Here is a 288358-nt window from a genome sequence, read left to right on the forward strand (position 1 = left end):
CATCTGTGGAATACATGAACAGACAACAAATCATCCCAAATTGAGGAGGTGAACTTTGAGAACAAGATTTATGATTTTTTCCTCTTTCCCTCTTTTTACAAAGAATCATCCCAAATTGAGGAGGTGGATTTTGAGAGCAAGATTTATGATTTTTCCCCTTTTCCTCTTTTTGTGAATGTGTATGTGTATGCTTCTGTGTGAGATTTTGTCTGTATAGCTTTGCTTCCACTATTTTTCCCAGGTTTCTATCTGTCCGTTTTTTATTTTTTAATTGTTTTAATAATTATTTTTTATTTTAGTAACTCTATTATATTTTATCATACTTTATTCTATTTTACTTTATCTTCTCTCTTTCTTTTTTTTTCCTACGTTCCCTCCTTCCTCCCTCGCTCCCTCCTCCTCCTTTGTTTGTTTCTTTGATTGTTTCTTTCTTTCTACTTCTAATAATTCTTTCTTTCTAATTTTTCTCTTTTATTCTGAGCCATGTGGATGAAAGGCTCTTGGTGCTGCAGCCAGGATTCAGTGCTGTGCCTCTGAGTTGGGAGAGACAAATTCAGGACACTGGGCCACAAGAGACCTCACAGCTCCACATAATATCAACTGGCGAAAATCTCCCAGAGATCTCCATCTCAACAGCAGCACCCAGCTTCACTCAATGACCAGCAAGCTACAGTGCTGGAAACCCTATGCTAAACAACTAGCAACAGAGGAATACAACCCCACCCATTAGCAGAGAGCCTGCCAAAAATCATAATAAGGCCACAGACACCCCAAAACACATCACCAGACGTGGAACTGTCCACCAGAAAGACAAGATTGAGCCTCGTCCACCAGAACACAGGCACAAGTCCTCTCCAACAGGAAGTCTATACAACCCACTGAAGCGACCTTAGCCAATGGGGACAGAAACCAAAAACAATGGGAACTACGAACCTGCAGTCTGCAAAAAGAGACCCCAAACACAGTAAGATAAGCAAAATGAGAAGACAGGAAAACACACAACATGTGAAGGAGCAAGATAAAAACCCACCACACCTAACAAATGAAGAGGAAATAGGAAGTCTACCTGAAAATGAATTCAGAATAATGATAGTAAAGATGATCCAAAATGTTGGAAATAGAATTGAAAAAATGCAAGAAACAGTTAACAAGGACCTAGAAGAACTAAAGATGAATCAAGCAATGATGAGCAGCACAATAAATGAAATGAAAAATACTCTAGATGGGATCAATAGCAGAATAACTGAGGCAGAAGAACAAATAAGTGACATGGAAGATAAAATAGTGGAAATAATTGTGGCAGAGCAGAATAAATAAAAAAGAAAGAAAAGAACTGAGGACAGTCTCAGAGACCTCTGGGACAATATTAAACGCATGAACATTCGAATTATAGGGGTTCCAGAAGAAGAAGAGAAAAAGAAAGGGACTGAGAATATACTTGAACAGATTATAGTTGAAAACTTCCCTAATATGGGAAAGGAAATTGTTAATCAAATCCAGGAGGCACAGGGAGTCCCATACAGAATAAATCCAAGGAGAAATACGCCAAGACACATATTAATCAAACTGTCAAAAATAAAACACAAAGAAAACATATTAAAATCAGCAAGGGAAAAACAACAAATAACACCCAATAGATTCCCATCAGGTTAACAGCTGATCTTTCAGCAGAAACGCTACAAGCCAGAATGGAGTGGCAGGACATATTTAAAGTGATGAAGGAGAAAATCCTGCAACCAAGATTACTCTACCCAGCACGGATATCATTCAGATTTGATGGAGAAATTAAAACCTTTACAGGCAAGCAAAATCTGAGAGAGTTCAGCAGCAACAAACCAGCTTTACAACAAATGCTAAAGGAACTTCTCTAGGCAAGAAAAACATGAGAAGGAAAATACCGACAATTAAGAAATACCAAAACAATTAAGAAAATGAGAATAGGAACATACATATTCATAATTACCTTAAATGTAAATGGACTAAATGCTCCCATCAAAAGACAAATATTGGCTGAATGGATACAAAAACAAGACCCATATATATGCTGTCTACAAGAGACCCACTTCAGATGTGCAGACACATACAGACTTAAAGTAAGGGTATGGAAAAAGATATTCCATGCAAATAGAAATCAAAAGAAAGCCAGAGTAGCAATCCTCATATCAGAAAAAATAGACTTTAAAATAAAGACTATTAGAAGAGACAAAGAAGGACACTACATAATGATCAAGGGACTGATACAAGAAGAAGATATAACAATTGTTAATGTTTATTCACCCAATGTAGGAGCACATCAATTCATAAGGCAAATACTAACAGCCATAAAATTGGAAATCAACAGTAAAACAAGCATAGTAGGGGACATTAAAATCCCACTTTCTCCAATGGACAGATCATCCAAAATGAAAATATATAAGGAAACACAAGCTTTAAATGATACATTAAACATAATACACTTAATTGATATTTATAGAACATTCCAACCCAAAACAACAGAATATGCATTTTTCTAAAGTTTTCATGCAACATGCTCCAAGATAGATTATATCTTGGGTCACAAATCAAGCCTTGTTAAATTTAAGAAAATTGAAATTTTATCAGCTGTCTTTTCCGATCACAATGCTATGAGACTAGATATCAATTACAGGAAAAGATCTGTAAAAAATACAAACAAAAGGAAGCTAAACAATACACTACTTAATAACGAAGTGATCACTGAAGAAATCAAAGAGGAAATTAAAAAAATACCTAGAAACAAATGACAATGGAGACATGACGACCCAAAACCTATGGGATGCAGCAAAAGCAGTTCTAAGAGGGAAGTTTATAGCAATATAATCCCGCCTTAAAAAACAGGAAACAACTCGAGTAAACAACCTGAACTTGCACCTAAAGAAATTAGAGAAAGAACAAAAAAACCGCCAAGTTAGCAGAAGGAAAGAAATCATAAAGATCAGATCAGAAATAAATGAAAAAGAAATGAAGGAAACGATAGCAAAGATCAATGAAACTAAATGTAGGTTCTTTGAGAAGATAAACAATATTGATTGACCATTAGCCAGACTCATCAAGAAAAAATAGAGAAGACTCAAATCAATAGAATTAAAAATGAAAAAGGAGAAGTAACAACTGACACTGCAGAAATACAAAAGATCATGAGAGATTACTACAAGCAACTCTATGCCAATAAAATGGACAACCTGGAAGAAATGGACAAATTCTTAGAAATACACAATCTGCCAAGACTGAATCATGAAGAAATATAAAATATGAACAGACCAAACACAAGCACTGAAATTGAAACTGTGATTAAAAACCTTCCAACAAACAAAAGCCCAGGACCAGATGGCTTCACAGGAGAATTCTATCAAACATTTAGAGAAGAGCTAACAACTATCCTTCTCAAACTCTTCCAAAATATAGGAGAGGGAGGAACCCTCCCATACTCATTCTACGAGGCCACCATGACCTTGATACCAAAACCAGACAAGGATGGCAAAAAGAAAGTAAACTATAAGCCAATATCACTGATGAACATAGATGCAAAAATCCTCAACAAAACACTAGCAAACAGAATCCAACAGCACATTAAAGGGATCATACACGATGATCAAGTGGGGTTTATTCCAGAAATGCCAGGATTCTTCAATATATGCAAATCAATCAACATGATACACCATATGAACAAACTGAAGGAGAAAAAACATATGATCATCTCAACAGATGCAGAGAAATCTATCGACAAAATTCAACACCCATTTATGATAAAAACACTGCAGAAAGTAGGCATAGAAGGAACTTGGCTCAACATAATAAAGGCCATATATGACAAACCCACAGCCAACATCGCCATCAATGGTGAAAAACTGAAGACATTTCCACTAAGATCAGGATCAAGACAAGGCACCCACTCTCACCACACTTATTCAACCAAGTTTGGGAAGTTTTAGCCACAGCAATCAGAGAAGTAAGGGAAATAAATGGAATCCAGATTGGAAATGAAGAAGTAAAGCTGTCACTGTTTGCAGATAACATGATACTATACATAGAGAATCCTAAAGATGTTACCAGAAAAGTACTAGAGCTAATCAATGAATTTGGTAAAGTAGCAGGATACAAAATTAATGCACAGAAATCTCTGGCATTCCTGTACACTAATGATGAATAATCTGAAAGTGAAATCAAGAAAACACTCCCATTTACCACTGCAACAAAAAGGAAAAAAATATCAAGGAATAAACCTCCCTAAGGAGACAAAAGTCCTGTATGCAGAAAATTATAAGACACTGATGAAAGAAATTAAAGATGATACAAATAGATGGAGAGATATACCATGTTACTGGATTGGAAGAATCAATAATGTGAAAATGACTCTACCACCCAAAGCAATCTACAGACTCAATGCAATCCCTATCAAACTACCACTGGGATTTTTCACAGGACTAGTACAAAAAATTTCAAAATTTGTTTGGAAGAACAAAAGACACCGAATAGCCAAAACAATCTTGAGAACGAAAAACGGAGCTAGAGGCATCAGGCTCCCTGACTTCGGACTATACTACAAAGCTACAGTAATCAAGACAGTATGGTACTGGCACAAAAAGAGAAAGATAAATCAGTTGAACAGGATACAAAATCCAGAGAGAAACCCATGCACATATGGTCACCTTATCTTTGATAAAGGAGGCAGGAATGTACATTGGAGAAAGGAGAGCCTCTTCAATAACTGGTGCTGGGAAAACTGGACAGGTACATATAAATGTATGAGACTAGATCACTCCCTAACACCATACATAAAAATAAGCTCAAAATGGATTAAGGACCTAAATGTAAGGCCAGAAACTATCAAACTCTTAGAGTAAAACATAAGCAGAACACTCTATGACATAAATCACAGCAATATCCTTTTTGACCCACGTCCTAGAGAAATGGAAATAAAAACAAAAATAAACAAATGGACCTAATAAAACTTCAAAGCTTTTTCACAGCAAAGGAAACCATAAACAAGACCAAAAGACAACCCTCAGAATGGGAGAAAATATTTGCAAATGAAGCAACTGACCAAGGATTAATCTCCAAAATTTATAAGCAGCTCATGCAGCTCAATAGCAAAAAAAGAACAAACCACCCAATCCAAAAATGGGCAGAAGACCTACATAGACACTACTCCAAAGAAGATATACAGACTGCCAACAAACACATGAAAGAATGCTCAACATCATTAATCATTAGAGAAATGCAAATCAAAACTACAATGAGATATCATCTCACACCAGTCAGAATGGCCATCATCAAAAAATCTAGAAACAATAAATGTTGGAGAGGATGTGGAGAAAAGGGAACACTCTTGCACGGATGGTGGGAGTGTGAATTGGTACAGCCACTATGGAAGACAGTATTGATATTGTTTAAAAACACTGGGCATATACCTTGAGAAAACCATAATTGAAAAAGAGACATGTACCAAAATGTTCATTGCAGCTCTGTTTACAATAGCCTGGAGATGGAAACACCCTAAGTGTCCATCATCAGATGAATGGATAAAGAAGATATGGCACATATATACAATGGAATATTACTCAGCCATAAAAAGAAACGAAAGTGAGCTATTTGTGATGAGGTGGATAGACCTAGAGTCTGTCATACACAGTGAAGTAAGTCAGAAAGAGAAAGACATATACCCTATGCTAACACATATATATGGAATTTAAGAAAAAAATGTCATGAAGAACCTAGGGGTAAAACAGGAATAAAGAAACAGACCTACTTGAGAATAGACTTCAGTATATGGGGAGGGGGAATGGTAAGCTGTGACAAAACGAGAGAGAGTCATGGACATGTATACACTACCAAACTTAAGATAGATAGCTAGTGGGAAGCAGCTGCATAGCATAGGGAGATCAGCTTGGTGCTTTGTGACCACCTGGAGGGGTGGGATAGGGAGGGTGCGAGGAAGGGAGACAGAAGAGGGAAGGGATATGGGAACAGATGTATATGTATAACTGATTGTCTTTGTTATAAAGCAGAAACTAAAAAACTAACAAATAAATAAATAAATAAATAAATAAATAAAGACTGATGTTGGCTGTGTGCTTGTCAATTATGGCCTGTATTATGTTGAGGTAAGTTCCCTCTATGCCTACTTTCTGGAGGGTTTTATTTTTTATCATAAATCAGTGTTAGATTTGTCAAATCTTTTCCTGCATCTATTGAGATGATCATATGATTTTTCTCCTTCAGTTTGTTAATATGGTTTATTACATTGTTTGATTTGCATATATTGAAAAACCCTTGCATTCCTGGGATAAACCTCACGTGATCATGGTGTATGATCCTTTTTATGTGCTGTTGGATTCTGTTTGCTAGTATTTTATTGAGGATTTTTGCATCTATGTTCATCAATGATATTGACCTGTAGTTTTCTTTCTTTGTGACATCTTTGTCTGGTTTTTGTATCAGGGTTATGGTGGCCCCGTCGAATGAGTTTGGGAGTGCTCCTGCCTCTGCTATATTTTGGAAAAGCTTGGAAAGATTGTTGTTAGTTCTTCTTTAAGTGTTTGATCAATTTTGCCTGTGAATCCATGTGATTCTGGGTTTTTGTTTGTTTTAAGATTTTTAATAACTGTCTCAAGTTCAGTGCTTGTGATTGGTTTGCTTATATTTTCTATTTCTTCTTGGTTCAGTCTCAGAAGTTTGTGCTTTCCTAAGAATTTGGCCATTTCTTCCAGGTTGTCCATTTTATTGGCATAGAGTTGCTTGTAGTAATCTCTCGTGATCCTTTGTATTTCTGCAATGTCAATTGTTACTTCTCCTTTTTCATTTCTAATTCTATTGATTTGAGTCTTCTCCCTTTTTTCTTGATGAGTTTGGCTAATGGTTTATCAATTTTGTTTATCTTCTCAAAGAAACCAGCTTTTAATTTTATTGAAATTTACTATTGTTTCCTTCATTTAAAAAAATATATGATTTGATATTTATGATTTCCTTTGGCTAACTATTTTTTGCTGTTGTTCTTCTTTCTCCGTGCTTTAGGTGTAAGGTTTGGTTGTTTATATGAGATATTTTTTATTTCTTGAGGTAGGATTTTATTGCTATATACTTCCCTCTTACATATGCTTTTGCTGCATCCCATAGGTTTTTGGTCATCGTGTTTTCATTGTCATGTGTTACTAGGTATTTTTTGATCTCCTCTTTGATTTCTTTAGTGATCTCCTGATTATGGAGTAGTGTACTGTTTAGCCTTCATGTGTTTGTATTTTTTACACATTTTTTCCTGTAATTGATATATAGTCTCATAGTTTTGTGGTCGGAGAAGATACTTGATATGATTTCAATTTTCTTAAATTTACAAAGTCTTGATGTGTGACCCAAAATATGATCTATCCTGGTGAATGTTCCATGAACACTTGAGAAGAAAATGTTTTCTGCTGTTTTTAGATAGAAGGTCCTATAAATATCAATTAAGTCCATCTTGTTTAATGTATCATTTAAAGCTTGTCTTTCCTTATTTGTTTTCATTTTGGATTATCTGTCCATTGGTGAAAGTGAGGTGTTAAAAATGCCCTACTAGACTGTGTTACTGTCTATTTCCCCTTTCACAGCTGTTAGCATTTGCCTTTTGTATTGAGGTGCTTGTATGTTGGGTGCATAAATATTTACAATTGTTATATCTTCTCATTGGATTTTTCCCTTCATCATTATGTAGTGTTATTCTTTGTCTCTTATAACAGTCTTTAATTTAAAGTCTATTTTGTCTGACATGAGTATTGCTACCCCAGCTTTCTTTGATTTCCATTTGCATGGACTATTTTTTCCATTCCCTTACTTTCAGTCTGTATGTGTCCCTAGGTCTGAAGTAGTTCTCTTGTAGACAGCATATATATGTGTCTTGTTTTAGTATACATTCAGCCAGTCTATGTCTTTTGGTTAGAGCATTTAATCCATTTTCATTTAAAGTAATTATCGATATGTATGTTCCTATTACATTTTGCTTAATTGTTTTGGGTTTTTTATTGTAGATATTTGCCTTCTTTTGTGTTTCCTGCCTAAAGATCTTCCTTTAGCATTCGTTGTAAAGCTGGATTGGTGGTGCTGAATTCTCTTAGCCTTTCTTGTCTGTAAAGGTATTAATTTCTCTGCTGAATCTGAATGAAATCCTTGCTGGATAGAGTAATCTTTGTTGTAGTTTTTTCCCTTTCATCACTTTAAATATGCCCTGCTACTCCCTTCTGACTTGCAGAGTTTCTGCTGACAGATAAGCTTTTAACCCTATGGAGTTTCCCTTGTATGGTATTTGTTGTTTTTCCCTTACTGCTTTTAATATTTTTTCTTTATATTTAATTTTTGATAGTTTGGTTAATATGTGTCTTGGCATGTTTCTCCTTGGATTTATCCTGTATGGCATTCTGTGTGCTTCCTGTACTTCATTGACTATTTCCTTCCCCATATTAGGGAAGTTTTCAACTATAATCTCTTCAAATATTTTCTCAGTCCCTTTCTTTTTCTCTTTTTCTTCTGGGACCCCTATAGTTCAAATGTTGATGTGTATAATGTTGTCCCAGTGGTCTCTAATACTGTCCTCAATTCTTTTCATTCTTTTTTTCTTTGTTCTGCACTGTGGGAGTAATTTCTACTATTTTATCTTCCAGGTCACTTATCCATTCTTCTGCTTCAATTTTTCTGCTATTGTTTCCTTCTAGAGAATTTTTAATTTCATTTATTGTGTTGTTCATCATTGTTTGCTGCTCTTTAGTTCTTCTAGGGCCTTCTTAAACATTTCTTGTATTTCCTAGATTTTGTATCATCTTTACTACTGTTACCCTGAATTCTTTTTCAGGAAGCCTGCCTATTTCCTCTTCATTTATTTGGTATGGTGGGTTTTTACCTTGCTCCTTCATGTGCTGTGTGTTCTCTGTCTTCTCATTTTGCTTAACTTACTGTGTTTGGGAGTCTCCTCTTTGCAGGCTGCAGGATTATAGTTCCCTTTTTTTTTGGTGTCTGCCCCCAGTGACTAAATTTGGTTCAGTGGGTTTTGTTGGCTTCCTGGTTGAGGGGCCGAGTGCCGGTTTTCAGTTGGATGAGGCTAGATCTTATCTTTCTCATGGACAGGACCATGTCCAGTGGTGTGTTTTGGGGTCTGTGACTTTATTATGATTTTAGGAAGCCTCTCTGCTATGGGTGTGGTTTTGATCCTGTCTTGCTAGTTGTTTGGCATAGTGTGTCCAGCACTGTAGATTGCTGGTCATTGAGTGCAGCTGGGTCTTAGCATTGAGATTGAGATCCTTGGGAGAGCTTTTGCCATTTGATATTACATGAAGCTGGGAGGTCTCTGGTGGACAAATATCCTGAACTTGGCTCTCCCACTGAGAGGCACAGGCCTGACTCCAGCTGGCCCTCCAAGTCCCTGTCAGCCACATGTCTCAGAAGAAAAGGGAGAAAAAAAGAAAGAAAGAAAAAATAAAGTAAATAAAATAAAATAATTTAAATAAAACATAACTATTAAACATTTAAAAACAATTAAATAGTAACAAAGAATAAAGAAAAAAAAGAAACAACCAAAGAAGAGAGAAACCAAACCAAAAAACAAATCCACCAATGACAACAAGCACTAAAGTATATACTGTACAAAAGAAAACAAATAAACAGACAGACAGAGAGAATCCTTGAACAAATGGTAAAAGCAAAGCTATACAGACAAAATCACACAAAGAAGCATACACGTACACACCCTTCAAAAATGATAAAAGATAAAAAATTATATGTATATATTAAATAAAAGGAGGAATAGAGCAAGCAAATCAATAAACAAATCTACCAATGATAATAAACTCTAAAGACTAAACTAAGATAAACGTAAAACCAGGAACAAATTAGATTCAGAAAACAAACCCCACGTCTACAGTTGCTCCCAGAATCCACTGCCTCAATTTTGGGATGATTCATTGTCTATCCAGGTGTTCTGCAGATGTAGGGTCCATCAGGTTTGTTGTGGAGATATAATCTGCTGCTCCTGAGGCTTCTCGGAGAAATTTCCCTTTCTCCTCTTTGTTCACACAGCTCCTGGGGTTCAACTTCTAATGGTCCTGCCTCTGCCTGTAGGTCACCTGAGGTTGTCCGTTCTTCACTCAGACAGGACGGGTTAAAAAGCAGCTGATTATGGGGCTCTGGCTTACTGAGGTCGGGGGGGAGTGAGGGGTATGGATGCATGGCAAGCCTGAGGCAACAGAGGCCAGCATGACGTTGAAACAGCCTGAGCCACACCCTGTGTTCTCCCAGGAAAGTTGTCCCTGGATCACAGGACCCTGGCAGTGGTGGGATGCACAGGCTTCCAGGAGGGGAGGTGTGGATAGTGACTTGTGTGTTTATACAGTCTTCTTGGTGGCTGCAGCAGCAGCCTTAGCATTTCATTCCCATCTGTCATGTCTGCACTGATAGCCGTGGATTGTGCTGGTCTCTGGAGCTCATTTAGGTGGTGCCCTGGATCCAAGCTCCTTGCACACCATGAAACAATGGTCTCTTGCCTCTTAGGCAGGTCCAGACCTTTTCCTGGACTCCTTCCAAGCCAGCTGTGGCTCACTAGGCCCCTTCAGGCTGTGCTTATGCAGCCAACACCAGTCCTCTCCCTGGGATATGACCTCTGAAGCCAGAGTCTCAGCTCCCAGCCCACAGTCGCCCTAGCGGTTGAGCAGACAAGCCTCTCAGGTTTGTGAGTGTTGGTCGACACTGATCCTCTTTGTGGGAATCTCTCCACTTTGCCCTTTACACCCCTGTTGCTGCGCTCATCTCTGTGGCTCTGAAGCTTCCACCCCACCGCCACCCCCCATCTCCACTGGTGAAGGGGACTCCTAGTGTGTGGAAACTTTTCCTTGTTCACAGCTCCCTTCCAGAGGTGCAAGTCCCATCCCTATTCTTTTCTCTCTTTTTTTTCTTTTTTCTTTGCCCTACCCGGGTACGTGGGGTAGATTCTTGTCTTTGGGGAACTCTGAGGTTTTCTGCCAGCATTCAGTAGGTGTTCTGTAGGAGTTGTTCCACATGTAGATGTGTTTTTGATGTATTTGTGGAGAGGAAGGTGAAATCCAGGTCTTATTCCTCTGCCATCTTTAAGACTCTACGAGAAATTATTCTTAAGGCACAGACTCAGATGTGTCCAGTGTTTTTCAAATTCTACCAAACATAGAAATAGAAATTAATACGAATTCTTTATAAACTGTTCCAAAATATAGAATAGGAAAGAATACATACAAATTAATTTTATCAAGCCAGTATTACCCTGATACTAAAACTAGAAAATTACATCAAAGTAAAGAAAACCACAGACCAAATCTTTTACGAATACAAATTCAAAAACTTCCAACAAAGTACTAGCAAGCAGAATCCAGCAACATATAAAATAAATTATATACCAAAACTAAGTGAGAATTATCTCAGATACTCAACATTGTTTTAACATAAGATATTTCTTTAATGTAATATTTAATATCAATAGAATAAAAAAAAGAAAACACCACAATGAACTCTGATCAATATTCTATAACAATCTAATTGAGAAAAGAATTTGAAAAAGCATAGATACTTGTATATGTAGGCCTGAGTCGCTTGGTTGTACACCTGAAACTAACACAACTTTGTTAATCAACTGTAGTACAATATAAAATGAGTTAAAAATAAATAAGGTGCTTCTACCAGTCCAGAAACAAGCAAACAGAGAAGATTTGGTACATATATACAATGGAATATTACTCAGCCATAAAAGGAATTAAATTGGGTCATCTGTAGATATATGAATAGACCTAGAAACTGTCATACAAAGTGAAGTAACTCAGAAAGAGAAAAACAAATATCATATATTAACACATATATGTGGAATCTGGAAAAATGGTACAGATGAACCTGTTTGCAAGGCAGAAATAGAGAGATAGATGTAGAAAACAAATTTATGGATGCCAAGGGATGAAACGGGGGTGGGATGAATTGGGAGATTGTGATTGACATATATACACTAATGCATATAATATAGAAAACTAATGAGAACCTGCTGTATAGCACAGGGAACTCTCCTCAGTTCTCTGTGGTGACCTAACTTGGAAGCAAATCCAAAAAAGAGGGGGTATATGTATACATATAGCTGACTAACTTTACTGTACACAACATTGTAAAGCAACTATACCCCAATTTAAGAAAAAGTATAAATGAAGAAGTAGCTCTTTAATTAAAAGGGGCAACTATGCAATATACTTTGATATCCAAATTAACCAGTCCTATTAAGATAAGCATAAAGTGTTTCTAGTAAGGCACTGTGTTTCTGAAGGAGAAAAATAAATCAATATAGTTCTGCAATAAATATTCTGGAGTGACAAAAATGTTGATAATCAATATCTCATATCAAACTAAAAAATAAGAAATACTGACCAACAAAGAGTTTTATTATGTATTAATCTATGCAAATAAAAGACTATACTACAAAGCTACAGTAATGAAGACCGTATGGTACTGGCACAAAAACAGAAATATAGATCAATGGTACAGCATAGAAAGCCCAGAGATAAATCCACATACATATTGTCACCAAATTTATGACAAAGGAGACAATAACATACAATGCAGAAGAAAAGACAGCCTCTTCAATTAGTGGTGTTGGGAAAACTGGACAACTACATGTAAAAGACTGATATTAGAACACCTTGTAACACCATACATAAAAATAAACTCAAAATGTATTAAAGACCTAAATGTAAGACCTGATACTATTAAACTCTTAGAGGAAAACATAAGAAAAACACCATTTGACATAAATCACAGCAAGATCTTTTCTGACCCACCTCCTAGAATAAAGAAAATAAAAACAAAAATAAACAAATGGGACCTAATTAAACTTAAAAGCTTTTGCACAGCAAAGGAGACGATAAACAAGATAAAAAGACAACCCTCAAAATGGGAGACAATATTTACAAATGAAGCAACAGACAAAAGATTATTCTCCAAAATATACAAATAGCTCATGGATCTCAATATCAACAAATAAATAAACAAACAACCCAATTTAAAAATGGGCAGAAGACCTCAATAGACATTTCACCAAAGAAGGGATACAGATGGCCAAAAGGCACATGGAAAGATGCTCAACATCACTAATTATTAGAGAAACACAAATCAAAACTACAATGAGGTATCACCTCACAACAGTCAGAATGGGCATCATTAAAAATCTACAAATAATAAATGCTGGAGAGGGTGTGGAGAAAATGGATCAGTTTTGCACTGTTGGTGGGAATGTAAATTGATACAGCCACTATTGAGAACAGTATGGAGGTTCCTTAAAAAACTAAAAATAGAACTACGATATGACCCTGCCATCCCACTACTGGGCATATACCCTCAGAAAGCCATAATTCAAAAAGACATGTGTACCAAAATGTTCATTGAAGCACTATTTACAATAGACAGGACATGGAAACAACCTAAGTGTCCATTGACATATGAATGTATAAAGAATATGTGAGGTATATATATACAATGGACTATTATTCAGTCATAAAAAGGAATGAAATTGGGTCATTTGTAGAGATATGGATGGATCTAGAGTCTGTCTTACAGAGTGAAGTAAGCCAGAAAGAGAAAAACAAATATCATATATCAATGCATATATGTGGAATCTAGAAAAATGGTACAGATGAACATATTTTCAGGGCAAGAATAGAGACCTAGATGTAGAGAATGGACATGTGGACATAGCGGGGGAAGTGAAGGTGGGACAAATTGGAAGATTAAGCTTGACATAAATACACTGCCATGCGTAAAACATACAGCTAGTGGAAACCTGCTCTATAGCACAGATAGCTCAGTTTGGTGTTCTGTGATGACATAGATGGATGTGATGGGAGGTGGGTGGGAGGGAGTTTCAAGCGGGAAGGGATATAAGTATACATATAGCTCTTTTACTTCATTGTACAGCCAAAACTAACACAACATTGTAAAGCAATTATATTCCAATAAAAAATAAATAACAAAAAAAGAAGAAGAAATAACAAGATAATTTGAAGGTGGTTAATATAAGACTTTTCCCCAAATGTGAAGTGGATTTAGGGAAACTACAAGCAATAATACCATAATAACAGGATATCTGTCACCACTACGAGGTTTGAAATGATGAAGGGAAGAACAAGTTATTGGGATTTTTAGAAAAGTCTCATAGAGAGATGTCACCTTGGGAGGACCAGTTCCCCTTTTTTTTTTTTTTTGCGGTACACAGGTCTCTCACTGTTGTGGTCTCTTCCGTTGCAGAGCACAGGCTCTGGACGTGCAGGCTCAGTGGCCATAGCTCACAGGCACAGCTGCTCCATGGCATGTGGGGTCTTCCCGGACCGGGACATGAACCCATGTCCCCTGCATCGGCAGGCGGACTCTCAACCACTGTGCCACCAGGGAAGCCTAGGACTAGTTCCCTTTATCTTATTTTTTTTTCCAATTTTATTGAGATATAATTGACATATAACATTTTATAAGCCTAAGTTGTACTATATAATGATTTGATACATGTGTATTCTCTGAAATAATTACCACATTAAGCTTAGTTTACATCCAACACCTCACATAGTTACAATATTTCTCTTTGTGATGAAAACTTTTAGAGAGTCACTTCACTATCAAAGAGACTGTAGGAAGGGAATGGGGTGGATGAATAAATACCCTGAATTTACTATTCTCCTTCCTCTAATTTTGTACTGGGGCTCCCCATTGATAAAGGCCAACTTCAAGCAGAAGGCAAAGAAGCAGACAGATATAGTCCAAACAGGTAGGTGTTATAGAGAAGAAATGCTGAGAATGGATTGGAAGTGTAAATGTAAGATATCCAATACAATATTTATATGACATTTGGTTGTTTATATCTTGAAAAGGGCAATATTTGCATTTCACCAATGAAAGATCCTGATAGGTATACTCTACTTTTGATTGTATTTTCATTACAACCACATTCAGCCATTATCAGTCATAGCCCTCAAATAATGTTTTTGCTTTCCAAAAGGGCAGATGATGATAAACTTATTGGTAATCTTCACATGAATAACATTGGTCAGTAAAATTACCCACCAAATTTCTGATGAAATCTTAAAATCATCTTTGAGGCTTCCTTTATCTTTATGTGCAGATCTTTCTAACATTTTTACCAAAATGTTTTTGTTGTCTCTAATTCCTTCTTTCTAGACAAACTTTTCCTTCTTTATCTAAATTATTTTAGACTCCCAGTTTAAAAAAATGGGAATTATTCTAATTACTTTTTCATCTTATTCAAAATTCACCACCATCTCAGCTTTTTAAAAACTCCCATACTGGAGTGTTTAACATTTCTCTAATGTCCCCCAGTCTTTCTTACATTTACTCAAAAAAATAGCTCTACTTTATACACTTCTAGTACTTTAGAAGGTCTTCCTGGTGCTTTCTGGTGTCATCCACTACCAAAATGTATACCAAGTCCCTAAAGGCCTCACAGTTTTCAATTTCTGCAGAGATGATTTTCAGATAAAAATGGAAAGCACTTTTACTATATGTTATGGAAGAACAAATGAAATATCATTCATGTGTTTATTATACTTTCTGTGTAAATCTCTAGTTGTTAATTACAAATAGATTAAAATGTGTTTTGTACATTTTAGATGAGGGATCTTATAAAAACATTCAGCTGCCTCTGATTGGAATCTTCTTACAAACACTATTTTGTTAAAATAAATTTACACATTGTAAATTAAATTATTTTACTAACTATATGTACTAGGTATTACTGAATGTACCTCAATAGCCAATGTGTTTTAAGTGACCAATCATTTGCATTACATTTATTGGTGACTCAAATCTCTGACTTGTGCTTCTTATGAAGTACTATATTCAGATTTGTAATTCAAATTGAAAATCTTTTTTAATTTTTTTTAAATGTAGAATGTTTGTTTTCCAAATATATAAAATGGTTAGATTTTGCCAAACCATATATCCCCAAATTAAAATATTAGAAATGTCTGCTACTGAAGTCTTCATTCTGACCCATGGCTTACATAGCAAGTGCCATGAAATCTATGGGGGAAATATCCTGTGCTAACACCTTGAGATGATTAATCATGTTTACAATGTAATTCTGTAATAATTATTTTACAAGAACATTTATTCATAAGTTGATGTCCTGTTTTAATAGCTTATTAATAGCTATTTAATAGCTTATTAAACTATCAAACTCACACACTTGAGTATTCACGTTAATTGCTCTCTCTGCTACTTAGACCCAGAAAATCTTCTTCTATGTAGAATTATACTCTTCGTATAGCACTCGTATCTATAAATGAAGATATCCTATTCTAGCCAAAAGGAATACTAATTCTTACTACAAACAAAAGTGAACTGATTCTAACTTTAAGTGGACAAGCTCAGATATTAACATTCAACAAATTTTACAACTGTTTCTGATTTTCTAATGGCACAGTGTGATTCTGAATTTTTAAAATGCAACCACAAACTCTAAAAAAACTATTAAGATGTTGCAAAAGTTCAAGTCAAAGCCGATTGCTAGAGCTCATGATTCAGTGGGGATATGAATGTCTTTGTGTCAGAAGAAATTTTCTTCTTCAATTCATTTTCTTTTTCTTAGAAGTGTAGTCAAATGTCAAGTGCTTTATCTAAAGGCATCTGTGTCTTCTACAAAAAAAAAAAAAGTCCAAATTTTTTCTCTAACTTTTAGAACTTTTTTTCTTCTTTTTGTCAGAAACCCATTACCCTTTCTCATTTGTCAGTTAACGTTCTTGGTATGAAGTTCAGTCATTGCAAAGGCATCCATAGTTACAGAAAATCAAAGAGCCTGTAACCAACTATATTGTACAATCCACGATTGAACTCCTGCTTTGGACATAGCCACTGTGATTTGGATTATTAATGCATTATTTTTCATGTACTTTTCCCCAAGCAGTATGTTTGTCGAGATATAAGAGATATTAATCTATTTGCTACTTTAATTAAAAATACCAGGAGACTCCTGAAGGTTTGCCTGGGAAGAAACAGATTTCCTTTCTGCCTTAATGCATATTTTGGGGTTTGACATTTTAAGAGCTGCTTTAGGTGATTTTTCCCATGAGGTAAACAAGAGGATTAAGTAAAGTAGCTTCTGACTGTAATTGGTCTGGTTTAGACACTTAAAATATGCATATATATATATATGTATATATATATATATATATACATATATATGTGTATATATATATATATACATATATATATATATACATATATATATATATATATAGAGAGAGAGAGAGAGAGAATCAGAGACAGAGAGAGAGAAAAGTTTTTGAATTCCATTTATTCTATTATTAATGTCACATTGTGATCTACCAAGAATGCTGTACATAATATAGTTTATAAAGTTAATTTTAGTTGCTATGCATGGACACCAGTAACATAAAACAGATGCTCAAAGGAAAGGGAACAAAAGAGAAAATCTAAAGAAGCAGGGGAAAGAAGGGGAAGAGACCAAAAAATTGTTTCCATGGGATTTTGGTATGACATTTCTTTTTTTTTTTTCAGGTAAACTAAGCCTCCTAGTATTTAAAAATTTCCAGAATTTCTGGCCATTCTTAACATTTGGGGAACTAGCACCAGAGAAAGTGTCTACTGCCTGCCTTTTAGGTGTTACTGGCACAGGACCTCAGCAGCTGGCAGACTTGCTATCCTCTTTGTTCTTGATAAATCCTCTGAGGAATATACATGGGGAAAGTCAGCAAAAGCTGTTCTGCTTTCTAGTAAAACATATGAGGGTTCCTGTGGGCTTCTCTGTTTCTGAATAGGTGGCAAATAAAATTGCCAGAACTAATGCCAAGTGCTTTATGTAATTCAGAATTCCAAAGAAAATCTTGGCACATCTAACTCTAGTCTTTCCTACCCAAATTCACCCAAATGTAACACTTCCAACACCCCCTCAATATCTTCCAAATTCTAAGCACTGTATTTAGAAGCCTGGAATCACGACAAAAAGAATGCTTATGTCCCACAGCTGACAAAATCCTGTACCTCATGAGATTGATAAGTTTTCTGTTGAAGAACTTGTAGAATATAGACCATGAACACACATACAAAATATACACACAGGCTGTATTAGGAGCACTCCATTGAGTATAAAACACAGAGTTTTTCTTTGTGCAGAAAAGACATAAAAAAAGACAAAAATTTTATTACAAACACTTTTGTAAATTCAAGTGGTATTAGTCATAAATAGAGTGGGGCCATTTTACACTGCAAATAGCACACACTTCCTCTCCTTATTTAACATGTTTTATTCTTAATAATTGCTCCGAGAGTTTGCAAGATTATTAACACAATATAATTTTTTAATAAAAAAATACCACCATGCAGAGTGACCTTTTTTACACTTCATTTACAAAACTAATTTTATCAAAGTGTATTTCCAATTTTTAATTTTGAAAACTTCTCATCTCTCATAATATATTTTAAAAATATTTTCAATTACTTCAGTTTGGAACATATAGTAGGTATTCACTGAATAAAAGCATTGATTAAGTTTGATCCCATTTAAAAATTTCAACACAAGAAAAAAAAATAGCTTTTTCCCCCAGTTTTATTGAGAAATAATTGAATGCATAAGTTTAAGGTATATAGCAGGATGGTTTGATTTACATATATTTTAATGTGATTATTGCAACAATTTCAGCAAAAATAAACAGCGTTTGAAGAAACAATTATTCCAAGATTTATAAAGAAGTGTATTTTAAGGGGGAATATGAACATTTATAGTCATCAATTTGACTTTATAAAGTAAATGTAATTTTACTTCCTTCATATTTATTTTTACATAAAGGGGAATATAATTTTTCTTTTCAGTGGAACAAAGAATTTGTAGTAGGTGCTGAATCAATGAAGAAAAGCCCAAAAGATCACAGTTGTACCAATTTTCCCTACTAAAAAACTCAACACGAAGACTGATAGTCACATTAGTAATAAGCATGTCTTTTATATGACATGCAATATGAAGAACAACAAAAGTTAACATAGAAATTCGGACTGTGTAGGTAAAATGATACATGGTATATAACGTGAGAAGTTAAAATACATTCTTGCAGAGTTATTTCTTCAAGTTTTTCTTCTTGGAGAATGAACAAAAACTTGAGGAAGGAACCTCAACATTTTGCTACAGAACTCTATTTTTTCTTCCATATTTTTAAATTTATTTTTTACTTTTTAAATTAAAGTATAGTTGATTTATAATGTTGTGTTAATTACTGATATACAGTAAAGTGATTCAATTACACATATATATGCATTATTTTTTGAATGTTCTTTTCCATTATGGTTTATCATAGGATCTTGAATATAGTTCTCTGTGCTATGCAATAGGACCTTGTTGTTTACCCATTCTGTATATAAAAGCTTACATCTGCTAACCCCAACCTCCCACTCTATCCCTCTTCCAACTCCCTCCCCATTGGAAACAACCAGTCTGTTTTCTATGTTCGTGATTCTGTTTCTGTTTCATAGATAGGTTCATTTCTATCTCCAGCATTTTGTGACAATGACAATATAGGGAGAACTGTGTGCAGGCAGTGTAGTTGTGTGGGGAAGGATACCAGTCTACTGAAAGACCATGCTTTCTTACTCCATGCTAGAAATTATACAAATTGCTTATTTGTAAGCTAACAACTTTAAGTACTTAAGATCTGTAGATTGATTCTAATTCACCTCTTGAGCATATCTGACATAAAGAATTAATGATTTATTATACTTATTTTTCTTCCTGCTCTATTATTCATATCAGTTGTTACCCTGAATACCAGGGAATTTCAGAACATACTTTGATCATTATGGCTCATAGAGTAAAACTTCAGTTGGCAACATAGGATCAGATTTATGAAATGTGAGACCTGGAAGCATTCTGACAGGTCAAGTCAAATGTATAATGCATTTGCAGATGAGGAGATTAGAACTCAGAGAGGCTAAATAAATGGGCTAAAGGCAAGACTAAAGCCAACTAGTCTATAAGACTGACCTTCGAGAAATTATGTCTTTCAATGAGAGTTTCTTCTTGGGTTTGAGAACGTATGTGAGGAAAAGGCTAGTATAATTAAGTTTGCAGTAATATTAATGTGTGTATTTTATAGAATCAGAAAAGCCTTGTGACCATGCAGCCTAGATGACTAGGCTTTCATTTCTACCCACTTATAATGTGAAAAAAATAATCCAGAAACCTGAAGTGGCTATTCTAATGTGGGATAACTTGTACTTCAGAAAATGCATATTATCATAGACAAAAGGAATATTTCTAATAATTAACGTTTCAATTAATCAAAAATAAATAACTATCCATATCTGCATGCACCTAATTACATATCTTCAAAATGTGTTAGTCAAAAACTGATAGGGTTAGTGATGTCTGCAAGATGGTGAACTAAGAAGCTCAAGGTTCATGCTTTCCCTGGAAACATTAAATAAATAACAAAAAAAACTGAAAACAAAATTAACAGGGTGAATTAAGTCAAACAGAAATGCAAACATTATATGTTATCAATTATAGGTGGAATCTAAAATCAATACAAATGAATCTATTTACAAAACAGAAACAGTCTAACAGACAGAAAAGAAACTTATCATTACAAAGGGGAAAGGGAAAGGGGAATAAATTAGGAGTATGAGATTAAAAGATACAAACTACTATGCATAAAATAGTTAAGCAACTAGGATTTACTGTATAGCACAGGGAACTATATTCAATACCTGTAATGACCTATAATGGAAAAAAAATATGAAATATATATACATCTGAATCACTTTGCTGTACACCAGAAATTAACACAATATTGTAAATCAACAATATTTCACTTTAAAATACTTAAAAAGAGTTCTGAAAATCATGCAAAGGTCTTCACCAATCAAACAAACACCCAATAAAGAAAAAGCTACATTCAACATGGTAGGAAACTTTATGTTGCTTTTAATTCATCTTGCCACATACCTGTCTTGAGGTGGTACAGGGTGGTTTGGGGGAAGGAGCAACATGATTCTTAGTTCACTTCTCTGAAACAAAGAGAAAATTGCAATGTTCTAACTTGTCTGCAGGCTTCCTGAGTAACAGAACACTATGACACTTAACTTGGAGCTCAGATAGTCAAAAGCAGCTGGAATCTCAGGCTAGTGGAAGACAAAAGAATCAACAACATGATTCATGAATGCCACAGGGAAACTCAGTCTCACAGACAAAAGGATAAGAGATTACTCATTAATATATGCAAGAAAGCAGCTAAAATTCTGTGTAGAAACAAAGGTAAGACCCTTAGGGAAATTAAGACATTTAAAAGCAGAAATGTTTAAGGAGAATTGGGGAAAAAATGCATACATGTACATACCCAAAGAAGGCACATGCACATAATATACAGAGAAAAACTAAAGCCTTCATGTCTGACATATAGGTGAAAAACTTCCCCTGCATGGAACCAGTCTCCAAAGACAAGAGGAGCCTTTTTTTTTTCAAACATTCAATATTCAATAAAGATCACAACACAAAGAAACAGAAAAACATAACCCATTAGAGAGACATATTAATCTCCATAAACCATCAATGAAAAAGCACAGGCTTCATATTTACCAGACAAAAACTTTAAAACAACTGTCTTAATTATGCTAAAACACCTAAAGGAAAACATAGACAAAAAAACTAATTGAAATCCAGAAAACAACATATGAACAAAATCAGAATATTGACAAAGAGATAGAAATTACAAAAAGAGCCAAACAAAAATTCTGGATTTGAAAAATGCAATGACTAAATTGAAAATTTTACCAGAAAGGTTCAACAGTAGACTCAAACAGGCAGAAGAAAAAAGTCAATACACTTGGTGACAAGTCATTTGCAATTATGTATTTGGAACAGCAAAAAGAAAAAAAAGTGAATAAAAGTGAAAAGATCTTAATGTGACACAATCAAAAAGACAAATATACACATGATGGAAGTCCAGGGAGGAGAATAGACAAAAGGGAAAATCATTTTTTTTAAAGAATAACTGCTGAGAACATCCAAAAATTGAGGAAAGACATAGCTATGCAAACACAAAAAGCTCAAGGAATACCAAGTAGCAAAAATACAAAGAGACTTGCACTGAGACACATTACAATCAAGCTGTCAAAACACAAAGATAAAGAGAGAACCTTGAAACCAGCAAGAGGAAGGAGACTCATCATGTAAAAGGGATACTCAATAAGATTATCAGTAGATTTCTAAGCAGAAACATTTCAGGACAAAAGACAGTGGGATTATACACTTAAAGTACAGGAATTAAAAAAGAAAGAAAGAAAGAAAGGAACTGCCAACTAAAACTTCTATATGTGGTAAAACTTTCTTTCAAAAATGAGGAAAGAGGGCTTCCCTGGTGGCACAGTGGTTGAGAGTCTGCCTGCCGATGCAGGGGACACGGGTTCATGCCCCAGTCTGGGAAGATCCCACATGCCACGGAGCAGCTAGGCCCGTGAGCCATGGCCACTGAGCCTGTGCATCCAGAGCCTGTGCTCCACAACAGGAGAGGCCACAACAGGGAGAGGCCTGTGTACCACAAAAAAAAAAATGAGGAAAGAAATAACTAATTTTCAGATAAACAAAAGCTGAGAGAGTTGGCCTGCCCTATTAGAAATACTAAAAGAAGTCCTTCAAGTGGATGAAATTGCTTAAATGCTAACTAGAAGCCAATAAATATAAACTTTCTGAATAAAGGTAAATAAATACAACAGCAAATATAAAAATAAGTATTATTGTAATTTTGGTTTATAGCCCTATTTTTAATTCTTCCAAAGGATTTAAAGTAAAAGCACAAAAGTAATTATAAATCTATTTTAATCTAATTTATTTAATTAAATAAAGGTATAACTTGGACCTTAATAACATAAAGAAGGGGGTGTGAACTGTAAAAGTATTTGTTAATGTGATTGAATTTAAGATGATATTAGTTTTAAATAAATTGTTATAACTATAGGATGTTCTATATAATACCCATTGTAGCAGCAAAGTATCTTTAGAATATACACAAAACAAGATAAGAAAAGAATGAAAATATGCCAGTACAAAAAAGAAATTACCTGATCACAAAAGAATGCAGTAGGGGAGGAAGTAAGAGACAAAAAAATGCTGTAAAATACACAGAATACACATAACAAAATGGAAATATTAAGTCCTTAACTATCAATAATTTCATTAAATGTAAAAGGATTTAACTCCTCAATTAAAAAACAGATTGACAAAATTAATTAAAACAGGAACCCAATACATGCTCCCTACAAGAAACTCACTTTAGATCTAAGGATACGCATAATATCAAAGTCAAAGAATGAAAAAAGTTATTTCATGCAAACAGTAACCAAATAAGAGCAAAGGTGGGTTTTCTAATATTAAAAAAAAAGACTTTAAGAGAAAAAACTCTTACAAGAGACAAAGAAAAGCATTATAGATAATGATAAAAGAATCAAATCTCCAAGGTGTTATGATGATTATAAACACACATGTACCAAACATCAGAGCTTTTAAGCATATGAAATAAATTGACAAAATAGAAGGGATAAATAGACAACTCTACTAAAATAATAGGAGACTTCAATATCCACTTTCAATTGTGAAAAGAACAACCAGACATAAGAAGAATATGGAAATAGAGGATTTGAGTAAAACTACAGAGCAATTAGACCTAACACACCTACACAGAATAATACCCAACAAAGGTAGAATATATAGTCTTCTTAAGTGCACGTGGAATATTCTCCAGGATAGATCACATATTAGGCCACAAGACATATCTTAGTTTTTTTTTTTTTTTTTTTTTTTTTTTTTTTTTTTTTGCGGTATGCGGGTCTCTCACTGTTGTGGCCTCTCCCATTGCAGAGCACAGGCTCCAGACGTGCAGGCCCAGAGGCCATGGCTCACGGGCCCAGCCGCTCCGCAGCATGTGGGATCCTCCCGGACCAGGGCACGAACCCACGTCCCCTGCATCGGCAGGCGGGCTCTCAACCACTGCGCCACCAGGGAAGCCCTATCTTAGTTTTTTTTAATTGAAATTATATGAAATATAATTTCTAATCACAGTGGACTAAAATTAGAAATCAACAACAGAAGGAAAACTGGAAAATCCACAAATATGCTGGAAATTACACAATACACTCTTAAACAATCAAAGAGTCAAAGATATCACTAGAGAAATGTCAAAACTCCTGAGACAAAGGAAAATGAAAACACAACATACTAAAACATACGAGAAGCAGCAAAAGCAGTGTTAAGAAGGAAATTCATAGCTGCAAATATTTACATTATAAAAGGTCTCAAATCAGCAACCTAAGTTTATTCTTTAAGGAACTAGAAAAAGAAGAACAAAGTAACCTCATAGGTAGAAGAACAAAGGAGAAATAAAGTATAAATAAACAAAATAGGAAAGATAAATAATAAACCAAACAAAGAGTTGGTTGTTGAAAAGGTCAATAAGACTAACAAAATTGAGCTACATTAAGGAAAAAAAAGAAGACTCAAATAACTAAAATCAGAAATCAAAGAAGAGACATTACTGATTTACAGAAAAGAAAAATAAAAGATTATAAGAAAATAATAAGAACAAATGTATACCAACAAATTTGGTAAACACAAATGAAATGAACAAATTTCTAAATGTAGACAATTACCAGGAATGAATCATGAAGAAATAGTAAATCTGAATAGACTCTACCCAATAAAGATTCAATGGGAAATTTAAAAAATCTACCAACAAATAATGCATAGGAAAAGATGGCTTCACTGACAGAATGAAAACAAAAAGAAGAAATCGCCTCAATTAAATACCAAAGTTATAACTTACCATTTTCTACTTTCCACAAAACACTAAAAGATAATTCAGCCAAGTTATTTGCTACTTCATAAAAGAATAGAGGAGCTTCAAGATGGTGGAAGAGTAAGATGCAGAGATCACCTTCCTCCCCACAAATACATCAGAAATACATCTACATGTGGAACAACTCTTACAGAACACCTACTGAACACAGGCAGAAGACCTCAGACCTCCCAAAAGGCAAGGAACTCCCCCACGTACATGGGTAGGGCAAAAGAAAAAGCAGAGACAAAAGAATAGGGACGGGACCTGCACCAGTGGGAGGGAGCTGTGAAGGAGGAAAGGTTTCCACACACTAGGAAGGCCCTTTGTGGGCAGAGACTGTGGGTCGCAGAGGGAGGAAGCTTCAAGCCACGGAAGAGAGTGCAGCAACAGGGGTTCGGAGGGCAAAGCAGAGGGATTCCCACACAGAGGATCAGTGCCGACCAGCACTCACCAGCCCGAAAGGCTTGTCTGCTCACCAGCTGGGACCTGTGGGGTCTGGGAGCTGAGGCTCGGACTTAGGAGGTCAGATCCCAGGGAGAGGACTGAGGTTGCTTGCATGAACAGAGCCTGAAGGGGGCTAGTGCACCACAGCTAGCTCGGAGGGAGTCCAGGAAAATGTCTGGAGCTGCCGAAGGGACAAGATACTTTTTCTTGCCTCTTTGTTTCCTGGTACTTGAGGAGAGGGGATTAAGAGCACAGCTTATAGGAGCTCTAGAGACAGGTGCAAGATGCGGCTATCAGTGAGGAGCCCAGAGACGGGCATGAGATGCTAAGGCTGCAGCTGCAGCCACCAAGAAGCCTGTGTGCAAGCACAGGTCACTATACACACTGTCCCTCCAGGGAGCCTGTGCAGCCCGCCGCTGCCAGTGTCCTGTGATCCAGGGACAACTTCCCCTGGAGAACGCATGGCACGCCTCAGGCTGATGCAATGTAACAACGGCCTCTGCCACTGCAGGCTCGCCCCACACTCCGTACCATTCTCTCCCCCAGCATGAGTGAGCCAGAGCCCCCGAATCAGCTGCTCCTTTAACCCTGCCCTGTCTGAGCGAAGAACAGACGACCTCAGGTAACCTACATGCAGAGGCGGGGCCAAATCCAAAGGTGAACCCTGAGAGCTGTGCGAACAAAGAAGAGAAAAGGAAATCTCTCCCAGCAGCCCCAGGAGCAGTGGAATAAATCTTCACAATCAACTTGATGTACCCTGTATCTCTGGAATACCTGAAGAGACAACAAATCATCCCAAATTGAGAGGTGGACTTTGGAAGCAATGATATATATATGTATATGTAATTCACTTTTTCCCTTTTTGTGAGTGTGTATGTGTATGCTTCTCTGTGTGATTTTGTCTGCATAGCTTTGTTTTTACCATTTGTCCTAGAGTTCTGTCTGTCCATTTTTGTTTGTTTGTTTGTTTGTTTTTGTGTGTGTGTTTTATTACTTAAAACAATTTAATTATTTTTTTATTTTTTAATTTAATAATTTTATTTTACTTTATTTTATTGTATATTCTTCTTTCTTTCATTCATTTTTTCCCCCTTTTATTCTGAGCGTTGTGGAGGACAGGCCCATGGTGCTCCAGCCAGGCATCAGGGTGTGCCGCTGAGGTGGGAGAGCCAACTTCATGACACTGGTCCACAAGAGACCTCCAAGCTCCACAGAATATCAAATGGCAAAAATCTCCCAGAGATCTCCATCTCAACACCAACACCCAGCTTCACTCAACGACCAGCAAGCTACAGTGCTGGACACCTTATGCCAAACAAGTAGCAAAACAGGAACACAACAGCATCCATTAGCACAGAGGCTGCCTAAAATCATAATAAAGCCATAGACACCCCAAAACACACCCCCAGACGTGGACTGGCCCACCAGAAAGATAAGATCCAGCCTCATCCACCAGAACACAGGCTTTAATCCCCTCCACCAAGAAGCCTACACAACCCACTGAAGCAACTTTAGCCACTTGGGACAGACACCAAAAACAACAGAATCTATGAACCTGAAGCCTGTGTAAAGGAGACCCCACAGTAAGTTAAGCAAAATGAGAAGAGAGAGAAACACATGGTAGATGAAGGAGCAAGGCAAAAACACACCAGACCTAATAAATGAAGACGAAATAGGCAGTCTACCTGAAAAAGAATTCAGAATAATGATAGTTAAGATTATCCATAATCTTGGAAATAGAATGGAGAAAACACAAGAAATGTTTAACAAGGACTTAGAAAAACTAAAGAGCAAACAGTGATGAACAACACAATAAATGAAATTAAAAATTCTCTAAAAGGGATCAGTAGTAGAATAACTGAGGCAGAAGAATGGATAAGTGACCTGGAAGATAAAATAGTAGAAATAACTGCTGCAGAGCAGAATAAAGAAAAAAGAATGAAAAGAATTGAGGACAGTCTCAGAGACATGTGGGACAACATTAAACACATCAACATTCAAATTATAGGAGTCCCAGAAGAAGAAAAGAAAGAGAAAGGGTCTGAGAAAATATTTGAAGAGAATATACTTTAAAACTTCCCTATATGGGAAAGGAAATAGTTAAAGTCCTGGAAGCACAGAGAGTCCCATACAGGATAAATCCAAGGACAGACATCATGACAAGACACATATTAATCAAAATATCAAAAATTAAATACAAAGAACAAATATTAAAACCAGCAAGGGAAATATAACAAATAACACAGAAGGGAATCCCCATAAGGTTAACAGCTGATCTTTCAGCAGAAACTCTGAAAGACAGAAGGGAATGACAGGACCTATTTAAAGTGATGAAAGAGAAAAAACTACAACCAGAATTACTCAACCTAGAAATGATCTCATTCAGATTTGATGGAGAAATTAAAACCTTTACAGATGAGCAAAAGCTAATAGAATACAGCACCACTAAACCAGCTTTACAACAAATGCTAAAGGAATTCTCTAGGCAGGAAACACAAAAGCAGGAAAACACCTACAATAATACACTGAAAACAATTAAGAAAATGGTAATAGAAACTTACATATCAATAAATACCTTAAATTTAAATGGATTAAATGCTCCAACCAAAAGACATAGATTACTGAATGGATACAAAAACAAGACCCATATATATGCTGTCTACAAGAGGCCCATTTCAGCCCTAGGGACACATACAGACTGAAAGTGAGGGGATGGAAAAATATATCCCATGAAAATGGAAATCAAAAGAAAGCTGGAGTAGCAATACTCATATCAGACAAAATAGACTTTAAAACAAAGACTGTGACAAGAGACAAAGAAGGACACTACATAATGATCAAGGAACTGATCCAAGAAGAAGATATAACAATTGTAAATGTTTATGCACTCAACATAGGAGCAACCCAATACATAAGGCAAATACTAACAGCCATAAAAGGGGAAAGTGACAGTAACACAATCATAGTAGGGGACTTTAACACCCCACTTTCACCAATGAACAGATCATCCAAAACGAAAATAAATAAGGAAACACAAGCTTTCAATGATACAATAAAGAATATGGACTTAATTGAAATTTATAGGGCATTCCATCCAAAAACAACAGAATACCCTTTCTTTTCAAGTGCTCATGGAACATTCTCCAGGATAGATCATATCTTGGGTCACAAATCAAGACTTGGTGAATTTAAGAAAGTTGAAATTTTATCATGTATCTTTTCCAACCACAACACTATGAGACTAGATATCAATTACAGGAAAAAATCTGTAAGAAATACAAAAACATGGAGGCTAAACAACACACTACTTAATAACCAAGAGATCACTGGAGAAATCAAAGAGGAAATAAAAAAAATACCTAGAAACAAATGACAATAAACTCATGATGACCTAAATCCTATGGGAGGCAGCAAAAGCAGTTCTAAGAGGGAAGTTTAAAGAAACACAATCCTACCTTAAGAAACAAGAAACATCTCAAATAAACAACCTAAAGTTATACCTAAAGCAATTAGAGAAAGAAGAGCAAAAAAACCTCCAAATTTAGCAGAAGGAAAGAAATCATAAAGATCAGATCAGGAATAAATGAAAAGGAAATGAAGGAAACAATAGCAAAGATCAGTAAAACTAAAAGCTGCTTCTTTTTTTTAAAAAAATATTTATTTATTTATTTAATTTTGGCTGCATTGGGTCTTTGTTGATGCGTGCAGGCTTTCTCTAGCTGGAGCGAGTGGGGGCTACTCTTCGTTGCGGTGTGTGGGCTTTTCATTATGGTGTCTTCTCTTGTTGCAGAGCATAGGCTCTAGGCGTGTGGGCTTCAGTAGTTGTTGCAGACAGGCTCAGTAGTTGTGGCGCACGGGTCTAGCTGCTCTGCGGCATGTGGGATCTTCCCAGACCAGGGATCAAACCCGTATCCCTTGCATTGGCAGGAAGATTCTTAACCACTGTGCCACGAGGGAAGTCCAGAATATGTGATTCTACTTAAGCTTTGTATCAGCTCTGTGAGGTAAGTGGGCAGACATTCCTGTAATACAGATGAGGAAGCTGAGTTGCCTAGAGATTTTGCAACTTGTCCAATTTTTATTTTCCCTAATAGTAACAGGGCTAGGATTCAAATTCAGTTCTTGTGGCTCCAGTGCTAAAGCTCTTCTTCCATTACACACAAAAATTATACCAAATATTCCCCAGAAACTTCCCTGTCATCTTATTCTATTAGAGTTGAATTCTCTCAGTGATCATTTGTCTTTATTTTATCTATATTGGTAGTAATTTTCTTTCAGTACATTGTACATGTAATTTCTCCATCTTCAGGCTTTTATTGTTGCTATTGATAAGTCAGCTGTCAAACTAATTCTTTCCTCTTTATCATTTTCCTCTGAGTGCTTTTATGTTTGTTTTTTCTTCCCCTTTATTTTTGGCGTTCTGTGGTTTCATTATACCACATCAAGTGATTAAAAAAAAGACTTATCCTTCTTGAATTTGTTTGGCTTCTTGAATCTGTGGATTGTTATCTCTTACATATTTTCTTTTCTCCTACTTTTGGAACTCTGATTAAGCATGTTATATATATTTTTTCTACCCCTCTTGTGTCTTTGTTTTTGAAATAGCTTTATTGAGATATAGTTCACATACCATTCAATTCACTAAAGTATAGAATTCAATGGTTTCTTAATATATCCACAAAATTGTGAAGCCATCACTGAATCAATTTTAGAACTTTTAATCACCCCAGAAGGAAAGTACATGTCCTTTAGCTGTCATCTCTCAACCCACCATTCCAACAGTTATGGTCTGAATTTTTGTTTTCCTCTAAAATTCGTATGTTCAAATCTAATTCTCAATGTGATGGTATTTAGAGGTGGGGCCTTTAGTAGGTGAGTAGGTCATGAGAATGGAGAGCCTCATGAATGGGATTAGTGCCATTATGATAAGAGACAAGAGAGCTAACTCTCTCTTTTTCAGCCGAATGAGGATAAAACAAGAAATCAGCAGTCTGTAACCCAGAAGAGGGTCCTTAGACCCCAGAAGTGCTAGCACCCTGATCTCAGACTTCCATCCTCTAGAACTATGAGAAATAAAATGTCAATTTATAAGCCATCTAGTCTATGGTACTTTGTTATAGTAGCCTGAAACTAAGAAACTGTCTAGTCTTAAGCACCCACTCATCTACTTTCTGTCTCTATGTATTTGTCTGTTCTGACACTTCTTATAAATAAAATTATATAATATGTGGTCTTTTGTGAGTAACTTCTTTAACTTAGCATAGTGTCTTCAAGGTTAATCCATGTTGTAGCTTGTATCCATATTTCATTCTTTCTTATGGCTGAATAAGATTCCATTGTAAAAGCTGCTTCTTTGAGAAGATAAACAAAATTGATAAACCAGTAGACAGAATTATCAAGAACAAATAGGAGAAGACTCAAATAAATAGAATTAGATATGAAAAAGGAAAGGTAACAACTGACACTGCAGAAATACAAAGGAACATGAGAGATTACTACAAGCAACTGTCTGCCAATAAAATGGACAACATGGAAGAAATGTACAAATTCTTATAAATGCATAACCTTACGAGACTGAACCAGGACAAAATACAAAATATAAACAGACCAATTCCAAGCACTGAATTCGAGACTGTGATTAAAAATCTTCCAACAAACAAAAGCCCAGGGTGAGATGGCTTCACAGGAAAATTCTATCAAACATTTAACGAAGAGATAACACCTACACTTCTCAAACTCTTCCAAAATATAGCAGAGGTAGGAACACTCCCAAACTCATTCTATGAGGCCACCATTAGTCTGATACCAAAACCAGACAAAGATATCACAAAGAAAGAAAACTACAGGCCCATATCACTGATGAACATAGATGCAAAAATCCTCAGAATACGAACAAACAGAATCCCACAGCACATTGAAAGGATCATACATTATGATCAACTGGGGTTTATCCCAGGAATGCAAGGATTCTTCAATATATGCAAATCAATCAACATGATAGACCATCTTAAAAAATTGAAGGAGAAAAACTATATGATCATCTCAATAGATGCAGAGAAACTTTCGAAAAAATTCAACCCCCATTTCTGATAAAAACCCTCCAGAATGTAGGCATAGAGGGAACTTTCCTCAACCTAATAAAGTTCATATATGACAAACCCATAGTCAACATCATCTTCAATGGTGAAAAACTGACATGATTTCCGCTAAGATCAAGAAGAAGACAAGGTTGCCCACTATCACCACAACTATTCAGCATAGTTCTGGAAGTTTTAGCCACAGCAATCAGATAAGAAAAAGAAATAAAAGGAATCTAAATTGGAAAATAAGAAGTAAAGCTGTCACTGTTTGCAGATGACATGATACTATACATAGAAAATCCTAAAGGTGCTACTAGAAAATTAGTAGAGCTAATCAATGAATTTGGTAAAGTAGCAGGATACAAAATTAATGCACAGAAATCTCTTGAATTCCCATACACTAATGTTGAAAGATCTAAATATGAAATTAAGAAAACACTCTCAATTACCATTGCAACAATAGAATAAAATATCTAGGAATAAACCAACCTAAGGAGAAAAAAGACCTGAATGCAGAAAATGATGACAATGATGAAAGATATTAAATATGATAAAAACAGATGGAGAGATATACCATGTTCTTGGATTGGAAAAATCAACATTGTGTAAATGACTATACTACCCAAAGCAATCTACAAATTCAATGCAATACCTATCAAAGTACCACTGGCATTATTCACAGAAATAGAACAAAAATGCACAATTTGTGTGGAAGCACAAAAGACCATGGAAAGCCAAAGCTATCTTGAGAAAGAAAAACGGAGCTGGAGGAATCAGTCTCGCTGACTTCAGACTACTCTACAAAGCTACAGTAATCAAGACAGCATGGTACTGGCACAGAAACAGAAATATAGGTCAGTGGAACAGGATAGAAAAAACAGAGATAAACCCACACATGTATGGTCACCTTATCTTGATAAAGGAGGTAAGAATATACAATTGTGAAAAGACAGCCTCTTCAATAAATGGTGCTGGGAAAACTAGACACCTACATGTGAAAGACTGAAATTAGAACACTCCCTAACATCATACACAAAAATAAACTCAAAATGGATTAAAGACATAAATGTAAGGCCAGAAACTATCAAACTCTTAGAGGAAATCACAGGCAGAATACTCTATGACATAAATCACAGCAAGATCCTTTTTGACCCACCTCCTAGAGAAATGGAAATAAAACAAAAGTAAACAAATGGGACCTAATGAAACTTAAAAGCTTTTGCACAGCAAAGGAAATCATAAACAAGATGAAAAGACAACCTGCAGAAGGGGTGAGAATATTTGCAAATGAAGCAAATAACAAAGAATTAATCTCCAAAATTTACAAGCAGCTCATGCAGCTCAATATCAAAGAAAGAAACAACCCAATCCAAAAATGGGCAGAAGACCGAAATAGACATTTCTCCAAAGGAGATATACAGATTGTCAACAGACACATGAAAGAATGCTCAACATCATTAATAATTAGAGAAATGCAAATCAAAACTACAATGAGATTTCATCTCACTCCAGTCAGAATGGCCATCATCAAAAAATCTACAAACAATAAATGCTGGAAAGGGTATGGAGAAAAGGGAACCCTCTTGCACTGTTCGTGGGAATGTAAATTGATACAGCCATTATGTAGAATAGTATGGAGCTTCCTTAAAAGAAAACTAAAATTAGAACTACCATACAACCCAGCAATCCCACTACTGGACATATACCCTGAGAAAACCATAAGTCAAAAAGAGTCATGTACCACAAAGTTCTTTGCAGCTCTGTTTAAAATAGCCAGGTAGTGGAACCAACCTAATTGTCCATCAACAGATGAATGGATAAAGATGTGGCACATATATAAAATGTATTATTACTCAGCCATAAAAAGGAATAAAACTGAGTTATTTGTAGTGAGGTGGATGGACCTAGAGACTCTCATACAGAGTGAAGTAAGTCAGAAAGAGAAAAAGAAATACCATATGCTAGCACATATATATGGAATCTAAAAAAAAAAAAAGTCATGAGGATCCTAGGGGTAAGATGGGAATAAAGATGCAGACCTTCTTTAGAATGGACTTGAGGATACGGGGAGGGGGAAGGGTAAGTTGAGACAAAGTGAGAGAGTGGCATGAACATATATACACTACCAAATGTAAAATAGATAGCTAGTGGGAAGCAGCCGCATAGCACAGCGAGATCAGATTGGTGCTTTGTGACCACCTAGAGTGGTGGGATAGGGAGAGTAGGAGGGAGGAGATGCAAGAAGGAAGAGATATCGTGACATATGTCTATGTACAACTGAGTCACTTTGTTATAAAGCCGAAACTAACACACCAGTGTAACAGAATTATATTCCAATATAGATGTTAAATAATAATAATAACAATATAGATTGTAAGCTCTTGGGTGTACCGGTAAATGGTTTCAATTCTCATACATCTTAAAAGCGAAAGAGGGAAATACAAATAGATTATAGAGAAGTATTTTCTTGAAGTTAAAAAGAAATAAAAAAGAAATTGCTCCTTTCAGAATCAGCTCATTTTTGCATCCAAATATTTTAATGTAAATTTGTATTAGATATCATAGTTGTGGTTTTCTGTAAATGTCACCTGAAAATTTGATAAGATACTTTTCAATAGATTTATTAATATTATTGAAAAAATCTTGATAATACTGATGTAATACAGAACTCCAAATAAAGCCATTACATACTGTGAAAAAAGATAGAAATAAAAGAATAGACTTTCCTCTGAGATATCACCAGAAGCACTTTTAATGTTCATATTTCTACCAACTGTCTCTTCAAGGTAATCTATGACTTTAAAAATAATTATGCACCTCAAAACACTTCCAGCTTCAACTCATTACTTAGTTTTAATGCCACTTCCACATTTCAAGGTATTTTTAGCATAGATATTCCACTTCAAATTACCAAATCTGTATTATTTTGCTAGGAGTGTCACAGACTGGGTAGCTTAAACAACAGAAATTTGCTTGTTCAATTCTGGTAAGTGATAACTTTTGTATTTAGCTGAGGGGATTTCTAAGCAAAGAATTGAGGATGTGACCTGGTTTCTCCTTGCTTGCACCAAAATCAAGGTTTTGTGGGTTTTCTTTCTTTTGCCATCCCTCTCCTTGGCTAACAGATGACCATCTTCTCAGTGTATCTCCACATGGTCTTTCTGTATATGTCTGTGATCAAAATTTTCCTTTTATAAGTAAATCAGTCATATTGAATTAGAGCTAGCTCTCATGGCATAGTTATAATTTAATTACTTCTTTAAAGTTACTATCTCCAAATATATACACAATCTGAAGTACTCAAGGTTAGGACCTAAACATATGAATTTGGGGCAACACAATTCTGCCCATTACAACTATATGTGAAACACTCAATGTTAATGACATTTTCAATGGAGAAAGGCTGAAAGATTACCTCTAAGAGCAGGAATAAAAAAGGATTCACACTTTCAACACCTCTATTCAACATATTACTGCAAGTCTTAGATAGGGAAATCACTAAATAATCCACAGTTCTTTGAACAAATAAACAAATTCAGCAAGGTTGCAGGTTAAAAATCAAAACTCAAAAATAAGTTGTTTGTATACAGACAATAAACAAAATAAAAATGAAATTAAGAAAAGAATTCCATTTACAATATCATGAAAAAAAAAACTTAGGAATAAACTTAACAAAGTAGCTAAAAGACATGTACAGTAGAAAATACAAAATGTTGCTAAAAGAAATTAAAGAAACTGCAAATAAATTGAAAGATATTCCATGTACATGATTGAAAGACTTAATTTTTTTAAGGTGTCAATGCTGCTATCAAAGAAATCTAGAGATTCAATCAACCCCTATCAGAATTCCAACTTTATTTTGAGAAACAGAGAAATCCATCCCAATATTCATATTGAATCTTAAGAGACCATGAAGAGCAAAATATCCTTTAAAACAAATAAAGCTGGAGGTCTTACACTGCCTGATTTCAAAACTTACCATAAAGCTACAGGAATGAAAACAGCATGATACTAATATAAAGAGAGATATAAAAACCAGTGGACTAGAATAGAGAGTCCAAAATAAACTTATATGAAAGGTCAAATTATTTTTGACAAGGATGCCAAGACCAACCAATTGGTTAAGGGCAGTATTTTCAACAAATTGTGGGAAGAAAACTAGATATCCATGTGCAAAAGAATGAAGTCAGATTCTTACTTTACACCATATACAAAAAAATAACTCAAAATGATTTAAAGCTTTAATATAAGAACTAAAGGTACAGATGAATATATATATATATACATATATATACATATATAAGTGTATGTATATGCATACATGTAATGTATATATAAACTTTTGCACATCAAAGGATACTATCAACAGAGTAAAGATGCAGCCATGGAATAGGAAAAATATTTGCAACTAACATGTGCCATAAGATGTCAATATGGAGAATATATTTTACAAATTCTGATATTCAACAACAAAAAAACAAACAACTCCAGTATAAAATGAGAAAACGATTTGAACAGATAATCAGCATCACTAATCATTAGAGAAATGCCCACCAAAACCACATGAGATGCTTCTTCACATCCTTTAGAATGGCTATTATCAAAACCCCAGAAAATAACAAGAATACGAAAGAATATGGATAATTGGAAACCTTAGGCACTGTTGGCGGGAACACAAAACGGTGCAGCCTCCATGGAACCAGCATGGTGGTCCCTCAAAAATTAAAAATATAATTACCATATGATCCAGAAATTCCATTTCTTGGTATATACTCAAAAGAACTGAAAGCAGGGACTGAAACATGTTTATACACTCATGTTTATAGCAGCATTATTCACAGGAGTCAAACGGTGGAAACTAGTGTTCATCAATGAATAAATAGATAAACAAAATGTGAAGTATGCACAAAATGAGGTATCATTTAGCCTTTAAAAGGGAATTCTGACACATGCTATGAGATTAATGGACCTTAAAGAGGTTATTGTCAGTGAAATAAGCCAGTCAGAAAAGTACAAGTACTATATAATTCCATTTATCTGAGCCACCTATAGTAGTCAAATTAATAGGGACAGAAATATAGGATGGTTGTTGCCAGTGACTGTGAGAATGGGAAAGTGAGGAGTTTTTCTTTAATGTGTATAGTGTTTCAGTTTGTGAAGATGGGAAAATTTCTAGAGATCGATGTTGGTGGTGGCTGCACAATAATGTGCATGTACTAATGCCACTGAACTAACTGTACACATAAAAATGTTTAATTTCATAATTTTTATATTATGCGAATTTTCCACAAAAACTCAAAGAAATACTGATAGAATTGAAAGAACAAATAGACACATACATAGGATAATTGCTGTTTAAACCACACACCTGGAAAAGGAAAGCAGTAGGGATAAAACAGAGCTAATGTTGCAAATCAATAGTAAAACTTTTTTTTTGAGGAAGAATAAATAACATCCATATCATAGCATATTTAATATGTCAAGGATACAATGGAAAACCACCAGTCATACCAACAATCAGGAAAATTACAACATAAACAGAAATATACAATGACACATGGACAATTAGATGCTAGCAGATGTTGACGTTATCTGAAAAGAATTTTAAAACACCCATCACATAATTCCTTCAGCAAGCAATTACAAAATTCCATGTAAAAAAAAACAAGAAAATAATAGAAAAATTCAGCAAATAGATTATGTCATGAAGAACCTAGGGGTAAAACAGGAATAAAGACACAGACCTACTTGAGAATGGACTTGAGGATATGGGGAGGGGGAAGGGTAAACTGTGACAAAGCGAGGGAGAGTTATGGACATATATACACTACCAAATGTAAGGTAGATAGCTAGTGGGAAGCAGCCACATAGCACAGGAAGATCAGCTCGGTGCTTTGTGACCGCCTGGAGGGGTGGGATAGGGAGGGTGGGAGGGAGGGAGACGCAAGAGGGAAGGGATATGGGAACAGATGTATATGTATAACTGATTAACTTTGTTATAAAGCAGAAAGTAATAAAAAACTGAAAAAAATGTTATAAGAAGGAAAAAAATGTGAAATTATAGAAATAGGAATATGCACAACAAAAGTAAACAAAACAAAACAAAAAGCTTACTGGATGATCTGAGTGTAGATGACTGATGATAGAATTCAAGAAATTGAGAACAATTCACTAACATTTACAGAATCAAAAAGAAAAAAGAGATAGGAAAAATATAAAAAGAATTTTAGGGGCATGTGAGATAATTAAAAGAGCTAATATTTGAGCCTCTGAATGAGAGGAAAGAGTGGGCCTGATAAAATATTTAAAAAATAATAGCTGAAAATTTACCAAATTTAACAAAAAAACATAAACATAACTTCAATAATTTGTGTGAACCTCAAATTGGTTAAACCCAAGCAAGTCCAAAACAGGACATATAACAGTTAAACTTCTGAAAACTAAATGGAAAGATCTAAAAACAACCAAAGTAAAAGGGGCATTACCTAATAGGGAAACACCAATTTGAATGACAGAATATTTCTCATCTAAAACCACAGAGGCCAGAAGAAAGTGGTACAATACTTTTTAAGTATTAACAGAAAATAACTGTTAACTGAGTATTCTATCTCCCATGAAACTATCCTTCATAAATGAAAGGACATTGAAAACATTTTCAAATAAAGAAAAAACAGATTATTTGTTGCCAACACATCTATCCTTTAAGAATGGTCAAGGGAGCTATCTAAACAGAAATAATGTGATAAAAGAATAAGTCTTGGAACTTCAGGACATAGACCATCAGATGAGTAAAAACATATGATAAATATAATAGATGACTCCACTTATTATAAATTTATTAAATCCTATTCGGTGGTTGAAGCATAAGTTATAACACCATCTCATGTGGTGTCCAATGTGTATAGAGGCAATATTTCAAATAATTATATTTTAAAAGTGTGATAAAGAAGATGTGATGTATATATATATATATATATATATATATATATATAGAGAGAGAGAGAGAGAGAGAGAGACATACATACAAAGGGATATTATTCACCCATAAAACAAGAATGAAATAATACCATTTGCAACAACATGGATGGATGTAGAGATTATCATATTAAGTGAAGTAAGACAAATATCATATGATATCACTTATATGTGAAATCTAAAAAAAAAAAGATACAAATGAACTTATTTACAAAACAGAAATAGACTCACAGACGTAGAAAACAAGCTTATGGTTACCAAAGGGGATAGTGGGGCAGAGAGATAAATTAGGAGATTGGGATTAATATATAAACACTACTATATATAAAAAAGGTAAACAAGAAAGACTTGCTATATAACACTGGGAAGTATGCTCAATAACTTGTAATAGCCTATAATGGAAAAGAATCTGAAAAAAAAAATATATATATACACATAACTGAATCACTTTGTTGTACCTTTGAAACTAACAGAACTTTGTAAATTAACTATACTTCAATAAAATAAATAAATAAATAAATAATTATTTTAAAGTGTGAGAGTAAACAGGAGTTTCCTTCACTTCATTCACATGGTTAAATGCCAGTACAAGTAGACTGCGATAAGTTCTTCATCTATGTTGTAATACCTAGACCAACTACAAAGAGACAAATGTGAAGTGAAATACTCAAAAACACTATAAATAAATCAAGATGAAATATTTTAAAATGTTCTAATACCTAAAAGAAATTTTGAAAAAGAGAAATATATATAAGAAAGAGATTAAATAGATAGGAAACTAATAATAAAATGAATACTTCAACACTAACATAGCAGTAATAATTACTCTTAAATAATTATGAATAATTAATTAACTAATCATAAATTTTAATCACATTAAATCACACTAATTATATTAAATTATTTAATTCCATTATTATTTCCTTAATAATGTAAATGATATAAATACACCAATTAAAACACAGATATTGGCAGAGTGGATAAAGAAAAGGACCCAACAGTGTGCTGTGTACAAGAAACTTACTTCAAATAAATACAATGTTATAGTTAGTAGGTTCAAAGGAAAGGATGGAAAAACATATACTGTGCAAACACTCATTTAAAAAAAACAGGAGCAACTACATTAATATATGAAAAAGTAAAATTAAGAACAAAGAAAGCAATAGAGAGAAAGACAAAGATTAAACAATCAATCCACCAGGAAAATATAACATTTCTTAATGTGCTTACACCAAATAAGAACGTCAAAACATATGAAGCAAAAACTGTCCGATCTGAAAGAAAAGTGAAACAACACCACAAAATTAGTGAAAACTTCAATACCCCAATCTCAGAAATTGATATAAGTATTAGACAGACCATAAGTTAGAAAAATGAGTTAATGCCATAAACCAACAGGGTCTAATTGACATATGGTACACTCGAGCCAACAGTAGAAGAACAAACTTTTTTTTCAAATGGATCATCCATCTGTATGCTGAACATTACAAAATGATGATGAAAAAAATCAAGGAATGTCCAAATAAACAAGCATATCATATACATGAAGTGTAATATTTATCTATAGGTTTAAAGAAATGCCTATCAGAATCCCAGTAATTGTTTTAAAGGTATTCATAGCTTTTTCTAAAATTTATATGAAGTGCTTACCCTAGAATAGCTAAAACCATCTTGAAAAAGAATAGAGTGCAAGGAATCACTCTACCCAATACTGAGGCTTATCATATACCTCTAGTAATCATGAAACTATAGTATTGACAGAGAGATAGACATACAGATGAGTGGGATAGAATTGAGAATCCAGAAAGATATCCACATAAGTATGCTCAACTGATTGCAAATAAGGTGCAAAGCAATTAAATGGAGGAAAAATAGTCTTTTCAAGAAATGTTCCTGAAGCAAGTGACATCATAGGTAAAGGAAAAAAAAATCTCAAACAGCTTTCACACCTTATACAAAAAATAACTCGAAATGGATTATGGACTTAAGTGTAAATTGTAAAACTATAACACTTTTAGAAGAAAAAACTTAGGAGAAAACCTTTAACATCCTTGCCTAGGCAAATAGTTATTAAATTGATAACAAAAGCACAATCCATATTTTTTTAAACATTGATAAATTAGACCTTGTGAGCAAAAACTTTTACTCTATGAAAGGTCTTTCTAAGAGGATTTAAAACAAAGTAAACACTGAAAGAGAATATTTCAAAACACATATCTGACAAAAGGTTATTATCTAGAACTTTCATAAGAATTCCCCAAACTCAACAATTAGAAAATGTGTAATGGTCATGAATGTATACCTCACCAAAAAGATATACAAATGGCAAATAAGCATATGAAAATATATTCAACATTATTAGACACTAAAGAAATGCTAATTAAAACACAATGACACAACACTACTCAGCAATAAGAATGACTAAAATCATTAGTGACAACATCAAATACTGGTGAAGATGTACAGAAAGTGGATCACTCATATATTGTTATTATGAATGTATGATATGCACATTCTCTCTGGAAACAGTCTTACAGTGTGGTATAAAAGCTAAACATGCACATACCATATAATCCAGCAATTGTTAACTTCCACATTAATCCCAGAGAAATGAAACTTTTACTCTACAGAAAAACCTATACATGAATACGCATAGCAGCTTTTCAATAACTGATAAAAAATGAAAACAACTCAGATGTCCACAAGAGGTGAATTGTTAAAGTACAGTTCATCCATACACGGAATACTACTAAGCAATAAAAAGGTATGCACTGTAGCTACTTGGCTGAATCTCCGAGGTATTATGCTGAGTTCAAAATGATAATCCCAAAACTCACGTACTGTGATATTCAACTTATATAAAAATTTAAATGATAACAATACAGAAATGGAGAAGAGATTAGAGTTGCCAGGTGTTAGGAAGGAGAATTGTGGAAAGGTGTTGCATGTGCCTATAAAACAGCAAGAAGTACCTTTGTGAGAATTGAACTGTTTATATTTTAACTTTGCTAGTGTCTAAAGCATGGTTGTGATATTGTCATACAGTTATTTTTCCACTCTATTCATATAACAGCTTTGTTGAGGTATACTTAATATGACATACAATTCATCTATTTAAAGTGAATATATATACTTTAAAAATATATTTATACAAATGCTCAAACTTCACATCAATTTTAGAACTTGTCATCACCCCTTAACAATACAACATACCCTTTAGTGGTCACTCCCCATTTTCTCTCCAGCTGCCCTAGCCCTAGACAACAACTAATCTACTTTATACCTCTTTGATAGATTTCCCTATTCTGGTTCTCTCTGGTAATGTGAATGACCTATGGTTTAGTTTGTTAACCACATGGAGCTATCAGCCTCCTCATTTATTTATCTTTTATTTTTTAACATTTTTATTGGAATATAATTGCTTTACATTGCTGTGTTAGTTTCTGGTGTATAACAAAGTGAATCAGCTATATGTATACATATATCCCCATATCCCCTCCTTTTTGTGTCTCCTTCTCACCCTCTGTATGTGAGTGAGAATGTAAATTGATACAGTCACTATGGAGAATAGTATGGAGGTTCCTTTAAAAATTAAAAATAGGGCTTCCCTTGTGGCGCAGTGGTTGAGAGTCCGCCTGCCAATGCAGGGGACACGGGTCCCGCCCATGAGCCATGGCCACTGAACCTGCGCATCCAAAGCCTGTGATCCACAATGGGAGAAGCCACAACAGTGAGATGCCCACATACTGCAAAAAAAAAAAAAAAAAAGCTTTTATGTCCTAACAATTCATTGGGTTTCCTTGTTGTCTCATATATGCTGGATTTGGTGCTGTTGTGTCTTTGTAGGTGCATTCTACCCTCAACACTAACCCTTAGATAATTAACATTTTCTCCATCACTAAGGTTTGTCTTTATGAGATTGCTAAATAAATGAAGCCATGCTGTACTTAAACTTTTGAGGTTTGCTTTTTTTTTCAACTATGATAATGCACTATCCAAGTTGTTGTGTGTATGTATCAATAGGTGGCCTTTTTATTTCTGATTATTATTCAATAAATATTAAAATTCTCACCACAAGGGAAAAAAAGCTATGTATGGTAGTGGATGTTAACTAGACTTATTGTGGTCTTTATTTTGCAATATATAAAAATATTGATTCATTATATCGTACACCTGAAACTAATATAAAGTTGTATGTCAATTATACCTGAAAATTAAAAAGACCTCTCCCTCAAAATTGAGTACAGTTATTCCTCTTGCTTTATTATTTTTCAAATATATTAAGTACTCTAACCTCAGTGTGTTTTCTAAACTATAATTTTTCAGGATAATCTTCTCTAGGTCCACAATAAAATCTTGCATGATTTTTTATAGAAATTACATTCAGCCTATATATCAACTTGAGTAATATTGACAGCTCATCAAAGCTTTATAGTTTTCAGCATGCAAATCCTCTACATGTTGTGTTAGATTTATATTTAAGTGTTTCATTTCTTTTGAGTGACTACAATTAGTATTGCAGTTTAATTTCAACATCCAAATGGTCATTTCTAGTATATATAAATACACATTTTCACTGTTATTTATAATAAACATTAAATTTACTATCATAAACATTTTAAGTGTATAGTTCAGTAGTGTAAAATATATTTACATTGCTGTGAAATAAACCTCTAGAATATTTTCACGTTACAAAGCTGAAACTCTATACCAATAAATACTAGTTCATCATCTCTCCTCCCCCCGTCCTCAGCAAACACACTTCTACTTCCTGTTTCTATGAGTCTGGCCACCTAATATACTTATATGAGTGGAATAACACAAATAATAATTTTAACATGTTAATCTTATATCCCATGATATTTCTAAATTCACTTATTAATTATAGGAGATTTTTTGTGGATTCCTTTGTATTTTCCACATAGATCATAATGTCTTCTGCAATCAGGGACAGTTCCATTTATCCTTTTTAATGTGGATAATTATTTTTGCATTATTGTGTTGGCTAGAAATTCCAGTGTTGTGTTGGAAAAGGGTGACAACAATGGATATCTTTGCTTTGACACTGATCTCAGGAGGTAAGCATTTAGTCTTTCACCTCAAGTGTGATGTTAAATGCAAGTTTTTGTAGATATTGAAGAAGTTCCCCTAGTTTTCTGAGAGTTTTTATTATGAATGTGTTTTTTAATTTTCTCAAGTGTTGTTTTCTGTATTAATTTCTATGATCATGTGATTTTTCTATTTTACCCTGTTAACATGGTGGATTGTATTGTTTGATTTTCAAATATTCAACTGAACTTGTAACACTGGAACAAACAACACATTGCCATGGTGTATATTTAATGCTCCTATATTGCTGAATTATATTTGCTAATGTTTTCTTTTTGTATTAAAATATATTTGGCATATAATATTGTGTAAATTTAAGGCATACAAAATGTTAATTTAGTTCAATGTAATATGATTGCCATTTAAGTAATAATTAGCACCTTTATCATGTTAAATAATTAAAACATTCTTTTTAGTAGCTGTAATAATTAAGTTCTAGTCCCTTATCAAGTTTGATGATTATAGTAAAATATTATGGCTTAGATCCACTATACTGTGCATTCAGTCACTCGGGCTTACTTACTACTCACTGCATATTCTTACCCTTGAATAACATACGTCGTATCTCTATACTCACTATCCCCTGGTAACCAGGATTTTACTGTGTTTATATGAGTTTAGCTTTTTTAGATTCCACATATGGTGATATTATACAGTACTTGTCTTTCTCTAACTTATCTCACTTAGCATAATGTGCTCAAGGTCCATCCATGTTGTCACAAATGGTAGGATGTCCTCCTTTCTCATGGCAGAATAATATTCCATTGCCCAGTAGTAGGATTGCTGGGTCATATGGTAGTTCTACTTTTAGTCTTCTCTGGAACCTCCATACTGTTCCCCATAGAGGCTGTATCAATTTACATTCCCACCAAGGGTGTAAGAGGGTTCCCTTTTCTCCACACCATCTCCAGCCTTTTTTGTTTATAGATTTTTTGATGTTGGCCATTCTGACTGGTGTGACGTGATACCTCACTGTGGTTTAGATTTGAATTTCTCTAATGATTAGTGATGTTGAGCATCCTTTCATGTGTTTGTTGGCAATCTGTATATATTATTTTCAGAAATGTCTATTTAGATCTTCTCCCTATTTTTAGATAAGGTTGTTTTCTTTGATATTACACTGCATGAGCTGCTTGTATATTTTACAATTTAATCATTTGCCAATTGCTTCATTTGCAAATATTTTCTCCCACCTGAGGGCTGTCTTTTCATCTTGTTTATGGTTTCCTTTACTATGCAAAATCTTTTAAGTTCCATTAGGTTCCATTTGTTTGTTAATGTTTTTGTTTCCATATCTCTAGGAGGTGGGTCAAAAAGGATCTTGTTGTGATTTATGTCATAGAGTGTTCTGCCTATGTTTATCTCTAAGAATTTTATAGTGTCTGGCCTAATATTTAGGTCTTTAATACATTTTGAGTTTATTTTTCTGTATGGTGTTAGGGAATGTTCTAATTTCATACTTTTACATGTACCTGTCCAGTTTTCCCAGCACCACTTATTGAAGAGGCTATCTTTTCTCCATTGTATATTCTTGCCTCCTTTGTCAAAGGTAAGGTGACTATATATGTGTGGGTTTATCTCTGGGCTATCTATCCTGTTCCATCAATCTATATTCTGGTTTTGTGCCAGTACCACACTGTTTTGATTACTGCAGCTTTGTAATATAGTCTGAGTCAGGGAGCCTGATTCTTCAAGCTCTGTTTTTCTTTCTCAAGATTGCTTTGCATATTTGGAGTCTTTTGTGTTTCCATACAAATTATAAAATTTTTGTTTTAGTTCTGTGAAAAATGTCTTTGGCAATTTAATAGGGATTGCACTGAATCTGTAGATTACTTTGGGTAATATAGTCATTTTCTCAATGTTGATTCTTCCAATTCAAGAACATGGTATATATCTCTATCTGTTTGTGTCTTCTTTGATTGCTTTCATCAGTGTTTTATAGTTCTCTGAATACAGCTCTCTTGCTTCCTTTGGTACGCTCATTCCTAGGTATTTTATTCCTTTTGTTGTGATGGTAAATGAGATTGTTTCCTTAATTTCTCTTTCTGATTTTTTTTTGTTGTTAGAGTATAGGAATGCATTAATTTTGTATCCTGCAACATTACCAAATTCATTGTTAAGCTCTAGTAGTTTTCTGGTGGCCTCTTTAAAATTTTCTATGTACACATGTTCAACAGACATGTAATAATACGATTGTAGGCAAGGCCAGAGATAGGTAGTAGAATAGGAATAGCTCTTATGGCGTGACTTGTTGAAAAAGCCGCTATCCAAAATCAAACTTCTCAACTGACTTGTTTCAGTGACCCAAACTGAAAATGTTTGATTTTGGTCAAGGTATTATTATCACAAGAAACTTTCTTAAAATATAACTCTCTCATAACCCAAAGCCATGGGGCTCATTTGTCAATGTGAGCTCAGAAAGCCATATGGAATAAAGCAAAGAACAACTAAGTTTCTGTGGGCAGTGGGGCCCATGGTCTGCTCTCTCTGGGTCTCAGTCAGAAGTCTGTCATCACCATACAAATTACCATGCTTTCCTCAGTTAATGCTCCATGTTGCTACTGATGAGTATTTCCCTTCAGTTTTAATCAATTATGTTTGGGTCATATTTATCCTCATTCTTCTTACACAAATAAGCAGGCAGTTCTTAATGTGAAAACAAGCAAAACGTTCAAATAGTAATTTCAGCCTCCTGTTGCCAATAAATTCTGAAAAACAGTGGGGCTTTTCGTGAATCAGAGACTCTGATATAAGGAAGAAATGACTGCTTGAGTCAAGATGAGGTAGCTGAATCCATGGACAATCCCACTGGCCTACTTATATAGAGGCCAATTTCTCCCTCTCCTCATCCCCAAATCTTGTCCACATATTGCCTAAATTCCACTATAGAGTTTCCGTTGATTAAAAAAAAAATCACTCTACCTGAGAGAGAATTCATGTAACGTCTGTAAGACTAATGGGAGCATGACAAAAAGCACATAGATGCCAAATTGAGGGCAATTTAAATATCAAAAGGATTAACAACGGCAATTAATTATAAAATATTTAGTAAACGAAAACCAAAGTAATGTGATTATATAGAAGAATGTCCTCGTTTTTAGTTATGCAGGTGATATTAGGGGAAAAGTGTCATGATATTTGCAATGCATTCCCATACTGATATATAAAGAATAAATGACAAATGGTTATCAATTGATGAACTTAGTTGGTGGGTATAATGGTTGTTTTTGTACAATTCTTCCAACTTTTCTGTATTTAAATTTTTGTCTATAATAAACAGATTGGGGTAAATTAACCCTGAGGAATAAATAAATAAATAAATAAATAAATAAATAAACAAAAACAGAGACTTGCTGAATGGATACAAAACAAGACCCAGAACCCCGGAGGAAGATGGCGGAAGAGTAAGACACGGAGATCACCTTCCTCCCCACAGATACATCAGAAATTCATCTACACGTGGAACAACTCCTACAGAACACCTACTGAACGCTGAGAGAAGACCTCAGACCCCCCAAAAGGCAAGAAACTATCCACATACCTGGGTAAGACAAAAGAAAAAAGAATAAACAGAGACAATAGGATAGGGACGGGACCTGCACCAGTGGGAGGGAGCCGTGAAGGAGGAAAGGTTTCCACACACTAGCAGCCCCTTTGCGTGCGGAGATGGTAGGTGGTGGAGGGGGAAAGCTTCGGAGTAGCGGAGGAGAGCACAGCAACAGGGGTGTGGAGGGCAAAGCGGAGAGATTCCGGCACAGAGGATCGGTGCCCTCAGGCACACACCAGCCCGAGAGGCTTGTCTGCTCTGCCACTGGGGCGGGTGGGGCTGGGAGCTGAGGCTCGGTTATCGGGTTTCAGTAGGAGTGCAGGGAGAGGAATGGGGCTGGCGGCAGGAAGAGAGCCTGAAGGGGTTAGTGCACCACGACTAGCCCGGAAGGACTCCGGGGAAAAAGTCTGGAGCTGCCGAAGAGGCAAGAGACTTTTTCTTCCCTTTTATTTCCTGGTACGCAAGGAGAGGGGATTAAGAGCGCTGCTTGGGGAAGCACCAGAGACAGGCGCAAGCCTCGGCTAAAGGCGCGGACCCTGGAGACGGGCGTGGGATGCTGGGGCTGCTGCTGCTGCCATGGCGGGGCCTGGGTGCGACCGCGGGTCACTGTCCACCCTGCCCTCCGGGGGGCCTGTGCACCCCGCCACTGCCAGGGTCCTGGAACCCGGGGATGGCCTTTCTGGGAAAGCGCACGGAGCGCCTCGGGCTGCTTCAACGTCACGCCGGCCTCTGCCGCCACAGGCCTGCCCCACACTGCGCGCCCCTCCCACCCCTCTGCCTGAGTGAGCCAGACACCCGGAATCAGCGGCTCCTTTAAACCCGTCCTGTCCTAGAGAAGAACGGACGCCCTCCGATGACCTACGTGCAGAGGCGGGGCCAGGTCCAAGGCTGAGACCCGGGCGCTGTGAGAGCAGAGAAGAGACAGGGAAATCTCTCTGTGCAGCCTCGGAGGCAGCGGATTAAAGCTCCATGGTCCACTTGATGTGCCCTGCGTCTGTGGAGTGCAAGAATGGAGAGCGAATCATCCCAAATTGAGGAAGTGGACTTTGAGGACAAGATTTAAGACCTTCCCCCCTTTTCCTCTTTTTACAATGAACTATCCCAAATTAAGGAGGTGGACTTAGAGAGCAAGATTTCAGACTTCTCGCCCTTTTCCTCTTCTTACAACGAATTATCCCAAATTGAGGAGGTGGACTTGGAGAGCAAGATTTTTGATTTTTCTACCTGCTCTCTTTTTGTGAATGTGTATGTGTATTCTTCTGTGTAAGATTCTCTCTGTATAGGTTTGCTTCCACCATATGTCCCAGGGTTCTATCTGTCCTTTTTTTTTTCAATAATTACTTTTAATTTTAAGAATGCTACTATATTTCATAGTTTATTCTATTTTACTTTACCTGCTCTTTCTTTTATTCCTACCTTCCTTTCCTCCCTCACTCCCTCAGCAGCTCCTTTCCTTCTTTCTCTCTTTCTTTCCTTCCTCCCTCGCTCCCTCCCTTCTTCCTTTCACTCTTTCTCTTTCCTCCCTCCCTCCGTCCCTCTTTTCTTTCTTGCTTTCTTTCCATCCTTCCTCCCTCCCTCCCTCCTTTATTTCTTTCTTTCTTCTTTCCTTCCTTTCTTTCGTTCTTCCTTTCTTTCTCTCTCTCTTTCTTGCTTCTACTAATTTTATCTTTCTACATTTTCTCCCTTTTATTGTGAGCCAGGTAAATGAAAGGCTCTTGGTGCTGCAGCCAGGAGTCAGTGCTGTGCCTCTGAAGTGGGAGAGCCAATTTCAGGACACGGGTCCACCAGAGACCTCCCAGCTCCACATAAAATCAAGCAGCGTAAATCTCCCAGAGATCTGCATCTCAAAACCAGCACCAAGCTTCAGTCAACGACCAGCAAGCTACAGTGCTGGTCACCCTATGCCAAGCAACTAACAAGGCAGAAACACATCCCCACCCATTAGCAGAGAGGCTGCCTAAAAACATAATAAGGCCATAGGCACCCCAAAACACACCACCAGATGTGGACCTGTCCACCAGAAAGACAAGATCGAGCCTCAACCACCAGAACACAGGCACTAGTCCCCCCCACCAGGAAGCCTACACAAACTACTGAAACAACCTTAGCCACTGGGGACAGACAGCAAAAACAACGGGAACTACGAATCTGCAGCCTGCAAAAAGGAGACCCCAAACACAGTAACATAAGCAAAATGAGAAGACAGAAAAACACACAGCAGGTGAAGGAGCAAGATAAAAATCTACCAGACCTAACAAATGAAGAGGTAATAGGCAGTCTACCTGAAAAAGAATTCAGAATAATGATAGTAAAGATGATCCAAGATTCTATTTCAAATATCCAAAATCTTGGAAATAGAATAGACAAAATGCAAGAAACAGTTAACAAGGACCTAGAAGAACTAAAGATGAATCAAGCATCGATTAAAAACACAATAAATGAAATGAAAAATACTCTAGATGGGATCAATAGCAGAATAACTGAGGCAGAAGAACAGATAAGTGAGGTGGAAGATAAAATAGTGGAAATAAATGATGCAGAGCAAAATAAAGAAAAAAGAATGAAAAGAACAGAGGACAGTCTCAGAGGCCTCTGGGACAACATTAAATGCACCAACATTTGAATTATAGGGGTTCCAGAAGAAGAAGAGAAAAAGAAAGGGACTGAGAAAATATTTGAAGAGATTATAGTTGAAAACTTCCCTAATATGGGAAAGGAAATAGTTCATCAAGTCCAGGAAGCACAGAGAGTCCCATACAGAATAAATGCAAGGAGAAATATGCCAAGACACATATTAATCAAACTGTCAAAAATTAAACACAAAGAAATCATATTAAAAGCAGCAAGGGAAAAACAACAAATAACACACAAGGGAATCCCCGTCAGGATGACAGCTGATCTCTCAGCAGAAACTCTACAAGCCAGAAGGGAGTGGCAGAACATAATTAAAATGATGAAGGACAAAAACCTGCAACCAAGATTACTCTACCCAGCAAGGATCTCATTCAGATTTGATGGAGAAATTAAAACATTTACAGACAAGCAAAAGCTGAGAGAGTTCAGCACCACCAAACCAGCTTTACAACAAATGCTAAAGGAACTTCTCTAGGCAAGAAACACAACAGAAGGAAAAGACCTACAAAAACAAACCCAAAACAATTAAGAAAATGGGAATCAGAACATACATATCAGTAATTACCTTAAATGTAAATGGATTAAATGCCCCAACCAAAAGACATAGACTGGCTGAATGGATACAAAAACAAGACCCATATATATGCTGTCTACAAGAGACCCATTTCAGACCTTGAGACACATACAGACTGAAAGTAAGGGGATGGAAAAAGATATTCCATGCAAATGGAAATCAAAAGAAAGCTAGAGTAGCAATTCTTATATCAGACAAAATAGACTTTAAAATAAAGACTATTAGAAGAGACAAAGAAGGACACTACATAATGATAAAGGGATCGATCCAAGAAGAAGATATAACAATTGTAAATATTTATGCACCCAACATAGGAGCACCTCAATACATAAGGCAAGTACTAACAGCCATAAAAGGGGAAATCGACAGTAACACACTCATAGTAGCGGACTTTAACACCCCACTTTCACCAATGGACAGATCATCCAAAATGAAAATAAGGAAACACAAGCTTTAAATGATACATTAAACAAGATGGACTTAATTGATATTTATAGGACATTCCATCCGAAAACAACAGAATACACATTTTTCTCAAGTGCTCATGAAACATTCTCCAGGATAGATCATACCTTGGGTCACAAATCAAGCCTTGGTAAATTTCAGAAAATTGAAATTGTATCAAGTATCTTTTCCGACTACAATGCTATGAGACTAGAAGTCAATTACAGGAAAAGATCTGTAAAAACTACAAACACATGGAGGCTAAACAATACACTATTCAATAACGAAGTGTTCACTGAAGAAATCAAAGAGGAAATTAAAAAATACCAGGAAGCAAATGACAATGGAGACATGATGATCTAAAACCTATGGGATACAGCAAAAGCAGTTCTAAGGGGGAAGTTTATAGCAATAAAATCCCACCTTAAGAAACAGGAAACATCTCGAGTAAATAACCTGACCCTGCACCTAAAGCAATTAGAATAAGAAGAACAAAAAACCCCCAAAGTTAGCAGAAGGAATGAAAACATAAAGATCAGATCAGAAATAAATGAAGAAGAAATTAAGGAAACGATACCAAAGATCAATAAAATTAAAAGCTGGTTCCTTGAGAACATAAACAAAATTGAAAAACCATTAGCCAGACTCATCAAGAAAAAAAGGAAGAAGACTCAAATCAATAGAAATAGAAATGAAAAAGGAGAAGTAACAACTGACACTGCAGAAATACAAAAGATCATGAGAGATTACTACAAGAAACTCTATGCCAATAAAATGGACAACCTGGAAGAAATGGACAAATTCTTAGAAATGCACAACCTGCCAAGACTGAATCAGGAAGAAATAGAAAATATGAATAGACCAATCACAAGCACTGAAATTGAAACTGTGATAAAAAATCTTCCAACAAACAAAAGCCCAGGACCAGATGGCTTCACAGGCGAATTCTATCAAACATTTAGAGAAGAGCTAACACCCAACCTTCTCAAACTCTACCAAACAATTTCAGAGGAAGGAACACTCCCAAACTCATTCTACAAGGCCACCATCACCTTGATACCAAAACCAGGCAAGGATGTCACAAAGAAAGAAAACTACAGGCCAATATCACTGATGAACATAGATGCAAAAATCCTCAACAAAATACTAGCAAACAGAATCCAACAGCACATTAAAAGGATCATACACCATGATCAAGTGGGGTTTATTCCAGGAATGCAAGGATTCTTCAATATATGCAAATCAATCAATGTGATACACCATATTAAAAATTGAAGGAGAAAAACCATATGATCATCTCAATAGATGCAGAGAAAGCTTTCGACAAAATTCAACACCCATTTATGCTAAAAACCCTGTAGAAAGTAGGCATAAAGGGAACTATCCTCAACATAATAAAGGCTATATATGACAAACCCACAGCCAACATTGTCCTCAATGGTGAAAAACTGAAACCATTTCCACTAAGATCAGGAACAAGACAAGGCTGCCCACTCTCACTACTCTTATTCCACCTAGTTTTGGAAGTTTTAGCCACAGCAATCAGAGAAGAAAAGGAAATAAAAGGAATCCAAATTGGAAAAGAAGAAGTAAAGCTGTCACTGTTTGCAGATGATATGATAGTATACATAGAGAATCCTAAAGATGCTACCAGAAAACTACGAGAGCTAATCAATGAATTTGCTAAAGTTGCAGGATGCAAAATTAATGCACAGAAATCTCTGGCATTCCTGTCCATTAATGATGAAAAATCTGAAAATGAAATTAAGAAAACACTCCCATTTACCACTGCAACAAAAAGAATAAAATATCTAGGAATAAACCTACCTAAGGAGACAAAAGACCTGTATGCAGAAAATTATAAGACACTGATGAAAGAAATTAAAGATGATACCAATAGATGGAGAGATATACCATGCTCCTGGATTGGAAGAATCAATATTGTGAAAATGACTCTACTACCCAAAGCAATCTACAGATTCAATGCAATCCCTATCAAACTACCACTGGCATTTTTCACAGAACTAGAACAAAAAATTTCAAAATTGGTTTGGAAAAACAAAAGACCCAGAATAGCCAAAGCAATCTTGAAAACGAAAAACGGAGCTGAAGGAGTCAGGCTCCCTGACATCGGACTATACTACAAAGCTACAGTAATCAAGACAGTGTGGTACTGGCACAAAAACAGAAAGATAGATCAATGGAACAGGGTAGAAAGTCCAGAGATAAACCCACGCACATATGGTCAACTTATCTTTGATAAAGGAGGCAGGAATGTACAGTGGAGAAAGGACAGCCTCTTCAATAAGTGGTGCTGGGAAAACTGGACAGAGACATGTAAAAGTATGAGATTAGATCATTTCCTAACACCATACACAAAAATAAGCTCAAAATGGATTAAAGACCTAAATGTAAGTCCAGAAACTATCAAACTCTTAGAGGAAAACATAGGCAGAACACTCTATGACATAAATCACAGCAAGATTCTTTTTGACCCACCTCCTAGAGAAATGGAAATAAAAACAAAAATAAACAAATGGGATCTAATGAAACTTCAAAGCTTTTGCACAGCAAAGGAAACCATAAATAAGACCAAAAGACAACCCTCAGAGTGGGAGAAAATATTTGCAAATGAAGCAACTGACAAAGGATTAATCTCCAAAATTTATAAACAGCTCATGCAGCTCAATAGCAAAAAAACAAACAAGCCAATCCAAAAATGGGCAGAAGACTTAAATAAGCATTTCTCCACAGAAGATATACAGACTGCCAAGAAACAGATGAAAGAATGCTCAACATCATTAATCATTAGAGAAATGCAAATCAAAACTACAATGAGATATCATCTCACTCCAGTCAGAATGGCCATCATCAAGAAATCTAGAAACAATAAATGCTGGAGAGGGTGTGGAGAAAAGGGAACACTCTTGCACTGCTGGTAGGAATGTGAATTGGTACAGCCACTATGGAGAACAGTATGGAGGTTCCTTAAAAAACTACAAATAGAACTACCATATGACCCAGCAATCCCACTACTGGGCATATACCCTGAGAAAACCATAATTCAAAAAGAGACATGTACCAAAATGTTCATTGCAGCTCTATTCACAATAGACCGGAGCTGGAAGCAATCTAAGTGTCCATCATCGGATGAAAGGATAAAGAAGATGTGGCACATATATACAATGGAATATTACTCACCCATAAAAAGAAATGAAACTGAGCTATTTATAATGAGGTGGATAGACCTAGAGTCTGTCACACAGAGTGAAGTAAGTCAGAAAGAGAAAGACAAATACCGTATGCTAACACATATATATGGAATTTAAAAAAACATGTCATGAAGAACCTATGGGTAAAACGGGAATAAAGACACAGACCTACTTGAGAATGGAGTTGAGGATATGGGGAGGGGGAAGGGTAAGCTGTGACAAAGCAAAAGAGAGGCATGGACATATATACACTACCAAACGTAAGGTAGATAGATAGTGGGAAGCAGCTGCAGAGCACAGGTAGATCAGCTCGGTGCTCTGTGAATGCCTGGAGGGGTGGGATGGGGAGGGTGGGAGGGAGGGAGATGCATGAGGGAAGGGATGTGGGAACAGATGTATATGTATGACTGATTCACTTTGTTATAAAGCAGAAACTAATAAAAAATAAAAATAAATAAATAAATAAATAAAATTTTTAAAAAAAGAAACATTCTGTAGTATTAAAACATTCATTTTTGTCTTAAATTTAAATATAAGTTGGTCTAGATATAAAATGCATGAAGTGTGATCCTAACTCTACACTCACAACTGTTCAACACTGAATACCAGCAATGCATGACATTTATAAAATATAATATAGACATGCAAAATCTAAAATGAACATAATTTTATATTTATATAAAACATAATTAAAATTTTAAAATAAATAAATTTGGCATACATGTTTTATAATTAGTATTTCCCTTTTAGTATAATACATAATTTTGAATATTTTATTTTTTTATGTTTTTAATTTTTTTTGAATATTTTGGAAAAACAACTATTTTTTTTTTTTTTTTTTTTTTTTGCGATACGCGGGCCTCTCACTGTTGTGGCCTCTCCCGTTGCGGAGCACAGGCTCCGGATGCGCAGACTCAGCGGCCATGGCTCACCGGCCCAGCCGCTCCGCGGCATATGGGATCCTCCCGGACCGGGGCACGAACCCGTATCCCCTGCATCGGCAGGCGGACTCTCAACCACCGCGCCACCAGGGAGGCCCAAAACAACTATTTTTGAAAATATATTTAAATATTTTTCAACTTTTCTGATTTGCCTTGACTTGCATTTTTGGTGACGCATTTAAATTTTGTACACTTCGAACACAGTTACATTTTTTTTTAATCCTTTAGATCTTTGCAGTCAATAAAATATGTTATGGACTGTTATTTTTTGAAGCTTAATTCGTGATTTTGCTAAAATTAAAGCAAGGAAAATAAAATCTAAGGAGCAATGATATGATTGTTTCTCCAAATAAAAAAAAATAAAAATAAAAAATAAAAAATAAAACAAGACCCATATATATGCTGTCTACAAGAGACCCACTTCAGATCTAAGGATGCATATACATGGAAAGTGAGGGGATGAAAAAAATTATTCCATTTGAATGGAAATCAAAGAAAGCTGGGGTAGCAATACTCATATCACACAAAACAGACTTCAAAATAAAGAATGCTGCAAGCGACAAAGAAGGACATTAAATAATGATCAAAGGATCAATCCAAGAAGAAGATATAACAAATGTAAAGATCAGAGCAGAAATAAATGGAATAGAGATGAAGAAAACAATAGCAAGATCAATCAAACTAAAAGATGGTTCTTTGAGAAGATAAGTAAAATTGATAAGCCTTTAACCAGACTCATCATGATAAAGAAAGGAGAAGATTCATATCAATAAAATTAGAAAGGGAAATGGAGAAGTTACAACAGACACAACAAAAATATAAAGGATCATGCAACTGTATTCCAATAAACTTTAAACCTTAGAAGAAATGGAAAAAAATTCTTAGAAAGATACAACCTCTCAAGACTGACCCAGGACAAAATAGAAGGTATGAGCAGACCAATCACAAGTACTGAATTTGAAACTTTGCTTAAAAACTTTCCAACAAACAAAAGTCCAGGATGAGATGGCTTTACAGGCTAACTCTATCACACATATAGAGAAGAGTTAACACCACATTTCTGAAACGTATCTAAGAAATTGCAGAGGAAGGAACACTCCCAAGTTCATTCTATGAGGCAACCATCACTCTGATGGCAAAACCATGAGGTATTAATATAGCAGTCTCTATATACACAAGATTGTTTTAAGTTGCTGATCTCTTAATTTCAAATGCATTTCCAATATTCTGTATTTGTACTATCCTGTTCTCATGATTACTGTTTTTTTCTTGATTTTGGCGACAAATTAAGCCATGGTAAATTTAAGAAAAGTGAAATCATATCAAGAATCTTCTTCTGACCACAACACTATAGGATTAGAAATGACTTACAGGAAAAAACTAAAAAAAACACAAAGAACAGAATTCCTTGGAGGTCCAGTGGTTAGGATTCTGCACTTTCAATGCTGAGGTCGTGAGTTCACTACCTGTAGAGAAACTAACATCCTGCATGCCATGTGGTGGTCGTGGTGCAGAAATGGAGGCTAAACAATATGTTACTAAACTACTAATGGATCACTGAAGAAATCAAAGAGAAAATTTTAAAAATTACCTCGAGACAAATGACAATGAAAGCATGAAAGACAAAAACCTTTGGGACACAGCAAAAGCAGTTCTAAGAGGAAAGATTTTAGCAATACAAACTTATTTCAGGAAACAAGAAAAATTTCAAACAACACAAACTTACACCTAAAACAATTAGAAAAAGAACAAACACAAAGTTAGTAGAAGGAAGGAAATCATAAAGATCAGAGCAGAAATAAATGAAATAGAGATGAAGAAAACAATAGCAAAAATCAATGAAACTAGCAATCCCACTACTGGGCATATACCCTGAGAAAACCATAATTCAAAAAGAGTCATGTACCAAAATTTTCATTGCAGCTCTATTTACAATAGCCAGGACATGGAAGCAACCTAAGTGTCCATCAACAGATGAATGGATAAAGACGATGCAGCACATATATACAATGGAATATAAGCCATAAAAAGAACGAAACTGAGTTATTTATAGTGATGTGGATGGACCTAGAGACTGTCATACAGAGTGAAGTAAGTTAGAAACAGAAAAACAAATACTATTTGCTAACACATATATATGGAATCTAAAAAAAAAAAAAATGAAAGAAAAAAAGAAAATGGTCAGAAGAACCTAGGGGCAAGATGGGAATAAAGATGCAGACCTACTAGAGAGTGGACTTGAGGATACGGGGAGAGGGAAGGGTAAGCTGGGACAAAGTAAGAGAGTGGCATGGACATATATACACTACCAAATATAAAATAGATAGCTCATGGGAAGCAGCTGCATAGCACAGGGAGATCAGCTCGGTGCTTTGTGACCACCTAGAGGGGTGGTATAGGGAGGGTGGGAAGGAGGGAGTTGCAAGAGGGAAGAGATATGGGGACATATGTATATGTATACCTGATTCACTTTGTTATAAAGCAGAAACTGACACACCATTGTAAAGCAGTTATACTCTAATAAAGGTGTTAAAAAATCAATGAAACTAAAAGTTTGTTCTTTGAGAAGATAAACAAAATTGATAAAACTTTATACAGACTCATGAAGAAAAAGAGGGAGATGGCTCACATCAATAAAAGTAGAAATTTAAAAAAAGTTATAACAGACACCAGATAAATACAAGAGATCATAAGAGACTACTACAAACAACTATATGCCAATAAAATGGACAAATAGAAGAAATGGACAAATTCTTAGATATGTACAAACTTCCAAGACTGGACCAGGAAGAAACAGATAGTATGAACAGAACATTCATAAGCACTGAAATTGAAGCAGTGATTAAAAAGCTTCCAGCAAACAAAAGTCCAGGACCATACAGCTTCAGAGTCAAATTCTGTCAAATATTTACAGAAGAGACAATGCCTATTCTTCTGAAAATATTCCAGAAGATTACAAAAGAAGGAACACTTACAAACTTATTATATCAGGCCACCATCACCCTGAGACCAAATCCAGATATATTGTTACACACACACACACACACACACACACACACACACACACACAAATTACAGGCAAATAAATTCACATAGATGAAAAATTTATCAAAAAAACACTAGCAATCAGAATCTAACAATACATTAAAAGGATCATCTACCATAATCAAGTAAGATATATCCCAGGGATACAAAGATTCTTCAATATCCATTAATCAATCAATGTGATACAACACATTAACAACTGAAGAATAAAAACCATGTAATAATCTCAATTGATGCAGAAAATTTTGGGACAAAATTCAACAATCATTTATGATAAAAGCTGTCTAGAATGTATGAAAAAAGGGAAATTTACTCAACATATTTAAGGCCATATATGACACACCCACAGCTAATATCATTCTCAGTGGTGAAAAGCTGAAAACATTCCCTTTAAGATCAGGAAGAAGGAAATGATGTCCATTGTCAGCACTTCTATTCAACATAGTTTTGGAGTCCTAGCCATGGCAATCAGAGAAGAAAAAGAAATAAAAGGAATCCAAATTGCAAAAGAAGAATTAAAACTGTCACTGTTTGCAGAGGACATGATATTATACATAGAGAATCCAAAAGATGGTACCAGAAACCTACTAGAACTAATCAATGAATTTGGCAAAATACCCTGATACAAAATTAATACACAGAAATTGCTTGCATTCCTATACACTAAAAACAAAAGATCAGAAAGGAAAAATAAGTAAACAATCTCATTTAGCATTGCATCAAAAGAATAAAATACCTAGGAATAAACATACATAAGGAGAAAAAAGATTTCTACTCTGAAACCTATAAGACACTGTTGAAAGAAATCAGAGATGACTGAAACAGGTGGAAGCATATACCATGTTCTTGGATGGGAAGAATCAATATTGTCAAATGAATATACTACCCTAGGCAATCTACAGATTCAATGCAGTCTCTATCAAATTACCAATGACATTTTTCACAGAGCTAGAAAAAAAAATTATAAAATCTATGTGGAAACACAAAAGATCCTGAATAGTCAAAGCAATCTTGAGGAAAAAAATATAAATAAATAAATAAAAATGGAGTTGGAGGAATCAGACTCCCTAACTGCAGACAATACTACAAAGATACAGTCATCAAAAAATTATGGTTAAGGAACAAAAACACAAATATAGATCAATGAAACGGGATAGAAAGCCCAGAAATAAACTCACACACCCATGGTCAACTAATCTATGATAAAGGAAGCAAGAATATACAATGGAGAAAAAGCAGTCACTTCAATAAATGATGCTGTGAAAACTGGACAGCCACATGTAAAAAATGAAATTAGAACATTCTCTAACACCATACAGAAAAATATACTCTAAATATATCAAAGACCTAAACGTAAGGTTGGATATTATAAAACCCTTAAATGAAAACCTATGCAGAACACTCTTTGACATAAATCACAGCACTATCTTCTTTGATCAACCTCTTAGAGAAATGAAAATGAAAAACAAAAATAAACAAATGGGATCTCATTAAATTGAGAAGCTTCTGCACGCAAAGGAAACCATAAACAAAAGGAAAAGACAACCCATAGAATGGGAGAAAATATTTGCAAATGAAGTAACTGTCAAAGGATTAATCTCCAAAGTATAAAAAAGAACTGCTGCAGCTCAATATCAAAACAACAAACAACCAAATCAAAAAATGGGCAGAAGATCTAAATAGAGATTTATCCAAAGAAGACATACAGATGGCTAAAAGCACATGAAAAAATGTTCAACATCACTAATTATCAGAAAACTGCACATCAAAACTGCAATGAGATATCACCACACATCAGTCAGAATGGCCTTCATCAAAAAATCTACAAACAGTAAATGCTGGAGAGGGTGTGTAGAAAAGGGAACCTTCCTAAAGTATTGGTGGGAATATAAATTTGTACAAACATTATGGAGAACATTATGGAGGTTGCTTAAAAAGGTAAAAATAGAACTGCCATATGATCCAGCAATCCCACTCCTGGACATATATCATGAGAAAACTCTAATTCAAAGACATTCAAGCATGCCAATGTTCATTGCAGCAGTATTTACAATAGCCAAGAAATGGAAGCAACCTAAATATCCATCAACAGATGAATGGATTAAAAGGTGTGTGTGTGTGTGTGTGTATATATATATATATATATATATATATATATATATATATATATTCTTTCATAAAGAAAGAATGAAATAAACCATTTGTAGCAGCATGGATGAACTTAGATATTATCATACAAAGTCAACTAATTCAGACAGAAAACAACAAATATCATATGGTATTGCTTATTGTGGAATCTAAAAATATGGTACAAATGAACTTATTTACAAAACTTATTTACAAAACTTATTTACAAAATGAGTAGAGTCACAGATGTAGAAATAAAACTTATGGTTACCAGGGGGCAAAGGGGTTTGAGGGATAAATTGGGATTTGGGGATTCACATATACATAGTACTGTATATAAAATAGATAACTAATAAGGAGCTACTGTATAACATGGGTACCACTACTCAATACTCTGTAATGACCTATCTGGGAAACTAATCTAAAAAAGAGTGGATATATGTATATGTGTTACTGATTAACTTTGCTGTACAGCAGAAACTAACACAACATTGTAAATCAACTATACTCCAATATTTTTTTAAAAATAATGTAGATGTATAGTTACTGAAATATATATATATATATGTATATATATATATATACATATACATATATATATATATATATATATATATACATATATATATATATATAGCATAACAGCAGTAACTCTCTGGGAAGTGAGTTTTAGTAAATACACACCTTCATTAACAGAAGTGGAATTTAGTATTCACTGAAACATATTTTTTTAATTACCCTCATACATACCAAATATAGCCAAATTAAGACTAATTTGTTTGCAAAATAAGTCATCTCAATAAACATGGACTGATGATTTACATAAATTGAATTGATCATATGGGCTTTTTAAAAAATTGGCTTTGCTGAAACGTTTGTAAGAAGTCACAGACTGAACCTTTAAAAGATTTCTCAGTACTGGGAAAGTCACACCAATGGCTTGTCACAGATTTCACGTAAAGATTTAGGTGAATTCCTCCGTTTTCAAAGTCCCCAGAATACCCTGAGATTCCTGTACCTGTTAGGAGGTGGGCTTCCTAAATTTATCTGATAAAGCTGCTGGGAGCCTAAGGGTTTCCAGTCTCTGGAGGGATCAGATAGAGACAGAGAGTAAACGTTTTAATTCTGCTTACAAAGGTGTAATTTACCAAGTTACTCCAAGTCATAATTATCTTGAGGTGAAGGGTCTCCTTATATCTGGAAAACACAGATTAAACCCGTTAACCATAAAAACTTTACCATATGCCCCAATTCACTCACTCCTATGTAACTAATCTTTTCTTTTTTAACATCTTTATTGGGGTATAAATTTTAACATCTTTATTGGAGTATAATTGCTTCACAAATGGTGTGTTAGTTTCTGCTTTATAAAAAAGTGAATCAGGGGAGAAGCACTGGTTTGAGAAAAGCATGGGTCGCAAGTACACATTGGGACCCTGCCATTAATGGAGGGGAAAAGCGGGGAGACGCCAGCAGATTCCATCCTGTAAGCTGGTAGGAAGCCTGAAGGCTTGATGGGATTCCAGTGTGATAGGAGGCAAGGACATGCTTCAGGACCCCGGAGGAAGATGGCGGAAGAGTAAGACGCGGAGATCACCTTCCTCCCCACAGATACATCAGAAATTCATCTACACGTGGAACAACTCCTACAGAACACCTACTGAACGCTGACAGAAGACCTCAGACCCCCCAAAAGGCAAGAAGCTCCCCACATACCTGGGTAGGGCAAAAGAAAAAAAGAATAAACAGAGACAATAGGATAGGGACGGGACCTGCACCAGTGGGAGGGAGCCGTGAAGGGGGGAAGGTTTCTACACACTACAAGCCCCTTCGCGGGCGGAGACTGCAGGTGGCGGAGGGGGAAAGCTTCGGAGTAGCGGAGGAGAGCACAGCAACAGGGGTGCGGAGGGCAAAGCGGAGAGATTCTGGCACAGAGGACCCGTGCCCTCAGGCACACACCAGCCCGAGAGGCTTGTCTGCTCGGCCGCCGTGGCGGGCGGGGCTGGGAGCTGAGGCTCGGGTATCGGCTTTCAGTCGGAGCGCAGGGAGAGGACTGGGGCTGGCGGCAGGAAGAGAGCCTGAAGGAGTTAGTGCACCACGGCTAGCCCGGAGGGAGTCCGGGGAAAGGGTCTGGAGCTGCTGAAGAGGCAAGAGACTTTTTTCCCTTTTGTTTCCTGGTGCGCGAGGAGAGGGCATTAAGAGGGCTGCTTGGGGAAGCGCCGGTGACAGGCACGAGCCGCGGGTAAGGCACGGACCTCGGAGACGGGCGTGGGCCGCCGCCGCCGCCGCCGCCGCCCGCCCGCCGCGGCCCGCCGCCGCCGCCGCCGCCGCCGCCGCCGCGGGGCCTGTGTGCGAGCGCGGGTCACTGTCCGCCCCGCCTTCCGGGGGGCCTGTGCACCCCGCCACTGCTGGGGTCCCCGAGACCCGGGGACGGCTTTCCCGGGAAAGCGCACGGAGCGCCACGGGCTGCTGCAACGTCACGCCGGCCTCTGCCGCCGCAGGCCCGCCCCACACTGCGCGCCCCTCCCTCCCCTCTGCCTGAGTGAGCCAGAGCCCCCGAATCAGCGGCTCCTTTAAACCCGTCCTGTCTGAGCGAAGAACGGACGCCCTCCGGCGACCTACGCGCAGAGGCGGGGCCAGGTCCAAGGCCGAGACCCGGGAGCTGTGAGAGCAGAGGCAGGGAAATCTCTCTGTGCAGCCTCGGAGGCAGCGGATTAAAGCTCCACGGTCCATTTGATGTGCCCTGCGTCTGTGGAGTGCATGAATGGACAGCGAATCATCCCAAATTGAGGAAGTGGACTTTGAGGACAAGATTTAAGACTTTCCCCCCTTTTCCTCTTTTTACAACGAATTATTCCAAATTAAGGAGGTGGACTTAGAGAGCAAGATTTCAGACTTCTCGCCCTTTTCCTCTTTTTACAACGAATTATCCCAAATTGAGGAGGTGGACTTGGAGAGCAAGATTTTTGATTTTTCCCCCTGCTCTCTTTTTGTGAATGTGTATGTGTAATCTTCTGTGTAAGATTCTCTCTGTATAGCTTTGCTTCCACCATATGTCTCAGGGTTCTATCGGTCCGGTTTTTTTTTTTTTTTTCAATAATTACTTTCTAATTTTAATAACGCTACTATATTTCATACTTTATTCTATTTTACTTTACCTGCTCTTTCTTTTTTTCCTACTCTCCCTTCCTCCCTCCCTCCCTCCGCTCCTCCTTTCCTTCTTTCTTTTTCTTTCCTCCCTCCCACCCTTCTTCTTTCCACTTTCTTTTTCTTTCCTTCCTCCCTCCCTCCTGTCTTTCTTCCTTTCCTTTCTCCCTCCCTCCCTCCTTTCTTTCCATCCTTCCTCCCTCCCTCCCTCCCTCCTTTCTTTCTTCCTTCCTTCCTTCCTTCCTTTCTTCCCTTCTTCCTTTCTTTCCCTCTCTCTTTCTTTCTTCTACTAATTCTTTCTTTCTACTTTTTCTCCCTGTTACTCTGAGCCGGGTGGATGAAAGGCTCTTGGTGCTGCAGCCAGGAGCCAGTGCTGTGCCTCTGAAGTGGGAGAGCCAACTTCAGGACACGGGTCCACAACAGACCTCCCAGCTCCACATAATATCAAGCAGCGAAAATCTCCCAGAGATCTCCATCCCAACACCAGCACCCAGCTTCAGTCAACGACCAGCAAGCTACAGTGCAGGTCACCCTATGCCAAGCAACTAGCAAGGCAGGAACACAACCCCACCCATTAGCAGAGAGGCTACCTAAAAACATAATAAGGCCATAGGCACCCCAAAACACACCACCAGACGTGGACCTGTCCACCAGAAAGACAAGATCGAGCCTCAACCACCAGAGCACAGGAATTAGTCCCCCCCACCAGGAAGCCTACCCAACCTACTGAAACAACCTTAGCCACTGGGGTCAGACACCAAAAACAACGGGAACTACGAATCTGCAGCCGGCAAAAAGGAGACCCCAAACACAGTAACATAAGCAAAATGAGAAGGCAGAAAAACACACAGCAGGTGAAGGAGCAAGATAAACACCTACCAGACCTAACAAATGAAGAGGTAATAGGCAGTCTACCTGAAAAAGAATTCAGAATAATGATAGTAAAGCTGATCCAAGATTCTATTTCCATGATCCATAATCTTGGAAATAGAATAGACAACATGCAAGAAACAGTTAACAAGGACCTAGAAGAACTAAAGATGAATCAAGCATCGATTAAAAACACAATAAATGAAATGAAAAATACTCTAGATGGGATCAATAGCAGAATAACTGAGGCAGAAGAACGGATAAGTGAGGTGGAAGATAAAATAGTGGAAATAACTGATGCAGAGCAAAATAAAGAAAAAAGAATGAAAAGAACAGAGGAGAGTCTCAGAGATCTCTGGGACAACATTAAACGCACCAACATTCGAATTATAGGGGTTCCAGAAGAAGAAGAGAAAAAGAAAGGGACTGAGAAAATATTTGAAGAGATTATAGTTGAAAACTTCCCTAATTTGGGAAAGGAAATAGTTAATCAAGTCCAGGAGGCACAGAGAGTCCCATACAGAATAAATCCAAGGAGAAATACACCAAGACACATATTAATCAAACTGTCAAAAATTAAACACAAAGAAATCATATTAAAAGCAGCAAGGCAAAAACAACAAATAACACACAAGGGAATCCCCATAAGGTTAACAGCTGATCTCTCAGCAGAAACCCTACAAGCCAGAAGGGAGTGGCAGGACATAATTAAAGTGATGAAGGAGAGAAACCTGCAACCTAGATTACTCTACCCAGCAAGGATCTCATTCAGATTTGATGGAGAAATTAAAACCTTTACAGACAAGCAAAAGCTGAGAGAGTTCAGCACCACCAAACCAGCTTTACAACAAATGCTAAAGGAACTTCTCTAGGCAAGAAACACAACAGAAGGAATATACCTACAATAACGAACCCAAAGCAATTAAGGAAATGGGAATAGGAACATACATATCAATAATTACCTTAAATGTAAATGGACTAAATGCTCCCACCAAAAGACACAGAGTGGCTGAATGGATACAAAAACAAGACCCATATATATGCTGTCTACAAGAGACCCACTTCAGACCTAGAGACACATACAGATTGAAAGTAAAGGGATGGAAAAAGATATTCCATGCAAATGGAAATCAAAAGAAAGCTGGAGTAGCAATTCTTATATCAGACAAAATAGACTTTAAAATAAAGACTATTAGAAGAGACAAGGAAGGACACTACATAACGATAAAGGGATCGATCCAAGAAGAAGATATAACAATTGTAAATATTTATGCACCCAACATAGGAGCACCTCAATACATAAGGCAAATACTAACAGCCATAAAAGGGGAAATCGACAGTAACACACTCATAGTAGGGGACTTTAACACTCCACTTTCACCAATGGACAGATCATCCAAAATGAAAATAAATAAGGAAACACAAGCTTTAAATGATACATTAAACGAGATGGACTTAGTTGATATTTATAGGACATTCCATCCAAAAACAACAGAATACACATTTTTCTCAAGTGCTCATGGAACATTCTCCAGGATAGATCATATCTTGGGTCACAAATCAAGCCTCGGTAATTTTAAGAAAATTGAAATTGTATCAAGTATCTTCTCCGACCACAATGCTATGAGACTAGACATCAATTACAGGAAAAGATGTGTAAAAAATACAAACACATGGAGGCTAAACAATACACTACTCAATAACGAAGTGATCACTGAAGAAATCAAAGAGGAAATTAAAAAATACCTAGAAACAAATGACAATGGAGACACGACGACCCAAAACCTATGGGACGCAGCAAAAGCAGTTCTAAGGGGGAAGTTTATAGCAATACAATCCCACCTTAAGAAACAGGAAGCATTTCGAGTAAACAACCTGACCCTGCACCTAAAGCAATTAGAGAAAGAAGAACAAAAATACCCCAAAGCTAGCAGAAGGAAAGAAATCATAAAGATCAGATCAGAAATAAATGAAAAAGAAATGAAGGAAACGATAGCAAAGATCAACCAAACTAAAAGCTGGTTCTTTGAGAAGATAAACAAAATTGACAAACCATTAGCCAGACTCATCAAGAAAAAAAGGGAGAAGACTCAAATCAATAGAATTAGAAATGAAAAAGGAGAAGTAACAACTGACACTGCAGAAATACAAAAGATTATGAGAGATTACTATAAGCAACTCTATGCCAATAAAATGGACAACCTGGAAGAAATGGACACATTCTTAGAAATGCACAACCTGCCAAGACTGACTCAGGAAGAAATAGAAAATATGAATAGACCAATCACAAGCACTGAAATTGAAACTGTGATTAAAAATCTTCCATCAAACAAAAGCCCAGGACCAGATGGCTTCACAGGTGAATTCTATCAAACATTTAGAGAAGAGCTAACACCTATCCTTCTCAAACTCTTCCAAAATATAGCAGAGGGAGGAACACTCCCAAACTCATTCTACGAGGCCGACATCACCTTGATACCAAAACCAGGCAAGGATGTCACAAAGAAAGAAAACTACAGGCCAATATCACTGATGAACATAGATGCAAAAATCCTCAACAAAATACTAGCAAACAGAATCCAACAGCACATTAAAAGGATCATACACCATGATCAAGTGGGGTTTATCCCAGGAATGCAAGGATTCTTCAATATACGCAAATCAATCAATGTAATACACCATATTAACAAGTTGAAGGAGAAAAACCATATGATCATCTCAATAGATGCAGAGAAAGCTTTCGACAAAATTCAACACCCATTTATGATAAAAACCCTGCAGAAAGTAGGTATAGAGGGATCTTTCCTCAACATAATAAAGGCCATATATGACAAACCCACAGCCAACATTGTCCTCAATGGTGAAAAACTGAAACCATTTCCACTAAGATCAGGAACAAGACAAGGCTGCCCACTCTCACCACTCTTATTCAACATAGTTTTGGAAGTTTTAGCCACAGCAATCAGAGAAGAAAAGGAAATAAAAGGAATCCAAATTGGAAAAGAAGAAGTAAAGCTGTCACTGTTTGCAGATGACATGATACTATACATAGAGAATCCTAAAGATGCTACCGAAAAACTACTAGAGCTAATCAATGAATTTGGTAAAGTAGCAGGATATAAAATTAATGTACAGAAATCTCTGGCATTCCTATACACTAATGATGAAAAATCTGAAAATGAAATCAAGAAAACACTCCCATTTACCATTGCAACAAAAAGAATAAAATATCTAGGAATAAACCTACCTAAGGAGACAAAAGACCTGTATGCAGAAAACTATAAGACACTGATGAAAGAAATTAAAGATGATACAAATAGATGGAGAGATATACCATGCTCCTGGATTGGAAGAATCAATATTGTGAAAATGACTCTACTACCGAAAGCAATCTACAGATTCAATGCAATCCCTATCAAACTACCAATGGCATTTTTCACAGAACTAGAACAAAAAATTTCAAAATTTGTTTGGAAAAACAAAAGGCCCCGAATAGCTAAAGCAATCTTGAGAACGAAAAACGGAGCTGGAGGAATCAGGCTCCCTGACTTCAGACTATACTACAAAGCTACAGTAATTAAGACAGTCTGGTACTGGCATAAAAACAGAAAGATAGATCAGTGGATCAGGATAGAAAGCCCAGAGATAAACCCACGCACATATGGCCAACTTATCTTTGATAAAGGAGGCAGGAATGTACAGTGGAGAAAGGACAGCCTCTTCAATAAGTGGTGCTGGGAAAACTGGACAGGGACATGTAAAAGTTTGAGATTAGATCATTCCCTAGCACCATACACAAAAATAAGCTCAAAATGGATTAAAGACTTAAATGTAAGGCCAGAAACTATCAAACTCTTAGAGGAAAACATAGGTAGAACACTCTATGACATAAATCACAGCAAGATCCTTTTGGACCCACCTCCTAGAGAAATGGAAATAAAAACAAAGATAAACAAATGGGACCTAATGAAACTTCAAAGCTTTTGCACAGCAAAGGAAACCATAAAGAAGACCAAAAGACAACCCTCAGAATGGGAGAAAATATTTGCAAATGAAGCAACTGACAAAGGATTAATCTCCAAAATTTATAAACAGCTCATGCAGCTCAATAGCAAAAAAACAGACAACCCAATCCAAAAATGGGCAGAAGTCTTAAATAGGCATTTCTCCAAAGAAGATATACAGACTGCCAACAAACACATGAAAGAATGCTCAACATCATTAATCATTAGAGAAATGCAAATCAAAACTACAATGAGATATCATCTCACACCAGTCAGAATGGCCATCATCAAGGAATCTAGAAACAATAAATGCTGGAGAGGGTGTGGAGAAAAGGGAACACTCTTGCACTGCTGGTGGGAATGTGAATTGGTACAGCCACTATGGAGAACGGTATGGAGGTTCCTTAAAAAACTACAAATAGAACTACCATATGACCCAGCAATCCCACTACTGGGCATATACCCTGAGAAAACCATAATTCCAAAAGAGACATGTACCAAAATGTTCATTGCAGCTCTATTCACAATAGCCCGGAGCTGGAAACAACCTAAGTGTCCATCATCGGATGAATGGATAAAGAAGATGTGGCACATATATACAATGGAATATTACTCAGCCATAAAAAGAAACGAAACTGAGCTATTTGTAATGAGGTGGATAGACCTAGAGTCTGTCATACAGAGTGAAGTTAGTCAGAAAGAGAAAGACAAATACCGTATGCTAACACATATATACGGAATTTAAAAAAAAAATGTCATGAAGAACCTAGGGGCAAAACGAGAATAAAGACACAGATCTACTTGAGAATGGACTTGAGGATATGGGGAGGGGGAAGGGTAAGCTGTGACAAAGCGAAAGAGAGGCATGGACATATATACACTACCAAACGTAAGGTAGATAGATAGTGGGAAGCAGCCGCAGAGCACAGGGAGATCAGCTCGGTGCTTTGTGACCGCCTGGAGGGGTGGGATGGGAAGGGTGGGAGGGAGGGAGATGCATGAGGGAAGGGATGTGGGAACAGATGTATATGTATGACTGATTCACTTTGTTATAAAGCAGAAACTAATTAAAAAAAAAAAAAAGAGAAATCTAGAAACAATAAATGCTGGAGAGGGTGTGGAGAAAAGGGAACACTCTTGCACTGCTGGTGGGAATGTGAATTGGTACAGCCACTATGGAGAACGGTATGGAGGTTCCTTAAAAAACTACAAATAGAACTACCATATGACCCAGCAATCCCACTACTGGGCATATACCCTGAGAAAACCATAATTCCAAAAGAGACATGTACCAAAATGTTCATTGCAGCTCTATTCACAATAGCCCGGAGCTGGAAACAACCTAAGTGTCCATCATCGGATGAATGGATAAAGAAGATGTGGCACATATATACAATGGAATATTACTCAGCCATAAAAAGAAACGAAACTGAGCTATTTGTAATGAGGTGGATAGACCTAGAGTCTGTCATACAGAGTGAAGTTAGTCAGAAAGAGAAAGACAAATACCGTATGCTAACACATATATACGGAATTTAAAAAAAAAATGTCATGAAGAACCTAGGGGCAAAACGGGAATGAAGACGCAGACCTACTTGAGAATGGACTTGAGGATATGGGGAGGGGGAAGGGTGGGCTGTGACAAGGCGAAAGAGAGGCATGGACGTGTATACACTACCAAACGTAAGGTAGATAGATAGTGGGAAGCAGCCGCAGAGCACAGGGAGATCAGCTCGGTGCTTTGTGACCGCCTGGAGGGGTGGGATGGGGAGGGTGGGAGGGAGGGAGATGCATGAGGGAAGGGATGTGGGAACAGATGTATATGTATGACTGATTCACTTTGTTATAAAGCAGAAACTAATTAAAAAAATAAATAAATAAACTTAAAAAAAATGGAAAAAAAAAAAAAAAAAAAAAAAAGTGAATCAGCTATACATATACATATATCACCATATCTCCTCCCTCTTGCATCTCCCTCTCACCTTCCCTATCCCATCCCTCTAGGTGGTAACAAAGCACAGAGCTGATTTCCTGGTGTTATGTGGCTGCTTCCCACTAGCTATCTATTTTATATTTGGTAGTATATATAAGTCCATGCCACTCTCTCACTTCGTCTCAGCTTAAACTTCCCTCTCCCTGTGTCCTCCAGTCCATTCTCTACATCTGCGTCTTTATTCCTCTCCTGCCCCTAGGTTCTTCAGAAACATTTTATTTATTTATTTATTTTTTAGATTCCATACATATGTGTTAGCATATGGTATTTGTTTTTCTCTTTTCGACTTACTTCACTCTGTATGACAGGCTCTAGGTCCATCGACTTCACTATGATTGACTCAAATTCGTTTCTTTTTATGGCTAATATTCCATTGTATATATGTGCCACGTCTTCTTTATACATTCATCTGTAGATGGACACTTAGGTTGTTTCCATGTTCTGGCTGCTGTAAATAGAGCTGCAATGAACACTGTGGCACATGACTCTGTCTTAATTATGATTTTCTCAGGGTATATGACCAGCAGTGGAATTGCTGGGTCGTATGGTAGTTCTATTTTTAGTTTTTAGGAGGAACCTCCATACTGTTCTCCATAGTGGCTGTATCAATTTACATTCCCACCAACATGCAAGAGGGTTCCCTTTTCTCCACACCATTTCCAGCATCTATTGTTTGTAGTTTTTTTGATGATGGCCGTTCTGACCCGTGTGAGTTCATACCTAATTGTAGTTTTTATTTGCATTTCTCTAATGATTAGTGACATTGAGCATCCTTTCATATGTTTGTTGGCAATCTGTGTCTCTTCTTTGGAGAAATGTCTATTTAGGTCTTCTGCCCATTTAGGATTTTTTTTTTTTGATATTGAGCTGCATGGGCTGCTTGTAAATTTTGGAGATTAATCCTTTGTCAGTTGCTTCACTTGCAAGTATTTCCTCCCATTCTGAGGGTTGTCATTTCGTCTTGTTTACGTTTTCCTTTGCTGTGCAAAACCTTAAGTTTCATTATGTCCCATTTTTTAAAATTTTTGTATTTATATCAATTTCTATAGGAGGTGGGTCTAAAAGGATCTTGCTGTGATTTATGTCAGAGTATTCTGTCTATGTTTTCCTCTAAGAGTTTGATAGTGTCGGACCTTACATTTAGGTTTTTAATCCATTTTGAGTTTACTTTTGTTTATGGTGTTAGGGAGGGTTCTAATTTCATTCTTTTATATGAAGCTGTGCAGTATTCCCAACAACTCTTATTGAAGAGGCTGTGTTTTCTCCATTGTATATTCTTTCCTCCTTTATCAAAAATAAGGTGACCATATGTGCATGGGCTTTCTATCCTGTTCCATTGATGTATATTTCTGTTTTTGTGCCAGTACCATACTCTCTTGATTATTGTAGCTTTGTAGTATAGTTTGAAGTCAGGGAGCCTGATTCCTCCAGCTCCATTTTTCTGTCTCAATATTGCTTTGGCTATTCGGGGTCTTTTGTGTTTCCATACAAATTGTGAACTTTTTTGTTCTAGTTCTGTGAAAAATGCCATTGGTAGCTTGATAGGGATTGTATTGAATCTGTAGATTGCTTAGGATAGTATAGTCATTTTCACAGTATTGATTCTTCCAATCCAAGAACATGGTATATATCTCCATCTGTTTGTATCATCTTTAATTTCTTTCATCAGTGTCTTATAGTTTTTTGCCAATAGATCTTTTGTTCCCTTAAGTAGGTTAATTCCTAGGTATTTTATTCTTTTTCCGGCAATTGTACATAGAGTGTTTCATAACAACTCTTTCATATTTTTCATCATTAGTGTGCAGGAGTGCAATAGATTTCTGTGCATTAATTTTGTATCGTGCTACTTTACCAAATTCATTGATTAGCTCTAGTAATTTTCTGGTAGCATTTTTAAGATCTCCTATGTATAGTATCATGTCATCTGCAAACAGTGACAGCTTTACTTCTTTTCTGATTTGGATTCCTTTATTTCTTTTTTTTCTCTGATTGCTGTGGCTAAAACTTCCAAAACTATGTTGAATAATAATGGTGAGAGTGCACAACCTTATCTTGTTCCTGATCTTAGAGGAAATGGTTTCAATTTTTCACCATTGAGAATGATGTTGTCTGTGGGTTAGTCATATATGGCCTTTATTATGTTCAGGTAAGTTCCCTCTATGCCTATTTTCTGAATGGATTTTTATCGTAAAACGTTGTTGAATTTTGTCAAAAGCTTTTTCTGCATCTATTGAGATGATCATATTTTTTTTCTTTCAGTTTGTTAATATGGTTTATGATATATATTGATTTGCATAGATTGAAGAAATCCTTCTTTCTTTGGGTAAATGCTACTTGATCATGGTGTAGATCCTTTTAATGTGCTGTTGGATTCTGTTTGCTAGTACTTTGTTGAGGATTTTTGCATCTATGTTCATCATTGATATTGGCCTGTAGTTTTCTTTCTTTGTGACATCTATGTATGGTTTTGGTATCAAGTTGATGCTGGCCTCATAGAATGAGTTTGTGTGTGTTCCTCCCTCTGCTATATTTTGAAAGAGTTTGAAAAGATAGGTGTTAGCTGTTCTCTAAATGTTTGAGAGAATTCGCCTGTGAAGGCATCTGGTCCTGGGCTTTTGTTTATTGGAAGATTTTTAATCACAGTCTTAATTTCAGTGCTTGTGATTGGTCTGTTTACATTTTTTGTTTCTTCCTGGTTCAGTCTCGGAAGGCTGCTCTTTTCTAAGAATTTGTCCATTTCTTCCAGGTTGTCCATTTTATTGGCATATAGTTGCTTGTAGTAATGTCCCATGATCCTGTGTATTTCTGCAGTGTCAGTTGTTACTTCTTTCTCATTTCTTATTCTATTGATTTGAGTCTTCTCTCTTTTTTTCTTGATGAGTCTGGCTAATGGTTTAACAGTTTTGTTTATCTTCTCAAAGAACCAGCTTTTAGTAACTAATCATTTTTTTAACAGGTTTATGAGGCTATCAGGTTTCCCATTAGAATTCTTTAATTCTTACCCTGTTCAGCATTATGGTCTGAAAGTCAGAAAGGTGTTTTTATCCAAAAGTCCTTTCCGGACAGCTTCTTAAAGAGGAATCATTTTTGCAGAGGCATCTGAGTAAAACCACAGCTGTCCATAATGAGAAAGGACTTTAGGAGGTACTTTTAAAATCTGATTACAATGTAATTGATAAAGAAACAATGTTACTGCTGTAGGATTTAACACGTTCAAATAATAATGAGAATTATGACTGATAAAGTTTCCCAGGACATATCTTATTTTTAGGAAATCCATATAATTTATAAAATATCTATATTAATAACATTTATCATACAATATAATCTAAGATAATTTATTGCTCATTTGTCAATACTTCCCATGTAATTGACCATACCAGATGAAACTAATAAGTTTAATATCTGTCTTTGGAATGTTTCATGGGCCCTCTGAAGCATCCTAAAATTAGCTAGAGGTCAAAAGAACTTCATTAGAAGTTGATATAGGTAGTTTTGTCAAAAAAAATATCAAAAAGGTTTAAAACACCCCGTCAGATAGGATCACAGGTCACTGTGCAACAATGGTTATTCACTTAGCCAAAATGACAATAAAAGATTTCAAAGGCAAACACAGACTGATCACTAAAAAGGTAAAGAAACTTGAAATCTGTTATCAAAGGCAGTTAAACATTTTAAGAAATTTTGTCCTCTTAAGAGAGTGAGAAACTAAATTCAATTTTGCACCAGCTTACTTGTTTTTTAACATATTTATTGGAGTATAATCGTTTTACAATGTTATGTTAGTTTCTGCTGTTGCTTGTAGTTACTACTACAAGCAACTATGTATAACAAAGTGAATCAGCTATATGTGTACATATATCCCCATATCCCTTCCCACTTGCATCTGCCTCCCATCCTCCTTATCCCACAATTTACTCAGTTTAATTTATTCTAAACTTAGTCAATCCTGACATTGCACAAAACCCTTTCCTCAGGGTACACTTCCCACAAACCTTCCATTACTCTCTGTATCCATCACTTTATTTTTTTCCATCCAGAAACAACCAGCTCTAAGACAGACTTACTTTCTTTTCTTTTAATAAAATGCAATTCCATTCCTCATACATTCTTTACAGAAAACACACACCCTACTTTCCTACTGTATACTGAAATGTTTCCTTTATCATTTTATTAGCTTTAATTACATATTTTATATAGAGTCCTCAACCCTTATAAACCTTAATTTCTAGTGAAACATAAGAAGCAAACAATTTTGAACTCTCTTTTACATTAGTGTTCTGTAGATTGGTAAACATAAACTTCAATAATATTTTCTTCAATAATGTGCTTTCTTATAGAAAATATCTCAGTGTGGCACCAAACATTTATATTAATAGTTCTAAACATTTAGGTTGTCTGTAAAAGGAAGTCAGTGTTCAGTAATTAAAATTTCAGTATCTTATTTTATTTGGAAATGACCTAGCTATTCAATAAACTTCCATCATTTAACTTAACTTAGCACAACTCTAAAGTTTCAAGTTACCAAATATCTAGAGAGATTTTTTTAAGTAGATGTTCCAAGAACTAGTATTCCTAAAGAGTTCACCCAAAGCTCGTCTCATTTAATTTAATTTACTCATAAAAAATGTTATTATACCAAGTTATTTTTCTTGCTTACAAATTTGCAACAGATACAGCAAGGTTTTATTTAACATATTAAACCTAGGTACAATAAAAGTATTATGCTTAATGTTGATGACTCTAAAAACCTCTCTATATTAATTAGCCCAACAAGCTTAAACATTAATACCAGTTATTAATTTAATACTGAATATTGCCCAGTTCATGTGAACCTGAAATTAATTCTGGCCTGTTATTTTCTGTATTTTTGAGAATTTATATATTTATAAATTTATATATGCTTAATTTCTTTTAAGGCAATTAATTTTGATAATACCATCCAAATTAAAAACAAAAAAATTGCACACATAAACATATAGACAGACACAGAAAGGGATCTCATAGCTTCATTTTCCAAACTCACTCCTGAAGCAGATTTCACAATATAAAATTTACTAATTGTAAATAACAGAAAAAGTTAAATTAAAAAAAAGTAACAACCATTTTTCCTGTTCTCCACCCCAAACCCACAGTCTCAGGAATTAGAGATGGTCTAGAATAAGATAAGTGTTTTTGTGAGCTCTGGTTTTCTGCATTAAAGGCAATTTATTTTTACAAATTTATTGGAGTATAATTGCTTTACAATGGTGTACTTTTGGTTTCTCTACTGGTTCGGAATTAAATGGGGATGGTTAACCATCAACTGCCATGAGTATTTAATTGGCAGAATTGAAGGTTCATAATTTTCACAGATATCCCCTTTTCTTTCTTTTTAATGGTTTTGAAAAGTTAGTCAGTCAGCGTACCAAGGGGATTTGTATGTAACGTGGACCAACCTAGATTGTGTCTTTTGAGAAGACTATCCAAGTCCTCATCTAAGCCTTCTAAAAAAGGTTTTGTTAAGCAAAGGATCATTTTGGTGGTTAGAGAATAATTTAGTAGACAAGCCAGAATATTGTTTAAAAGTTTTTTTCACACCTTTCATAATCATCTGGAAGTGATTCATCTGGTTTTTGCTTGCACTGCTGAATATTTGTCCAGTCTACAGTTTTTGGAAAAAGCTCTGTGATAAGTTCGAGTAATTTCTGAGCTTATTTCTTGCGTTCAGTGTGAGCCTGTGGACTATGTGATTCAAAATCCATTAAGAATGTGTTTCCATCCTGCTTTCTCTATGCATTCCCTTGCTTTGCTTTTAGAAACTAATAGCTCTATTAATTCATATAGATCTGAGAACCTCAGCTTGTAGGTCCACATGGTTAACTCAAATTCCTTAGCAAATCCTAAAGGATCCTGACTTGGAAGGGGAAATTCCTTAGCCAAAGCTCTAAGTTCTGGTCAGGTCCAGGTTGTGTACATAAGCACCAAGGATGGTTCACCTCTCCCTATAATAGGTTTCTTTTTAAAGGGAGCTATAATTACTTCTGATAATTTTTTTTATCCTCCTTTACTGGAGAAGAGGAAGCAGTGGGAGATGGAAGAGTTGGCAGAGAAAAAGAGACAGTGTCTGGGCCAGGTGTTCACATAGAAGAGGATATGTGGGAGGAGCAGAGAGAGAGACAGAGGCAGTGCTTGCAACCTTTTTTAGTTCTGATATAGTTTCAAGGAATTTCTTGTTGGTTTCCTGCAAAGAGGTTACTCTATCATTTCCTCTTTTAGAAGCTTCTAAATACCAATCAAAGTAAGCATTCCATTCAGTCTGTTTGATCTTATGGCTGGATTTTTCTTACTGTGTGCACAAAAATATTAATTTTTGAATACCAAAAGAACCCCAGTTTGGCCATTTAGGTTGAGATCTCATTTAGTATAATTTCTCCAATTAAGTAGGTACTTGCAAGTATCAGCTCCGTATGTATTGTACATGAATCTGGCTGGAGTGTTAGCCAGAGGTTGGTTTTCTGGCCCCCTTCATTTCTCCATCTGAGAGATTCTATATTCCCATTTTACTTGAATTTGTCAGGGATAAAATTTACTAATGAAATTTTGTGTTGGACTAGCATGCTGATTGTGAGCTTAACTCTCTAGTCATCAACCTTGAGTCACTGCAGTCCTTTTACATTTCTCAGTTTCTCCCTCTCGTGGTCTAAGACCTCTGAAGGTGCTTAGATCACTGAATGGTCAATTCTTATGCATGACCTCTGGATGAGCAAGTCTTTTAATTTATGAGTGGGTTTCCCTATGGTACCACTGCATGGTATAAGGACTCTGCCTCCACCATTTGTAAATTTCTCAGTCACTAGAGAAAGCTGTAACTGGGTGGGAGCAGTCTTATCCCTTTTCTTTGGAGTAAAGCTCTCATGTAATACCTTCATTTTTATCCCAACACATTCAATAAGGCCATCATATTGAGGAAAAGTGTCTTACCTAACCACTCAGTCTCCCTCAACTGAACAAACTTCAGTATCCTTCAAACACCCCCCCAGTATCTTTCACCTGGGTGGGTATTTCCCTGGTTTCTTTCAACCCCATCCCCCCAGTATTTTGCAACTAGGAGTCAGGTACCTGTTGCACACCACCAAATAAAACTCAGGATTATCAACCAATACAGGAGGTCCAAGAACCAGGAGAGACTCACTCAGGTTTGTCTGGACCCTTCAAGGAGGTGGATGTGTGCAAGTGGCCACTACTGCTACAAAGGTTCTGGTGCCTTGTAGAGTTCCGGCAAAGGAGAGAAATCTACTCTGGGTCCCATATCTGTGGTCGTCATAAACTGTCTACTGAAATAAATGCAGACAACGTGAGAGTTGTGAGTTAAATTTTATTTGGAGCAAAATAAGGACTATATCCAGGAAGACAGCATTTTAGATAACTCTGAGAAACTGCTCCAAAGAGGAAAGGGGTAAGATCAGTGTATATGTGATTTTGGTGAAGGTGGAGTACATGCAATCAAGCACATAGTTTTCTGCAAAAAGTTGCTGCTACTAGCATGAAGGTTACTTCTAGCCATGAGGAGCAGACATCACCATGAAGGATTTTAGTGTTTTTCTTGGTATGAGTACATACAAGAATTGGGTTTATAAAATCTTCTACTGAAAGTATCTGAAGATCTGTTCTGTCAGTTTTTCCCAGAGCACAGTGTCTCATTCCTGATCTCCACCCTGAGATACTTTCAGGGGGTGTTGAAGGACAGCAGCTGCGGCAACTCATGCTTTAATCCTTGTAGAGGTAGATGGCAAGTGCAATCTTGTAGTTAGCAAGATATAATTGACATATAAAGTTGCATACGTTTAAAGTGAACATTTACATACATTCGTATAACATAATATGACTATCACCTTACCAACTTAGCACTAGTTAACACCTCTATCTATGTATATGTGATTTTGGGTATAATCCCACTTGATATTTGCTTTTGTTGCTTGTACTCTTGGTGTCATATCTAAAAAGTTGTTGCTAAGACCAATGTCAGTGACATTCTTTCCTATTTTAATTTTTGAGGAGTTTTATGGTAGAGGTGTTAAGTTTAAATCTTTAATGAAGTTTAAGTTATGTTTTAATTACAAAAATCAGTTTTATTGGGGTTCTATTTATTTTTTTCCTTCCAGTTTTATAGAGATATAATTGACATACAACACTGTATAATTGTCAGGTGTACAGCATAATGGTTTGACTTATATAGTTCATGATATTATTAGCACAATAAGTTTAGGGAACTTTCAAAACTCATATAGATACAACATTAAGGAAATGAAAAAAATATCCTTGTGAAGAGTTAGAACTCTTAAGATTTACTCTCTTAAACACTTTTATATATAATGCACAGCAGTGTTAATTATATTTACCATGTTGTACATTACAACCTTACTATTTATTTATCTTATAACTGGGAGTTTGTACCCTTTGACTACCTTACTTTTATCCAATTTCCGCTCCACTCATTCCCCTCTTTGGGTCACTACAAACCTGATCTCATTTTCTATGAGTTTGTTTGTTAGTTAGATTGTTTTAGAAGTATAATGTACCTACAACACTATTTCAGTTCCTGGTACACAACATAATGACTGAATATTTCTAAACATTTCAAAATAATCACCATGATAAGTCTAGTTACCGTCTGTCACCATGCAAAGATATTACATAATTATTGACTGTATTCCCACTCTATAACTTTCATAACTGTGCCTGATTTATTTTGTAACTGAAAGTTTGTGCCTCTTAATCTTCTACATCCATTTATCTCCTTTCCACAAATTCCCTCTCCTCTGTGTATGTTGGTCACCTGTATGTCCTCTTTGGAAAAATGTCTATTCAGGTCACTTGTCCATTTTTTAATTGTGCTATTTGATTGTTGTTGTTGTTTAATGTTGAGTTTTATGAGTTCTTTGTGTATTATGAATATTAACCCCTTATCAAATATGTCACTTGCAAATCTCTTCTCCTATTCAGTAGGCAGTCTTTTCATTTTGATTATAGTTTTTTTGCTGTGCAAAAACTTTTTGGCTTGATGTATTCCAATTTGTTTATTTTTGCCTTTGTTTCCCTTGCTTAAGGAGACATATCAAAAAGAAAAAGAAAAAAGAAGAAACAATTTTCTATGTCCAATATCAAAAGATGTATTGCATATATTTTATTCTAGACCTTTTATGGTTTCAGATCTTTAATCCATTTTTTTTTTTTTTTTTTTTTTTTTTTGCGGTACGCGGGCCTCTCACTGTTGTGGCCTCTCCCGTTGTGGAGCACAGGCTCTGGACACACAGGCTCAGTGGCCATGGCTCATGGGCCCAGCCACTCCACAGCACGTGGGATCTTCCCGGACTGGGGCACAAACCCATGTCCCCTGCATCAGCAGGTGGACTCTCAACCACTGTGCCACGAGGTAAGCCCATTTTGGGTTTATTTTTTTATATGGTGTGAAAAAGTAGTCCAGTTTGATTCTTTTGCATGTAGCTGTTCAGTTTTCCCAACACATTTTATTGAAAGCCTCTGTTTTCTCATTTTACATCCTTGCCTCCTTTGTCATAGATTAATTGACCATATAACTGTGGGTTCTTTTCTGGGCTCTCTGTTTTGTTCCATTGTCTGGTTTTGTGCCTGTATTATGCTGTTTTAATTACTGCATCTTGGTAGTATAGCTTGAAATCAAGGAGCATGATACCTCCAGTTTTGTTCTTCTTTCTAAGAGTTTTTTGGCTATTCAGTGTCTTTTGTGTTTCCATACAAATTTTAGAATCACTTGTTCTAGTTCTGTGAAAAATGCCACTGATATTTTGATAGAGATTATACTGAATCTGTAGATTGCCTGGTGAGTATAATTATTTTAACAATCTTATTTCATCCATCCATGAGTATGACCTATCTTTCCATCTGTTTGTGTCATCTTCAATTTCTTTCATCAGTGACTTATAGCTTTCTGAATACATGTCTTTTACCTCTTTAGTTAAACTTATTCCCAGTTATTTTATTCTTTTTGATGTGATTGTAAATGGGAACATTTTCTTAATTTCTCTTTCTGATAGATTGTTGTTAATTATAGAAATGCAACAGATTCTTCTATATTAATATTGTATCCTGCAACTTTACCAAATTCATTGATGAGTTTTAGGAGTTTTTTGGAGGCATCTTTAGGATTTTCTATATATAGTATCACATAATCTTCAAATAGTGACAGTTTCATGTCTTCCTTTCCAATTTGAATTCCTTGTATTTATTTTTCTTATGAGATTGCTCTGGCAAGAACTTCCAATACTATGTTGAATAAAAGTGACCAGAGTGGGCAATCTTGTCTTGTTTCTGATCTTAGAGGAAATGCTTTCAGCTTTCCACTGTTGAGTATCTTATCTGTGGGCTTGTCATATATGGTCTGTATCATGCTGAGGTGTGTTTCCTCTTTAGGAAATTTGTAGTGAGTTCTTATCCTGAAAGGTTTTGAATTTTATCAAATGCTTTTCCTGCATCTATTGAGATGATCATGTGATTTTTAGCTTTCTTTTTGTTAATGCGGTGTATCACATTGATTTGTGGATTTTGAAACTTCCTTCCATCCCAGGGAAAATGGCACTTGATTATGGTGTATGATTCTTTTACTGCATTGGTGAATTTGGTTTGCTAATCTTTTGTTGATGATTTTTTCATCTATGTTCATCAGTGACATTGGTCTGTAATTTTCTTTTTTTGTGTGATATCTGTTTTCTGGTTTTGATATAAGGTTGATTCCGGCCTCAGTAGAATGAGTTCAGAAACACTCCTTCCTCTGCATTTTTTTAGTTAATTTTGTTAGTGGTGTAATATAGGAATCCATTTTTCTTTTTTTCAGCATGTGGTTATCCAGTTTTCCCAATACAATTTGTTGAAGAGACTAACTTTCCCCATTGAATAGTCTTGACTATCTTTTCTCTATTAGTTGACTGTATATCCAGGAATTTATTTCTGGGATCTCTATTCTGTTCCATTGGTCTATGTGTGTATGTTTATGCCACTATTATACTCTTGATTACTATAGCTTTTAGTCCAGTTTGAAATCTGGAAGTGTGATACCCATAGCTTTATTCTTTCTTAGAATTGTGTTGGTTATTTGGCCTCTTTTGTGATATAACACAAATTTTAGGATTGCTTTTTTCTATTTCTGTGAAAAAGTCCATTACTATTTTGATAGGGATTACATTGAATATATACATGGCTTGGATAGTACAGATATTTTATCAATATTGATTCTTCCAATCCATCAAACCAAGATGTTTTCTCATTTGTATCTTCTTATATTTCTTTCATCAAAGTCTTGTAGTTTTCATTGTACAGAAATTTCAATTATTTGGTTAAATTTATCATTAAGTATTTAATTGTTTTTGATAATATTGTGAAAGAAACACGCTGTAAAATTTCCTGTGTGACCACCTAGAGGGGTGGGATAGTGAGGTTGGGAGGGATATGCAAGAGGGAGTGGATATGGGGATATATGTATACATATAGCTGATTCACTTTGCTATACAGCAAAAACTAACACAACATCATAAAGCAATTATACTCCAAAAAAGATATTAAAAATTTTCTTTGCAGATGTTTCATTGTTAGTTTATACAAATGCAACTGATTTCTGAATGTTGATTTTATATCCTGCAACTTTACTGAATTTGGTGATTACTTCCAACATGTTTTTGATTAAGTCTTTGGGAATCTCTGTATATAAAATTACAGCATACATAAATGAAAATTTTACTTTGACTTTCCAATTAAGATGGCTTTTATTTATTTGTCTTTCTTATGTGCTTATATTGAGAGTTCAAAGTCTATGCTGAATAAGTGATGAGAGTGGGAACCCTTGTTTTGTTCCTGACCTTAAAGAAAAAGCTTTCCATTTTTCAGCATTAAGTATGATCTTAGCTGTGAGTTTTGTTGTATATGCCCTGTATGATTCTGGGATATATTCCTCCTATATCCAATATCTTGTGAGTTTTTACCATGAATGAATGTTGCATTTTGTCACATGCTTTTACTGCATCTATTGAGATATCATACAATTTTTATCTTTCACTCTATGAATGTGATATATAACAAATACTGATTTGCAAATTTTGAACTATTCTTCCATTGAAGGCATACATCCGACTTGGTCATGGTTTATAATCCTTTTAATGCATTCTTGAATTCAGTTAGCTAACATTTTGTGGAGAATTGTTGCATCTACTTTTATCACAGACATTGATCTACAGTTTTCTTTCCTTGTAGTGTCCTATTCTTGCTTTGGTAACAGGGTGATACTGGTCTTATAAAATGAGTATAGAAATGTTCCCTCCTCTTCATATTTTTGGAAGAGATTGAGATATATCAGTGTTAATTCTTTAAATATTTGGTAGAATTTCTCAGTGAAACCATCTAGTCCTGGGGTTTTCTCTGTTTGAAATTTTTTTTTGAATACTGATTCAATCTCCTTACTCATTATTGGACTGTTTCACTTCTTCTGTTTCTTTGTGACTCAGTCTTGGTAAGTTATGTTTCTAGGCATTTATCATGTTTTTTAGGTTATCTAATTTGTTAGCTATTTGTCTTTTCTTTCTCTTTAGATTATCTAGTTAAATGTCAATTTTATTTTCTTTCAGAGTTAGAGTTCTTAGTTTCATTGACCTTTTCCATTGTTTTTCTGGTCTATATTTTGTTTATTTCTGTTCTGATTCTTCTTATTTTCTTCTGTTAACTTTGGGTTTATTTTGTTCTTCTCAGTTTCTTCAAGTGTAAGGTTAACCTGTTTATTCGAGGTATTTCTATTTTCTTAATATAAGAATTTATCATTATAAAGTTTCCTCTCAGAACTTTTGCAACATCCCATAAGTTTAGGTTATTTTGTGGTTTTAATTTTGTGTTTTGAGATACTTTTTTATTTCCTCTTCGATTTCTTCTTTTACCCATTTGTTATTCATTACTGTATTGTGTAGTTTCTATATACTTGTAAAATTTTCAGCTTCCCTCTTGTTAATTTCCAGTTGATACCATTGTGGTTGGAGAAGATATTTGGTATTATTGCAATCTTCCTAAATTTACCAAAATTTGTTTTTTTTTGTTTTATTTTACTATCTATCTTGCAGAATAATTTGTGTGCACTTAATAAGAATTGGTGTTACACTGTTTTTGAGAGGAATGTTCTATAAATATCTGTTAGGTCCATTTGCTCTAATATTTGTATGGTTCAAGTCCAAAGTTTCTTGTTTATTTTCTTTCTGGATAAACTATCCATTGCTTAAAGAGGGTAACCCTTACTATTGTACTGTTCTCTAGTTCTCCCATCAGATATGTCAGTAATTCCTTTATATGACACGTATATGACATATGTCACTGATGTTGTGTGAGTATATATTTATAATTGTTATAGCTTCTTGATGAATTAACTTGACCCCATTATCATTATCTAATGACATTCTTTGTCTTTTTTTTTCTTTTACCATTTTTAGTTTGTCTATTTTAATTATTTGATGCAAATAGACTTACATCCACTTTGTTTTGTTTTCTATATTCATGGAATATATTTTTCCAGCCCTTCACTTTGAACCTCTGTGTGCACTTAAATCTAAATACAGTCTTTTTGTTGTTTGTTATGTTTTGTTTTATTTTCTTTGAATTCAGTCTTTTGTAGGCATCATATGATTGGGTCTTTAAAAAGAAAACCTATCCAGCAATTCTGTGCCTTTTGGTTGATTAATTCAATCCACTTACATATGGAGTAGTTGTTGATATGCAAGAACTTACTAATGCCATCTTATTTACAGAAACTTTTACAAATTGAAAGTTTGTGGCAACCATGCATGGAGGTAGTCTAATGGACTCATTTGTCGAACAGCATTTGTTCACTTCATGACTCAGTATCACATTTTGGTATTTCCCAAAATATTACAAACTTTATTATTGTTATATTTGTTTTGGTGATCTGTGAGCAGTGATCTTCGAAGTTTCCATTGTAATTGTTTTTGTTTTGTTTTGTATGTTTAAATTAATGTATGTATATATTTATTTTTAGACATAATGCTACTACACACAATAGACTACAGTATAGTATAAGCATATTTATGCATGCACTGGGAAAAAAAACATGTGATTTTCTTTATTGCAGTATTCACTTCAACTTGGTAGTCTGGAACTGAACCCATTATATTTCTGAGTTTTACCTATATAGCTTTCTTTTTGTTTTGTATTTCCATTTCTCTCACCCCAGGTTTCTGCATATTTTTGTAAATTGGTAAATTTCTATGTGGATATGTTCTATTTCCTCTTTTTTATCATTTGTGAATCTACTCAGGGTTATTGCTTTTCTTTATTTTTTAACATCTTTATTGGAGTATAATTACTTTACAATATTGTGTAAGTTTCTGCTGTATAACAAAGTGAATCAGCTTTATGTATACATATAACCCCATCTCCCCTGTCTCTTGTGTCTCCTTCCCACCCTCCCATTAGACCCCTCTAGGTGGTCACAAAGCACAGAGCTGATCTCCTTGGGCTATGTGGCTGCTTCCCACTAGCTCTCTATTTTATATTTGTTAGTATATATATGGCAATGCCACTCTTTCACTTCGTCCAAGATTACCCTTCCCCTTCTCCGTGTCCTCAAGTCCATTTTCTACGTCTGTGGCTTTATTCCTGTCCTGCATCTAAGTCCATCAGAAACTTTTTTTTAGATTCCATATATATGTGTTAGCATACTGTATTTTTTTTACTCCTTCTGACTTACTTCACTCTGTATGACAGACACAATGTCCACTCACCTCACAACAAATAACTCATTTTCATTTCTTTGGATGGCTGAGTAATATTCCATTATACATATGTGCCACATCTTCTTTATCCATTCATCTGTCAAGGAACACTTAGGTTGCTTCCATGTCCTGACTACTGTAAATAGTGCTGCAATGAACATTGTGGTACATGACTCTTTTTGAATTATGATTTTCTCGTGGTATGTGTGCAGTAGTGGGATTGCTGGGTCATATGTTAGTTCTACTTTTAGATTTTTCAGGAACCTCCATACTGTTCTCCATAGAAGCTGTATCAATTTACATGCCCACTAACAGTGCAAGTGGGTTCCGTTTTCTCCACACCCCCTCCAGCATTTATTGTTTGTAAATTTTTTGATTATGGCCATTCTGACCATTGTGAGGTGATACCTCATTGTAGTTTTGATTTGCATTTCCCGAATAATTAGTGGTGTTGAGCATCCTTTCATTTGTTTGCTGGCAATCTGTATAACTTCCTTGGAGAAATGTCTATTTATATCTTCTGCTCATTTTTAGATTGGATTTTTTGTTTTTTCTGATATTGAGCTGCCTGAGCTGTCTGTATATTTTGGAGATTAATCCTTTGTCAGTTGCTCCAATTGCAAATATTTCCTCCCATTCTGAGGGTTTTCTTTTCGTCTTGTTTAAGTTTCCCTTTGCTGTGCAAAAGCTTTTAAGTTTCATTAGGTCTCATTTGTTCATTTTGCTTTTATTTCCATTTCTCTAGGAGGTGGGTCAAAAAGGATCTTGCTGTGACTCATTTAATAGAGTGTTCTGCCAATGTTTTCCTCTAAGGGTTTTAGAGTGTCTGGCCTTGTATTTAGGTCTTTAAGCCATAATGAGTGTATTTTTGTGTATCATGTTAGGGATGTTCTAATTTCCTTCTTTTACATGTAGCTGTTGAGTTTTCCTAGCACCACTTATTGAAGAGGCTGTCTTTTCACCATTGTTTATTCTTGCCTCCTTTATTGAACATAAGGTGACAATACGTGCATTGTTTTATCTCTGGGCTCTCAATCCAGCTCCTTTGATCTATATTTCTGTTTTTGTGCCAGGACCATACTGTCTTGATGACTGTAGCTTTGTACGATAGTCTGAAGTCCAGGAGCCTGATTCTGCCAACTCATTTTTTCTTTCTCAAGATTGCTCTGGCTATTTGCGGTCTTTTGTGTCTCCATACAAATTGTGTAATTTTTTGTTCTAGTTCTGTGAAAATGCCTTTGGTTCTTTGATAGGGATTGCATTAAATCTGGAGATGACTTTGGGTAGTATAGTCATTTTCACAGTGTTTATTCTTCCAATCCAAGAACTTCATATATCTCTCCATCTCTTTGTATCATCTCTAATTTCTTTCATAAGTGTCTTATATTATTCTGGATACAGTTCTTTTTTTCACCTTGGATAGGTTTATTCCTAAGTATTTTATTCTTTTTGTTGCAGTGGTAAATAGGATTGCTTCCTTAATCTCTCTTTCAGATTTTTCATCACTAGTATATAGGAATGCAAGAAATTTCTGGGCATTAATTTTGTATCCTGCTACTTTACCAAATTCATTCATTAGTTCTTATAGTTTTCTGATAACATCTTTAGGATTCTCTATGTATAGTATCATGTCATCTTCAAACAGTGACAATTTTACTTCTTTTCTGATTCAGATCTCTTTTATTTCCTTTTCTTCTCTGATTGTTGTGGTTAAAACTTCCAAAACTATGTTGAATAATAGTGGTGAGAGTGGGCAACCTTATCTTGTCCCTGATCTTACTGGAAATGTTTCAGTTTTTCACCATTGAGAACAATGCTGGCTGTGAGTTTGTCATATATGTCCTTTATTATGTTGAGGTAATAGACTTGCATACTTTCCAGAGGGTTTTTATCATAAACGGTTGTTGAATTTTGTCAAAAGTTTTTTTCTGTATCTATTGAGATTATCATATAGTCTTCTCATTCAATTTGTTAATATGATGTATCACATTGATTAATTTGTGTATGTTGAAGACTCCTTGCATCCATTGGATAAACCCCAACTGATCATGTTGTATGATTTTTTTAATGTGCTGTTGGATTCTGTTTGCTAGTATTTTGTTGAGAATTCATGCATGTGTGTTCATCAGTGGTATTGGCCTGTAGTTTTATTTCTTTGTGACATCTTTGTCTGGTTTTGATATCAGGGTGATGGTGGCCTTGTCAAATGACTGGGAGTTTTCCTCCCTCCACTATATTTTGGAAGAGTTTGAGACGAATAGGTGTTAGCTCTTCTCTAAATGTTTGAGAGAATTCCCCTGTGAAGCCACCTGGTCCTGGGCTTTAGTTTGTTGGAAGATTTTTAATCACAGTTTCAACTTCAGTGCTTGAGATTGATATGTTTATAGTTTCTATTTCTTCTTTGTTCAGTCTCAGAAGGTTGTGATTTTCTAAAAATTTGTCAGTTTCTTCCAGGTTGTCCATTTATTGGCATACAGTTTCTTGTAGTAAAGTCTCATGATCTTTTTTATTTCTGCAGTTTCAGTGGTTATGTCTCTTTTTTCATTCCTAATTCTGTTGATTTGAGTCTTCTCACTTTTTTTCTTGATGAGCCTGACAAATTATTTATCAATTTTGTTTACCTTCTCAAAGAACCAGCTTTTAGTTTTCTTGATGTTTGTTATTGTTTCCTTCATATATTTTTCATTTATTTCTGATAAGTTTTTTTTTATGATTTATTTCCTTTAGCTAACTCTGGGTTATGTTGTTCTTCTTTCTCTAATTGCTTTATGTGTAAGGTTAGGTTGTTTATTTCAGATTTTTCTTGTTTCTTGAGGTAGGAGTTCATTGCTATAAACTTCTCTCTTAGAACTGCCTTTCTGTATGACATAGGTTCTGTTTGGTCGTGTTTTCATTGCCATTTGGTTCTAGGTATTTTTTTTTAATTTCCTCTTTGAGTTCTTCTGTGATCACCTGATTATCTATCAGTTTATTGTTTAGCCTCCACGTGTTTGTAATTTTTACAATGTTTTCTCCTATAATTGTTATATAGTCTCATAGCATTGTGGTCAGAAAAGATACTTGACACGGTTTCAATTTTTTTTTTTCATTTGCCAAGGCTTGATTTGTCACCCAAGATATGATCTATCCTGGAGAGTATTCCATGAGCACTTGAGAAGAAAGTGTATTCTGTTGTTTTTGGGTGGAATGTCCTGTAAATATCAATTAAGTCTACCTGAACTTATGTGTCATTTAAAGCTTGTGTTTCCTTATTTATATTCATTTTGGATGATCTGTCCATTGGTGAAAGTGGTGTATTAAAGTCCCCTATTATTATTGTGTTACTGTCAATTTCCCCTTTTATGGCTGTTAGCATTTTCCTTATGAATTGATGTGCTCCTATGTTGGGTGCATAAATATTTACAATTTTTATATCTTCTTATTGGATTGATCCCTTAATCATTATATGGTGTCCTTCTTTGGCTCTTGTAATAGTCTTCATTTTAAAGTCTATTTTATTTGCTATGAGAATTGCTACTCCAGCTTTCTTTTGATTTCCATTCACATTAAATATCTTTTTCCATCCCCTCACTTTCAGTCTGTATGTGTCCTTGGTCTGAAGTGGGTCTCTTGTAGACAGCATAAATACTGATCTAATTTCTGTATCCAAGCAGACAGTCTATATCTTTTGCTTCGAGCATTTAATCCATTTACATTTAAGGTAATTATCAATATGTATGTTCCTATTACCATTTTCTTAATTGTTTTGGGTTGGTTATTGTAGATTTTTTTCCTTCTCTTGTGTCTCCTGCCTAGAGAAGCTCCTTTAGCATTCGTTTTAAAGCTGGTTTGATGGTGCTGAATTCTCATATCTTTTTCTTTTCTGTAAAGGTTTTGATTTCTCTGTCAAATCTGAATGATATCCTTGATGGGTAGAGTAATCTTGGTAGTAAACTTTTTCCTTTCATCACTTTAAATATGTCCTGCCACTCCCTTGGGGCTTGCCATGTTTCTGCTGAAAGATCAGCTGTTTACCTTATAGGGATTCCTTTGTATGCCTTTTGTTGCTTTTCCCTCGCTGCTTTAATTTTTTTTCTTTGTATTTAATTTTTGATAGTTTGATTAGTATATGTCTTGGATTTATTCTGTATGTGACTCTCTATGCTTCCTGGTCTTTATTGACTATTTCCTTTCCAAATTAGGGACCTTTTCAACCATAATCTCTTCCAATATTTTCTCAGTCCCTTTCTTCTCCTCTTCTTCTGGGACCCCTTTAATTTGAATGTTGGTGCATTTAATGTTGTCCCAGAGGTCTCTGAGACAGTCCTCAATTCTTTTCATTTTTTTAAATTTATTCTGCCCTGTGGTAGTTATTTCTACTATTTTATCTTCCAGATCACTTATCCATTCTTCTGCTTCAGTTATTCTGCTATTGATTCCTTCTAGAGAATTTTAAATTTCATTTAATGTGTTGTTCTTCATTTTTTTTGCTCTTTCCTTCTTCTAGGTCCTTGTTAAATATTTATTTTATTTTCTATATTCTATTTCCAAGATATTGGATCACCTTTACTATCATTACTCTGAATTCTTTTTCAGGTAGATGCCTATTTTCTCTACACTTGTTTGTTCTGGTGGGTTTTTATCTTGTTCCTTCATCTGTTGTGTATTTCTCTGTCTTCTCATTTTCCTTAACTTACTGTGTTTGGGGTCTCCTTTTCACAGGCTGCAGGTTCATAGTTCCCACTGTTTTTCGTTGCTGCCCCCAGTGGGTAAGGTTTGTTTAGTGGGTTGTGTAGGCTTCCTCATGGAGGGGACTGGCTCCTGTGTTCTGGTGGATGTGGCTTGATATTGTCTTTCTCCTGCTCAGGACCATGTCTGATGGTGTGTTTTGGGGTGTCTGTGAACTTAGTATGATTTTAGGCCGCCTCTCTGATAATGAGTTTGGTTGTGTTCTTGTTCCCTTAGTTGTTTGGCATGGGGTGTCCACCACTGGAGCTTGCTAGTCTTTGAGAGGAGCTGGGTATTAGCATTGAGGCAGAGGTCTCTGGAAGACCTCTCACTTATTGATATTACATGGGCCTGGGAGCTCAGTGTGCACCAATGTCTTGTACTTGGCTCTTCCACCACAGCTGCTCAGGCCTGACACCCGGCTGGAGGACCAAGACCCTGTCAGCCACATGGCTTGCTACAGCACCAGGTAGACAGGTCTCTGAGGCTGGGAAGGACACAACCTCTGGGTTATTGCTTTTGAGTTAACATGAGGCCTGCATAAAACACATCATAGGTAATATAGTCAATTTTAAGCTGATAACAACATTCCTTCCATCACAGAAATCACTATACTCATTTACTCCCCCTTTTATATTTTGATGTCACAATTTACCTCTTTCTATATTGTGTATTTGTTAATAAATTATAGTAGCTATTGTTATCTTCAACACTCATTTTCTTTAACCTTTATACTATATCTATTTGTTAATGCTATTGGATTACTGATATATATTTATTTCTGTCCACCAAGAAATAATTAAAAGGCATAAAAAACGCAAAAAAATAAAACCCCACAATTTGAAGAGAGTAAACATCAGAATCAGACATGGTAGTGATGTTTGGAATTGAGATTCCAATTATAATCTTAAGAACTCTAACAATTATACCTGCAGCATGCAGAAACAATGGGCAACATAAGTAGAGCAAAGGAAGACCCTTAAAAAGCATTAAAGAAATGCTAGGAATTAAAAAGAAACACTGAAATGAAGAGTTTCTTTGATGGGAATATTAGTAGACTCGACACAGCTGAGGAAAGAATCTCTGAGCTGGAATATGTATTAAGAGAATCCTCAAAATAGTAAAGTAAAGAGAACAAAGACTGATAAAACAGAACAGTCTCTCCATAGACTGTGTAACTACTACACGAGGGGTAACACACATGTATTGGCATACTGGAAGGAGAAGAAACAGAGAAAGAAAGCAGAATAAATATTTGAAACAACAATGACCTAGAAGTCCCCAATGTTAATGTCAGACACCAAATTACAGATCCAGGAAGCTCAAATAGCAATAAACAGAATGAGTCCCTCCCTCCCCAAATTGCCTGTACCTAGGTGTATTATCTTTAAATTACAGAAAATAAAAAATAAATAAATAATGCTGAAGTAAGCCAGAGGTGGGAATATAAAATCACCTTACCCATAGAGGAATAAAGACAGGGATTCCATCCAACACCTCTTCAGAAGCCATGTAAGCAAGAAGAAACAGGAGTAAAATATTTTATGTGTTGAGGGAGAAAAAAGTACACATCAACCTATAAATCTGTACCTTATGAAATTATCCATCAATAGAAAAGGAAGAATAAAGACTTTTTTCAGGTAAACAAAAATTGAGGGGTTTTGTTGCCATTTGACCTTCTTTGTAAGAAATGTTGAAAGAAATTATTTAGGGAGAAGAAAAATAATGTAGTTCATAAACGTGGATCTACATGAAAAAAAGAAGAACATTAAGGAAGGGATAAGTTAAGGTAAAATAAAAGCTTTAAATATTCTAATTCTTCTTTAAAAGCTTTTCTTGGGGTATAATTGATTTACAATGTTGTGTTAGTTTCAGGTATACAGCAAAGTGAATCTGTTATGCAAATACATATATAGACTCTTTTTTAGATTCTTTCCAATATATGCTATTACAGAATATGGAGTATAGTTCCCTGTGTTATACAGTAGGTCCTTATTAGTTATCTATTTTATATATACTAGTGTGTAGGTGTCAATCCCAATCTTCCAATTTATCCCTCCCCCCCAACCCCTCAGTAACCATAAGTTCATTTTTACATCTGTTATCCCTATTTTGGTTTTGTAGATAAGTTCATTTGTAGTCTTTTTTTTAGATTCCATATGTAAACAATATCACATGATATTCATCTTTATTTGTCTGACTTATTTCATTCAGTATGAAGTTCTCTAGGTCCATCCATATTGCTACAAATGGCATTATTTGGTTCTTTTTTATAGATGAGCAATATTCCATTGTATATATGTACCACATCTTCTTTATTCATTCCTCTCTTGATGGACATTTAGGTTGTTTCTATGTCCTGGCTATTGTGAATAGTGCTGCGATGAACATTGTGGTGCATGTATCTTTTCGAATTATGGTTTTCTCCAGATATATGTCCAGGAGTGGAATTGTTGGATCGTATGGTAGCTCTCTTTTCATTTTTTAAGGAACCTCCATACTGTTTTTCATAGTGGTGGCTCTAGAAGTTTGCATTCCTACAAACAGTGTAGGAATGTCTCCTTTTCTCCACAAAACATCCAGCATTTATTGTTTGTAGATATTTTGATGATGGCCATTCTGACGGTCTTGTGATATCTAATTGTAGGTTTGATTTACATTTCTCTAATTATTAGTGATGTTGTGCATCTTTTCACATGCTTTTTAACCATCTGTATGTGTTCTTTGGAGAAATGTCTATTTAGATCTTCTGCCCATTTTTTATTGGGTTGTTTGCTTTCTTTTATATTGACCTGCATGAGCTGTTTGTATATTTTGCAGACTAATCCCTTGTCAGTGGCTTCATTTGCAAATAGTTTCTCCCATTCTGAGGGTTGTCTTTTCATCTTGTTTATGGTTTCCTTTGTTGTGCAAATCTTTTAAGTTTAATTAAGTCCCATTTGTATATTTTTGTTTTAATTTTCATTACTCTAAGAGGTGGATCAATAAAGATCTTCCTGTGATTCATGCCAGAGAGTGTCCTCCATATGTTTTCCTCTAAACGTTTTATAGTATCCAGCCTTATATTTAGGTTTCTAATTCATTTTGAGTTTATTTTGGTGTAGTGTTTTGGTGCGTTCTGTTTTTGTTCTTTTACATGTAGCTGTCCAGTTTTCCCAGCACCACTTATTGAAGAGACTGTCTTTACTCCATTATATATCTTCCCTCCTTTGTCATATATTAGGAGACTATATTTATGTGGGTTTATCTATGGACTTTCTCTTCCATTCTAGTGATCTAGATTTCTGCTTTTGTGCCAGTGCCATACTGTTTTGATGTCAGTAGCTTTTTAGTATTGTCCAAAGTCGGGGAACCTGATTCCTGCAGGTCTGTTTTCCTTTCTCAGTATTGCTTTGGCTATTCAGTGTCTTTTGTGTTTCCATACAAGTTGTAAAAATTTTTGTTCTATTTCTGTGAAAAATACCATTGGTAATCTAATAGGGATTGCACTGAATCTGTAGATTGCTTTGAGTAGTATAGTCATTTTCAAATTATTGATTCTTCCAATCCAAGAACATTGCATATCTCTCCATTTATTTGTGTCATCTTTTATTTGTTTCATCAACATTTTATAGTTTTCTGTGTACTGCTTTTTGCCTCCTTAGGTAGGTGTATTCCTAGGTATTTATTATTTTTGATGCAATAGTAAATGGTATCATTTCCTTAATCTTTCCTTCTGATCTTTTGTTGCTAGTATATATGAATGCAAGGGATTTATGTGTGTTAATTTTGTATCCTGCAATTTTACCATATTCATTGATGAGCTCTAGTAATCTTCTGGTATCAACTTTAGGATTCTCTACATATTGTATCATGTCATCTGCAAACCCAGACATTTTACAACTTCTTTTCCAATTTGCATTCCTCGTTTATCTTTTTTTCTTTTCTTCTCCAATAGTTGTGGGTAGGACTTCCAAAACTATGTTGAAAAAAAAGTGGCAATAGTGGACAACCTTGTCTTTATCCTGATCTTAGAGGAGTTGCTTTTAGCTTTTCACCACTGAGTATGTTAGCTATAGGTTTCTCATACATGGCCTTCATTATGTTGAGGAAGGATTTCTCTAAGCTCACTTTCTGGAGAGTTTTTTTTCATAAATCAGTTTTGAAATTTGTCAAAAGTTTTTTCTGCATCTATTGAGATAATCATATGTTGTTGTTTTTTTTTAATTTTTTCAGTTTGTTACTGTGGTGTATAACATTTATTGATTTCCGTATATTGAATATTCTTTGCATCACTGGGATAAATCCCACTTGATCAAGGTGTATGATCTTTCTAATATGTTGCTAAATTCGGTTTGTTAGTATTTTGATGCAAACTTCTGTGTCTATGTTCATCAGTGATATTGGCCTGTAATCTTCTTTTTGTGTGATATCTTTGTCTGTTTTTTGGTATCAGGATGATGGTGGCCTCATAGAATGAGCTTGGGAATGTTCCTTCTTCTGCAATTTTTTTGGAATATTTTCCAAAGAATATGTGTTATCCTTTCTCTAAATGTTTGATAAAATTTGCCTTTGAAGACATCTAGTCCTGGACTTTTGCTTGTTGAAAGGTTTTATATCTCTGATTCAATTTCAGTACTTGTGAATGAGCTGTTCATATTTTCTATATTTTTTCTGGTATCGTCTTAGAAAATTGTACCTTTCTATGAATTTGTCCATTTTTTCTATGTTCTCCATTTTTCAGCATATAGTTGTTTGTAGTAGTCTCTTATGATATTTTATATTTCTGTGTTTTCCATTGTAACTTGTTTCTAATTTCTTTTTTCTTTTTTTTTTTAATTTGAACCCTCTCCCTCTTTTGTTTTGATGAGTCTGGCTAAAGTTTTATCAGTTTTGTTTATCTTCTCAAAGAACCAACTTTTAGTTTCATTGATTTTTGCTATTGCTTTCTTCATCTCTATTTCAGTTATTTCTGCTCTGATCTCTATGATTTCCTTCCTTCTACTATTTTTGGGCTTTGTTCTCCTTTCTCTAGTTGCTTTATGTATACGGTTATGTTGTTTGAGATATTTCTTGTTTCTTGAGGTAAGATTGTATTGCTAAAAATTTCCTTCTTAGAACTGCTTTTGCTGTGTCCCAAAGGACTTGGGCCATTATGTTTTCATTGTCATTTGTCTCTAGGTCTTTATTTACGTCATCTTTTATTTTTTCACTAATCCATTGGTGGTTTAGTAACATATTGTTTAACCTTTTTTTCTTCTTTTTTTTTTCTGTCTGCACCACGTAGCTTGTGGAATCCTAATTCCCCTATCAGGTATTGAATGCATGCCTACATTATTGAAAGTGAGGAATCCTAACCACTGCACCTCCAAGGAGTTTGCTTCTTTGTGTTTTTTACAGTTTTTTTTTTCTGTAGTTGATTACTAATTCCATACCATTGTGGTCGGAAAAGAGGCTTGATATGATTTCACTTTTCATAAATTTACTGCAGCATAATTTGTGGTCCCAATTAACAAAAATCAGTAGTCATGAGAGGAGGAGAGTACAAATGCAGAATACTGGAAATGAATTTGAAATTAAGAATTCACCAACTTGAAACAATCTTGTATAAATTGTGACTGCTATATCAAAACCTCATGGTTTTGCTATCAGGGTGATGTTGGCCTCGTAGAATGAGCTCAGGTGTGTTACTTCCTATGAAAAATTTTAAAAGAGTTTCAGAAGTGTAGGTGTTAACCCTTCTCTATATATGTGATAGAATTCTCCTATAAAGCTATCTTGTCCTGGAGTTTTGTTTGTTGGAATACTTTTAATCAATGTTTCAATTTCAGTACTTGTGATTGGTCTCTTCATAAATTCTATTTCTACCTTGTTCATTCTTGAGAGGTTGTATCTTTCTAATAATTTGTCCATTCCTTCTAATTTCTCCATTTTATTGGTGTACATTTGCTTGTAGTAATCTCTTATGATCCTTTGTATTTCTGTGGTGTCCATTTTAACTTCTCCATGTTCATTTCTAATTTTATTGATTTGAATCCTCTCCCTTTTTTTCCATGGTGAGACTGGTTAGAAGTTTATCAATTTTGGTTATCTTCTCAAAGAACCAGCTGTAATTTCATTGATCTTTGCTGGTGTTTTCTTCATCTCTATTTCATTTATTTCCGCTCTGCTCATTACAATTGTTATATCTTCTTCCTGGATTGATCCTTTGATCATTATTTATTGTCCTTCTTTGTCTCTTGTAACATTCTTTATTTTGAAGTATATTTTGTGTGATATGAGTATTGCTACCCCAGCTTTCTTTTGATTTCCGTTTACATGGAATACCTTTTTCCATCCCCTCACCCTCAGTCTGTATGTGTCCCTAGATCTGAATTGGGTCTCTTGTAGACCAGATATATGTGGGTCTTGTTTTTTATCCATTCAGCCAGTCTGTGTCTTTTTCTTGGAACATTTAATCAATTTACATTGAAAGTAATTATACATATGAATGTTCTTATTGCCATTTTGTTAATTGTTTCCAATTTGTTTTTGAGGGTCTTTTGTCTTCGCTTCATCATTTGTTCACTTCTCTTGTGATTTTATAACTATATTTAGTGATGTGTTTGGATTGCTTTTTCATTTGTGTGTGTATCTATTGTAGTTTTTTTGTTTGTTTTTTGTTTTGTTTTGTTTTTTTTTTTTTTGGTTTGTGGTTCCCATGAGGTTTTGGTATAGCAGACTCTCAATATAGGCGATTATTCAACTTGAAGAGCTCTTGATTTCAAATGCATTTCCAATATTCTGCATTTGTACTCTCCTCTTCCCATGATTGCTGGTTTTGATACCATATTTTTGTAGGGATACTTTCCTACATTTACTTTATGTTTCTCTTTATTGTTGAGCTTCCCAGTTTGTAATTTTTTTGATTTTAGTTTTGGCTTCCTCTTTTCCACATAGAGAAGTTCCTTTAGGGTTTGTTGTGACACTCATTTGATGGTGCTAAATTCTGTTAGCTTTTTCTTGTCTGTAAAACTTTTGATATCTCTGTCAAATCTGAATGAGAGCCTTGCCAGATATAGTGTTATTGGTTGTAGTTTTCTTCCTTTTCATCAGTTTACATATATCATGCCACTCTATTCTGGCCTGCAGAGTTTGTACTGAAAAATCAGCTGATAACCTTATTGAGGTTACCTTGTGTGTTATTTGTTGCTTTTCTCCTGTTACTTTTAATATTTTTTCTTTGCCTTTAATTTTTTTTCAGTTTGATTAACATGTATCTTGATGTGTTCCTCCTTGGGTTTATGTTGTATTGGACTGTCTGCACTTCCTGAAATTGAATGAATAGTTCCTTTCTCATGTTAGAGAAGTTTCTGTCTATAATCTCTTTCCTTTTGCAACCCATATAATGAGAAAGTTGTTGCACTTAATGTTGTCCTAGAGGTCTCTGAGGCTCTCTTCATAACTTTTCATCCTTTTTTTATTTTATATTTTCTGTCCCATGGCATTGATTTCTGCCATTCTGTCTTCAGTTCACTTACACATTCTTCAGCCTCAGTTATTCTGCTATTGATTCTTTCTATTGTATTTTCACTCCATTTATTCTGTTGTTCATCTTTGCTCTTTAAATCTTCTAGCTCTTTGTTACACATCTCATGCAACTCTCTGTCTGTTCTTCCATTCTTTTCTTTTTTTTTAATTTTACATCTTTATTGGAGTATAATTGCCTTACAATGGTGTGTTAGTTCCTGCTTTATAACAAAGTGAATCAGTTATGCATATACTTATGTTCCCATATCTCTCCCCTCTTGCATCTCCCTCCCTCCCACACTCCCTATTCCACCCCTCTAGGTGGTCACAAGGCACAGAACTGATCTCCCTGTGCTATGCAGCTTCTTCCCCACGAGCTATCTATTTTACATTTGGTAGTGTATATATGTCCATGCCACTCTCTCACTTTGTCACAGCTTACACTTCCCCTTCCCCATATACTAAAGTCCATTCTCTACTAGGTCTGTTTCTTTATTCCCAACTTACCCCTAGGTTCTTCATGATATTGTTTTTCTTAGATTCCATATATATGTGTTAGCATATGGTATTTGTATTTCTCTTTTTGACTTACTTCACTCTGTATGACAGACTCTACGTCCATCCACCTCACTACAAGTAACTCAATTTCGTTTCTTTTTATGGCTGAGTAATATTCCATCCTATATATGTGCTACATATTCTTTATCTATTCATCTGATGGTGGAAACTTAGGTTGCTTCCATGTCCTGACTATTGTAAAGAGAGCTGCAATGAACATTTTGGTACATGACTCTTTTTGAATTATGGTTTTCTCAGAGTATTTGCCCAATAGTGGGATTGCTGGGTCATATGGTAGTTCTATTTATAGATTTTTAAGGAACCTCCATACTGTTCTCTATAGTGGCTGTACCAATTCACATTCCCACTAGCAGCACAAGAGTGTTCCATTTTCTCCACACCCTCTCCTGCATTTATTGTTTCTAGGTTTTTTTGATGATGGCCATTCTGACCGGCATGAGATGATATTTCATTATAGATTTGATTTGCATTTCTCTAATGATTAATGATATTGAGCATTCTTTCATGTGTTTGTTGGCAATCTGTATATCTTCTTTGGAGATGTGTCTATTTAGGTTTTCTGCCCATTTTTGAATTGTTTTGTTTTGTGTGTGTGTGTGTGTGTGTCTGTGTCTGTGTCTGTGTGCTATTGAGCTGCATGAGCTGCTTGTAAATTTTGGAAATTAATCATTTGATAGTCTTCATTTGCAAATAATTTATCCCATTCTGAGGGTTGCTTTTGGTCTTGTTTGTGGTTTCCTTTGCTGTGCAAAAGCTGTGAAGTTTCATTAGGTCCCATTTGTTTATTTTTGTTTTTATTTCCATTTCTCTAGGAAGTGGGTCAAAAAGGATCCTTCTGTGATTTACATCATAGAGTGTTCTGCCTATGTTTTCCTCTAAGAGTTTGATAGTTTCTGGCCTTACATTTAGGTCTTTAATCCATTTTGAACTTATTTTTGTGTATGGTGTTAAGGAGTGTTCTAATCTCATACTGTTACATTTACCTGTCCAGTTTTCCAAGCACCACATATTGAAGAGGTAGTCCTTTCTCCACTGTTCATTCCTGCATACTTTATCAAAGACAAGGTGACCATATGTGCGTGGGGTTATCTCTGGGGTTTCTATCCTGTTCCATTGATCTATCTTTATGTTTTTGTGCCAGTACCATACTGTCTTGATTACTGTAGCTTTGTAGTATAGTCTGAAGTCAAGGAGCCTGATACCTCCAGCTCCGATTTTAGTTCTCAAGAATGCTTTGGCTATTCAGGGTCTCTTGTGTTTCCGTACAGATTGTGAATTTTTTTGTCCTAGACCTGTGAAAAATGCCAGTGGTAGTTTGATAGTGATTGCATTGAATCTGTAGATTGCTTTGTGTAGTACAGCATTTTCACAATGTTGATTCTTCCAATGCAAGAACATTGTATATCTCCCCAACTATTTGCATCACTTTTAATTTCTTTCATCAGTGTCTTATAATTTTCTGCATACAGGTCTTTTGTATCCTTAGGGAGGTTTATTCCTAGATATTTTATTCTTTTTTTTTTTTTTTTTTGCTGTACGCAGGCCTCTCACTGTTGTGGCCTCTCCCGTTGCAGAGCACAGACTCCAGACACGCAGGCTCAGTGGCCATGACTCATGGGCCCAGCTGTGGCCTCTTCCATTGCAGAGCACAGGCTCCAGACGCACAGGCTCAGCAGCCATGGCTCATGGGCCCAGCCGCTCTGTGGGACGTGGGATCTTCCTGGACTGGGGCACAAACCCTGCATTGGCAGGAGGACTCTCAACCACTGTGCCACCAGGGAAGCCCTTTATTCTTTTTGTTGCAATGGTACATAGGAGTGTTTTCTTGATTCCACTTTCAGATTTTTCATCATTAGTGTATAGGAATGCCAGAGATTCCTGTGCATTAATTTTGTATCCTCTTACTTTACCAAATTCATTGATTAGCTCTAGTAGTTTTCTGGTAGCATCTTTACGATTCTCTATGTATAGTATCATGTCATCTGAAAACAGTGACAACTTTACTTCTTCTTTTCCAATATGGATTCCTTTTATGTCCTTGTCTTCTCTGATTGCTATGGGTAAAATTTCCAAAACTATGTTGAATAAGAGTGGTGAGTGTGGGCAACCTTGTCGTGTTCCTGATCTTAGTGGAAATGCTTTCATTTTCTCACTATTGAGGATAATGTTGGCTGTGGGTTTGTCATATATGGCCTTTATTATGTTGAGGAAAGTTCCCTCTATGCCTACTCTCTTCAGAGTTTTTACCATGAATCGGTGTTGAATTTTGTCGAAAGCTTTTTCAGTGTCTGTTGAGAGGATCATATGGTTTTTCTCCTTCAATTTGTTCATATGGTATGTCACACTGATTGATTTGCATATATTGAAGAATCCTTGCATTCCTAGAATAAACCTTACTTGATCATGGTGTATGATCCTTTTAATATGCTGTGGATTCTGTTTGCTAGTATTTTGTTGAGGATTTTTGCATCTATGTTCTTCAGTGATATTGGCCTTTAGTTTTCTTTCTTTGTGACATCCTTGGCTGGTTTTGGTATCATGGCGATTGTGGCCTTATAGAATGAGTTTTAGCTTGTTCATCCCTCTGCTATATTTTTGAAGAGTTTGAGAGAGATAGCTGTTAGCTCTTCTCTTTATATTTGATAGAATTCACCTGTGAAGCAATCTGGTCCTGGGCTTTTGTTCGTTAAAAAATTTTTTTTTCTGATAATTATCTGTACCCGGGCCTCTCACTGTTGTGGCCTCTCCAATTGCAGAGCACAGGCTCTGGACGTGCAGTATCAGTGGCCATGGCTCACGGGCCTTGCCACAACGTGGCATGTGGTATCTTCCCGGACTGGGGCATGAACCCACATCACCTGCATTGGCAGGCGGACTCTCAACCACTACAACACCAGGGGAGCCCCTGTTGGAAGATATTTAATCAGAGTTTCAATTTCAGTGCTTGTGTTTGGTCTGTTCATATTTTCTATTTCTTCCTGATTTAGTCTTGGCACATTGTTCATTTCTAAGAAAATGTCCATTTCTTCCATGTTGTCCATTTTATTGGCATGGAGTTGCTTGCAGTAATCTCTCATGATCTTTTGTATTTCTGCAGTGTCAGTTGTTATTTCTCCTTTTTCATTTCTAATTCTATTGATTTGAGTCTTCTCCTTTTTTTTCTTGATGCGACCGGCTAATGGTTTATCAATTTTGATTATCTTCTCTAAGAACAAGCTTTCAGTTTTATTGATCTGTGCTATCTTTTCCTTCATTTCCTTTTCATTTATTTCTGATCTGGTCTTTATCATTTTTTTCCTTCTACTAACTTTTGGGCATTTTTGTTCTTCTTTCTCTAATTGATTTAGGTGCAAGGTTAGGTTGTTTATTTGAGATGTTTCCTGTTTCTTAAAGTAGGACTGTATTACTATAAAGTTCCCTCTTAGAACTGCTTTTGCTACATCCCATAGGTTTTCGGTCATCGTGTCTCCATTGTCATTTGTTTCTAGATATTTTCTGATTTCCTCTTTGATTTCTTCAGTGATCACTTTGTTATTAAGTAGTGTATTGTTTAGCCTCCATGTGTTGGTATTTTTTACAGATCTTTTCCTGTATTTGATATCTAGTCTCATAGCATTGTGGTCGGAAATCATATTTGATAAAATTTCAGTTTTCTTAAATTTACCAAGGCTTGATTTGTGACTCAAGATATGATCGATATTGGAGAATGTTCCATGGGCACTTGAGAAAAATGTGTATTCTGTTGTTTTTGGATGGAATGTCCCAAAATATCAATTAAGTCCATCTTGTTTAATGTATCATTTAAAGCTTGTTTTTCCTTATTTATTTTCATTTTGTATGGTCTGTCCATTGGTGAAAGTGGGGAGTTCAAATCCCCTACTATGAATGTGTTACTCTTGATTTCCCATTTTATAGCTGTTAGTATTTGCCTTATGTATAATGGTGCCCTATGTTAGGTGCATAAATATTTACAATTGTTATATCTTCTTCTTGGATCGATCCCTTGATCATTATGTACTGTCCTTCTTTGTCTCTTGTAACAGTCTTTATTTTAAAGTCTATTTTGCCTGATATGAGAATTGCTACTCCAGCTTTCTTTTGGTTTCCATTTGCATGGAATATCTTTTTCCATTCCCTTACTTTCAGTCTGTAAGTGTCCCTAGGTCTGAAGTGGGTCTCTTGTAGACAGCATATATATGGGTCTTGTTTTTGTATCCATTCAGCCCATCTGTGTCTTTTAGTGGGAGCATTTAATGCATTTATATTTAAGGTAATTATCGATATGTATATTCCCATTCCCATTTTCTTAATAGTTTTGGGTTTGTTATTGTAAGTCTTTTCCTTCTCTTGTATTTCTTGCCTAGAGAAGATCCTTTAGCCTTTGTTGTAAAGCTGGCTGTGTGGTGCTGAACTCTCTCAGCTTTTGCTTGTCTGTAAAGGTTTTAAATTCTCCACCAAATCTGATTGAGATCCTTGCTGGGTAGAGTAATCGTGGTTGTAGGTTTTTCTCCTTCATCACTTTAAATATGTCCTGCCACTCCCTTCTGGCTTGCAGAGTTTCTGCTGAATGATCATCTCTTAACCTTATGGGGATTCCCTTGTGTGTTACTTGTTCATTTCCTCTTGCTGCTTTTAATATGTTTTCTTTATATTTAATTTTTGAAAGTTTGATTAATATGTGTCTTCGTGTGTTTCTCCTTGGATTTTTCCTATATGGGACGCTCTGTGCTTCCTGGACTTGATTAACTATTTCCTTCCCCACATTTGGGAAGTTTTCAAGTATAATCCCTTCAAATATTTTCTCAGTCCCTTTCTTTTTCTCTTTGTCTTCTGGGACACCTGTAATTCGAATGTTGGTGCATTTAATGTTGTCCCAGAGGTCTCTGAGACTGTCCTCAGTTATTTTCATTCCTTTTTCTTTATTCTGCTCTGCAGTAGTTATTTCCACTATTTTGTCTTCCATATCACTTTCCTTTCTTCTGCCTCAGTTATTCTGCTATTGATCCCTTCTAGAGTATTTTTAATTCCATTTATTTGTTGTTCATCATTGCATATTTCCTCTTTAGTTCTTCTAGGTTCTTATTAAATGTTTCTTGCATTTTCTCTATTCTATTTCCAAGAGTTTGGATCATCTTTACTATCATTATTCTGAATTCTTTTTCAGGTAGACTGCCTATTTCCTCTTCATTTGTTAGGTCTGGTGGGTTTTTACCTTGCTCCTTCATCCGCTCTGTGTTTTTCTGTCTTCTCATTTTGCTTCTCTTACTGTGTTTGGGGTCTCCTTTTTGCAGGCTGCAGGTTCGTAGTTCCCCTGGTTTTTGGTGTCTGTCCCCAGTGGCTAAATTTGGTTCAGTGGGTTGTGTAGGCTTCCTGGTAATGGGGACTAGTGCCTGTGTTCTGGTGGATGAGGCTGGATCTTGTCTTTCTGGTGGGCAGGTCCATGTCTGGTGGTGTGTTTTGGGGTGTCTGTGGTCTTGTTAAGATTTTAGGCAGCCTCTCTGCTAATGGGTGGGGTTGTGTTCCTGTCTTGCTGGTTGTTTGGCTTAGGGTGTCCCTCACTGTAACTTGCTGGTCGTTGAGTGAAGCCTGATGTTGGTGTTGAGATGGAGATCTCTGGGAGATTTTTGCCATTTGATATTACGTGGAGCTGGGAGGTCTCTTGTGGACCAGTGTCCTGAAGTTGGCTCTCCCACCTTAGAGGCCCAGCACTGACTCATGGCTGGAGCACCAAGTGCCTTTCATCCACACAGCTCAGAATAAAAGGGAGAAAAAGTAGAAAGAAAGAAAGAAAGAAAGAAAGAAAGAAAGAAAGAAAGAGGATAAAATAAAATAAAGTTATTAAAATACAAAATAAAATATTATTATTAAGAAAAAATATAAAGTAAAAAAATAAATCAATAAATTAAAAAATAAAATATCAACAACAACAACAACAAAAATACAACGGACGGACAGAACCCTAGGACAAATGGTGAAAGCAAAGCTATACAGACAATACCTCAAACAGAAGTATACACATACACACTCACAAAATAGAAGAAAATGGGAAAAAATAATAAATCTTGCTCTCAAAGTCCACCTCCTCAATTTGGTTTGATTCATTGTCTATTCAGGTATTCCACCTCTGCAGGGTACATCAAGTTGATTGTGGAGGTTTAATCCGCTGCTGCTGAGGCTGCTGGGAGAAATTTCCCTTTCTCTTCTTTGTTCGCACAGCTCTGCGGGCTCAGTGTTGAATTTGGTCTCGCCTCTGCATGTAGGTCGCCTGAGCGTGTCTGTTCTTCGCTCAGACAGGACGGGTTTAACGGAACCGCTGATTCAGTGGCTCTGGCTCACTCAGGCTGGGGGGAGGGAGGGGCACGGAGTGCGGGGTAAGCCTGCAGCAGCAGAGGCCAGCGGGACATTGCACCAGCCTGAGGTGCCCCATGCATTCTCCTGGAGAAATTGTCCCTAGGTCCCAGGACACTGACAGTGGCTGGCTGCATAGGCTCCCAAGAAGGGAGGTGTACATAGTGACCTGTGCTCGCACACAGGGTTCTTCCTGGCATCAGCAGCATCCTTAGCGTCTCCTGCTCATCTCTGGGTTCTGTGCTGTTAGCCGTGGCTTACTTACCCCCGTCTCTGGAGCTCCTTTAAGCAGCGTGCTTAATCCCCTCTCCCTGTGCACCAGGAATCAAAGAGGGAAGAAAAAGTCTCTTGCCTCTTTGGCAGGTCCAGACCATTCCCCGGACTCCCTTCCAGCTAGCCATGGTGCACTAATCCCTTCAGGCTGTATTCACGCCACCAGGCCAGTCCTCTCCCTGCAATCTGACTGAAGCCTGAGGCTCAGCTCCCAGCCCCTGCTCGCCCCGGTGGATGAGCAGACAAGCCTCTCGGGCTGATGAGTGCCAGTCGGCACCGATCCTCTCTGCAGGAATCTCTCTGCTTTGCCCTCTGCACCCCTGTTGCTGTGCTCTCCTCCGTGGCTCTGAAGCTTCCTGCCTCTGCCACCTGCAGTCTCTGCCTGCGAGGGGGCTTCCTAGTGTGTGGAAACCTTTTCTCCTTCACAGCTCCCTACCACTGGTGCAGGTTCCGTCCCTATTCTTTTGTCTCTGTTTACATTTTTTGTTTGTTTGTTTTGCTGTACCCAGGTTCATGGGGGGTTTCTTGCCTTTTGGGGAGGTCTGAGGTCTTCTGCCAGCTTTCAGTGGGTGTTCTGTAGGAGTTGTTCCACGTGTAGATATATTTCTGATTTATCTGTGGGGAGGAAGGTGGTCTCTGCATCTTGCTCTTCCGCCATCTTCCCCCTCTCTGTGCTTCCATTCTTTTTCCATGGTCTTGGATCATCTTTATTATCATTACTCCATATTCTTTTTCAGGTAGCTTGTTTATATCCTCTTCATTTAGTTGTTCTTGTGGGTTTTTATCTTGTTCCTATCTGAAACATATTTCTCTGTCATGTTATTTTGTCTAACTTTCTGTGTTAGTGGACTCATTTCTTCTTGCTGGAGGATTGTAGCTCTTCTTGCTTCTGGTGTCTGCCTTCTGGTGAGTGAGGTTGGTCCTGAGGCTTATAGAGGCTTCTTGGTGGGAGGGACTGTTTTCTGCCCACTGGTGGGTAGAGCTGGGTCTTGTCTGCTTGGTGGTCTGGTCCATGTCAAGAATATGTTTATGGGTGGCTGTGAACTTAGTATGTCTTTAGGTACCTTGTCTGCTGATGGGTGGGACTGAGTTCCTATCTTGGTGGTTGTTTGGCCTGAGACGTTCCAGAACTGGAACCTGTTGTCTGTTGGGTTGGGCCATGTCTTGATGCCAAAATGGCGACCTCTGGGGATCTCATGCTGATCAATATTCTTTTAGGCTTCTGCTACCAAGGTCCTTGCCCCCTCAGTGAGACACAGCTGATGCCTGCCTCCCCAGGAAACCCTCCACGACTCATAGGTAGGTCCAGTCATGGATCCTATGAATTATTGTTTTGTTCTGTGTCCCAGTGTATGTTATAAGTTTTGTATGACCTCCAGGAATGGAGTCTCTGTTTCCCCCTGTCCCATTGAGCTCCTGCACTCAAGCTCCTTTGGCCTTCAAAGTCAAATGCTTTGGGGATTCCTCCTTCCAATGAAAGATCCTCAGGCTGGGGAGCCTGATGTGGAGCTCAGGACTCTCACTTTTGTGGGAAAACCTCTGTGATATAATTTTTTTCCAGTTTTTTGTTCACCCATCCGGCCAGGATCGGATTTGATTATGTCACAAAAGAGTCCCTTCTGCCACCTCAGTGTGGCTTCTTCTTTGTCTTTGAATGTAAAATATCTTCCTTGGTAGGTTACAGTCTTTTGTACCAATAGTTGTTCAGGAGTTAGTTGTGATTTTGGTGTTTTCATGAGAGGTGGTGAGCTTAAGTCCTTCTATTCCACCCTCTTTTTGGGAATCAAGGGGCTGCTTTTAATTTGGATGTTTGCTGCCTCTTTCCTCAGTGTGTGCTGGCAGTTATCCCCTTGATATTTGGTGTGCAGGTACAGTGGTCCTTGTGGACTCCTGAAACAATTGGGGCAGTTCCTGGTACCTGCTTGAGGGTCTTCTATGGGCAGCTCTCTCCACCCCTCCTGGGACAGTGGGGACAAGGCTTGCCACCTGCTCATGGGTACCTTAGCATTGGCCAGTGCCTGCCTCTGGAGCCCCTGAAGGCAGGGGCAACACACACCCACCCCTGGAGCTCCTGTAGGCAGTGTCCTGTTGCCTGGGAGCACTCACAGGGAAATAATCGCTTATGGTCATCCCATCCCTCTCCTCATGCACTCCTGTGTAATGGTGCCTTGTCTCTCTGGCGGGCCCAGGCTTCTTCTGAGTACACCCTCAGCTGCCACAGCCTAGCTTCTTCAGGCTGTTGCTGCACAGCCAACCCCAATCTTCTCCCTGGGTCTGACCTCTGAAGCATAAGATTTAGCACCTAACACCCACCCAACTGCCTCAGGCTAGGGAGTGCAGGGCAGAAGTGCTGAACTTCTGTGAATGTTACTCTCTATTTAGCCTTCCACAAACCAGTTGCTGCAGTCTCCTCCTAAGCTCTGAGGCTCCCCCTACATCCAGTCTGATCTTCCTGCTCTGCCAGTGAGGAGACTTCCCTGGGTGCAGGAACCTTTCCTCCTTCACATCTCCTTCCCTGAAACACAGGCCCCATCCAGATTCCTTCTTATTCTTTTTCCTTTTGTCCAACCCAGTTATGTGGAGTTTTACTTAACTTTTTGGAAGTCTGAGGTCTTCTGTTAGTGTTCAGTAACTGTTCTGCATGAATTTTTCCACTTGTAGATGGATTTTTAATGTTTTTGTGGGAGAAGGTGAGCTTCATGTCCTACTCCTCCACAATCTTGATCACAACTCTGTTATTAATTTAAAGTTTAATTGAATTATTAAAAGGGCACTCTAAGTTTGTTATTGAAGCTTATCTCAGTAATCTCTCTTTGAATAATGATCATATGCCCACAGTCTTCACCCAGGGGATTATGGATACTGGAAAAGACATAATTTAAAGGACAATCCTCAACCTAGATAGAAAGACTCTTATCAGGTACTCTTAACTAGCTCAAGTACAGTGAAATTGAAAGGAATTAACTCTTGGATTATTGCCAATTACAAAGGGCACCTGCATTGTTCTGGCCTATAGAGATGACAGCTGGCCTCCAACTCACCTTAAAACAATGCTCAAACAGAGGAGAAACTACAGTCATACCAGGATCAGCAGATGACAACATCAGAAGTAGACAGCTGGCCCAAGATCCTAGACCTGACATGTATATTTCTTTGTTTCTTAGACTTTTCCATATCAACCAAATGTTTTCTATCATGGGCATGATAGTATGCTAGTTTTAAAAATCAGTACAACTTTTGTGTTTGTCGCCAGTTACCTGCGTCTAGTACTTCTGGATTACCTTGGTGGATTTCTCCACTCTAAGGCTCTAATTAGTTGGGCCTTAGGAAATTTATCTGGAAGAAAGAAATTATAATCCTGTTCAGGACACAATTGATATTACTAGGTGGGATCCCCTCAGCTAGACAATTAATAATAACTTCTCTGACCCTGGCCATAAATATGAATTTTATTTTAGCGTTACTCAAGCTCAGTCAGAACAATGAACTCACTCTCAATCAAAAACTGTAATCTCTCACTTATTAGAAGGAAACATCCCATAATTATGGGATAGATTTATGTGGTTAACACAAGTCTATGGTCATTTAAATTTTAAGCCCCCCCTTTTATTTTGGGAACAATTAAATTATACTGAGAATAACCATCCTAATAACACTAGGAAATTGGGCTGGGAGTTTTATGGACAGTGCCATTATATAATTTCCCTGAAAGGTAAGGATTGGTACAGAACAGGCTAAGTCAGATGACCTAGGGTTATACTGGGCCACACCTAATGGAAGCCCTTGGCTTAATTTATACTTATGACTTTAATAATACTGCTAGCTGTTATTTGTATTTTGCCTGTTTTACAAGATTGTTGTTTCTTGCATTACAAGATGTGTGACTGAGCCTCTGACAAAAATGTATAGTTCTCTGTGAGATCAGTGACTCTAATTGTGGCACTCAAGATATGGGATGATATAACAAGAGGAAATTTTTCCTGGACCATAACAGACTAGTAAGACTGGTGGACCAGGAACTTTTAGTTACTGTTAGTAAGGTCTAGTCCAGTAATAGCACATTGAGTGGTCTATCAACAAAATCTTTGCCAGACCTGCGAAAGAGCATTCCTAGCATCATGGGATAAAATTGTCATGAAATGCTTCCCAAACCATGGTCGAATTTACAGCCATGAGTGGGCACTACCAGCTAAAAATTAGCACTTGCCATACACCTCTATAAAGATTAAATTATTAACTGCTGCAGCTGCTGACCTTCAACACCCCCAGGAAGGAGTTTAGGGTGGAGATCAGGAATGAGGCACTTTGTGCTCTGGGTAAAACTGGCAGAACAGATCTTTAGATAGTTAGATATTTTCAGGAGAAGATTTTATGAGCACAATTCTTGTATCATCTCCTCATATCTAGAAAAGCACTAAAATCCTTCATGGTGATGTCTGCTCCTTGTGACTAGCAGTAACCTTCACGAGACTAGCAGCAAACTTTTGAAAAAAAATATGTGCTTGATTGCTTGTACTCCCCCTTCACCAAAATCACATGTACACTGATCTTCCCCCCACCCCTTTGGGAAAGTTTCTCAGAGCTTTCTGAAATGCTGTCTCCCAGGCAATAGCCTCATTTTGCCCTTCAAAAAAACTTAACTCACAACTCTCACATTGCGTTTTCTTTTCAGTCAACAATATCGACTAAAAACAACTCATGAAATAGTACAATTATAATATATGCATTCAATTTTTACTTCAGTAAAAAAAATCTTATCAAATTGCAAAAAGGGAAATCATCTCCACTTTTACAGATTCACATGATTAAACTGGGACCACCCAAATAGTTCAAGGTAATTACTTCATCTCACAGTCTTTTATTTTAATCACATCCACAAAAGTGTTTTTGCTAAGTAAAGCAGCAGTTCACAGGTTATAGTGATAGGAAGTGAATAAGTTGGTGGTCATTTTTCTATGTACCATAGTCTATGTTTTGCCCTCAACATGCATTCCCACATACAAAATACAGTCACCACATTTTGAGGCCTACAAGAGTTGCATTCCTTTATAGTGTCAACTCAACATTCAAAATCCCATACTAATCTTATTAGCTCAAAAGTTCTAAACATTATCATTTAAATGATAAAAATTAGGTATTGGCAAGATGCTGTATATAATCCATCCAGGATCACAATTCATTTCCCCCTGGAACCCCTAAAGTAAGGAAATATATTATCTGCTCCCAAAATACAATGCTGGGTAAAGCATAACTGTTATAAACGGTCTTGTTCCAAAGGGGAGAAAATAATTGACTTATTGTTACTTGTTAACTTTTTATTAATTTCTTAGAAAGAACAAAGGAAGGAAGGAATAAGTCCAAGGAGGAAATAAGTCACCTGTAAAAAGCAATTTTGAACTCCAGCCAGGCAAAATCCTTTAGGTTTCAAAGTCTGGAAAAAATCCTTTGTGTTTTTGATTCCATTCTCTGGGCTTGCAACTCTCTTATCTAGGCTGGTAGTTCCAGCCTCTCAGTCATCCTTTCTATTTTGTGAAATGTATCACATGGTGCAACTGAATAGTTTTATAAGCCTACTTCCTTGCAATAGAATTTGGGGGAGTCCAACAGCCTTCATTTCTTTCTTACATTCTCACTTTCTTTCTAAGCTGGAAGTGTTTCTGAAGATACAATATTTTCATGAAACTTGTAAGTCTTGCAGAGATTCACTCACCTAGACAGGACATTAGTCTACAATTTTTCTTAGGTCATTCATTCATTCTCTCTCTTTTTCTCTCTATCCTCTCTCTTTTGCTCTCCCTCTCACTTGCGCTCTTTCTCTCTTTCTTATATTTTTGCAGAGATAGCTGAGATAACTTTATGATTTTGACATGCTTTCTCGTTTGATTGGGGGAAATCTTTGAGTCATGCCCTTGATCTCTTCAAAGAGACTTTGTAACTAAATATTCTGAACTGTGTTCTTTCTAAGAAATTAACAAAAATGTTGTAGAGCCATGTCCTCAGCCTTTTATCTAAAGCAATTATGTGTTTAATTGGCCAGTTTTATATCTTCTTTGGAGAAATGTCTATTCAGACATTTTGCCCATTTTATAATTTGGATATTGTTCTTTTATTATTGCATTATAATGGTTATTTGTATATTCTGGATACAAGCCCTGTATCAGATATATGATTTACAAATATTTTATTCAGTACTATGATTTATCTTTTCACTTCCTTAATGGTATTCTTTGAAGCACAAATGTTTTTTAATTCTGGTGAAATCTAATTTTTTTTTTCCTGCTTGTGCTTTGACTGTCATATCAAAGAAAGTTTTGCCTAACCCAGTGTCACAAAGAATTATTCTTATATTTTCTTCTAAGAATCTTGCTATATGGCTCATTTTGATTTAAAGTTTGTGTATGCTGTGAGGAAGTTCAACTTCACTTTTTGGCATATTAATTGCCTGTTGATTTATAATTTTTGGTTGAACAGATTGCTCTTTCTTACTAAATTATTTTGATATTCTTATTAAAATTATAAATATTAATGTTTGTTTGTGGACTGTCAATTCTCTTCCATTGATCTAAATGTAAAATTTGTGCCAGTATCACATTGACATCATTAACACAGCTTTGTAGTAAGTTTTAAAATTAGAACATGAAAGTCCTCCAAATTATTTTTAATTTTTATGATCATTTGATTATTTTGAATCCCTTGAATATTGAATAAATTTCAATATGAATTTCCCTATGAATCTTAGGATCAACTTGTCAAGTGCTGATAAAACTAACTGGGATTTTAACAGGCAATATGTTGAGTCTTTAGATCAATTTGGGGAGTATTTTCACAATATTAAGTTCTCAGATCCATAATCGTGGTATGACTTTCCATCCTTGACTTATTTACTTTCTTGCAAAAATCTTTTGTAGGGGCTTCCTGGTGGCACAGTGGTTAAGAATCCACCTGCCAGTGCAGGGAACATGGGTTAGAGCCCTGGTCCTGGAAGATCCCACATACCGCGGAGTAACTAAGCCCAAGTGCCACAACTGCTGAGCATGTGCTCTAGAGCCCATGAGCCACAACTACTGAGCCCAAGTGCCTAGAGCCCATGCTCTGCACAAAGAGAAGCCACGACAATAAGTCTGCACATTGCAAAGAAGAATAGCCCCCACTCGCTGCAACTAGAGAACACCCGCACACAGCAAGGAAGACCCAGCACAGCCCCCCAAAAACAAAAAAAATAATTAATTAATTAAAAAAATCTTGTGTAATTTTTATAGTGTAATTTTTAGAATTATTCAATAATGTTTATTCCCAAGTATTTTCTTCTTTTTGATGTCATGGTAAATGGAGTTGATTTATTAATTTCATTTGCTGATACTTCACTGCTAACGTAAGGAGCACAATAGTTTTTTTTAATATATATATATATTAATTTGTACCAAGTTAACTTGTTTAACTTTTTATTTGTTCACATACACTTTATTGGATTTCATGGGTTTTTTAATAGAGAAGATCATGTCATCTGCAAGCAGTTTTTTGTTTGTTTTGTTTTCTTTTCTTTTGTTTTTAGCTTAAATGTTTTATATGCATTATCTTGCCCAATTGTTCAGTCTAGAACCTACAGTAAAATGTGGATTAGAAGTAGTGAGATCATACATTCTTGTCTTGTTCCTGAACACAGTAGAAATGCTACAGATTTTCAACATTAAGTATAATATTTGTCATGAGATTTTTGGTAGATTTTTTTCCATGAGATTGTGGAAACTCCCTTATATTCTTAATTTATTGAGAATTTATATAAAAAACGTAGATATTTCATTTTTTTTCTGCTTTTGTTGAGATGACTATGTTTTTTTGTCCTTTACTTCTAATTACATTGTATGTCACATTGATTTTCGGATGTAAAACCTATCTTTCTTTTGGAGAATAAATCCTCCTCTGACGTGGTATATAGTAATCATTTTTACATGTTACTGCCCTCAGTGCACTAATATTTGTTGTGTATATTTTGGATTTGTATTCATAAGAAATATTGGTCTTCAATGTTGTTTTCTTTTTTTTAACATCTTTATTGGAGTATAATTGCTTTACAATGGTGTGTTAGTTTCTGCTTTATAACAAAGTGAATCAGTTATACATATACATATGTTCCCATATATCTTCCCTCTTGCATCTCCCTCCCTCCCACCCTCCTTATCCCACTGATCTAGATGGTCACAAAGCACCAAGCTGATCTCCCTGTGCTGTGCTGCTGCTTCCCACTAGCTATCTATATTACATTTGGTACTGTATATATCTCCATGCCACTCTCTCACTTTGTCACAGCTTACCATTCCCCCTCCCCATATCCACAAGTCCATTCTCTAGTAGGTCTGTGTCTTTATTGCCTTCTTACCCCTAGGTCCTTCATGACATTTTTTTTCTTAGATTCCATATATATGTGTTAGCATACAGAATTTGTCTTTCTCTTTCTGACTTACTTCAGTCTGTATGAAAGACTCTAGGTCCATCCACCTCACTACAAATAACTCAACTTTGATTCCTTTTATGGCTGAGTAATGTTCCATTGTATATATGTGTCACATCATCTTCTTTATCCATTCATCCAATGATGAACACTTAGGGTGCTTCCATCACTTGGCTATTGTAAGTAGAGCTGCAATGAACATTTTGGGACATGACTTGTTTTGAATTATGATTTTCTCAGGTTATATGCACAGTAGTGGGATTGCTGGGTCGTATGGTAGTTCTACTTGTAGTTTTTATGGAACCTCCATACTGTTTTCCATAGTGGCTGTATCAATTTACATTCCCACCAGCAGTGCAAGAGTGTTCCCTTTCCTCCACAACCTCTCCATCATTTACTGTTTCTCGATTTTTTTTTTTCCGTACGTGGGTCTCTCACCGTTGTGGCCTCTCCCATTGCAGAGCACAGGCTCCGGATGCACAGGCACAGCAGCCATGGCTCACGGGCCCAGACGCTTCATGGCATGTGGGATTTTCCTGGACCAGGGCACGAACCCATGTTCCCTGCATCGGCAGGCGGACTCTCAACCACTTCGCCACAAGGGAAGCCTTGTTTCTAGATTTTTTGATGATGGCCATTCTGACCAGTGTGAGATGATATCTCATTGTAATTTTGATTTGCATTGCTCTAATGATTAATGATGCTGAGCATTCTTTCATGTGTTTGTTGGCAATCTGTAAATCGTCTTTGGAGAAATCTATATTTAGGTCTTCTGCCCATTTATGGATTGGGTTTTTGTTTTCCTGTTATTGAGCTGCAGGAGCTGCTTGTAAATTTTGGAGATTAATCCTTTGTCTGTTGCTTCATTTGCAAATATTTTCTCCCATTCTGAGGATTGTCTTTTGGTCTTGTTTATGGTTTCCTTTGCTGTGAAAAAGCTTTTAAGTTTCATTAGGTCCCATTTGTTTCTTTTTCTTTTTATTTCCATTTCTCTAGGATGTGGGTCAAAAAGGATCTTGCTGTGCTTTATGTCACAGAGTATTCTGCCTATACTTTCCTCTAAGAGTTTGAAAGTTTCCGGCCTTACATTTATGTATTTAATCCATTTTGAGCTTACTTTTGTGTATGGTGTTAGGGTATATTCTAATCTCATACTTTTACATTTACCTGTCCAGTTTTCCCAGCACCACTTATTGAAGAGGTTGTCTTTTCTCCACTGTTTACTCTAGCCTCCTTTATCAAATATAAGGTTATGATATGTGGCTGGTTTTATCTCTGGGCTTTCTATCCTGTTCCATTGATCTATATTTCTCTTTTGGTGCCAGTCCCATACTGTCTTGATTACTGTAGCTTTGTAGTATAATCTGAAGACAGGGATCCTGATTCCTACATCTCCATTTTCCGTTCTCAAGGTTGCTTTGGCTATTCGGGTTCTTTTGTGTTTCCATAGAAATTGTGACTTCTTTTGTTCTAGTTCTCTGAAAAATGCCATTGGTAGTTTGATAAGGATTGCATTGCACCTGTAGATTGCTTTGGGTAGTAGAGTCATTTTCACAGTGTTGATTCTTCCAATCCAAGAACATGGAATACCTCTCCATCTGTTTGTATCATCTTTAATTTCTTTCATCAGTGTCTTATAAATTTCTGCATACAGGTCTTTTGTCTCCTTAGGTAGGTTTATTAGATATTTTTTTTTGTTCTTGCTGCAACAGTAAATGGGAGGGTTTTCTTAATTTCACTTTCAGATTTTTCATCATTAGTGTATAGGAATGCCAGAGATTTCTGTGCATTACTTTTATATCCTGCTACTTTACCAAATTCATTGTTTAGTTCTAGTAGTTTTCTGGTAGCATATTTAGGATTCTCTGTGCAGAGTATGATGTCATCTGCTAAGAGTGACAGCTTTACTTTTCTTTTCCGATGATGATTTATTTTCTTTCTTTTTCTTTTCTGATTGCTGTGGCTAAAAGTTCCAAACTTATGTTGAATAATAATGGTGAGATTGGGCAGCCTTGTCTTTCTCCTGATTTTAGTGGAAATGGTGTCAGTTTTTCACCATTGAGGATGATGTTGGCTGTGAGTTTGTCATATATGACCTTTATTATGTTGAGGATAGTTCCCTCTATGCCTGCGTTCTGCAGGGTTTTTATCACATTTGGGTGTTGAATTTTGTCAAAACCTTTCTCTGCATCTATTGAGATGATCATATGGTTTTTCTCCTTCAATATGTTAATATGGTGTATCATGTTGATTGATTTGAGTATATTGAATAATCCTTGTATCCCTGGAATAAACCTCACTTGGTCATGGTGTATGATATTTTTAATGTGCTGTTGGATTCTGTTTGCTAGTATTTTTTGAGGGTTTTTGGATCTATGTTCATCAGTGATATTGGCCTGTATTTTTCTTTCTTTGTGATATCTTTGTCTGGTTTTGGTATCAGGGTGATGGTGGCCTCATAGAATGAGTTTGGGAGAGTTCCTCCCTCTGATATATTTTGGACGAGTTTGAGAAGGACAGGTGTTAGCTTTTCTCTTAATGTTTGATAGAATTTTCCTGTGAAGCCATCTGGTCCTGGGCCTTTTTTTGTTGGAAGATTTTTAATCACAGTATCAATCTCAGTGTTTGTGATTGATCTGTTCATATTTTCTATTTCTTCCTAGTTCAGTCCCAGCAGGTGGTGCAATTCTAGCATTTGTCCATTTTTTCCAGGTTGTCAATTTTATTGGCAAAATGTTGCTTGCAGTAATCTCTCATGATCCTTTGTGTTTCTGCAGTGTCAGTTGTTACTTCTCCTTTGTCATGTGTAATTCTATTGATTTGAGTCTTCTCCCTTTTTTCTTGATGAGTCTAACTTATGGTTTATCAATTTTGTTTATCTTCTCCAAGAACCAGCTTTTAGTTTTATTGATATTTGCTATTGTTTTCTTCATTTATTTTTCATTTATTTCTCATCTGATATTTATGATTTCTTTCCTTCTGCTAACTTTGTTTTTTTTTGTTGTTGTTGTTGTTCTTCTTCTTCTTTCTATAATTCCTTTTGGTGCAAGGTTAGGTTCTTTATTTGAGATTTTTCCGGTTTCTTAAGGTAGAATTTTATTGCTAAAAACTTCCCTCTTAGAACTGCTTTTGCTTCAACCCATAGGTTTTGGGTCATTCTGTCTCCATTGTCATTTGTTTCTAGGTTTTTTTTTTTTTGATTTCCTCTTTGATTTCCTCAGGGATTCCTTCATTATTACATGGTGTATTGTTTAGCCTCCATGTGTTTGTATTATCTACAGATCTTTTATTGTAATTGATATCTAGTATCATAGCATTGAATTTGTAAAAGATACTTGATACAATTTTAATTTTCTTAAATTTACCAAGGCTTTATTTGTGACCCAAGATATAATCTATCTTGGAGCATGTTCCATGAGAAGTTGAGAAAAATGCGTATTCTGTTGTTTTGGGATGGAATGTTCTATAAATATCAATTAAGTCCATCTTGTTTAATGTATCATTTAAAGCTTGTGTTTCCTTATTTATTTTCATTTTGGATGATCTGTCCGTTGGTGAAAGTGGGGTGTTAAAGTCCCCTACTATGATTGTGTTACTGTCGATTTCCCCTTTTATGGCTGTTAGTATTTGCCTTATGTATTGAGTTGCTCTTATGTTGGGTGCATAAATATTTACAATTGTTATATCTTCTGCTTGGATTGATCCCTTGATAATTATATAATGTCCTTCTTTGTCTCTTGTAAGACTCTATATTTTAAAGTCTAATATTTCTGATATAAAAATTGCTACTCCAGCTTTGTTCTGTTTTCCATTTGCATGGACTAACTTTTTCCATCTCCTCATTTTCAGACCGTATGTGTCCCTCGGTCTGACCTGGGTCTCTTGTAGACAGCATCTATATAGGTCTTCTTTTTGTATCCTTTCACCCAGTATGTGTCTTTTGGTGGGAGCATTGAATTTATTTACATTTAAGGTAATTGTGTATATGAATTTTCCTATTCCAATTTTCTTAATTGTTTTGGGTTTGTTATTGTAAGTCTTTTCCTTCTCTTGTGTTTCCTGCCTAGGGAAGTTACTTTAGCCTTTGTTGTAAAGCTGGTTTGGTGGTGCTGAACTCTCTCAGCTTTTGCTTGTCTGTAAATGTTTTAATTTCTCAATGAAATCTGAATGACATCCTTGCTGGCTAGTGTAATCTTGGTAGTAGTTTTCTCTCCTTCATCACTTTAAATATGTCCTGCCACTCCCTTCTGGCTTGCAGAGTTTCTGCTGAGAGATCACCTGTTATCCTTATGGGGATTCCCTTGTGTGTTATTTGTTGTTTTCCCTTGCTGCTTTTAATATGTTTTCTCTGTATTTAATTTTTGATAGTTTGATTAATGTATGTCTTGGTGTGTTTCTCCTTGGATTTATCATGTATAGGACTCTCTGTGCTTCCTGGATGTGATTAACAATTTCCTTTCCCATACTAGGGAATTTTTCAACTATAACCTCTTCAAATATTTTCTCAGTCCCTTTCTTTTTCTCTTCTTCTTCTGGGACCCCCTATAATTCGAATGTGGGTGTGTTTAATGTTGTCCCAGAGGTCTCTGACACTGTCCTCGTTTATTTTCATTCTTTATTTTTATTCTGCTCTGCAGTAGTTACTTCCACTATTTTATCTTCCAGGTCACTTACCCATTCTTCTGCCTCAGTTTTTAATTAATTAATTGAAATTAATTTTTAATTTCATTTATTGTGCTGTTCATCATTGCTTGTTACCTCTTTAGTTCTTCTAGGTCCTTGTTAAATGTCTCTTGCATTTTCTCTATACTCTTTCCAAGACTTTGAATCATCTTTACTATCATTATTCTGAATTATTTTTCTGGTAGACTGCTTTTTTCCTCTTCTTTTGTTAGGTGTGGTGAGTTTTTACCTTGCTCCTTCATCTGCTCTGTGTTTTTCTGTCTTATCATTTTGCTTATCTTACTGTGTTTGGGGTCTCCTTTTTGCAGACTGCAGGTTCGTAGTTCCCATTGTTTTTGGTGTCTGTCCCCAGTGACTGAAGTTGGTTCTGTGGTTTGTGTATGCTTCCTTTTGGAGGCGACTAGTGCCTCTGTTCTGGTGGATGAGGCTGGATCTTGTCTTTCTGGTGGGCAGGTACAAGTCTGGTTGTGTGTTTTCGGCTGTCTGTGGCCTTATTATGATTTTAGGCAGCCTCTCTGCTAATGGGTGGGGTTGTGTTCCTGTCTTGCTAGTTGTTTAGCCTAGGGTGTCCAGCACTGTAGCTTTCTGGTCAGTGAGTGCATCTTGGTGTTGGTGTTGAGATGGAGATGTCTGGGAGATTTTTGCCATTTGATATTATGTGGAGCTGGGAGGTCTCTTGTGGACCAGTGTCCTGAAGTTGGCTCTCCCACCTCAGAGGCACAGCACTGACTCCTATTTGGAGCACCATGAGCCTTTCATCCACCTGGCTCAGAATAAAAGGGAGAAAATGTAGAAAGAAAGAAAGAAAGAAAGAAAGAAAGAAAGAAAGAAAGAAAGAAAGAAAGAAAGAAAGAGAGAGAGAAAGAAAGAAGAAAGAAAGGAAGGAAGGAAGGAAGGAAGAAAGAAAGCAAGCAAGAAAGAAAGGATAAAATAAAATAAATAAGATAAAATAAAATGTTATTAAAGTAAAAAAAATAAAAAGTCTTATATAGAAAAAAATGTTTTAATGTGAAAACAAACAAACAAACAAAAATGGACGGACAGAACACTAGGACAAATGGTGAAAGCACAGCTATACAGACAAAGTCTCACACAGAAGCATACACATACAGATTCACAAAAAGAAGAAAAGGGCTAAAAATAATATATCTTCCTCTCAAAGTCAACCTCCTCAATTTGGGATGATTCATTGTCTATTCAGGCGTTCTACAGTTGCAGGGTACATCAAGTTGATTTTGGAGATTTAATCCACTGCTTCTGAGGCTGCTGGGAGAGATTTCCCTTTCTCTTCTTTGTTCACACAGCTCCAGGGGTTCAGCTTTGGATTTGGCCCTGCCATTTCATGTAGGTCACCTGAGAGCATCTGTTCTTCGCTCAGGCAGGACGGGGTTAAAGGAGCAGCTGATTTGCGGGCCCTGGCTCACTCATGCCGGGGGTCGGGAGGGGTACGGATACTGGGTGTGTCTGGGGTGGCAGAGGCTAGTGTGACTTTGCACCAGCCTGAGGTGCGTCATGTGTTCTCCTGGGGAAGTTTTCCCTGGATCAAGGGACCCTGTCAATGGTGGGCTGAACAGGCTCCCTGGAGGTGAGTTGTGGATAGTGACCTGTGCTCACACACAGGGTACTTGGTGGCCGCAGCAGTAGCCTTAGCGTCTCATGCCCTTCCCTGAGGTCCACGCTGTTATCCGTGGTTTATGCCTGTCTCTGGAGCTCCTTTAAGCAGTGCTCTTAATCCCTTTTCCTCGCACACCAGGGAACAAAGTGGGAAGAAAAAGTCTCTTGTCTCTTTGGCAGCTGCAGACTTTTCCCAGACTCCCTCCCGGCTAGCCATGGCACACTAACCCCTTTAGGCTGTGTTCACGCCGCCAACCCCAGTCCTCTCCCTGTGATCCAACCGAAGCCCGAGCCTCAGGTCCCACCCCGCCAGGTGAGCACACAAGCCTCTTGGGCTCATGAGTGCTGTTCGGCACTGAGTCTCTTTGCAAGAATCTCTCTGCTTTGCCTTCTGCACCCCTATTGCTTCATTCTCCTCCATGGCTCTAAAGCCTCCCCCCTCTGCCACTCACAGTCTCCACCCACGAAGGGGCTTCCTAGTGTGTGGAAACCTTTCCTCCTTCACAGCTCCCTCTCACTGGTGCAGGTCCTGTCCCTTTTCTTTTGTCTCTGTGTTTTCTTTTTTCTTTTGCCCTACCCACGTACGTGGGGAGTTTCTTGCCTTTTGGGAGGTCTGAGGTGTTCTGCCAGCATTCAGTGAGTATTCTATAGGTGCAGTTCCACGTGTAGATGCATTTCTGATGTATCTATCTGTGGGGAGGGAGGTGATCTCCGTGTCTTTCTCTTCCACCATCTTCCTCCCAATCTCTGTTGTTTCCTTGTGATGTCTTTGTCTAATTTTGGTAACTGATTAACACTGGCTTTATAGAATGTGTTTGAATGTATTCTCTTCTATTCCATATTTGGGATCATTTTTGCAGATTTATCATTAACTTTTTAAAATACTTTGTAGAAGTCACCAATGAAGTCATCTAGGCCTGTTTTTCTTTATGGCAAGCTATTAATTATTATTCAATCCCTTTACATTTTTTGTCTTATTTTCATTGTTTTTTTTAAAACATCTTTTTTGGGGTATACTTTTTGTTTATAATTGTCTTTAATCAGTTTGTGTTATTTGTGTCTTTTTAATAATTTGTCTATTTCATCTAAGTCAAGTACATTTTTAATATACTATTGTTTATAATATTCCCGTATATTCTATTTCTTTAAATTTGGTGGTTTTATGCCTGATTATGAGAATTTGATTCTTTTGTCTTTTGCTTTTCAGTTTCTGTAAAGTTTTGTCAACTTTGTTGCTTTGTCAGAGAACTATCCATAGTTTTGTGGATTTACTCCAATGTTTTTTTTCTCCTATTTTGCTTATTTTCTCACTATTATTGATTTTTTTGTCCTTCCTTTGCTTGTTTTGGGTTCAACTTGCTACTTTCCAGTTTCTTAAACAGGTAAGTTATGTTATGGATTTGAGATTGACTTTTTTATTGTAGATATTTTCAGCTATAAATTCACACTAAACACTCTATTGCTAAATTCCATATATTTCATTTTTTTCTTTTGATGTGAACCAATTTTTTTTTATGTGGACCAATTTTTTTGATGTGGAATATGTTACAATATTGCTTCTGTTTATGTTTGGTTTTTCAGCCAGGAGACATGTGGGATCTTAGTCCCCCAGTGAGGGATTGAACCCACACTCTCACACCCCACTGCATTGGAAGGCAAAATCTCAAACACTGGGTCGCCAGCGAAGTCCCACATATGTTTTTGTATATGTGTTTTTGGCTTCTTTCTTACCATTTTTAATATCTAAAAAATTTGTATTGAAGTATAGTTGATTTACAATGTTGTTTTAGTTTCAGGTGCACAACAAAGTACAGCAAAGTGATTCAGTTATATACATATATATATATATATATATATATATATATATATTTGTTTTGGTTTTTATTTCTCTAAAAATTGCAATGTTGAGTATCTTTTCATGTGTCTTTGGCCATCAGTTTGTCTTCTTTGGAGAAATGTCCATTTAGATTTTTCTGCTCATTTTTTGAGTTGTTTGCTTTTTTGATATTGAGCAGTATGAGCTGTTTTTATATTTTAGAGATTAATCCCTTTTTGGTAACACAGTTTGCACATATTTTCTCCCATTCTGTAGGTTGTAGGTTTTCTTTTAATTTTGTTTATGATTTCCTTTGCTGTGCAAAGCCTTTTGAGTTTAATTAGGTCCTATATATTTTTTTTAATTTTTGCTCTGCTCTTATATCCATTACTCTAAGAGACAGATCAAAATAAAAAATACTGCTGCCATTGATGTCAGAGAGTGTTCTGCCTATGTTTTCCTCTAGGAGTTTTATAGTATCTGGTTTTAAATTTAGGTCTTTAATTAATTTTGAGTTTATTTTTGAAATGGTGTTCGATAATGTTCTAATTTCATTCTTTTACATATAGCTGTCTGTTTTTCTTTGCACCACTTACTGAAGAGACTGTCTTTTCTCCACTGTATATTATTTCCTCCTTTGTCATAGGTTAATTGACCATAAGTGTGTGGGTTTATTTCTAGGCTTTCTATCATGTTCCATTGATCTATATATCTGTTTTTGTGCCAATACCATACTCTCTTGATTACTATATCTTTGTAGTATAGTCTGAACACTACTAGAAGCCATCAATAAATTCAGTAAAGCTGCAGGATACAAAATTAATACACAGAAATCTCTTGCATTTCTATACACTAACAATGAAGTATCAGAAAGAGAAATTAAGGAAACAGTACCATTTACCACTGCATCAAAAAGAATAAAATAACTCAGAATAAACCTACCCAAGGAAGCAAAAGTCCTGTACTCTGAAAACTGTAAGACAATGATGAAAGAAATTGAAGATGACACAAACAGATGGAAAGATAGACCATGCTCTTGGACTGGAAAAATCAATATTGTCAAAATGACTGTACTACACAAGGCAAGCTATGGATTCAGTGTAATTTGTATCAAATTACCAATGGCCCTTTTCACAGAACTAGAACAAAAAATTTTAAATTTACATGGAGACACAAAAGACCCCAAGGAGCCAAAGCAATCTTGAGAAAGAAAAATGGAGCTGGAAGAATCAGGCTCCCTGACTTCCCTTTTACCATGTTTAAAGGGAACAAAAGCAAAAGAAGAGGGATCACACCTCCCTCTGGCAACAACCAAAATTGTATTTATTTTTAACATCCCATTTTAATAAATTTGGTCCACCTAGTAATCCCAGATAATAGCCCCATCTTTATGTTCTTAACCCAATTGCATCTACAAAGTCCCTCTTGCCATGTAAACTAACATATCCAGTGGTTTTGGGGATTAAGAACATGAGCATAATTGGGGAGGAATTATAATATTCTGCCTATTGCAAATGATTTATTCTCAAAAACTTGAGTTTTGAATGAGATTACAAAGCAGGAAGAGTGTTATTGTCTACCCACTCCCAAATTTTTATGTTGAAGCCCTAATACCAAATTTGATAACGTTTGGAGGTGGGGTCTTCTGGATGTGATTAGGTTTAGAGAAGGTAGAGGCCTTATAATGAGATTAATTGTATATAATAGGAGGAGTTCAGAGCTCTCACTTTCTCTACCATGTGAGGACAGAGCAAAATATTGGCCATCTGCAAACCAGGAAGAGGGCTCTCACTTAACATCAGATTTCCAGCTCCTTGATCTTGGACTTCCCAGCCTCCAGAAATATGAGAAATAAATATTTTGTTGCTTACGCCACCCAGTTTGTGGCATTGTGTTATAACAGCCTGAACTGACCAAGAAAGTAATTGGTATCAGAAGCACAGTACTGCTGTAACAAATACCTGATATAGGGAAGTAGTTTGGGAACTGGGTAATGGGTAGAACCTGAAAGAATTTGGGAGTACATGCCAGAGAAAGCCAACATTGTCTGAAATTTCTGCTAATAGTGATTCTAGTGAGAGCTGAAAAAAAGGAAAGACGAGAGCTGTAGAGAAATCTTCCATTTTCTTAAAGATCACATAAATAATCAAGTAAAGAATGTTGGTATAAATATGGACAGTAAAGGACATTAAGATGAGGTCTCAGATACAAATAAGAAATATGTTATTGGACAATGGAAAAAAAGGTCATCCTTATAATGAAGTGGCAAGAACTTGCCTGAATTGCATTCATGTTCTAGTGTTTTGCAGAAGGTAGTAAGGTAGTATTTGCAATCAATGAAATTAGATATTTAGCTAAATATAGTTCTATGCAAAATATGAAGTAGTGGCTTGGTTCCTGTTGGCTGCTTATAGTAAAATGCAAGAAGAGAAGAATAAATTGAAGAAAAATATTTAAGCAAATAATAATAATAATCCCATAACTTAAAGATTTGGAAAACTATCAACCATTCCATATTGAAAGAAAGTAATTAAGAAAGAAAGAGAGAAAGAAAAAAAAAGAAAGAAAGAAAGAAAGGAAGGAAGAAAGAAAGAAAGAAAGAAAAAAAGAAAATGTATTTTGATGGAAATGCTAAGGTGTAGCCAAGCAAACATTTGATGTGTATTGGTATGAGTGTGAACATAATCAGCCACCTCAGCATGAACACTACCAGCTTGAACTGAAGGACACTGAGATGGAATTTAATGAAGAAAGGGTAAGAATGTTGGACTTAGACTAGACAGCATGACAAAGCTCTTCAGATGTGAACTTGCATATTCTTCAATTAAAGGGAAGAGTGGCTTCAAAGAAGATTCAGAAATAATCAAGGCCACCACCTCAATTTCAGGAGACCAGATAGCTTACAACAAAAACCTGTTTTCCTCAAGGCATATGAGTCATGGAGGCAAGGTCACCCAGAGCCTTAGTAGAATGACCTTCACTGACAGAGCCATGGAGGCATGACCCCTGCCCAGCAGAGCCAAAGAGTGAAAGGGGTCCCTATAAAGAGTTACAACTCCCCATTTATACATGGGATAATTTTGTTACGCCAGTGGGCCTGGATGGCAGAGCATCAAACCAAAGAGGATTATTTTAGAACCTCACAATCTCATGGAATTTGCCTTGCTAGGTTTTGGACTTACTTGGAACCCATCACTCTTTATATTCCTCCCTTTCTGAATGGAAATGTCTATCACATACCTGTCCTACCATTGTATTTTGGAAGCACACAACTTGTTTGGTTTCACAGATTCACAGCTGGAGAGGAATTTTACCTCAGAATGAATCATACCTTGAGTTTCATTCCTATCTGATTTAGATAATACTTAGGTGAGACTTTGGATTTTAGATATTTGATTTCATGTTGAAACTAGTTAAGACCTTTAGGACTGTTGGGGTAGAATTCATCTGTTTTGTATTTGTGAAGGGCATACATTTTGAGGGACCAAATGTAGAATGCTATGGACTGAATGCTTGTGTCCCTCTAAAATCATTATTCTGAAACCTTAACCCCCACTGTAATAGTATTTGTAGGTGGGGCTTTGGGGAGATAATTAGACTTAGATAAAATTTTGAGGGTGGGCCCCCATGATGGTATTAGTGCCTTTATAGGCAGTAAAGGAGACCAGAGCCCTCTCTTTTCTGCCATATGAAGATACAGGAAGAAAAAGCAGCCAACTATAAACTAAGAAGTGGTTTCTCATCAGACACCAAATCTAGCAGCACTTTGAACTTGGACTTCCAAACCTCCACAATTGTGAGAAATAAATCTTTGTTGTTTAAGCCACACAGTCTAGGTTATGTTGTTAGAGCATCCTGAACTGCCTCAGATAAAGAGGAAGACAATACCTAGGTACTTTCTCTATTTCTAATCACTGCTATCTTTGTGTATAATGTTTTGTATTCAATCTCTCGTCACCCTCAATAGTTTTGTTTATTATGTTTACTGTTGCTTTATAAGCTATTAAGAGATTGGATTTAGACAGAGAGCCAGCTAAAAATGCATGTAGCTAAACAAGAAGTGCTCAATTAATTTTAGATAGTGGTTGTTACTTTAAATATCTATATTAACAATATAGATTTTTTAGTAGCTACTAATGTCCACTGAACTTTCTAGGGAAGATAAGTTTGAGACAATCATGAAACAAGGAGGTAAATATAAAAATATTAGAATGAAGATGTTTTGTAGCCATGCAGAGATTAGATTGCCATAATTTACATTTCTTTTTAAAATGATAATGGGGCTTGGTGTTTTGTGTTGTATCCAGTCATAAATTTAGATGAAACATAATTGATACTTGGATATATATGTATCAACTAAAATGTTGTATGATGATTATGAGACCTATGGTTTGAAGCTGTTAGAGGGGACACACTTCTACCTCTAGGGAGAAAAAAAGAACACTAATGAAGCCACTACACCCTTATTAGAATAGCCAAACTCCAGAACACTGATAACATCAAATGTTGGTGAGGATGTGGAGCAACAGGGAATCTCATATATTGTTGGTGGGAATGCAAAATGGTACAGGCACTTTAGAAAATAGTTTGGAAGTTTTTACAAAACTGTTCCTTGCTATTACTCCAAAGGATCTGAAAGCTTATGTCCTTACAAAAATCTATACCTGGATGTTTATATCAGCTTTATTCTTAACTGTTGATCTGTGGAAGCAACCAAGTATGCCCTTCAGTAGGTAAATAAATAAATAAACTTCAGTACATGCAGACAATGAAATTTTATCTAGCACTAAAAAGAAATGAGCTACCAAGTCACAAAAAGGTATGGAAGAAACTTAAATACATATTACTAACTGAAAGTAGTCCATTTGAAAAGGATATGTACTGTATGTTTCCAATAATATGACATCTGGAAAAGGCAAAACTATGGGAGTAGTAAACAGATCAGTGGTTTCCAGGAGTTTAAGAGAAAGAATGATTGAATAAGCAGAGCAAAGAAGATTTTTAGGGCAGTGTAACTACTCTGTATCATATTATAATGGCAGATACATTTGTCCAAACCCATAAAATGTACAACACCAAGAGTGAATTCTGATGTATACTATGGACTTTAAATGATAATTATTTGTCAATGTAGGTACATCAATTGTAACAAATGTACCACTGTGGTGGGAGATATTGATAATGAGAGAGGCTATGCATGTGTGGGGGTAAGAGGTATATGGGAAATCTCTGTAACTTTTGTTCAATTTTGCTGTGAACCTAAAATTGCTCTAAAAATAGAGTCTTTAAAAAGGAAAAAATATATACACAAATAGTAACATAAGCTTGAATATATTTTATTACCTTTACCATATTTTAAATGGTTTTATACAAAAATGGAATTCTGGTTTGTGAAAAAGAAAGAAGTAATGATGTGCTATTGACCAGTGGAAAGGTCACATAGAGCGATCGTACCTGCAAAAGTTGTTTTACAACACTATTTTTCCTAAATAACTAAATTAGCCAAATCCAGTTTATTTGCATTGTATATCTTGTAATCATTAGAACAGTGCTTCCCAATCTTTAGTGAATATAGGAAACTCCTGGGGAGCTTGTTAAAGTGTCAATTTCTGGACCTGGTCTTCTCAGAAATTCTGATTCCCTGCATAAGAAGCACTTTCTTAGGCTACCAAGATTATTGACATTTGTAAATTCTCAGAAGAACAAGCCATCTATGGAAAAATGCATAGTTTGATATACACTTGAAAAGCTATGCTTAAAGGCCAAAGATAAATTTTAAAGAATTTTAATAGCTTTTATGACATTTTAAAGCAAATAGACAAATATCCTAATAGTCCCTTCCTAAGGAGAAAAGTTCTATTCTCTGCAACAACTGTCAACTGAGATGCATTAGAGTCCCATAGACTAGTTTATGTATTACATATTTTAGTTTTTTGTTTTTACTGTAAAAGAGGAATCAATCATGGCAATTTTAGTACAGATTTTTAGCAAATAAAAGTGTCATGACAAAGGAGTTTGCTAAGTTGATATTTTAAATAGAAACCTCTAACTTCTATTACCACTTTGCTGACTCCTTAAAACTCTGAGATGGACTAGGAAATATAGCATAAACTTTCTCTCTCAACTTTCACTAGATTACCTAAGAAATTTGTCCAATAATTTCTTAACAATTTAAAGACAAGAAAACAAATGGTTGTGCCTATGAATTGATTGTGTGTTACTGAATATCTCCCTGAAGTTAATTGAGAATGAGTTGATTATCTATAGAAGGTGATTGTACTGAATTTTTATTACCTAAGAATGGTAATACTTCCTTTTCAAAGTAACACTGAAGTACTATAGGGTAAACACAAGGCTTACAATAAAGCAGTTTTTTTTTTACTATCTTATCAGCTATATTTTCTAGTTATATAACAAGAAAGTGCTTATAATTACACCACCGCTGAGCCAGTATTCTAATTCTTTCATGTTTCCCTTTTGTTGACCTTTTGAGATATTTACTGTTTAGCATTAGTTTGCTTTTGTAAGAAAATAACAATTTTGTTCATTAAAATTATTGTACGCTAATTTTATCGTTGTATGCTTTGTCTAGTTCTTTTCTATTGTCATTGTACAGGCTCTACTGAAGCAAAATTTAGTCATTTCAGAGAGTTGAAAGGAAACAATCTCTTATAGGTAAAATCCAACATTAACATACATAAACCTCATTTTCTATGGAATGCCTTCCTGTTTCTAGCTCATTAGTTGAATGAAACCTATTTTCACATTCTGGTAGGCATCACTCTTCTCCAACTAATGGAATGGTATCGTTAGGAAAGAAAAGGCAAAAAATAAGATAAAAACAGTAATTAGGAATATATAATGCAATGCACTAATTTTCCAGAGTAATAGAATAAAAATGTGCTGTTAGAAACATCAGCCACAACAATGATAAGCTAAATTAGGAAAGATAAATTGAGATAAGTTAGTGTTCTTAAATACCAAATCATTTGTTTACTAAAATCTACTAAATATTTAATAGGGAATCCAGATTTTTTCCCACCTTAATTAAATCACCCTAAATTTGAAAAGAAAAGGGTTTTATATTGAAATCAAATAACCAAATAGAGTACTCTCTCTGCCTTTTTCTCTGTATGATGGAAAACTCAATTCATTTTGTTCTTTACAAAATAAGTATCTGCCAATCTATAGAATTGTAGTTACCTAACCATGAGGCACCCTGACGCATCATCCAGATTCACACTCATTCATGTTTTTCTAAACCTTCTTAACAAAACCCCAGTAGCCCTGCGTGTATAATGAGAATGGCCTAAGAACTATGGACTAGCCCAAACTTCAAGACAGAGAACCAAGGGTTGTCTCCATTTTCCCACAGAGATAGTACCTCTTTGAAAAGAGCTCTTTGAAAATCTGCTGACAACTTTTAAAAACACAGGAAAAAAAATCAAAACCAAAACCTGATTCCTAAGAGAATGTGCAAGAACTTCATGTGCATAACTTCATGGATAGAATGATAAGTCTTGGTTCCACCACTTGATGACAATGATTATAATAACACATCACATTTACATAACACAGTGTTTTTCCATACATTATCTCAATTTCTATGCAACTAAAAACCACTCTATACCTTTTCTATTCCAGGATTGACCTGTTTATGAAACCATAGTTTCCTGAAACAATGGATCATATTAACCATATTAACATAAGAAACACTTATCGAGTTAGACCCTATGTATATATAGTCTTTTGTGTCTGAGAGAGACGATAAATCTTTGCTGCAAGTGCAGCAAAGTCACTACTGCATACCAAAATACCAGATTTCCTTTGATAATCTATTATGGCTCTGCCATCTATAAATTTATTTAAACTCTTTATGAAGCTATTATAATTTAAGCCTATATCTCCACTTGGTATCCTGATTTGAAACATTTTTCACACTGGGTAGAGAAGTAGTTCTTGTATTTGTCTTTTGAAATTTCTGATACATTCACATAGTTCAAAATCAAAAGTTACAAAAGGGTGTAAAGAAAAAGAAAAAAAACAAAAACAAAAACAAACAGTATTTCTCCTTCCCAGTCTCTGTGCTACAGTCATCTAAATCTCCTCTTCCTAGGTAGCCACAGTAGTCTATTCCTAGTTTCACTTCACTGAGATAATATGTGTATGTTTAAGCAAACACACAGGCACAATTCTTTTTATCACAAATGCTATCAGCCTCACTACTCTGCTTCTTGTCTTTTCCACTTAACAATATATTTTTGAGATAAATCCCCTTATAAGTAGAAAAAATATCATACTTTCAAAAATGCTTTAGTATACTATTCCCTATAAAGAGCTGCACTGTCCAAAGTGATAGCTATTAGGCACATGTGGACATTGTACACTTGAAATGTGGCTTGTCTGTATTGAGTTGTGCTATATGTGTAAAATACGGATTTTCTCAACTTACAAAGGGGTTACATCTAGATAAACCCATCATAAATTGAAAATATCATAAGTCAAGAAATGTATTATCCCACTTCTGACACATCCTTAAAAATATATATATATATTTAATACTCCTAACTTACCGAACATCATAGCTTAGACTAACCTATCTTAAACTTGATCAAAACACATTAGCCTATAGTTTGGCAAAATCATGTAATATAAAGCCTATTTTATAATAAAGTGTTTAATATCTCCTTAAAATAATTTATTGAATACTGTACTGAAAGTGAAAAATAGAATAGTTTTAAGAGTATAGAATGATTGTAAAGTGTAAAAGTTGTTTATCCTCATGATTTTGTGGTTGACTGAAAGCTCACACTTGCTGGCCAGAATCATGAGAGAATCATAGCACATATCAGTAGCATGAAAAAAGGTCAAAATTCAAAATTCAACGTATGGTTTCTACTGAATGCATATTGCTTTCCTACCAGTGTAAAGTCAAAACATTTTAAGTCAAATGGTGTAAGTCAGGGACCATTTGTATACTAGATTTCAAAGAATTTTTTGAAAAAAGCATGGAAAATATCTCAATATTTATATATTGATTACATGTTGAAATGATAATATTTAAGATATATTTGGTTAACACAATATTTTATTAAATTTTATTTCACTTTTGTCCTTTTATATTTTTAATGTGATTATTACAAAATTTTAAATTATTTAAATAAGCATTACATGGCTATTGGATAGCACTGATATAAATGAATCATTATTTATTTAACAAGTTTCCTATTTATGGACATTTATGTTGTTTCTGTTCATTTGTTATTACAGACAATACCAAAATAAATAATATTTTAAATCACTTTGTTGGACATATGTAATTCCTGCAACAAAACATATGCATATTTTATATTTTGTTAATTATTGCTAAATTGCCTTTTATAAAAGTTATAATAATTTACACTCTAGCAATGTATGAAGGTTATTTTTTTTCCCACATCTGGACAAAAATGATGTTAGCAAATTTTTTCATCTTATTTAGAATGTGGTTGAATATCTCACATGTTTTTTACAAAAATATTTATTTAATATTACAATAAATTAATTAATTCATAAAATATTTATTGAGTGCATAGTATATTCTACGTGTGTGTTTGGGGAAATATGCACAAACAAAACAAATATATCTGCTTTCATAGTATTTAAATTACAGTGGGGAAAATTGTCTATATATATATCTATTTATTTATCTATCAATCAATCTATCTATCTATCTACCATCTATCATATCTTAGAAGGAGAAAACTAGTACAGAATAAAAAGTAGGGTAAATAAAGGGGATGTCAAGTGCAGAGTTTCAGTGGAGTATCAATTCTCTCTTCGTCTTTCTTTTAAATTTTTAGAATGGTTTTGTCTGAAGTTTTTACAACTACTTCTTTCTAGCATTATACCCCTTTTAAAAACATACACATTCATACACATAAAAATCCTGTCCCCAACACACACACACGCACACACATTTGCCCTGGTGGCATGCAACACAGTAATTAAGAACATGGAGTATGACATCAACCAGATCCACATTCAAATCCAACCTTTCCATGTCTGTGAGATAGTGTGCAAGTTATTTAATCCCATTGAATTTAAAAACCTTAACATTAAATATGGGTAAATAATAGTACTTGTACTATTTGTATGTTATGAATATTAAATGAGATAATGCATGTTAAATGTTTAACATAATGACTGGTACATAATAAGCATTAATAAATACTGGCTATTATCTTGAGTAAGAATTCAGTCAGCAAGTCCTATCTCCTCCTTTACCACCTCTTTCATAAACTACAGACTGTTAGATGTCCCTTTATAGAATAAGCCCTAAATATTTAAGCATATTTTTTTTTTCTTTTTTTAGTACAATAGACTCAATTTCCTCAGTCATTTTAGTTGACCTTCTCTGGACTATAAATGGTGCTAACTCAGTGGTCCCTAACCATTCTGGCACCAGAGACTAGTTTCATGGAAGGCAATTTTTCCATGGATTGGGGGGTGGGGGGAGGAGGTTCAGGAGGTAATGCAAGTGATGGGGTGCAGCAGATGAAGCTTTGTTCACTCACCCGGCACTCACCTCCTTCTGTGCAGCCCGGTTCCTAACAGGCCATGGACTGCTACCAGTATGTGGCCTGGGGATTGGGGACTCCTGTGCTAACTGATGTTTGATCCCTCATTAATACTTAATATTTACATTTTTTTCTGTTTAATACTCTTAATGATTTACACATATTTTTTGTTGTTAAAAATTACAGAGATAATTTTCCAGATCAAATGTGTATGCAGGCATGCACACTTATATGCACATTTACCTATTTGTTTATAAACATTAATGGATTAAAATATTTATATATCTATGTATACATACACACATGCACATACATTTCTTATTACTTAGATCCTTTAACTTTCTTGAGAAAAAGGATTAATACCTTAACTTACAGAACGTTACTCTTTATTTTTTTTCGGGGTGGGCTGAATAGGGTCTTAGTTGCAGCACATGGGATCTTCATTGAGGCATGGGGGATCTTTTGTTGCAGCTCGAGGGCTCTTTGTTGTGGCTCATGGGATTCTCTCTAGTTGTGGTGTGCCGGTTTTTCTCTCTCTAGTTGTGGCACTCGGGCTCCAGAGCCTGTGAGCTCTGTAGTTTGTGGCACACGGGCTGTCTCTTTTAGGTGCACAAGCTCAGTATTTGCAATGTGCAGGCTTAGTTGCCCTGTGTCATGTGGGATCTTAGTTCCCTGACCAGGGATCGGACTCATGTACCCTGCATTGTAAGGTGGATTCTTTACCACTGGACCACCAGAAAAGTCCCCAGAACATTTCTCTTTTTACTTCACTGTTAGATTATTCTCCCTTGTTTTTTTTTTTGGCTTTCCCATCTTTACACATCAGGAAAACAATGCATATATATGTAGTTTTAATGTTTTATGTTAATTTTAGCTTTTATATTTTTCCAGAAGAATCTACCAGTTGAATATTTCTGTTTCCCAGGAACAGCTAAGTCAGCTAGTTTGCTTGAAGTATCAAAGTTACTTTGTCTAATGACTATTTGCTCAGACATTCCAATGTACTTACGACAAATTCATACCACTGTTCTTAACACAAAGCTGAGAGAGATGAGTGCTTGATATATTTGAACTGAGTCTGTACTCTTTCCAATGTACTATGTAACCTTCTTAATTATGCATTTGCTCAAATATTTATTAAGTTCCTAATATGTGCCAGACGTTGTGTGAAGTTCTGAGTATATAATAGTATAAGACAAACATGAAACTTTTAAAAAAGCAAATAAAATATTTGCCAAAGAAGAGAGACTGTGTTTTCTTTGTCTCTTTACCTATACAACTCCCTCTCTCCAATACTACTGTACACATTGCCTGACATAGAAGTATTCTGCCTATTATATATCTAAAAGAATGATTATTCCCATGATTAAAACCTGTCAAGTATAAAAGATACTCTTTTAAATGCTAAATATATTGAATCACACAAGTTGCAATAGCTAGCAGAATTAGCTTCTTGAATTAAATATTTTGATTTAAATTTCCGTGTTATTAGCAATAAAGAATCTTCATTTTTGTTTCTAGATTAATATTGTCCTTACTAGTAGGGTCAAGACATTGGTTTCCCTGTAAAGTTTTTATTTTTCTCTCTCAATTATTCCTAACTTTATCATATGTAATAAACTGCACACAGTTTGATTAAAGAGGTAATGCCACTCTAAAAATATCTGTGCTTGATTTAAATAATGATTTAGAGTGAGTGCAAATGCTTTAATATATAAACATTAGGATATAAAAACACTTGTGATTTTATGTTGTATTTGTCAATACTGTTTTGGGTGATATTTGAAAGATATAATGTGGTAGGAAGGTAGCAAAAATATTTATTTGAACTTAATTCAAGCATGTATTGAGTACAAAGAATGAACCAAAATGTGTTAAATGTTTTCAGGGATAAAAAGAAATGTTGAGCAACAAAAGAAAAAAAATAGATAAATAAGACTTCAACTATTTTTTTTTAGTGCATCAAAGGTAATATCAACAGAATGAAAAAGTAACCCACAAAATGGAAGAAATTATTTGCAAATTATCTCTCTGATAAGGGATTAATATCAAGAATATATAAAGAAGTCTTGCAACTCAACAACAACTAAGAGAAAAACACAATTTAAAAATGGGCAAAGGACTTGAATAGATGTTTCTCCAAAGATGATATACAGATGATCACTGAGCACATAAAAAGATGCATAATGTCACTAATCAGTAAGGGAGTGCAAGTCAAAATGACAATGAGATATCACAGAATCATTATGATGACTATTATTAAAAAATGATGTAGAGAAATTAGAATCCTTATGCATGGTTGATGGAAATGTAAAATGGTGCAGACACTGTAAAAAACATTATGAGAGCTTCTCAAAAAATTAAACAGAATTACCATATGATCTAACTATTCCACTTTGGACAAATACTCGAAGGAATTGAAAGCACAGACAAACAGATGTACACCAATGTTCTACAGCAGCATTACTCACTATAGCTAAAAGGTGTAAATAAACTCAAATGTCTGGTGACATATGACTGAATAAGCGAAATGTAGTATACACATACATTGGAATATTATTCAGCCTTAAAAAAGAATGAAATTTTGACACATGCAACAATATGGATGGACCTCAAAGAAGTTATGCTAGGTGAAATAAGTCAGTCACAAGAGAAAAAATACTGTATGGTTCCACTTATATGAGGTACCTTGAGTAGCCAAATTCATAGAGACAGAAAGTAGAAAGGTTGTTTCCTATGGCTGGGAGAGAGAGGAGGCAAATAGGGAGTTATTGTTTGAATGATGTTACCAAACCAATCTTGGGTCTTCTCGACCACGTGCAGTAAAGCCAATCTACTGACACCAGATTGTAGTGAAGGAAAGTGCAGTGTTTATTGTAAGGCACCAGATAAGGAGTTCAGGGCAGCTAATTATCAAAAAAACCCAAACTCCCTGATGGGTTTCGGGGAGGCATTTTTAAAGGCAAGGTGAAGGAGGGGAGTCTCAAGGTATGTGATCAGCTCATGCATATTTCTCTGGCTTGTTGATGGTGAGGTAAGAGGGCAATGTCAGAGGGGTTAGCATTATCAATCCTCAGGCTTCAGCAGGTCTGGAGGCTATGTGCTCATAGTCAACAAGTAGTTAACTTTTTCCATTTGGTGAGGTTTTAACATCTGTAAAACAACTCAGGAAATGTGTGTCAGGTACTGTTATCTAGGTACCTCAGAGAAGAACTAAAGCAGAGAACCTAGTGGGAAGGGGTCTGTCTTGGGAAGGGTTCATAAGGTCCTGTTCCCTTACATATACAGAATTTCAGTTTGGGAAGATGAAAAAGTTCCAATGATGTATGGTGATAGTTGTTGTTCAACAATGAAAATATGCTTAATGCCACTGGACTATACCCTTAAAAAATTGTTAAAATGATAGATTTTATGTTTTATATATTTTACCACATTAAAAAGAAAAGATATGTGGCCATTAACATTGCCCCCAAAGAGCTTACTTTTTGTTGCCAAGAGAAGGCAAATACATGAATTGTTAAAAAAATAAATAAACATATCATAAATGGTAAAGCTGAGTGTGATTCAGGCAGGAAATTGTTTGAGAGTTCACAAGGAAGAGCAATCTGAGTAAAACTAAGCTGATAATTCTTCAGCCAGAGGAAGAAGTTGAGTCAGATTCTCAAGGATGTATATGATTTGAATAGATGAAAAAGAATGTGGATAATAATGCAGAGGTTAAAATGAACCTCACATTTTTAAGGAACGTCACCATGAAGAGACCCACGCCTGTACAGAGGCTAACGTTTTCTTTTTTTCCCCACATTACAATCTGTTCATTTATGTCCACAGCTGTGCTTGCTTAACAGAAACTAACACAGATGGCCACATAAGCAAAACTGCAGAACCAGCCTCAACAAGAAAGACCCCAAATGGCTACAGTCAGTGGCCCTAAACTAGTTTCAGCCTTACTATGAGGGCAGTGACTGCACAGATGAGACCCAAAGTGTCCAAAAGTTGTCTTTGCTTCATTACCATGCTAAGATCTCTGCCCCAAGAGGGGACTTGGGCTTTGCTAGGCAAAATTAGTACCACGTGCAAGGGAGCTCAAAGGACTGGGAATACTCAAATCTTTCTGGAAATCTTTGCTCCTTTCTGCAAATTCTGATGGTGTCCTCACCTCTTACCCTTTAAAAGTTTCCCACTTCCCTTCCTCAAGGAGAAGAGGTCTTTAGAGCACTTGCTCTCCCTTCACCATTCTTTGATCAATGAATAATTTACTGCTCTGCTTTGCCAAACCTGGTCTTATTCAAATGGCACCAGGCAAGGAAAGGACTTAGTTAGGTCTACCTGATCCAAGAGGGTCAGTAACAGGAAGACAATTCTGACCAAAATGAAGTGAGAATTTTGGAGAACAGTGAGAGAGAAAATTGGTTAGAATATGTAGAGCAAGACTGTGGAAGGCTTTATGGCTAAGACTGTGGAAGACTGAGACTATTTCTAACAGGCAATGGGTAAACACTGAGAGTATGTGTAATGTAGAATTACAGGATATAAAAAAAATTCAAAATAGTTATTTTAGTCTTTCCTGACTTATGGTCTAGAAATATACCAATAACTCTTAGATATATTTTGTTTCCTAAAAAGTAGTTTACAGCATTGTATGTTTCCTAATGCAAAACTCAAAACAGAGCTTCGAGAACTCTCATATTCTGATATCCTAAAATAGTGATTACAGTGTTCAATATATTTTAAAATCTATGTTTTGAGGCTAAAGTGTTTTCATTCCAATTTCAGGAAGATTGAACTTCTTGTGAATTCTATAAAGTGAATGTATTTTTTTTATCAATTGCAACTATCTTAAGTGTACATAGTTCTTTCAAAAAATGTGGAAATTGAAACTTTAGTAATTTACTAAGATTTTCAAGATGACATCGTTTTTTTTTATTTTTTCTTATGCGCCTTCAACTGATTTTTCACAGTTGACTTATTGTTTGGATTATGAAATAACTTAGTTATAGTCTAGTTTTATAATATTCTGCAATATTCTCATTTCTTGTGCATATTCTACATGCAAAATATTAGGTTCCTCTTGAAGGTTATGATTAACAATGTCTGCCTATCAATATTTAATGAGTTACTAACAGAGGTTGGGTGTTGAACAGTTAACAGGAGACCAGGTAGGACCCTCTCACTAAAATAACTACTAATTCAACTTGTCTTTTCACTGAAACCAAACTTATATACAAGTAGAATAAATGTTTTTTCATATTTGTGATTGATGGCCCTGGAATATATCAGTCCAATTCAACTCCTTCCACTTGCCTAAAACAGGACTTAAATTCTACTTTCCCTCCCTGGGTCACACTGCAAAATGTGTGAAGCTAGATCAAATCCTTCCTAGCTGTCAAAGTCTTTGATCCCTGTTAACATAACAATGCTTTCCTCTAAAAGATTATGGTTGGGGCTTCCATGGTGGTGCAGTGGTTGAGAGTCTGCCTGCCGATGCAGGGGACATGGGTTCATGCCCCAGTCTGGGAAGATCCCACATTCCATGGAGTGGCTGGGCCCGTGAACCATGGCTGCTGAGCCTGCGCATCTGGAGCCTGTGCTCCGCAATGGGAGAGGCCACAAAAGTGAGAGGCCCGCGTACTTCAAAACAAACAAACAAACAAACAAAAAGATTATGGTTAAGCTGAGTTGTTACTAGTCTTGAGCTCTGAATAAAGATGATTTCAGGATTGGATAAGCCAGGCATAGTGAGGAAAAGTAAAGAAATACATTGGATCAGTGACTTAGGCTTAAATATACCCATAGGAGGAAACTTGGGAACTAGCCATCCAGAAAGACACACTTTGCTAAAGTTAATATCTTAATGTAGTTCTGCACCAAAGACCACATGGATTTGATGTAGGAATGCCCAGATCAAGTTCTCTGAGAAACAATATAGCTAGTCAGGAACACCTTTTCCCTGGAGTATTGGCAAATGGCTGCCTTACATTTAATAAAACTCTGTACACTGTTGATGGGATTGTAAATTGATATGGCCATTGTGGAAAACAGTATGGACGTTCTTCAAAAAGTTAATAATGGAACTAATATTTGATTCAGATCCCTCACTTCTGGGTATATTGAAAAAAAATGAAAGCAAGTTCCTGACAAGATAACTGCACAACAATGATCAAAGAAGCCCTGTTCACAATAGCCAAAATTTGTAAACAAATGATATGCCCATCAGGGGATGAATGTATAAAGAAAACTTGGCACACATACAATGGGATATTATCCAGACTTCAGAAAGATGGAAACCGTGCCATTTGTGACAACATGGATGAACTGAGAGGACATTATGCTAAATGAAATAAGCCAGACAGAGTAAACGATATGTTGTATGATCTCACTTATATTTGGAACCTAAAAAAAGCTGAACTCATAGAAGCAGAGAGTAGAAAGGTGGCTGCCAGGGCTTGGGGAGGTGGGGGTTATGGAAGGACATTGGTCACAGGTTATAAACTTCCAGTTATAAAATAATAATTTCTGGAGATCTAATTTACATCATGGTGACTATAGTTAATAATAATGTAAACATGAAATTTCCTAAGAGACTAGATGTAAAGTGTTCTCACCACAAAAAAGTAAATATGTTATGTAATGGATATGTGAATTATTTTCATAGTAGTAATCATTTCACAGTGTATAACAAGACATCACATTGTACACCTTAAATGTATACAACGTTTATTTGTCAATCATAACTCTATAAAGCTGGGAAAAATGAAATAAAATTTTACTTCTTTCTTATCTGTTCCATCTCATCCCAAGAAGCCACACCTTTGAGATTATTTTATCTAACTCTGAAGGTGAAGATCAGTGATCTCAATAAATATAAAATATTTATTCTACAATTTGTAACTTAATTATTTAGGCTTTTATCCAAGGGCCAAATATCACCATGGACACAGATGGTGCATTCTGGCCCACCAAAGAAGTTGACTCTAAGCCACATATTTCATCATGTGCAGGAGTACAAATGTGATTAGGTAAAGCATATTGTGAATGTGGTCTCCCTCTAAGTTCACATTCCTAAAGGCATGTTGTATACATCTGTTCTTTATTATAGTATTTTTATTAATACACTGAAATTTCTTCCCTATTTTTCTTAAGTGCAAGTGAAGTATCTGGATTTTTAAAATAAAACACTGGGATCCATGATAGTGGAACACTGCATTGAATGAAGGATAGGGTTGTGTATTTAAATCACATCCTGCTTTCTTTGTTGTGCTGCAGTGTGAATTGTGACTTGATACTTACGATTTAGAGTTTAAAATAATTTTGAAGAGACTTAACGTGATGCAGTTTTCTCTGTGTGTCTGTATGTATTTCTCCACATACTCACCAACACTTGATCTTGTCTGACTTTTATTTAAATTGACATACTAGTGTGTGATAAGTAGCTTCTCATTGTGGGTTTTCTTTTTTGTTTTTTCTTTGTGGTTTTTATGTACATCTAAAAATGTCTCATAATTTTGAGAAATTTTTCATGTTCTTTTTGGCAATCTATATCTTCTTTGGGAAAATGTCTATTCAGACTGTGCCCACTTTTTAACTGGGTTATTTGTCTCTTTATTATTTCATTGTTAGAGTTCTTTATATAGTCTACATACAGTTCTTTTATAAGATATGTGATTTGCATATTTTTTCTCACCTGAAATTTCATAGTGATTTCAATGAATTTTGAGATTAAGTTAGGGAGTATTGCCATCATAACTATTAAGTTTTATGATCCATGGACATGGGATATCTTTCCATTTAGTGAATCTTTAATTTCTTTCAACTATGTTTTATAGTTTTCAAAAACAGAGTTGCAATTTTTGATATATTTATAAGTATTATGGGTTTTTTGATGTTATTGTAAATTGAATTGTTTTCTTAATTTCATTTTCAGAATTTTCATGCTACTGTGTGAAAATGCAATAAATTTTTGTATATTGATCTTTTTACTGAACTATAGTTGATTTAAAATGTGTTAGTTTCAGGTATACAGCAAAGTGATTCAGATATATATATGTATATATATATGTATGTATGAATATATATATATATATATATTATTTTTCAAATTCTTTTCTATTATAGGTTATTCCAAGATAGTAATTATAATTCTTTGTGCTATACCATAGGTCCTTGTTGTTTATCTATTTTCTATAGTGTAGTGTGTATATGTTAATCCCAAACACGTAATTTATCCCTTCCCCATCCCCCACCTGCTTTCCCCTTTGATAACCGTAAGTTTGTTTGCTATATCTGTGAGTCTTTTTCCGTTTTGTAAATAAGTTCCTTTGTATCTTTTTTTTGGATTCAACTTATAAATGATATCATATATTTGTCTTTCTCTATCTGACTTATTTCACTTAGCATGATAATGTCTAGGTCCATCCATGTTGCTGCAAATGGCATTATTTCATTCATTTTTATGGCTGAGTAACACACCATGTGTGTGTGTGTGTGTGTATATATATATATATATATATATATATATATATATATATATATACATATACCACATCTTCTTTATCCATTGATCTGTTGATGGACATTTAGGTTGCTTCCATGTCTTAGATATTGTAAATAGTGCTGCAGTGAACATTAGGGTGCATGTAACTTTTTGAATGAGAGATTCCTCTGGATACATGCAGAGGAGTAGGATTGCTGGATCATATGATATCTCTATTTTTAGATATTTAAGGAAACTCCAGACCATTGTCCATGGTGACTGCATCAATTTACATTCCCACCAACAGTGTAAGAGGGTACACTTTGCTCCACACCCTCTCTGGCATTTATTATTTGTAGATATTTTAATGATGGACATTTTGACCAGTGTGAGGTGATACCTCATTGTAGTTTTTATTTGCATTTATCTAATAATTAGTGACGTTAAGCATCTTTTCATGTTCCTGTTGGCCAACTGCATTCCTTCTTAGCAAAATGTCTACTTAGGTATTCTGCTCAGTTTTTGATTGAGTTGTTTGTTTTTTGTATTAAGCTGTTAGTATATTTTGGAAATTAAGCCCTTGTTGGTTACATCCTTTGCAATTATTTTCACCCATTACATAGGCTGTCTTTTCATTTTATTTAAGTCTTCCTTTTCTGTGCAAAATATGCTATGTATAATTAGGTCCTATTTTTACATTTTTGTTTTAATTTCCATTACTCTAAGTGATGGATCAAAAAAAATATACTCTTGTGATTTATGTCAGAGAGTGTTCTACCTATGTTTTCCTCTATGAGTTTTAGAGTATCTGGTCTTACTTTTAGACCTTTAAACAATTTTGAGTTTATTTTTGTATATTGTGTTAGAGAATATTCTAATTTCATTCTTTTGAATGTAGCTGTCTAGTTTTCGCAGCACCACTTATTGGAGTGACTGTCTTTTCTCTATTGTATATTCTTGCCTCCTTTGTTGTAGATTAATTGAACGAAAGTGCTTAGGGTGGGACTTCCTTGGTGGCACAATGGTTAAGAATCTGCCTGCCAATGCAGGGGACATGGGTTCCAGCCCTGGTCCAGGAAGATAACATATGCCGAGGAGCAACTAAACCCGGGAACCAAAACTACTGAGGCCACGTACCACAATTTCTGAAGCCCGCACGCCTAAAGCCTGTGCTCCACAGCAAGAGAAGCAGCTGCAATGAGGAGCCCGTGCATCACAAAGAAGAATAGCCCCTGCTTGCTGCAACTAGAGAAAGCCTGTGCACAGCAATGAAGACCCAACATATCCAAAAATAAAAAGATAAACAAGTAAATTTATTCTAAAAAAGTGCTCAGGTTTATTTCTGGGCTTCCTATCCTATTCCACTGATCTATGTGTCTACTTTTGTGCCAGTACAATACTGTTTTGATTACTGTAGTTTTGTAGTATACTGTAGAGTCAGGGAGCATGATTCTTCCAGCTTTGTCCTTCTTCCTCAGGATTGTTTTGGCTGTTTGGGGTCTTTTGTGTTTCCATATAAATTTTAGATTTTTTTTCTAGTTCTGTGAAAAATGGCATTGGTAATTTGATAGGTATTGCACTGAATCTGTAGATTGCATTGGGTAGTATGACTATTTTAACCATACAGATTCTTGCAATCTACTAACATGGTATATATTTCCATCTACTTGTGTCATCTTCAATTTCTTTCATCAGTGCCTTACAGTTTTCTAAGTTAGGTCTTTTGCCTCCTTAAGTAGGTTTATTCCTAGGTATTGTATTCTTTTTCATGCAATGGTTAATGGGGTTGTTTTCTTAATTTCTCTTTCTGACATTTCATTAGTATATAGAAATGCAACAAATTTTTGTATATTAATTTTGTATCCAGCAAATTTACCAAATTCATTCATGAGCTCTAGTAGTTTCCTGGTGGCCTTTCTAGGATTTTCTATGTATACTATCATGTTATGCACAAAGAGTGACAGTTTTACTTATTTCTTTCCAACTTGGATTCCTTTATTTATTTATTTTTCTTCTCTGATTACTGTGGCTAGGACTTCCAAAACTATGTTGAATAAAAGTAGTGAGAGTCCACATCCTTGTCTTCTTCCTGATCTTAGAGCGAATGCTTTAAGCATTTCACCATTAAAGTATGGTATTATCTGTGGCTTTGTCATATATGGCCTTTATTATGTTGTAGTATGTTGCCTCTATGTCTACTTTTTGGAAAGTTTTTAATCATAAATTGGTGTTGAATTTAGTCAAAAGCTTTTCCTGCAACTATTGAGATAATCATAAGGTTTTTATTCTTCAATTTGTTGATGTTGCATATCACACTGATTGATTTGTGGATATTGAAAAATCCTTGCATCCCTGGGAAAAATCCCACTTGATCATGGTGGATGATCCCTTTAATATAGTGTTGGATTTTTTTTGTTAGTATTTTGTTGAGGATTTTTGCATCTATGGTCATCAGTGATATTGGCCTGTAATTTTCTTTTTTTGTGTGTGTGATATCTTTGACTGGCTAGAATTTAACTACATGAGAAAACGTGAAAAAAAAAAACCTGGAGTCTAAACAATATACTACTAAAAAAGGAAATGAAATGGGAAATCAAAAAAACCCTAGAGACAAATGAAAATGAAAACACAGTGAGCCAAAATCTATGGGATACAGCAAAAGCAGTTCCAAAAGGGAAGTTTATAGTGACACAAGCTTACCTCAGGAAACAAACAAACAAAAATCACAATTAAACAATCTAAACTCACACGTAAAGCAACCAGAGAAAGAAGAACAAACAAAATCCAAAGTTAATATAAGGAAAGAAATCATAAAATCAGAGCAGAAATAAATCAAATAGAGACTGAAATAAGCAATGAAAAAGATCAATGAATCCACTCTAATCTGTATAATTTCCTTCCTTCTTGCTTCAGATTTACTGTTCTTCTCTCACCCAAGGTGGAAAGTTAAGTTTTGCTTTGGTATGTATCTTCTTTTTAAATGTAAGTTAAAACTTTTTTGATGTAGCTATGAATTTTCCTATAAGCACTACTTTAGCTGTATTCTATATGTTATTGTATGCTACAACTTTATTTATTTCAATATATGTTCTAATCTTTAAATGAGTGGTTCTTTGACCTATTGGTTATTTAGAATTGTGTGGCTCATTTTCAACATATTTGGGATTTTTCTAAATATTTCTCTTATTAATTTCTAATTTTACTCCATTATGGTTATAAAATATATTTTCTGTGATTTCAATCAATTTAAATTAATTGAAACAAATGTATGGTGTACTATATGATCTATTCTAAAGTATGTTCCATATGCACTCCAGAAGAGTGTGTATTGTACTTTCGTTAGGGAGAGTGTTCCGCTTGTTTATTGTTTATATTTACTTTTTGGTTTATTTTTCTGCTTCTTAAGTTACATACATAAGTAGGTCTTTTAGTGGGGATTTTTGATTTTTAAACTCTGTATGTCTTCCTCTGAAAATGTTTTTATTCCAATCTTATTTTGAATACTATTTTGGATGTATACAGCTGCATATAGACTCCTAGAGTGATTGGTAATATTCACCAACACTTTAAATATATTAGTCTGTATGTCTCATTCTTTATTTTTGCTATTTAGACAAGTTCTGTCATTAAGTGTTGTTTTTCCATAGATAATCAAATTTCTTTTATATTTTCTCTTTGTAGTTAAAATTTACAATTTTGTTATAAGATGTCTATGTATCTGTTTAGTTAATTCTTTTAATCATTTGTTTGTCTTAAAATTTAGGTTTCATAGTTTCAATCGATAATGTAAAATATTTTCTGTTCAAGCATTACATTCATCCCTCCATATTTCATTACCATTTTTTAAGATTTTCTGCCACTGATCTTCTGTATCTGTTTTATATTGGATTTTATGACTCAAGTACCAGTTATTGTGCATTTGAAAATTGTCTTCTATCCTTTTGTATAATTAGATATTTGATGTTCTCTTACAAAAACACTGGCTTTTGGTGGGGCAGGGGCTTAAAACACCTTTGATTCTGATTGCACTTCTTTTTAATTCTTCCTCCTCTTAGACAGTTATCACCCCACCCATCATCAAATCCTGCCTGTTATTTCTACATCACATCTTTATAATCTGTTTCTCCCACTCTATTCCTACTGGTACTATGCTTATCTAGGGCTAGTAGCTTTATAATGGCATTCCTGTTAAAGAAGCTTTCCTACTGATTATCCTCATCTCATTGTATTTATCTCCCACACATTATAAATTACATCTCAATATAAATTATTATTATAAAGCATTTGCAATATGTCATGCTCAAGTTCAGGTATGGTCCTTTGTTTTGATATAATCATTCCCTAAGGCATCATTAATCTAATTTAGTCCACTCAACAGGAACTTTAAGAACTCTCAGGCTTCCCTGGTGGTGCAGTGGTTGAGAATCTGACTGCTAGTGCAGAGGACACGGGTTTGAGCCCAGGTCTGGGAGGATCCCACATGCCGTGGAGCAACTAGGCTCATGAGCCACAACTACTGAGCCTGGGCGTCTGGAGCCTGTGCTCTGCAACAAGAGAGGCTGCAATAGTGAGAGGTCCATGTAACGTGATGAAGACTGACCCACTTGCCACAACTAGAGAAAGCCCTCGCACAGAAACGAAGACCCAACACAGCAAAAATAAATAAATAAATTACTATACTCCTACCCCCAACATTTTCTTAAAAAAAAGAACTCTCCCTGACATGCTTTTCCACAATTAAAATAATTATATTAGGGACTTCCCTGCTGGCACAGTGGTTAAGTATCTGCCTGCCAAGTCAGGGGACATGGGTTTAAGCCCTGGTCTGGGAAGATCCCACATGCCGTGGAGCAACTAAGCCCGTGTACCACAACTTCTGAGCTTGCACTCTAGAGCCCATGAGACACAACTACTGAGACTTTGAGCCACAACTACTGAAGGCCTTGCATCTAGAGCCCATGCCCCACAATAAGAGAAACCACTGCAATGAGAAGCCTGAGCACCTCAATGAAGAGTAGTCCCTCCTGGCCACAACTAGAGAAAGCCTGTGTGCAGCAATGAAGACCCAACACAGCCAAATAAATTAAATATATATATATATATATATATATATATATATATATATATATATTTTATTTTACCTTGAGGTTTACATCTGTTGAAGTTTCTTAGACTACTTCAATTTTTCTTTCTCAAAAAGTGATACTAATTGGCGGAGGAGGAAAATTGAATTGTGAAGACTTTGTATAGCTGTGGTAACCATCATGCCACATGGATTTACCTTAATTAAATAAAACACTGCCCAAATACAAGGAGTGTAGTTAACTGTTATTTTCCAGTTATTAACAGCTTCAGGTTCCACCTTCACTTTAGCAGTGAGAATGTTGTTATTTACAGACTGTCCCAGCCAGTGATTGAGAATGGCAGAAGTATCCAATTTAGTATTCTCTATCAGGTACTTTTTCTCTGGGATCTACTTTGAATTGGTCAGGACATCAGATCTGCATCATGATCTGATGGTCTTCCTGTCCAAACATGTTCTTTCCTCTTTTCCTTTTATGGATATCAGAACAGTTTTGAAGACTAAAGTCTTCCTCCACATTTTATATTTCATAGGCATTACACAAAATAAACCTCTTGTTCTGCTATCTCTAATGTCAGCATCTACTTTCTTAAATTTTCAACTGACACAGGAGCTAATCTTAAAATTTTGGTCTTTTAATGAAATAATGGAGAGTTTGATCATGAAAATTATTGTGCAAAGAAAGAAGAGGGAGAAGAGCATTCTAAGTCAAGCCCGGAGCCACACAGTTAAGTAGGTGTCTTGTGAGGAAAATAATTTTGCTTTGGGTCAACAGGAAATGAACCTGCTTCTATAGGTCTGAGGTTGCTGATCATATTAAATATGGATCTGGTAGTGATTAACATAATCTGGAACTCTAAGAATTGCTGCTAAGAGAATTAATTAAAGAAAATTCATTGTTGAAGCACCCAGCATAGGTGGATTACTAGTTGTAAACAATTGTGCAGAACCCTATAAGATTTTGTTTTATAATTGGGATCAATTAAATATTATTGAATGCTTGCAATTCCTTCATATAGAAGGAAAGATTAAGTGCTATGCACCTATAGAAAGCTTAGAGATGATAGACTGCATTTATAAAAAAGAATCATAAAAGGCCCTAAATCTAAAATTGATAAAGGAATTACTAGTAGTTGAAAGGTATCCAAGGCAAGTGAAGATCAAAACTTGGCTTGGGAAAAAGAAACCAGGCAGATATAATTATAATGGATAAAACGTTATAATATGTCAGAACATTTTTTGCACTAAAATCCTATGATGTCTTGGGCAAGTTGTTAACCTTTCCCAGCTTCATTTCCTCATCCATAAAATCACACAATAATTCTTGCCATGTCTATGTCATAGGGTTATTGTGATGATCAAATGAAATTGTGAGTACGAACATACTTTTTAAACCATAAACCTGTGATAGCATTTTTAGACGGCTGCTTGGGATTGCCCTTTTTGATCATTTTTGAGTTCAGTAATTCAGCTCTGTTATTATAAATATCTTGTTTACTTTCTTCCTCTCTGTGTAATAGTTTTGATTTACAGACTTTGCATACTAAAACACACTGTAATATTGAAGACAGTCCTTGCTTTTGAAACCTGAAGCTGTTGGAAATATCACAAAGTTAAATGACTATTGGTGATATATTAATATATAGGCAGTTTACATGTGTGCTTTGAGGCTGGCTGTCTTTCCCACTAGCATATTTCCATCAAAATATTTTTTGTGTTTAAAATATTTGACCTCTATGAGTGTCATGCTTAAATATAAATATTTTAGCCTGCTACCCATTATAATACAATTTGGTAGTCATAAGAGTTTATCAAATTAACTAGTAAATATTGGAGCAAGAAGAGAAAACAGACAGATGAAATTTGGAAGGCAATGGAGGAGTGAAAAATCCACAATGTGAATTGCTTATTGAGAAAGAAATCTTAGGAGACTGAGCCATGAGAAAGTCTGGACTGCTGAAAGGCAGCTTGACGGCTCCTGGTTCTTAGTGTGTTAAAAGGTGAGAGGGAGTTGGAAAAGGCAAGGCAGGTGATTGAAAGGTGAGATGGAAGTTACCAAAAACAAAAGTTTTCTATTCATAATCTTGTCCATGCTAAACGTGCTTCAGAAATTCCTAAAAGTGGGTATTTTCATCAATAAAGCCTTTATTAAACAAAAGGGTTATATCTCATGTTCAAACTACTGAGAAAACCAAAGAATTTAGCAAGCAGCTCCACCTACAAAGATCCTTTAAATGTAGTGCTTTCCTACGATTCTAATCTGATCATACAACTTTAGCCAGAATTGGCAGGCAGAAAAAGCTAATAAAACTACTTTTTCAAACCAAACAATACAAGATCCACTTAAGGTAGTGACAATCTCATAACCTTCAAATTCCCATTTCATTAGTCTACTAGGAAAACAGTGCCAAAGTGCCCTTTCAGTGACACTGGAGCTGTGAGAGGTTTCCTGACTTGATTGCAGTCCTTTCTGTTAATTATTAGTGAAGAGTTCTCCTCACAAAGGCTGCTGTCCAGCTGTCCAGGCTGAGGGGCTTAGGCATTTTGGATGCAAGAGCTCTCACCCATTGGAAGCACTTACTTCAAACATCTCATTCAAAGTTTAGAATTCTTTTGTTGGTAGGTAAGGTCTTTGAGGTCAATGTGGAAAGACCATCAGGAACACAGTGCATGGGACTTTTAGAATTAAACTTAGAGATTTCATCTGGCTCACATCTGAGTAGATAGTTTCTTTTAAACCTCCCCTATATCTTACACAATCGGTTTAACAATATCTTCTTGTTTATAATGGTTTATTGGATCTATCATACATTTGGCCTTATCTTACTATACTGTGAGAATTTTAGCTAAAATAAAATGCTATACAATTAAAATTTTTATTCAACACAACTCAGAAGCTAAAGTATGAATTTTTCCAATACATTTTAGGTTAAGGTGTGTGAAGTTACCTTCCATAGGCTATTTTTATCTTCTTAGATCCTATTCCTATAATTCACATGAATCACTACAAGGTGAATAGTAATGTCTGGAGCTATGACAACAAACTAAGTTTTTAATAGTTTTAATTTACTGGAAAGTCATAAACAAACATGCAATTACCAAGTGGCCATGTTTTAAAAAAATAATACACATATTTAACTTACTAGATATTTATTTACTAACAGCAAATAACTACATTTTTACAAAGCAATTCTAGTTTCTTTACATGATGTGATAGAGGCTTACTATAACCACCATAGATGGTCTCTGGACTGTATAATTTTCTTTTTTACCCTGATGATTCTTTTTCCTTCCTTTTAATATTACAAATTTGTTATTACTGATCTAATGCTTTCTTCTACAGATTCACACTTTTTTTCTCAGGTAAAATTGACTTTTGGTGAAAACACTCATGTCTCACTCTAAAGCCCTCCTTGGTGCTAGGAGACCTGCCTCAAGTGAAATAATCTTATTTTAGGCTTTCTTGGAAGTTGTCCAAAATTGATATACTTTATGCTATATTGAAGTTCTTAGAAAATAATATTTTACAATAAGAAATTAGGTTATACCTAATATACTTTCTCCAAACCAAGTTGAGATGCAATTTATTTTTGGTCCTTGTGACATTCCCTTGGGTGAAATATCTGTGTGTGATTTTTGCCTATTTTCTAATTGGATTGTTTATTTTTATACTGTTGAATTTTGAAAGGCTTTTATATTTTCTAGATACTCATCTTATGTTAGATATGTGGTTTACAAATATTTTCTCTGTTTGTGTCTTGTCTTTTTATCCTCTTCATGGGGCCTTTTGCAGAGCAGTGTTTTTTTAAAAAAGATAAAGTTAAAATGTATCATTTTTTTTTCATTTCATTGATTATGCTTTTAGTTATGTCTAAGAATTTTTTTTTTTTTTCGGTACACAGCCTCTCACTGTTGTGGCCTCTCTCATTGTGGAGCACAGGCTCCGGATGTGTAGGCTCAGTGGCCAAGGCTCACGGGCCCAGCCCCTTCATGGCATGTGAGATCTTCCCAGAACGGGGCACGAACCTGTTTCCCTGCATCGGCAGGCGGACTCTCAACCACTGCCCCACCCGGGAAGCCCCTAAGAACTTTATTTTGCCCTAGACATAGAAACTGAAGATTTTCTCCTATTTGTTTCTAAAAGTTTTAGTTTTACATTTTACACTTAAGTCTATTATAATTTTTGAGTTAATTTTTTTAAAAGATGTAAAAGTTAGGTTGAGGTGTGTTTGTTTATTTGTTACATTTGTTTGTTTTTTTGCCTATGAATAGTCAATTGCTTCAGCCCCATTTAACAAAAAGACTATCCTCCCTTTATTGAGTTACTTTTTAACCCTTGTAAAAAATCAGTTGACCATATTTGTGTGGATTTATTTCTGGGTTCTCTACTCTTTCACTGGTCTATGTGTTTATCCCTCCACCAATATCACATATCTTAATTAATATAGCTATATAGAAGGACTTACTATTGGATATATCCTAGGGTCTTTCCTTACATATCTTAGAAGAGTCTTATCTAAGTCTACAAAACTCTTGGCTGGTTTTGACAGGATTTTTATTAATCCTGTATATCAACTTGAGAACTGATGTCTTTTCTAATTTGAGTTTTCTAACACATAAATATGATATACCTGTCTGTTTATTTAGGTGTTTGACTTCCTTCATTATGAATTTGTAATATTTTAACATGCAGATTCTATACATATTTTGCTGTTTATATCTATGTATTTCATATTTTTGGAGTGATTGTAAATGGTATTGTATTTTATTTATTATTTTTATTTTTGGCTGCATTGGGTCGTCATTACTGTGCATGGGCTTTCTCTAGTTGCGATGAGCAGTGGCTACTCTTCGTTGCAGTGTGCAGGCTTCCCACTGTGGTGGCTTTCCTTGTTGCAGAGCACAGGCTCTAGGTATGTAGGCTTCAGTAGTTGTGGCTCATGGGCTCTCAAGCGCAGGCTCAGCAGTTGTGGCACACAGGCTTAGTTGCTCCGTGGCATGTGGGATCTTAATGGACCAGGGCTTGAACTCGTGTCCCGTGCATTGGCAGGCAGATTCTTAACCACTGCATCACCAGGGGAGTCTCTGGTATTGCATTATAAAACTTTGCTTTCCACATGTTAATTGTTCATATATAAAAATACAATTGTTCTTTTTGTGTTAATTTATATCCTGCAAGTCTGCTGAACTTACTTATTATTAAGCAGTCATTTGTAAATTACTTGAGATTTTCTACATAGACAATCATATCATTTGCAAATAAGGAAAGTTTAATTTCTCCTTTTCAATCTCTATTTCCATTGATTTATTTAGTTATTTATTTATGCCTTATCAGTCAGTAGAACTTCCAATAATATGTTAAATAACAGTGGTGAGAGAAGATATTCTTTTCTTTTTTAAATTTTTTTAGAGATTTAAAAGTAATTTTTCATGGACAATTTCAAATATACCTGAAAAATGGGGAGAACATTTTAATGAATTGTCATATATCTATTACCCAGATTCAGCAATTATCAAAATTTTGTCAAACTTGCTTCATCTTTTCCCCTTGTGTGTGTGTTGATGAAGTATTTGGAAACAAAATTTAGACTTAATGCATCTCTACAATATGTGAACTTCTTCTTACATAGACATAATGCCATTATCACATTTAACAAAATTAACAATAATTCCTTGGTATTCTCTTATATCAGGTCATATTCAAATTTCCCCAATTTTCTCAGAAATATCTTTTCATGGTTCGTCTGTTTTCATTAGGATCCACATACTATGCTTTGTAATTGTGTCTTTTTTTTAACATCTTTATTGGAGTATAATTTCTTTACAATGCTGTGTTAGTTTCTGCTTTATAACACAGTGAATCAGTTATACATATACATATGTTCCCTTATCTCTTCCCTCTTGCATCTCCCTCCCTCCCACCCTCCATATCCCACCCTTCTAGGTAGTCACAAAGCACCAAGCTGATCTCCCTGTGCTATGTGACTGCTTCCCACTAGCTATCTGTTGTGTTTGGTAGAGTATATCTGTCCATGCCATTCTCTCATTTTGTCACAGCTTACCCTTCCCCCTCCCCGTATCCTCAAGTCCATTCTCTAGTAGGTCTGTGTCTTTATTCCCGCCTTGCCCTTAGGTACTTCATGACCTTTTCTTTTTTTTCCCCTTAGATTCCATATATATGCGTTAGTATACAGTATTTGTTTTCCTGATTCTGACTTCCTTCGCTCTGTATGACAGACTCAAGGTCCATCCAAATCTCTACAAATGATCCAATTTTGTTCTTTATTATAGCTGAGTAATATGCCATTGTATATATATGCCACATCTTCTTTATCAATTCATCTGTTAATGGACATTTAGGTTGCTTCCATGTCCTGGCTATTGTAAATAGAGCTGCAATGCACATTGTGGTACATGACTCTTTTTGAATTATGGTTTTCTCAGGGTGTATGCCCAGTAGTGGGATTGCTGGGTCATATGGTAGTTCTATTTTTGTTTTTTAAGGAACGTAATCCAACAGCACAGTAATAGGATCATACACCATGATCAAGTGAGGTTTATCCCAGGAATGCAAGGATTCTTCAATATATGCAAATCAATCAATGTGATACAGTATATTAACAAATTGAAGGAGAAAAACCATATGATCATCTCAATCGATGCAGAGAAAGCTTTCAACAAAATTCAACACCCATTTGTGATTAAAATGCTGCAGAAAATAGGCATAGAGGGAACTTCCCTCAACATATTATAGGCCATATATGACAAACCCACAGCCAACATCGTCCTCAATGGTGAAAATCTGAAACCATTTCCACTAAGATCAGGAAGAAGACAAGGTTGCCCACTCTCACCACTATTATTCAACATAGTTTTGGAAACTTTAGCCACTGAAATCAGAGAAGAAAAACAAATAAAAGGAATCCAAATTGGAAAAGAAGAAGTAAAGCTGTCACTGTTTGCAGATGACATGATACTATACATAGAGAATCCTAATGATGCTACCAGAAAACTACTAGAGCTAATCAGTGAATTTGGTAAAGTGTCAGGATACAAAATTAATGCACAGAGAATACATATTCTTGACTTGATCTCAATCTTAGGGGCAATGCACACCATCTTTCAACATTAAGTATGAGGTTACTTGTAAGTTTCTCATAGATGGTCTTTCTAAATCATGAAAGGGTATTGGGTTTTACCAAATGTTTTTTCTACATCAATTTATACCATCACAGGACTTTCCTTCTTCCCTGTGTTGCTATGGTTGATTACATCAATTGATTTCCAAATGTTGAAACAATTTGCATACCTAGAATAAAACTCACTTGTCCACAGCATATAACTTTTTTATGCTGTATTTTGTGGAGGATATTTGTGCTTAAGTTTATAAGAAATGCTGATCTTCAGTTTTCTTTTTTGTACTGTGTTTGTCTGGTTTGGGCATCTGGTTTGGGCATCTTGGCCTCATAAAGTGAATTTGAAAGTGTCTTATTTTTCTATTTTTTAGAACAGCTTGTATAAAATTGACATTAATTCTTTTTTAAACATTTGACATACTCTTTCAATAAGGCCAACTGTGCCAATGGTATTATTTTATGAAAGCTTGTTAATTATGAACTGAATTTACTTAATATTATATGCCATTCATATTTTCTTAATTTAATTTTAGAAGTTTGTGATTTTCCAGGAATTGTTCTGTCGTCCAAATTGTAAAATTTATTAGTGTTATGTTCTTTGTAGTGTTTCCTTTTTATCATTTTAATTGCTATAAAGTCACTATTGTCCTCGGTTTAATCTTGATATTAGTACTTTGTGTTTTGTGTTTTTTCTTCTTTATTTATTTGTCAATCTTACTAGAGGTTTATTTATTTTTTTAAGAACCACTAAAATTCATTTTATGCAAGAAATTATATTCCTCTTTCTTCCTCCTTCTATTTTATGACTGGTTTGTATTTTTCTGTTCTGATCAGGAGAAGCGGCTCTTAATATTAGGGAAATAATGTCTCACAATGAGATCATGGGATTTGGCTGACGTTTGGCACTATTATCATTTTTTTCTTGTAAGGTTAGCCTGGGCCAAAATTCCTACCTCCTTTGTATCATCAGAAATGGCTCACAATTCACTGCTCAGTCAGTCTGATAAGGATGTAACAGTTTATATTTCTGTGGCATGGAAGGTCCTCAGGATTTTGAATTTGTTTTACCTAATGATTACATCTATTATTGTAAAAATATGTCATGACCTTGACTGCAACTCGGTGAATTATAATAACTCAAAAATAATCAGAAATTCAGAGACAGCCTACTTCATATTTAAAAAAGTATAATGACAATTCACTTACCTGGCCATGCTACAAATGCAATGTTCTGCTTATATGAATTTTACAGATAACCGAAGTGTTTCTCTACAAGCTATTCATATTTGTATTTTAACCTTTTTGGATGGATTTTTAAATTACATATTTATTTGTTATCTCAAATAAAGGACATCAAATGTAACTGAATGCTTTTCTTGATTATTTAATGCCATCAACATTATGGGTATCCTTCATTGGAAAATGTTGGAAGTTGTTAGGTCTGTTTTTGTTCTTTTGTCACTTCTCACAACATCAGGAGGTCAGCAATTGATTCCCTTGCTTTTACCATGTTTGCCTCTAATCAGACTCACCTCCCCTTATAAATTTTTTATTTAGCTCTGAAAAAAAAGAGCTAGTTAAAACTGTACTTTAAGTAAGAATGAAGGCTATGTGTAAGTTCAGAATTTATATTAACCATTTCAGATTCTTGGAGGAGTTTGATGCATTCCCAGAGAGTTTGTGTTTCAAATGATTGTGGTAATTGAAAAAGTGAGTCCAGTCTCTAATACTTGTTGAAAATCTACAGTAACATTGTCACTACCACCCAAATTATTATACACTATGCTGTATCATACTTAAGGAATTTGTGAGTTCCTTGAATTCTAGAAAAAGATACAGTGTATGATGATCAAGATTTGCAGTAGTGTTTCATCTAAATATCTTAATGTTAATAATAATAACATTTATTTTGAAGGAGCAATTTAAGATATTTTCTTAAGTGTTGAGTAAATGATAATAATGATGACATGTAGATATTACAAAATTCTTGAATGTGGAATTCAAATGACTAAAAGTTGGGAAACACTGCTTTGACACAGGGGAGAACAAATTCTTCTAAATTTGCTAAAGGATACAGGGACAAATTTTCACTAGCTATAGCTATTAAGTAACTAGGAGAACTCCTGGCAGTTCAGGATTGTCTGGAGAACTTTAAAAGTGTTGCTTATCACAGCATTTTCATTTTTCTTTCTTTCTTTCAGTTATGACAATTATGTCTATTGCTAATCTATTGTGGTCTTCTGTAGTAATTGCTATTCTGTCTGCTAAAAGAATGACTAAATTTGGTTTGCTTGCTTGCTAATCAGGATCCATGTAACACTTTACTTTTTCTACCCAGCATATGTAAATAATTCTATATGTAACCATATTAAAATAATGGTGAGAATAAGCAATGCCAAAATATGACAAATCACCTATAAATATTTTGTATATGTTTAGGTATCTATGTACATATATATTAATCACATTGCCATTTATTAGCAAAATACACAGAACATCAAAAATTATTATTAGCAATATACCCTGGTTAAGATGGTGGCTAAACCTTATGAAACTGAACTAAGAAGAAATAGAAAATATAAACAGACCAATCACAAGCACTGAAATTGAAAATGTGAATTAAAATCTTCCAGCAAACAAAAGTCCAGGATCAGATGGCTTCACAGGTGAATTGTATCAAACATTTAGAGAAGAGCTAACACCTAGCCTTCTCAAACTCTTGTGAAATATACCAGAGGGAGGAACACTCCCAAACTCGTTCTGCAAGACCACCATCACCCTGATACCAAAACCAGAAAAAGATGTCACAATAAAAGAAAACTACAGGCCAATATCACTGAAGAACACAGATGCAAAATTTCTCAAAGAAATTCTAGCAAACAGAATCCAACAGCACATTAAAGGGATCATACATCATGATCAAGTGGGGTTTATCACAGGAATCCAAGGATTCATTGAAATATGCAAATCAATCAATGTAATACACCATATAAGCAAACTGAAGGATAAAAACTATATGATCATCTCAATATATGTAGAAAAAGCTTTCAACAAAATTCAACACCAATTTATGATAAAAACCCTCCAGAAAGTAGGCATAGAGGGAACTTACCTCAACATAATAGAGGCCATACATGACAAACACACAGGCAACATCATTCTCAATGGTGAAAAATTGAAACAATTTCCACTAAGATCAGGAACAAAAAAAGGATGCCTGCTTTCACCACTATTCTTCAACATGTTTTGGAAGTATTAGCCACAGCAATCAGAGGGAAAAAAAAAGAAATAAAGGAATCCATGTTGGAAAAGAAGAAGTAAAGATGTCACTGTTTTCAGATGACATGATACTCTACAGAGAGAATCCTAAAAATGCTACCGAAAATTACTAGAGCTAATCAATGAATTTGTTAAAGTACCAGGATACAAAATTAATGCACAGAAATCTCCTGCATTCCTATACACTAATGATGAAAATTATGAAAGAGAAATTAAGGAAACACTCTCATTTACCATTGCAAGATAAAAGAATAAAATACCTAGGAATAAACCTACCTAAGCAGACAAAAGAACTATATGCAGAAATTATAAGACACTGATGAAAGAAATTAAAGATGATACAAACAGATGGAGAGATATACTGCATATTTGGAATTGAAGAATCAATATGGTGAAAATGACTATACTACCCAAAGCAATCTACAGATTCAATGCAATCCCTATCAAACTACCAATAGCATTTTCCACAGAACTGGAACAAAACATTTCACAATTTCTATGGAAACATGGGAGACCCTGTATAGCCAAAGTAATCTTGAGAAAGAAAACAGAGCTGGAGGAATGAGGCTCCCTGACTTCAGACTATACTATAAAGCTACAGTCATCAAGACAGTATGGTACTGACAAAAAAACAAAAACATAAATCAATGGAATGGGATAGAAAGCCCAGAGATATACCCACACACATATGGTCACCTTATGTTTGATAAAGGAGGCAAGGATATACAGTGGAGAAAAGACAGCCTCTTCAATAAGTGGTGCTGGGAAAACTGGACAGCTACATGTAAAAGAATGAAATGAGGAGCTTCCTGGGTGGCGCAGTGTTTGAGAGTCCGCCTGACGATGCAGGGGACATGAGTTTGTGCCCCAGTCTGGGATGATCCCACATTCCGCACAGCACCTAGTCCCATAAGCCATGGCCACTGAGCCTGTGCTCTGCAATGGGAGAGGCCACAACAGTGAGAGGCCCGCGTACTGCAAAAAAAAAAAAAAAAAAAAACTGAAATGAGAACACTCCCTAACACTATTCAGAAAAATATACTCAAAATGGATTAAAGACCTAAATGTAAGGCCAGAAACTATCAAACTTTTAGAGGAAAACATAGGTGGAACACTCTATGACATAAATAATAGCAAGATCCTTTTTGACCCACCCCCTAGAGAAATGGAAATTAAAAAAATAAATAAATAAACAAATGTTACCTAATGAAACTTAAAAGCTTTTGCACAGCAAAGTACACCATAAACAAGACCTAAAGATAATGCTCAGAATGGGAGAAAATGTTTCAAATGAAGCAACTGACAAAGGATTAATCTTCAAAATTTACAAGCAGCTCATGCAGCTCAATGTCATAAAAGCAAACAACCCAATCCAAAAATGGGCAGAAGACCTAAATAGACATTTCCCCAAAGAAGATATACAGGTTGCCAACAAACACATGAAAGAATGTTCAGCATCATTAATCATTAGAGAAATTCAAATCAAAACTACAATGATATATCATCTCACACCAGGCAGAATGGCCATCATCAAAAAATCTACAAAGTATGAATGCTGAAGAGGTGTGGAGAAAAGGGAACCCTCTTGCACTGTTGATGGGAATGTAAATTGATACAGCCACTATGGAGAACGGTATGGGGGTTCCTTAAAAAAACTAAAAATACAGTTACCATATGACCCAGCAATCCCACTACTGGGCATATACCGTGAGAAAACCATAATTCAAAAAGAGTCATGTACCAAAATATTCATTGCAGCTGTGTTTACAATAGCCAGGTCATGGAAGCAACCTAAGTGTCCACCAACACATGAATGGCTAAAGAAGATGTGGCATGTGTATACAATGGAATATTACTCAGCCATAAAAGAAATGAAATTGAGTTAATTGTAGTGAGGTGGATGGACCTAGAGTCTGTCATAGAGAGTGAAGTAAGTCAGAGAGAGAAAAACAAATACCGTATGCTAACACATATATATGGAATAAAAAAAGAAAGAAAGAAAAGGTTTTGAAGAACCTAGGGGCAAGACGGGAATAAAGACACAGACCTACTAGCTAATGGACTTGGGGATATGGGGAGGAGGAAAGGTAAGCTGGGAGAAAGTGAGAGAGTGACATGGACATATATATACTACAGAACGTAAAATAGATAGCTGGGGAAAGCAGCGGCATAGCACAGGGATATCAGCTCTGTGCTTTGTGACCACCTACAGGGGTGGGATAGGGAGGGTGGGAGGGAGGGAGACGCACGAGAGAAGAGATATGGGAACATATGTGTATGTATAACTGATTCACTTTGTTATAAATCAGAAACTAACATGGCATTGTAAAGCAATTATACTCCAATAAAGATGTTAAAAAATTAAAATAAAAAAGAAATGAATGCAAAGTTTTTAAGTAAAATATTTCAGGATAAAGGATCTATGAAAGTAAATGAAATAATTAAAATTATTCTTAGTAATAAAATTCGAACATGGCTGATTTAAATTAATATGGGACCCATATAGCACAGTGGTTCAGAATCAAGGCATGGTAGTTAAATTTATTTAAGTTCAAATCCTAACTCTTCTTGAGTATGCTACTTCTATTTTGTGAGGCTCAGTGATTTTGAAATAACACTAATAAAATCTACTAAGTATTAAATAAAATAATGTGCATAAAAGTATTTTGAAAATTATAAAATACTACATAAATATTTAGCAGGATTACTTTTTATTCTTTCATAAGGATTTTCCACTACTTCAAATCTTATCTCCAGATGTGTCACCATAATTTCTTGGTTTATCTTGTTCTTGAACTACAAAGATTTTATGCTTTGACATTGTGGGATGTTGAGATCTTTCCACAACTCACATAATACCTTTAGGAGGTCTGTTTTTTCACATCTCTTGTTTTGATCCAACTTAGTCATTTTTATTTAATTTCTATTCAAAAATAGCTAATGGAAGTTGTCTAAATTCAAGTAATTTCCCCATGCGTCTTTCATCTCTTTTATAGAATTTACTAGTTTCTTGTAAAAATGTCTTTTTTTTCTTCTAGAGTGTCTATTGAAGCCAATCTTTACAGAAGCCCATTAGGATTTGGTGGTCTAAAGGATTAGGTCCCTTTTATAGCCCTGAAGTGGCTGAAGGAATTGCTTATAACTATTTATGTGATGGCTTGCACAAATCGTTAGAAGAGGATTTTGCAATTTGGTCTTGTTGATTAAAAATACTCTGATGTTCCAATTGTCAAATTCCCTAGGCAATGCTGATGAGGTCTGTAATCGTGACAAGCTTTGGTAGGTCAGCCACTTCATGGGAAGTGATTTTTATTATCATTATTAGGCAAACAAAGGCTGGTTCCGAGAGGCATTGAGCCAAATGGGCAGGAGTGTCACAGGTTTAATGATGGAACACTGGCCTCCAAATCACATAGTTTCACAGACTTGTTATCTCTCATGGAAAGAGTTTTTAAACATGTTCATTATAGTTCAGTAAAAAGAACAAAAATTTTTGGAAGACATGCACCACAATGTTAACAGGAGTTATATTTAAATATGGGATTAGAGTGATTTTCTGTATATTTCAAACATTCTGCTTTAATCATGAATTATTTTTATAATAAGATAAAGAAATATATATTACCTTTAATGCAAAATGACCTAACAGACCAGGTCTCCTGTTCATTTTTAGACTTCAAGATAGGGAGTCTTATCTTTCCCTTTACTGTAAATTATACAGGTTCTTTAGTTGCTTTCTTTGCAGTTGGTATTTTCTTCCTGAATTAATTAACAGGAAAGACACCCCACCTTTGACTGTTATTATACTTCAGCTAGGATTTATATGTGCAAATTATTTGATTGTATAATGACCTACTTGGCTTCCTGTTCACACAACCCTCTAAGCTTTCTATCTGGGGACACTTAACCCTAACTCAGGCACCCAAGCTCCAGTTCCGCCTCTAATGAGCGATTGCTCGAGGTCAACATTTCACTTTCTATCAAGTCAGACATTGAAAGTTTTGCGTTTAACTTTTTGGGATGTTTTGTAGTAGAAATTTTAAGAATTTTGGAACAAGAAAATACTTTTTCATAAATCTAGCTTCTCAATTTTGTAGTTGTTTGAATTCTGGCAAGCCACTTAGAATCTTTGCACAACAGTTTTCTCCCCTGTTTGGTGAGGATAATAATAGCACTTATCTCATTGGGTTGTAAGGAGTAAATAGAATAATATTTACATAGTATTTGCCTTTTTTTTTCCTGCACTAAGCAGGTGCTTGGCAAGTGGTAGTTTGTATTTTATAATGCTTATAATAATAAATAAGAGTATAATTATAATTAACATTATTAATAATATCTCATACTATAAGGACACTTTCAAATTAGAAAATAAGAGGCTTAATTCTCCCTTTTGAAAATGAGGGTAGTGATTTTTCTCACCTCCCTTTTTAGAAAACGTTGAAGTGATTTCTCAATTTTTAAAATGCAAATACCTTGAGAGCCATCTTTTTGAAATTCAGACATCTAGTTAGATATGTCCCTTATCTCCCATTTCCTTTGGGAGGGTAAAACCCTAACTTTTGTGGATGCCTTTCTCCAATTTACAAACTACCTCTTATCATAATAACATCAGAAGTTTGTTTTTCCTCTGAATAGAGCACATAAGTTAACACAGATGATCACCACATTTACTAGGTAAACTTAGGATGAACTACGTGTGAAAGAGGTTGCTAAGTCCTCTTACTTGTGAACTATTTATTGTTTATTTTGAAAATATGTATATAAATAGATTGCATCTACTTAGCTATATAAGAAAGTGAGATTCCTTTATGTTTTTGCATTTTGAATTCCTGTGGTACACACTACTTTCTGGTTTAATACATATTCAATAATAAAAGTATTTTCTTTCTCCACTCTCTTTGCAGGGAGGGTTTCTTGAGTTGGGGGATTTTGCTTTTAATTATAATTACCAACAAAACTCTACATTCAGATCTTTGCCTGAGATTAAATCCACCCCTCCTGACTTGTCCTACTGCTGCCTAATCCAATGCTTGTTAGAATATTTTCTTCTTGAACTCTTCCTTCATATTTTTTTAAATTTTTTTCTTCTTAATATATTTCAATCTTCTGACATATTTGGTTGGCTTTCTGGTCACCTATTCTCTTTTATAACTACCAACATTAATTCACCTATCTTACCATCCATTATCTTTCCCTTGATGGCCACTCTCATTCTTATTTTTTGTCTCTTCCTTCATTCTCCATTTCCTCTTCCAGGACATATGATTTTGTCTTTTCTTTATATGGATATGAACATCTGTGTACATATGCAAGTTCTAAGACGTGTGCAATGGAGGTTATTTATGAGTGATGATATAGATCATAGATGATATAGCCTAAAACTCATCAGATTTACATTTTGAGGTACCCACTACAGAATTTTTTATCCTGAATACAAAATAAATTCATGCAAAGTTGAAATAATAGTACGATGAACATCATATAGCTATCAACTAGATTCATCATTTTTTAGCATTTTACTATATTTGCTTTCTCTCTCTCTGTCTTTCCCTCCTCCCTCTATCTCTCTTGCTCTCCTTCCATTTCTTTCTTTCTGTTTCCACATACACCTGCAAACACACACATTTTTCTGTTTATATTTTGCTGAAGTATTGGAAAACATTTTAGATTTATGACATTTTACCCTAAATACTTTATTAAGAAGGTCTTAAGAATAAAGGTGGTCTCTTATATAACCATAATATGATGATCATACTTAAGAAAATTATCATTAAGCCAATAATATAATCTAATATACATCCAGTATTCAGGTTTCCCCAAGTATTTTTTAAAAATGTCTTTCATACTTATGTGTGTGTATGTGTATGTATGTGTGTGTGTGTTTTAAATTTAGGTTTCAATCACAGTTAATACAATGAAATTTATTGTATCATTTTGGTATCCTTTATCTAAGGAATCCTTATATTTTTAAAAAATTTTGATTTAGTTTTTTAATTGTATTTTGTGATTTGTCTTATTTTAAGATACTATCCCAATTATTAAGAAACACCCCACATTCTGATCTTGATAATTTGTGATTAGATTAAATATTGTTTTGTGATCCAGATTAAATATTTTTGGCAAGAAAACACACATATGAGATGCATCACATCAGAAGGTACATTATATCCCTTTATATCAACTTGTCACAGTATTAGTGATGCTGAGTTTAATCACTTGATTAAATTAGACTCCACTAGATCTCTCCATTGTAAAGATACATTTTTTTTTTTAAATTCAGGCAATGTTTGGGAATGGAAAGCTTTTGTAAATAATGAAACTCATGTCTCACTCTTGGCAAATATTTTGCAGTTTAGCGTGGACTTTGGAATCTAATCTTATAAATTTTCCAAGGAATTTTATTTATGATTTCCCAGGTTTGGGAACCACTGATGCTATATGGTTTGAGGTAACATAACAAGGACCTAGGATTAATTCCCACTCCACCATTTATTTGCTTTGAGGTCTGTGGTAAACTACTTAGATTTTAAGCATAAATTTCCTCATATAAAATGGGATTGATAGTACTGCTTACTATATGTAATTGTTGCATTTATCCAAATTAAGTTTGAAAATGCACCAAGACTGCTTTCTCTATTGCTTGAATTTAGAAAGCATTTAAATAATGTCATTAATTATGTATTTTTATTGTCTCCGTGTGGATGAATAGGAACACTGTAATTTATTATCATCATTATAGGGTGATTGAGAGAAAGAGCTTACCTGTGTTCCCCAGGATTTCTGATGTACCCTCCATTCTCTACCTCACTATTTCCACAGAATAACAGAAATAATATAATTTTACATATCTTAATAAAACATTTCTTCAATGAACAATATACAGAATTTCCACCAGAGAAGTTATCAGTTGCCATTCTTGATTAATAAAACTTTTCTTAAGTTGAGCCATAACTTGAATAAACTAGTCATTTGATTTAGAAATTAAAATCATCTTCATATAGGCTAATGATATAATTTACCTTCAAATTTAAACATATCTAAAGGTCAAAATATATGGACTAATTATTGAATATAAAGTTCGTGTTGAAAACATTAAATGCTTACTTGCATTTGAAGGTAAATGAAAGTATTGATGTAACAGTTTGTAAATAAATCATTTAGTATTAATGAAACAGCTAATGCCATATCTTTCAATGTAAGATTTAAGTTTTAAAACATGCTAGCAAATACATCCTAATATAAATAAGGAACCTTTACTAAGTACAATTTCAGACTCAACAAACTGTACACATAGGATTCTGGAATGTGAAATAAAATCCCAAATCATTATTTTTTAAATTTATTTAAAACACTTGAGTCACTGTGTTAATTCCTACTGGGTGGTGCATATTAGCTTATTTTACACTGCTTGCAAACACTATAAAACATTATTTGAAGTGTGTGCTTCAAATTACTTTATAAAAATAAGCCAGGCTATGACAAAGAAATGCCACTTTGCTCCTCTCCCTTTCTCCAGATATAGTGTTAGAAAATCTATTTAAATGCAATTGTAGGGGCTTCCCTCATGGTGCTAAGAATCTGCATGCCAATGCAGGGGACACGGGTTTGAGCCCTGGTCCAGGAAGACCCCACATGCCATGGAGCAACCAAGCCCATGAGCCACAAGTACTGAAGCCTGAGCACGTAGAGCCTGTGCTCTGCAGCAAGAGAAGCCACCACAATGAGAAGCCCGCACACCACAAAGAAGAGTAGCCCCTGATCACCACAACTAGAGAAAACCCACCCAAATCAGCAAAGACCCAACAGAGCCAAAAATAAATAAATAAAATAATTTTGACTAGTTCTCCAAATTAATTATGTGTATAAGATTTAATATATACTCCTGGGGCTTCCCTGGTGGTGCAGTGGTTGAGAGTCTGCCTGCTGATGCAGGGGACGTGGGTTCGTGTCCTGGTCCAGGAAGATCCCACATGTCGTGGAGCAGCTGGGCCTGTGAGCCGTGGCTGCTGAGCCTGTGTGTCTGGAGCCTGTGCTCCGCCATGGGAGAGGCCACAACAGTGAGAGGCCCGTGTACCACAAAAAAAAAATAAATAAATAAAAGAACATGTGGTTAATATATACTCCTGTATTAATGGAAGCATCTTTTAAAAAAATCACCTTTTCAGTCTCACTTTAAATATCAACTTTTGAGGAGGAAGGAATTATTCTCTACCATTCTAGTTTCTTCTGGCTGGTCTACCAATTAAATTGACATGAGACACACTAACAGGAGAAAATCAAAATTTAATAATATGTATACATGAGATAGACTCAGGAAAAATAACCTCCTAAAATGACCAGAGCCTTCAACTTAATTACCATCTTCAGCTAAAGACAAAAGATAATGTTGGGGGTAGTGGTTTGGGACTTCAAAGGGGAGGAAGATAATTTACATGGAACTTGAATAGCAAATGTTTGGTAAACAAATGTTTGCTGAGCCATGCAAAGAAGATAAGACACAGAGTAGATTCTAATCTCTAGTCCCTGCCTGTTTTCCCACACCACACCTAACCCATATTCTTTGCAGATATCTCCAGTGATATCTTTATTCCAGAATAAGCCTTTTGCCTAAATTAATTTAGGCAGTTAAGGGAGAGATAACAAGAAAATCTTCCTGAGTCTTCTGTTTCTTAAAAATAATTAGTCTAAATTAATCCTCATACTAAAGAGAAACATTTTGAAGTGACAAATTTTGCTCCCATATAAAACCATCCAAATAAATTTTCCCAGTTACTCCATCTAAAGATTTTTCTCTCATCTATTCTCTATCTACATTCTGTTTGTTACCTTCATTATTCTTATTCCAACTTAAAATACTTTGATTTCTTTCTGAGATTTTTGGCCTACTTTCCATATTACAATTTAAGTTCCTTGAAAAAATGTTCCAGGATTATCTTTATCAGCATTATATCTCAAAACAGAGCCTGGCAAAAGGAAGGCTCTCAAAAAATACTATACAATGATAGAATGAATAGATCAATATTAATATTGTACTAGTTTACATTAAAATCAATGTTTCATTTATTTTTATTAAGGTATAACTAACATATAACATTATATTAGTTTCAGATGTATGACACAATGACTCGATATTTGTATATATTGCAAAATGAACACCATAGTAAGTCATGTTAACATCTTTACCATATATACTTACACAGTTTTTTCTTGTGATGAGAACTTTTAATATTTACACTCAGCAACTTTCAAATAAGCAATAGTGTATTATTAACTATAGTCACCATGCTGTATATTACATACCTGTGAATAGTTATTTTATAACTGAAATTTGTACCTTTTGACCCTTTTCATTCATCTTGCTCACACTCCATCCCCTGCATCCAGCAACCTCCAATTGGTTCCCTGTATCTCTGAGGTTTTTTTTTTAAGATCTCACATATAACTGTCTTCATATGATATTTATTTTTCTCTGTGACTACTTTCACTTAGAATAATGCCCTCAAAGTCCGTCTACATTGTTACAAATGACAAGATTTTATTCTTTGTTATGGCTGAATAATAGTTCATTATATATACATTTACCACATTTTCCTTACCCATTTTTTTTGATGGACACTTAGGTTGTTTCCATAACTTGGTTATTGTAAATAAGGCTGCAATGAACATCAGGTGCAGATATCATGTTGATTTAGTCCTTTTGTTTTCTTCAGAAAAATATACAGATGTGGAATTGTGCAAAATATGGTAGTTCTATTTTTAGTGTTTGAGGAAACTTCATACTATTTTCCATAGTGGCTGTACCAATTTACATTCCCACTAACAGTGCACAGTGTTTCCCTTTCTCCAGGTGCTAGCCAACACTTGTTATTTCTTAAGAAAAATTGTATTTGCTTAATTAATTACAAATATATTTAATATTCTATACATAAACAATTGGTACAGTTACTTTATAAAGTATATATTTTATTTCACATTGGTATTGTAACTATAAAGATGCTTACTAAGAAAATCAATAATCTTGCCAGGTTATGGCTTGGGCTTCAGTTAAGAATTAGGGACCTGAAACCAAAACTAAAGACACTACAAGGAAAGAAAACTACAGACCAATAATCCCATATAAACACTAATACAAAAATACTCAACAAAATACTAGCAAACTGAATTCATCAACATATTAAAAAGATTACACTCCATGACCAAGTGGGAATTATTCCTGGAATGCAAGAATGGTTTAACATATGGAAATAAGTCAATGTAATATACCACATTAATAGAACAAATGGGAAAAATCACAGATCACCTCAATTTGTGTGGAAAAAGCATTTGACAAAATTAAACACTTTTCCATAATAAAAACACTCAAACAAACTAAGAAAAAAAATCAGCCTTAACATAATAAAAATCATATTGAAAAACACACTGTTAACATTATATTCAATGGTGAAAGACTGAAAGCTTTCCCTGTAAGATCAGGAATAAGCCAAGAATTTCTGCTTTTGCCACATCTGCTCAACATAATACTGGAAGTTCTAGACAGAGCAGTTACATTAAAGACATAGGGAGATTGATTCAAGATGGCAGAGGAGGACATGCTCTCACTCCCTCTTATGAGAGCGCCAGACTCACAACTAACTGCTGAACAATCTTTGCAAGGAAGACACTGGAAATCACCAAAAACGATACCCAACAAACAAAGACAAATGAAAAGCCACAATGAGACAGTAGAAAGGGTGTAATCACAATAAAATAAAACCCCATAACTGCTGGGTGGGTGACTCACAAACTAGAAAACACTTATACCACAGAAGTCCACCCACTGGAGTGAAGGTTCTGAGCCCCACATCAGGCTTCCCAACCTGGGGGTCCAGCAATGGGAGGAGCAATTCCTAGAAAATCAGACATTGAAACCTAGCGGGATTTGATTACAGGACTTCAACAGGAATGGGGGAAACAGAGACTCCACTCTTGGAGGGTACACACAAAGTACAGTGCACATCGGGATACAGGGGAAGGAGCAGTGATCCCTTAGAAGACTGAACCAGACCTACCTGTTAGTGTTGGAAGGTCTCCTGCAGAGGTGGGGTGGTGACTATGTTTCACTGTGAGGACAAGGACACTGGGAGCAGAAGTTCTGGGAAGTACACCATGGTGTGAGCCATCCCGGAGTCCGCCATTAGCCACAACAAAGGGCCCGGGTAGGCTCCAGTGTTGAGTCACCTCAGGGCAAAGAACCAACAGGGAAGGGACTCAGACCAACCCATCAGCAGACAAGCTGATTAAACTTTTACTGAGCTCTGTCAAACAGAGCAACAGCCAGCTCTACCCATCAGAAGTCCCTCCTATCAGGAGACTTGCACAAGCCTCTTAGATAGCTACATCCACCAGAGGGCAGACAGCAGAAGCAAGAAGAAATACAATCCTGCAGCCTGTGGAACAAAAACCATATTCACCGAAAGATAGACAAGATGAAAAGGCAGAGAGCTATGTAACAGATGAAGTAACAAGAAAAAACTCCAGAAAAACAACTAAATGAAGTGGAGATAGACAACCTTGCAGAACAAGAATTCAGAATAATGATAGAGAAGATGATCCAGGACCTCAGAAAATGAATGGAAGCAAAGATCAAGAAGATGCAAGAAATGATTAACAAAGACCTAGAAGAATTAAAGAACAAACAGAGATGAACAATAAAATAATTGAAATGAAAAATACACTAGAAGGAATCAATAGCAGAATAACTGAGGCAGAAGAATGTGTAAGTGACCTGGAAAACAAAATGGTGGAATTAACTGCTGCAGAACAGAATAAAGAAAAAAGAATGAAAAGAAATGAGGACAGATGAAGAGACCTCTGAGAAAAGATTAAATGCAACCACATTCGAATTATATGGGTCCCAAAAGAAGAAGAGACAGAGACAGGATCAGAGAAAATATTTGAAGAGATGATAGTCAAAAACTTCCCTAACACGGGAAAGGAAATAATCTCCCAAGTCCAGGAAGTGCAGAGAGTCCATTACAGGGTAAACCCAAGGAGAATACACTGAAACACATATTAATAAAAAAAATTAAATTCAAAATATGTATATATTAAATGAAGCAAGGGAAAAGCAACAAATAACATACAACAGGATTTCCATAAGGTTATCAGCTGATTTTTCAGCAGAAACTCTGAAGGCCAGAAGGGAGTGGCATGATATATTTAAAGTGATGGAAAGGAAGAACCTACAACCAAGATTACTCTACATGGAAAGGATCTCAGTCAGATTCACTGGAGAAATCAAAAGGTTTACAGACAAGCAAAAGCTAAGAGAATTCAGCCCCACCAAACAAGCACTACAACAAATGCTAAAGGAACTTCTCTAAATGCGAAAAACAAGAGAAGAAAATGATCTAAAAAAACAAACCCAAAACAATTAAGAAAATGGTCATAGAAACATACATATCGATAATTACCTTAAAAGTGAATGGTATAAATGCTCCAACCAAAAGACACAGGCTCACTGAATTGATACAAAAAACAAGACCTATATATATGCTGTCTACAAAAGACCCACTTCAGACCAATGGACATATACTTACTGAAAGTGAGGGGATGGAAAAAGATATTCCATGCAAATGGAAATCAAACGAAAGCTGGAGTAGCAATACTAATATCAGATATAAAATACTTTAAAATAAAGAACGTTACAAAAGACAAGGAAGAAAACTACATAATGATCAAAAGATCAATCCAAGAAGAAGATATAACAATTATAAATATATATGCACCCAAAATAGGAGCACCTCAATACATAAGGCAACTTCTAACATCTATAAAAGAGGAAATCAACAGTAACACAAAATTAGTGGGGAACATTAACACCTCACTTACACCAATGGACAGATCATCCAAACAAAATTAATAAGGACACAAAAGCTTTAAATGACACAATAAAACAGACAGATTTAATTGATATTTATAGGACATTCAATCCAAAAACAGCAGATTACACTTTCTTCTCAAGTGTGTACAGAACCTTCTCCAGGATAGATCACATATTGAGTCACAAATCAAGCCTCAGTACATTTAAGAAAATTGAAATCATATCAACTACCTTTTGTAACCACAATACTATAAGATTGGAAATCAATTCCAGGGAACAAAACGTAAGAAACACAAACATAAGGAGGCTAAACAATACGTTACTAAATAATCAAGAGATCACTGAAGAAATCACAGGGGAAATCAAAAAATACCTAGAGAAAAATGACAATGAAAACACGAAAATTTAAAACCAATGGGATGCAGCAAATCACTAATAAGATGGAAATTTATAGCAATACAAGCCTACCTCAAGAAACATGAAACATCTGAAATAAACAATCTAATGTTACACCTAAAGGAAGTAGAGAAAGAACAAACAAAATCCAAAGTTAGCAGAAGGAAAGAAATCATAAAGTTCAGAGCAGAAACAAATGAAATAGAAACAAAGAAAACAATAGCAAAGATCAATAAAACTAAAATCTGATTCTCTGAGAAAATAAACAAAATTGATAAACCATTAGCCAAACTCATCAAAAAAAAAAGAGGGAGAGGACTGAAATCAGTAAAATTAGAGATGAAAAAGGAGAAGTTACAACAGACACCACAGAAATACAAAGCATCCTAAGAGACTACTACAAGCAACACTATGCCAAAAAAATGGACAACCTGGAAGAAATGGAAAAATTCTTAGAAAGGTATTACCTTCCAAGACTGAACAAGGAAGAAATAGAAAATTTGAACATACCAATCACAAGTAATGAAATTGAAACTGTGATTAAAAACCTTCCAACAAACAAAAGTCCAGAACCAGATGCTTTCACAGGTGAATTCTATCAAACATTTAGAGAAGAGTTAATCCCCATCCTTCTCAAATTCTTCCAAAACTTTGCAGAGGAAAGAACATCCCCAAGCTAATTCTATGAGGCCACAATCACCCTGATACCAAAAACAAACTAAGATACTACAAAAAAAGAAAATTACAGACCAATATCTCTGATGAATATAGATGCAAAAATCCTCAACAAAATAAGAGCAAACAAATCCAACAACACATGAAAAGGATCATACAACAGGATCAAGTAGGATTTATCCCCAGGATGCAAGGATTCTTCAATATATGCAAAGCATTCAATGTGATATACCATATTAACAAATTGAAGGAGAAAAACCATATGATATCTCAATAGATGCAGAGAAAACTTTTGACAAAATTCAACACACATTTATGAAAAAACCCTCCAGAAAGTAGGCATAGAGGGAACGTTCCTCAACGTAATAAAGGCCATATATGACAAACCCACAGCCAATATCATCCTCAATGGTGAAAAACTGAAACCATTTCCACTAAGATCAGGAACAAGACAAGGTTGCCCACCCTCACCACTATTATTCAACATAGTTTTGGAAGTTTTAGCCACAGTAATTAGAGAAGAAAAGAAATCCAGATTGGGAAAGAAGAAGTAAAGTTATTACTGTTTGCAGATGACATGATACTGTAATACACAATCCTAAAGATGCTACCAGAAAACTAGTAGAGCTAATCAATTAATTTGATAAAGTAGCAGGGTACAAAATTAATGCACAGAATTCTCTGCCATTCCTGTACACTAATGATGAAAAATCTGAAAGTGAAATCAAGAAAATACTCCCATTTACCATTGCAACAAAAAGAATAAAATACCTAGGAATAAACCTTCCTAAGGAGAAAAAAGACCTGAATTCAGAAAACTATAAGACACTGATGAAAGAAATTAAAGATGATAAAAACAGATGGAGGTATATACCATGTTCTTGGATTGGAAGAATCAACATTTTGAAAATGACTCTACTACCCAAGGCAATCTACAAGTTCAATGCAATCCATATCAAACTACCAATGGCATTTTTCACAGAACTAGAACAAAAAAAATCACAATTTGTATGGAAACACAAAAGACCCCGAATAGCCAAAGCAATCTTGAGAAAGAAAAACGGAGCTGGAGAAATCAGGCCCCCAGACATCAGACTATACTACAAAGCTACAGTAATCAAGACAGTATGGTACCTGCACAAAACCAGAAATATATATCAATGGAACAGGATAGAAAGCCCAGAGATAAACCCATGCACATATGGTCAAATCATCTTTGATAAAGGAGGCAGGAATGTACAGTAGAGAAAATACAGCCTCTTCAATAAGTGGTGGTGGAAAAGTGGACAGGTACATGTAAAAGAATGAAATTAGAACACTTCCTAACACCATACACAAAAATAAACTCAAAATGGCTTAGAGACCTAAATGTAAGACTGGACACTATAAAACTCTTAGAGGAAAACATAGGAAGAACACTCTTTGACATAAATCACAGCAAGATCTTTTTGATCCACCTCCTAGAGTAGTGGGAATAAAAAGAAAAATAAACAAATGGGGCCTAATGAAACTTAAAAGCTTTTGTGCAGTAAAGGAAACCATAAACAAGACTGAGAGACAACCCTCAGAATGCGAGAAAATATTTTCAAATGAATCAATGGGCAAATGATTAATCTCCAAAATATATAAACAGCTCATGCAGCTCAATATTATGAAAAACAAACAATCCAGTCTAAAAATGGGCAGAAGACCTAAATAGACATTTATCCAAAGATGACATACAGATGGCCAAGAAGCACATGAAAAGCTGCTGAACTTCACTATTTATTAGAGAAACGCAAATCAAAACTGCAATGAGGTATCACCTCACACCAGTTAGAATGGGCAACATCAGAAAATCTACAAACAACAAATGCTGGAGAGGATTTGGAGAAAAGGGAACCCTCTTGCACTGTTGGTGGGAATGTAAATTGATACAGCCACTATGGAGAACAGTATGGAGGTTCCTTAAAAACTAAAAATAGAATTACCATATGACACAGCTATCCCACTACTGGGCATATACCCAGAGAAAAACATACTTCAAAAAGAGTCAAGTACCAAAATATTCATTGCAGCTCTATTTTCAATAGTCAGGACATGGAAGCAACCTAAGTGTCATTTCTAGTTGTCTCAGCTATTCCAGTCTCTGGTTGGGGTGAAACTGAAATAAGTCTTTTGTGTAGTGGCCCCAAAGGCTGGAGGAACTTGTCACTCACCATACTCTCCTTTTTCTGATGAGGAAGATGCTCTCAGATCAGGGAGTTTCCTCTTGCTGCTGAGCAGTACAGGCCTGCATGATGGGATAATTCAAGAAAAATGAAATTATTCTTCCTATGATTTTAGCTCTCAGGTTTTTTCCACTGTGTTGCTGAAGCTTCTTAAGTGGACTCCTGAACCCTCCCAGAGCTATTTTCATTCATGGATAGCTGTCCCATCATTTTTCTTTCTGGGGAGACAAATGCTGGTGTCTCCTACTCCACCACTTTTGTGATGTTACTCTGCACATTTTTAATGAAAGAGCCAGTAACCCCATTTTGCATATGCTTTTATAACCACCTGGTAATAACCTTGCAATCTGTGTTCAACAGAAGCTGTGGCAGTTTTCTTACTACTTGTTGTAATCAATTTTTCAAAATCGCTGCTCATATTTATGTGCCTTGTTTTGTTGACTCCTTTATTGGGAATATTTGGGGCAAGGCAGTATGGTTTAGCAGTGTGCTGGAGGTTATGTTGTTTATGGAAAGTATCAAATGTATGGTTTAAATTATCTCTTTGAAATTTAGATCAAACACAGTTGTCAACATGAACTTTTTTTTTTTTTTTCTGAAGAGTTCTCAGTTTCTAGCATTTGTAGATAGCTTGGAGGGCATATTTTCTAATAACCTAACTACAAAAGAGGGATTTTTAAGTCTCATGCTGTTATTTTTTTTTTTTTAGTTTCCACTCATATTATGAGGTATAAATTCCAGATATATACAAGTGTCTGTTTTACATATTTGTGTTTGTCAATGATATAAGCATTGAGTCTGAAATGGTAATCAAGTTATATCTCAAATTTCATTGAAAATTACTATGCAAAGTGAAAATAATTGTTGGAGTTATATATGAATTAGAACACTCTATACTGTTGTTGACTTTTAAAGTAATTTCCATTTTTCCAATTTTAAATTTCATACATATTTATTATAAAAACTGTGGCAAAGTACAAAGAGAAAAATTAAAATCTCCTGTAATCCCACAACCACAAGATAACCATTGCTAGCAATTTGGTATATTTTCAGGTCTTTTTTTCAGTTTAAAATAGCTGTGTTTTTTATTTGGAGCTTTTATTACATATGGTTTATTTTCTGCTTTTTTATATCATACATGAGCATTTCTTCATTAAATACCATTGAAAATTTTAATCATTTCATGCTATGCCATTCTACTTTTTTAAGCTTTCTCCTACTGTTATTTTCACCTTTTTCTACTTTACAAATTTTGCAACCAAATCCTTGAACATAAATCTATTTATACTTCTCTGATTATTTCTTTAGGATAAAACCTGTAAGTAGAATTATTAGGTCAATTAATAGGAAAATTCTAAAGCTCGTGATTTATATTGCCAAAGAACTTTAAAACTTCTGTATCTATTTATTATCTTACTATTTTAGAATTCCAGTTGCACTCTATCTTTTCAGACACAAGCTATATATATATAAATAATAGCAATTTTATTTTAAAAAACACTAAATTTTAATTTTGCAAATAAATGATTATTAGAGAGACAGAGCATTTTTACAAGTTTTAAGTAATGCAGTTGTTTTAAATTTTAAAATTACAGTAAATGAACACTGGCCTATATTTTTCAGTTATTATATTTCCAGTATTAAATTTTTTCTCCTGTCATGACAAGTAGATTTAGTGTGTTGGAGAAAATGGATATGATAGTTGTATTATTATAATTTTTAACATTCACTGCGAGCTATGGATACTAGACTTCAAATTTAAATGAGAAACAAACCTCAACTAAAAAAAAGTATGTAAATATTCCACAGCATAAATATTTGTCTCATTAAAGGACCAAAATTTCATGCTTTAAGCAAGATGGACTTTGATCTAAGCAGACATCCAAAGGATATTTTAGAGTTTGAATTTTCTCACTCTTTATCTTTCTTGCATCCCTCCCTCCTTTTGTTATATTCTTAAATCAAAGAAAATTATTTCAGACTTTTTAGAATGACTTCTAATTTTAAGCACACTTAATATCTAGCATGAACTGTGTGATGTTATTCTTCTTTCTCTTTGTTGTTCCCCTCCTTCTCATAACCATGTTGCAATGTCTTTTTACAGTGATTTGACTTGGGATGATCAATATTGGTTTCTTGTTCCAGACTACTTACTGAATGGAATTAGGCATATTGGTGGAGCAAAGGTATTTAGGAAAATGTAGTTTATAACAAGATGGAAACACTGATATCTCACTGCCTATGTGGGAACTCAGAAATAATACCACCATGCAATGAGGAAACACTGATAATTTTAACTTTATTATTTTGACCAACAAGGCTAGTTAGATATTAGTATGTCCATTCAACAAATGGAAGAATCTGAGGCTCAGAAACGTTAAGTATGTTGGCCAATATACAAGCTAAGTGGGGTATCACATAAAATTTTATGCCTGTTACTTTGCTTTATATTTTGTAAGTAAATTTTATTTTTTCTAATACAAAAATGTTTGAAGAATAAATATCATCAAAACACATTTTGACTTTAAAATATAAATACATGTGACTATCTGATTAGAAAATGTAAACAGAATATGAATAGTAAAAATGAAAATCACTTGTCTATGCCTTGAACTCATACCAAAAGGTAAACACAGCCATTAAGTTTCTTGTAAATACTTCCTGAAAAAAATAATACACGAGCCCACATCTATCTATTGATCTATCTAATTTTCTATTATCTAACTGTTATCTATCATCTTAGTTATTTTAATCTACAGTAGTAGACTCAGAATTTAATACTGTGTTTCAACTTGTATGTTTCAATCAATAGTATAACTTGGAGGCTTGAATCTCTTTCCATGGAAGCACATGTAAATCTAGCTTATTAGTTTTAGAAGATGCAAATAATTCTACTAAAAGAGTGTATCATATGTTATTTTACATATTTTCTACTAATGAAAATTCACCTTATACCACTGTAAACAATGTTACAGTAAGGATCTCTGAAAATGTTAGTGAGATTGAGTGATTACATATATATTTTAGAGTGCTATCAATAAATATCTAGGTCAAAGAAAATTTATGTTTTACTAAATACTAAAAATTATAAACCAGGAAATTGCACCAATTTATACTCTTGCATCAATAAGCATCTTAAAATTTTGATATTAGTAAAAATAGTGTTGTTTTATATTGGTTATTAAAATTATAATTAAAGTTAAAAAATATTTTCATATATTTTTTAGCTATTTATATTTCTTTTTTTGTAAACTATTAATAAGTTTTGACTATTTTTAATTTTACTTATACTTTTTCTCTCATTTGTTATGTCATTTTAAGCATTTTAATTCTGAGGTAATTGAGATTCACATGCAGGTAAAAGAAACAGTACAGAGATACTCCATATACACTTTACATAATTTCCCCTAATGGTAACATGTTAAAATTTAACTCCTGTTGAATTTTTTTTTAATTTCACAGTTAAAGGCCCAAAAGCAATTCACCCAATTTTCCAATTCCCAATACCTCCTCAAATCTGGCTACCACCAATCTATTCTATTTATCTATAAGCTCATTTTTATTTCTTTATTTTTGTGTTTTTTTAGGGTGAAATCTGTAATATGTTTTTTTATTGAAGTATAGTTGATTTAATATATTTCACTAGTTAAGGGTGTAGAGCATGGTGATTCAGTATTTTACATATTATATTTCATTAGATGTTACTGTGACATAAAGGGTATAATTCCCAGTGCTACACAGTATATCTTTTTTGCTCATCTGTTTTACAAATAGTAGTTAGTATTTGCTAATCTCATACTTCTAATTTGTCCCTCCCACCTTCCCTTTCCCCTTTGGTTACTACAAGTTTGTTTTCTATACCTATGAGTCTGTTTCTGTTTTTTTATATAAATTCCTTTGTATAATTATTTAGTTTCCACATATCTGTGATATCACAGAGTTTTTGTCTTTCTCTGTCTGACTTATTTCTCCAAGCATAATATACTCTAGGTCCATCCATGTTGCTGCAAAAGGCAGTATTTCATATTTTATGGTTGACTAATTATTCCATTATGTATATATTACATCTTCTCAATCCAGTTATATGTTGATGGACACTTAGGTTGCTTCCAAATCTTGGCTATTGTAAATAGTACTGCTATGAACATTGGGATGCATGTATCTTTTTAGATTAATGTTTTTAGTTTTTGAAGATATATACCCAAGATTGGAATTGCTGGATCAGAGTTAGTTCTACTTTTAGTTTTTTGAAGAACCTCCATACTGTTGTTCATACTGGCTCCACCAATTTACATTCCCACCAATAATGTACAAGAGTTCCCATTTCTCCATGTCCTATCCAACATTAGTTATTTCTAGATTTTTTGATGATAGCCATTCTGACTGGTGTGAGGTGATACCTCATTGTGGTTTTCATTAACACTACTCTAATAATTAAGGATGTTGAGCATCGTTGCATGTGTTTGTTAGCTACATCTGTCTTCTTTTAAAACATGTTTATTCAAGACTTCTGCCCACTATTTTATTGGATTGTTTGATATTGTGCTATATAAGTTACATGTTTTGGATATTAACCCCTTGTCAGTTGTATCACTTTAAAATATTTTGTCCCATTCCATACTTCGTCTTTCTGTTTTATTGTTAGTTTCCTTTGTTGTGCAAAAGTTTTAAAGTTTAATTAGATACTATTTGGGTTTTTGTTTAACTTTTATTTCTTTTGCCATAAAAGACTGATTCAAAAAATACTGCTATGATTTATGTCCAAGAGTGCTTGGTTTATTTTCTCTTCTAGAAATTTTATTATTGCATGTCTTACATGGGAGAACATATTTGCAATTTATGAGATTGACATGGGATTAATCTCCAAAACAAACAAACATCTCATGCAGCTCAATATCAAAAACAAACAAACAACCCGACCAAAAAATGGGCAGAAGATCTAAATAGACAGTTCTCCAAAGAAGACATACAGATGGTTAAAAATCACATGAAAATGTGCTTAACATGGCTAAGTATTAGAGAAATGCAAAGCAAAACTGTAATAAGGTATCAACTTACACTGATCAGAATAGCCATTGTCAAGAAGTTTACAAACAATAAATGCTGGAAAAAGTATGGAGAAAATGGAACCATCTTACACTGTTGGTGGGAAAGTAAATTAGTACAGCCACTATGGAGAGCAGTATGGAGGTTCCTTAAAAAACTAAAAATAGATTTATCATATGACCCTGCAATCCCACTCCTGGACATATATCTGGAGAAAACCGTAATTTGAAAAGGTACATCAACCCCGATGTCCATTGTAGCACTAGTTACAATAGCCAAAACATGAAAACAACCTAAATGTCAATCAACAGATAAATGGATAAAGAAGATTTGGTATGTGTGTGTATATATATATATATATATATATATATATATATATATATATATATATATATATATGGACCTAGACATTATCATACTAAGTGAAGTAAGTCAGACAGAGAAAGACAAATATATAATATCACTTATATATGGAATCTAAAAAAAAGATACAAATGAACTTATTTACAAAATATAAATAGACTCAGACCAAGAAAACAAATTTATGGTACCAAAGGGGAAATGTGGGGGGAGGGAGGGCTTAATTAAGAGCTTGGGATTAATATATTCACACTACTTTATGTAAAATTAATAATAAACAAGGACCCTCCTTATAGCACAGGGAACTCTATTCAATACTCTGTAAGAATCTATATGGGAAAAGAATCTGAAGAAGAGTGGATATATGTATATTTATAATTGAATCACTTTGCTGTGCACGTGAAACTAACATATTGTAAATCAGCTATACTCCAATATAACATAAAATTAAATATACATATGTACATGTATATGTGTGTGTATGTGTGTGTGTGTGTATATATATATATATATATATATATATATATATATATATATACATATAAACATATATATTGCTACATTTTATGTCCAAGAGTGTTTGGTCTATTTTTCTCTTCTAGAAGTTTTATTGTTTCATGTCTTATACATTGTGAGCTTATGTTTGTATATAGTGTGAGCAAATATTCGAATTTTACTATGTTACCTGTGGCTGTCCAGTTTTTCCAGTAGCACTTGCTAGGTAGTAAATTCTGAAGTCTGCAAGGGTTATACTGACAAGTTTGGGTTTTTTTGCCTTAGGATTGCTTTTGCAATTCTGGGTCTTTTGTAATTCTATATAAATTTTAGGATTATTTGTGCGAGTTCTATGAAAAATGTCATGGGTATTATGATACAGATTGCAATAGATGTATAGATTCCTTTGGGTAATATGGTTATTTTAAAAATGTTAATTTTTCCACTCCAGGAGCACAGGATCTTTCGAGTTATTTGGATTATCTTCAATTTCTGTCATCGCTCTTTTATATTTCTAAGAGTATAGGCCTTTCACCTCCTTTGTTAAGATTATTCTTAGGTATTTTATTTTTTGATTTGATTTTAAATGTGATTTTGGTTTTCCTTTCTCTTTCTGATATTTCACTATTAGTGTATAGAAACACAACAGATTTTGTATATTAATCTTCTATCCTGCAACCTTGCCAAATTCATTTATTAGTTATAATAGATTTTATGTGGAGACTTTAGGGTTCTCTATAGAGAGTATCATGTCATCTGCAAAGACTGACAGTTTTACTCCTTCCCTTCCAACTTCAATAAATTTTATTTCTTTTATTTGTCTGATTGCTGTGGATAGAACTTCCAATACTATGTTAAATAGAAGTGGTAAGAGTGGGCATCCTTCTCTTGTTCCTGAATTTAGTGGAAATGCTTTCAGCTTTTCACCATTGAGTATTATGTTGGCTATGGGTTTGTCGTTAATGGCTTTTATTTTGTTAAGATATGTTCCTTCTTTGCCCACTTCGGTGAAAGTTTTTTTATTGTAAATGGATGTTGAAATTTGTCAAATTATTTTTCTGTGTCTATTGAGATGATCATATGGTTTTTGTCTTTCCTTTGTTTATGTGGTCTATCATATTGAATAATTTGCTTATGTTGAATCATCCTTGTAACCTTGGAATGAAAGAAAGTTGATGATGGTGTATGACTCTTTTTAGTTATTCCTAGATTCAGTATGCTAACATTTTGCTGAGGATTTTTGCATCTACATTCATCAAATATATTGGCTTGTAATATTATTTTTATAGTGTCTTTTTCTGGTTTTAATATCAGGATGATGATTGTCTCACATCATGAATTTAGGAGTGTTCCTTCATCTTCAATATTTTGGAATACTTTGAGAAGGATAGGTATAAGTTCTTCTTTGTATAATTGTTAGTATTTCCTATGAAGCCATCAAGTCGTGGACTTTTGTGTGCAGAGAGTTCTTTTTGTTGTTGTTGTTACAGATTTAATTTCACTTCTATTAATCTGTCTGCTCAAATGGTCTGTTTTTTCTTGAATCAGTCTTTGAAAGCTGTATGCCTCTGGAAATTTGTCCATTACTTCTGGTTGTCCAATTTGTTGGCATGTAACTGTTAGCACTGTTCTGTTATGATTTTTTGTATCTCTGTGATATCCGTTGTTATTTCTCCTCTTTCATTTCTTATTTTCTTTATTTGGGTCCTCTCTCTTTTTCTTGATGAGCCTGCCTGAAGGTTTGTGAATTCTGTTTATCTTTTTTTTAAATTTTTTTTAAATTTTTATTAGTTTCTGCTTTATAACAAAGTGAATCAGTCATACATATACATCTGTTCCCACATCCCTTCCCTCATGCATCTCCCTCCCTCCCACCCTCCCCATCCCACCCCTCCAGGCGGTCACAAAGCACCGAGCTGATCTCCCTGGGCTCTGCGGCTGCTTCCCACTATCTATTTACCTTACATTTGGTAGTGTATATATGTCCATGCCTCTCTTTCGCTTTGTCACAGCTTACTCTTCTCCCTCCCCATATCCTCAAGTCCATTCTCAAGTAGGTCTGTGTCTTTATTCCTGTTTGACCCCTAGGTTCTTCATGACAAATTTCTTTAAATTCCATATATATGTGTTAGCATACGGTATTTGTCTTTCTCTTTCTGACTTACTTCACTCTGTATGACAGACTCTAGGTCTATCCACCTCATTACAAATAGCTCAGTTTCATTTCTTTTCATGGCTAAGTAATATTCCATTGTATATATGTGCTACATCTTCTTTATCCATTCATCCTTTGATGGACACTTAGGTTGTTTCCATCTCCGGGCTATTGTAAATAGAGCTGCAATGAACATTTTGGTACATGACTATTTTTGAGTTATGGTTGTCTCAGGGTATATGCCTAGCAGTGGGACTGCTGGGTCACATGGTAGTTCTATTTTTAGTTTTTGAAGGAACCTCCATAATGTTCTCCATTGTGGCTGTACCAATTCACATTCCCACCAGCAGTGCAAGAGTGTTCCCTTTTCTCCACACCCTCTCCAGCATTTATTGTTTCTAGATTTTTTGATGATGGTCATTCTGACTCATTTGAGATGATATCTCATTGTAGTTTTGATTTACATTTCTCTAATGATTAATGATGTTGAACATTCTTTCATGTGTTTGTTAGCAATCTGTAAATCGTCTTTGGAGAAATGTCTATTTAGGTCTTCTGCCCATTTTTGGATTGGGTTGTTTGTTTTTTTGTTATTGAGCTGCATGAGCTGCGTATAAATTTTGGAGATTAATCCTTTGTCAGTTGCTTCATTTGCAAATATTTTCTCCCATTCTGAGGGTTGTCTTTTGGTCTTGTTTATGGTTTCCTTTGCTGTGCAAAAGCTTTGAAAAATAAAATATCTAGGAATAAACCTACCTAAGGAGACAAAAGACCTGTTTGCAGAAAATTATAAGACACTGATGAAAGAAATTAAAGATGATACAAATAGATGGAGAGATATGCCATGTTCTTGGATTGGAAGAATCAATCTTGTGAAAATGACTCCACTACCCAAAGCAATCTACAGGTTAAATTAAATCCCTATCAAACCACCACCGGCATTTTTCACAGAACTAGAACAAAAAATTTCACAATTTTTATGGAAGCACAAAAGACCCTGAATATCCAAAGCAATCTTGAGAACAAAAAACAGAGTTGGAGAAATCAGGCTCCCTGAATTCAGACTATACTACAAAGATACAGTAATCCAGACTGTATGGTACTGGCACAAAAACAGAAATATAGATCAATGGAACAGGATAGAAATCTCAGAGATAAACCCACACACATATGGTCACCTTATCTTTGATAAAGGAGGCAGGAATGTACAGTGGAGAAAGGGTAGCTTCTTCAACATGCGGTGCTTGGAAAACTGGACATGTACATGTAAAAGTATGAGATTAGATCACTCCCTAACACCATACACAAAAATAAGCTCAAAATGGATTAAAGACCTAAATGTCAGGCCAGAAACTATCAAACTCTTAGAGGAAAACATATGCAGAACACTCTATGATATAAATCACAGCAAGATCCTTTTTGACCCACCTCCTAGAGAAATGGAAGTATTTTCAATTTGTTAATGTGATGTATCACATTGATTGATTTGCAGATATTGAAAAACCCTTGCATCCCTAGGATAAATCATACTTGATCATGGTTTATGATCCTTTTAATGTTTTGTTGAATTCAGTTTGCTAGTATTTTGTTGAGGATTTTTGCATCTATGTTCCTCAGTAATATTGGCCTGTAATTTTCTTTTTGGTGTGTGGTATCTTCATCTGGTTTTAGTATTACAGTGGTGGTGGACTCATAGAATGAATTCAAAAGTGTTTTTTCCTCTGCAATTTTTTGAGGCAGTTTCAGAAAGATAAGTGTTAACTCTTCTCTAAATGTCTTGTGGAATACCTTGTAAAGCCATCTTGCCCTGGTCTTTTGTTTTTTGGGAGATTTTAATAAAAAATTCAATTTCATTACTGGCAATTTTCCTGCTCATGTTTTCTATTTCTTCCTGGTTCAGTCTTGGGAGATCGTACCTTTCTAAGTATTTATCCATTTCTTCTACGTTGTTCATTTTATTGGCATATATTTGCTTGTAGTAGTCTCCTTTGAGCTTTTGTATTTCTGTAGTGTCCATTGTAACTTCTCCTTTTTCATTTCTGATGTTATTGATTTTGGCTTTCTCCCTTTTTCTCTTGATGAGCCTGGCTATATATTTATCAACTTTATTTATCTTTTCAAAGAACCAGTTTTAGTTTTTTTAATCTTTTCTATTGTTTTGTTAATCTCTCATTTATCTCTGCTTTCATCTTTAGGATTTATTTCCTTCTGCTAACTTTATGTTTTGTTTGTTCTTCTTTCTCTAGTTTCTTTAGGTGAGAGGTTAGGTTATTTGAGATTTTTTCTGTTTTCTTAAGGAAGCTTGTATCATTAAAGTATTTCCTATTATAACTTCTTTTGCTGTGTCATATAGGTTTTGGACTATCATGTTTTCATTTTCACGTGTCTCTAGATATTATTTGATTTCCTCTGTGATTTCTTCAGTGATACATTGGTTGTTTACTGACATATTGTTGAGCCTCCTCATGTTTGTATTCTTGCAGTATTTTCTTGTAGTTGACTTTTTTCCTTATAGTGTTATGGTCAGAAAAGATGCTTGATTTGATTTCAGTTTTCTTAAATTTATTGAAACTTGCTTTGTAACCCAGCATACGATCTATCCTGGAAAATGTTCCACCTGCAGTCGAAAATAATGGGCATTCTGCTGTTTTTGGATGGAATGCTCTATAAATATTAAGTTCATCTGATCTAATTTGTCAATTAAGGCCTGTGTTACCTTATTGATTTTCATTTATTATTTACAAAATGAAAATAGACTCACAACAGAGAAAACCTACTATTTTTACCAAAGGGACTAGAGTGAGAAGGTGGAGAGATAAATTAGGAATTTGGAATTAACATATATACACTACTATATATAAAATAGATAAACAACAAGGATCTCCTGTATAGCACATGCAACTATATTCAATATCTTGTAATAACACATAATGGAAAATAATTTGAATAAGAATATATATTTATAGGTGTGTCTATATGCATATACACAAAACTGAATCAATTTGCTTTACAACTGAAACTAACACAACATTGTAAATTAAGTAAACTTAAATTTTATTTAAAAAAATTAATAATAAAAACAGAAAAAAATCATCTTCAGGAAATAGACACTATAAACACTGACCTAGTTTATTTGGGATAAAAATGAAATCAAAATTGAATAAATTAAATATGGAGCAATCTAAAAAAATACTGATTTTATTGGTTTACAAGGTAACTAAATATAGCTTATAATATGAAAAATAACTTGGAAAATAGGGGAGCAAAATTATTATTATGCAACATGTAGTGGCTGTTACAAGAAATATTTAAAAGAAGTTTGTCAACAAACTTGTGAATAAAGTGAGAAATCCTAATGTAGTAAAAAGAAAGTAGCAATAATATGTCAGAGACAATATTGACGAGATAATGGGTGAGAATTTTCCAGAATTGAAGGACAGAGCCACAGATTTAAGAAGTCCAGTGAATGCAATATCAGATAAATAGAAAAAAATCTACATTTAAGCATCACATGGTGAATCTGAATAATGAAAAAACTCAAAAAGAAAGTCTCCAAAGCAGTCTAAGGGAAAAATATTCTTCAACCGTGATAGTAAGACTGATAGCTCATGTTTAAAGAAAAACAATGGAAGCCAGGATACTGAAAAAAAAAAGTTTCAACATAGATATCTTTACTCTCAAAGACCTACACAGAGGTTGCCATTATTAAAGGAAATTTCAAAGGATATTCTTTAGGCAGAAGGAAAGTGATCTCAGAAGAGATGCCTGTGATGCATGAAGTAATGGAGCAAAAATGAACTGGTAAATGTGAGAATAAATCTTTAAAAATGCCAACTGTATAATACAATGATAATTATGTGTGCAATTAAAATAAACAAGATATAGTTACAGTAAATGATAATTGTCAATATAAAAAAATTAAAAAAATAAAGCAAGTCTCTTGTACTTATCATATATATGGGTCTTTTTAAGAAAATTCATCCAGCTACTCTATGTTTTGAATGGATAATTGAGTCAAATTACATTTATAATCATTGATAGATTATGTGCTTATTGTCATATTGTTAATTGTTTTCTGGCTGTTTTTGTAGTTCCTCTTTAGTCCTTCCTTCTTCTCTTGCTCTCTTCCTTTGTGTTCTGATGACATTTTAAGTGATATTTTGTTTTCTCTATGTCTTTTGTGTTTTTATTATAAGTTTCTGCTCTGCAGTTACCATAAGGTTTACATATAACAACTTTTATTTATAACAGTCTATTTTGTTTGATCTCATTGTAAAGCTCAACATTATTACTATCTTCTCATTTTATGTTTTTGTTATAACATTTTATGTCATGTTATCTTATGTATTCTTCAACAAATTATTGTAATTATAGTTATTTTTACTACTTTGCTGTTTAAACTTCATACTAGCTTCATAAGTGATTAATCCATTATCTTTATTATATACCATTTGTAACATTTTGCATTCCCACAAGCAATGTATGAGTGATCTTATATATATATATATATATACATATATATATATATGTTTGGCAGCATTTGGTATTGTCACTATTTTTTTTTTAATTTTAGTAATTTTTATAGCTAGTGATGTGGGGCATATTCTCTTGCAATTACTTGCCAGTCATTTTTCCTCTTTAATGTAATGTCTTTATTTCTTTTGTCTAATTGGGTTGCTTTTATGGTTAACTTTGAGTGTTCTTTATATGTTGTAAACACTAGTCTTTAATGGATAGACTTTTCTCCCACTTTTCTCACAGTCCAAACTTTGCCTTTCTTATTCCCTTAAAAGGGTCTTTCAAGGAAAAAAAAAAACTTTTAATTTTCATGAGGTCCACAATACCATTTTTTTTCTTTTATGATTTGTGTTTTTTGTAATATCTAAGATCTCTTCACCCAATCAAGATTCTAAATTTTTCTACTATGCTCTGTCCTAAGGTATTTATAAATTTACCTTTTACTTTGAAATCCATCATATGTATTGAATGCAATGTTTAATAAAGTTTGTGATTTGGCTATTACATCCAATTGATTCAGCACCATTTATTAATAAGTCTATCCCTCACCCATTGAATTGTTTTTGTTAAAAAAAATCAGTTTGGCATATTCGTGCTGGTTTCTTTACAGACTTTTGCTTCTGTTCCATTAACCTGTTTGTCTGTCCCTCCAATACCATGGTGACTTGATTGCTGCTAATATATAGTAACTATTAATATTGAGTAGTGATTTATCCTGTTTTATTTCTCTTTTACAAGATTGTTTTAGCTATTCTAGAATGTATGCTTATCTGTATAAACTTTAGAATAACCTTGTCTATTACTACAGAAAATGCTACTGGAATTTAATAGGAATTTCATTAAAACTATAGATAAATTTAGGGAGAATTTACATCATTTCCATGTGGAGTCTTCTGACCAATTTTCATTGTATGTCTCTCCATTTATATAGATATTTTATTTCTTTCATCATCATGTTATAATTGTCGGTAACAGATTATATGGGTGTTTTATTGTCTATACCTAAATAGCTCACTTTCTTTGGAGAAATTGTAAATGGTATTGTGTTCTTAATATACGCATATAGAAATTTATTTACTTTTTTTTTTGCATTGGGCTCATATCCAGTAACTTTGCTGAACTCATTTATTCTAGATTTTTTTTGGATTTTCTTTGGGATTGCTTACATAATAATAATCTTCAAATGAAAAAAAAAAGACTTTCTTTCCAAACTATGTGTATTTTCTATCTTTGCTTTACTTAATAGAGGAGCTAGAACATTCAATACTATGTTCAATAGCATTCATAAGATTGGACATCTTTGCTTGTACACAATCTTAAGGGTGGAATATTGTCTTTCACAATTAAGTATGATTGTTAGCTATAGGGTTTTTCTACATTGCCATCATTACATTGAGGAAACTTCTTTCCATTAGTTTGCTGGATATTTTTATCATGAAACAGTGTTGAATTGTGTCAAATATTTTTAGGGTGTCAATTCATATGCTCATATAATACTTCTTCTTTAGTTTGTTGATATGGCAAATTACATTGATTTTTTAATCAACTTTACATACTTGTAATAAATCTCGTTTGTCTGTAGTTTATAATTATTTTTATGCATTAATGGATTCCATTTTTGCTGTGGTCTGAATGTTTGCTTCCCTTCAAAATTTATATTCTGAAATTCCAATCACCTCTTAAGATGTGAGACCTTTGGGGGGTAATTTTGCTCTGAATGTTTGCATCCCCCCAGTATTCATATGTTAAAATCCTAACTCCTAATGGAATTGTATTAGAAAGTGGACCCTTAGGTTATAAGGGGCCACTTATAAATGAGGCTCCAGAGAGATCCCTCATTCCTTCCACCCTGTGAGGAGAAAATGAGAAGTTTGCAGTCTAACAACCTGGATGAAGGCCTTCACCAGTAATGAAACCATGCTGGCACCCTGATGTTGGACTTCAAGCCTCCAGAATTATGAGCAATAAAATTCTGCTGTTTATATGCCACCCAGTGTATGATATTTTTTAATAGCAGCCTGACAGACTAATACATTTTGTAATTTGTTTTTCAATCTTTATGCATCTAAGTTCATGAGTGATAATGGTCTGTAGTTTCTTCTTTGTATGGTCTTGTCTGGTTGTTGTGTCAGAATAATATTGACCTTATAAAACAAGTTGGAGAGTTTTATTTTATGGCATAAATTTGTAAAATTATAAAATAAATCCTTCTTTAAATGTTTGATAATGTTCCCCAGTGAACCATCTGTGCTTAGGTATTTCTTTGCAAGAGAAATTTAACTACAAATCCATTTTTAAGTGGCTGTAGAAAAAATAGGCTTTGTGTTTGAACTTATTTGAGGTTTGGCACTTTGTGGTCTTCTAGGAGTTTGTCCATTTTTTTTAATCTGTCAAATTTATGTGTAAAGGCCATTGTAGAATTCCATAATTAGTATTTTAATAGCTATTGTACATGTACTGCTATCCCCTGTATATGTTTCATGATACTGGTGATGTGTGATTTGTGTATTCTCTCTTTTTTTTCCCTGTCTTGCTTGAGGTTTATTAGTTTTATTCATTTATTTTTCAAATAATTGGGTTTTGTGTATTTTTCCTAATGTTTCTGTGTTTAAGTTTTATTGATTTTGGCATATGTATATATATATATGTGTGTGTGTGTATATATATATTTCTTGCTTTAGGTTTACTTTGACCTTCATTTCCTAATTTCTTGTGGAACTAAAATTATGGATTTGAGATCTTTGTCCTTTTCTAATATAAACATTTCTTGATTTAAATTTTCTGCTCAATACTGTTTTAAGTTCATCCCACAAATTTTGTAACTTTACATTTTTATTGACATTAAGGTCTATGCATTTTTATAATTACCTTTGAAACTTCCATTTTGACCTTGAATTGTGTAACACTGAGTGTGTGTAAATTTGACTGGTGTCTTTGTTATTAATGTGTAGTTAGATTCTATGATGTTTGGAGAACAAACTGTATGATTTCAATTCTTTTAATTTTTATGTTTGTTTCATGGCTCAGGATATCTATTTATCTTGGTGAATTTTTCATAAGCACTTGAAAAGAATGTATTCTACCGTTACTAAGTAAAGTGTTTTAAAATATTTATTAGATCATCTTGGTTGGTTGTGTTTGTTTCTTCTATATCTTTGTAATATTCTATATAGTACTTCTATCAATTGTCAGTAGTGGGTTGATTTTCTCCAACTATAAATGTGGCTCTGTATATTTTTTTTCAGATTTATCACTTTTGTTTAACGTATTTTAAACTTCTGTTGCTTTATACATATATTTTTTAAGATTGTTATACATCATTGGTGGATAGATTCTATTATTATCATGTAATGTCCATCTTTGTCCTCAGTAAATTTATTTCCTTTTAAATCTACTTTAACATTACAAAGGTTACACTTACTAATTTTCTTTTTATTAATGTTAGCACTTATCTATCATGTTTTTTTAAGTTGTGCATGTCATGGGGTTTGAAGTGAGTTTCCTACAGACCACATATAGATAATCATCTTTTAAAATTTATTCTGCCAATAACTGTCTTTAATTGATGTATTTAGACTATTAGACCATTTAGATTATTATATTTAAAGTAATTATTGATATATTAGGGCTTAATTCTGCCCTTTTATTATTGGCATTGTATTTTCTCCTGTGTTTTTTGTCCCTTTGTTGCTCTTTTTTTGCCTTCCTTAAGTTTATTTAACACTTTTTAGGATTCTATCTTGCTTCACTTATAATGTTTTTGCAAATAATTTTGTACAGTTTTTAGTGGTTGTGGATATTGTAATATAAATACATATCGATATTGACATTTAATAACTTCAAATTAATTATTGAACCCCTTTATTTCCATCTAGGTTCCTTTACAACTACATTTGTTAGATATCAGCACACTTGTCTTTATTTTCTCTACATACATTGAATATGACATCAGATGATGTCATAGTTTTTGCTTCAACCATCAAATATTATTTAAGAAGCACTCTTTTCTTTTTTTTTTTTTAGTTTCTGCTTTATAACAAAGTGAATCAGTCATACATATACATCTGTTCCCACATCCCTTCCCTCATGCATCTCCCTCCCTCCCACCCTCCCCATCCCACCCCTCCAGGCGGTCACAAAGCACCGAGCTGATCTCCCTGGGCTCTGCGGCTGCTTCCCACTATCTATCTACCTTACGTTTGGTAGTGTATACACGTCCATGCCTCTCTTTCGCTTTGTCACAGCTTACCCTTCCCCCTCCCCATATCCTCAAGTCCATTCTCAAGTAGGTCTGTGTCTTTATTCCCGTTTTGCCCCTAGGTTCTTCATGACATTTTTTTTTTAAATTCCGTATATATGTGTTAGCATATGGTATTTGTCTTTCTCTTTCTGACTAACTTCACTCTGTATGACAGACTCTAGGTCTATCCACCTCATTACAAATAGCTCAGTTTCGTTTCTTTTTATGGCTGAGTAATAAAGAAGATGTGGCACCTATATACAATGGAATATTACTCAGCCATAAGAAGCACTCTTGACAGTATTGTATAGCTGTCTCATACTTCTTTAGAAGCTTTTTTCTTTAGGATACAGCATAATTGTAGCTTGCACTTTAAAAGATGAACAAGATACATTTTAGAGAAACAAAAAATCTCTGTAAATAAAATTTTGTGCTTTCTGTGGTCGTGCATGCTTAAGTGCAAAAAACTCATTGATTCCTGTAAATTATATAAATGAGTTTGTAGTGAGGCTTTGTAGTCTTCATGAGTTGGTGAGGTTCATTTTAATGAAGGGTAACTATACAGCTGCTTCTAACAAGACACAAAAATTATAATTACTTTGAATTAAGGTCTTAATTTAGATGGTTTTTAATATTTTATTTATCTTTGTTTATATTTGTCCTGTCATGGATTAATGGATTGTCATCTTTCAGTCTTGTAAAACCAACACAGTATTTTTAAAAGCCTACTGAAGTTTCTTTATAATAAATTTGTCATTTATATGTAAATTTTTTTGATAAATTATATTCCATTGTATGGATATATATTTTGTCTCCCTATTCACTGGTGGATGAACAGTTAGCTTGCTTCTAGATTTGGACTATTGCAAATAAACCTGTACCGAATATTCAGGTGAAAGCCTTCATGTTGACATATATTTTCATTTCTTTTGAATAGATACTTATGAGTGGAATTCCGGGTTGCATGATATTTTTATGTTAAGCTTTTAAAAATAACTTTAAAATATTTCTTTATGGTGGCCATAACATTTTACATTCCCTCCAGCAACTGATGAGGGTTTCCATTTATTTACATCATCACCAACTTTTTTTTTTGTCTTTCTTATTTAATAAAATCATTCTCGCATATGTGTGTGACACAGTATCATATTGTGGCTTAGATTTACATTTCTATAATGACAAATGGTATTGATGATCTTTTCATGCACATATTTACCACTTGTGTATCTATGTTGGATAAGTATATATTAAAGTACTTTGCTGTTTTAGAAGAGGTATTTTTATCTTTTTATTGTTGAGACGAGTTTCTTATATACTTGGAATACAAGTTACTTGTCAAATATATGATTTGCAATTATTTTCCCTTGCTCTGTTGTTTATCTTTTCACTTTTTTGATGGTATAATTACAAGCACAAATATATATATATTTAATTTTGGTGAAATTCAATATAATTATTTTTCTTCATTTATAGATTCTGATTTTGATATTGTACATAAAAATATTTGTCTAACTGAAAGTCTCAAATTTTCTCTAATATTTTCTTCTAAAAGTCTTATTGTTTTAGCTGTTACTTATAAGTCTATGACTTATTTTCATTTATCTTTTTCTGTATGACCTGAGGAAGTAAGTCAACATTTTTTTGTATGTGGTTTTACAGTTGTCCCAGCACTATTTGTGAAACAGACTTTCCTTCTACTAATGCTTTGACTTGGCACTTTTGTTACAAATCAACTGAATATAAATGTAGGGAATATTTTCCTGGACACTCAAGTCTTTCCCATTGACATACATATGTATCCTCTGCCATTACCACAGTTTTGATAAATCTAACTTCATAATAAGATTAAAATTGAGAAGTAAAAGTTCTCTAACTTTGTTCTTCTTTTCCATAATTGTTTTGAATAAGCTGAGATTTTTATTTTTAAATACATTTTAAAATATGCTTTTAATTTTGGCAAAAATCTTACTGGTATTTTTACAGGTACTAAATTGAATTTACAGGTGAATTTGGGGAGAATTGCTATTTTAGCAACATTGATTCTTCCAATACATGAACATGAAACATTTTTCTTATTATTTATATTCTCTTTAATTTCTCTATATAAAATTTTGGAATTTTTAAAATGTGCAAGTTAAGTGATTGTTTTGTGAAATTTATTCTTGACTATTTTATTATCTTTGATGTCATTTGTGAATTCAAGTATAACTTTAAATTTATTTTTTGTTTATTACTTGTATGTAAAAATACCAATCATTTTTTATTTTTCTATATTGACCTTGTATGCTTTAACTTTGCTAAAATTACTAGTTCTAGTGGTATTATTAGATAATATCTTGTGGTGTGCTACATCCAGGGTCATCTTCCCTAGAAATAAAGATAGCATTATTTTTTTTTATTTTCATTAAGAGCACATTATATTTCTTCTTTTTCTGATTGCAGTAGTTAGCACTTAGAGTTTTATGTTGAATGCCAGAGGCAAGAGCAGGCATTCTTACCTTTTACTCAATCTTTGGGAAGAAAAAAAGTAGTTTGTTTGTTTAATGACCTTACCAAGGTAATTCTATAAAGTCTTTAAGATTGATGTTGAAAATCTTATTTATTACACTACCAATGAACAATCATAAGAGTAATTTAAGAAAACAATTATATATGCATTTTCAAAAAGAAAAATAATACTTAGGAACAGATTTAGCAAATAACTGGTGATATTGTTCAATTAAAACTCCAAAACATTGTTCATATACATTAAAAAGAAACTAAATGAATGAAAAAATATCTTGCATTTGTGGATTGGAAAATTTAATATTGTTAAGATTTCAATATTATCAGAAGTTGAGTTAGAGATTCAGTGCAATCCTTATCAAACCCTAACTGACTTCTTAACCCAAAACTGACTATTTGATCCTAAAATTCATATGGAAATTCCAGAAACCCAGAATAGCTGAATGTATCTTGAAAATTAAGAACATAATTAAAGAGCTCACATTTCCCAATCTTAAAGTTTACTACACAGCTACAGATGTCAAAACAGTGGGGTATTTGTCCATAGCAATACATGGATGAATAGAATAGAATTGTGAATCCAGATATAAACCCTTACATAGATGGTCAATTTATTGTTTATAAAAGTATCAAGACTATTCAATGTGGACAGAATCATTTTTTTCAACAAATGGTTCTGGGAGAACAGGATATTTACATGCAAATGAATGAGGTTGGAATCCTGACTCAAACACTATACAAAAAAAAAAAAAAAACTAAAAATGGAACTGTGATCCAAATGTTAGAGCTAAAACTATAAAATATGAGAATAAAATATAGAAATAAAGGTTTGTTACTTTGGACTTAGGCATGGGTACTTATATCTGACCACAAAAGCAGATGTGACAAAAGAAAAAAAAAAGTTGAGATTCAAAAATGTAAACCCTTTCTATTTCAAAGCTCATTGTCAAAAAAGAAATCAATTGGAATAAAATATATGCATATAGTATGTTTGATAAGGGTTTACCCCCAGAATATATAAAAAATTTTGCATTTCAAAAATAAAATGTATATAATCCAAATTAAAAAGGCAAAGTATTTGTATGGACATTTCTTCAAGGATGATAGACAAATGGACAATAAGCATGTGAAGAAATTCTCAAGACCATTAGACAATAGGACATGTAAATGAAAATCAAAATGAGATACCACTTCAAACACATGAAATAGTGGCTATTACATAAAAGGTGGGAGATACTAAGTTTTGGCAAGGATAGGTAGAAATTGGAAATATCATACATTGTTGGTGAGATAACAAAATTTTGCACCATTTTGGGAAAAGTTTTGTAAGTTACACAAAATATGAAACATAGTTACCATATGAAGGAACAATTCCAATTCTAGATACATAACCAAAATGTCCATTGACAGATAAATGGATAAAAATGTGATACGTATATACAATGGAATACTACTCAGCCATAACAAAGAACAAAATAATGCCATTTGCAGCAACATGGATGCCACTAAAGATTAGCATACTAAGTGAAGTAAGTCAGAAAGAGAAAGACAAATACCATATGATATCACTTATTTGTGGAATCTAAAATATGGTACCAATCAACTTATCTACAAAACAGAAACAGACTCACAGACATAGAGGACAAGCTTGTTGCCAAGGGAGACGGGGTTGGGGCAGAGAAGAACTGGGAGTGTGAGATTATCAGATGTGAACTATTATATATAGTTCACGTCCTATATATATATATTTATATATATATATATATATATATATATATGATGGATAAACAACAATTGCCTACTGCATAGAACAAGGAACTATATTCAATATACTGTGATAAACCATAATGGAAAATAATATTCTAAAAATGTCTATATGTGTATACCTGAGTCACTTTGCTGTACAGCAGAGATTGGCACAACATTGTAAATCAGCTATACTTCAATGAAAAAAAGTAAAATTAAAGAAAGAAAATATATGTGCACACAAAAACATGTACTTTAACATTCATAGCAGCATTAATATATAATAGTGAAAAATGAAGAGATTGCTTGAAGATGGCAGAGTAGGAAGACCCTGAGCTCACCTTCTCCCATGGATATACCAATATTATGACTAAAGCAAACTATTGACGAGAATGACTTGAAGACTAACAAAGAACCAAAAGAGATGGGTAACTGGGGCAGAGATGCAGTACAATTAAGACCCCTCCCCCCACATAGGTGACCCACGAATGGGGAACTAATCACAATTTCAGAGATGCTGCCCAAGGAGTGAAGGATATGAGGCACAGTTTGGGCTCTCCAGCCAGGAAGTCCTGCAACAAGATGAGTCCCCAGAACATTTGGCTTCAAAAGCCAATGGCATTTGCATATGGGAGAACAAGAGGGCTGAAGGAAACAGAGAAGCTACTCTTAGAATGAAGACAAAATCTCACATGATCCAAGAACATTCACAGAGGCAGTAATATGAAGGGATCCTGCGTCAGACCCAATTGTTCATCTAGGAGAGCATCACAGAGAGGAAGGAGACAAATAGGATTACCATGGGGACATAGATATTGACAGAAGCCATTTGGGGGTGATTGCTCTACCATGAGGATAATGGGGCTGCCAAGATCCATTTGGCGGTTCTCACTCATCTCATTACCTTATTAGCATCAGAATCTTACCCACAACCAGCCAAATGGCAACAGTCTTGGGACCCATCAGGTCTAGCAGTGAGCCATGTGGGGAAACAGCCCTGCCCACCAGTGAACCAACACTAGCCCCAGACCTCCCAGGTCCTGCAGACAGCTGTTGTGGGAGACAGCCCCCTCACCAATGGGCTGGCATGAGGCCTGGCACCCCTGAGCTCTGCAAGAAGCCACACTGAGACTATGCTCTCAATACCAGTCGACTAGCACCAGTACCAGGATCCCTTGAGCAATGGAGCCAGCCTCCCTAGAATAGAGCCCAAACCTGCAGTGGGCCTGTAGAAGCCCTGAGTCCCTATGGGTCATGCAGGGACCTGGCAGGCTTTGCACAGGGGAGTGCTTGGCAGGCAATCATGCCAGAGGTCAGACCCCACCTACCAGTGTGCCTAAAGTAGTTGAACCTAACACAAAAGAAGGGTCCATGTGGCCCATATAGGGGACATCATTAGAGCATGTAGTTCTGGTGACAAGAGGGGAATGTGCTGCTGGGCCTCAGAGGATGTCTCCTACATAAGGTCACTTTTCTAAGATCCAGAAACACAACCAACCTACTTAATACATAGAAATAAACAGAGAATTAGGCAAAACAAGGTGACAAAATAACATGCTCCAAACAAATGAACAAGATAAAACCCCCAAAGAAAACTATGTGAATAAAATTATGTGGAGATATAAGCAGTCAACTTGATAAAGTGCTCAAGGTAATGGTAATAAAGATACTAAATGAACTCAGTAGAAGAGTGGATGAAAACAGTGAGAAGTTTAAGAAGGAATAGAAAATATAATCAAAATGAGCTGAAGAATACAATAACTGAAATAATAGAAAATACACTAGAAAGAATCAACATTAGATTAGATAATACAGAGGAATGAATTAGCAAACTGGAAAATAGAGTAGTGGAAATCACCCATGCTGAACAGAAAAAAAATGAATTTTAAAATTGAGGGTAGTTTAAGAGTCTTCTGCAACAACATCAAGCTTACAAACATTCCCATTATACAGGTCCAAGGAGGTGAAGAAAGAGAAAAAGGAGCAGAGAATTATTTGAAGAAATAATATCTGAAGTTCTCTAACCTGGGAAAGGAAACAGATATCCAGGTCCATGAAGCACAGAGCCCCAAAAAGGCTGAACACAAAGAGATCCACAAGAAGACACACTGTAATTAAAGTCGTAAAAATTAAAGATAGAGAATCTTAAAAGCATCAACGGAAAAACAACTGGTTACAAGCAAACGAGCTCCCATAAATTTGTGAGCTAATTTTTCAGCAGAAATTTGGCAGGCAGAAGGGAGTAGCATGATATATTTAAAGTAATGAAAGGGAAAACTTACAACCAATAATACTCTAACCAGCAAGGTTTTAATTCAGATGTGAAGGAGAGATAAATCATTTTACAGACACGGAAAATCTAAGAGTTTAACACCACTAACCTGTCAATACAAGAATTGATAAATGGACTTCTGTAAGTGGAAAAGCCACACATAAGTAGAAATATACAAATTATGAAAGATAAAATTTCATTGGTAAAGACAAGCATACAGAAAAAGTAGTACATCAACCACTTATAAAGCTAATAGGAAGATTAAAAGAAAGAAGTACAAAAATCATCTATATCCACAATAAGTAGTTAAAGGATGCACCAAAAGAATATGTAAAATATGATGTCAAAAACATCATTTGTGATAGGGAGAAGTAAAAATGCAGGCTTGTTAGAATGCATTTAAACATAAGAGGCCATAAACTTAAAATAATCATATATAGGTATATGCCTCATGGTAACCACAAACCAAACATGTATAATAGATACACATACACACACACACACAAAAGAAAGGAATACTAACACATCACTAAACATGTTCACCAAATGACAAAGTAAGAGCACAAAAGCAAAATGGAACAAAAAATAACTGCACAAGCAATGCCAAAACAACAAAAATTAAATAAGTACATATATATCAATAATTATTTTAATGTGAATTGATGAAATACTCCAGACAAAGGACATAAAGTGTCTGAATGAATAAATACAAAGGAGAATATATTTGCTCCTTATGAAACACTCATTTCTGACCTAAAGACCCAAAGAGCAAAACTGAAGAGATGGAAAAAAGATTTCCATGCAAATAAACATGAAAATAAAGCTGGGGTAGTAATACACACATGAGATAAAATACTTTATAACAAAGGCTGTAAAAAGAGGTAAAGAAGAAAATGACATAATGATTCAACAAGAAGATACAACAATTGTCAGTATATATGCACCCAATATAGGAGCACATAAATATGTAAAGCAAATGTTAATAAATATTAGTGAGTAACTAACAGTAACACAGTAAGAGTAGCAAATTTAAGTACCCCACTTACATCAGTGGACAGACCAACCAGACATAAAATCAATAAGGCAAATTGGCCTTAAAGGATACATTAGACAAGATGGACTTAATATATACATATAGAACATTCCATGCAAAAGCAGAAGAATACATATTCTTTTCAAGTACACATGAAATATACTCCAGGATTGATTACATGCTAGGCCACAAAACAACGTTCAATAAATTTAAGAAGATTGAAATCATATCAAGTACCTTTTTTGAGCATGATGGCCTGAGACTAGAAATCAACTATAAGAAAAATAACTGCAAAAAACGTAAACACAGGAAGGCTAAACAATATGCAACTAAACAACCTATGGGTCAATAAAGAAATCAAAGAGAAAATTTAAAAATATCTGGATACAAAAATATCAGCGTAGTAGTCCAAACTCTGTTAAATGCAGCAAAAGCATTTCTAAGAGAAAAGTTTAGAGTGATAAAAGCCTAACTCAAGAAACAAACAAACAAAATATCAAATAAACAACCTAAAATCTATATCTGAAGGAACTAAAAAAAAGGAAAACAAACAAAACCTGTTAGTAGAAGGAACGAAATAAAGATCATAATGGAAATAAATGAAATAGAGACAAAAAACAATAGAAAAGATCAATGAAACTAAGAGCTGGTTCTTTGAAAAAGATTTTAAAATAAATGTGATAATCCTTTAGCAAGAGTCATCAAGAAGAAAACAGAAATAACTAGGATGCCTGCTGGAAGCTAGTGGGGGACCTCAAAGCCAAGGAGATGGGAGGAGATGGGTGGAGTGAGGGGAGAGGAGAAGTGGAAGCCAGAAAGGACCAGCACCCCTGAGGGGTGTCTGGGAGGCAGAAGGGGTCCCTATTCTTGGAGGGACCCTCAGGGGCCTGGAAGATCAGGGGGGAGTGCACCTAACGTTTCCCTTGTCCAATAATTTCCTGGGAAGCCTGCAGGGCTCCCAGCCAGGGTCCTCCACCCTCTGAGGTTCCCACCAGGCCGCTTTGGTCCTAGAGACGAAGGAGGGACACACAGGGAGAAGAGGAGAGGTGAGTGTGAGGGACCCTCCAGAGCTGGAGGACCAGGGGAGGTGCAACAGGCACTTTCCCTGCCCACTTGGGCCCCAGCACACCTGCTGGGCTTCCAGGCCTGGTCCTCCATTCTCTGGGGCCCAGAGAATGGAGGGTCCTAGGGGCGTGGGAGGGCCTCGTGGGTCCTCCCACATGGGTCCTCGGGGTGTGGGAGGGAGGGAGGAGAGGTGAAGAGGAGGAGAGGTGGACTTGGGAGTGTACACCCCAGGACTGGAGGATCAGGGGAAATGTGCCTAGCGTTTCACACACACACTTGGGCCCAGTGAGCCTGCTGTAGTCCTGGACCTGGTCCTCCACCTTCCAAGGTCACAGACACTTCTGGGCCCCTCCCACTGCATTGAGCATAAACCCCACCCTCAACTTCCCGAGGCCTTTTTCCTGCCCTGTGGATCCTAAGCAAGGCCCCTGTCTAAGGCCCGCCTCCCACAGCCCAGGACATTTCTGGCTTTTTTTTTTTCCTTTTTCACTATAGTAGTTCTGTTTTAACTTCCAGGTGTTGTTTCATCTATATATATCTTTTCTAGTATATCCGTTCATTTTCTAACCTTATTTTACTTTTTAATTTTTGGTTATTGTTTTGCTTCTTTTTTCTTTTTTTTTTATTTGCTGCCCTGCACAGCTTGAAGGATCTTGCTTTATGAAGTGGGGATCAGGCCAGAGCCTCCATGCTGGGTGCTCTGAGTCCAAACCACTGGACTAAAAGAGAACCTTAAACCCAAGGAATATATATTGGAGTGAGTTCCACTGGAGATCCTCATCTCAGCACCATGACTGAACTCTATCCAACAGCCTACAAACTCTAGTGTTGGAAGCCTCAGGCCAAACAAACAGTAAGACAGAAACACAATTCCACCCACCAGAAAAAAAAAATGAGGTGACAAAAAATATGTCACAGATGAAGGAGCAAGGTAAAAGTCTACAAGACCAAATAAATGAAGAGGCAATAGGCAACCGGCCTGAAGAAAGATTTCAGAGTAATGATAGTAGAGATGACCCAGAATCTCAGAAATAGAATGGAGGCATTGATTTAGAAAATTTTAAAAAAATGTTAAGAAAGATCTAAAAGAACTGAGGAACAAACAAACAGAGATGAACAGCACAGTAACTGAAACAAAAAATACACTAGAAGGAATCAATAACAGAATAACTAAGGCAGAAGAAAGAATAAATGAGCTGGAAGACAGAATGGTGGAAATAACTGCCAAGGAGCAGAATAAAGAAAAAGGAATGAAAAGAATTGAAGACAATATCAGAGTCCTCTGGGACAACACTAAACGCACCAACATTCTTATTATAGGGGGCACAGAGGAAGAAGAAAAATAAAAGAATGTGTCTGAGAAAACATTTGAATAGGTAATAGTGGAAAACTTCCCTAACATGGGAAAGGAAATAGTTACCTAAGTCCAGGAAGCACAGAGAGTCCCATATATGATAAACCCTTGGAGAGACACATACTAATCAATCTAAAAAAAATAAATTCAGAAAAAATATTAAAAGCAGCAAGGGAAAAGCAAAAAATAAAATACAAGGGAATCCCCAGAAGGTTATCAGCTGATTTTTCAACACAAACACTGCAGGCAAGAAGGGCGTGGCAGGGTATACTCAAAGTAATGAAAAAAAACAAAAAACCTACAACCAAGATTGCTCTACCCAGCAAGGATATCATTCAGATTTGATAGAGAAATCAAAAGCTTTACAGACAAGCAAAAGCTAAGAGAATTCAGCACCACCAAACCACTGTTACAAAAAACACTAAAGGACTTTCTCTGGGTGGGAAACACAAGAGAAGTAAAAGACACACAAAAACAAGCCCAAAATAACTAAGAAAATGGTAATAGGAATATATATATCAATAATAACCTTGATTGTAAATGGATTCAATGCTCCAATGAAAAGACACAGACTGGCTAAATGGATAGAAAAATTAGACCCATATATAGGCTGTCTACAAGAGACCCGCTTCAGACCTAGGGACACATACAAAATGAAAGTTAAGGGATGGAGAAATATATTCTATGTAAATGGAAATCAAAAGAAAGCTGGAGTATCAATATTCATATCAGATAAAATAGACTTTAAAATAAAGACTGTTACAAGAGACAAAGAAAGACACTACATAATGGTCAAGGGATCAATCCAAGAAGAAGTTATGACAATTATAAATATTTATGCACCCAACATTGGAGCACCTCAATACATAAGGGAAATGCTAACAACCATAAAATGGGAAACTGACAGTAACACAATAATAGAAGGGGGCATTAACACCCTACTTATACCAATAGACAGATCATCCAAACAGAAACTAAATAAAGAAACACAGGTTTTAAATGACACACAAAAAAACAGATGGATTTAATTGATATTTATAGGACATTCCAACCCAAAGTTGCAAAATACACTTTCTTCTCAAGTGCTCATGGAATATTCTCCAGGAGAGATCACACCTTGGGTCAAAAAGCAAGCCTCTGAAAATTGAAGAAAATTGAAATCATATCAAGCATGTTTTCTGACCAAAATGCTATGAGATTGGAAATCAATTATAGGGGGAAAAATGTAAAAAACAGGAAAATATGAAGGCTAAACTGTGCACTACTAAATAAACAGGAGATCACTGAAGAAATCAAAGAAGAAATAAGAAAATACATACAAACCAATGACAATGAAAACACGACAACCCAAAACATATGGGATGCAGCAAAAGCAGTACTGAGAGGGAAGCTTAGAGCAATTCAATCTCACCTCAAGAAACAAGAAAAATCTCAAATAAACAATCTAATCTTACACCTAAATCAACTAGAGAAAGAAGAGCAAAGAAACCCAAAAATCAGCAGAAGGAAAGAAATCATAAAGATCAGAGCAGAAATAAATGAAATAGAAATGAAGAAAACAATAACAAAGATAAATAAAACTAAAAGTTGGTTCTTTGAGAAGATAAACAAAATTAATAAATCTTTAGCCAGACTCATCAAAAAAAAAAAGGAAAGGATGCACATCAATAAAATTAGAAATGAAAAAGGAGAAATCACAACTGACACCACAGAAATACAAAGGATTATAGGAGACTACTACTAACAACTATATGCAAAGAAAATGGACAACTATGAAGAAATGGACAAATTCTTGGAAAGGTACAATTTTCCAAGACTGAACCAGGAAGAAATAGAAAATATAAACAGACCTATCACAAGTAATGAAATTAAAACTGTAATTAAAAATCTTCCAACAAACAAAAGCCCAGTATCAGATGGCTTCACAGGCGAATTCTCTCAAACATTTGGAGAATAGCTAACACTTATCCTTTTCTAACTCTTCCAAAAAATTGCAGAGGGAGGAACACTCCCAAATTCGTTCTAAAATGCCACCATCACCCTGATACCAAAACGAGGCAAAGATATCAAAAAGAAAAAAAAAACAGAAAAGAAAATTACAGGCCAATATCACTGATGAACATAGATGCAAAAATCCTGAACAAAACCTCAAAATGGATTAAAGACCTAAATGTAAGACCAGACACTCTAGAACTCTCTTAGAGGAAAACATAGGAAAATCATTCCTTGATTTAAACCACAGTAAGATCATTTTTGACCCACCACATAAAGTAATGAAAATAAAAATAAAAAATGGGACCTAATTAAACTTAAAAGCTTTTGCACAGCAAAGGAAACTGTAAACAAAATGAAAAGACAACCCTCAGAAAGGGAGACATATCTGCAAAAGAAGCAATGGACAAAGGATTATTCTCTATACTATACAAATAGCACATGGAGCTGAATATCAAAATACAAACAACCCAATTACAAAATGGGTGGAAGATCTAAATAGACATTTCACCAAAGAAAACAAGAGCCAAGAGGCACATGAAAATGTGTTCATCATCACTAATTATTAGAAAAATGAAAATCAAAATTACAATGAAGTATCACCTCACACCAGTCAGAATGGCTGTTATAAAAAAATCTACAAACAATAAATGCTGGAGGGAGTGTGGAGAAAAGGGAACCCTTCTGCACTGTTGGTGGGAGTGTAAATTGATAGAGCCACTATGGAAAACAGAATAGATGTTCCTTATAAAATTTAAAATAGAACTACAATATGACCCAGCAATCACACTACTGAGCATATACCCTGAGAAAATCATAATTCAAAAGGACACATGTACCCCAATGTTCATTGCAGCCCTATTTACAATAGCCAGGACATGGAAACAACCTTAATGTCCAATGATAGGTAATGGATAAAGAATATGCGGCACATATATACAATGGAATATTACTCAGCCATAAAAAGGAACAAAATTAGATCATTTGTAGAGATGTGGATGGACCTGGAGTCTGTCATACTGAGTGAAGTAAGCCAGAAAGAGAAAAACAAATATTGTATATTAACAATTATATGTGGAATCTAGAACAGTGGTACAGATTAATCTATTTGTAGGGCAGGAATAGAGATGTTGACATAGAGAACAGACATGTGGACATGGGGAGGGAGGGGTGTGGGACGAATTAGGAGATTAGTTTTGACAAATATACCCTACCGTGTGTAAAAGAGATAGCTAGTGGGAACCTGCTGTATAGCACAGAGAGCTCAGCTCAGTGTTCTTTGATGACCTAGATGGGTGGGATGGGGAGTTTTGAGGGAGGTCAAAGAGGGAGGAGATATAGGTATCCATATAGCTGATTCACTTCATCATACTGCAGAAACTAACACAATATTGTAAAGCAATTTTATTCCAATAAAAATAAATAAATAAATATACAAACAAACACATAGAAACTGGGCCATTAAAACAAACAGAATAAGAAAAGAGAGAGGGCCCAAATCAATAAAATCAGAAAAGAAAAAAGAGAAGTTACATTCAACACCACAGAAATACAAGTGTTCATAAGAGATTACCAAAGTTATATGCCAACAAATTGGACCATCTCTAAGAAATGGATGAATGCCTAGAAATGTACAATCTCCCAAGTAATAGAGAGTATAAACAGAGCAATTTCCAGTAATAAAACTGAATCATTCATTAAAAACTGACAACTAACAGAAGTTCAGGATTATATGGTTTCACAGGTGAATTTACCAGACATTTAAGGAAGAGATAAGACCTATCCATCTCAAACTATTCTGAAAAATTAAAGAGGAGAAAGTGCTTCCTCACTCATTCTATGAAGCCAGCATCACCATGATAACAAAACCATACAAAGACACCAGAAAATAAAAGGAATTTCAGGTCAATATGACTAATAAACATAGATGCAAAACCCTCAACAAAATATTAGCAAAACAATTTCAACAATACATTAAAGAATCATACACTATAACCAGATGGCATTTATCCCAGGGTGCAAGGATGCTTAAACATCCATGAATCAATCAATGTAATACACCACATTAACAAATTAAAGAATAAAAATCATATGATCATCTCAAGAGATGCCAATAAATTTTTCTGATAAAATTCAACATCGATTTATGATTAAAATCCTTTGCAAAAGTGGGTATAGAGGGAGCATACAACAACATAATAGAGGACATATATTGACACACTCACCACAAACATCATATTCAATGTTGAAAAGCTGAAAGCATTTCCTCCAAGAGCAAAAACAAGACAATGAGTCACACTTTTGTCACTTTTATTCAAAATAATATTGTAATTCCTAGCCACTGACAAAAATAAGAAAAAAAAAGAAATTAAAAAAATTCAAATTGGAAAGAAGTAAAATGGTTACTGTTTGCAGATGACATTAAAATCCTAAATATACCACCAAAAATTATTAACACTCATAAATGAATTCAGTAAAATTGCCAGATGCAAAATTAATATACCAAAATCTGTTGCATTTCTATGCACTAACAAGAACTCTCAGAAAGAGAAATTAAGAAAACAACCCCATGTACAATCACAACAACAGGAATAAAATACCTGGAAACAAATCAAACTAAGGAGGTAAAAGCCTGTATTCTGAAATCTATAAGTCACTGATGAAGGAAATTTAATATGACAATAACAGATGGAAAAATATAATGTGCTCATGGATTGGAAGAATCAGTATTGTTAAAATGACCATACTCTAAAATATGTAATACAATCTATAGGTTAAGTGCAATCCCTTTTAAAATACCAGTGGCATTTTTTACAGAACTAGCATAAATAATTCTAAAATTACATGGAAACACAAAAGACCCTAAATAGTCAAAACAATCTTGAGAAAGTAGAAAGGAGCAGAACGTATTACACTACCAGATTTCAAACTATAGGACAAAGTTATGATAATCAATGAAGTATGCTACTGGCACAAAAACAGAAACATAGATAAATGGAATGGAATAGAGAGCATATAAATAATGCCACACTTATATGATCAGTTAATCAATGAGAAAAGAAGCAACAATTTTCAATGGGGAAAGAACAACTTCTTCAATAAATTGTGTTGGGAAAAGTAGACAGCCTCAAGCAAGAAAATAAAACTGGACTACTTTCTCACACCATATTAAAAAAAACATAATGGATTACAAATTTAAACGTAAGTCTTTAAATGAAACCATAAAACTTCTAGATGAAAACATAGGCAGGAAACTTTTTGACTGTTATCATAATAATATGTATTTTTGGATATGTTTCCACAGGCAAGGGAAACAAAAAAATGGGGCTACATCAAACTAAAAGTATATTTCACAGTGAAGAAAACTATAAACAAAAAAAAGCCACCTACTGAATGGGGGAAGATATTTTCAAATATATCTGTAAGGGAATAATATACAAAATATACAAGAACTCATATGACTCAACACCTGGAAAAGAAAAAAATTAAAATGAGCTGAGGATCTGAGCAGACATTTTTCCAAAGAAGACATACAGACAGCCAACAGGCACATGAAACATTGCTCAACATCATTAATTATCAGGGAGATGCAAATCAAAGCCATATCCTCATCAAATCTGTCAGAATGGCTATTATCAAAAAGACAACAAGTAGCAATTTTTGACTTGAATGTGGAGAAAAGTGAACCCTCAAGCACTTTTGGTGGGACTGTAAATTTGTGTGGTCACTTTGTAAAGCACTATGAAGGTTCATAAAAAAACAAATATAAAATATCCTGCAATCCAGTTATTCAAATCCTGGGTATTTTTCCCAAGAAAACAAAGTTACTACTTTGAGAATATATATGTCCCCCTATGTTCATTGCAACATTAATTACAATATCCAAGTTATGGAAGCAACCTATGTGTTCATCAATAGATAAATGGATAATGAAGATGAAGATGTGAGATATATATATATATATATATATATATATATATATATAATTACTCTGCAATAAAAAATGAAATATTCCCATTTGCAACAACATGAAAGGATCTAGAAAGTATTATGACTAGTAGAATAAGTCAGGTAGAGAAAGACAAATACCATATTATTTCACTTATATGTGGAATCTGAAAAACAAAGCAAATGAACAAACTGATAGAAACAGACCCGTAGATACAGGGAACAAACTTTTGCTCCCAAAGAAGAGAGTGGTGGGGGTATGAATGAAATAGGTGAAGGATACTGAGTAACAAACTTTCAGTTACAAAATAAATGAATCCAGGAATGAAATGCAGAGCATGGGGAATATGGTCAATATTAGTTTTTTGCTTTGTTTTGATTTTTTATTGAAGTATATTGGATTTACAATGTTGAGTTAGTTTCAGGTGTACAGCAAAGTGATGCAGTGTTATATATACATATATATTCCTCTTCAGATTCTTTTCCATTATAGGTTATTACAAGATATTGAATATAGTTCTCTATGCTATACAGTAGGTCCTTGTTCTTTACCTATTTTATATATGGTAGTATGTATCTGTTATATCCCCAAATCCAAATTTATCCCTCCCTCCACTTTCCCCTTTGGTAATCATAATTTTTCTTCTATGTCTGAATCTACTTCTGTTTTGTAAATAAGTTCATTTGTATCATTTTTTTAAGATTCCACATATAAATGGTATCATATGGCATATGTCTTTCTCTGTCTGACTTCCTTTACTTAGTATAATAATCACTAGGTCCATCCATGTTGCTGCAAATGGCATTATTTCATTTATTTTATGGCTAAGTAACATTCCATCATTCATATACATATATATATATATATATATATATATATATATATATATATATATATATATATATATATATATATATACATACATGTATATACCACATATTTATCCATTCATTTGTGGGTGGACATTTAGGTTGCTTCCATATCTTGCCTATTGTAAATAGTTATGTTATGAACTTTGGGTTACATGCTATCTCTTTGAATTAAAGCTTTCATCTTTTCTGGATATATGCACAGGAGTGGAATTGTTAGATCATATGGTGACACTACTGAGTTGCCACTATTTAAACTGTCAAGTTTTCAACCAAGAGTTATGAGATATACAAAGAAATGAGAAAGAAAGGCCCATACACAAGAAAAAAATCAGTCAATAGAAACTGTCCATGAGGAAGTGTAGATGTTCCTAGATGTTTGACTTATTAGACAAAGACTTTTAATAAATTATTTTAAATATGTTCAAAAAGTAAAGGCAACTATGCACAAAGAAATAAAAGAAAGTATGAAAATAAGGTATCACCATATAAAGAATATCAATAACGAGGTTTAGAGTATCAGAGATCTGTGGGACACAATCAAGTGCACCATCAAGTGCTCCTGGGACTACACAGCGGCAGTCCCAGGAGAGAGAAAGAGAGGCAAAAGAACATCTTAAGAAATAATATTTGAAAAATTCTTAATTAATTAATGGAAAGCATAAATCTACATATTGAAAGCAGCAAAACAGAAAGGTCAAAATCAAGGAGTCCATAATAATACTAACAATTGATTTCTCATCAGAAACCATGGCAGCAAGAAGGCAGTGAGATGATATACATATTCAGAGTGCTGAAAGAAGATTGCCAGTCAAGAATTCTATATTTAGCAACACTATTATTAAAACAATTAGAAGACATTAGCTGATAAGCAGAACCAGAATTCACTGCTAGCAGACCTTCCCTTCAAAAAAACACTGAAGTAGTCCTTCAGGCTGGAATGAAAGGATAGTGTACAGTAACATGAAGAAATAAACACCAGTGCAACTACACAGGTAAGTATAATGTACTTTTGTTTACTACCTTTTTCTTCTCTCTGATTTAAAACAAAATTACATAAAGCAGTAATTATAAAATTGTGTTGATAGGCCTATACTGTAGAAATATATAATTTGTAGGACAATAATACTATTAATAGTAGCATAAAAGAAGGGAAAAGGAAAGTTTTTGTATATTACTGAAATTAAGTTGAGATTAATCTTAACTAGGTATTTATAAATTGCGATATTATTTTTTTAATTTTATTGGAATAAAGTTAATTTACAATGTTGTGTTAGTTTCAGGTGTACAGCAAAGTAATTCAGCAATGCATATACACATAATCATTCTTTTTCAGATTATTTTCCCATATAGGAGATTACAGAATATTGAGTAGAGTTTCCTGTGCTATAGGTCCTTGTTGGTCATCATTTTTATACATAGTAGTGCATGTATGTTAATTCCAACCTCCTAATTTATCCCACCCCATGTATGCCCTTTGGTAACCATAAGTTTGTTTTTGAAATCTGTGAGTATGCTTCTGTTTTGTAAATAAGTTCATTTATACCATTTAAAAAAATAGATTTCACATCATGGTCAATATTATTTTAATAATTTAGTATGGTGACACATGGTGACTAGATTTATTTTCGGATCATTTTTAAGGATGGAAAAATCAAATCACTGTGCTGCAATCCTGGAACTAACATAGAGTTTTAAGCCAATTATAATTCAATAAAAAAGGATACAATTTGGGCTTCCCTGGTGGCGCAGTGGTTGAGAGTCCGCCTGCCGATGCAGGGGACATGGGTTCGTGCCCCGGTCTGGGAAGATCCCACGTGCCACAGAGCGGCTGGGCCTGTGAGCCATGGCCGCTGAGCCTGCGTGTCCGGAGCCTGTGCTCCGCAACAGGAGAGGCCACAACAGTGAGAGGCCCACATAACACAAAAAAAGAAAAAAATTAAAAAGGATACAATTCAAGCTGTTGATATCAGTTGATGGATATCAACTGGTGAGTAGTTTTAAAATATAGAGTGTCTTGGGTAGAGATAAGAACAAGATGGCAAGTTGGGAAATATCAGTTTTCTTCCCCACAAAAGAAAAAACAATAATTAGACATCTATCAACCAGCATAAAGCACTCCTGGGAGGGCTCAATAAACCAATTAAGAACATGTAGCAACACAGTTGAATGAAAAGAGAATAACAGCATAGAAAAAAATCACTGGGATGATCAGTGTAGCTGAGATATCTGGAGATAGCTAAGAGCAAAGAGGAAGGGTGGGGGTCATCAGTATCTGCCAAGCAGAAGGTGCCACTGCAGTCCCCAGTGGCCTACTATATAGAGGACCTTGCCTGTCTTTGTCCTGAATACCTTAACATACCCAGAGTTTTCATAGCAGAAGACCCCTATGGTTTATCAGTGAGGATCCCAGCAGTCTGCTCCACAAAGGGTACTGATGGCTTTTGTCACAGAGGTAATCAACAGCCATTGTAGCTACAGACGCCCTGGACTGGGAAATGCTTCTAAGTCCTCTCCATGAAGGATCCACTGTTGCATTGCCTTGGGACTGGGACTGCAACCCTCTCCAAACTGCTTCACACATAGAGCTTCAAATCTTTGGCCACTCAGCACAAAATATGCCCCAGGCCCTTGTTCTAAATCCAATTCATGCATATTTGTGTCTCAGGAACTGGAGCCAGCACTGTTAAAAGATAGACTGAGCCCTGGACCCTGGAGCCACTGTTGCTCTACACATGTATGTACTTAAGAGCCTGACTTCATGGCCACTTAATGAATATCCATGTCTAGGACACTGGAGCTACAACCACAGTGTGAATATTTGACCCAGAAATTTTATTTAAAGAAATACTAGTTTAAAACTTGCCAAATCTTGGGAAAGATATGGACAGCAGATACGTGAAGCTTAAAGACTTCCAAAAAGTACAATCCAAAGAGTCCTTCATCTACACACATTATAATCAAACTTCAAAAAGAATTTTGAAAGCATCAAGAACAAAGTGACTCATCACATAAAAGGAACCCAAAAAGGCTGTAAGTGGTTTTCTGCTATTTCTCAGCAGAAACCTTGTAAGCAAGGAGAAAGTGGGATGATACATTTAAAGCATTGCAACAAAAAACTAAAGCCAGCCAACCAAGAATGCTTTACATGACAAAGCTACTCTTCCAAGTTGTGGGAGAGATAGACATTATCAGACATACAAAATCTGAAGTAGTACATCACCAATAGACATGCTTTAGAAGAAAAGCTAAAAGGAGTTCTTCAAGTTAAGAAGAAAAGATGCTATCTATAACATGAAAATATGTGAAAGTAAACAATGCACTGATAAAGGCTAGTGTATAGTCAAATTCAGTATACTCTAATACTGAAACGTTTGTGTACAAATCACTTTTATCTCTAGTCAAATGTTAGGAAACAAGGCATTAAAAATAACAGTAGTTATAGTAATTTGTTAATGGATACATGATATAAAAGATGTAAATTGTGACATCCAAAAGATAAATGTAGGGTGAGGTAAGTAAAGGATAGATATTTTGCATGCAAAGTTAACTTTTATCAGCTTAGGATAGATTTTTATAACTATAAAATATTTTATGTAAGCCATATGGAAACCACAAAGAAAAACATATATAGATACATAAATATAAAGAAAAAGAAATTTAAAATTAGCACTAAATAAAATTATCAAATAAAAAAGGAAGACAGCAAAGAGGAAGAACAAAAAGGTCAATAATAAGTCCTTACCTCTCAGTAATTAAACACAAATAGAGTAAATTATTCAAATGAAACTCATAAAATAGCTAAATTGATAAAAATACATGACCTAATAATATGGTACCTACAAGAGGCTCATCTCAGCTTCAAGAACACACTGGTTCAAAGTGAAGGTGTAAGAAAAGATATTTCATATTAATAGAAGCCAAAAGAGAGGAGGGTTAGCCATACATATATAGAAAAAGTAGATTTTAAGTGAAAAGCTATAACAAGAGAAAAAAAGTCATTATATAATGACAAAAAGGTCAATTTTTCAAGAGGAAATCACAATAGTAAATATATATATGTATATATATATATATATATACATATATATATACATATACCGATAATCAAAGCACATAATTATATAAAATAAGTACTAAAAGAAATAGACAGCAATACAATAATGGAAGGGGAGGAGCTTCCCTGGTGGCGCAGTGGTTGAGAGTCCACCTGCCGATGCAGGGGACACAGGTTCGTGCCCCGATCTGGGAGGATCCCACATGCCACGGAGCAGCTGGGCCCGTGAGCCATGGATGCTGAGCCTACATGTCCAGAGCCTGTGCTCCACAATGGGAGAGAAGACAACAGTGAGAGGCCCACATACCACACACACACACACACACACACACACACACACACACACACAAAATAATAATAATGGAAGGGGACTTTAATATATTACTTTCAACAGTAGATAGATCATAAAGACACTAAATCTGTGTGAAACATTGTACTTGAACTAGTTAGACCAATGAACCTAACAGGCATACACAGAACATTCCATCCAACAGCAGAAGAATACACATTCTTCTCAAGCACACATAGAACATCTTTTAGGGTAGATCATATGTTGGGTTATTAAAAGAAAAAAGTCTTAACAAATTTTAGCGATTGAAATCATATCAAGTATTTTTTTTCTGAATGCAATTTATGAAAGTAGAAATCAATACCAGGAGGAAAACTGGAACACGTACAAATATGTACATATGAAACAACACATTCCTGAACAAACAATTGGAAGCAGCCGCAGAGCACAGGGAGATCAGCTCGGTGCTTTGTGACCGCCTGGAGGGGTGGGATGGGGAGGGTGGGAGGGAGGGAGATGCATGAGGGAAGGGATGTGGGAACAGATGTATATGTATGACTGATTCACTTTGTTATAAAGCAGAAACTAATTAAAAAAAAATAAATAAACTTTAAAAAAAAATAAAAAAATAAATAAATAATAAAGAAAACTTAAAAAATAATTTGAAAAAACAAAAATGGAAAGACAGCACACTAAAATTCATGAGATGAAGCAAAAATATTTCTAAGAAAGTATTTTATAATAATAAAGGCCTACATTAGGCCTTTATTATTGTATAAAATGTATACAAGATCTTGTATAAAATACAAGATCTCAAAAAACTCCTAAATTTGCAACTCAAAGAACTAGAAAAAGAACAAACTAAGCCCAAAATTAGCATAAGTAAAGAAATAACAAAGATGAGAGCAGATATACACCAAATAGAGTTCAGAAATACAATTTAAAAAATAACAAAATTAAGAGTTGTTTTTTTCTGAAAAGGAAAGAAAATGGACAAACCTTTAGCTAGAATAGGAAAAAAAAGATAAAAGACTCAAATGAATAAAATCAGAAATGAAAGAGAGGAGGTATTGCACCTGATACCACAGAACTAAAAACAATCATAAGACTGCTATCAACAATTATACCTCAACAAATGGCATAACCTAGAGGAAATGGATAAATTCACAGAAACGTTCAAGCTGTCAAGACTGAATCATGAAGAAATAGAAAATCTGAGCAAACCAATAATGAAAGAATAAAAGTGAGAGAGTAACATTGACATATATACACTACCAAATGTAAAATAGATAGCTAGTTGGAAGCAGCTACATAGCACAGTGAGATTGGCTCAGTGCTTTGTGACCACCTAGAGGGGTGGGATAGGGAGGGTGGGAGGGAGGTGCAAGAGGGAGGGGATATGAGGATATATGTATACTTATAGCTGAATCACTTTGTTATACAGCAGAAACTAACACAACATTGTAAAGCAATTATACTCCAATAAAGATGTTTAAAAAATTCAACAATATATAAAAAGATTCATATACCATGATGAAGTGGGATATATGCTATGGATGCAAGAATGTTTCAATACCAAAATTCAATCAATACGATATACCACATTAACAAAAGGAAGGATGAAAATTAAATGATTGTCTCTATAGAAACAGAAAAAGCATTTGATAACATGCAACATTCATTCATGATAAAAACTTCATTCAAAGTTTGTATAGAGGAAACAAATCTCAACATAATAAAGCTTATTTATGACAAAGCAACAGATAAAATCATACTCAATGGTGAAAAGCTGAAAGCTTTTCTTCTAAAATAAGGATCACAACAAGAATACTCATTCTCACCACTTCTATTTAACATAGAATTGTAAGTCCTAGCCACATCAATCAGACAAGTAAAAGAAATAAAAGACATTCAAATTGGAAAGGAAGTAGTAAGGGAAGGATGTGGAGAAAAGGGAGCACGAGTATACTATTGATAGGAATGTAAATTGTTGCTTTCACTATGGAAACAATATGGAGTTTCCTCAAAAAACTAAAAATAAAATTATGATAAGATCCAGCAGTTCCACTCCTGGGTATATAACCAAAGAAACTAAAACACTAATTTAAAATATACATACACCCCAATGTTCATAGCAACATTATTTCTAATAGCCAAAATATGGAAACAAATTTTCTGTCAATAGATGAATGGATAAGAAGTTGTGAGACATATATATATATATATATATATATATATATATATATGCGTGTGTGTGTGTGTGTGTATTCATACACACACACAGAGTGGAGTATTACTCAGCCATAAAGAGAATAAAATTTTCCTTTTACAGCAACATGGATTGATCTTGAAGGTATTATGCTTAGTGAAATATGTCAGACAGAGAAAGACAAATACTGTATAATATCACTTGTATGTGGAAGCTAAAAAATAAAACAACAAAAAAGAAACAGACTCACAGATATAGAGAATAAACTAGTAGTTTCCAGTGGGGAGAGAGAAGGAAGAAGAGGCAAGATAGGGATGGGGGACTAAGAGGAAAACCTACTATGTATAAAAGAAATAAACTACAAGGATATATTGCACAGCTCAGGGAACATATCCAATATTTTATAATAACTTCAAGTGGAGTATAATCTATAAAAATATTGAATCACTTCATTGTGCATCTGAATCTAATATAATATTATAAATTAACTATAGGTCAATTAAGCAAAAATATGACCTAGGAAAATAATTGTCCAAAAATACATGTACAAGTACATTTCTTCCAGTTTATGTTAATAGGAACACACTGTCAAAAATCTAAATGTAAAACATAAAGAAATGAGCTTGTCTGAGTCCATATGTCGGGGTATTATGTAACCATTACATTTAGAGTGCAGATATATATTAATTGACATGAGGGAGTTTATAATATATTTTAAAATTGCTTTTTGCCAAAGAATAGCAAAGAAAAATATAAAGATGAATATTCCCAGGAGAGAGGTCAGTAATATTGCCAAAGAGGAGATCCCCAGCCCTGGTCCTCCCACAGGCTCACTGATTTGACAAACATCCATGGAAAAAAGTGATTTTTGGGGAGTTTCTGGATCTAGATAGGAGGTTTAAAACTTGGGTGGAGTCCAGGACCAAGGAAAGATGCTTTTAGAAGGGAGAAAGTCACCCCTGATAGCAAGCTCACTGACCAAAGACCTGGCTGCTGATATGGAAGAAATCACATTGACCTCTGTACTTGGTTCCAACTCCACTTTTTTATTGTTCTGCAGGCAGCCCTGCCTCCCCACAGGCCCAGTAGCAGCCCTACCTGCCCAAGACACTGGTAAGAGGCTTTTGGATCATGGACCAAACTATGGGCCCAGAGGCAATCCTATCCTCCAACAGACTCAGTTGCAAACTTGCTAATATGCTGTCCCAGAGGTAATCTCATCTACTGACAGACCTAGCAGAAGCCACAACAGCCACTTTCCAGAGTAGCAGTCCCCTGGACCATAGATACTACTGCTATACTAGAGATTGATCCATCCAAATATGGTCTTAATGACTGCTCAACCAACACACAGACACAGAGATATCCCTCCTTAATTGCAGATCTGGTGACAGATCTGCAAGAACACCCACAGACATAGCTCCAATCTGACCCATTGCTAGACCAGATAACCGTGGTCAATGATACCAGCAATAGGTTTACTGATGGACACTGTCAGATGACTTGCTCACAAACTCTGCTAACCAACCATCCCAGAATGTCTGACTGTGCTAACTGGTGAAGGTCTTTATCTTCTGAAGCCAATTTGTAAAGAATGAAAGAGATGATTATTCCTACAAATGCACAGACACCAACAAAAGACTACAAGAATCATAAAGAATCAAGCAAATATAACACCAGCAAAGGAAATAAACAAAGATATAGAAACAGACCCTACATAAATGTAGATATATGAACTTCTTGAAAAAGAACTTAAAATATCTTCCCAAAGAACTTCAATGAGCTACAATAGAACACACATAAGCAAGTAGACAAAATGAGGGAAAAATACATAAAGAAATAAGAAATTCAATAAAGAAATAGAAACTGTTAAAAAGAACCAGACAATATTCCTGGAGCTAAAGAATACAATGACTGAACAGAAAAATCAAATAAAGAACTTCAACAGCAGGCTTGAACAAGCAGAAGAAAGAATCAGTGAAATTTTAGACAGGTCATTTGAAAATATTCAGTTGGAGGAATAAAAAGGAAAAAGAATGAAAGAGTGAAGGAAGCCTATGGCAGACACAGAGCATCACTTAGAATACAGTATATGCATTATAGGAGTTTCACAAGGAGAGGAGAGAAAGGAGCAGAAACCTTATTTAATGGAATAATGACTGAAGACTTCTGAAACTTTGGAATAGAAACAGACATCCAATTTCATGATGTTTTCAAATAGGATGAGCCCAAACAGAACTATGTTTAGGCACATTATAATTAAATTATCAAAACTCAATGACAGAATTTTGAAAGCATCAATATAAAAGCAACTTATCACATATAAAGAAACCCCCTTAGGACTATCAGTGAATTTTTCAGCATAAGCTTTACAGGTCAGTGAAGTCTGGGATAATATTTTCAAAGTGTTGAATGAGAAAAACAGCCAATGAAGAATACTTTACCCAGCAACTGTCCTTTACAAATAAAGAAAATACAAAAAATCAGACAAACAAAAAACACTAGATCTGCCTTAGAAGAAGTGCCAAAAAAAGTTTTTTTTAAGTTAAAAAAAAAGGTGTTAAACAATAATGTGTAAGCACATGAAAGTATAAATCTCACTAAAAGTAAATACAAACACTGAATATTGTCATACTCTAATACTAAAATGTAAATCACTTTACATATTATTATATAAATTTAAAAAACAAGTAGAAATTATAGCTATAAACATATAAATTTATTCATGGAAACCCAATATAAGAAGAAGAAAAATCTGACATTGATGACATAAAGTATTTGTGAATATAAAATGTATAGATTCTATATGCAATTGAAGTTGTTATCAGCTTAAAACAGACTGCTCTAAATATAAAACTTTGGATGCAAGCTATGTAGTACTCAGAACCAAAAATATACAGTTATACACCAAAGACAAAGAAAAAATAATCAAAGCACACAACTGAAAAAAATCAACAGTTCACAAATAAAGTCAATAAGAGAAGAGATGTACAAGTCTACAAAAGACAGAAAACAATAAATAAAATGGCAATGGTAAATCATTACCTATCAATTATTACTTTAAATATTAATGGCTTAACTTCCCAATCAAAAGACATAGAATGACTGAAGAGCTAAAAAAAAAAAGACTCAACTCTACGCTGCATACATAAGACTCCCTTTAGATATAAGGACACACATAGGCAGAGAGTGAAGGTGTGAAAAGAACATGTCTGAAGCAAATTATAACTGAAAGAGAGCAGAGATTGCTAAACTTACATCAGGGAAGATATACTAAGTAAAAAACTGTCACAAGTAACAAATGTTATTATATAGTGATAAAAGATTCAATTCAACACAGACATATAAATATAAATGGTATGCACCCAACAAATTACCTAAATATACTAAGCAAACATTGATAGATATGAAGGGAGAAATAGACAGCAATATAAAAATAGTGGGAAATTTCTGTATCCCACTCTCTACAATAGATAGCTCTTCTGGAAAGAAAACCAATAAGAAAACAGGAAAACTGAATAACACTATAGACCACATAGACCTGACAGACATATATAGAACATTCCACAAAATAGCAGCTGAATACTCATTTTTCTCAGGTGCACAGGTATTAATCTCCAAAATAGATTACAGCAAATGTCACAATAAAGTATTAATCTATTTAAGAAGATTGAAATAATCCCATGTATTATTTGTGTCCACAATAACACTAGAAATGAACAATAGAAAAATAACAGGAATATTCACTTATACATGGAAGTTAAACAACACATTTTTAAACAACTGTTGAGTCAAATAAGAAATCAAAATGGAAATTAAGAATTGTCTTGAGACAAAGAAATGAAAGACAACATAAAAAAACTTGTGGGATGCAGCAAAATCAGTACTAATAAGAAAGTTTACAGCAATAAAAGCCTACATTAAGAAAGAAGAAAATAAACAACTTTACATCTCAAGAAACTAGAAAAAAAAGGAGAATTTAAAGTAAACCCATATTTAACAAAAGCAATAAATAATGAAGATGAGAGCAGAAGTAATAAAATAGAAAAGAGAAAATCAATTTTAAAAATCAACAAAAGACATGGTTCCTAGAAAAGATAAATTAAATCAACATGAATTGAGCTAGAATAACTATGAAAGAAGAGAGACTACACAACTAAATAAAATTAGAAATGAAAAAGGAGAAATTGCAACTGATCTCACAGGAAAAAAAAAGATCATGAGGGACTATTTTAAGCAATTATACACCAACAAAATATACAACCTAACATAAATGAATAAATTCATACATATATACAACCTACAAAGACTGAATCAAGGAGAAATAGAAAGCCTGAACAGATCAATAAGAAATAAAGATATTGAAGGAATAATTTAAAGACTCCCAACAAAGAAAATCTCAGTGTCAGATGGCTTCACAAGTAAATTCTACCTAACCGTTAAAGAATAATTAATGCCAATTATTACACTCTCCTAAAAAATAAAAGGGAATATCTTCAAATTCATTCTATGGGGCCATAATTATCCTGATACCATAGCCAGACAAAGACATCCCAAAAAAAATAAAAGCTACAGACCAATATTCCTAATGAGCATGAACGAAAAAATCCTCAAGGAAATACTAGCAAACCAAATAAAACAACACTTTAAAAGAATGATACAACATAAACAATTACTGTGCCCCGACTGGTTATTCCTGAGTGTCCAGTGACAGTCCAATATATTCAAAGCAAACTTTACTTCCCACTACAAACAGAAATAACCTACAGCTGGATTTAAGATATAAATCTGAAAGGGGAAACAAATATTTTATATTAAAGCATAATACAGTATATTTGGGACATTGCAGAAAAGGTATATTTATTGCCTGGACAAATAAATCATTGATTATAGGGGAAAATATATAAATTGGACTACATTAAAAATAATATCTTCTGAGTTTCACATTTGGAATGACCACATGAGGAGCTCTATGTACTTACTTCTAAGTTGTATAATCATAAATCTTGGAAATTACTTTTTCTCATATTCTCTGGATATTTACCTTAATAAATTCAGCAGATGAAGAAACATATATTCACAATGCTGTACCAAACATCATTAAGAATAGTAAGAGTCTGTGGCACTTGAGACATAACCTTATCCTTTCCTCTCCACTTCCTTAGCTCAAACTGACAAACTTCCCATTGCTGTTGAGCATGGAAAACAAGACAGGGATTTCTCTTCCATTAGATACAAATCAATGGATACAGTGTCTTACTAGGTAGGACAGCATTTTTCATTCCTTTCAGTTTCAATTTGAAGAAGCTATATTCCTGGTGAATACACTTTAAGTTAGGTTCTACATTCCACCACCAAGCCTACACCAGCTCTAACCCAGTGGTGGTAGGATGAAAATATTGAGGCCTCATGTGCCATAGCACTATGTTGATATGAGGGCTGACGTTACACACAAAAGGTACAAGAAGACCTGATGTTATTGCCCATCCTAGCAGCTGGAGTAATGGCTGGATTATTTTTACCAGGAGAAGAAATTGTCCATAAGAATAGAAAGTTTACAAGCTTACCCAAAAGAGCTGATTTTATTTGATACAGAATGTGGGAAATTTCAAGTCTAAGGATTCTTTCACATAATAGCTTTCCTTAATTTAGGACAAGTTAACCATAGGCTAATTAGTTCACCAGAAAAAAATCATGGAAAGAGATACCTAAAAGAACATTCTTGGTGTCAGAAAATTAGCCTCAAAAAATGGCCTAAAAAATTAGCCCAGGGCTTCCCTGGTGGTGCAGTGGTTGAGAGTCCGCCTGCCGATGCAGGGGACGCAGGTTCATGCCCCGGTCTGGGAAGATCCCACATGCCGCAGAGCGGCTGGGCCCGTGAGCCATGGCTGCTGAGCCTGCATGTCCAGAGCCTGTGCTATGCAACGGGAGAGGCCACAACAGTGAGAGGCCCATGTACAGCAAAAAAAAAAAAAAAAAAAAAAAAAAAAAAAATTAGCTCAGTAAATGGCCTTAAATTTAATTAGACCAAATGTGAAGCAATTTATGCTACAAGGCATTGTCAACAATAATAATATAACCAGCCAGAGCTCAATGGATTAACAACATCAATTAAATATCATGTGAGTATCAGAAGGCAAAATCAGAGATAAAGCAGCAGGAAAACTGTTGGAAAAAATAATGGCTGAAAAATTTCCATATTTTACAAAAAAATATTATCTACACATCCAAAATGCTCAATAAATTCCAAGTAGAATAATCACAAAGATGCTCGTACCCAGGCACAACATAGTGAAATTGTTGAGAGACAAAGACAGAGAAAAGTTTCGAAAGCATCAAGAGACAACAGACTTTCACAAGGAGACTCCTCTAATATTAATAAATGTTTAGTCATTATGAACAATGGAAATCAAAAAGAAGTGGAAAAACATGTTCAATATTTTAAAATATGGTGAATAGAGAATCATATTCACCAAAACTGAAGCAAATATGAAAGCAAAATAAAGGCATTCTCAGATTAACAAAAATAATGTATTTCTAAAAGGACTGTCCTACAGTACATGCTTCAGGCTTCAAGGAAGTTCTTTGGGCTTAAAACAAGTGATCCCAGGTCTTAATTTGAATCTGTAGGCACACAAAAAAAAGCAAAAATAAAGATAATTATGTAATTTTGAAAGACAATATAAATTCACACTTCTATTTTTTTCTCTTAACTGAGTGAGAAAACAGCTGTATAAAACAGTATGTGTATTGATGGGGTCATAATATATAAGAACGTAATATATTTGGAAATAAGAGCAAAAAAGAGGTGATGGGAGCAAAATTCTCTGGACTAATGAAATTACACCAGATGATAACTAGAATTTTCAGGGAGAAATGAACAGAACAGAAAAAAAGTAAAATGGTTATTTACAAAAATCTATACATATATAATTGCTATTCTTTCTTTCCTCAGCTCCTTTACTATACATAAAATTGTGTAAAGTTATAATTAGAACAATATTTTATGGAGGTTGTAACACGTATAGATGTAATACGTAAAACTATAATAACACAAAAACAGGAAGAGAAAAAGAACTACAAATGGGTAATGTTTTTACATCTTGTTGGAGTCATGTGTATAAAAATGAAGTAAATTCTTATAAGACATATATGATAAGCCTAGAACAACAAACAGGAATAAAAATTAAATAAACATAGAGAAAAATGTATTAAAGAAATTAAAATATTTCACTAGAAAATTTTTTCTTAGTGAGAATAAAATTAGAAAAGGAGGAATAGAATTAAAATATATGAAAGATATAAAAAACATAAATTAAAATATCACATGTAAATCCACCTATATCAATTGATCATTGAATGTAAATTGGTTAAACAATCAAACAAAAGACAATGATTATCAGAGCAGTTGCAAACAATATCCAAATATATCTGTCTATAGGAGATGTGCTTTAGATTCAAAGATACAAAAAAACTGAAATTAGAAGAATGGATAAAGACACATTATGAAAATAGCAATTATAAGAAAGCTGGGGTGTCCAGACTAATATCAGACAAATTAGACTTTAAGCAAAAATTGTTATTTGAGAAAAAATAATGACATTTAATCATGACAAGAAGGGTCAATATGGCAGAAAAATATAATAATTATAAACATATATGTACCTAAGAAAGGAGAAATAAAATATATGAAGGAAAATGAATGTAAATATCAAAGGGAAAATTTGACAATTTAACAATAATAGAGACTTCAATTTCTCACTTTCAATAATGGAAACAAAAATGAGGCAGAAAATCAGCAAAATATAGTAGACTTGAATAACACTGTAAGACAACTAGACCTAAGAAAAATCTACAAAACAGTCCATCCAACAAAAACAGAATATATATTCTTCTTCAGGGCACATGGTCTATTCAGTCTGACTACATGCTAAACCATAAAATAAGCCTCCATACATTTAAAAAGATTGAAATTGTACACAAATTTTTCCCTAGAAACAATGAAATAGAATTAGAAGTTAAAAAAATCAGAGAAATGTTTAAATGTGTTAATTAAACACACCTCTAACTAACAAATGTGTCATAGAAGGAATAACAAGAAAATTAGAAAGTACTTTGTGATGAATAAAAATTAAGGCACAACATCCCAAAATATACGGGACGTAAGTAACATGGTGCTTAGAGGAAATTTTATAGTGGTAAATGCCTAAAAAAATATAAAAGAAGAAATATATCCTGTCTATAACCTAACCTACCACATTATAAATCTGGAAAAATAAGAGCAAATTAAACTATATAAAGCAGTAGGAATAAAACAATAAGTATTAAAGTGGAAGTTAATGAAATAATGAATAGAAAAATGATAGAGAAAATCAATAACACCTAAACTTAAAAAAAATCAGCAAAATCAACAAACCTTTAGATAGACTGATCAAGCAAAATAAAACAAATTACTAAAATCAATATTGGAAAAGAAATCATTGCATTGCAAATAACCTTACAGAAATAAAACTGATAATAAGAATGTAATATTAAGAACTGTACACCTAAGTCTGTGAGTTTGTTTCTGTTGTGTAAATAAGTTAATTTGTATCATTTTTTTTAGATTCTGCATGTAAATGATATCATATGTGTGTCTTTCTCTGACTTTTTCTCTGAATTTACTTAGCATGATAATCACTAGGTCCATCCATGTTGCTGAAAATGGCATTATTTCATTATTTTAATGGCTGAGTAATATTCCATTCTATATATGTACCATGTTTTCTTTATCCATTCATGTGTTGATGGACATGAAAGTCACATCCATGTCTTGGCTATTGTAAACAGCACTGCAATGAACACTGGGGTTCAAGTATCTTTTCAAACTATGTTTTTCTCTTGTTATATGCCCAGGAGTGGGATTGCAGGATCATATAGTAGTTCTATTTTTAGTTTCTTAAGGAATTTCCATACAGCTCTCCATAGTGGCTATACCAACTTACATTCTCACCAACTATGTAGGGGGGAGCCCTTTACCCTAAACCCTCTTTAGAATTTATTGTTTGTAGATTTTTCTGATGGCCAATGTGACTGGTTTGAGGAGATATTTCATGATAGCTTTGATTTGCATTTCTATAAAAATTATTTACAAAACAGAAACCGACCCACAGACTTAGAGAACAAACTTGTTGTTACCAGGGGGGAAGAGGGGGATAGATAGTGAGATTGGGATTGACATGTACACACTGCTATATTTAAAACAGATAACCAACAAGGACCTACTGTATACTACAGAGAACACTACTAAATATTCTTTAATACCATAAAGATGAAAATAATTTGAAAAAGAATTGATAAATGTATATGTATAATAGAAGAAATTTGCTGTACGTATGAAATTAACACAGTGATGTTAATCAACTAAATTCCAAAACAAAACAAAAATTAAAAATAAATAAAAAGAGCCATATACCAACAAGATAGATAACAGGGAAAATTTCCAAATTCTTAAAATTATATTAACTACTTAAACTGAGTCAAGAAGAATGAGAAAATCTAAACAAACCTAAAAGAAGTAAAGAGAAACCATTTCCACTAAGATCAGGAAAACGACAAGTTGCCCACTCTCCCCACTATTATTCAACATAGTTTTGGAAGTTTTAGCTATAGCAATCAGAGAAGAAAAACAAATAAAGTTAATCCAAATCAGAAAAGAAGAAGTAAAGCTGTCACTGTTTTCAGATGACATGATACTATATATAGAGAATCCTAAACATGCTACCAGAAAACTACTAGACATAATCAAGTAATTTGATAAAGTAGTAGGATATAAAATTAATGCACAGAAATCTCTTGCATTTCTATACACTAATTATGAAAAATCTGAAAGAGAACTTAAGGAAACTCTCACACTTACCATCGCAAAAGAAAAAAAAAAACTAGGAATAAACCTACCTAAAAAGAAAGAAGACCTGTTTGCAGAAAACTATAAGACACTGATGAAAGAAATTAAAGATGATACAAACAGATGGAGAGATACACCATGTTCTTGGATTGGAAAAATCAGCATTGTGAAAATGACTATATTACACAAAGCAATCTACAGATTCAATGCAATCCCTATCAAACTACCAATGGCATTTTTTACAGAACTACAACAAAAATTTTCACAATTTGTATGGAAACACATAAGACGCCGAATAGCCAAAGCAATCTTGAGAACCAAAAACAGAGCTGGAGGTTCAAGCTCGCTGACTTCAGACTATACTACAAAGCTCCAGTAATCAAGACAGTATGGTACTGGTACAGAAACAGAAACATAGATCAGTGAAACAAGATAGAAAGCCCAGAGGTAAACCCAAGCACATATGGTCACTGTACCTTTGATAAAGGAGGCAAGAATATACAATGGAGAAAAGACAGCCTCTTCAAAAAGTGGTGCAGGGAAAACTGGACAGCTACATGTAAAAGAATGAAATTAGAACACCTCCTAACACCATACACAAAAATAAACTTAAAATAGATTAATGACCTAAATGTAAGTCCAGACACTATAAAACTCTTAGAGGAAAACATAGGCAGCACACTCTATGACATAAATCACAGCAAGATCTTTTTTGACATACCTCCTCGAGAAATGGAAAAAAATAAAAAAATAAAATGGGACCTAATGAAACTTCAAAGCATTTGCACAGGAAAGAGGAAACCATAAACAAAATGAAAAGACACCCCTCAGAATGGGAGAAAATATTTGCAAATGAAGCAACTGACAAAGGATTAATCTCCAAAATTTACAAGCAGCACATGCAGCTCAATAATAAAAAAACAAACTACCGAATCCAAAAATGGGCAGAAGACCTAAATAGACATTTCTCCAAAGAAGATATACAGATTGCCAACAAACACATGAAAGAATTCTCAACATCATTAATCATTAGAGAAACGCAAATCAAAAGTAAAATGAGGTATCACCTCATACCAGTCAGAATGACCACTATCAAAAAATCTACACACAATAAATGCTGGAGAAGGTGTGGATAAAAGGGAACTGTCTTGCACTGTTGGTGGGAATGTAAATTGGTAGAGCCACTATGGAGAGCAGTATGGTGGTCCCTTAAAAAATTCAAAATCCAGCTACGATATGACCCAGCAATCCCACTGCTGAGCATATACCTTGAGAAAACCATAAATCAAAAGAGTCATGTACTGCAATGTTCATTGCAGCTTTATTTAAAATAGTCAGGACATGGAAGCAACCTAAGTATCCATTGACAGATGAATGGATAAATAAGATGTGGCACATATATACAATGGAATGTAAGCCATAAAAAGAAATGAATTTGAGCCACTTATAGTGAGGTGGATAGACCTAGAGTCTGTCATACAGAGTGAAGGAAGTCAGAAAGAGAAAAACAAATACCGTATGCTAACACATATATATGGAATCAAAAAAAAAAGGGTTCTGAAGAACCTAGGAGCAGGACAGGAATAAAGATGCAGACATAGAGAATGGACTTGAGGACATGGGGAGGGGGAAGTGTAACCTGGGACGAAGTGAGATAATGACATGGACTTATATATACCACCAAATATAAAATAGATAACTAGTGGGAAGCAGCCACATAGCACAGGTAGATCAGCTGGGGGCTTTGTGACCACCTAGAGGGGTGGGATGGAGGGGTTGGGAGAGAGACTCAAGAAGGAGGAGATATGGGGATATATGTAAATGTATAGCTGATTCACTATGTTATAAGGCAGAAACTATCACACCACTGTAAACCAGTTATAGTCCAATAAAGATGTTAAAAATAATAATAATAAAAATTGAATAAAATAAAAAAGATATATTGGAAAAAAAGGAGTAAAAAGATAGGATATTTAATTTAAAAAAAAAACTCTTCTAACAAAAGTCAAGGAGCAAATGTTTTCCCTGATAAATTCCAGCAAACATTTAAAGAATATGTAGTGAAATCTCCTCACATTCTTCCAAACAGTGGAGGAGTGAGTACTTCTCAATTAAAAATATGTGGCCATTATTTAGTGTAAGCACAAACAGACAAAGGCATTACAGAATACAAAAACTACAAACCAGTATATCATGAATACAGATACAAAGCCTCAAAACAACATACTGACATACGTTATTAAGAAACATATAAAAAATTCATAAACCATGAACAAGTGGAGTTCACTGGAATACAAGTTTGGTTTCAAATCTGATAATCAATTAATATAATTAAACTTATCAATAGGAAAAAAACACATGATCTTACCAATTGACATGGAAAATCATGTGGGAAAATTCTCCACCTTTTTATTATAAAAGTTATTAAGAATCTAAAAATAGAAGAAAATTCCTCAGCCTGATAAAGGGCAACAATATATAACCCACTACTAAACTCAAGAGTGACAGCCTGAAAGATTCCCCCTCTATGATCAGGAACAAGACTATAATATTCACTCCTATCACTTCAAGTTGCCATTTACCTGGAGGTTCTAGCCAGGGAAATTAAGCAAGGAAATGACACAAAATGCATTCAGACTGGAAAAACAGTAGGAAAACACTCTCTCTTCACAGATTGCATGATTAGGTATGTAGAAATCCCCAAGGAATACTCCAAAAAATATTATACATAGGAAATAAGTTCAATGGAACTGTAAATTACAATATCAATATACAAAAGTGTTTTTTTATTTTGTTTTTATACAGCAGGAATACAGTCCAACAATGAAATTAATGACACTCATTTTCAATACTATAAAAATAATAAAAGACAGGAATAAATTTAACAAAAGTCGTGTAAAATTACAACTTAAGTAAGTATAAAATATGGTAAAAACAAGCTAAAGAAGCTCTCAAAAATAGAAAGACATCCCCGTTTATGTACTGGGTATTTAATATAGTTGTGATAACAATAAATCCCAATTTAATCTACAGGCTCTGCACAGTCTTTCCCTAAAACCTATCTGGCTTTTTTGCAGATATTATCAGGTTGATTCTAAAATTCATGTAAAAAATTCAAGGCATTTAAAATGACCAAACAATATTGAAAAACAAGAAAATATTGGAAAACATATTTTTCCTGATTTCCAAACTTACTAAAAAGCTACACTAATCAGAGAAGTTTGGTAATGGCATATGAGAGACATGTAGGTCAATGGAATAGAACTGTGTGTCCAGAAGTAAACCATCATACTTACTATTAATTGATATTTGGTAAGGTTGCCAAGACAATTCACTTAGGGAAAATATCTTTCTAACAAACGGTACTGTACTAAATCAGTATCCATATGAAAAAAATATATAAATTAACTTCTTCATTAATCACATCAAACACAGAAATTAACTCAGAATTGAACAAAGACTTAAAGTAATGGCTAAAACTGTAAAATTTTGAAGAAAACATTGGCATAAATATCTGTGACTTTGTATTAGACAATGGTTTATTAATTATGACACAAAAATTAACAAAAGAAAAAAATGGATAGATGGGGAATCATCAAAAAAGTCATCTTGCCATTTCCTTCTGGCCTGCAATACTTCTATAGAGAAATTAGCTGATAGCCTTTTGAGGGTTCCCTTGTAACTACTGGCAATATATATGGAGAGTCCCAAAAGATAAAACTTGCAACCTAAGATACTCTACCCAGCAAAATTGTCATTTAGAATATAAGGAGAGGTAAATAATTTCTCAGACAAGCAATATCCAATGGAATATGACAATACGAAACCTATCCTAAGAGAAGTGTTGAAAGGTCTTCACTAAATAGAAAATAAGCAAGAAACTATATGAAGGAGGGGGAAAAAAGGAAAATAAATCACTTAAATAAGCCAGTAGATAGATTTAAAGTAATCAAAACAATTTTGTGAAAGCAATGATAACTACAATGAAGGACAAAAGAATAAGCAAGAAGATGTAAAAGAGGACATCAAAATCATAAAATGTGGGGGAGGGTAGTAAATATGTAGATTTTCTTTAGAAAGTATTTGAGCCTATATGCCTGCCAGCATAAAGCAAGTAGATATAATAATGAGTTAACATACTTGAAAAACAAGGTAACCACAAATAAAAATACACAATAGATTCACAAAGCACTAAAATGAAGAGAACACAATCACAAAAAAAAGGAAATCATCAAACAACAAAAGGAAAAACAAAAGGAAAAATAAAGTAACAAAGAAGAAATGCAAAATCAACTGGAAAAAATGCTTACAATAGCCATAAATACATATTATTGATAATTACCTTAAGTTTCAATGGACTAAATATTCCAATCAAAAGACATAATGTGACAGATTAGGTAATGAAACAACAGCTTACAATATGCTGCCTACAAGACACCCACTTTACAGTGAAGGACACACATAGATTGAAAGTGTGGGGATAAAAAAAGATATTTCATGCAAAACGAAATGGCAAGAGAACAGTTTGCAATAATGGTATCAGACAAAATAGTATTTAAAACAAAGGTCATAAAGAAAGATAAAGAAGGAAACTACATAATGATAAAAGGATCAATACAAGAAGGGGATATTGCACTCATTAACATATATGTACCCAATTTAGGATCACCCAAATACATTAAAGAAATACTAACATACAAAAAGAGAGAAATTGATGGGAATCAAATTACAGTAGGAGGCTTTAGCACCCCAGTGACATCAATGGACAGATCTTCCAGACAGAAAATCAATAAGGCAACAGAGATCCTAAACAATAGATAGAACAGTTAGACTTATATTTTCAAGATATTACATCAAAAAAATATCCAGAATACACATTTTTTCAGGTGCACATGGAACATTCTCTAGGATAGACCACTGAAGATGACAAAAAACAAGCCCCAACAAATTTAAAAGGCTAGAAATTATTTTAAGCATGTTTTCTGACCACAACAGCATGAAACTAGAAATCAAACACAGGAAAAGAAATAAGAAAAAAAAATTACATGGAGACTAAACAACATGTTACTAAAAAAACAATTGGTCAATGATGAAATTAAAGAGGAAATTAAAAAATACCTTGATACAAATAACAAAGAAAGCTAAACCATACAAAATATATGGGATGCAGCAAAAACACTCCTAAGAAGAAAGTTCACAATAATACAGTCCTTCCTCAGAAAAGAAGAAAAATTCCAAATAAACAATCTAACCTACCACCAAAAAGATTTAGAAAAAGAAAAAATCAAAACATAAAGTCAACAGAAGGAAGGAATTAATAAAGATCACAGAAGTAAAAAATGGAATAGAGATTAAAATCATTAGAAAAAAACAGTAAAATCAAGAGCCGGTTCTTTGAAAGGGTAAAGAATATCAAGAAACCCCTGTTCAGGCTCACCAAGAAGAAAAGAGAGAGGACCCAAATGAACAATATAGGAAATGAAAGAGGAGTAGTAACAACCAATACCATAGAAATATGTTTAAAGAAAATGAAGAGAACACTACAAACAATTCTATGTCCAAAACTTGGACAACATAGAAGAAATGGATAAGTTTCCAGAAACATACAGCCCATCAAAGCTGAATCAAGGGGCTTCCCTGGTGGCGCAGTGGTTGAGAATCTGCCTGCCAATGCAGGGGACACGGGTTCAAGCCCTGGTCTGGGAGGATCCCACATGCCGCAGAGCGGCTAGGCCCGTGAGCCACAACTACTGAGCCTGCACATCTGGAGCCTGTGCTCCGCAACGAGAGGCCGCAATAGTGAGAGGCCCGCGCACTGCAATGAAGAGTGGCCCCCGCTTGCCACAACTAAAGAAAGCCATCGCACAGAAATGAAGACCCAACACAGCCTAAATAAATAAATAAATAAATAAATAAATAAATAAATAAACTCCTATCCCTAACATCTTAAAAAAAAAAAAAAAGCTGAATCAAAATGAAATAGATGACTTGAGCAGACTGATCACTAGAAGTGAAATTGAATCTGTAATAAAATAATACTCCCTGCAAACAAAAGTCCAGGTCCAGATGGCTTCACTGGTGAGTTCTACCAAACATACAAAGAAGATTTTTTTCCAATCCTTCTCAAAGTTTTCCAAAAGATTGAAGAGGCAGGAACACTCCCTAAGTCATTCTATGAAGCCACCATCACCCTGATAACAAAACCAGATAAAGGCATTGCCAAAAAATGAAATTACAGGCCAATACCTTTGATAAATATAGACACACAGATTCTAAACTAAATATGAGCAAAAAGAATCCAACAACACATAAAAAAGATCATACATCACAATCAAGTTGGATTCATCCCAGTGTCACATGGATGGTTCAACATAAGCAATCAATGTGATATACCACATCAACAAAATAAATGACAAAAACCACATGATCATCTAAGATGCAGAAAAAGCATTTGATAAAATTCAACATCCATTCATGATAAAAACTCCTATGAAAGTTGGTATAGAGGGAGTATATATCAACATAATGAAAGCTATTTATGACCAACCTACAGCCTACATAATACTAAATGGTGAAAAATTGAAAGCCTTCCCACTAAAAACTGGAACAAGACAAGGATGCTCAATCTCACCACTTCTATTCAACATAGTACTGGAAATACTAACCACAGCAGTCAGACAAGGAAAAGAAATAAATTTGTTCAAATTGGAAGGGAATAGGTAAATCTGTCATTAAATGCAGATGACATGATACTCTATATAGAAAACCCTAAAGACTCCACACAAAATCTACTAGAACTAATAAAAGATTTCAGCAAGGTAGGAGGATACAAAATTAACATTTACATTTATTTACACTAACAATGAAACAAAGAAAGGGAAAGTGGAAAAAATCTCTTTTAAAATCACATCAAAAATATAAAATACTTAGGAATAAACCTGACCAAGGAGTTGAGAGACTTATACACTAAGAACTGTTAAAAAATTGATAAGGAAAATTGAAGATGGTTTAAAGAAATGAATATGTATATCATTCTCTTGGATTGAAGAATTAATATTGCCATAGAACCCACAGCAATCTACAGAATTAATGTGATCCTTAACAAATTTCCCATGACATTTTTCACGGAACTAGGACAAATAATCCTAAGATTTATATGGAACCATAAAAGAGACAGAATTGCCAAAGCAATCCTGAGGAAAACAGAACAAAGCTGGAGGCATAACTCTCCCAGAATTCAGACAATTCTACAAAGCTATAATAACCAAAACAGTGTTGTGTGGATCAATGGAACAGAATGGAGAGCCCAGAAATAAACCCACTAACCTAAGGTTAATTAATCTTTGACAAAAGATTCAAGAATATACAATGGAGAAAAGACAGTCTCTTTCACAAGTGGTGTTGGGAAGGCAGAACAGCTGCATGCAAATCAGTGAACTTAGAATGCTCTCTCACACCATACATAAAAATATACTCAAAATGGCTTAAAGACTTAAATATCAGTCAGGACTATGTAAAACTCTAAGAGGAGAACATAGGGAAATTTTTCTCTGACATTAATCATAGCAATTTTCTCTTTGGTCAGTTTCCCAAGGCAATAGAAATTAAAGCAAAAATAAGCCAAAGGAACCTAATCAAACATAAGTTTTTGCACAGCAAAGGAAACCATGAAGAAAATGAAAAGACAAACTACACAATGGGAAAAAAAATATTTGCACACTATGCGACTGACAAGGGTCTAATCTCCAAAATATACAAACTCCTTCATACAACTAGATAATAAAAAATAGACACACTAATCAAAAAATGGGCAGAAAACCTAAATAGACATTTCTCCATAGAAGACATACAGATGGCCAATAGGCACATGAAAAGATGCCCAACATCACTAATTATTAGAGAAATGAAAATCAAACTACAATGAGGTATCACCTCACACCCATCAGAATGGCCATCATAAAAAATGTTTATAAATATTAAATGCTGGAGAAGGTGTGAAGAAAAAGGAACCCTCTTACACTGTCGGTGGGAATGTAAATTTGTGCAGCCACCAAAAATCAGTGGAAATCAGTATGGAGGTTCCTTACAGAACTAAAAATAGAGTTACCATATGATACAGAAATCCCAGTCCTGGGTACATATATGGGGAAAACTAATTTTAAAAGATACATGCACACAATGTTCATAGCAGGACTATTCACAATAGCCAAGACAAGGAAACAACCTAAATGTCCATCGACAGATGAATGGATTAAGATGTTGTGGTAAGTATGTGTGTGTACACACACACACACATACACACACAATGGAATACTACTCATCCATATAAAATAATAAAATAATGTCATCTGCAGCAACATGGATGGACCTAGAGATATCATACTAAGTCAGACAGAAAAAGACAAATATGTGATACCACTTATATGCAAAAACTAAAATAAGATGCAAATGAACTTACTTACAAAACAGAAAGATCATCACAGGCATAGAAAACAAACTTATGATTACCAAATGGGCAAGAGAGGAAGGATAAATTAGTAGTTTGAAATCAGCAAATACAAAATACTATATATAAAACAGATAAACAAAAATGTCCTACTATATGGTGAAAACTCTTTCCAATACAGTGTCAAAAAATAATAAAAATGTAATTCTTAGCAAATTTTCAAAAAAAGTGGAAAGAGAAATGAAAAAATGGAATAAAATATTTGCAAATTTTATATCAGATAAGGCATTTGTTTCTAGAATATGAAAAGAATACTTACAAATCAGTAAAAGACAAATAACACATTTTTTAATAAGCAAAGGATTTGTATAAACAATTATTTCCCAAAATTGCCAATAAGCACATAGAAAACTTAATCATCAAGGAAATGAAAATCAAAAACAGATAGAGCCACCTGTTAACACACATTAGAATGGCTATAATAATAATAATAAATACATTTGACAACAAGTATTGGCAAGTGTTTGGAGAAATTGGAATACTCGTACATTGTTAATGGGCATATAAAATGGTGTACTGGTTTTGGTAAACAATTTGTTAAAGACTTACCATATGACTCAGCGTTTCCACTACTAGGTATAAACCCAAGAGAAATGAAAACATTGACACAAAAATTTGTACACATATGTTCATAGCAGGATTATTCATAATGGTTAAAAAGTAGATACAAAATGTGCATCAACTAATGAGTTGATAAATTAAATGTGTTATACCCTTGCAACTGAATATCATTTGGAAATAAAAATAAAGTGCTGACATTTGGGTGAACCTTAAAATACATACAAAATAAAATAAGCTAATCACATGCTGTAAGATTCCATTTATATGAAAGATGCTGAAATGGCACAGAAGTAGATTGGGGATTGTCTAGGGCTGGGATTTGCAGTGAAAGGGAGAGCAACAGGCAATAGATATGGAATCTTAATTTATAGATGATATATCTATTATAACAATGATTGTGGTGATGTTTGCACAAATTTGTGAATATACTATTAACCAATGAATTATACATTTTATATGAATGGATTTCAAGATATGAGAATCGTACCTTAAAAGTTATCTTTTTAAAAAAAACAGTAAGCACATTGCTTCATAAAAAGATATGCTAAAAGAGTACAAAAGCAAGATAATAGGTGGAAACATATTTGAAATCTGTATATATCTGGCAAAGAACTTATATCCAGAATATAAAATGAATACTCATATAAATTAATAAGAAAAGGACTGACAACCCAGTAGTAAACCATTCAAAAATGTTGAATGGACATTTCATAAAAGAGCATAATTAAATGGCCAATAACCATAGTATGTGGTGCCCAACTTTAGAAGCCATCCAATAAATACACATAAAATACCAACATATTCTTCCTGGAATGGCAAAATTAAGACTTAAAATACTATGTTTTCCTGAAAATGTGGAGAAGCTGAACTCTAAGAGGCTGCATGTTTAAGTAAATATTGGTATAATCATTTTAGAAATCTTGACAGTGCCAATAAAGCTAAATATTGTAATTACAATGATCCAGAGGTTCCCAATGAATATAACCAAAAGAAATACATGCATGCATTCGCCAAAAGACATGTAAAGGAATGTTCATAATGATTTTCTTAGTATTCGCCTCACACTTGAACACCCTAAATGCCCACGAAGTGTAAAATGTACACCTATTGAATGGGAAAATACATTTGCAAATTATATGACTTACAAACAGTTAATATCTAAAACCTATATAAAGCTCATGCTACTTAATATTTAAAAAAAGCAAACAACTGAATTGAAAAATGGGCAAAAGACCTAAATAGACATTTTCTCTAAAGAAACCATACAGATGGCTAACAGGGACATGAAAAGATGCTCAACATGGCTAATGATCAGAAAATGCAAATCAAAACAAAAGGAGATATCACCTCATGTCTGCAGGATGGCTATCATCCAAAAGACAACAAATAGGGCTTCCCTGGTGGCGCAGTGGTTGGGGGTCTGCCTGCCGATGCAGGGGACGTGGGTTCGTGACCCAGTCCGGGAGGATCCCACATGCTGCGGAGTGGCTGGGCCCGTGGGCCATGGCTGCTGGGCCTGCACGTCTGGAGCCTGTGCTCCACGGCAGTGTGAGGCCCATGTACAGCAAAAAAAAAAAAAAAAAAAAAAAAAGACAACAAATAACAAGTGTTGGTGAGGATGTGGAGAAAAGGGAACAGTACTCTGTTGCTCTGAGTGTAAATTGGTGCAGCCACTCTGGAAAACAGTGTGAAGGTTACTCAAATAACTAAAAATTGAACTACTACGTGATCCAACAATTCCACTCCTGGTTATGTACTTGGAAAATATGAAGACACTAATCTAAAAAAATACAAGCATCCCAATGTTCATAGCTGCACTATTTAAAATAGCCAAGGTCTGAAGTATGGAAGCAACTTAAAGACCCATCAACATATATATGGAAAAATAAGATTATATATATATATATATATATATATACACAAAATATATATATATATACAGAAATGTGTGTGTTTCTGTATATACACACACATATATAATCTTATATATATTATATATAATATATAATAAAATATATAATATATTTAAAATATATAATATATATAGTAAATATTATAGATTATTCCACATATATATGCAATAATAGCCATTTGCAGCAACATGGATGGACCTAAAGATTATTATGCTCAGTGAAAAAAGTAGAGAAAGACAAATACTGTATGATATCACTTATATGTGGAAGCTAAAATATAATACAAATGAATTTATATACAAAACACAAAGAGACTTATGGATATAAAAAAGCGACTCAAGATGGGCACGAGTCGCGGCTGAGGGCGCGGAGCCCGGTGACGGGCGTGGGATGCTGGGGCTGCTACTGCCGCTGCCAAGAAGCCTGTGTGCGAGCGCAGGTCACTGTCCACACCACCCTTCCAGGAGCCTGTGCAGCCCGCCACTGCCAGGGTCCCGGGATCCAGGGGCGGCTTCCCTGGGAGAACGCACGGCGCGCCTCGGGCTGGTGCAACGTCACGCCGGCCTCTGCCGCTGCAGGCTCACCCTGCACCCCATGCCCCTCCCTCCCGCCTGGCCTGAGTGAGCCAGAGTCACCAAAGAGGCTGCTCCTTTAACCCTGTCCTGTCGGAGCGAAGAACAGATGCCCTCCGGCGACCTACACGCAGAGGTGGGGCCAAATCCAAAGCTGAGACCCAGGAGCTGTGAGAACAAAGAAGAGAAAGGGAAACCTCTCCCAGCAGCCTCAGAAGCAGCGGATTAAAGGTCCACAATCAACTTGATGTACCCTGCATCTGTGGAATACATGAATAGACAACAAATCATCCCAAATTGAGGAGCCAGGAGTCAGTGCTGTGCCTCTGCGGTGGGAGAGCCAACTTCAGGACACTGGTCCGCAAGAGACCTCCCAGCTCCACATAATATCAAACGGCGAAAATCTTCCAGAGACCTCCATCTCAACACCAACACCCAGGTTCACTCAACGACCAGCAAGCTATAGTGCTGGACACCCTATGCCAAACAACTAGCAAGACAGGAACACAATGCCACCCATTAGCAGAGAGGTGGCCTAAAATGAAAAAAAGTCCGCAGACACCCCAAAACACACCACCAGACGTGGACCTGCCCACCAGAAAGACAAGATCCAGCCTCATCCACCAGAACACAGGCACTAGTCCTCTCCACCAGGAAGCCTACACAACCCACTAAACCAACCTTAGCCACTGGGGACAGACACCAAGAACAACGGGAACTACGAACCTGCAGCCTGCAAATAGGAGACCCCAAACACAGTAACATAAGCAAAATGAGAAGACAGAAAAACACACAGCAGGAGAAGGAGCAAGATTAAAACCCACCAGACCTAACAAATGAAGAGGTAATAGGCAGTCTACCTGAAAAAGAATTCAGAATAATGATGGTAAAGATGATCCTAGATTCTATTTCCAAGATCCAAAATCTTGGAAATAGAACAGATAAAATGCAAGAAAAAGTTAACAAGGACCTAGAAGAACTAAAGATGAATCAAGCATCGATTAAAAACACAATAAATGAAACAAAAAATACTCTAGACGGGATCAATAGCAGAATAACTGAGGCAGAAGAACGAAAAAGTTAGGTGGAAGATAAAATAGTGGAAATAACTGCTGCAGAGCAAAATAAAGAAAAAAGAATGAAAAGAAAAGACGACAGTCTCAGAGACTTCTGCGACAACATTAAACGCACCAACATTCGAATTATAGGGGTTCCAGAAGAAGAAGAGAAAAAGAAAGGGACTGAGAAAATATTTGAAGAGATTATAGTTGAAAACTTCCCTAATATGGGAAAGGAAATAGTTAATCAAGTCCAGGAGGCACAGAGAGTCCCATATAGAATAAATCCAAGGAGAAATATGCCGACACATATTATTCAAGCTGTCAAAAATTAAACACAAAGAAATCATATTAAAAGCAGCAAGGGAAAAACAACAAATAACACACAATGGAATCCCCGTCAGGATGACAGCTGATCTCTCAGCAGAAACTCTACAAGCCAGAAGGGAGTGGCAGGACATAATTAAAGTGATGAAGGAGAAAAACCTGCAACCAAGATTACTCTACCCAGCCAGGATGTCATTCAGATTTGATGGAGAAATTAAAAGGTTTACAGACAAGCAAAAGCTGAGAGAGTTCAGCACCACCAAACCAGCTTTACAACAAATGCTAAAGGAACTTCTCTAGGCAAGAAACACAACAGAAGGAAAAGACGTACAATAACGAACCCAAAACAATTAAGAAAATGGGAATAGGAACATACATATCGATAATTACCTTAAATGTAAACGGACTAAATTCTCCCACCAAAAGACACAGATTGGCTGAATGGACACAAAAACAAGACCCATATATACGCTGTCTACAAGAGACCCACTTCAGACCTAGAGACACATACAGACTGAAAGTAAGGGGATGGAAAAAGATATTCCATGCAAATGGAAACCAAAAGAAAGCTGGAGTAGCAATTCTCATATCAGACAAAATAGACTTTAAAATAAAGACTACTAGAAGAGACAAAGAAGGACACTACCTAATGATCAAGGGATCGATCCAAGAAGAAGATATAACAATTGTAAATATTTATGCACCCAACATAGGAGCACCTCAATACATAAGGCAAATACTAACAGCCATAAAAGGAGAAATCGACAGTAACACAATCATAGTAGGGGACTTTAACACGCCACTTTCACCAATGGACAGATGATCCAAAATGAAAATAAAAAAGGAAACACAAGCTTTAAATGATACATTAAAGAACATGGACTTAGTTGATATTTATAGGACATTCCATCCAAAAACAACAGAATACACATTTTTCTCAAGTGCTCATGGAACATTCTCCAGGATAGATCATATCTTGGGTCACAAATCAAGCCTTGGTAAATTTAAGAAAATTTATCAAGTATCTTTTCCGACCACAATGCTATGAGACTAGACATCAATTACAGGAAAAAAAATACAAACACATGGAGGCTAAACAATACACTACTTAATAACGAAGTGATCACTGAAGAAATCAAAGAGGAAATTAAAAAATACCTAGAAACAAATGACAATGGAGACACGATGACCCAAAACCTATGGGATGCAGCAAAAGTAGTTCTAAGAGGGAAGTTTATAGCAATACAATCCCACCTTAAGAAACAGGAAACATCTCGAATAAACAACCTAACCTTGCACCTAAAACAATTAGAGAAAGAAGAACAAAAACATCCCAAAGTTAGCAGAAGGAAAGAAATCATAAAAATCAGATCAGAAATAAATGAAAAAGAAATGAAGGGAATGATAGCAAAGATCAATAAAACTAAAAGCTGGTTCTTTGAGAAGATAAACAAAATTGATAAAACATTAGCCAGACTCATTCAAGAAAAAAAGGGAGAAGACTCAAATCAATAGAATTAGAAATGAAAAAGGAGAAGTAACAACTGACACTGCAGAAATACAAAAGATCATGAGAGATTACTACAAGTAACACCATGCCAATAAAATGGACAACCTGGAAGAAATGGACAGATTCTTAGAAATGCACAACCTGCCAAGACTGAATCAGGAAGAAATAGAAAATATGAACAGACCAATCACAAGCACTGAAATTGAAACTGTGATATAAAATCTTCCAACAAACAAAAGCCCAGGACCAGATGGCTTCACAGGCGAATTCTATCAAACATTTAGAGAAGAGCTAACACTATCCTTCTCAAACTCTTGCAAAATATAGCAGAAGGAGGAACACTCCCAAACTCATTCTACGAGGCCACCATCACCTTGATACCAAAACCAGACAAGGATGTCACAAAGAAAGAAAACTACAGGCCAATATTACTGATGAACACAGATGATAAAATCATCAACAAAATACTAGCAAACAGAATCCAACAGCACATTAAAAGGATCATACACCATGATCAAGTGGGGTTTATTCCAGGAATGTAAGGAGTCTTCAATATACGCAAATCAATCAACGTGATACACCATATTAAAAAATTGAAGGAGAAAAACCATATAATCATCTCAATAGATGCAGAGAAAGCTTTCAACAAAATTCAACACCCATTTATGATAAAAACACTGCAGAAAGTAGGCATAGAAGGAACTTGGCTCAACATAATAAAGGCCATATATGACAAACCCACAGCCAGCATCTTCCTCAGTGGTGAAAAACTGAAACCATTTCCACTAAGATCAGGAACAACACAAGGTTGCCCACTCTCACCACTCTTATTCAACATAGTTTTGGAAGTTTTAGCCACAGCAATCAGAGAAGAAAAGGAAATAAAAGGAATCCAAATTGGAAAAGAAGAAGTAAAGCTGTCACTGTTTCCAGATGACATGATACTATACATAGAGAATCCTAAAGATGCTACCAGAAAACTACTAGAGCTAATCAATGAATTTGGTAAAGTAGCAGGATACAAAATTAATGCACAGAAATCTCTGGCATTTCTATATACTAATGATGAAAAATCTGAAAGTGAAATCAAGGAAACACTCCCATTTACCATTGCAACAAAAAGAATAAAATATCTAGGAATAAACCTACCTAAGGAGACAAAAGACCTGTATGCAGAAAATTATAAGACACTGATGAAAGAAATTAAAGATGATACAAATAGATGGAGAGATGTACCATGTTCTTTGATTGGAAGAATCAACATTGTGAAAATGACTCTACTACCCAAAGCAATCTACAGATTCAGTGCAATCCTTGTCAAACTACCACTGGCATTTTTCACAGAACTAGAGCAAAAAATTTCACAATTTGTATGGAAACACAAAAGACCCCGAATAGCCAAAGCAATCTTGAGAACGAAAAATGGAGCTGGAGGAATCAGGCTCCCTGACTTCAGATTATACTACAAAGCTCCAGTACTCAAGACAGTATGGTACTGGCACAAAAACAGAAAGATAGATCAATGGAACAGGATAGAAAGACCAGAGATAAACCCACGGACATATGGTCACCTTATCTTTGATAAAGGAGGCAAGAATGTACAGTGGAGAAAGGAGAGCCTCTTCAATAAGTGGTGCTGGGAAAACTGGATAGGGACATGTAAAAGTATGAGATTAGATCACTCCCTAAAACCATACATGAAAATAAGCTCAAAATTGATTAAAGACCTAAATGTAAGGCCAGACACTATCAAACTCTTAGGGGAAAACATAGGCAGAACACTCTATGACATAAATCACAGCAAGATCCTTTTTTACTCACCTTCTAGAGAAATGGAAATAAAGACAAAAATAAACACATGGGACCTAATGAAACTTTAAAGCTTTTGCACAGCAAAGGAAACCATAAACAAGACCAAAAGACAACCCTCAGAATGGGAGAAAATATTTGCAAATGAAGCAACTGACAAAGGATTAATCTCCAAAATTTATAAGCAGCTCATGCAGCTCAATAACAAAAAAAAAACAACCCAATCCAAAAATGGGCAGAAGACCTAAATAGACATTTCTCCACAGAAGATATACAGACTGCCAACAAACACATGAAAGGATGCTCAACATCTTTATTCATTATAGAAATGCAAATCAAAACTACAATGAGATATCATCTCACACCTCTCAGAATGGCCATCATCAAAAAATCTAGAAACAATAAATGCTGGAGAGGGTGTGGAAAAAAGGGAACACTCTTGCACTGCTGGTGGGAATGTGAATTGGTACAGCCACTATGGAGAACGGTATGGAGGTTCCTTAAAAAACTAAAAATAGAACTACCATATGACCCAGCAATCCCACTACTGGGCATATACCCTGAGAAAACCATAATTCAAAAAGAGTCATGTACCAAAATATTCATAGCAGCCCTATTTACAATAGCCCGGAGCTGGAAACAACCTAAGTGTCCATCATCGGATGATTGGGTAAAGAAGATGTGGCACATATATACAATTGAATATTACTCAGCCATAAAAAGAAACGAAATTGAGCTATTTGTAATGAGGTGGATGGACCTAGGGCCTGTCATACAGAGTGAAGTAAGTCAGAAAGAGAAAGACAAATACTGTATGCTGACACATATATATGGAATTTAAGAAAAAAAATGTCATGAAGAACATAGGGGTAAGACAGGAATAAAGACACAGACCTACTAGAGAATGGACTTGAGGATATGGGGAGGGGGAAGGGTAAGCTGTGACAAAGTGAAAGAGCGGCATGGACATATATACACTACCAAACGTAAGGTAGATAGCTAGTGGGAAGCAGCCGCATAGCACCGGGAGATCAGCTCGGTGCTTTGTGACCACCTGGAGGTGTGGGATAGGGAGCGTCGGAGGGAGACGCAAAAGGGAGGGGATATGGGAACATATGTATATGTATAACTGATTAAATTTGTTATAAAGGAAAGAAAAAAAGCGACTCATGGTTACCAAAGGGGAGAGGGAAGGTGGAGGGGCAAATTAGGGATATGGGATTAAAAGGTACAATCTACTATGTATAAAGTAAAAAAGCAACAATATATATTGTATTGCACAGGGTTTTATAGCCATTATCTTGTAATAACTTTTAGTGAAGTACAGTCTATGAAAATTCTTAATCTCTATGCTGTACACCCGAATTTAATATAATATTGTATAATTTTGCCTAATATAATAAATCAACTATACTTCAAAAAAGAGTAAAATATATATATATAGTGGTTTCTCCATTCAATGAAATGCTATATAGTGATAATTATAAAGAAACTACTGCTGTATGCAACAATAAGAGCCTCACAATGTTGAAAGATGCCACATAAGAATACACACTATAAGATATATAAATATAATAAACTACAGAAAGTTATTTATGATGGTAGAATGCAGGAGAGTAACTCTAGCAGGAAATGACCTCGAGAATGCAATGAAGGGTTTCTGATATGCTAATAATCTTCTATTTGTTAATCTGGTTGTTGATTACATAGGTAAGGTTTCTAAATGATTTGTTTACATTTTTTTTAGTTTTATCACATTTTAAATTGTATAAAAAGAAAAGTTAAAAAATAAAAGGGAGCTTCACTTAGAAAAATTTAGAAAACTCCCTCACATTCTGTAATTACTGGTGGTTCAGCATAATTTCTACCATCCTTCCTGATAGATTTTGGAATAAAAATAATGTCAAAAGAGAAGAGAATTTGTAATATATATTAACTATTAAATTCAGAAAGTTGTATATATGTATATTCTTTATAACAAGAAAACAGAGCATGATAAAGAGACAGAGAACTACTCAAGCTCTTAAGAGTAAAAAAATACATAATTTCAAAATTATAAGTAAATTAATTGGAGAGTAGTGATAATGCGAATATTTCCAGAAGGAATAACAAGATGTCAGGTTTAGAGAGAAAGATAATAAAACTAGAAGATCAATCCAGGTGTTCCAATATCTGAGTAAGGATACCTAAAAATCAATAAGTAAACAAATAATGACATTTTCAAAGAAATAATACAAGTGAATTTTCTCTCTCTAAAAGTCATGGGAGGGAGGGAGACGCAAGAGGGAAGGGATATGTGAACAGATGTATATGTATAACTGATTCACTTTGTTATAAAGCAGAAACTAATACACCATTGTGAAGCAATTATACTCCAATAAAGTTGTAAAAAAAAAAGTCATGGGTTTCTAGAGTGAAATGCCACAAAAAAATCAAAATCAGAAAAATCATTGAAAAAATAAAACAAAAATCTCCAATTAAGATCAATTTTTAGGAATGACATAGGATTTCCTTTAGCAACACTGGACACTAGAACAAAATGAATAAACACTTTCAAAATTCTGAGGGAAAATAACTTAAAATCTAGAATTTTTGGTCTAACCAAATTATCAATCAAGCATGAGGGAATAAAATAATTATTTTCAGATATATATGGACAGAAATATTTCTCCCACATATTCAACCATTTTCTAGCAGATACTTGAAAATGTACTCCAGGAAAAATGAGCTGATATACCATGGAATACAGGAAACACTGATGCACCCAGGAGAATACTGATGGAAGTTGAGGCCTGAAGATCAATGAGTCAAAATTGGAGGAGGAAGTCAAATTTGTCGAAGAATGAAATTAGTTGAGAATTTGGAGTAACTAAAAATGGCAAAATAAATTATAGAATTAAAAGGGAGAAAGCAATTATTAACAAAAAGGAAAGCAAAGTTATAAAATGAAATAAATGCAATTTGAGTATACCCTGATGGCTATGCAATTAATGCATTTTACATTGTTTATTTAAACACTATTGATTTCAAACTTTTTTGAATTATCCTAAAGCAAGGAATAAAAGATCCAATTTTGATTACAGAAGATAATTTAAATATTTTAAATATTAGCTTATATAAATTTTTAAAAAATAGATGTAAAAGGGAAATTCAAAGGTAGAAATGGAAAACAGGTAGAAAGACATGCTAAAGATGTTCCTGATTTTATCTTACAAAATAAAGAGAAAACTACCCTATAATTCATAAGATCAGAAAAAAAATGTCTAAGCATATTTTAATTCAAAAAATAATATTTTAAAAAGACTGATGAAACAATATTCAAAGGGAGAAAGTGAGAAATAGTGAAATTTTCATTAGATATAGCAGGGAGTCAAAAGATGTTAACAAATATGGAGAAATCAAGAAATATTAAAGTATATTACTTGATAATATGAGGCAACTAAAGAATGGAACAAACATTCTGAGGGCTGTCTTTTCGTCTTGTTTATGGTTTCCTTTGCTGTGAAAAATCTTTTGTTTCATTAGGTCTCATTTGTTTATTTTTGTTTTTATTTCTATTTCTCTTGTAGGTGGGCCAAAAACAGATCATGCTGATATTTATGTCCAAGAGTGTTCTTCCTATGTTTTCCTCTAAGAGTTTAACAGTATCTAGTCTTACATTTAGGTCTTTAATCCATTTTGAGTTTGTTTTTTTGTTATGGTGTTAGGGAGTGTTCTAATTTTATTCTTTTACTTGTAGCTGTCCAGTTTTCCCAGCACCACTTATTGAAGAGACTCTCTTTTCTCCAGTATATATCATTGCCTCCTCTGTCATAGATTAGTTGACCATAGGTGTGTGGGTTTATCTCTGGCTTTCTATCCTGTTCCATTGATCTATATTATTGTTTTTGAACCAGTACCATACTGTCTTGTTTACTGTAGCTTTGTAGTATAGTCTGAAGTCAGGTAGTCTGATTCTTCCAGCTCCGTTTTTTCCCCTCAAGATTGCTTTAGCTATTCGGGGTCTTCTGTGTCTCCATATAAATTTTAAGATTTTTTGTTCCAGTTCTGTGAAAAAAGCCATTGGTAATTTGATAGGGATTGCATTGAATCTGTAGATTACTTTGGGTAATATAGCCATTTTCACAATATTGATTCTTCCAATCCAAGAACATGGTATATCTCTTCATCTGTTTGTATCACCCTTAATTTCTTTCATCAGTGTCTTATAATTTTCTGCATACACGTCTTTTGTCTCCTTAGACTGGTTTATCCCTAGGTATTTCATTCTTTTTGTTGCAATGGTGAACGGGATTGTTTCCTTAATTTCTCTTTCTGATCTTTCATTGTTAGTGTATATGAATGCAAGAGATTTTTGTGCATTAATTCTGTTTCCTGCAACATTACCAGTTTCATTGATTAGCTCTAGTAGTTTTCTGGTGGCATCTTTAGGATTCTCTATGTATAGTATCATGTCATCTGCAAACAATGACAGTTTTACTTCTTCTTTTCCAATTTGAATTCATTATTCATTTTTCTTCTCTGATTTCTGTGGCTGGGCCTTCCAAACTATGTTGATTAACAATGGTGAGAGTGGACATTCCTCAGAATGGGAGAAAATATTTGCAAATGAATCAACAGGAAAAGGATTAATCTCCAAAATAAACAATGAGCTCATGCAGCTCAATATCAAAAAACAAACAAACAACCCAATTAAAAAATCGGCAGAAGACCTAAATAGACATTTCTCCAAAGACGACATGCATATGGCCAAGAGGCACATGAAAAGCTGCTCAACAACACTAATTTTAGAGAAATGCAAACCAAAACTAAAATGAGGTATCACCTCATACCCATCAGAATGGCCATCATCAAAAACATCTACAAACTATAAATGCCAGAGAGGGCACTGAGAAAGGGGAACACTCTTGCACTGTTGGTGGAAATGTAAATTGACACAGCAACTATGGAGAATAGCATGGAGGTTCCTTAAAATCTAAAAGTAGAATTACCATATGACCAGCAATTCCACTACTGGGCATATACCCAGATAAAACCATATTTCACAAAGACACATGCATCCCAATGTTCATTGTAGCACTATTTACAATAGTCAGGTCATGGAAGCAACCTATATGTCCATCAACAGACAAATGTGTAAAGAAGATATACATATATAAAATGGAATATTACTCAGCCATAAACAGTAATGAAACTGTCTCATTTGTAGAGGTAGGATGGACTTGGAGACCGTCATACAGAGTGAAGTCAGAAAGAGAAAAACAAATATTAACATATATTTGTGAAATCTAGAAAAATGGTACAGATGTACTGATTTGCAAAGCAGAAATAGAGACACAAATGTAAAGAACAAATGTATGGACACCAGGAAGGGAAACGGGGGGTGGGATGAATTGGGCGATTGGGATTAACATATATACAGTAATAGGTATAAAATAGAAGACTATTGGGAACATGCTGTATAGCACAAGGAACTCTACTTCACTTCCCTTTACAGTAGAAGCTAACACAACGTTGTAAAACAGTTATACCCCAATAAAAGAAAATGAAAAATAAAGACAGTGAATAAGATTAAATGTAAATTTCCACTAACAAAATACAAATATACAAGAGGGAAAAAAAGTGTAATGCCTATTGTACAATTCATCACCGGGAATTTTATGGCAGAAAAATATTTTCAATTTATAATGGCAATAATAAGTGACATTTGGGCAAAGCCTGAAAGAGACTTCATTTTTTCCTACCAGGAGTCATCTAGGAATAGAATAAAGATGTAATCATTACTCATCCCTAGATGCTGAATGTTCAAAGGCATCTTACACAGCAGCATGCATTTTATTACCCTGCTATATACATCAGGCAGAAAAATTTTACCAAAACTAAAACTATCATGCCCTGTTTATCATAACTGAGTCCAACTAAGGTCACATGGTGGATAAAGGGGAGGGTTCTCTCCTTGTCAGAACCTGCTGGCTGACTTTGAGAAGTTCAACAATAGAGCCAGTCCTAAGAAGGGAGCCATGTTCTAGTGTTTGGCTTAAAAAAATGTATTTTAGTGTTTCCCTGGTGGTGCAGTTGTTGAGAATCTGCCTGCTAATGCAGGGGACACGGGTTCAAGCCCTGCTCTGGGAGGATCACACATGCCACGGAGTAACTAGGCCCGTGAGCCACAACTACTGAGCCTACATGTCTGGAGCCTGTGCTCTGCAACAGGAGAGGTCACAATAGTGAGAGGCCTGCACACCACAATGAAGAGTGACCCCCACTTGCCACAACTAGAGAAAGCCCTGGCGCAGAAACAAAGACCCAACACAGCATAAATAAATAAATAAATAAATAAATAAATAAATAAATAAACTCCTACACCCAATATCTTCTTTTAAAAAAAGAAAAAAAAATGTATTTTAAATGAGTCTAACCCTGGGGACACACACACACACACACACACACACAACTTAATTGGCATATTTTTCTCTCAAATGGAATGCAGTTGTAGACAACTCACTGAACACTGTTCCCAAAACCCACCATGAACATGTCCAAGGTATTCTTCCATGTTTTCTTGTTTCACTCTCCTCTCTACAGATGGGACGTCACCAGGAGTTCTTATTCACCATCTTCACTGTAACTCTTCTAGCCCCCAACCCTTATATCACCTTCATTCATTCATTTACATTTACTAAAATATTCAAATCAACAAATATTCATAGTATTACAATATATCAAGCATTAAAAATACAATGGTGATTATGACATGATCCCCTATTTTTAAGGCAAGAAGTTCCTAATTTAGTAGAGTAGATAGCTGAGCAAACAATCATGCCACTGCACGACTGCATGATAAGTTCTCTGCTACATGGTGATCTAGGTACTGAGATTTATAGGTAACAGGAGAGAATAACACATTTAGCATGGAGGGGCTAAGAGAATGCTTCCTGGAGGAGATGCCTTTTTTTTTTTAATGTATGTATGTATGTATGTATTTTTGGCTGTTTTGGGTCTTCTTTGCTGTGCACGGGCTTTCTCTAGTTGCGTAAAGTGGGGGCTACTCTTCATTGCAGTGCATGGGCTTCTCATTGTGGTGCCTTCTCTTGTTGCAGAGCACGGGCTCTAGGCACACGGGCTTCAGTAGTTGTGGCTTGCGGGCTCTAGAGTGCAAGCTCAGTAGTTGTAGCACGTGGCCTTAGTATGGGATCTTCCTGGACCAGGTCTCGAACCCATGTCCTCTGCATTGGCACGTGGATTCTTAACCACTACGCCACCAGGGAAGTCCTGAGATACCTTTTGTTGAGTTGTGATGCACGAGTGGGCATTTTCTAGTAGGATAAATATAGAAAGACAAGGCAGGCAGAAGGAACAAGATGTGAAAAACTGAAAAATGTGTGAAATGGATGTAGCATGTGCATAGAACAGTGAATATGGAGCATAGCTGAAGAGCAAAACCTAAGGGTTATTCCCTGGTGGTCCAGTGGTTAAGACTCCACTGTAAGGGCACAGGTTTAATCCATGGTCTTGGAACTAAGATCCTGCATACTGCGTAGTGTGGCAAAAAAATAAAATAAAATATATCTCTACTGAATAGCACAGGGAACTCTACTCACAATGCTCTAATGGCCTATATGGGAAAATAATCTAAAAATAAGGTGGATATATGTATATGTATAACTGATTCACTTTGCTGTACACCTGAATCTAACACAGCATTGTAAATCAACTAGACTCCAGTAAACTTTTAAAAAAAGAATTGAAAAAACAAAATTTAAAAGAATTAGAATATTTTTTCTAATATTTATATTGGGATAAATTTTAGAATTAGCAGAGACTATAAAATTGATTTTTAAGCCCTGTTTAAGCATTACTTTGATAAATTAAACAAATAAAACATTTAAATATAAAATTAATGCAAATATACTTTGGCCCTGAACTTCCTCTTTGTAGAATCTAACATATAGACTTAATATACCAGTTGTTCATTAATTTATTTACTTCTGTATTCAAATGCATTTGTTGAACCCCTACCATATGCCTGTCCCTATCTTAAGAATTAGAGATAAGTGGTGAGAAAAAAACCCACAAGCCTGGGTATCTATCAATACAAAAAATGTTGTATACACTATTATATGCCCACCCTATGAGTTATTATCCAGTTAATAAAGTACATGAACTTTCTGATCTCTTCATTGGTTTTGGAAGCACATCTGTTCCAAACTGTTGACTACTATATAATAACAGGCAACAGCTCCTCCACTGGATACACCAATTCTATCTTGCTCAACTTATTTGCAACTAACATTTTCAAGTGTTGATATCTATTAGTTTAAATTTGTTTTTAAATTTCAAAAGGAACATTTTTCACAAATTTGACTTCTTTTCCTATTGTTTGTTTGGAGTATAATTGACCTACAGCACTATGTTTGTTCCTGTTGCATGACATAGATGTTCTGATATTTCTATACATTACAAAATGATCACCACAATAAGTCTAGTTATGATCTGTTACCATATTAAGAACTTACATAGTCATTGACTATACTCCTCACACAGTACATTTCGTGCATCATTTAGTTTGCAACTGGAAGTTTGTAACTATCAATTTTCCTCACCCAATTCTTTCCTCCCCCTAACCCACTTTCCTCTGGCAACAACTTCTTTGTTCTCAGTATCTATGACTCTGTTTCAGTTTTGTTATGGTGTTTATTTGTTTTGTTTTTAAGATTCCACATATAAGTGAAATCATAGAGTATTTGTCTTTCTCTGTCTGATTTATTTCAATTAGGATAGTACTTTCTACGTCCATTCATGCAGTTGCAAATGACAAAATTTTATTCTTTTTTATAGCAAAACAAACAAAAACATTGCTAGACCTGTTTTATGGTTTCAGATCTTTACTCTATTTTGAGTTTATTTTTGTACATAGTGTTAGAAAGTACTCCAGTTTGATTTTTTTGCATGTAGCTGTTCATTTTACTCAACACCATTTATTGAAGAGTCTGTGTTTTCCCATTGTATATTTTTGTCTCCTTTTCATAGACTAATTGACCATATAAGTGTAGGTATTTTTCTGGGCTCTCTATTCTGTTATATTGATCTATATGTCTGGTGTTGTACCAGTACTATATTATTTTATTTACTGTAGCTTGTTAGTATAATTTGAAATCAAGAATCATGATACCTCAAGTTTTGTTCTTGTTTCTTAAGATTGTTTGGCTACATAGGAACTATTTTGTTTCCATACAAATTTGGAAATATTTGTTCTAATTCTGTGACAAATGCCATTGGTATTTGAAAAGAATTATTGAGATATTGAATCTGTAGACTGGTTGTGAAGTATGATCATTTTAGCAATATTATTTAGTCCAATCTATGAGCATAATATATATGTTTCCATCTGTTTATGTCATCTTCAATTTCTTTAATCAGTGTCATAGTTTTCCAAGGACAGGTCTTTACCACATTACTGAGATTTATTCCTAGGTATTTTATTCTTTTTGATGTAATTTTAAGTGGGATTGCTTTCTTAATTTCTCTTCCTGATAATTCATTGTTTGTATATACAAATGTAACATATTTCTGTATATTAATTTTTTGTCCAGCTACTTTAGTAAATTTACTGATGAATTCTAGTAGTTTTTTGTAGCATATTTAGGATTTTTCTATGTATAGTATAATGTCATCTACAGACAGTGACAGTATTAGTTTCCCTTTGCCAATTATTTATTCCTTATAATTCTTTCCTTCTGTGATTGCTGGGGCTATGACTTCTAATACTTGTTGCATAAAAGTGGTGAGAGTGGGCATCTTTGTTTTGTTCCTGATCTTAGAGGAATCGTTTTCAGCTTTTCACTTGTGAATAAAATGTGAGCTGGATGCTTTCCATATGTGGCCTTTATTATGTTGAGGTATGTTTCCCTTCCTTATACCTTGTTTTGTTAGAGTTTTTTTTTTTTTTTTCTTTTTGCGGTATGTGGGCCTCTCACTGCCGTGGCCTCTCCCGTTGCGGAGCACAGGCTCCGGACGCGCAGGCCCAGCGGCCATGGCTCACGGGCCCAGCCGCTCCGCGGCATATGGGATCCTCCCAGACCGGGGCACGAACCCGTATCCCCTGCATCGGCAGGCGGACTCTCAACCACTGCGCCACCAGGGAGGCCCTGTTAGAGTTTTTATCATAAATGGATGTTGAATTTTGTCAAAATCATTTTATCCATATATTGAGATAATCATATGATTTTTATTCTTCACTTTTTTAACATGGTTTATCACAATTACATATTTTTGGATATTGAAACATACTTCTAACCCTGGAATAAATCCTACTTGATCATGGTATATGATCCCTTTAATGTATTGTTGAATTTGGTTTGCTAATATTTCGTTGAGGATTTTTTGCACTTATGTTCATCTGTTATGTTGACACATAATTTTCATTTTTGTGTTAATTTTGTGTGGTTGTGGTATCACTGTGAAACTCATAGATGTGACCCTTCCTCTGCAATTTTTTTGGAATAGTTTGAGAAGAATAGGTGCTAACTCTTTTCCAAATGTTTGGCAGATTTCACCTGTGTAGTCATCTGGTCCTGGAATTTTGTTTGTTGAGAGTGTTTTGTTTTTGGTTTCATTTTTGTTTTATGGTGATTCAGTTTCATTACTGGCAATTGATCTTTTCATATTTTCTATTTCTTCCTGGTTCAATTTTGGGAGAATGTACATTTTTAGGAATTTGTTCATTTCTTCTACATTGCTCATTCTATTGGCATATGATTGTTTATATGCCAATAGAATATCTTATGATCCTTCATATCTTTTATAGTTTCAGTTGTAACTTCTTTTTCATTTCTAATTTTATTGATTTGGGCCATCTCACTTTTTCTCTTGATGATTCTGGCTAAAATGTATCAATTTTGTTTATCTCTTCAAAGAACCAGCTCTGAGCTTCAGAAAGTTACTTTTTTTTATCTCAATTTTATTTGTTTCCCTGTAATCACTATGATCACTTTTCTTCTACTTACTTTGTTTTTTGTTTGTCCTTTTTCTAGTTACATTAGGTGTCAGTTTAGGTTGTTTATTTGAGATTTTTCTTGTTTCCTGAGGTAGGCTTCTATCACTGTAAACTTCCTTCTTATTACTGATTTTGCTCTGTCCCATAGATTTGGTATCATCATGTCTGTTTTCATTTGCCTCCAGATATTCTTTGATTTCTTCAATGATCCATTGTTTGTTTAGTACCATATTGTTTAACCTCTATAAGTTCGTCTTCTTTTGCAGTTTTCTTTTTGTTGATTTCTAGTCACATAGTGTTGTGGTCAGATAACTTGCTTGATATGATTTCAGTTTTCTTAAATTTACTGAAACATTTTTTTTATGCCCTAGCACATGATCTATCCTGGATAATGCTCCATGTGCACTTAAAAAAAATGGATATTCGGCTGTTTTGGATGAAATGTTATATATATATATGTGTATATATATATATTTATATATATATTTATATAAATATATATATATATATATATTTGTTTGTTTGTTTCCTTTTTGTTTTTTTCCAGTGTTTCCTTATTGATTTTATTTCTGGATGATCTGTTCATTCATGTGAGTGTGGTGTAAAGTCCCCTACTATTATTGTGCTCCTGTCAATTTCTCTTTATGTCTGTTAATATATGCTTCATATATTTAAGTGATCATATGTTAGGTGCATATATATTTATAGCTGTTATATATTTTTCTTGGATTGATAGCTTGGTCATTATATGTTTTTCTTGGTTTCTTGTTTCAGTATTTGTTTTAAATTCAGTTTTGTCTGATATAAGTATTGCTACTCTGGCATTATTTTTATTTACATTTGCATGAAATATCTTTTTTTCATGTGCTCCGTTTCACTCTATGTGTGTCTTTAGATCTGCAGTGAGTCTCTGGTAGTCTCTCTCTCCTATCTATCTATCTATGTCTCTATCTATCTATGTATCTATCTAATATTGTGTTTGCTTACATTCAGGCAATCTATGTGTTTTGGTTAGAACATTTAGTCCATTTACATTTAAACTAATTATTGATAAGTATGTACTTATTGCCATTTTGTAAATTGTTTTTTTTCCTGTTCTCATTAGTGCTGTGTTTTTTGTTTGTTTGTTTGTTTTGTTTTGTTTTAATTTTCATTGGGGTATAGTTCATTTACAATGTTGTGTCAATTTCAGTTGCACAGCAAGCAGAATTTGTTATACACATACAAATATCCACTCTTTTTAAGATTCTTTTCCCATATAGGCCATTACAGAGTATTGAGTAGAGTTCACTGTGCCATACAGTAGGTCCTTATTAGTTATCTATTTCATATAAAGTAGTGTGTATGAGTCAATCTCTATCTTGCAATATATCCCTCCACACCCCTTACCCCCAGTAACCATAACTTTATTATCTACATCTGCAACTCTAATTATGTTTTTTTGTAGATAAGTTCATTTTTGGCCTTTTGTTTAGATTCCACACATTAGCAATATCATATGATATTTGTCTTCCTCTGTCTGACTTCCTTCACTCAGTATGACAATCTCTAAGTCCATCCATCTTGTTACAAGTGACATTATTCTGTCCTTTTTTATAGCTAATATTCATTGTATATATGTACTACACCTTCTTTATCCATTCTCCTGTTGATGCACATTTAGGTTTATTCCATGTCCTGGTTGTGGTAAATAGTACTTCAATGAACATGGGGGTGTATGCATGTTTTTGAATGATGGTTTTCTACAGATATATGTCCAGGACTGGGATTGTTGGATCATATGGTAGCTCTATTTTTATTTTTTTAAGGAACTTCCATACTGTTCTCCATAATGGCTGTATCAGTTTACATTCGCACCAACACTGTAGGAGGATTCCCTTTTCTCCAAACCCTCTCCAGCATTTATTGCTTGTAGATTTTTTGATGATGGCCATTTTAACTGGTGTAAGGAGATGCCACATTATAGTTTTGATTTACATTTCTCTAATAATTAGTGATGTTTAACATCTTTTCACGTGCTTGTTAACCATATGTATGGCTTCTTTGGAGCAATATCTATGTAGAACTTCCACCAATTTTTTGATTGGGTTTTTTTGTTTTTATATTATTTGAGCTGCATGAGCTGTTTGTATATTTTGGAGATTAATCCCTTGTCGGTTGATTCGTTTGCCCATATTTTCTCCCATCTGAGGTTTGTATTTTCATTTTATTTATGGTTTCATATGGTGTGCAAAAGCTTTAAAGTTTACTAGGTCTCATTAGTTTATTTTTGTTTTTAATTTCAATATTCTAGGACGTGGATCATAAAAGACATTGCTGCAATTTATAGCAGAGAGTGTTCTGCCTATGTTTTCCCCTAAGGGTTTTATATATCTGACATTACATTTAGGTCTTTCATCCATTTTGAGTTTATTTTTGTGTATGACATTAGGATGTGCTCTAATTTAATTACTTTACATGCAGCAGTCTCATTTTCCCAGCATCACCTGTTGAAAAGGCTCTCTTTTCTCCATTGTATACTCTTGCCTCCTTTTTCATAGATCAGGTGACCATAGGTGCCTCTGTTTATCTCTGCACTTTCTATCATTTTCCATTGAGCTATATTTTTGTTTATGTGTTAATACCATACTGTTTTGAGGACTGTAGCTTTGTAGTATTTGTCTGGCATCAGGAAGTGTGATTTCTTCAGCTGCATTTTTCTTTCTCAAGATTGCTTGGGCTATTCGGGTTTTTTTTTGTTTGTTTCTATATATATATATATTTTTTAATTCAGTGAAAAATGTCATTGGTAATTTGATAGAGATTGCATTGAATCTGTAGATTGCTTTGGGCAGTATAGTCATTTTCTCAGTATTAATTCTCCCAATCCAAGAACATGGTATATCTCTCCATCTGTTTCTACCAACTTTTCTTTCTTTCCTCAATTTCGTATATTATTCTGAGTACAGGCGTTTTGCCTCTTTAGGTTTTTTTCTTTTGCTGCAGTGATAACTGGGAATGTTTCCTTGATTTCTCTTTCCAATCTTTTATTGTTAGTGTGTAGTAATTCAAGAGATTTCTGTGTATTAATTTTGTAACCTGAAACTTCACCAAATTCATTGATTAACTCTAGTATTTCTCTGTTGGCATTTTTAGGATTTTCTATGTATAGTATCATGTCATTTGTAAAACTGTCACTACAATTTTACTTCTTCTTTTCCAATTTGGATTCCTTTTTATTTGTTTTTCATCTCCGATTACCATTGCTAGGACTTCCAGAAACTGTGTTGAATAATAGTGGTGAGACAGGACTTCCTTGTCTTCTTCCTGATCTTAGAGAAAATGTTTTCAGTTTTTCACTATTGAGAATGATGTTTGCTGTGGGTTTGTCATATATGGCCTTTATTATGTTGAGGTAGGTTCCCTCTGTGCCCATTTTCTGGAGCGTTTTTATCATAAATGGGTGTTAAATTTTGTCAAAAGTTTTTCTGCATCTACTGAGATGATCATATGGTTTTTATTCCTCAACTTTTGATGTGGTGTATCACACAGGTTGATTTATGGATACTGAAAAATTCTTGCACCTTTGGAATAAATCCCACTTGATTATGGTGTATGATTCTTTTAATGTGTTGTTGGATTCTGTTTGATAGTATTTTGTTGAGGATATTTGTGTCTATGTTCATCAGTGATATTGGTCTGTAGTTTTCTTTTAGGTGATATATTTGTCTGGTTTTGGTATCAGGTTGATGGTGGTATCATAGAATGAGCTTCAAAGTGCTCCTTCCTCTGCAATTTTTTGGGAAGATTTTCAGAAGGGTAGCTGTTCACTCTTCTCTAAATAGTTGATAGAATTAGCCTGTGAAGCCATCTAGTACTGAACTTTTGCTTGTTGGAAGATTTTTTAATCACAATTTTTTTTTTTTTTGTGGTACGCAGGCCTCTCACTGTTGTGGCCTCTCCCGTTGCAGAGCACAGGCTCCGGACATGCAGGCTCAGTGGCCATGGCTCACGGGCCCAGCCGCTCCACGGCATGTGGGATCTTCCCGAACCGGGGCAGGAACCTGTACCCCCTGCATCGGCAGGCAGACTCTCAACCACTGCGCCAACAGGGAAGCCCTTTAATCACATTTTCAATTTCAGTACTTGTGACTGATATGTTCCTATTTTCTATTTCTTCTTGCTTTAGACTGAGGAAACTGTATCTTTCTAAGAATTTTTTTCCATTTCTTCTAGGTTGTCCATTTTACTGGTGTATATTTGTTTGTTGTAGACTCTTGTGATTCTTTTTATTTCTGTAGTGTTCATTATAAATACTTTTTTCATTTCTAATTTTATTTATTTGAGCCCTCTCCTTTTTCTTGATGAGTCTGGCTACAATTTTATCAATTTTTATCAATTTTGCTTATCTCTTCAAAGAACCATATTTTAGTTTCATTGATATTTGCTAATGTATTTATTCATCTCTATTTCATCTATTTCTGCTCTGATCTTTATGGATTATTTCCTTTTATTAAATTTCGGTTTTGTTTGTTCTTCTTCCTCTAGTCCCTTTAGGTGTAATGTTAGGTCATTTCTTTGGGATTTTTCTTGTTTCCTGTAGTAAGATTTTATTTCTATAAACTTCCCTTTTATAACTGATTTTGCTGCATCACATAGGTTTTGGATCATCATGTTTTAGTTGTCATTTGTCTCTTGGTATTTTTTAAATTTTCTCTTTGATTTCTTCTCTGATCCATTGATTATTTAGTAACATATTATTTAGCCTTCATGTGTTTGTGTATTTTAAAGCTTTTTTGTTTTTGTTTTTACAGTAATTGACTTCTAGTCTCATAGCATTGTGGTCAGAAAAGATGCTTGATTTTATTTCAGTTTTCTTAAATTTACTGAGGCCTGATTTGTGACCCAAGATGTGATCTATCCTGGAGAATGTGCCAAGTGCATTTCAGAACTAAGTGTATTCTGCTGCTTTCGGATGGAATTTCCTCTAAATATCAATTAAGTGCATCTGGTTTAATGTGTCATTTAAGGCACATGTTTCCTTATTAAATTCTCTCTGGATGATCTATCCATTGGTGTAACTGGGATATTAAAACCTCCATTATTATTTTGTTACTGTCTATTTCCCCTTTGATGGTTGTTAATATTTGCTAGTATATTGAGGTGCTCCTATGTTGGGTGCATATATATTTACAAGGGGTCTTGCTTTTGTATCCATTCAGCCAGTCTATATCTTTTAGTTGGAGCATTTGATCCAATTACATTGAAGGTAGTTATCAATATGTATGTTCCTTTTACCATTTACTTCATTGTTTTGGTTTTGTTATTGTAAGTCTTTTCCTTGTCTTGTGTTTTCTGCCTAGAGACATTTCTTTAGCATTTGTTGTAAGCTGGTTTGGTGATGCTGAATTCTTTTAGCTTTTGCTTGTCTGTAAATGTTTTAATTTCTCTATTGAATCTGAATGAGATCCTTACTGGGTAGAGTAATCTTTGTTGTAGGTTTTTCCTTCTCATCATTTTAAATATGTCCTGCCACTCCCTTCTGGCTTTCAGCATTTCTGTTGAAAGATCAGCTATTAACCTTATGGGGATTCCCTTGTATGTTATTTGTTGATTTTCCCTTGCTGTTTTTATTATTTTTTTCTTTTATTTAATTGTTGATAGTTTGATTAATATGTGTCTTGGTGTGTTTCTCCTTGGATTTATTCTGTACGGGACTCTCTGTGCTTCCTGGACTTAATTGACTATTTCCTTTACCATATTAGGGAAGTTTTCAACTATAATCTCTTCAGATATTTTCTCCATCCCTTCTTTTTTCTCTTCTTCTTCTGGGATCCCTATAATTCGAATGTTGGTAGATTAAATATTGTCCCAGAGGTCTCTGAGAGTGTCCTCAATTCTTTTCATTATTTTTTCTTTATCTGCTCTGCAGTAGTTATTTCCAGTATTTTATCTTCCAGGTTACTTATACATTTTTCTGCCTCAGTTATTCTACTATTGTTTCTGTCTAGAGAATTTCTTATTTCATTTATTGTGCTGTTCATCATTTGTTTTTTTCTTTTGTTCTTCTAGGTCCTTGTTAAACATTTCTAGTATTTTCTCCATTCTATTTCCAAGAATCTGGGTCAGCTTTACTATCATTACTCTGAATTCATTTTCAGATAGACTGCCTATTTCCCCTTTATTTATTTGGTCTCATTGGTGTTTACCTTGCTCCTTCATTTCCTGTGTATTTCTCTGTCTTCTCATTTTGCTTAACTTACTGTGTTTGGAGTCTCCTTTTTGCAGGTTACTATTTCCTGTTGTTTTTGGTGTCTGCCCTCAGTGGATAGGGTTGGTTCAGTGGGTTCTGTAGTTTTCCTGGTGGAGGGGAGTGGTGCCTGTGTTCTGGTGGATGAGGCTCAATCTTGTCTTTCTTGGGGGCAGGACCACATGTGCTGGTGCACTTTGGAGTGTCTGTGAACTTATTTTGATTTTAGGCAGCCTCTCTTCTAATGGGTGGGGTTGTGTTCCTGTCTTGCTGCTTGTTTGGCATAGGGTGTCTAGCACTGGAGCTTGCTGGTGTTGAGTGCAGTTGGGTCTTAACATTGAGATGGAGATTTCTGGGAGAGTTTTCACCATTTGATATTATGTGGGGCTGAGAAATCTTTGGTAGACAAATGTCCTGAACTTGCCTCTTCCACCTCAGAGGTTCAGGCCTGATATCTGGCCAGAGCATCAAAATCCTGTCAGCCACTTGGCTCAGAAGAAAAGGGATAAAAATAAAATAAAGTAAGAAATAAAATACAATAAAGTTGTTAAAATAAAAAATATTATTAAAAATAAAAATATGAAAAAGTAATTTCAAAAATGTAAGAAAGAAGAGAGGAACCAAACCAAAAAAACAAATTCACAAATGATAGCAAGCACTAAAAACTATACTAAAATTCTAAATAAATATAAGGACACACAGAACCCTAGCACAAATAGTAAAAGCAAAGCTATGCAGACAAAATCACATAAAGAAGCATGCATATACACACAAAAAGAGAAGAAAAAAATATATATATATATATAAAATGGAAGACAGCACCCAAATCAATAGACAAATCTACCAATAATGATAAGCTTTAAATAGTAAACTAAAATAAACATAAAACCAGAAACAAAGTAGATGCAGAAAGCAAACTCAAAACTACAGTTACTCCCAAAGTCCACCGCCTCAATTTTGGGATGATTTGTTGTCTATTCAGGTATTCCACAGATGCAGAGTACATCAACTTGATTGTGGAGATTTAATCCGCTGTTCCTGAGGCTGCTGGAAGAAATTTCCCTTTCTCTTCTTTGTTCGCACAGCTCCTGGGGTTCAGTTTTGGACTTGGCCTCGGCTCTGCATGTAGGTCACCTGATGGTTGCCGTTCCCTGCCCAGACAGGACAAAGTTAAAGGAGCAGCTGATTAGCAGGCTCCGGCTCACTCAGGCTGGGGAGAGGGAGGGGTACAGAATGTGAGGTGATCCTGTGGCGGCTGAGGCCAGCATGACGTTGCAACAGCCTGGGGCATGCCATGTATTATCCTGGGGAAGTTGTTCCTGGATTATGGGACTCTGGCAGTGGCAGGCTGCACAGGCTCCTGGGAAGGGAGGTGTGGATAGTGACCTGTGCTTGCACACAGGCTTCTTGGTGGCTGCAGCAGCAGCCTAAGTGTTTCATGCCCATCTCTGTTGTCTGCACTGATATCCACAGCTCACACCTGTCTCTGGAGCTCGTTTAGGTGGTGCTCTGAATCCCCTCTCCTCATGCACCCCGAAACAATGGTCCCTTGCCTCTTAGGCAGTTCCAGACTTTTTCCTGGACTCCTTCCTGGCTAGCTGTGGTGCAATAGCCCCCTTTAGGCAATAGCCTCCTTTAGGCTGTGTTCATGGAGCCAACCCCAGTCCTCTCCCTGGGATCTGAACTCCGAAGCCTGAGCCTCAGCTCCCAACCCCCTCCCCCACAGGCAGGTGAGCAGACAAGCCTCTCAAGCTGGTGAGTGCTGTTCAGCACCAATCCTCTGTGTGGGAATCTCTCTGCCTTGACCTCTGTACCCCTGGTGCTGTGCTCTCTTCCGTGGCTCAAAATCTTCTCCCCCACCCCCCGTCTCCACCAGTGAAGAGGCTTCCTAGTGTGTGGAAACTTTTCCTTCATAGCTCCCTCCCAGAAGTGCAGGTCCAATCCTTATTTTTTGTCTCTGTTTTTTCTTTTGTGCTACTGAGGAATGAGGGAAGTTTCTTGCATTTGGGAAATCTGAGGTCTTCTGCCAGCATTCAGTAGGTGTTCTGTAGGAGTTGTTCCACATGTAGATGAATTTTTTGTTGTATTTGTGGGAAGGAAGGTGATCTCCTCGTCTTACTCCTCTGCCATTTTGAAGGTCTCTCCTCTTTTTCCATTTCTTTAATTTTGTAGTTATATGAGATGATGAATGTTCACTAAACTTATTGTGATAATCATGTCATGATAGGTGTAAGTCAAGTCATTTTTCTGTACACCTTAAACTCCTACAGTACTATGTGTCTGTATATCTCAAGAAAACTGGAGGAGAAAAAGGGTACAAGGATGAATCATGTCCTTCACTCTGAAAATCATTTCAAACATCAGAATTTCAGGGCCATGAGTTTTTTTTTATATTTGTGCTTTTTTTGTATATTAATTACCTAGTATTAGTGATTGCAAAACGTAGGTTCACAGTCTCACTTTATACTTAAAGATGAATGTGACCCAAGGACTAATATCCATTCAACTTATGGAAAGTACAACATCCTTCACAGTTTTCACCAGACAGTGGCCATGGCTGAACAATTTAATAAAGCATATAGTTGTCTTGACTATATGACTTATGCTGGAAAACCCATGTATGTTAATGTAGACATGTCTGCTTCCTCTAATGCCTCAATTTACTGCAAAATGAGCCTGAGCAGGAAGTTTATTGTGCCGCTTCTGCTCTGTAGTCTCTCATAAGAGCAATGTCCAGCCCACTAACCAGCTGTGACCTCTGGTTTGAAAGATAAAAGGCTAGAGCCCCAGCTGAGAGCTATTCTCCAGATGAACCCAAAGATGATGAATTTCCAAGCATTGTTCGAGAACGTGGCCTCTCATTGTTGAATATATATAAGTGGATTTGACCTTAAATTTTGACACAACCAACAACCCCCTCATCATTTTTGATGACCTGAGGATTGTCCATGTATGTATTTCAAACAGAAAAGGAAGACACATGCTGAGAGATTCAGCAATTCCACTTATGTCCTGTGCTTACCTAGGTTCACCTTTGGCCACCAGTTCATCCACCTTGGTTCATCCACTCTGGGAGGTCGATATGGGGGCAAAGAACGAATGGGATGTCAGTGTTTCCAAAGGGCTTCTTAATGGAGAAGGGACAATTCTACAGTCTACAGAACATGGCTTCTGAAGCATGAGTTTGAAAAATTGAGAGTTCTCAGCCAGTACTGTGTCATACACTAGTCTCTCAGAGCCCCCAGTTAACCTGAGTAGGGGTTTTCCCAGATATGATTATTGGAGTCATTTCCTTCTATAACATTATTGATGGATCCCATATTTTAACATTCAGTAAAATTTCTGCTGCAGAGTCACTGTGTCCATTTTTTGTTCCTGCAAATCTGATTAAGGAAGATAAAGACATCCTGAGAACCTGTTCTGTGATGATTCAGACATTGCAAGTTCTTCAGTGAGTCCTGGGCAAGGCAAATTAACCTTTATTACAGAAACAGTCAAAGAAAATTCCTTTGTGTTCATAGCCATAGCTAGTATCATTTCCAATGGTATACATATGGTACAAGAGTATAACTGATAAATATGGAAAAATTCATGAGTCTTGAATACAAATTAATTAGGGAACATTGCATTTATAATATTATTTTCATATGTTTCCCTTGTTTATTCTGTTTTAATTAATATTTTCTGAACTTTTAGATCAATTTCCAAATATTTTCATTTTTATTTTCTGTAAAATTAACTTAATGTGTAATGGAGGTTATCAACTAAATAAAAACTTGGATGTGAACCCAACCAAAAAAGGCACATCTTTTGTCTTATACTCTGAACTTTTTTGCCTTCATTAATGTTTTATTCTCTGTGTCTTTGTATTTTTAATAGCTAGATATTTAATAGTGTACAATGTTTATTTACATGGCCTATTGTGTTTGTGTTTCAAAGATAAATCTAATGTATGTTGGCTAACACTAAAACTAATACCTAGTTTAAAAAATTATTTAAGGTAAGAACTGGACATTCATACAGAGAAGTGGTCATTTCTTCTAACCTTATTTACAAACAATCCTTAGATAGTTAATTGCAGTCATAGGCTGTGTATATATCATGTAAACATCCAGATAAATTTAAAAAGTTTCAATCACATGCTCAGATGTAAGGCTACCAATGCCAAACAGTCATAAATAGTTGGAAGCCTGACCATAATGTTCACATTTTATCCAGCTGTTTGGAGTCACATATTGGCAGCCAAAGATAATAATATCTAATAGAATGTCTAATTACTTGATTCCTATATGAAAAAAATCTATATCAAATTAATAAATTCCACACATAATATTTTGAAAAATTATCCTAATATTACAGTAAATAGCTAAATAGATTATTTGTGGGTATTGATAAGAACCATGTATCACAAAATAAACTTTTCTAAAGGCCTGGAAAGAATGCATTCAACCCTGCACTACCCTCAGATCTTTCCTGGTGTTCATGTATTCCCATGGTCTAGAGATAGAGTAAGGATGGGAGACACTTATGCTGACATCTGAGAAAAACAAAGATTTATTGTCATTTTGTCTCTGACTTCGCAAAAACCTTGCTACTGTACCTTAATAGGTACTCCTCCTCCAGCTAGCTCAAAAAGGCTTTTGTGAAAAGCTGGAAATTCTGTCCAGCCACCCATTCTTGGAACATGTCCTATCTTACCTCACCATATGGAGCTGCCAATCTCTTCCCAGGATACTCTGAACACTTTTATTACTGTAAGTAATTTCTGGTTAACACAAATATCCCTTTTAGTGTACATTATTATCCCCTACCCCTTACAGCACCTGTGTGTATATCTAATCAGTGGCCATTTTTCTCCCAGCATCCTATCCCTGTCCCAACCCTGATGGTCAATAATATTCCAGAAACTTAGTTGCTTTGTTTTTAGAATAGACTATATTTTAGCAAACACGTGCCTGTTATCAACTGTCTAATGGTTGTTTGCCTACCTCCAGCCTTTGGAAAATCCTCAGCTCAGATATATATATATATATATATATATATATATATATATATATATATATATATATATATATATATATATATATATCAGCTGGCTTATGACAAAGTACTCATCACTCCAGTGCACTTCACATGTTAGCACAGATCCAAAATTATTCTGCCCACAAATCTTGATGTAGAATAAACTCTTAAATAATTAATCATAAAGCACTAAAGTAAAGTGTATTTGCTTGAATTTTATATCACCATACTGATGAACTTCATTCCCAGATAAATTTTCCTAGAAAACTGCAGTGAGGGTAAGCTAGCACATGCTTGCAGATACATTTCTATAATAGACAGTGAGAAATGCAGTCATTGAATGAGACAATTTTGGAGGAAAGGAAATTGTTTTGTAGTCGGTATATTTTGTATATGTAATATATTTTAGAGCCTTGAAGAACCTATTCATGTTTTCAACTCTAGTAATCAATAGACAACTTTGTTGATTAACATCTTTAATTGGATCTGATAAATTGTGTTGATATGGTTATTCTGTTTGAAAATCTTACTTATGATTTTAGAAAATACTCAATAGAATTTCAGTTGAATTTTTCAATACAGGTTGAGTAATTTCTTCATTCTATTTATAAAACAAAACTAATCAATATCACATGGAGAATAATATGATCCCACTTATACATTACCCTTAAAGGCTTAAATGTAACATTTTTTAGCCTATGGAATCTGATGAAATTTAATTTTAGTTTTTCCCATACTATTATTTCATTTGGAAAACTAAAAACATTAATTTTCTAAAAATATATTGAAAGTATTTTTACAACATGAATAATAACTTAATTGTTTTCCTATTTGTTCTTTTACTCCTCTTTTTTCCCCTTACATTTTGCTATAGCAGGCTTTCATTCTTTGGGAGCATTTATGTCACATATTTTAGAAAGATAATTTTGGTTATTGATACTTTCTATATATTATACTTTATTCTGGTATCTGAAACCAGTATTTTAAATTAGATTTAATTAGAAGGCTTTGTGTAGATTCTTTTTAAAATGTTGTTTCTTGACTCATTTACAAATAACTTCTCCAAATGATGGCTAATTGTACTAGTTAATATGGAAAGAAGATTTCACATATGATTCTAAACTTTGGCCATTTTTAAGTGTGTGACACAAAACTGAATGAAACATTCAAGTGATTATATGGATACCTTACATCCCACAACTGGTCTCAAAAATCTGGATTTTTAAAAAACTCATACCAAAGTGGTTTGGTCCTAAATGTTCTGATTAGTTGTATCATTTTTTTCCCACTTTGCATAAGAAGCCAGTTTAAATATTATAGAATGCAAATCTGTTAGAAACATATTTTCACTCTCTGAAAGATATAGGTATGTGCATCTACTTTGACCTCCAATTACTCAAGGCATTTACAGCCATATGCATAAGTAGATACAGGCATGCATATGTAAATAATCATGTTCATGCCTTTCTCATGCACATTTTTTTCTTATCATACCAGTACAGTAATTTCTGTTAGTAATTGGATTGAGGACTGCTTTCAGTCATTTCACATCATTTACTATTAATCTAACCAGTATGGTCTGTATTTCCCTTAATGCTGATTTTCAAAAATACATAAGAGAAAAAGAACTTTTAAAAAATCCAACTCATTCTGCAACTTACACATTTTTTGTATCAACCTACTTGCTAGTGACATACATAAGTGTTTCCTCTGAACAGATTTAATTTTTAATTTTCCTGAATCATTGTTAACCAGGAAAAAGGTAATTGTTGTCAAGAGTATTCAAACTGTCAGAATATCCTTCAATCTAAAAGCTGTTAGAATCTGTGCAAAAGTAATTACTGAAAGTCTATTCAGCTGTAATAATAACCTGCCACTGATGACAGCCATTACTGGGAAAGTGTAATAGAAATCAAAGGCACAGTTTTCTCTGACAAGTACATTTCTAACTAAGGTTTACATTGGCTGAAAAGTGTTGACTATGATGATGTGCTGTATCATTCTTAATCATGGCTGGCATGATGTTACAATTTGAACTGCTCACTGTTAGAAAGAAACTAATTGCTTGTTTAATCTGACACTGTCCAGGCTCTCCATACATAGGGATATATATTTTAAATGAATAAGGGTTAAATGTTATGCATCTTTGTCTGTTTTACATCTTTTTAAGTGCTGGTTTTAAGTATGTTCTACCTCAAATAAAATAAATTGCAGTTAAGCCAAACTGGCAAGGCAAACTTCTACGATTTTGAAAATGGGTTGCTAATCCATAATTAGGTCAAATAATGGGTGTTTCTTTCAATTCCAACATTTTGCAACAGTCACTTTTATTATCAGTATTTTTTTTTTTTTTTTTTTTTTTTTTTTTTTTTTTTTTTTTTTTTTGCGGTAGGCGGGCCTCTCACTGTTGTGGCCTCTCCCCTTGCAGAGCACAGGCTCCGGACGCGCAGGCTCAGCAGCCATGGCTCACGGGCCCAGCCGCTCCGCGGCATGTGGGATCTTCCCAGACCGGGGCACGAACCCGTGTTCCCTGCATCGGCAGGCGGACTCTCAACCACTGCGCCACCAGGGAAGCCCTATTATCAGTATTTTTGACCGTGCTTCCTGCAATGTCTTGAGTTGATATTGCATAGACTCCGTTAGAGGGTATTCTCCAATACCATCAATAAGTACTAACAACAGTAAGTACTAACAACAAAACCTGGTTGAGCTATGAGGTGGCATATTTTCTTAAATGAATGTTAAAGTGATACAAGGTAAATGGTTTATTTTCCTCTGAAGAAATTTTGTTACAAAGTAATTTTTAAACTTTAAGAAAAAATTTATTTATGTTTGGCTGTTTTGGGTCTCTGTTGCTGCGTGTGGGCTTTCTCTAGCTGTGGCAAGGGGGGTTACTCTTTGTTGTGGTGCTCGGGCTTCTCACCGCAGTGACCTCTCTTGTTGCGGAGCATGGGCACTAGGTGCATGGGCTTCAGTAGTTGCGGTGAATGGGCTCAGTGTTTGGCTCGTGGGCTCTGGAGCACAGGCTCAGTATTTGTGGCGGGTTCAGTTGTTCTGCAACATATGGGATCTTCCCGGACCAGGGATTGAACCTGTGTCCCCTACATTGGCAGGCGGATTTTTCACCACTGCACCACCAGAGAAGTCCTTAATTTTTAAAAATATATAATTCAGCTTTCACAGAAGAGACATAGAAATAGTATAAAATTTAAGTGACTTTAATAAAAATATTTAAACTTTCTTACTTTGTAGAATTGAACTGGATTCTCTCCAGTAGTTGAATTACAAAAGACTTGTACTGCAATTTGCTCTCTAATTTATTTATTGGTTAATATATAACTAACAAAATCGTAGGACAGAATCAACACAAATATTTATTTTGGGGAGATCATGTGGTTGTCTGTCTCAAAGTCCAGGATACAAAATAATGTTTTGGATAAGAACAACTACTCCTTGAGTTTGAGACTAGGCTCAATTCTCCTAGACAAAATTTTAATCAATATATATATATATATATATATATATATATATATATATATATATATTTACTGAAGTATAACTGATTTACGTTGTGTTAATTTCTGCTGTACAACAAAGTCATTCAGATATATATATATGTGTATATATATATATATATATATATATATATTAATGTAATCTTTTCCATTATGGTTTATCATAGGATATTGAATATAGTTATCTGTGCTATACAGTAAAGTCTTGTTGTTTATCCATTCTGTATATAAAAGCTTACATCTGCTAATCCCCACCTCCCACTACATCCCTCCTCCAACTTCATCTGCCTTGGCAACCACCAGCCTGTTCTCTTATGTCCCGGACCAAATTTTAATATCAAGCTAACTAAACTGCTGTATGCTATTAGTTTTTTCTGTTTGTTTATTTTTTGTCCTAGACTTGACTCTGGTATGTGCCCAGTGAATTAAGCCCAATAATTGTTAATAAATTATTCAACAATAGTCAACTTTAGAATGTGATTTAGCACCTTTGGTATATGAAACGATAGGCTGTAGGGACTACCAAGAATATAGATTCTTCATCTTCTACATTCAAGGAGACTGTAAACTTCTCTACAAAGCCAAAACGAGTAAATACACTGTCCTCTGAAATCTGAGAGCAAGTTATGGGGAATCACACATACACTTTAATAATATTAACTTCTATACTTTCATTCATTATTGTCTCTTTACTAGTTAGAAGAACAAACATAATAAACTTTGGGTGAAAATAATATTTCGTTTGACTTCAAGCCTACAGATTTCAAAAGAGCAATTTTAGAGAGGATGCAAAGTTAAACAATGATTTCTATACTTTTTTAACATAATTGCATATGGGAATGGGGACAATAATTGTTACTTTTTTCTTTGGCATAACATGAATTATAGATATGGAAACAACAGTGAAGTAGGCACTAGAAATTTTCAGCTGTACTAATTATCATTCATTATATGAATTGAGCCATGTCATAAAACTGATGAAACTTGGTATCTTAATCCGTAAAATGGAGTACTAATATCTACCTTGCTTATTCTAAAATTGTTGCAAGAATCAAGAAATAAAGTCCATATTAAATTACTTAAAAATTTATAAATTGCTTTAAAGTTATGAAATGTTATCATTTTACCCTTTGAGAATCTGGGCCTATGCTCTGAGAGTAAATAATTTATTTATGCAATTTTAGTAGATACAAGTTATTATGTCCTGACCCAGCTAGAATTCTTTAACCCTACATTTCATATAAAGTACAGTGCCAAAACCACCCGGGGGGAAAAATATGTGCAAACAAGGGGAAACCATACTTTGAACCTCAAATATGGTCATATGTGTTAATGACAGGCTATACAGTTCATTATGCACCCATGTCCACTGAAGAGAATGAACTGACTGACCAAAGGAGACTTCAGGCTTGGGCAGGAAATCGAGGCCTTCTCAGTATCCTCTGCCCTATCTATCATACTTCAAATTGTTTCAAATCTCGTTTAAGGACAGATACCCTGTTTGAACAAACATTGTTAGGACAGCACAAATTATTTCTGGATATTTTATACTTACAACAGTAGCCTCCATTATATTCTCAAATTTTAAATTCTCAATGAGAACAATTCATGTTTGTGCCTCTTCAAAGGAATATTTGGGATAGAGTAGGCAATTCAGTTTTCCCAATTCAGTTTTCAACTGTTGAGTTTTTCTCATATTCTAATAGAAAACACAAAACAAAATTGTTCCTTAGTGTATTTTTGTGTGTGTTTAAATGAATGAATTCTAGAAGGGATTTGAAATCTGATCTAATTATTTGTTTACAGTCTCAGTGAGCCAATACCATCCAAAGATTGTTTCTAAATATAAGCAGATGAAGAAAAGAAAAAAAATAAATTAAATTAAATCTGAGGCTCTAAGAAATAAGTTGTTCAGTTAGGGGGTTGGATTTTTTCCTAATATTTTGTTACTATGTATTTAAATGCATCCTATTTAATCCTGCATGCTCCTTCCTTTGCCACGGATAGTGCACAGCATTAACTTCACTGCTGTTTTATATCAACAACATGAATCGTCCCCTAAAATCATCATGTGATCAAATAACTTAGGTTCTTCTGCTCCTTTGATCTGGGCTGATTGTGCCAAAGATCAGCGGGAAGGATTTTTTCGTGGCTTGAGCCACTGGCTTTCAGAATGAGATTATTGGAGGCATGGGCATGTTGGATAATTAAGCAGAGAGACCATTTTCATAGAGGTCTGCATAGTTCTCTATGTGGAAAACCTGAGAGCCTATGAAGAGTAAGACCATGTTCATAGAAATGAAAAAGAAACCTCTGACTACATTTTTACAGTGTTTTACAGTGTTTCTTGCATTGCCATGTAGGAAAAGGAATATGGAAATAAAAGTTAATGAAGACCAACATATTCCTCCTTTCAGTGCAGATTTTCCTCAAAATGTGGTTTCTAATAACCTGCTTCAAAGCTTCTGGAGTATTTAAAACTTGAGTTTAGATGATGCAAGTTTCTATTTTTAATTTTCAAATGTAATTAAGTTGGGGTGACCTGGAACTATAACTTATTAAGCAATTTGAAAGCAATCCTCTGTATAAATCAAATATAACCCGTGATTTGTTCAATAGTTACAAAATGCTTTTGTAAAGGCAATGGGACAACACAGTAATGTACTTTTTAAGCTGAATATGTGAAGTTATCAATAGAAAATATTTATTAGTTCCAGATAATCCTACCTGCTGAAAAAATTAGTTTCTCTTTCAGTAGCTCCCAAACTATTTTTAGGTGCAGATTCCTGGGCCCAATTCTAGCCAATTTACAAAAAATTAATAAAAATGATACATATTTAAGGTGTACAACATATATATATATATATATATATATATATATGATTATTTTAGGCAATGTAGTTAACAGTAACATACCATCTCTTCATACAGTTGCCGTATTTTTTGTGTGATGTGAGCACCTGTAATCTACTCTATTAACACAATTCCAGTATTCTATACAGTGTTATTAACTATAGGCATCTCCCTGAATATTAGATCTCTAGACTTATTCATCCTATATAACTGCAACTTTGTACTCTTTGACCAATATCTTCCCATTTCCCCCACCATTCTATCCCATGATTACTACCATTCTAACCTCTGCTTCTACGAATTTGACTCTTTTAGATTCCACGTACAAGTGAGAGCTTTCAGTAACTGTTTTACTGTGCCTGACTTATTTCACATATAATAATGTCCTCCAGGTTCCTCCATTGTTGTTGCATGTGGCCAAAAGTTAAACCTCTACAGATATGAATTTTTAACATGTACCCAAGGTAATTCTGATACAGGCAGTCAATTGATTACTCTTTGAGAAATGCCATTCTAATTATTGCATGTTCTAGAGCCTTTATAAACTTGTTTGTAAGGAACTTGAAAAGAAAAGCAAGCAGGGATTTCCCTGGTGGTCCAGTGGTTAAGACCCCATGCTCCCAATGCAGGGGGCAACGGTTCAATCCCTGGTTGGGGAACTAAGATCCGGCATGCTACACAGCATGGTCAAAAAAAAAAAAAAGAAAGAAAAACAAGCAAACATTCCTGAGCCTCCTAAATTTCTAAATTTTCTGACAGATTAGTATGTGAGCACAGAGATGGATAGTTCTCAGAACTACTTTACTATTTCTTCCTTGATTATTGGGAGATTAAAAGACCGATATTATAGTTTAGTTAGAAAACTGCCTACATGATGAGATGTGGGGCTCATCAATACGGCCTTAACAAAAACATTTTCTCTTCCACATAGTCATAGTGACCAGAAATCTACCATTATAAATGTATTCTTGTAGATTTTAAACGTTTTTCAATTCTTTCATTTAACTGCTTTTTCATTGAGAGCGTACCATGTGATAGACATTGTTCTAAGTCAGACAATCTTGCAGTGTTCTGTATTAAAGTACAATATAACTACCTCACTGCACTGTACAGCAGAAATTAACACTTTGTAAATTAACTATACTTCAATAAAATGATAAATTAAAAAACGATACTTGTGTGAACGCACGTATAATCTGTATCAACTAGTATGGAATGATAATAACTAACATCTATTAAGCACTTTATTATGTGTAACAGACTCTTCAAAGTGTTTTAGATATATTAACTCTCCCAACAATCTAATTTTGAGTAATATTATCATTACCATTTTATGGAAGAAGAAAATGAGTCACAGAAAGTTTAAGTAACTTGTCTACAACTAGATAGTAAATGACAGAGAAAAGATTCAAATATATAATGTCTTTCAGCACAGCCTCACCTTTTTAATCACTCTGCTAGACTGAGATAATAAAATATGTTTTTTCTAGAGCTAAGTATATGGTCCTAAAGACATAGGATAGCTTTGTAATTGTGCTTGAGGTGGGGGCGGAAAAAAAGCACAGAGAGGCACAAAAATTGGAAGTGGAAGGCAATCAAATATAAACATTGTTTTCTTCATCACCCCGATGGCCTTTTTTGTGGAATCAGAACAGGTAGTCTGCCTCTTTTTATCAATATGAGAATACTGATCCCTCAGATTTGGGTAACACTTAATTTATTAATCCCTTCCATACCTTTTCTTTCATTTAAAAGCCATAATTCTGTGAAGTATGCAGGATTGGCATTATTATCACTATAGATGAATAAACACACACAAAAATAATATATCCCAAAGTTATACAGTTCCAATTTAATTCTTTAGATTTTAGTCTGATTTTGTAAATCACTTGATATATTTACTACAAGTTTAACCCCATCCAGACAGGAAATAAAGTGAGACAAAAGGTTGGTAGAAAAGAAACACTAAATTTGCTGATTTTCTCTTAACCTTACCAATAAATCATAACTGGGAAGCAGGAGAGAAAACATAGATCTTAAATATGGTGTTACCTGAAAGCATCACCATTCCTTAGATGCATTAACAGTAGTTAGGTTTCATGCTTTCTGGGAATTCACATAAAACATCTCATATTTCAACTTTCATAGCACGCTCATACATGTTTTATCCTCTTCAGTTTGGCTCTGAGGAGAATATTTAAAATTTAAAAATGAAAGAGAATTCATGCTTCATCAGTTCTAGTATCCTACATGACAGCATGAAAGTGTCAGCACTTAGGGGAAAGCTAGTGAAACATGCACACCTGTACAGCTGAAGAAGGGCTCAGGATGGAAGGAAAATATTTGATAAGCACTTCACAGCCTTAGAGAGGAGAAAAAGGAACATGCTCAAACGTTGAAAATACTGACACATATGAAATCATCCAAAACTGCCTCTTGCAGCCATTTCTCTATTAAAGCCTTACCTGTTATGAAGAGGACCATGCAGGAAATGAATAATGCTTATTAATATCCAGGAGATAAGTGAAATGCTCCTGTCTCAGTAGGGAGTTATTCAAATTAACAATTAATGCCAGGCTTCCCTGGTGGCGCAGTGGTTGAGAGTCCGACTGCCAATGCAGGGGACACGGGTTTGTGCCCGGTCCGGGATGATCCCACAAGCCACGGAGTGGCTAGACCCGTGAGCCATGGCCACTGAGCCTGCACGTCTGGAGCCTGTGCTCCGCAACGGGAGAGGCCACAACAGTGAGAGGCCCGCGTACCGCAAAAAAAAAAAAAAAAAAAAAAAAAAAAAAAATTAATACCATTAAACAAAATTCTATAGTATTGTTCAGGCAATATTAACCGTAGAATTGCCCACCTACTGAGGAAATTTACATTACAAAAGCTCCTATATAGACAGGAATAAATAATCGCAGGTTCAAGACTTGTTGTGAATATATTCTAAATATGATAATGCTGGAATGGAAAGGAATAAAAAGAAAGTTTATTCTCAAGTAGGTCTGTGTCTTTATTCCTGTGAGTGGCATGGACATATATACACTACAAACGTAAGGTAGATAGATAGTGGGAAGCAGCTGCATAGCACAGGGAGATCAGCTCAGTGATTTGTGACCGCCTGGAGGGGTGGGATAGGGAGTGTGGGAGGGAGGGAGACGCAAGAGGGAAGGGATATGGGAACAGATGTATATGTATAACTGATTCACTTTGTTATAGAGCAGAAACTAATAAAAAATTAAAAAAAGAAAGTATATCTGCAGACTAAGTAAACTAATTCATAAAGGAATCAAGGAGAGACTTCAGACAACTTCCTAATCCAGCATTTCTCCATATCCTACTCTTTGAAGAAATGTGTTCAAACTATACCATCCTTGTCTCTCAAAGTGGTGGTCATGCCAAATTTACTGTTATGCAAAAAAAATGTTTATTAAGAATCTACTATAGGCAGAGCCCTGTGTTAATCTTAGTAGCAATAATGCAACATGAGGTATCACTCATATTTGTTCTCATGCTTAAGGCTTAGGAAGGGAGACTATAAATTTTAAAAGAAGTGTTGCTATGCCAAGCCCTCTAAAACATTCAGACATAAAACACTACAGTACAAAATATTACTTAAATGCACCGAGAGCTCCAGAGAACAGAGCATTGCTACATCATATAGAAAGTGTAACTGCATCAGCAAAATCTACACCCCTAGGAGTAAAAGTAGCTTAAACCAGATAATGTTCAGCATAAGCCATCATGGCCATGGACACTATGTGTAGGGGAGAGACTCCTTGACACAATTTCACAAGCAGTGTAATATTTAGTCATTAGCAAAGGTCTCCAGAGAAGATCTCTTTGAGAACATTACATAAAATTCCTATAAACATACTAGGAAAACACACTGAGGACCCCAAAACTACTGGGCGCTTGTTTGCACTGGGGAGGGTTGCTTTAAAAAGGTTTAAAGGTCATGCAGTAGTAGAAATGGTGAGACACATGGAAATATAATTTATTATTATTAACATGAACTAATTTCTATCCTTTATCCCAGTCCTTATGGTCTGAAGAAAGGTGCATTTCTGGGAAATTAACAATTAGTCACCAAGTCCTCATGATGTGTCTTTGGTAGCTTCTGCCATCTCTGTCTTTTCTTCTCTGTTTTTACTGCTCCTGCAGTAGAAAAAGAAATTCAGGCCCTCTTCAACTTTGACTCAGATTACTGTAACAAGCTGTCAATTAGCCTTTCTTCATTCTGTCTTCCCTTGATCTAATCCGTTTTGAACATTTCAACAGTGATTCAAGTAATCCCCACTATTTATGGGATAAAATCAAAATAAACAAAATTTGAAACTGAAACAACTGTTAGTCTTACCTCTTTAGTGTTATCTCCCACAGATATCATAAATATACAGCTCTGTCCAAATTTGTCTCCCATGACCTCCTCCTGTCTGCTAACTCCAATTCTCAGTGTTTTATTCTTCTTGATATGTCTATAATATCTGACACAGTTGCTCACATTCTACTGGAAATTATCTTCTTCTTGAATTAGCACTGTTCAGAAGCACTCCTTTCTCTTATGGCTTCTGTCTCCACTGCTGGTTCCTCATTTGTGGACATTGAGCAGATAGCCTTCACTTTTACTTCAAAGAGGTAGTCATCAGACAGAATTTTTTCTTTTATACACTTAACATTTATGTGCTGTACACTTAAACATTTGTTAAGAAGATAAAAAAAGAAACTTTTCTTTAACCTCCTGCTATCAAATGTTTCAAACACCCATGTTTTTTTTTTTTTTTTTTTTTTTTTACATATATTACATTATGTGAGTTGAAGCAGCTCTTATGCCAGGTCCATTCCTCTATGTTCTAAATTCTATTTCTTCCACATTCTTAATAACATTATACTAAAGATTTTCTCTCCTGTGTATCGTAACCACTTTCACTGCAGGTTTCACGATGCACACTGGCTTAACAAATGCTATGTTAAAAAGTATTAAAAAAAGATTTCCTATTCTTGATCTTGTATATTCTGCTTTTTCCTCTTGACTTCATCTTTCTCATAAACGTTTTCACGTGCTCAAATATCTTTATAGAAATAGGTATATAAACAAAAAATAAAGCCTTGACATCATTCTGTGGATCTGACCCTCCACTCCCACTGAACATGAATAAGACTGAATAAAGTGGTTTAAGTTGGGGCTGGTCAGCACCACACTTTCCCTCTATCCCTGGTGTCTGAAGGGCCCAGTAAGAAGTTGAATGTAGTCCACAACAAAAAGAAAAGTCCAATTGGAAAATATACAAAAAATATGAACAGATATTTTACCAAAAAGGATATAAAGATGGCAAGTAAGCACATGAGAAGATATTTAAAATCATTAGAGATTAGGGAGATGCAAATTAAAACCACAACAAGGTGGGTGTGGGTTATGAAAGGGTAGCGGAAGGGATCCTTATGGTGATAGGATTTTTCTGTATTTTGACTCTGTATGGTTACACCTTTCTCAATAAACATATCCATATCCAGCTATTGTCCTAAGTTTCTCCTGCCCTGCACAAATTTTGACAAAATATGTATATATTTGTAGTTTCAGTTTCCTCATATCCCACTCAGTTCTTAACTAATCTAGCTTTTACCATTACTAAACTACCACTTCAACTCTTTCCACTAAATGTAAAGGCTTAAATTGACATCTGCAATACTACCATAACTACTGGACAAGAGGGGCTCTTCACGTTAGAGGGTCTTGCATATCATCAATGCACACAAAAATGTTAACGAACCATGGGTGTCTTTATCATTCATGATCCAACACACAGCTGAACCTATAACACCAAGCATTCGCTCATAAGTAACACCATGTAAGCTCCAGAAAGATGTTTTCCTTATTTTTTATTCATTAAATCTTAAAACAATATCTGAAGGACATGAATATTTATGGGTGTTGCTGCTCCTGATTTCAGAGATAGACACTATTTAAGCACACAGAGAAACTTTGAAAGGTGAATCTTTTAGGAGAAAGAAAATACAAATTAATAAACATCTCAAATCCTCCTTCTTAGATAGTATAAATATATCAGATCCCTGTATAACAAAGTATCACTTCCTGGTAGTCGTGAGCATTGTCTTTGTCCAATTCATAGTTCTGGATGTACTTAATAGTTAGCAATTTACTCTTAGTAGTTGCACTTTGAGAAAAACATTTTACAATATTAAACAATTCACTTTAATCTTAAATTGTATGTATAGCAGTGGTCTAGCTCTAACATGCCTGAACAGTAGTTAAATGGATTCTTTACATTGGTAACTATATGGATATCACACACTAGAATTGTAAAGAGTATTACGAATTTTACTTTTACTTTAGGATGTATTTTCATGAAACCACATTAAACACTTTACTTTCTGACTATGGTTACCTTTTATTTTGATCTTCCCATTACTGTCAATTAAAGAAAATTATGTGAAAATGTTCATAATAAATTAATTAGTTGCCTAAGTTACGGCAAGAAAAAGTAATTTATGGAATGGATATAAATTATGAATAATATATACCTTTACTTTATTACTCATTCAAGCATCATAAACCCACTAGCAGAATATTCAGATGTACACAATAAGAAAATGCTGTTGTCTGTGATATTTTGTTACCATCATAAAACTGTTGCTTTTTTCTATAATTTAAAATTTAGTTGTTATGAAGGAATATTTGTCAAATTAGGAGGATAAATACATTTTATTTAACAAAATTTAACTCATAACTTAAGTTGACATATGGTATTTGATTTTCATTTGTAATTTTGCCCTGACCTTGATCATTCATGTGCAAATATGTCTGTCCTAATGTTCTTCTCTGGGCTGTAGACCCATATTTTTAATAGCTCACTGAAACTCTGCACGTGAATATCTGAAATGCAGTATATCCAATACAAAATTTATGATCTTTTCTCCAAAGTCTAATTATTTCCTAGTGCTCCTAATTTATTAACATTTGTTGTCTCCATTCATCAGATTTATGATTTAAAAAATCTAGGAGTCTTCCCTGATTGTTCATTTACTTTTAATATCCCCATGACCAATATATTACAATTTTTTTAGATGTTATCTCTAAAATAAATCTCAAGTAAATTAATTTTTCTCCAACATCTCTATCACCACTGTAGTCCAATACCCCATCATGTTTGCCAAGGTTTAAGCAGTAACCTCACAATTTATCTCCCCATACTTATTCTTGCTCCTTTGAAAGCTGTTCTCCACACTTCATACATTGTGACTTTTTCAAAATACAAATATGTTTATGTCACCCTACCTTCCCCACTTAGTGTCAATGGCTCCTCATTGACCTTAAAACAGATATCCAAATTTTAATGTGTCATACAAGTTACTGAATAGTCTGTCCTTGCAAATCTCTTTAGCCTAATCTCATATTACAGTTCCCCTATTGTTCCTCAGTGTACCGAGCTTATTGCCAGTCCAGAGATATTGTATATCCTACTGCTCTTGCTGCTTTCTCCATAAGTCAGCACCCCCTCCCACATACTTATAACAGATAACTCCTATTTATCTTCAGCTTAAGCATTACTCCTTCATGAAGAATTTTCTGGCTCTCTTAAATCAGGTCTCTTTGTTTCATGCTTTTCTAACATCATTTTCCTGTCCTAAAAGCAGTTATAGCATTTTAAATTATACCTAATTACTGTTATGTAATTAATGTTTATGTCTGCCACTAAAGTATAAACTGCATGTTGGCAATAACCGAGTCTGTATTAGTTCACTATTGTATCCTTTCTGGCTAGCACTGTTTTGGGCACATAGTATATACTACTGTCTCCAGAAATATTGGTTGAATACATGAATGAATCCACATATGAAATTATACATATATATTAGAATAAATACATATATGAAATTATATATATGAAAGTATAGAGTATATATAGTGGAGAATGTAATGTAAATCATTCATGGGTTCAGTATAGGCAGGATGGTAGCTATAGCTAAAATTGACATTTGGCAGATAGAGGTTGTTACAGATCATGGTTACCAACAAGATTTATACTTAAGACATTTTTACAGATAAAGGTCATAGTAGAGAAAAGCAGTTCAAAATAAGGAGCTAGGACCTCAAGCAAGGAAAGCTTTACCCAGTGAGTCAGGTGAGATTCTCAAAGAATCTTGTTGCCTTGGGGACATAAACTGTATGATATTTTTTATCTAGAGCTAATTATGGTCTAACTAAAAAGCAATTCTTCTGAGGCAAAGTATGGTTCATTTTAGAGGACCAGCTGTTGTATATTCTCTTGCTTTCCAGGTCCTCAAGTGAGTGCAAACTTTCTTGGGATTCCTCTGCAATGGAGGTATTGTGCATGGAAATATTCTTCAGATGATGCTGATTCTTAAATAATGGTTTAGGTGTTCCCTCAGTGTGATATAATGCACCTTCTCTTAGTACTTGGGGTTCCTTTATTAGAATATTTATCTTCTAGAGTCTCACAAATCCATAACACTAAGATGGGATTCTGGCAGAAAATCCTCTGAACAAGCTATGATAACTCCAATCTCCCTGAACGCTCTCATCTAGTCTCATTGCTTATACAACTTATTCAACCTCAGGTTTCAATGATGCCTTAACGGAAATTACTTCCAAATACAAGCAGTCTTCACTCTGCATAGTACTGATATGTATGAATTTCAGTTACAAAATGTAGCTTAAAAACCTCATAAATATATTTTGTTTTAATTACTGTGAAACATTATGATAATTGCATTAAATGCAGAATTTGCTTCTAGTTCTTAAGTCCACGAGTCACTATACAAACCACTGATGAGCATCATAATTACTGACCAATCACAACATTTCTGTCAAAGTCTGTTAGTAATTGTTCACTACACATCCGTTATTCTGTTTATACACAGAGAGAAAAGTATGTTGTTGTGTTGCTTTCTTGTCTCAAAGTGAGAAACCCATGTGACACTTTATAAAACTGTAAAATCAAAACAGGGATGTGAAAGAGAATGGCTAAGATGGCAGAATAGGAAGACCCTGAGCTAACCTCTTCCCACAGGCAGACCAAAATTACAGCTATTTATAGAGCAACTATGAGTGAGAATGACCTGAAGACTAGCAGAAAATATTTTCCACAAATGAAGAGATAAAGAAGGAACAATTATAAGAAGGGTAGAAAGGGTAGAGGGACAATGTATAGTCAAGACCCACACCCCCTGCTAAGCAACCCATAAAAAAGAGGATATCACAACTGCAGACTTTCTCCAAGAGGAGAAAGGTGTCAGAGCCCCATATAAATTTCCTCAGCGCAGGATACTGCATGGGAAGATGAGCCCTGAGAATCTCTGGCTTTGTAGCCCAGTGTGGTTTGTGTACAAAAGAGCAGGAGAGCTGTAGGAAACAGACTCGACACTTAAAGTTTACATGCAGAATCTCACATGCTCCAAGAACCAATGCAGAGACAGTAACTTGAAATAAGCCTACAGAGTGAAGTAAGTCAGAAAGAGAAAAACAAATACCGTATGCTAACACATATATATGGAATCTAAGGGGAAAAAAAAAGGTCACGAAGAACCTAGGGGTAAGACGGGAATGGAGACGCAGACCTACTAGAGAATGGTCTTGAGGATATGGGGAGAGGGAAGGGTAAGCTGTGACAAAGTGAGAGAATGGCATGGACATATATACACTGCCAAATGTAAAATAGATAGCTAGTGGAAAACAGCTGCATAGCACAGGGAGATCAGCTCGGTGGTTTGTGACCACCTAGAGGAGTGGGATAGGGAGGGTGGGAGGGAGCGAGACGCAAGAGGGAAGAGATATGTGAACATATGTATATGTATAACTGATTAACTTTGTTATAAAGCAGAAACTAAAACACACCATTGTAAAGCAATTATACTCCAATAAAGATGTAAAAAAAAAAAAAAGCTGAGGTCCCAATATCCCTCAGCTATTTTCTGTTTTGCCTATCATCCAGTTCTTTGGTCTAGGGCAGGACAAAAGTGATTACTAATTAAATAAAATGTTTAAGCTAGGGACAAAGCGAGAGAGTGGCATGGACATATACACTACCAAATGTACAATAGGTAGCTAGTGGGAAGCAGCCGCATAGCACAGGGAGGTCAGCTTGGTGCTTTGTGGCCACCTAGAGGGGTGGGATAGGGAGGGTGGGAGGGAGGGAGGGAGACACAAGAGGGAAGAAATAAGGGGATATATGTATATGTATAGCTGATTTACTTTGTCATACAGCAGAAACTAACACACAATTGTAAAGCAATTATACTCTAATAAAGATATTAATAAAAAAGAATAAAAAGTTGGCAAAAAAAATAGCCAGGGTCATACTCACTTGCTGACTTTGGAGATTCTTCTGTAGAGGCAGGAGGCAAATGGAGCTCATTGACACTGACACTGACAGGAACCTTTTCTGGGAGCTTATACTACCACAAGGGCACTAGTGCTAGTAAGTACTATTTTGGAGTCCTTCTGCTAGACTATTAGGACCAGTGGCTTACCAACTCACAAGAAGGTTAACACCAGCCCCAGCACTCCCCAGGACAAGCATCCAGCAATTTGGTACCCAGCCCCAACAACCAGCAAGAGTTAACCTGCCCCAGGACCCTCCAGGCCCTCCAGCAAGCTGCCCTTGAACCAAGCACCACCCACTATAGAGGGCCCCACAGCCAGCCATGCCAGGACTGGGCACCTCCCTCAAATTGGTTGGGAGCAGAGCCAGGAAACTGCAGGCTTTCATACAGTTGCACCAGTATCTGACCTGTATACCAGCAGGATGGGAACAGCCCCAGGACTACCAATGCCCTAGCCTAAACAGCTAGCAGGCTAGTACCAGCACTGGGAACCCCCATTTTCTGTAGTCACCCATCTCAGGACATTCCCTGCCCACCAGCAGGATGACATCAGCCACAGGACCCACAGGACTGAAAATGAGCTGCTCTATTTATCCCTGGTCCCATGGCTAGCAGTGCTATCAGCTGGCCCCACCAACAAGCACTGTGGCACCAGACCCAGGACTCTCCAGGCTACACTGCCAGCCATACTGGGACACAGCCCAACCCACCAGTGGCTGATAGCCTCTGCACAAGTCAGGCCTGGCAGACATCCAGGCTGGGGAACAGCAGTGACTATCAGCACGGTAGTCAACCCCACCACAACAGAAAGGCCTGATCAATTCACATTGAGGGCATCCCTAGATTATATACCTCTTGTGACCAGAAGGGAGTGTGTTGATAAGCCCTATAAAAGGTCTCCTATGTAAGGCCATTTCGCTAAGAAAGGGAAAAATAACTGATCTACCTAATACATAGAAGTGAAGAGAATTTGACAAAATGAGGTAATAAAGGAATATGTTTCATAGAAGGAGTAGATAAAACCCAAGAAGAAGAGCTAAGTGAAGTGGAGATAAGAAATCTGTCTGATAAAAGGTTCAAGATAATGATTATAATGATGCTCAACAAACTTGGGAGAATAAATGAACACACTGAAAACTTTAGAAAAGTATTAGAAATTATAAAAAAATAACCAAACAGAGCTGAAAAATATGATAACTGACAATTTAAAAATAAACTAGAAAGAATCACCAGTAGATTGGGTGATACAGAGAAACAGATCAGTGAACTGGAAGGCAGAGTAGTGGAAATCACCCAAGTTGGACAGGAAAAAGAATACTAACAAATGAGGCCAGATAAAGAGACATCTGGGACAATATGAGGTATACTAACATTCTCATTATAGTTGTCCCAGAAGGAGGAAGAGAGAGAGGATGGGGCAGAAAACTTATTTGAACTGACCATAGCTGAAAATTTCCCTAACCTGGGAAAGGAAACAGACATCCAGGTCCAGTAAGCACAGAGTCCCAAAAAAGATCAACCCAAAGAGAGCCACATGAAGACATATTGTAATTAAAACAGCAAAAATTAAAGGTAAAGAGAGAATCTTAAAATCATTAATGGAAAAGGAAAAAGTTACATACAAGAGGACTCCCATAAGATAGTCAGATGACTTTTCCCTAGAAACTCTGCAGAACAAAAGGGAATGACATGATATATTTAAAGTGATAAAAGGGGGGAAAATCTGCAAGTGAGAACTATACAAGCAAGGCTACAATTAAAATTTGAAGAAGAGAAAAAGAGTTTCACACACAAGCTAAAAGAGTTCAACACCACGAAACCAGCTTAACAAGTAATATTAAAGCGACACCTCTAAGCAGAAAAGTAAAGACAACAACTGAAAATATAAAAATTACAAACCCGTGGACCACCATGACGAAGTAAGAGGATGTGGAGCTCACTTTCCCTCACAAACACATCAAAAATACATCTACACAGGAACAATGCTCATGGAAAACTAACAGGAAACTGACAGAATGAATTCTAGTAATAAAAATGCTAACTGAATTAGGGAAGATAATTGATCTAAACACAGATCAAGTTAACAAGGAACTAGAAAATATAAAGAAGACTCAATCAAGTTCAATATCTAATCTAAAAACATACTCTAGAAGTAATGAATAGCAGAATAAATGGCACAGAAAAATACATAAATTATCTGAAGGCAGGATAATTGAAATAACTGAATCAGAACAGCAGAAAGAAAGAAAAATTAAAAAAAAATGTTCAATATACAAGATCTCTAGGAAAACATCAAATTTGCAAACATTTATGTTATAGGTATTCCAGAAGGAGAAGAGAGAGAAGGGTATCAGACATGTACTTGAAAAAATTATTACTGAAAACTTCCTGAACCAAAAGAAAGAAATAGATATCCAGGCCAAGGAAGCACAGAGGGCCTCCAAACAAGAAGGACACAAACAGACACACAACAAGACATGTTAAAATTAAAATGGTAAAAGCTAAGATAGGGCTTCTCTGGTGGCGCAGTGGTTGAGAGCCTGCCTGCTAATGCAGGGGACACGGGTTCGAGCCCTGGTCTGGGAGGATCCCACATGCCGCGGAGCAACTGGGCCCATGAGCCACAACTACTGAGCCTTCGCGTCTGGAGCCTGTGCTCCGCAACAAGAGAGGCCGTGACAGTGAGAGGCCCGCGCACCGTGATGAAGAGTGGCCCCCGCTTGCCGCAACTAGAGAAAGCTCTCGCACAGAAACGAAGACCCAGCACAGCCAAAAATAAATAAATTAATTAATAAACTCCTACCCCCAATATCTAAAAAAACAAAAAATTAAAAAATTTAAAAAAAGCTAAGATAAAGAGAGAATTCTAAGGGCAGCAAGAGAAATTAATGAGTCATAAACAGCGAAATTCTCATAAGGCTACCAGATAATTTCTCTGAAGAAATATTGCAGGCCAGAAGGGAGTGGCATGATATATTCAAAGTACTACAGGGGAAAAATTTTCAGTATACTATAATATACCCTGTAAGAATATAATTTAGAATAGAAGGAGAAATAAAGAACTTCTCAGAGAAACAAATCCTAAAAAAAAAAATCAATACTAAACCTTCCCTAAAAGAAATGTTGAAGGCTCTTCTCTAAATGGTAAAGAAGTATGAATCTATAAACAAGGGAAAATCAAAATAGGAAAGGCAAATACATAGTAAGGATTCAAGATCACTTTAAAATCCAGTACATAGATTAAAAGAAAAAAAATGTAAATGTAGCTATAACTACAATAAACAGTAAAGGGGGAGCATGAAGATGTACAATATGACATCAAAAAATGTGGTGGAAAGAACTAAAAATTAGATTTTGAGAATATGTTTGAACTTAAATGACTGAGTTTACATCAAGTAGATATAATTAGGGGTCAACATATATAAATCCCATGATAGCCACAAATCAAAACAGAAGCACAAAAAGCAAAAAGAATTGAACCCAATCACACTACTGAAGAAAATTATCAAAACACAATGGGAGTCTGTCATACAGAGTGAAGTAAGTTAGAAAGAGAAAGACAAATACCGTATGCTAACACATATATATGGAATTAAAAAAAAATGTCATGAAGAACCTAGGGGTAAAACGGGAATAAAGACACAGACCTACTTGAGAATGGACTTGAGGATATGGGGAGGGGGAAGGGTAAGCTGTGACAAAGCAAAAGAGAGGCATGGACATATATACACTACCAAACGTAAGGTAGATAGATAGTGGGAAGCAGCCGCAGAGCACAGGGAGATCAGCTCAGTGCTTTGTGACCGCCTGGAGGGGTGGGATGGGGAGGGTGGGAGGGAGGGAGATGCATGAGGGAAGGGATGTGGGAACAGATGTATATGTATGACTGATTCACTTTGTTATAAAGCAGAAACTAATAAAAAATAAAAAAGAAGATCCCCCCAAAAAACAAACAAACAAACAAACAAACAAAAAAACACAATGGGAGAAGCAAAAAAAAACAAAAAAAACCATATATATATATATATATATATATATATATATATATATATATTGCTTCTCCCATTGTGTTTTGATAATTTTCTTCAGTAGTGTATATATATATATATATATATATATATATATATATATATATATATATATATATTGCTTCTCCCATTGTGTTTTGATAATTTTCTTCAGTAGTGTATATATATATATATATATATATATATATATATATATATATATATATATATATATGAAATGAATGGGGAAAAATACAAAATAACTGGAAAACAAGTAATAAAATGGCAATAAGTACATACCTATCAATAACTACTTTAAATGTCAATGGACTAAATGTGCTGATAAAAAGATATAGATATAGACTACCTGATTTGATTTTAAAAAAAAAAAGGACCCTTCAATATGGTGCATACAAGAGACCCAATTCAGGGATAAAAAAGCACAGAGAAAGTGAGGAAATGGAAAAAGATATATTATGTAAACAGAAACAACAAGAAAGCAGGGGTAGCAATACTTATATCAGACAAAATATACTTAAAACAAAGGCTATAACAAAAGACAAAAATGGATAATATATAATGATAAACGGATGAATACAAGAAGAAGATATTATACTTGTTAATATATATATATATATTCAATACAGTGGCACATAATATGTATAAAACAAATATTAACAAATATAAAGGGAGAAATTGACAATAAAGTAGGGGACTTTAACACAATGCTTACATCTATGGACAGATTATTAACACAAAAATCATTAAGACAACAGTGGTCTTAAAAGGTACAATAGACAAGTTGGACTTATTAGGTATCTACAGAACATTCCATCCAAAAAGACAAGAATATCCATTCCTTTCATGTGCACATTTAACATTTCCAGAATAGATCACATGCTAGGCCACAAATCTAGCCTCAAAAAATTTATGGAATAAGAATTATATCAAGCATTTTTTCTGACCACAGTAATGTGAAACTAGAAATCAACTACAGAAAGAAAAGTGGAGAAAAAACAAACACGTGGAGACTAAAAAAATGCCACTAAAAATGAATAGGTCAATGAAGAAATCAAAGGGGTAATCAAAAAATTCCTTGAGAGAAGTGAAAATAAAAACACAAAACTGAAAATCAATAGGATGCAACAAAAGCAGTTCCTAGAGGGAAGTTTATAGCAATACAAGCCTACCTCAACAAATAAGAAAATCTCAAATAAAGAACCTAACCTTCCATCTAAAGAAACTAGAAAAAGAAGAACAAAGCCCAGAGTCAGCAGAGGGAATATTTTTTTTTAAATATCAGAGAGGAAACAATTAAAATAGGTATTAAAAAACAGAAAAGATCAATGAAACCAAGAGCAGGATTTTGAAAAGATAAAATTAAACCTTCAGACAGGCTCACCAAGAAGAAAAGTGAGAGGACTGAAATAAACAAAATAATAAATGAAAGAGGAAATATAACAACCAGTAACACAGAGATCCAAAAAATATCATAAGAAAATACCATGAACAGTTATATACTAACAAATTGGACAACCTAAAAGAAATGGACACATTTCTACAAACATGCAGCCTGACAAGACTGAGTCAAAGAGAAACAGACAGTTTGAACAATAAGATCACTAGAAGTGAAATAGAATTTGTAATTTAAAAAAAACCCAAGCCAACAAAAGTCCAAAATCAGATAGTTTCACATGGGAATTTTATTAAACATATAAAGAAGGATTAAAACCTATCCTTCTCAAACGATTCCAAAAAATTGAAGATGAGAGAACACTCTCAAATTCATTCTATGAGACACCCATCACCCTGGAAACAAAATCAGACAAAGACACTACAACAAAGAGAATTACAGGCCAACATCTTTGATGAATACATATGCAAAAATTCTCAACAAAATATTATCAAACAGAATACAACCATATATAAAAAGGATCATGCACCATGATCAAGTTGGGTATATTCTAAGGTCACAGGAATGTTTCAACATGTAGAATCAACCAATGTGATAAACCACATTAACAAAAGGAAAGATAAAAATAAACTGATCATCTCAGTAGGTGCAGAGAAAACATTTGACAAAATTCAATACCCATTCACGATGAAAACTCTCATCAAAGTGGGTATACAGGGAACATATTTCGACATAATAAAGGCCATTTACAGCAAACCCACAGCTAACATAATACTCAGTGGTGAGTATTCCCACTAAATTCAGGAACAAAACTGGAATGCTCACTCTTGACCTTGCTACTTAACATAGTGCTAGCCACAGAAATCAGACAAGAAAAAATTGAAGGCATGCATATAGGGAGGGAAGAGCTAAAACTGTCATAATTTGCAGATGACATGATACAGAGAACCCTAAATTCCCCACCCAAAATCTATTACAACTAAGAAATGAATGCAGGAATTTTGCAGAATACAAGGTTAAAACAGAAATACGTTGGGTTTCTATACACTAATAATGAAATAGCAGAGAGAATTTTAAAAAAACAACCCCACTTAAAATTGCATAAAAACAGTAAAATACATGGGAATAATCTTAACCAAGGAGCTGAAAGTCATATACGCTGAAAATTATAAAACACTGATGAAGGAAATTGAACATAATACAAATAATAGAAAGATATCTTGTGCTCTTGGATAAGAATTAAAATTGTTAAAATGGCCATAATATCCCAAACAAGCTACAGATTTAATGCAATCCCTATCAAAATACCCATGACATTATTCATAGAACTAGAATAAATAATTATAAATTCATATGGAACTGAAAAGACCCCAAATTGCCAAAGCAATCTTGATAAAAAAGAACAAAGCTTGAGCTCTCACGATCTCAGCCTTCAGACTATACTACAAATCTGCAGTAATAAAACCAGCATGGTAATGGCACAAAAAGAGATATATAGATCAATGGAACAGAATAGAGAGCTCATAAATAAACCCATGTATGTATCTATGGTCAATTAACATACAACAAAGGAGACACAATTATACAATGGACAGTCTCTCCAATAAGTGGTACTGGAAAAACTGGCTACATGTAAAACAATGAAATTAGAACATTTTCTAACACCATATACAAAAATAAACTCAAAATGGACTAAAGACCTAAATATAAGACCTGAAACCATAAAACTCCTGGAAGAAAAGTAGGCAGAACATTCTTTGACATAAAGTGTAGCAATATTTTTTTGGATCTGTTTCCTAAAGCAAAAGAAATAAAAGCAAAAATAAACAAATGGAGCTAATGAAACTTGAAAACTTTTGCTCAGCAAAGGAAACCATCAACAAAACAAGAAGACAACCTAGAGAATGGGACAAAATATTTGCAAATGATATGACCAACAAGAGGTTAATAATCAAATATATATATATATAGCTCACAAAACTCAACATCCAAAGCACAAACAACACAACAGGAAAAGATGCTCAACATTGCTAATTATTAGAGAAATGTAAATCAAAAGAACAATGAGATATCACCTGGCACCTATCAGACTGGCTATCATCAAAAAGCCCACAAGTAACAAATGTTGGAGAGGATATGGAGAAAAGGAAAACTTTTTACACTGTTGCTCGCAATGTAAATTGATGCAGCCACTATGGAAAACAATATGGATGTTCATCAAAAAACTAGAAATAGAATTATCGTATGATCCAGCAATTTCACTCCTGGGTATAGAAAAAACAAAAACTCTAATTTTAAAAGGTGCATGCACTTCAATGTTCATAGCAGCACAACACAATTTACCTTTAATTTTTGGTATTTAATTACAATGTGTCTTGATGCGTTGCTCTTTAGGTTCAAACTCTGCATTTCTTCAACTTGGGTAACCATTTCCTTTCCTAGGTTAGGGATGTTTTCAGCTAGTTTGTCTTCAAACATGTTCTAAGGTCATTTCATTAGTGTATTTGATGTTGTCCCAGAGGTCTCTTAAACTGTCTTCATTTCTTTTCACTCTTTTTTTCTGTTCAGCAGCAGTGATTTTCACTACTGTGCCTTCCAGCTCACTGATCTATTCCTCTGTATCATTTAGTCTGTTATAAATTCATGCTAGTGTGTTTTCCATTTCAGTTATTCTAATCTTCATCTCTCTTTGTTCTTTATATTTTCAAACATTTTGTTTAAAACTTTTAACTACTCACTCTATGCATCCATTTTTCTCTCGAGCTCTTTAATCATCTTTATGATAGATACTCTGAACTCTTTCTCAGGTAGATTGCATATCTCCACTTCACTTAGTTCTTCTTCTGGAGTTTTATATTTTCCCTTGTCTGGAACATGTTTCCACTGTCACCTCATTTTGTCTAAATTGCTACTTGTATTTTTATGTATACGGTAGGTTAGTTACATTTCCTGACCTTAGAGAAGTGGCCTTCTGTTGGAGACATCTTATGTGTCACAGCAGTGCACCCCTCTCATCACCCAAACTATATGCTCTAGGGGTTATGCCTAAGAGGGCTGTGTGGGTCCTTCTGTTATGGTGGGCTGAGTATATGGGTGATCTAGTAGTCTTGGTTGGCCTCTAGGTTGGTTGTTTACCAGCCCCTGCATTATTTGGATGCTTCTGGTTGCTGTTTAGCAGGGTCTGGTCATGAGGCAGCTGACTGCAAAGCCTTAGGGGGACCCAAGGCTAGTGCTGGCTCACCAGTGTGTGGAGTCAGGGTCCTGAAGACTCCAAGATTGTTTCCCAACCACTGATAGGTAAAGCCAGGTCCTGGGATTAGGGCTGGACTACTGCCAGGCAGAGCCAGTTCCTGGAGTCTGGCTTCAGCGCTCAAGGATCCCAGAACTTATTTGAGATCACTGGGGGCTTGTCTGTTTACTGATACAGTCGGCTATGGGGTTCAGGGTGTCCAGAAGTTAGCATTGGCCTACTAGTGGACAGGTTCAGGGCCCACTTTGTCCCAGGATTAGGTTTTGGCCTGCTATTGGTGGGCTGGTACTTTAGGCTGTGGGATTGTAATTTTCTGGCATTAGGTGTCTGCCCATGGTGGATAAGGCTGATCTAGAAGCTATTGCAGGATTCCTGGATGGAAGGGCTGGTGCCTGCCCATTGGAGAGTGGAGTTGGGCTTCACCCTCTGGTGGCAGGACCATGTCTTGGGGCATGTCTAGAGGTGGGTATGGGCTCAGAAATTCAGTCTGTCTGCTGTTGGGTGGGGCTGCATCCCTACCCAGTTAGTTGTTTGGCCTGAGGCATCCTAGCATTGACACTTACAGGCACTTGGCTGGGGCAAAGTCTTGTGCTAATAAGCCAAGCTGGAAGCCACCACCAGCCTGTTCCTGTAGTAGAATGTTCCCAAATATGGCTGCCACCAGTGTCTATGTCCTCAGGGTGAGCTTAAGTGACCTCTACCTCTGAGAAACTCTCCAAGACCAGCAGGTAGGTCTGGCCCAATGTCTTATCAAATTATTTCTTTTGCCCTGTATCTTGGTGCACAGGAGTTTTTGTGTGCACCATTGAAAAGTGAAGTCCCTAACACCCCCTGTCCTGTGGTGCTCCTGCAATTAAGCTCCACTGGTCTTCAAAACCAAATAGTCTGGGGGATTGTTTTCCCAGTGCAGGACCCCTGAGCTTGGAAGCCCAATGTGAAGCTCAGAACTCTTACTCATGTGGGAGAACCTCCATCTTGTTGTAGTTCCTTCTTTATGTATTTAGTTGTACAAGATCTTTTCTGGTAGGTTCCAGGCTTTTTCATCTATGATGGTTCTGCAGATAGTGGTGAATTTGGTGTATTAATGAAAAGAGGCCAGCTCAGGGTCTTTCTGCTCTGCCATCTTGACTGCTCTCCCAACTATTGAAAATTTAATTGGGAAATATAAAACTATATAATAAAACTCTTAGCCACCCTAGTGTTGGGGCCATCCTTATCATCATCACCATCAGCTTTTATTTATTCAACTCTAAGTTTAATTTGTCTCCTAGTTTTTCCTCTCATTTGCTGAATTATTTTCCATCTGGCCTCCAAATGTCAGAAGGACTCCAGAGTTTAGTATTCTGACCTCACTGTCTACTATACTCTGTTCCAATATAATATTGTGAAGTCTCAGGACCAGCTTAAATGAAACAGCAGTTTTGCCTTGCAGAAGGTGGGCAGATATCTTTAAGTCCTTTTAGGTTCAGAGAAGTTTCATTTTGATGTAAGATGGTGTGAGTGAACACCAGCAGAGAAAAATTCAGGCAGCACTGTTTACAATAGCCAACACTTGGAAGCAACCCAAGTGCTCATCAACAGATGAAACTTATATAAAATTGTATAGAAAGTATATTTTAATCAAAATATATTACAAAAAAAGAAACTTTTGGTAAGACAAATCCATAGTCAAGTTAGTAGATCAACTACTATAAAACTAGTTGGAAAGTTAAAAAAAAACAAAAGTAGTAAAATAATCTATCTATGATTAGTAGTTAAGAAACACCAAAAAATGTGTGTAAAATATGATGTCAAAAACATTAAACATGGCAGGGATAGTAACAATTCAGGGTTCTTAGAACGCATTCAAATTTAACACATCATCATCTTTAAATATGCATATATGTGGCCATATATGCACCTCATATTAGACACAAACCAAAAATCTACAAAACACACACACACACAAAACATGAAAGGAATCCAAACATAACACTAAAGAGTCAGAGAATCACAGATGAAAAGAACAAAAAAAGAAAGAAGAATAAAAGAACTACAAAAATAACCCCTAAACAAGTAACAAAATAAGTATATACCTATAAATGATTTCTTCAAATGAAAATGGACTAAATGCTTCAATCAAAAGACATAGAATGGCTGAATGAATACAAAAACAAGATTCATATGTATGTTCCCTACAAGAGACTCACTACAAATTTAAAACACAGAGAGACTGAAAGTGTGGGGGTGGGAAAAGGTACTCCATGAAAAAGGAAACAGAAAAAATAGACTTTATATCAAAGACTGTAACAAGAGAGAAAGAAAGACATTGCATAGTTTTGAAGAGATTGATTGAACAGGAAGAATGTAGCAATATTAAGTATATATGGGCCTAACATAGGAGCATCTGAATACATAAAGCAAATATTAACTTTCACAAAGGGAGAAATTGACAGTAACAAAATTTTAGTAAAGGACTTTAACAACCTACTTACATCAATGGACAGATCATCCAGACAGAAAATCAGTAAGGAAACACAGTCCTTAAAAGACGTATTAGAGTATAGAAATGCAACAGATTTCTGCATATTAATTTTGTATCATGCAACATTACTGAATTCATTGATGAGCTCTAGTAGTTTTCTGGTAGCATCTTTAGGATTTTCTATGTATAATATCATGTCATCTGAAAAAAGTGACAGTTTAAATTATTCTTTTCCAATTTGGATTCTTTTAATTCTTTTTATTCTCTGATTGCCATGGCTAAGACTTCCAAAACTATGTTGAATAATAGTGGCAAGAGTGCGCATCCTTGTCTTGTTCCTGATCTTAGAGGAAATGTTTTCAAATTTTCGACATTGAGTATGAGGTTAGTTCTAGGTTTGCCACGTGTGGCCTTTAGTATGTTGACGTATGATTCCTCTATGCCCACTTTCTGGAGAGTTTTTATCATAAATGGGTGTCAAAAGCTTTTGAATTTTGTCAAAAGCTTTTTCTACCTCTA

Source organism: Mesoplodon bidens (genome assembly GCF_964165515.1).
Source record: "Mesoplodon bidens genome assembly, chromosome: X".
Taxonomy (NCBI): domain Eukaryota; kingdom Metazoa; phylum Chordata; class Mammalia; order Artiodactyla; family Ziphiidae; genus Mesoplodon; species Mesoplodon bidens.